Source organism: Rissa tridactyla, chromosome 8, assembly GCF_028500815.1.
Source record: "Rissa tridactyla isolate bRisTri1 chromosome 8, bRisTri1.patW.cur.20221130, whole genome shotgun sequence".
In the NCBI taxonomy this organism is placed as follows: domain Eukaryota; kingdom Metazoa; phylum Chordata; class Aves; order Charadriiformes; family Laridae; genus Rissa; species Rissa tridactyla.
The window spans coordinates 49,178,174-49,466,531 of NC_071473.1; the positions used below are offsets into that span (position 1 = coordinate 49,178,174).

At 41.7% G+C, this 288,358-nt stretch overlaps 4 protein-coding genes across 9 annotated transcripts in view; 1 reads left to right on the forward strand and 3 right to left on the reverse strand.

Moving 5' to 3' along the window:
* The window catches only part of CPT2 (carnitine palmitoyltransferase 2), a 12,981-nt gene extending 12,441 nt beyond the window's left edge, over positions 1-540 (forward strand). The window contains exon 6 of the mRNA XM_054211322.1: positions 272-540. Coding sequence (XP_054067297.1) covers positions 272-298 — 27 coding nt within the window. The 3' untranslated portion in view covers positions 299-540. The remainder of the gene's footprint in view (positions 1-271) is intronic.
* The window catches only part of CZIB (CXXC motif containing zinc binding protein), an 8,384-nt gene extending 3,690 nt beyond the window's left edge, over positions 1-4,694 (reverse strand). For 2 of the 5 annotated variants that reach the window (XM_054211323.1, XM_054211327.1), the window contains exons 1-6: positions 4,407-4,693; positions 4,231-4,314; positions 3,185-3,241; positions 2,325-2,406; positions 1,802-1,833; positions 1,316-1,393 (exon numbers count right to left, since the gene is read on the reverse strand). In XM_054211323.1, coding sequence (XP_054067298.1) covers positions 1,316-1,393; positions 1,802-1,833; positions 2,325-2,406; positions 3,185-3,241; positions 4,231-4,314; positions 4,407-4,412 — 339 coding nt within the window. In that variant the 5' untranslated portion in view covers positions 4,413-4,693. Of the gene's footprint in view, positions 1-1,315; positions 1,394-1,801; positions 1,834-2,324; positions 2,407-3,184; positions 3,242-4,230; positions 4,315-4,406 lie in introns of all 5 variants that reach the window. The other 3 variants (XM_054211328.1, XM_054211324.1, XM_054211325.1) reach the window with 3 other exon arrangements.
* Positions 4,695-5,730: 1,036 nt separating this feature from the next.
* MAGOH (mago homolog, exon junction complex subunit) lies at positions 5,731-7,471 on the reverse strand. The gene is made up of 5 exons (XM_054211329.1): positions 7,332-7,471; positions 7,103-7,161; positions 6,859-6,969; positions 6,483-6,565; positions 5,731-5,889 (listed from the first exon to the last, which is right to left on the reverse strand). The coding sequence occupies exons 1-5, from the start codon at positions 7,417-7,419 to the stop codon at positions 5,790-5,792; spliced, it is 441 nt and encodes a 146-aa protein (XP_054067304.1). The 5' UTR covers positions 7,420-7,471; the 3' UTR covers positions 5,731-5,789.
* Positions 7,472-29,448: 21,977 nt separating this feature from the next.
* LRP8 (LDL receptor related protein 8) lies at positions 29,449-218,833 on the reverse strand. 2 transcript variants are annotated; one of them, XM_054211317.1, is made up of 19 exons: positions 218,723-218,833; positions 217,766-217,885; positions 106,535-106,657; positions 73,478-73,606; positions 55,956-56,318; positions 49,448-49,570; positions 48,973-49,095; positions 45,927-46,046; positions 45,672-45,797; positions 43,651-43,822; positions 40,654-40,881; positions 39,957-40,075; positions 38,352-38,491; positions 35,806-35,947; positions 35,217-35,369; positions 34,322-34,552; positions 32,266-32,334; positions 31,900-32,072; positions 29,449-30,880 (listed from the first exon to the last, which is right to left on the reverse strand). In XM_054211317.1, exons 1-19 carry the CDS (start codon positions 218,790-218,792, stop codon positions 30,842-30,844), a joined length of 2,763 nt encoding a protein of 920 aa, XP_054067292.1. In that variant the 5' UTR covers positions 218,793-218,833; the 3' UTR covers positions 29,449-30,841. The 2 variants fall into 2 exon arrangements, with proteins under 2 accessions (XP_054067292.1, XP_054067293.1); XM_054211318.1 differs by lacking the exon at positions 48,973-49,095.
* Between the last annotated feature and the right edge of the window lie 69,525 nt (positions 218,834-288,358).

The following is a 288,358-nucleotide window of genomic DNA, read 5'->3' on the forward strand; positions in this document are numbered from 1 at the left end:
ACACCTAATCCGACTGGAATAATAGGTTAAATATAGTAGGGAGTTAGCTGGCATACAGCATGACCATGCACAAGCAAATGAATCAGGGAAGACTGTCCTGGCCCTGAAGAAATCCTTTAACTCTGGACCTTGAGGAGCACTTTGCAACGGTCTTTAACCACTGTCAATCTTCAGCCTTTGTCTCATCAAGTTTCAAACGGAAAAATGCCAACATTCATTTCCTATGGCTTTGGTGATGTCAGATCTCAAAGAAAATTTTTTTTTTTTTTAGAGGCGTTATACCAAAGACTGTTCATAACCTGAGCTGAACTTCATTTGCTCTCTGTGACATACCAAGACGCAAAGTGCCCCTCTCCTGAATGTGGCTATCTGATGGTGCACTCCTGCAATTCCCCCTTGGGAAAGATGACCTTTTGCAATGACCTGCGCAGTGAAGACCTTTCAGATGAGCTCAAATGAGCAGTGCTGAGTCACCTGTATGTCAGTTTAACACAACTCCAAGGTGTATTTAATTTTAGATTTTAAAGGCACAAAGAATACCAGAGTTGTTAGTGTGATAAATAGAATCATGTTTGTTAATCAAATCATGCTTTCTTAAAGGCTGGTGAAAACTTACACTGTTTCGACTCTTCACATACTTGAATCGCAGGCATCCAGCGTGTTATCTGGTGCACTTTGATACCTAAAGGCCTAAATCACAGGCATCCGGTGTGCTGTCTGGGGCACTTTGACACTTCAAGGCCTAAATCACAGGCATCTGGTGTGTTTTAACACTTCAAAGGGAAGAGCTAATTTGTGAGATAAGCTGAAAAGAGTCTCCCCAAGGACACTGATAAAGATGAGGAGCCTTCAGTCTCACGACCATCAGGAGGCGGGACAAGACCGACCCCCTAGCAACACGTCGCTTAGACACGGAATATACCAGGATTGACACATATACGGGAACCAGAAGAGTATATAATCAACTACTTTCGGGGAGGGGGTGTGCGCCGTTGGCGGAGCAAAGACTCCCCGGCCGCCCAGCGCTGTTTTGCTTGTTGCCGCTTGCTTAATAAACTAATTTGATTAATTGGACTGGTTCCTGTCAATTATTGGGCCACAATCTATAACAGTTAGTGTTTGCTGCTTGTGGTTTTGGGGTTTTTTGGGGGTAAAATGAAGTAAAAGAAGGAACTGTGGAAAGGATGTAAAACTGGGGAGGTCTAGGACATCCCAGGTGGAGCCATACCCTTTAAAATAGTGTGTATTTTATCACTCTAGAGTCTATAAGAAGTGCTCTTAAAAATTGAGAAACAAATCACAAATAAGAACTCACCTGTGGTTGAAAGTCAACTGGTTCCAGACCTCGGCATTCAAACTCCACTATCGTTTTGAACTTCTCGCTGTCTTCAGCCTATAATTGAGTCAGAGTACCATCAGTTTTCATCTAACACAGGAAGACAGCGACAAGCATTAGTCTAGGAATGAATTGCTTTAAAGGCAGTACTATCACCTCTGATGTCCCAAGTGACAGCAAAATCCTAGGGCTCATTTAATAGGTGGTCATTAGTTATAATTTCCTAATCTGCCACAATGAAGCCTTCGGAAGGAAACTAATACAAGCAGTATATAATTGCCTATAATTTGAGTGATACAGTTTTCTGTTTTCCTTATGAAATGTAGCACAGACAATTTTATGTCAGAGGAGAATACCAGCTTTTTGTGCTCTTGAAAGAAGAATGTGATGATAAAGCAAAAACTCAAAAATATTATTAATGCTTACTCATCTTTCACTTGTTATATAAAAGAGAAGCAAACTTACGTTGTAAGGTTTGATTGTCTGGCTTAAAATATCTGAAAAAAAAGTCAGAAGTGTAAAAGTGAGTGGAATTATGTCTTCAGATTTATTTCAGAATAATTATATTATTTAATAATAATTTAATTTCAGAAAGAAATTTCCTTATACAAAGTAAAAGAAATAAAGTAACCAAGCAGTTCCTGTAGTTGGCCCTCAAAAGGCAGAATTCCATTTTTCTCACTTCTCCTGAGAAGTTTACATTACACCATCTTGTTACCCTACCAATGCAAAAAGAATTATGTGCTTTTGTAAAATGACATTAAGGATATGAGTTTTGCTCATGCAGAAACCTGAACTCACCAGGAGGCCTTGCTGTCTCCTTCATGAGCAGGGTGACAAGTATGTACCTGTTGTGAACTCAAGCACCCACGTACAAGGAAAGAAATCCCCGGTGAATGCTCTTTACAAACAGTATCGAGCAAGAATGAGGACTCAAAAATAAACTTAGGTGAAAAAGTGTAAAATGGATGATGCCTCAAGCACATACCAATGGAGTTCTCCCTGGAGCACAGCTTGCATTTCTGCACCATAGTGGCGCTTCCTCTGCCTCCTTTCAGGGGAGCACTGTCCTAAAAACCATGACAATAGCGACATCATTTTTAACTGCACTCTAGCTGAGCCACTGGAAACCTCCGCAAAGGTAAAGTAGTTTTTACAACAATGGTCTTTAACTTGTTAAAAATATTGCAACGAGAAGGCTTTTTTTTAAATTACTGAGATCTATAATTCAGAAAGCTGTGATTATCAAAAAATTATTCTGTTCTACACTTAAAGTAGTGAATAATGAATAGTTATGTCTTGTCCATATAGGCATGTTCCATTAATTCCACAAAATACATTCTCACCATTCAGGAGTATGCAACAAAAAGGGATGATTGTTCCTAAGAACAGAACCTTCTCCTATCCCTGACAAATGTTATCTTGCTTTTTCAGTTTCCAAATGCTAATTTAGCATGCTTAACTCAACTTGAATTACCTAAACTTCTCCAAAAAGATTCCATCAGCATCAGAGAAATACGTTACAGCCACAAACTTATTCTGGTATCGCTTCAAATTTTTTTTTTCTAATTAAAGTTTTACAGAAAGGCAGCTTTTCAAAGCAGACCTAAATACTTTGTCACCAACAGTCACCATTCCAACGGCATATTTCAGTTAACAGTCTCCAAATATATATATATATTTTTAATATAGAATATAACAACATTTCCTGAACGCATATATCTATTAAAATACTATCTCATCTAAAGCGCAAGTCGTCACATCCCTGACACTAATATCCCTTGCGTGTAAGAGGCAGGTTTGATTTCTCATTTTTGTTCTGATGCAGGTTACAACAGGGACACATACCATCAAGCGCAGATACTGCCATTTCTCAGAAACTTCACCACAGTTCCCACATTTCAGCTGAAAAATAAAACACAAACCAGAGCATTTAAAGCTGTCAATAAACAGGGATTAAAAAGCCGCAGAAGCTGATGTGAGCCCTCCTGATCCACCATCCCACCGTTTCCCAGCTGAGAGGAGCCAGAGGCAGGTACCAGTCGCCATCTATCGCAACAGGCTGCTGAGCTGACCCGACGTGGCGGGTCTGGTGGCCCCACAGGGCCTGCCCTTCGGCACAGGGGGTGGAAAATGTGGTACAAAGCATGGTCCAGACATAAAAGAATGAGGACAGGCTGAGAGAGTTGGGGTTGTTCAGCCTGAAGAAGAGAAGGCTCCGAGGAGACCTTATAGCTGCTTCCTGTACCTGAAGGGGGCTACAGGAAGGATGGGGAGGTACTAAGAGGGAGTGTAGCAATAGGATGACAGGTAGTGGTTTCAAATTGTAGGAAGGTAGATTTAGATTGGATATTAGGAAGAAATTCTTTAGTGAGGCACTGGCACAGTTTGCCCAGGGAGGTTGTGGATGCCCCATCCCTGGGGGTGTTCAAGGCCAGGCTGGATGGGGCTTTGAGCAGCCTGGTCTGGTGGGAGGTGTCCCTGCCCAGGGCAGGGGGATGGAACTGGGTGATCTTTAAGGTCCCTTCCAACCCCAACCATTCTATGATTCTATGATCTTGCTGTTTACCTGGGTTACCTGCCAATGGGAATTGGATTACCAACCGCCTCACCACTGGAGGCACCACCCAACACTTGTACTAAAGACTCTTCATTATTGCAAACTCACATATAACGTCATGCATATACTAACGTATACGTGCCTATAGATTTCTACCATCACATTTGTTGCTCCTGTAGCAGCCCGCTTGCACCGTGCGGAAAAAAAAACCCACATCCCGTTTTAGCCGAGTGACGTGACATCCAGCGCCACGGGCCTCCCTCGCCTGGTGTCCCGCCGGGCAGTTCCCGAACGCCCGGCACGGCCTGTCCCAGCTCCCGCGGCTGCCCCGCACCTTGAGGTACCATCGGAAGTCCTCGCCCGCGGCCCGCAGCCCCGTGATGTTCTCCAGCGTGGCGCGCAGCTGCAGCCCGATCCTCTGCAAGGCAAGAGGCAGCGAGAGAGGCCCTCAGCTCGGCTCGGCTCGGCTCGGCTCACCTCGGCTCCGCTCCCTTCCCGGCTCCTACCTACCCCCATGGCCTCGCAGGGTGCCCGGCACCTCACGGCGCCGCCGCGCTGTCGGGGCTGTCCTGGCCGCCCCCGTCAGCCCTGGCGGGTTCAGCCCGCTGCTGCGTGGTTTTAGCGCTGGGTTTGGTCGGTTATTTTTCCCCCCCCCCCCCCCTCCACCGCGCTGCACTGGTGCCCTCAGCCAAGCTGGCCGCCGCCTCCCGCTGCTCTCTGCCGCGCTGAAGCCGCCGGGAAGCCCGAGCTGCCCTCAGCCAAGATGGCGGCCGGCGGCGCGGCCCGTCACCGCCCCGGCCCCGGGCGGGAGGAGCGGCGGGCCGGGCCCCGGGGAGCGGGGCGGACCGCGCGGGGGAAGGAGGGGAACGGGGGGGCGGTCGGGAAGCGGGGCCGTGTGGGGAGGGAGCGGAAGGGAGCAGGGGGAAAGGCAGGAGGTGCTGGCACAGCTAGTGGGGGTTAGGTGTTTCCACCTTAAAAAGTCATTTAATCACAATCCTTTTTTAATCGCAGTGGATACTGATTTAGGAAAAACAGAAAGAGGTGCCAGGGAAAGAAAGGGCGCAGGGTGGCAGAGCTGTGGGGAAGCACCCTCAGAGCCTGCAGGGAGCCCTGGACCACTGTGCCAGTCTACAGGGTTCTACAAAAATTACCATTTCGAAATTGAGACGTGTTTGGTCCTCTGAGTCTCTTAATCAGTTCTGCACAACAGACGTGCTAGTCTGGAACTAAACTAAATACATTCTACATTGCTTTTCTTTTCAGTGTTTCTAAAGCTGGCTGGAGTATCAGTGAAGATCCTGGATGGCTCCCGGGTGGCCTGTTGTCCACTTCTGCTCTGAAAGCAAAGCGGTAATCACAGCAGCAGGTTGTTTGGAAGTTGACGTGTGTCTTTGCTATAACCAGTTATCTGTGTAGAGTCAGGGCTTCAGGTGCCCAGGTTGGCAGGGACGCCAAGAATCACGTAGTTCAACGTTTCTTGGTTGTTTTGTATATTTGAGCTGGCCACAGAATATCCAGCTCGGGATAGTAACAGAGGTTTATCTTGACAGCTGGCAAAAGTGTCATTTTACAGAGCCAGACTTAATTCCATTTTCTACTGATAGAGAGGTGAAATATAGCTTTGTGTGATACAACTAAAGTAACACACGCTGAATGTACCATGATAAAAGAAGTGCTGGGAAGTCACTTTCTCACCAGAACTTATAAATTAAAAATACAGATCTCACCATTTTATTACGACAGTCACTGACAGTTTATAAAAAAAAATTCTAACATACATAAAAGCTTCAGGCCAGAAATAGTGAAAAATTGAAACAGCGTTTCCCCCCCCCTTCCCCTTCCCCCCCACTCCCCCCGTACAGATGCTGCAATACAAACTTATGTTTATTTGATTTAAATTGGCTTAATCTTGAAGTGTAGTCCAATAAGACTGAAGACTAGACACTTAAGGTCCTGGACCAGGTAGTAGAACACTCTCAAGCCTTCTGGATCCCTGCAGTGCACAATGGAAGGAAGGAAAAAAAAAAGTCAGATTGATGTTTTAAGAGACCAGTTTATAGAAGTAACCTATTAAAAAACCCAAGGCCTACAGGGAGACTTTTCAGAGATCATCTTAGACATTACCAGTTTTTTTTCATCCTGCATGGACTGATAAAACAGTCTACAGTTCAAGTTTGCAAGTTGTAAGTCTTGACAAAATCTGCATTTTTATCAAGAAAGCAAGTAGTAACATCACTTTGGATTTACAAACGACAATAGCCAGTCTTTTCAGCTTAGGTGGAACACAGAAGTCTTGGTTCTTCCAGAGACATCAGTGTCACAGTGACAGTTCATCTCAGACTCTTGAGTACACCTGAACAGGGATTCCTGCAGGAAGGTTAACTGCTCAACAAGTCTGAAAAAATAATGCATAGTGCCACAGTCTAAAAGTGTTTGGTACATTACGCAGGAACACAGAGCACTTGTGCCCCCAGGAACTGATCTGTACTTTGAAATAATATAAAATACAAGTACCTGCTAATCAGCAAGTTGTCATATAGATCATTACATAAAAACAACAGCAACATAAAAAAGCAGAGTACGTACTTGGATTGATTTACATCAATGAGTGAACCGATTTTTGACGTGGTAAAGGAGATGTGCTCATCACCAATTACTATTTCAAGCTCCTGAAAAATAAGATTATAGGAAGTCAAACTACTGCTTTATGGTATTAGTTACAGAAATAACTAAGCACTGAGATGAGGGCTTTTCCATTTTTATTACACAGGCGTTGAATGCAGCAGCGCTGTGAATGACATTAACTCTCATGACTAGATTACCATGCCCAGCTTTTAAAATAATATTTGTTTCCCCTCTTGGTTACAAACAATGCTGATGTAAAGAAAACATTCATTTATGTTTCTAATGAGCTAACACATAAACGTTCGATCAGCTATTAGAAATGACCCTGTACACCAACCTGTCGGCCAACTCTGTCAGGAGGCGGCCACAGCGCGTCATCCTCTTTTGTGATCTCGCTGTCGTCGATGATCCTCTTCAGCTCCTCCATCACACTCTTGTGCACATAAGCCTACGAACGGCACATCATCATGGACGGTCGGCTCCGCTCGCACGGACCCTGCGCTTTGGCCCGCCCGCGGCCCCCAGCCCCGCTCCGGGCATGGCCCGTCGGAGCCGCCCGCCCCCCGCCGCCTCCCCCGTACCTCCTTTCGGATCATGACGTCGTTCTTGTAGTTGCTGTTGTTGGCGTAACGCAGCTTCCCTGACGGAGACAGGGCGGACGTTAAACCCCCCCAGCCGAGGCAGCGCCGGGCGGGCGGGCGGGCCCCAGCCCGGCCCCGCGTCCTCCCGGCAGCGGGGAGCGGCCCCCGCCCGCCCGCCCGCTCGCTCGCTCCCTCCCTCCCGGCCCCGGCCCCGGCCCCGGCCCCTCACCGTCGGGCCGGAACTCGAACTCGAGGAACTCGTGGCCGAACTTGCCCTTGTGCCCCACGTAGTAGCGGAGGTAGAAGTCGCTCGCCATGGTCCCGCCGCCGCCGCCCCGGCATGCGCCGCGGCGGCGCGGGCCAGGCGCGTCACGGCGCGCGGGGCAGGGCGGAGAGCGCTCCCCGCTCCGATTGGTTGCGGCTGCCCCCTGGCGGGGGCCGGGGGCCGCGGCCGGGCGCGTGAGGTCGGGGCGGGGTTCCCTCTCCCTCAGCCGGCGGCGCGAGGCGGCGCCTCGGCCGAAGCTCCGGTGGGGCGGCCCGGATACGGCCGGGTTCCCCTGCAAGACGAAGCGGTAGAGGTGAGGGGCGCCGCCTCATCCGCTTCCCTCCGGCCGACCGCCTTCCGCAGGCCAAAGGCTTGGGCCTTCGGCAGCTGGCTCCCCCTAAGGTACCTGGAACCCGGGCAGTGGACACAGAGCTGGTCCATCTTAGTACTGTTTGCAATGTTTGACAGAAAAAAGTCATCGTGGTGTTTGATTATCACCTCCCCTTTCCTCACACTGCAGCTGCCGTCGTGGCGATGGCTTGCATGCCGTCACTGACACACAGAATGGACTGAAGTCCGCGCGCAAGTATTGGTCTGTCAGTCAGAGTGTCGTGGTTTGGGCTGACCAGGACACAGGCCGCCCGATTGAGTCGGTAAAGGACATGCCGCATGCTTGTCCCTGAAACTTGTGATTTTTTTCCTAGGTGGAAAATGAAAATTATTCACTTGTTACTAATAAAGTCTTTCTTGTAATATTTAGACGTAATAGTAATAAAAGAAAAATGAGGTGCAGCTACCCTTTTATTATGAATACAGACATTAATATTTAGCATTACTGTGTTAGAATTTGAAGCGGTTTGTGCCTCCCCTTGGGCGAAGGCAGTAACCCAGCCAGGCTGTTCCGTGGGCTGGGTTTGGCCCCCACACAGCCACTGTGCCCCCTCCTCACTGGTATGGGTTTGCTGAGTAAGCCTCATCGCCAGTCGCCTGAACTTTGAGGGCAAATGGACTTGTGGCAGTATCTGCCTTTTTGCTCTTTGGGGAACAAACGGCTGAGAGAAACAAAATAGCTGGAGACATGCCCTTTTGTAAAATATTCCCTGCTGAAAGAAAAATTTAGAAACAGAGTATCTCTTGTGCTGATTACTACAAGGGACACTTTTTATTGAGGACACTGAATGGGGGAGGATGTTTTGTACAGTGGTAGTATTAAAAATGGATTTTACATTGGTGAACTTGATCTCATATAGGTGGTGCTGTGTCCTGTCCCCGGTGTAGGCAGTTGGTGCAGTGCTAATAAAGCTCACTCTGCTTACTTTAGAGTTATGGCAAGGTTAAGTCTGGCAATATTTACTATTATGAACTGAGTGGAAATAGCTGAACTGCTTCCAGACCTAATCTGTCCATGGAAATAACATAGTCTTTGGTATGGTATTGTGTAAATAATCAAATAAACCTTTTGATCTAAGTTAATTCTGCATGGAGGAAAGCCCTAGGTGTCCACATCTGGACATCACTCATACGTAAACTGACTAAACCCCCCATTGATAGGTCAGATTTGGTTGTAGTTTGTTTTTCAGGAGCCCTGTATGTTTTGTGACCTAGATCCCTTTTCTGACTATCTAGGAGCTCTAAGCTTTCACTAGTGTAGTCAAAACTAAAACATGTTGGGATTGGTGGTTGATTTAACATGCATTATTGCAGTGAGAGGCAATACAGTGTTTTTCTGGAAAAATATGAACGTTTAAATCTAGGCACTCATAAATTAGTGGTAAGTAGCTACTTTGGATATATTATAGGATATAATTGGATTAAAATAATGGAGCAAAGAAATTGCATTTTTGTCTCATTTAACTTAAATTACTATTCGCTCAAACCTAAAGACACTATTGACTGCGCACACACAAAATAAAGAACAATTTATTATAGACTCACCAAGACTGAGAGAAGAAAATAAAAAGATGGGTAGAGGGAGGTGAAATATTTAAGGCTCACTCTTGAACAGATTATGGGCTTCTAGTGTCATTCACTCTGTGGTGGTAGGTCAAGGTCCTTCTCCTCTGTGTTTACTGTGTTTACTCAGGGTAAATTTAATCCTTACCTGTAGTTAGAAGTTAATAGAATGACATCTTCAGAGTCATTCTGCCAGATGTCATTACAAAAGTGAAGACAACTTTTGAAGTTAGAGATTTTTTTTCTATTGGAAAACCAGAGTTATGGTTCATTTTGAAGTGAAATCCACAGAAGCACCTCAGAAGGCGTTAATGAAACAAGACAGAAGTTTGGTGAACTGAAATAACATTAGGTTAAAGATGTTCGCTAAATAAACTGTAAATTTTTTTTTTTTTAAGTTTCACAATATATGAAGAGAGGTTTTAGAGTGTAAATTTTAAAATAAATGTTAAATCACTTTTCTTCATTTTACATTATGGTTTGGAATAATGGAAATATTAAATCTCGCTGAGTTTGACTGGAAGATATATTTGACTTCAGAACATACATGAGTCTTTTCTGTTCACATCAGGGATGCTAGGAGGCAATGTAGTGGAAAGCTGACCTGCAGGAGGAAGTTAGTATATGCACTTTACCTGGATTTATGTCTAGTTTACTTCAGTTTAGCTTCTCATGGTTAAGTGACTGGCACACATAAAAGATATTCACATACTACACTCACTTCTGTTTAATGAAGACTCATGTTGCACTAATCTGATTAAATGACTTTCTGTAAGCCTCATAGACTCCTCTGGTTTACAGCTTCCTGACGTTCAGTCCCTTTGGGTGCTATATTCCCACTAGAGCAGTTATGGTAAGAAAGACCTCAACTTCTGTGAATACAAAAAAGTGCTTGGCCTGTTCTGCATATTTGTTCTAAGTGTAAGCATAAGAAGAGGCCCAGTACATTGCAGAAAATGTTGGGAATCCTTTATTCCTGTTGAAAGTAAATTGGAGTTGCACTCTTTTACAGCATTTAAGGATCAAACACTTAAATGTCTTTTTATTACCTTTCATCTTCCTGAATTTTTCCATGTAAAAAAGATCTAATGTGCATATATCACCTTGTTCTGTTCCTGTCTGTCCACTCCTAGCACTGGCAGGAAGTTGACGTGGTTCACTCCTGTTCCAACTATCCAGTAAGGAGCACTTTCAGTGCCGCTCCGTGTAAGGTGTGAATCTTTGTTTAAAGACTGTTGTCCTTTTCTAGCCATGTTGTCTTGAAACTTATCACTTAATACAGTTCTAATCTTTAAAACTAACAGAGTACCAGCTAGCAAAGCCCTCTGATGCAAAGAGATGGAAGCCTTGCCAGACATAGGCATCCGATGAGGAAGTTTTTCTGGGGTGAGTTCTGTCTAAATGACTGGGACAAAGTCATGCCTGTCCTGCTCAGTTTAGTAGCTTGGGCTGTTGAATCAAAGGTCCCCATATCTTTCCCATCACAATAAACCTACCTGCATATCATTTTGTGACTTATGGCACCTTTCTGGTAAAATTTTTGAGTTTTTCTCCACAATTTAGCTGGCTATAGATAGTACCCAAAGTGTATTCATTCAAGAAAAGTGCGTTCTTTTGGAATCTCAAAGGGCAGTTTAAAATAGGTCATTAAAAATAACTGATTTCTTGGCCATAATTTCATGGGTTTAGGCAGATTCTTGGTAGTAGCTCTATAAATGTGAAAAAGGATTCATTATTTTTCATATCTTAGGGCTTGAATATTCGCAGTTGCATTCTGCATTCTTTATGAATTGCCATTCTACAAAATATCTAAAAGTTGGCCCTTTAGTAGAAGAGTCCTACTGATACAGAAGTAGCTGACCAATTGCTTTCTTAACATTTACAGGTAGAGCAAAGAAATTAAAACATGAGCCTAAAAAAAGTAACATTCAAAAGTAACATTCGTATTTATACCAGGTTGAAGGACTCTTGGCGGAACTATTACCCTGCTCATGATATGAACTTGGTTGTCCCATCTAAAGGTAATTGCAAGTATAAACTTTGTATGTTCCTCAAGTACTGTCTGGTTTGACTTACAGAGGGTTTGGGTTTGGGTTTTTTTTTTGGGAGAATGACTCTACTGTAATTGGCTAAATTGGTTTATAAGCCTTTTCTGGAATATCAGTGCTTAATGCGTTGTTGTTTAAATTACTGTGTTGGAAGGAAGATCAAACTGGAATATGAGTTATCCTGAGAATCTGCGTTTAAATTCACCTGGGAGGTGTCAACTGTCTTTGAGATCTGTATACTCATTCTAACATATTTTATGATGAATGCATATTATGGATGAGATGATAGAAATGTTTTTTTCTGTGTGCGCATTAGGTTTTTTGTCTTCTTAAAATAAATGTCATGTTTGATGGCGTTACAATAGATGGTGTATTGCTACCACAGTGCTGTTTGGGTTATCTTGACACATTTGTAATGAAAAGGCATGCTATGCTTGAATGCATTGGCTTAAGGTTGTATTTGTGAAAGACAGAAATGTGTGGATTGTAGTTCTTTTCATTCTGCTTAAAAGCATATACAAACAGTAATTGTTCTGTCTCTGAAGAAAATATCTCTATAAATACATGTTTTTAGCGTTATTATTTTAGATATGACAGAAGGACTGATAGAACAATGTGCATATGAAATCTTGATACTGATACTGGTTTATAAGTTTTTTGGGGCGTTTTTTGTTGTTTTAAGAAGGGCAAAATTTACGTGATTTTCACTTTTGACATATGGGGAGCAGGTATCTATGGGACTTGGTGAAACAGGAGAAATCAGATAAACATGCTCTAAATATTTCTATTTGTTGGGTTTTTTCCTCATGTCAGTAAAGGCTGTCAGAAAGCTCTAATAAATCAACCTACTTTGGATCCCTAATTTAACTTAATTTTAAGGTTGCAAGATTTATTAATTATTTGTATTTTCCAGAAAATGTGCTCATGACATTGAAATAGTTGTATTTCTGCTATTTTTTTCTCTTCATTAGAAATGTTGAACACTTTGGAGAATTGGCTGACAGCTTTTTTTTAACAGATTCCAAATAAGTCAGGTTCTTCTCTGCTATTTTTCATGTCTGCAAGTTGTGAAACTGTGTTTTAAACATGCAGAATTTTATGGAATCACTTTCCCTTCTATCTACAGAGACTTTAATTCTTAATGATTCCCTTAACAAATAAAGTACTTTCACTGACTGAATTAAGACAATATAATTTTTGGAAGTTAATAAATTCATAAAATGTTACTTTAAGATGAATGTGATGGCATTTAGTGTGTTCCATGGTGTGGATCTTGACTTTATATATGGATTGTTGTTATACCTGTGTTACTTTAGTTGCTGGGAAGAGAATTATATTCTAGTTTTGAAGACTGTTAATGTGTATGTCTCTGTGTTGTGTGAAAGATAATTAGTATCAAAATACAGCTGAGGCAGCAATGTGTTGTGGCTGTTAGAGACAAACTGACTGTGGATTTCTATGTTAATACTAAGCCATGCATCATAACATGCTATTTAGAAAAGCCATCCCTTTTTGCATCTTGAAATTGTGATATGGCTAAGTTTTATCTACGCGGTTAAAAATATAGCACTGCAGGAAGTAACATCTACTGTTTTGGTGCCAAATAAAATGATCTTATTACTGTCTGAGTTAAGGTTTTCCCTGCAGTACTGTGCTGCTGTTGCCAGCTATTGACTGAAAGACATTCTTTGCAAAGGCACGTCCTTGCTTACAAGACAATACTCGCTAAAAATGACTAAGTAAACAAAAATGCAGTGTATTGGCATCTGTATTAGAAGAAAAAAAAACGCCTAGTAGGGACTTAGATGTATAAATGAGTGTCTGAAAAGGAGAAAGATTAATGGAAATTAATATAAACCAGGACTGAAAGGGACTGTCATAGTTGCCACGTTCATCCCTCTGTCCTCAGACGAGATCAGCTCTCTCTCATGTGAACCTTTTTGTGAATTTTAATGAAGCATTTTGATTGATTGTGATTCTCTGCTTTTTCTATAGATTGTTTTTGTGGCAAATGCAAGTTTAGCATGTAATTTACTTTCTCATTTGAAAGGTCAGCTCCTATATGAATCTATTTGGTTCTAACCTGTTGGTTTGTCAGTGCTAGAAGTTGGTGTACTAGAACTGCTATCTGGAAAGAGTAACAGGGGTGTTGTACAGACAAATCTACCTCATTACAGTTTATTTCCACAAATAATAATAAAAAAAATTACTTATTTAAATTGGGTTTTCTCATGGTAGAACTGAGGCTTCAACTTACACAAAATATTACTTTCTCTTATTTAAAAATAGATGTGTGTTAATTCTCACTTCAAAACCTTACAGAGATATTTACGAGGGCTAACATGAGGAAGCTTGTCCCCAGTGGTTCCTTCTGAGATGCAGAAAGACTCTGGCACGTCTTGACTGAAGTTAGCCTATGTGAATTGTCCTTTAAGTAGTTCCCCCAAAATGCTGGTGTTAAATAAGAAAGAGGTATCTTACATCACTGCATGTTTCAAGCTCTTCATGTGGAAATTAGCCAAGTGCTGTATTCTATTCACGTATTTCTGTGGAAGCTCATTTTGTTTAAACAATTCTGCCAAACTGTTGGAAGGTTCCCCAAGTGGCAGGGAGCAAAGGTATTTGCTTAACCTTTAGCCCATGACCTTCCTATAGGGGCGGGTTATGTCTACAAAGGGCTGGATGTCTGTGGAAATAATCAAGGGAGTGTTGGACATTTTACCCCTTTAGTTGGAATATCCAGGTTCTGGTCCATGTCACTTGAAACAATGTCGTACTTGTGTCCAGCTGCTCAAGATGATACTTCAGACATGGGCTACTAAGCAGCTGTTGCTTGCTTCTATGTGGTCTGGCTTTGTGTTCAATAAACACTGTGCTAATTTTTTTCTGTTCCTTTTATTTGAAGTGGTTTGCCAAATCCAAGTTTTGATCATCTGAAAGAGCCTTTTGACACACCAGAATTTCACAGACTTTACAGAGGTGAGGGACCTGGGGCAGAGTCCTTATAAGAGAAACTTTAAATTTTTCCCTTTAGAGATATGCTAATGCTGCTCTGAGTGAACCTCATGTTCTTTGTTACACTTTAACATGAAGCTGAATTGAACTTTATTTCTTTCTAACATTTTTACCTGTGTTTCTGCATACTTTTTAATTGGTTTTGCATTTAATTTTCTCTCATGCTTGTCATGTCCTCTAAACAGCTCATGTTCTTCCAACATCTTTAATTCCAATGTTTGGTTCTTTGCTTTTCCCTTATTCTATAAAGAAGGAAACTAGTCTAGTAGATCAGGAGATCTGAACATGAGGCTTCATTAGCAAAAAGGTAGAGACCTCTGGCATGTCCTGTCTTCTCACAGAAAACTGCCAGGCCTTACTTCCTTGCATGCATCAGATTTTCCAATCTCTACAGCCATTTGAAAGCTTATGTCAAGAAAAATACATTGCTTTCCTTTTACACAGATAATTGTACTTTTGAGCAGTCTTTGATCTGGTGGATGCAGGAGTACCATCCATTTCCTGTGCAATCCTTATTTGTAAAACCTTTGTATAATTTTCAGGGATCCCTATCAAGAAGCTGGCAAACCCTCAACTTTCAAGACAGCCCTTGCAGATCGACTTTATGTGCAGGTGATGTGCTGAGTTCATTCAGGGTTGCCATGGCAGCCTTTTTTTTTTCTTTATCCAGAAAAAGACTGCTTTATCAGTAAACATCATACACTTTCACAGTACCCTGTGACTTTTGTCCAAGGGTCTCATAGCTGTTAGAAGCAGTAGATAGGTGCGCCCTGAAATCGGCAGTGTCATAGGCCCCTTGCGCATCTTTGTTCACTAATGCACTTTATCCTTCATCTTTAGGTATACCAGTATTTATTCCCTCCACCTTCTCAACATTTTTTTTTGGCAAAAAATTGTCCCTTCCAGACTGCATGGGGGCATGTAATTTCCTGTTCTGGGGTTTGAGCACTATTATTTTATAGCTAGGTGGTAAAATCCCCAGTCCTACTGTTCTCCTGTCCACTTCCCCTGATCTCAAAGAGTTCTTGCTCATCTTTTCCAAGAGTCTACTTTGTTGTGTGTAACTGCTCTCTTGCCCCTTGGAGCCAACAGACTGGGTCTGTTTCATGTCACTGGCAATTTTTTCAGTGATAAAAAAGAAAACAGGAGGATGGAAACCCAAACTGAGATGAAAATGATGATAGTGACTGTAATAAACTAATTCTGTCCAGAAGCAACGGAGTTATTTCTCTGTGTGTAGATCTCATAATAAAGTGATTTGATTTTCTCTCAGAAAATTATTCTTCATTTCCATTCAGTCAGGATTACTGTGACTATAAGTCTATCCCGTTAAACCATGGTGCATAAGCAGTACGTTATTGACAACAGTTTAACAGAGTGATGGATGGCAGCTTAATGAATTAATGTATATATTTTTATGTATTTCCACATACGCAAGTGCATATGCGTATGTTTTTTTCTACATCAAATAAAATATCTTGCCCACAGATGGCTCTTGGGATTAAAAGGATTGGAAATAATAACACATTTCTACTTTCAATGAATAAACCTATTTTGCAGTTATCCCAGTCCGCAACATCCATCTGTTGAACATTACTTGGGCACTGCCCCCACAGAGAAAAATTACAGGTAAAATTATGTTCAGAATATCATTACATTAATTATGTAATTATCATTGATTTACATTATATTTTGATTTTATGCTAATTATAAAACAGTTTGTGTAGAGAATCCAGTAAATGACCAAGACGTTATGTTGTGGTAATACCACAGAAAGGGATAATTTCAGGAAATATATTTTGTGCTTCTGATTCTTTGAGACTAGCATGCAAAATGGTATCAGTATTAGGTATAATATCTCAATGTTGACATAACAGATATAATATCCTATAGACATACCTCACTTTTAATGATCATCATTGTACAGGCCATGAACTGATACTTGTGTGTTGTAGGATGCTGAGGAGATGTGGGCCTGGTTTGGATGCGCCAGTCGTATCCCAGCCTTCATTGCTTTTGGCCTCTGTGTGGTCTTCGACCCAACTTTGATGGAGATGTTACAGAGCTCTGATGGTACCTACAGAAGCTCCTGTGGTGAAAGATGTGCACGTTTTCCCTCTATGTTTCCCACAAAACTCTGATTTAGGAAGAACAAAAGAGCTTAAATGCTTGCCCAATCACTTTGCATCCTGCAGTGGAATAAGAAAGGTCAGGCAATAACTTGCGCTCAAAAAGAAGACTTCAGTAGAATGGATTTGGTTTATTTAATAGTAAAGAAAAGGTCATGTCTTTTGTTCTTTTATTCTCACATAAATTGATTTTGTGAAGTTGAAGTTGGTTTATCACCATTTGTGTTCTATGCCTTTGTTATTTAAGTACTGGAGGAAAGGTCATCTTCTTGATGGGTACCTGATATTCCATGGTCCATTAAAACTGCATTATTTCTGCTGAAGCTGAAGTTTGTTTTTTTTTTAAATTGTTTTCTCTTTTCTTCCCCCCCCACCTTCATCTGCCCCAAGTCAACCCAGCTCCAACCAGATATTTTGTCATGCAGCCTAGCATATCAGAGGTGCCTGCATATGATTATATCTTTTATTTGGGCTACAGAAACTCAAATGTCTTGGCTGTGCAAGCCTGGTACGCCATTTAGATTCATGTAGATTTTCTTCATGTTTTGTTCACTGTGCAAGAGCTCGAAGAGATTCCCACTTTGGTATCTTTCCTTATGGGCGTGAATTGCATTATCTGTCTCAAAATGAAGTGTCAGTAGAAGACAGTGACTGAGTATTGGCATTCTTATTGTTTCATTGACCTCTAACTTCTCAACATGAAGCTGCTCCAAGAACTGAAAGCCTTTCTAATAGCTCAATGTGTTTCCTCTTTTTTTTTCAGTAAAACACCCCCGGTAGAGGTCTAACTAAGAAAATATGAGGGCATCTCAGGAGTGAAAGCATCAGGGAGGAAGGAACTGGTTTGGGGCTTGCAGGACCGGTAGTAGTTAAACAAAACCAAACCAAAAAAGTCAGAAACCCCAACGCAAAACCTTGAGACCCTTCTGTCTCCTCAAACCTTTATATTTCCTTTGTATACTCGGAAAATACTACCTGGAATCACAGAAATACAATACAAAATAAAACTATATTTCCATTATTAGTATGATGATATTCTGTAGGGTGAGACTTTAGTTCTTATTGAGAAGCTTTTTGATGTAGCATTTATATCCCGTAAGAGGATTTTTGTTATTGTTTTAGAGGCCTTTCTATTGCTTTTGACATAGAGGGGTAATACTAGCATCTATAAAGATAAGGGAAACAGATAAAGATATTATGCCACACTTGAGCAATTTACAAACTGAATAAACATAAATCTTTTTGCACCAGAATGGTGCCTTTTTCTGTTCTTAATGCAAAGCGACTACAATTCCAAGTTCCCTTTAGTTTTAAATGTAGTTCAAAGTATGCAAGTTTGTGAAAGAACCAGAACAGTCTAGAGGAAAAGTATTTGCGTACTGGAATTGAGGCTGGCAGTGTTTCTGCAGTTGTCGTCTCTCTCTCCCCCCTTTAGCTTATGTACATTTCCAACTGCTTTCTTCACAGGTTTGCAGAGAGGTAAGACTATCTCTGTAATCTGCCTTGCGGACCAAGACAGAAAATTAAGCCTGTGATAAAGTAATACAATTAAAATATCCAGTGCAGGTTAAAATAAAGACTTCCCTTCTTTCATTTAATTTTCTATGTTGGTAATTATCTTTTGGGGAGGTAGGTGATGGTAAATTTTTGCAGGAGAAAGGAAATGCATGCAAGGTGTCAGTGCAGCTGGCTCAATATGAAAGTGATTTCTAATCCTTAGGGTAATCAGAATAATCTGCTGGAACAGAAATCTATCAAAGCCTCTGCTGGAACAGGCCATCAACCGTGGGCGGCACATTCAACAAACTGAGAGATCTCTAGTGTAGCCGTGGAAGAAACTGATACAGAGCAGCAGGAGAGTATGTGTATGTTATGTAGTCTTCTGCTTGTAACTCTTTGAATACATTACATCTCCCCCCATGTAGCACGCCCGCTAACCTTTGATCTAGACTGTCTGTTGTAAAAAATTGGATTGTAAGATCACTAAAGAGCTTCATGAAAGGGAGAATCATTTATTTGAAATATCTTTAAAAGCCTGTATTTCACCAGGCTTTAACAGTATAGGTTTTGAATTTTTAATAGAAATGCTTGATTTTAATACTGTGGGGGATTTCACACTTTTTAACCATCATGAAAGATTCCTTAAAGTGATAAAATGCATTTATACCTATTTTGACTATCACAGCCACTTCCCTTTCAGATAAAGTTACCAATCTTCCAAAAGTCTTCTCTGCAGCTACCTCTAACACATTTTTTAGCATTGCTAATATATAGCAAACACATTTTACTGAGAGTTAATGTAGTCCTTGAAAATTAATTCTTTATTCAAGGTAGGTGTTATCCTTGTATACTCTTGAGAATGCTGCAGGTAATCATACACTGATACCTTTTTTTTTCTTCTTTTTCCTCTGGCATACAAAATTTCTAAATCTCGTGCCAGAAAAACTACAAGACATCCCTGTGTGTCCTCTGAATGAAAAAAGTAGCACCTAACTAGGTATTTCAAGGTCTTAGCCTGAAGAACTTCTTGTTCTTAGAAGTATTGTCTTGACTGTTTGTTTCTTTTTTGTGTTGATTCCCATTCTAATGTCTTTTGGCATTCTTGTAGTGTGGTGCTTCTAGACACTTTTGTAAGCATCCTCTCTCTGAATCTGTCAGAACCAGCATACGGAGCTGATATTGCTAAGCTGGAGTACAAACTGGTGGCTAGAAAGCATCGCTTGGTCATTGGAGTGAGCAGATGATTGAATCGTAAGATACCTGTAAGTACTAACAGCACATAATCATTAACAGAGCTCAACAAATCATATGTTGAACATTGTTTTCTGCATTAGAAGCCTGAAATGCTTAGGTTTACATTGCAACTCTTTAATTCATAGTTTTGCATGGTTTTAAAGACTACAGAGGGATAATGGTTTTGCATATAATAAAGACCCATGTCCATTTTTTGCCAAGTACCTCAAAACTGTAAGGTTAGTGAGGTGAAGATTTACAGTTCAGGGTGGAGATTTTATGACATCAATTATAAAAAGAATGAGTGTGGAGTAAAGAAGGCTAAATACAAAGCAATTGGTCTTTGACTAAGACAATTTTTTTTTGCATGGAGTAAGAAAGAAAGTAAAATGAAAGCGTTTAAAAATACTGAAGTCTGATGTGAAATTTATAATGTGACTCTTTTACAAAGGAAATAGCATTTTCTTTACAGCCAGCTCATCACTGACCATTTGTCTGACTTCTGTTTTACTCCAGCAGTCTTTGAGATGATTAAAGAGGAACTAGAAAAGACTTACTTCAACACGCTCATCAAATCAGAGGTGTTAGCCAAATGAGTGTCAGTGGGGAAAGGCTTAATTTTAGGGTAGTGGCAGAAAAGAAAGCAATCATCTTTGTTCTTCTGGTGTTGTCATAGTAGCGTAAAGTAGTGGCTTGAGGAGTTGCCTGTCTTTTTATCAGAAATTACCATGCAGTTCTTTGCATACTCTTATTGAATAGAGTGAATGCCAGTGCAGTAATTATATGTGAGCACAATTTTCAAACTGCCAAATATTTTTGCTTTATACTAAGTACTAGTACTAATGATCAGGTGCCAAAGGCTGACATGAATTCACATATAAAAAGTTATCCTGTGTATTTTTTTCTTATAGCTACTTGCGCTTCTTTTGTGAGCAACACCTGTGTGTATGTGCACCGGGAGGTTAAAATTCCTTGATTACCAGATTTCTGAATAAGTATCAGCTGGAGTCATTCCCCACCCAGAATTCCAGCCCAGCTGCCCTTTGCTTTGTTCTAATTGCCATTGGTCTCAGATCACTCACATTTCATGCTCTTTCCTTATCAGAGCCTCCTATCCTCTCTGGAAGCAAGCTTTATTTGTACTTTGAGTATAATTTAGACATTTTTTGTTTATTTCCTTTCTGTTTTAAAATTTTGGTAGAGGAGAGGAGGTACTTGAGGCCTGCTGCTGCAGATGTCGGGGTAAGTAAGCAAAACTGACATTGCATGAGATCGGTGTCAACCAGCAAAATTTCTGCTTGATGCAGAAAGGAGAGCTTACTGGGGTCAGAGCTTTTCTGTAGCCCAGCAGAGCAAGAGAGACCTAGAATCTTCCACAACAGACCGAGGGAAACTGCATTGCTAAGCCTCTGGAGTAAAGACAGTAGCTAGTACTGTATGCTTAGAATCTGACATCTTGATATTCATTGGATCTGATGACATAAATATTCTGAGAGTACTGTGTATTCATTTTTCTTAAAGAAGAAAATGTTAATCAAAATGATATATGGCTGTAGACTCCTGATTTGCAGGAGCAGCTGCAGGTTGCTCCTTGTTGGCCTTATTCTTGTTATGAAGGTAGAGTGGGCTCTAAAAGGGAGATACTAGATCAAAGCGCAAGGTATTTTATAGCCTTCATAGCACTAATAGCTATTGATGCTACAAATTATGTTGTCTTCATTAAGATTTTGCCTTGAATTGACTAACTGAAATAAAAAAGCTTCTGTATACCTGCAGATTAGAAGGTGCTGCTCCAGTATTTAGGATTAAATTGAGCCTTTTGTAGGCTGCTGTATAGGTATTACAAACAGTGCATAGGTCCCTCAGGAAAGAGGGAGATAACCATGTATCAAATAAGTATATACGAATATATATTTGTGTTTTGGGTAAGATGTGAGTGGGTGTTAGACGCTTTGCTGTTTGTGCTCCCTTCGGAAAGCTCCAGTTGGCTCCCTTGGCCCATCCCTGCCCTGTTCTGTCCCAGGTAGTGGATTTGCCAAACATGTATCTGCTCTGTAAGGTGAAAACTCTTAACAAATGTAATGCCAGCTCTGAAGTGACGATGTGTTACCAGATAAGGCCCTAGAGATTTGCACGTAGTCATTCATATTACCTGTACTAGTTTGCCGTGCCGTCACAATTTAAAGCATAATCAATGCAGAACCAGTCTGCATCATCACTGTGCAGGGAAAGTGAACTGAATGACAGTGATTTTGTACGCACAGTTCCTGTGCTCAAGACTTACTAAAATCTTTGATGAAATTACAGTTTATATTATTTTGTGTGTGATTATGTTGGATATCTATTTTTCTGCTTTTCCATATGCCAGCCACTGTGGTCTTGGTTTTGTCACCTTACCTTTCTTGCAAGTTGATGCTTTTTTCCCCTCCAGTTAATTCAAGATAGTCTTCCCACCCACGCCGTAGATCCCAAATGAAACAATTCACTTTCTGCTTTGAAGGCACGATGGGAAACCAGAAATTGTCAGCTTGTTGTTTTGGATGGTAACTTCCTGAGCATTTCATGCTGAAGTCCATCAGACTGGATTTGATTGTTGTAGGCTGGGGTGAGGAGTTTAGGAGAATGTGTTCTTACGGGGTTGCTTGTTTGAGTTTCCTGTAAAGCAAGGAAACCCTTGGGTAAGCTCACGGTGGGGAGGTGTAGCTCCCATTTGGCTGGTTTTTCCTGAACAATTAGTCCCATGTACCTTGTTGCTGAGGGAAACCTTAACTGTAGCTAATTCCTGGGATACTGTAGCTGAAAGTCCAGAGTAACATACTACAAACAAATACAGCATCATCACTAGATGCTTCTTTCACAGCTTCTCAATTAATTTATCATAGTCTACAGATGGGCCCACGTCTTATCTTTGGCTGTGTATAAATCAGGCTTGGGGTGCATCCCCGTCTGTGTATATTTGTATTACTTAGAGTCTGAATCTAGCCCGGTGATCATACTTTGAATATCACACCTGCTCTAATTTAATTGTTTTGGTGCCCTATATATTGATGTTATATGAGCTTCTGTAAACTGATAACATGACTGAAGAAAAAGCCAAAATGTTCTGTATTTGATGGTTGTCCACGTAAGTTGTAACACTTAAGACATCATGGTTCTGGGGCAAAGGAACAACCTGAGCTATCGTTTGGGATTGTGTGCCAAAGCCCTGTGTCTTTGTCTCTTAGTCTGCAAGAGGCAAAGTAGGTATCCATGATCAGAGTCTGTATTGATAGTTCTTAATAAGTAGTTCTTAAATCACCAAAAAAACCCCAAAACCAGAACAAACAAAGGGAGATGTAGTTTGGAAAGTTCATGCCTCACCACGCTGGGACGGAGCTCACATCTATTTAACCCCAGAAGGGAAAAAGGATTTGAAATTTGGCCTTCCCTGCAAAAAGACCACTGGTTGTTAATGGCAGTCTGTCAGAGCATCTCATATGGTTGAGAGAACGAACTTATTCTCAGAATAAACTTATCCAGGTAGCTGAACTATTTAAAATTCCTTGTTCTTACAATGCTTGTATTTATGGTACAATGATACAGGTCTGTGAAGCTCATGTTTATCTGTCAGTTTGGGAAATGAAAATAATTTTACACAGTTGTTTAAAATCTTTGCTGTGCACGCTCCACCATGTTTTGTAATCTTGAGATTGCACAGACTGTGTCTGTCTTTTTTTATTCCTTTTAGTAAATAGATGTTCTTTTTTTTCTCAAGTCCATTGACCTTAAAATTTTGCTGTTCCCTTTTGCTGTGTTAAGATTCTAATCTTGATAACAAAAAGGCCTGTGTGAACAACAAAACCTCCTAAAATATCTATTTTGAAATTATTAACATTGATTTTTTGTTTTAAAAAAAAATGTGTTTGTTAAGCACCATCAGTTTTACTACCTGAGCAGTGTTTCTTTGGGTGATGATGCTTCTGTTTTGACGCCAGCTGCTATTTCATAACTGAGTTTTGCAGTTTCACAGGACTGTCTTAAAGGAAGAGCGGACGTTAAACATCCCAGCCAGAGTATCATTCTCATTGAACTCATAGGGGTATAATTAACAATACTATGCGGTCAAAGCCACTGTGCTGAATATTGCCTTTTAAACAAGGGATATTAGGTATTTATTGGAGAATGGTACTCTAAAAAAACAACAGGAGGCAACTGAGATGAACAGAAAGGCAGGAACAGGTGCAGAAGTTATACTGTGACCTTAATGGCAGCCTAGAGATAAAGGTTTTTGGTCAGGTGTTGCCTGAAAGAGGTAAACTGCGATGGTTCTCCTTCTCCTGTAAGTATTAAGGAATAAAGGAAGGAAAGGCGTGTAATTGTCTAGTGTAGCTCTGCATGGAACCAGAGCTGACTTTAAGGTCCATGAACTGCTTTGTTCATAGGGACAATATGTCTGATAAGCTTCAGCTATTGTATTTTCTAAAAAAAGTTCCATGTTCTGTAGTAAATAAGGCAATGCCTAAAAAAGAAAGAAAAGCAAATGTGAGAAATTACTCATCAGGACTGTCATTGGATCAGACTAATCCCATTTACCCCAGCTCCAATCCACTAGGAGCTAGTCATGGATGCTTAGAAAAATAATTACGTCCTGGTGCTTTCTCTGGGCCACTAATGATTTTACATATAGGGGCTGTACATCCTCTCAGTTGTGTCTTTCTGAGTTGAAGCCTTGAAAAATGTAAAATCTTCCTCAGTTATCCTTGTTGACCTTCTCAGTGTCTTTTCTCGCTGCATTAGGCCTTTTTAGAAATGGGAAGATCAAAGTGGTATGCAAAATCAAAAATACATATTCACCATGAGCTTCCTCTACAGCAACAGATTCTGTTAACCTCACCTGCTCTTTTGCAGGCTTCCAGCCTCTGATGTGTTTGAAAGAGTTTTTATTATTAACTTCCTCACGACTTTTATTGCTGCTGATGCCTTTAGCATTAAAATAATGTGAATTCAGTTTATGAGGTCAGGCTTTTAAATGTGGCACACATTTCAAGTCATGCTAATAATAATTTCATATATATTTCCAATAATTTCATGTCAGTTTTTCATTCTTACAGGAAGTCTAAAAGTCAACTTAGCCTTTGTAAGAAAAATTCCTGTCATCAAAATTTAGACCTAAACATAATTTTCCAAGTATTATTTGTCTTCTGAGTGTTATTGTGAGGTGTTCTCTATGCTTAGACCTTATTTAGGTCTGTGTCTTATTAACAAAATACGTACATTCAAGGTTTTTTCTTGAATGTGTGGTCATAAGGTTTTCCATTATCCTTTTTGTGTAATGGCTTGAATTAAATGAATGTATGTGCTTTCAGCTAAGTCTGAGTGGGGGAATATATGCCTGAAAATAAAATACAACAGTTGGAACTAATCGATTCCTTGCTTGGCAGACTCAGCAGATAAAACCCTGAACAGGGTCATGTGACGTGTCTTTCTTATTTGTCCTCAGTTGTACCTGGCCAAGAACTGTAAGTTATAGCCTCTACTCTTCCACCTGATTTTGTAGCCTGTAGGCAAGGACTGAAGAACTGAACTGATGTGAAGACAAAAAAAAACAAAAACATCAGTTCAGCCTTCTTTTTTTGCTGGACTCCTGTGTAAGCCATGCATGTCACCAGGCCAGGGCCTATCAAAATAAGAGGGAGATTTGCTTGTTACACTGTCGTAGCTTCTAACTCCCTGCTAAGGCGGCTGCCTTATCGTGACTGATGAGATTGCAGTGGTTTCCTTAACAGAGGGGGGCACTTAGCAGGCAGCTGCGGCTAATCCCTTAAGAAAATGTTCTCCCACTGAGGTACACAGTGAAATTTGAATGCTGCAAACAATTTGAAAAACATTATTATTTTTTAAATCGTGTTAATTCTCATTCTGCTTGTTGATGCATAAGTACGGAGACAAGTTAGCGTTGCTGACCTCCTGTAAGAGCTAAGAACGTGGCCGTAACGCGTGCTTGTTGGTTTCTGCCGGTAGATGCTGCCACTGTCGGTATGAGAAATCCAAGGGCAGTGTCCTGAGGCAGGTGGCCTCACTTCTGGGGACACTGTTGCGAGGTAATCTTTTGTGACGCTCATCTTTTGTGTTACTGTGTCTGCTGCTGTGATATCAAAAGCCACAGGTTCATCTTTATCTATGTAAAATTTGATTCTGTGAGACTTGTGTCGTGGCTGGGGAGTCTGTGCTTGTGGCCGTACAAGTCAGGTGAGGTGCGCTGGCTCAGTTTGTTTCCTCCTGCTCTAGGTGCAGTGAGCCTGGTACGCAATTTGCCAGGCTGAGAATATTTTAATCTCAATGCCCCAGAGAGGTTTGGGACTCTAATGAGGTTCCTTCTTTTCAGCTGTGCTGTCCTCTATATTTAGACCTGGAGAGATTTTTCGTTTGTTGTTGTTGTTGTCAGTTTTTTCTATTTGCTACCGTATTACTCTGTTAAAATACTTAACTGAAATGGAGAAATATTTTAAAGTAACAAAAACCTCCTTTTCGTTAAATAGAAAACTAAACCACCACTATTTACCAGTTTACACAATTTAATCTAGCTGAGAATAGCCAGTTAGGGCTCTGTCACTACCCCAAAGAAAGCCAATACCCCATTTCTTTGCTTACAGGGACTTCAGATTATTTACTGAAGCGCACAGCTCTGCATATTTTTTCTGTGACCAGGATGACCAGTGTAGGCCTTTCCTCCAGCTCATTGTCTCGACGTGCGAGAGCTCAGACAGTCCTGTCCCTGGCACAGACTTTGAGAGCTGCACTTCACCCCAAGCTTCCCACATTTCACCTCATCATGAAATGAGTCTTGGCGGGGAGATGCTTGCTGCCTTCCCATGGGAATGATTGTTTGCGAGTTGTTGCAGAAACACACAGCTGCAGCCCCAATTTTTGTCAGCAGGACAGGCCACAACAACCCTCCATCTACAACTGAAAGCGACTCTGTCAAGCTGTCTCCTGGGACTGTACCGATACCTTCATCACCCAGCGTGCTGTTTCCAGGGCATCCTGGGTCAGTGCAGACTGGCGCAGTGCTCCTGGTACCCTGTTTGAATAGAGGGCACCAGGACCCACAAAGTAAGAGAGAGGAAGCGTGTGAGTGTGGGTGTTTTGTTAATTAGTGTTTTGAGCTGGCCACTGAGCACCCAGCATGTTAATGTGCAAATGGACTGTGGCTTGAATCTAAAATGTGGCTCATGCATCCCACATCTAAATTCACTGTCTCTGTTGGTGTCTTTTCCCTTTGAATCTTTCCAATGTTGACACTGTGCATTTAGGAGACAACTGAAATTGGGGCTATATGAGCTCCTGCATTGAAGCAGTGAAAAACCGTGCAACAGACCATGGCCACAGCTCCCTTCCTGATGGCAAGGATGTAAATTAGGAAGACAGATTTAAAACTGTTTCACAAAGTTGAAGGACTTATTTTCTGGAGAACAACCTCAGTGTGAGGAAATGATGCGTACGTGCTCCTGCAGAAGGCAGAAAGGTACCCGAGGGATTTATAGGAGTACATGTAGGTGTACAGCATCTTAATGAAAGCAGGCAGCACAGTACTAGTATGGATGGACTCATACTGTGAAGTTACTATGTGTAAAAAGGGAAACAAAAAAATAAGAGTTTTATTGCTAATACAGCATAGAGTCAAAATAAATTAAAAAAAAACTAAAAAAAGAGTAAGAAGAGATTTGTGTTGGCAGAATACATCAATGCCCCAGAGAGGTTTGGGACTCTAATGAGGTTCTTTCACTTCTTGGTTGTGCTGTCCTCTGTATTTAGACCTGGAGAGATGTTTTGTTTGTTGTTGTTGTCAGTTTTTTCTGTTTGCTGCCTTATTACTCTGCTAAAATATTTAACTGAAATGGAGAAACATTTTAAAGTAACAAAAACCTACTTTCAGTTACACAGAAAACAAAGCCACCAATATTTACCAGTACATAAGTCCACACTAATTTGGTAATAACTATTTGTGTCTGGAAAGGATTAGCTGCTTGGCAGTGTTCCTTTAGGGACAAAAAGTGACTGAAAGTTACTTTCAGTAAGTCTACTGCTTCCAAAGGCTTTATAACAACGCGTGACAGTGAAAGGTTGTATTACGTGCGGTGCTCTGATTGCTAATGATTCTTTCCTGCAAATTACCTGGGGTAGGAAAAAGAACGGTCATTTGATGCACAGTTTGGTTTTCTTGGTTTTGAGGAGGTACATATCAAGGGATGTTGGTATTTATGGCTACTTTATTCCCCTGGCTGATAACATGGATTTTAAGTTAAGTTACACAGTAGATTCCCCACAGAGACAGACCGAAGGGGACATCCAGCAATACCCAAAAGGAGAAAAGTCTTTCAAGCACTGGACTGCCTGCGCAAGCATCTCTCTGCGCAGGGAAATGCTGCACATAAGATCCAAACCACTCATCCATTTCAGGAAACGCCTCCAGTCATCCCTCCTTGTTCACAATACCCTTGTTTCTTATCTAGGATTTCATTTTTACAAGAGAAGGGGAAGAGAGCAAGCTAACTGCACATTTAGTTCTCACTCACTCGTCTCCGACTAAAGCTATCGCTGTACTTCTACTACAGGCGATCTCATTTTGGCTTTATTTCCATAGAGGAGGTTGTTTGTATGTTTATATGAAAAAAAAAAAAAAAAGTTAAGACTGCCTGTTGTGTTTCCAAGAATAGCAGTATTTCTGTCTCTCTTTTTTCAGGATGGCAAAAGAGTGCGTATTTGCCTGTAACAACGTTTTCAGCTTCTGTACGTACGTGTTACCAAAAGCTGTATGAAGCAACTGAGTGGTTTGCAACAGTTGAACAGTCCAACATGTAATAGTGCGGGTTAAAAACTACACCAGTTTTGTTGTATGCACCACTCGCTTTTGAGACATTTTCTCACAATGGGTAACGACTAGTGTACTTGGAAGCTTTACTCATTTTTGCTACATCACTGAGATATTTGTTCAGCACAAGGAAATAATGAACCCTGTACTGTTTTCTGTGTGATTTGAAGGTGATCAAAGCCAAAGTAGCAGAGAAAGATAATTCAGAGCAAAACGGTCTGTTCATTTACATGTAGAATGTGAACTCTTCTCGCTGTTGCGAATAGCTGAATTATACAATAGCGCTCCCAAGTCCCACTTTGCGTTTGGACAATTAAGAGTTAAGGAAAACTCAGCCCAAAATATGACACAGTCCCAGCATTTCAGGCGCTATAAAGGAATTAGTTCAGTAGTCCCAGATAAAAAAATTTAATCGTTCTATAGAAACAGTGCACTGTTTTACAAATGTGTTCATTTGGTTTTCAGTAATCCTTATCGATGTAAGAACAGCAAGTGTTACACTGAGCAGATCCCTCCCCCGCCCCTCCCTGGTCCTTTTGTCGGTCACATAAAAACTGAAACACAAAAGGCACCAAGCAAGAACTTACTCTAACAGAACTTCAATATGACAAGACAGAGATCAGAAATGATTACAATGTTAAATATCATCCTAACAATCTGAACCATTATTTAAAATAATTAATTTCTTAAAAAACAAATTTGGTGTTTGACTTCTCAGTAGTTATAAATCTGTAAAGGCTGAAATCAGCACTGCACATTGAGTTCATTTACAATGGTTTGAAAAAAACTGCAGCCTTTTATACATGGTTTATACAGGTTTGTTTGTGTGCATGTGTTCTTAAAAAAGTATCAAAACTGTAGAACTTTCAAATATATTTACATTCGTCTGTTAGTTACAGTGTTATCACATACAGCCTTTTCTCAGTTTTTTATTTCATGCACACAGTGCATGGATTTGTAGAAACAGAGCTTCAGACCTTAAAACAATAATGGGATATTCTCAATCGTTTTTTTCACTGCCTTAAAATCTAAAATTTGAATAGAAGGATGCTTGATTATTTCTGTATTGTCTATGCAGGCCATGAAGTATTTTGAGAGTATGTATTATGTTTGTAATGCAAAATTGCCCTTTAGACGCTTTCTTCCTTTTCTTAGTCAAGAATCCACTTCCAGCTCACATTACACTGTGAATTTATTCTAAAAGAAGGAAAAACACAAGGAAAAAACCCCAAACCTACTCAGGCTGAGTCTCTTCTACTCACTTGAATACCAAAGCTCAGACTGACGTAAGAACACTAGGAAATTTCCCTAGGTTTTGGTACAGCTCAGGGAGGTGCTAGTCACTCACTCCCCACAGAGATTCCCTGGGAATCTCACAGAACGAGATGAGAAAAAACCGGTGTTTTTTCTGCAAGGTGCAGGATGCCCCAGCCAACAATATTGATACGGCCGTGAGTTTTTAACCTCCTTTAACCTTCTTGCCTAGTGCTCCGTGTGGTGTGGGAGAGCTGCCCTGGGGCAGGTTGTTCCATGGGCAGTAATTTGCAAGATAATTGCTGCGCTTCAAAGAATTCTATGTATGCTGAATTAAGACTCTGCCCCAGAGCATCTCCTAAATTTGGACTCTTAATCAGTATGAGTAGGGGAAAAGGGCAAGGAGGGAAGGAATTACCTTTTGTTACTGTCCTGGGGTTTTTTCTTCCTCATGAGCCAGGTGAGTGTGCTCACTGTGGGTGTATGGAAGTACAAGGCTAAATCTTTGTGTCTCTAATTCTAAGCTAATTTGAGAGATGCAATATTCCCAGTGGGAAAAAGCATTTAGATCTGCATTTAGAAACAAACAAGAAACCTACATCAAATTTGTACCAAGCTGTAAAAAGCAACAAGACAAAAAAAATTGGGTGCTGTAGGAGTTTCTCCTGGCTGAGATGCAGTAAGCAATAGCGCTTTAGTGAAAAGCACCGCAGAGGAAGCTTTTCTGGATAGAGTGGAAAATGTAAAAGCAACCCTTTTGAGCCCGTTTGGAAACCGGAGCTCTGTTTGTTACGGGAGCACTTCATTCGGCAGCTGTCTTAGCGCACAGCTCTTCCTTAGTGTCTTTAGATTTCAAAGCAAACTTCTCAAACATCCTGTAAAAATTCAATTGTTCCTAATGTTCATAAACGTAGGCTAGTAGTTTTAAAATATATGTATATATTTTTTTATATATGTATATATTTATATGCCTATATATCTATCTAGTCTAGATAGATATATACACAGATAATCTATGCACAGCAAGCCAAACATACCAAAAATAAATACTTTCACCCCTCTACTATATTTACAGAACAGATCTTATAATCCAGATTTTGTTAATAAATATTTCTAAACTGCCTGTACAGAATATTTTTTTTACTTATGTTGATGGATAGCCACAAAGCATATTCAACATATTTACAAAATATCTATAAATATAGTCTTAGAATAAAGCAATAGCTACTGAACCTTCGGCCTGGCTGGTTATGTACATTGAGTTAGTAGCTCAGCTGTCGCTTATTCACTATCACAAATGGGTAGTGCAACAAGTTAAAACGTGTATAAAAGATTATACATACAAAACTCTCACATCCTTTGGATGTTTGCAGTTCATTATAACTTTGTGGTTACCCTTCTGCAACATAAATAACGATCAGAAAGAAAAAGCGGGTTCTGTGATCCAAAGCAAATTCGTTCGGGGGCTTGTCTGGAGCAGCAACTTCATCCTCATGGCAACCCGTCATCTTCTAAGCTTAACGCTACACGCTGTGAAGGAGAAAAAAAAACAAACCACACTTGAGAAAATCTGTGACTTGTGATACTGTTGCTTCTTAAAAATCTCATTGTTGTCCGTAGTGTATTGGTGACAAATCTGTTTCGTGTACTGATTTTTTTTCCCCTCAAATGGGGTCTCTCACTCGAGTGTTACTGAAGAGGTGTTGGGAAGTTTACTTCACTGTGTATTGAATAAAGTTCCTTGTAAGGGATGACACCTTGTCAAGTGTGATTTTTAGCAGGACCTTTAGATAACACAGGGCATTACCTATGTACACGCCTGCCCGCCTGCAGAAGCTCCACTGCCTCCACTCATTACTTACGGATCTTTGTGCTCTCTTCTAAAAATACAATGCGGTTATAACTGCCAATGCTTCATCTCCCCAGGGCTGCTGCTTTGCAGGAGGCTCCTTTACAGACAAACTGCCGTGCAGAACAGCTTCTCTCTCTTCTGCATACGCTGGGCTTGCTATCAAAATGAGTGTTTGCTTTTTGTAGAGCTCAATCTTGCCAAAGCAAATTCCCTTAACTTCTTACAGAACCTCATTTACTCCTCCTTGTGAGGAATCTGACTCTTCTTTACACTCTTACACAGATAATGTTCTCCCTGGTTTGTAGAGAAACTCAAGTTATCCTTAAGGTATTTAGACACTTGGTAGAAGTCTAGGGACAGAAATAATGGAATCCAGTAGAGGATAAGTAACCAGCTGTCACATATTGAGCTCTTGAGGTAGCCAGCTTTACACGGGCTGGCTTCCTAGGTGTATTGATTAGGACAATTATTCTTCATTTGAGTAGAATATCTCATTATACAGACCGCTATATTCTAAGACAACTGCACGAGCTGCCTAGAAGTTTAGGCTTCTGCCTATTCAATGATTATTAAAGAAGTTCCGTTTTTTTGTCATTTTATGGCAAATAACCAACACTGTAATCGGCTGGCGATAATTCTGTATCTAAACTCTCATCAAAATTAATCTTCTCTGTCAGCAGTTTCCTCAGATACTTACTGCTGGGTAGACATGGCCAATTTGGGCAGTCCGCCCAATATGGATTTCGTCTTCATCTTCCTCTTCTGTTGTCTTCCTATACACTGGATTATCAAAATTCATGCTTTTAGTGTTCTTCCGTTTCCAGTTTCGCCAGATGAGGTATCCCCCCATGCACAGCAGGCCGATGACCACTGAGGAAAGGGGAAAGGAAGGGCTGTTAGCCAGGCTCGAATCTGCTGGGATTGTACAATTTTCTCAAAGCCAGGCTCTTTTGCCCATTTCAACAGTTCCCTTTGCCACCCCCAACCCTGAAAATCGGAAGAGAGTATTTACACGAGCATTTTGGCCTGAGCTCCTGCAAAGGTTAAATTGAAATCAGCTTACCGACAGGAATGACAATCCCAATAACAGCTGCTGTCACAGTTGAATCAAAGCCTTGGTCATTATTTGCATCTGTAATTACAGAAATCGTTTTGATCATTTAACTCATTTGCTGGTTTTTAAAGCCACATCTAAAGAATGTTTTATGTTAGTAACCGTGTTGCTCTGCCCATCAGAAAGCTTCTGTAATTGAGTTTATGAAAAGTTTTGTAATAAAATCACTACGGAGAAGATAAAAAGCACGTACACCCAAATCTGGGCCGAGCTGAGCTGCTCCTTCTTAGGAACCATAAACAGCCTGGCCGTAAAGTGCTGCTGCCCCGGCAGGACTGGAAACCACACACCAGGAGAGTGGCCAGAGACGGGAACTGCTCGGTACAGCGTCATCGGATCGAGAACCTCTGCCCAGAAACAAGGAAGTGACTGTACTTGTGCCTCTAATTTTCAAGCACAAAAACAGAGGCCAGTTTTAAAAACCATGACATTTAATGGAATTTTCATGCATGGGTCGGGGAGGGTGCATAGTGCTCTTCAAAATCCACAGAACACTTTCTAGCACTGACGCAATCAATGATTTATTGAGCTGTCAGAAGGAGAATGTCGTTCAAAGCCATCTGCACAGCTTTTCTTTTTAATGTTTTTTTTATTTATTGACAGCTAGGGAGTCAGTCAACACACATCTCACTCATTGGGGCAGTCTGCCTCGGCATGCAAGAATTACCCCAAAACTCAATATCGTACTTACAAGAGAAAAAAACAGTTATTGGGAAAAATAGTTAAAAAAATATCACTCTACTTTTCAAGTTATATATTTAAAAATGTTTGCTCTGAGCTCTTATAACAGGGGATCAGCACAGAAAATTCCTTTTTGCTAAAATACCAGGAACTGAGAGAGGAGGAACTAACTGCAGTTTGTCTTTTGATACACCAATTCATGGAACTTAAAAGGCAATTTATCCTTTTAAATACTTCCCTGTGGCAGGTTGTTCTATTACATAGTTATTTACTTAATAACAAGCCAGACTATTTCAAACATGGACAATTAAAGCACCTAGCTTCCATGGATTATTAAAAAGTTAATTACTGCATTTGAAAGAAATTTGCACAAAAAGGACTTACAAGAATGAATTTTACAAATCAATTCTGCTTTCCCCCGCGCAGTACGAGCGTGCTGCATCGCTCTGCCTACAAACAGCGCCCTCCTCACACAGGGATGGATTAGTTGTGCTTTCCAGACGCACGGGAAACTGCCTGTTCTGCTCAGTGAAACGTTTAAGGAAAAAAAGTATTTTACTGTTTTTAAAGCAATCTAGATGTGTTTGAGGTCCTGAAGAGTAAAGTTGTCTCTCTGGACTGGATTTTTTTTATTTTTTGGAAAGGCAGTTCAGCTTTTCTGCTGTACCTCATCAGCAGGATCTGGCGGGATTAGCTGTTAGCACGGAGATGGCAGAGTGGTGTCATTGCTCACTCATGCCGTAGGGAGAACTTGAGGATCACCTATTAGTGCTCTCCATTGGGACACTTTTCTGAGATTGTAATGCCAAACTTCCAACAGGTGTCCTGGATCAGGCCACATTAATGTGCAAAGCACAGCCACGCAAAACACAGGCAGCTCATCTTGGGCCGTAGTCATTCCAAACGTCCAGGAGGGCTAAAGCCGGACAGGAGGCATTTCTCACACACAACTTGTGCCCGATCACATTAAAAATTCAACAATTAAAACAGGTGAAGCACCTGTGGAATCCTCCATATTACGGTCTGCAGCACTACAAACAGCACTGAAGCTGGGATGAACTCGTATCAGGCCCAAGGCAAAGACTAGTACCAACTCTCAGGGCCTCGTCTCTAGAGTCCGTTTCACGTGTGACGGATGAAAACCTGACATAACTCCCTCAACACCCTGCATGGCTGGAATCACATCAGCCATCGTAACAGAGAGAAAACCTGCTGTGCCTCTACCTGTTTATACCCGAGATGTTAGGTCAGGTCTCCCACCAGTCCATGAGTGTTTGTGATACGGCTTATATAGGAAAAGAAAAGAATAATCTCATTCTCTTACAGTGCTGTGACAAATTGCTGTTTCCAGTGGTCATCTCAGAATCTACCAGGATGGATGTGGTGGAAAGTAAATGAAAACTCGGGGTGGTAATCGTGGCTTCTGACACAGCTTTGGGGATGACTTCAGTGGTGTTACTGGCACTGCCAAGTACAGCTGCGATGGTCGTGGTACTGGCAGTACGGGATGCTGCGGTTGTAGAAACCAGGACAGTAGTTGAAGTAGTTGGAAGATCTGAAAAACAAGAGCAATAATAAAATTTGGTTAAAGTCAGTATACAAAGAAAATCACAAATGGTGATATAAATATGGGGAGGATTGTTATGTTTACTGATTAGAAACAGAAACCAAATTCCAATTCTATTTACCAAATAGTCAGACTATCAATAGTTCTCTGCCTAAAGCTACAGAAATTATTTCCTGAAGTCAAGCCTAATTTGTTAAGAGTAATAGAGCACTCTGGATGGAAGGCAGTGAACAAGTTAAAAAACTTAGGGTTTTTTTCAGTACCTCAGAAAATACTGAATTTGTAGCGGGAACTATTTGCACGTTAGGGAAAACTACACTGAAACCACCCGTCTCTTCAGGATATTGTCAGCAACGACTGTGGCCTCTCCAGTATCTATAGGGCAGTAACGTGGCAAATTTTAATGATTTATTGACCATTCACACTTTTAGTGCTGGGCCTTATCCCTTTTTTCCTCTTCCTGCTGTATCTTTTTCTGGTTATGCTTTCAAAAACAAACAAGCTTTCAATAAAGGACACGACGATGCTGAGTTCCAAAGGCAGCAAGTAGCAGAGTACAAAAGCTAGTGTTTTGTGTTCCACCATCAGGCAATATATTCACTCTAAGTATGATTTTGTTGGAATAATGAAAGAGTGACACAACTGTATTTACCTTTGTAGCATTTTTTCATGTCAGGACCCAGCCACATATTGTCAGGACAGGCACACGTGTACTTGGGAGAATGGGGAGAGATCTGAGGTGCGGGGAGACACAAATAGTCACAGCCTCCGTTGGGCTGGGGGCTGAGCTCACAGGAATCCGGAGCTGTTCAAAGGACGGAAGAAAAAAGTTATTTTTCTAATTATTTCTCGTTCTTGGCAAAGAAATATCAGGTTCTCTAAGAAGACTCTTCCACTCCCTACCTCAATTAATCGGGCTGCTTAAGCATCTTTACAGTTTGGAGTAGAGCGAAACCTTACACGCGACTATAAAAACTGCCCAGATGTATAACGAATGGCAAGCATCACAGTGATGAGAGTAACTCGTTGTTACCAAAGATGCTAATTAAACAGCCATTAACAAATTGCAGACTTCTCAATAAATGCTGCTGCTGAATTAATTATGCAGGAACTTCAAACATTAGGCATTGATTTCGCGTTATTACCTGTGCTTTCTCTCATTGAGAACCACGCGGAAGCATTTCATTTACTAGTCGAATAAACCTGACTTAGGGCCATGATGCCCTGAGGACATGTCTTACCTTTGGGCTGCTTTAATTCATGAAATACCACGATGTCATGAGGATTATTGAGATTTTCTGCCAAAATGGAGATGTCCAAGCCGTTCAGCCTGTTTGCGCTGAAGATTGCTTCATTTTCCAGGTCAGTCCAGAACACTCTGTCCTGCAGGAAACGCACAGGATTTCTGACCCGGCCCTGCTCAAATCCAACTCAAGTTGAATTAAACTCCAGTAATCACAAAGTCAGTGCACTGCGTTCTACCTTGGGGCACCTTCGGTTCACGCTACTTCTGCCTGCAGTGTTGTGTTTTTTTTTTTTTTGACATTGTTATTTCTAATGGTCAAAAGCACAGCCATCCTACATGTTTATAAAGTGCTTAGTAATTCTGAGTAGCGAGGAGACTGAGGTGAGCGAGCAGAGATTTGGTTAAGTACAGCAGAGCTGCATGCATTCTGGTTCTGAACCTTTTTTTTTTTAAAGACAGGGTGGATGATGAGCAGAACCAAAGGGCCAGAAACTTTTGTTATTTCTGCTGATTTTTGTCTCCTTTCCAAAGAGAAGACCTGCATAAGCAGGTATCTATGAAGAGGCCAGTGCCTAGAGCACACCTGGAAGATGAGTATCTGTTTCTCTTTTTTATGAATATCTTTTGCATGGCATACTGTGATTGAAGGTACAAAATAACTGGTCAAGGAGGTACGCAGGAATTGCAGTTATCAGAGTTGCTTGGTCAGCTATGGCTGCTCCTGCCTGCTAAAAACCACCTGTATTTCAGTAAGGAAAGCCACATCGCTGGAGAACAAGGGCAAATCATCAAAAGCAAAAGGGTTCTCTGTTATTCTAACCAGCCATTCAGATGAGGAAGGTCGTACAGAGGTTAAATAACCCAAGAGATCCTTCCAAACAGTGCTGATGAGGGTAAAGCTAACGAGCACCAATGTGTTGGGGAAACCCGTGCCCAAAGTTAGATGCCTGCACATCACACACATTGCACGGGAGGAATAAGGGTTTTAAGGAAGAGGGTTTTGCTGAGTCAAAAGCCAACCTAGTTAAGTGAAATGAAGAGAAAAGGAGTCTGTGACACACACTTCGACAGGGAGCCAACCAGACACCTTTCTCTGCTGTAGCTTACCTACAGTGAGGTGCCAAAGTTAACACTTTCGTTCCTATAATTGTTTAAATAATCACAGCAAGGAGCTTAGCTCCACTGCCCCAGGCTAGTGATACTTGCAATCCTCTGCCAGGGGAGGAAGAGCTGGATTGTCTCTCCACTTCCACCCAGGCAAAGCAGGAATTTGAATTATGACTTCCATACCCCTGGAGCACTCCTGAGATGGGACGGGGAACACAGAGTTTCAAACACATGCTTGGCATGAGATACAAACTGCAAGGACACCGTCAGCCCTGGGCCCTGCCACTGGGTACCTGCGTATAAACTAATGGCAGAAACACGGACGCCCACGTGTGTAGTAATTTCTGCAGATCTCAGTTCCTCCTTGACTGTACTATGTAATTCATTACCACACTGCTTTTAGTAAGGCGACAGTGTGACACTGAAAGGTACAAGAGTATCGAATCTACAGCACTAATTGGATTTTCAATGGAACATACTCAAGTAGGAGGCTGTAATTCTTTGTGAAAATGGGCTTATGTCTTTGTAGGATCAGAGCTATAATTTTGGGGAAAAGCGAAGTTTCACTGACGTGTGGCAGGGTTTGTGTGTCACACCTGAAGCAGTTCAGCCTGAAAGAGAATTATCTGACCCTTTCAGAACTATGTGAACACCTTTTTAATGCCAAGTCCCCAACCTCAGCCATGCACTGGTGCACAGTGACTGCAGGGGGAGCCCTGCGAGTGCCTTGCTGGCACAGGTACTCCGGGCTGAAGCCTTGAGACTCCCGAGACCTGTGAAAACGTTTCTGAGGATACTTCTGCGAATGCTGGGAGGACAACAGAAACAACTAGCTAACGCTGCAAAATTTAAGGGGCCATCCTCCCGTGAGGATTCTGTGGGCACCAGAAAAATGCAACACAGGTACACAAAAATGGTGTAAGACAAAGCTGGTGAGAGCAGCAGAGTGCTCCGCTGCAGGCTGAGGGGCTCCTCTGCGCCCGTGCAGCTCCTCCCAAAGTCCGGCTTTCAAAAGATGAGACATGTTGCAGTGTCACTCAGTGAATGGTTGTCCCAGCTGCTGATCACAGTAAGTGGCTTCTCCCTTCCCTTGCTAATAGTTTTGGCCCTTGCACAGACAGTTGGCTCAACTCAGATCAAGGAAAACCCACTACCCGTTTTCCAGTTCTGTGGGAAGTGTTACACCAGGCACCACCAGCCCCTCACGGACGCACCAGTACTACATTAGGTAAGAGCACAAGACAATGCATTGCTCCTGATTAAGAGCTTTAGAATTTTCCCCCGCTGAACCCACGCCAGGTTAATCGGTTTCTATAGCAGCGAACGCCCTCGCTGAGCTTTCTGTGCTATGCAAAAGGCAGAGCTTTTAATCAAGAAGAGCTTTGAGACCTCTTGCAGTCTCCAGTCTGTTCTGCATCCGTTTTCAACTCTTACCTCAAACACAGCTAAGCCGAAAGGATGGCTCAGATCATCAACAGAAGAGATCAGAACTTTTCTGTTGCTGCCATTGAAATCAATGCAGGACAGCGAATGCAATTTGGAGTCCACCCAGTAGAGACGCTGATTCAGCAAATCTGGAAAGTGAAACACAATGAAGCAAAATTACACACAGCTCCTGCAACTCTTTTTCTCTTGCCCAGCATGTTTTTCCTGCTGGCAGCATGACTAATCTCTTTATTATTGGGCCCTTTTTTTTTAAACACTAGTTCTGATTTTGAATCGGTGCCCAGATATACTGGGATAAGACCCTATAAATAAGATTAAAAAGGAGGAACATTCTGTTGTGTGGGGGGGGAATGCCTGACTGACAGCTTTGTGCAATGAGGTTCTTTTGTTACCAGGAGGAGCCGTCCAGCAGCAGTTTGGGCTTCCCAGAGTCACTCCATGAGTGCCTGAGCGAGAAGCTTCGTCCCTCTCAAGGCTATTCAGTCCTTGGCCTCTTGCTGGAGAACAACCACTGGGATTCAAATGAAACACCTCTGAAGGAGATGTGCGATTGACACATTTTCAGTGAAGAAGAATCCTGGGTCCAGGAACCCTTCTTGTGCTGCTGGCTGGGGGAGCGCTGGTGGTGGGGACACTCCCGCCACAGCCAGCTAGGTTTTGGGGAGGGTGCAGGCAAGGATCCTGGGTTAGGATTCCCTGGAGGGAAGGATCCAGTGTTATTTAGGATGCTGAGCACTGTATTTCTCTTCCTGGAGCAAATTCACTCATTTTGGATGAGATTCACTAAACAGAACGCACGTGGATGAGTGCCAACACAAAACAAGTTCTGTAATTAAACAAGTCATTAATTAATTTCTTAATTACTAAAGGACAACATTATTTGTTCACAGCAGTAGCACTTCAACACTATGGTAGCAGCATTTTCTCCTACATCCCTGTCATGGCCAGAATTTTCAAATATAAAACCATGCAGAGAACCTCACATCTGCATGGCATTAAATGCATACGGCTGTACCTGCAGGAAACCTCCCTTCCACTCCTGCAAATCCACGTGGCAGCGAGAACAACCACAGCCCTCTGTGCGCCAGCAGGATGCAGGATACAAGCCAAGATGGGTTCCGTGTCACCACCTCCACCCAGGGCGGCTGGGCAGGCACGCTGAAGGCCCCTGCAGGCCGCGTCGCTTTCCTTGATGCACCGTGCATTAATCAGTCCAATGAAGTACCGTGACGCTGCTCCTGAGACAGGTCCAGGTGCAGGGTCACTAGCACCACGGACTCCCTGATGCTTCCCGGACTTCCAAAGGGTTGTTGCAGCTCTGCATCCTCCCCAAAATTTCCCTCTGCCTTAAGGCACACCTGAAACACCTGAAACACACTGCAACTCAGAGCTCCTGCAGTGTGAAGTTCTGACTGTGGCAAGACTTACCACATATGCTTGCTACTGAAATAAAATTGTCCGTGTTGGTGAGCATTTCCAGGATTTTTATGTGCAGGTGCCTTTGCAAAATTACTATTTTGTTTTCCTATTTAACAATAAAAATAAATTTACATCAGCCACAGTGGATGCTGTAGCTCTAACCTGGGCACTTACCAAGTGTGATGCCATTTGGCCACTCAATGTTGTCAGTCACCAGCACTTGCCGCCCCACGCCATTCAGGCCAGCTTTCTCGATCTTAGCTTTGTCTCCCCAGTCAGACCAGTACATGAACCTCAAGGAGTCACAAGCAAGAAAACAGTCAATTGGACCCTAGTGTAAGAAATCTGCACTACTAATCGGAGTAGGAGGTGCACTGCTCTCTCCTTAATAGAGCAAAGCCCCTCAGCCACTTCAGTTCATTCTGATACGCACCTAGTGGAGCCACATACTGTCCCACAGGGTACTCTGCCACAAAACTTGCACCAGGATGCAAAATGTCACCTTAGTAACCCCATGCAAACTACCTCCTGGTGTGTCTGCTAGGTTTGTGGACTTCACTTATCCAGGCAGCCCATACACATCAGACAGGCTACTTATTTCCCAGCACAACCTGTGTGCCTGGGCCAGCTCAGGCCCATCGAACACACGACCTCACCATTATTTTCAGAACTTTCTTTAACAGCAGCGGCCTTCCAAAGAGTTAGTTGAACCATCTCGGCAGTCCCATTTAAGTTCAATGGATCTATCTATCTTAAAGGGCATCTGTAAGTCTTGACGAGATGAGAACCACCCACAAGTTCGTAAGAGAGGGAGAAAGAAGACTAGAACGTCCCTGTTAGTGAAGGGAGTGTTTGTGGTCTTTACGCCTACCTCCGTGTGGGATCAACAGCAATGGCTCTCGGCTCACTGAGGTCGCTGTTGAAAAGTGTCCTCCTCCTGCTTCCATCTGCAGTGGCCACTGAGATGGTCTTGTTTCCGGAATCCGTCCAGTAGATATTCTTATGAACCCAGTCTATTGCCAGTCCTTCGGGAGAGTTCAGCTGGCTGTCTATCAAAATCACCTGCTCAGCGGTGTCACTTGCTTTGTCTATGTAGGCACTGCAAAGACAGGATTCGTCACAGGACTGACACACAGCACAGAGAGGGCCGTGCAGATGTGCACGGGGTTGGACCTCAGACAGCTGAATGCCGGGTAGCACCACTCCAACCCCACGGAAAGAAAGTACACATGGAGCAGCGTGACCGACACAGAAACCTTTACAGCTGCGTGCTGCCTCCTTCTGTGTTCTCCTACAAATTGTTCTCATTTCCCTGTATCTGGATGGCAGGCGTTTGCAGAACAGGGAACTGTCACTTTATTTTTCTACCTGCTTCCTGCTGTAACTGCACGATTCAGCAAAACATTTGACTTCAGGCACGTTAACTTCAATAGCATCGATTCATGGGATTTATGGACGTTAGAAATACAATCTCCAGTGCTCTGCTGAACAGAGATGAACTTGGCATGCATATAAACGTGCTTAAATGTATTGTAGAATTAGGACCTGTGTAACTAATTATGATTCATCAAAGGAATTCATGGACCTGCATTAATTTGGCAATGATCTCTTATTAGATACAAAGAAAATGTTCAGCAAATAGCGTCAGCCTCAAAATCTTTCGAAATATTAAAAGGCAGCAAACTCCACGTGGATGTTTCACAAGTAACTCAGTGTTGCTCCTACAAGCACATGGGCTGATTCTGCTCTGTTGCCCCAGCACCAACATCAATTGCACTGAGCGAACTGTAATGGAGTTATTCTGAGTTTGTATTGGTGTTCCTAAGAGCTTAGTCTGGCTCTTAGAATAATTTGGTACATCTTCAAAAAGTTATCAACCACAGAAAGGGTTTTTTTACCCTCTGAACATCTGAAACTCCAAGATGATTTACATTTTCTGTCCACTAGCCATCCTGCCTTTGGTCATGGAATGAGAAGATAAGTCATACGGGAGCTGAGCTCTCAAGTATCAGATCAGAGACTTGGAAACAAACATCTAACCCTAGGAATTTTTAACACTGTTTTATGGTCTGTGTCCCAGGCTGGGATGACTATGCAGAGTCAGCCTGGATTAACAGCAAACTGCTGCATCTTCACTATATGGAATGGTTTTGCTTTCTCTCTGACCCAACACCAAATGAACGGTATCACTGGGGTTCTGCAGGGCATCTGACAATGTTCCCAAGACTGCTGTTTTAATCTGCTGGGTACCACACACTCTGACTCTACAACTCCAGGTCGATTAACTCCTGCCCAGTGAAACAGCCATGTTCACGCTTCCTGTCCATCACTGTGGCGAGGTGCTGTGCCGTACCCTCAGTGTGACTTGCTGCACTGGTGGGGAAGCCAAGAGAGGCTCCTGCGGCTTCGTGAAATACAGAGGTGACACTGCAATTCTCCCAGTAACTAAATACTGTAAAATATCTTTTGGCACCCCAACGGGGACATCACCTCAACAGGAGAGGGACTGGAAAGGCAAGGGAGGTGAATGTTAAGAAAGGTGGGATCTCTTGCTAGCAATTACCTCCTGTACCATAGTTTTCACCTGGCAACAGCCTCTTACAACTACAGACTGCTTTTCCCCCACAGGACTCCTGCAGGCAGAGTCCTGTTCTCCATGGACATGGTGGCCTTTGTTTAGAAGTGTTTGATATTGGTGATAGTAGCAGTATCTTAAACAGCAACATTAATTGTTAAGAAGTTATGTTTGCACAGCTTGGTCTGCAGAGAAGGCGGGATTTACAACAAAGCTAATACAAGTAGGAGTAAGAAAGAGAAAAATTCTGCTGTTTGGAAGAAGAAAAAGTTGGTACAGTCAGGGGCCCCCAGCGCCCCAGGGCATTCCCTGTCAGAGCGCTGCAGAAGGACCAGTGTGTCTTGAATAATTCTCTGCATATGAATACGAAGCCCTTACCTGTGCCTACAGAATCAGTCACGGTGAAAGCAGTCAGCTTTTTTCTGAACCCTCTCCCCATTTTCAGAGCCCCACAGGGCTGCTCAGGTACCTGCCTACCTACTTCAATGCTCCATACTCAGCACAGCCTGGGCAAATTGCCCGGCCAATGCCATGGGAGCTACCACAGCCTGCAGAAACCCCAGCTTGGCTCCCACGCACTGAAACCCATCAACCTTTGCCTGATCGTTAGCTAAAATCCAGAGCAAATCACTGTAGCAGCTGCAATAGGGTGCAACAGCTATGCAAATCAGAATATACAGGGGGGATTTTCAGCGCATAAATTAAATGCATTTTTGACTAGGCACACCCACAAGCCCCGGTACATAATACTGTGATGGTGGCCATAAAAACAGCTGAATGAGGAGGGAGAATGAGAATTACAGAATGCATACTGTGGTCAAGTGCTGTGAATTTAAACCCAGTCTACCAGAGACTGGAGTGGGCAGTGAGTATCTGCGTTGCTACCTCCTTGCTCCCACCATTTGCTTCCTTTATGCTTTCAGATGCTGAGTCCTTTGTGGTTTCACGTATAGCAAGCACACAGCACAGCGGCAGTCTCACGCAGCACTGCTTAGCAATACTGTGACTCAGTAAACAAGAGTCTACGTGTAATTGCACAAATGCAGCAGGATCTATTATTGACGAAAAGCCTTCCTGTATTATCAAACCAGATAACTGCACAAGCCATAATTTTGTTATCAATTACGGAAAAAGCTTATCAAGTCTGGGCCACAACAGGTAACCCAGTAAGAGAAGAAAAGCCCTCAGGTTCACTGTACCCTGTATTTTTCTCTGCAGACTGTCCTTAGGGGGTACAGACTAAACCATAGCCTTGGAAAGGTACCAATACACACATCCTCTCCTGCTCCTTACCTGTAGATTTTTCGGTAGAATAAATCACACCAATATATTCTGTTTGTTGCCACCTCTACATCCAGCGCCACAACATTCTTCAACATGGGAATGATGCGAGAGTAGTCCCTTTTCACCAGGTCTATCTTACGGACCTCATGGCGATTGGTGAAGATCAGGTATGGACTCTTGCCTACCACAGAAAATAAGCACATTTGTCATTTTACCAGCTGACGCAAGGGCTACATTCAGCTTTCATTTCTCGAACAACAACAGAACTGTCAGCCACTGATAGTTCTGCTTCGTAAGAAAAGCTTTACACCGCACCAGAAGCAAATGCAAGAGGCAGAGCTATCACACACGGATATGGAGAACCGCAGCACCTCTGTGGTCATGAGATGCACGCTGGCTCTTGGTCTGCCCATTCTGCTAAGCCACAAGCAAAACTCTGGGCAATGTTTTCACCTTCAATTACACATTTTAGACACAAAATACACAGGCCACATTTTAGTGACTCATGGCCAGGACAAGGAAGAGACAGCCCTCCGGGCTGGCTGGAGGGAATGGAGGCAGACAGACTTGAGGCACGATAGAGCCACATTGAATCCAGCAAAGCCAGGACTGGTTGCCAGGGAGGAATTTTTGACCCTCACGCCCATGCAGAACTCACACAGTCCACCTGAGCACTAGGCCTCAGGCAGTTCATGTCTCTTTTTTGTGGGCCAGAGCCTGCAGCCTGGGTGCTGGTGATACCGCTACTGCAGTCGTGATCTCAGGCCAGCCCAGGCCATCGCCTCTTGTGGAGCATGAAGTTGACAGGGGAGCAGGACACACAGAAACTCAATAGTTATTTTGCTTAGAACACCACCTTAGACTCCACAGTTATTCACAGTGGGCCCCATGGAGGCCAGTTTCCTACTGCAGGAAGCAGACACCTATGTCTGTAGGCTCAGATCAAGAGGTGCACATCCCTGCCCTCTGCAAGTAGCACAGCATGTGACTCTCTGGGTTCTTAGGCGTCACTAAAATAAGCAAAAACAACTGAAGCTTTAGTTCCTCTTTGTGCATCTCCCTGTTTGAGGTAGGGACAGGATGGGAGGCTCAGAACAAGCTTTAGTGGGTTAGACTGGTTTGCCTCCAGCAGTGTCCAGTAGAAGATCCTAACAAAGAGCGTCTTTCCACTGGGAAGGACAAAAGGGGATTGAGGAACATGATACTGAAAGGGGAGCGGTGGGACAAGGTTCTAGCACTGGAACACATGGTGCTGCAGGGTTCCCGGCACAGACTCTCAGGCACAACATAATTTTCTAACCAACAAGCAGATCAGTGTCCCAGGATCTGGGTCAGTCCTAACTCACTGCAGGTGTAACACTAACAGATTTTATGAGGACAGCTGGACAATGTACATACCATATAGAACTTGGGAAAAAGAGGCCACATGGATGTGCAGGATAACACTAGAGAAGCAATTTTGTATTGCAGGGAACTCACCCTTCCCCAAGAGACCCTCTATTTCCATTAATGAAACCTTCACCATGGCCAGTGCTCAGTCTTGCACAAATCAACTTTCTATCCCTCTGACATTAACATTCATTTTTGCAATAAGGTCAAGCAAACTGCTGGTTGGTATTTGCGTAAGAGGTTGGGAGAGTGGAGAGGTGGCTAACCTACCACGCTTTAATTGGGATGTTTTCTTCCTTGTAATACTACTACCACTAAATGTTTTTGCTGCACTGTTTTTAATAACACCTGTCAAGAGACTTTCTTTTCTGGTTTCAGCTTCAAACAGCCAACTAGTGACTGTAATCTTGCTCTGTACACTGTTAAAATATTCTGATCTGCATGATCAGTAGTTCTTGCCTAGAGACGCATCTGCTATCACCGCAGCAGTTCTGTGCTGCTCGAAACGAAGCGTCTTTGCTTGCTTGCTTTGCTAGTTTCCTTTTGTTTCCGTTCCCCTAGCCTCAGCCTGCAAGCATGTTTTCTTATTGGAGTTGTGATGTTGAGCGAGCAGAGTTTAAGTGCCTGTGGGGTTGTCTTACCTACAGCTTTGCAGTTCTTCGACAGGGTGTCCATCTCATATCCCTCGTAGCACTCGCATTTGTAGTCCCCCTTGTAATTAATGCAGATCTGGCTACAAGCGTCTGGATTCTCACATTCATCTATGTCTGAAAGGAGTGTTTGAAACCCATCAATAACTTGAAATCAAACCATCTGTGATGGAGCAATGCTGAAGTGAATATAATCACTTCTCTGTATGGTGAAACACAAGGGACTGCTGTTTGCATGTAAATTACCTCCACACGTTTTTTTATCCAGAAGCTTGTATCCGGGCGGGCATTCACATTCATAACCGATCTTCAAGTCTTTGCATATGTGTGAGCAACCACCATTGTTCATAGAGCATTCATTAATACCTGGAAGGGATATACAGATTATCTGTGATATAGGAAGGCTTTTAGTTGTAAAATGGAATAAAATTAAGAGAGGTCGAGGTCCTCAGAAATTTTCCCATACCTATCAGCTTTTGGTAGCCAGGACTGGCCCCACAGAGCATACGAGTGACTTCACAGATGGGGAAGTCACCACCATATCACTTTCTTGCCTCTTCTTATTCCAAACCAACACTGTAGGATCATTTGGACTGAAAGCTAGTGGCTACATGAACAGGGAGCCCTGGGGATACAGCGTATATGAATCTCTGCATCTCATCTCATCAGAGAGCTGCTGCTTTGAGCATGTTCTGCCGCATGTGAGAAACTTCCAAGGGACCTAAGGGCTCTCTCCAGGAGACTCCTTCTTCCCCATGCACTGGTTTATGTTGACTTTTCTGAACAGTCTCTCTGAGCTTTAATAATTCATGCTGGGGGAGTCTCATCTCCCAGGGGCCAGCTATTTTGAAATACTGCACCATTTTCCCATCTAGCTCCAAGGAATGATGTATGTGAAAATTCCAGAAAACACCACAGTACAGTCTGTCAGAGATACTCCATTAGCACTGAGATACAGCCCTCCCACAAACGCCTCCCACACGGCAGTCTCTGCTGGCAGCCTGCATCAGCCCAAGTGTGCAATCTATGAAGCAACAGTCCCATCCTCTCCTGGGTCCCTCTCTAGTCCAAGGCCACCTCTCTGATCCTGCTTTCAAGTGCTGAAATGAAAAACAGACTAAATGGATCCTTGTAACTAGAACTGAATGAGAGGCTGAGGAAAGCTGGTTTCCTGTCACAAATAACATCTCTTGGTCTTGTAATTAACCTACACAAGGTGAAGAGAAAGTCCTCTCCCTAAGTAAGACTGCTGAACAGCAGCTGTGGGATTTCAGGGATAGAGGGCTCACTAGAACAAACACAACTGATTTGCTTCAATCTGTAATGCAATTTAAAGGCAAATTTTTCATTTATTTTTTACTTCTTGCTTCCTTGCACACTGCAGGTGAGCAGTACAGCAGAGCCATTAAACCAGTCCTCTTGGAAGACAATGAAAACAACCACAAGCCAATTAAGTCAGTAAGACTAGGAAAATATCATGCCAGAAGGAACTCCATCTCAGCTCTGGGATGCTTTCACCTTCCTATCAAAGACACACACATACAGATATCAATACATTATTAATAGAGCATGTTCACTAGGCTCCAAGAAGGTGTCCACAGACTCACACTGTGTTGTCACTGTTCGATGATGTTTATTAATGGCTATCACCTACTCCTACCTTGCATAAGCTTCTAGCAAATTGGGTCATAAACATGCACAACTGCTCTCTGCAAAATACTACAAAGGCTGTTTCGACTGACAAGCAAATCCTCACTCAGATGATTCCCCTGGTTTCAGAGGTGCTTTGTGGAAAGGATTTAGAGACTGTAAATCAAGTGCTGGTTCACTTGCTGCACTTCTCAACAGGAGCTGAGGAGGAGCCAGGCAGAGATGTTTGCCTGTTCTCTTTCTGCTGGGCAGCTGCTGCCCATTACCCAAACTTCAGCGGTATATTCACCGTCTGCCTAAAATAAGACAAGTGATGTTCTGCCTTGTGCTGTGGTTTTTTTTTTTAGGAATCTCGGAGGGCACTACAGTGCCTAGCACACAGCTAGACAGATGCACCAAGATGAGGAGTGTGCCCTGCACCTCCTGCCTTACCCGTGGATTACTTGTGGGCAGGCATTACATTCACAGCAATCCACACCATTCTGCACTCTTAAAGAAGCATGTTTCCTTTGGGGGCTGTTCTCTGCTCAGCTTCCTAACTCAAATGATACTTCACTGCCAGCCTCCGACTGCACCAAGTCAGCCACAGCACCACGGCAAGGTTGAGCACCAAACCCAGCTGTGCCATGCCACTGCGTGGTCTCCTGAGACAAACTGGGCTGCCAGCTTTGTTGGGAGACCTCCACAGACAGACAAGTTGCGACACCCACTCAGAAAGACAGGGAGATGTGGATTAGTGTGGAAGAAAGCAAGGGCATACTGAAAGGACAAGGTAAGAGCATCCTCACTAGGCATGCACACATGCTTGTCTGATACAGAGGAGAGACTGACAGTTCTTCCTGAATGCAAGTTATTTAAGAGGCTGGCACTGAGCTCCATGCTACTGGTGCTCCATGATGTCATGGAAAGTGATGCCTGTCTGAGACATTTCTGCACTGGGGAAAAAAAACAACGTTTGAGTAACACTCCAGACTGGGGCTGGTGCCCACAACACCTGGTGGCAAAGAAGAGAGAGGGGCTGCCCTTGGGAGAGCAGCACTGCTCTCTGGCCTGGGCTTTCCATTCTGCTGACTGACATCCCTGATGCAGACCCAGCTCTCGTGTCTTGCTCATTCTCACTAGCCCAGAGCTGGCAGGACACTGCAGAGAGCAACCTGCTGTCATTTCTAAGGGAAGCAGCAACAATGTGTAAAACCCAGAAATGGCTGAAGTCATCTCTCAGTGATTGCTGCCGCTCTATGTATTTTCACCTTCCAAGCATGTTCCCAGTGCTAAATCTTTATGATGTTATCATCATCTTACAAATCCAAGATAATTTAGGCAATGAGGTCTGTGCTGTGGAAGACACTAGTATCTGGGGAGAGGGGGAATTCCCGGCTCCTAGTCCCATGCTGAGTTCATACATCTCTCCAAGAATAAAAGCTGAGCTGAGAAGGGCACAGTTCAAACTTGCAGATGATCAGATTAGGCTACTAATTATATTCATATGAAGGGTGATGAGAGAATAAAGGCAAGGAAAGAGGAGCAGAGTGAGAAATAGCATTAGCAGCTACATGTGGTTACACTCAAAGCTGTGAGCACCAGATGGAGGAGAGGGGAAACAGTTACAACAGGAGCAACACGTAGAAGGCAAGTACTGTACCACATTCTTTCAGAGGCTCGTCAGACCAGTCCCTGCAGTCTCTATGTGAATCGCACACTTTGCCTCCGTCAATGCACTCTCCACTCTTACACTGAAACTTGCTGGGACTTTCACATGCTGACTCTGTCATGTCGGGCAAGAGAGGAAAGCAACTAAGTTAGATGAGGCTCATGACAACAAAAAGCCTGACATAAAGCTTCAAGAGGGTGTCATTAGCAGAAATAGGATGAGATTAAGCAAATGAACATTAAGCCTGAGTATCATGCAAGGAACTTTTCACAACATGCAGTCTGCCTGGTCAGCACAATCATCTCTCCCAAGCAACCCCACTGCAAGAATGGCTTAAAACTCTCTACAGGAAGCAGCCTGCCATGGCCCAGAGGAGCAGCAAAAGCCTCTTCCCTTTCCAATGGCCACGCAGCTCTTGCAGGCTTACACCGCAGAGCATGAGGAGTGCAGAGCTGTCTGTACCTACCTTGGACGCAGCCTGCCTCATCGCTGTTGTCAGGACAGTCATGCACCTTGTCACACTGCTTTGCTCCGTGGATACAGGTCCCATCGCCACACTGGAATTCATCCGGCTGGCAGGTCACCAGAGCTTTAAGACAACACATTCAAGCATTAGCCACACAGGACCTGAATCTTTTGTGTGATACCTTTTAGCCATGTATCTCTGACACTGCTGGAGTTTTGCACCCCCAGTCAGCAAACGGCACAGAGCATCGTCTGCTTCCACTCAGCCACTGTCCCTCCGTGCCCCTCTGCCATCCCGGATCACCCTCTACATCCTTGGGAAGAGCCCCAAAGCCCATGTGAGCAGATCTAGTCAAAACAGAATCAGTGCAGGCTGTGAAGCTTCTTCGGTGAGACACAAGAAAGCAACTGGGCAGCAAAACTGTCAGCACTGGAGCACCTGTGGGGTCTTCAGTCTATGTGAGAGGCCAGGCTGCTTTCCAACTAGGAGTGCAGAGTAAGGCAAGTGCAACTGCTCCTCAGCTCTCCTTCCTTCAGAAAAAATAATATTTAAGATATATTTCAAAACATGCTCGGGTTAAGGGCATGGGCAAGAGACATGTATTGACTCTCTGCCAAACCCAGTGTGGTCACATTAGGGACGAATCTAGCAACAGACATCATCATTTGGGTTACTAAATGCCCATGAGTTAACAGACCACTGGAAGGCAGAAAAGATCCACTGCACTGCAGCTTGGTGTTTCTTGGCATTACAGGCCAAAAACATAAAAACATCTCCACAGCATCAGGCCAGGTTTCAAGCCTGAAGCTCGTTTGCCCAGGTCAGACTATTACAGACTCACAACATATCTGATGAACAGCAAAGCTGGGGAAAAACATAAAACAGACAGCTGCAATGACCATACTAAAAGCAGTCATGTTTCCCTCCCCAAGGTTACACTCAGTGAGAGACCTCCCTAGCTGGGAGCAGGCCTGCACTGACAAAGGCTACAGGCACTCGCTAGCCAGCAAAGGGCTGCAGCCCCTAGTTCACTGGCAAAACAGGCTCCTCCTTCCTGGGACATGTTACGCAGCTTACTTCTGAGGAGCCCATCTTGCAAATGTTTTCTTAAAATCCTATTAAGGCAGAGCACCCTGGAGAGCTCTTGATTCTAGCCTTTCCATCTTGCTGATTGCACCCTGGTATCATATGGCAGAAAATCACTGCCTCTGAATAGCTAGAGGGGGTCAGCACTGATGTTACTACATGGGAGGCGAGAACTACGTGGCAGACCTTCCTTGACAATTTGACAAACTGGCTCTAATACAAAAATTACTACTTTCAGATAAGCCAGGAAGAACTATAAACATGAAGTGAGCTTGCATCAGTACCACAAAGTATTAGTTGCACAAAGGGTCAGCATTACTGGTGATCGCATCCCACAGGATGCAGGATCCAGGTTCACAGCTGCTTCACTGGACTTAGCTCTAGTGCATCTTCAACCGACGAAGGGCACAAGAGACAGGAAAAGCCGCAACTGCAGGGCTGGTGGGGGAAGGGAGAAATCCTGCCTTCGGAAATACACAGTATTCACATGAGAAAAGTTTGGAAATAGCACTGCTCCTTGGAGAGGAAAACCATATGCACTATATTCATAAAAAGCTGCAAAGCAAGAAAAAAATTGCAAGCAATAAGCATAGTTATGGGACCAGCTGTGTTGCCACATTTCAGCTAATAAACTCAGGCACAGAAATGGGAAACCTCAGTGGGACATCTGGGACAGCAGCTCCAAACTAAGCATGTGGGAACTGCTGCTCTAAATGGAGAAAAATGAGGGAGAGGAGGAAACAAAGCTGTGGTCTGGGACAATCACAGACGACAGATCTGGAAGTGGCACTGAGAGCTCCTGCAGGGAGGCAGAAGCACTTCTCCTTGAACCGTTCCTGCCATGTACAACCACCTGCCTGGAGAAAGACCTGATGATGGAGACACCACTCTCTCCCTAGGCAATCCCAACCTCTTCCAAGCTAAACCCTGGCCATGGCAAAGCTTTTCCTACTGTCTAGCTAAAAATTCCCTTGCCACAATTATTTCTTGTCTTCACCCCCAACATGAAAAACAGTTTACTTCACCTTTTATGTAGCAACTTCTAGGCGTGGAGACAGGAAACGATGGTCCTCCATTGCTAACTACAAGTATTAATCCCTCGCAAAAGTGCTACATGCAATTAAAGCCAACAGGGGTCTTGTCTTTCCTGTAGTAGAAACGGGTCTCCTGTTTATCAAGTAAATCTGCATGGCAACAGCCACAGATTTGGAAGGCAGCCGTTACAAAACCTACTAATTGTCCTCAGTTGTAATCTTCAAAGCTCTTCTAGAAAGCAGTTATAGCTAGATGCTAAGAATAGAAAGGTTTCTAATCCTAAAACAAATTTAAACGAAGGAGAATTTTTCAGGAACTGCAAAGACAATGTTGCAAAAGCACCACTAGACTGAGAAAAATGACAGCACAGCTCCCAGCCTTGTTGCTACGAGGACTGCAAAACACAAACATGGGACGATACAACATCATTGCACAAAGCTTTTGCTTCAAGAAGAAAAGACATAAGTCTGGAGACCAGGCTTGGTTTCCTGGCTCACTTCTCACTCCAGCAGAGCTGTGGAAGTTCAGACCTTTGAGGAATAGCCCCTGAGGCTCTTAATGGACATCCAAAAAGAAGAGATACAGTAACAACTCTTACTGATCACTAAGTTATTAAAATGCTCATACAGCATTTCTCTTTTGGTGTGATTTTCAGTAGGAGGAGAGAGAATACTATGTTTATACCTGGCCTGGAGAGCATCAGCTTGAGGGGAGAGGGCCAGGAAATTTTCTGCCCTGAAGCCAGGACACAAACCCATCTCAGCACCACTGGCAGAGTCGACAGCAGGTCGCCATCAGGGCCATTCCCGAAGCAGAGCAATATCCCAAGGAGAGGGAAGAGCTGCGCTGTTTATTTGCACGAGATGTTCAGAAAATTGCTGTGCTATTTTGGGGGGTTTAAATCAGTGAAATCTCAGCAGTTTTATAGACATCTCCTCTGCTCTGCAAATCAAATATGAAACAATTTACAAAAGCCCTGCTAAATTAACAGGCATCAAACAGACACGCTTCCCATTTACGAATACTGGGCACAAAGCTGTACTGCTCAAATTCAGCAGATACAGTCCAGATTCCAAGTCAGAGCCTGTGTTTCTTCTGTTTTCTGTTTGTTGTTTTTTCTTCCCCAAATTAACTTAATCTCAAGAAAACACCAGCATTTGCAAAATGTATCAATCACATTTTATAGATGGGGAGCCAGAGGCACAAACGTGTGAGGTCGGGTCTCAAGGGATCTGTTTTCTAGCTGTCAGTTGTAAGCATTATTTTTTCTCCCTCCTGGATACCCCCTAATGTGAGTTGCAAAGGACATTTTAAAATACAACCATTCCAGATTTGGGGACTAATTAATCTAACCTAATGTTCACTTTATAAATATATATACATATTTTAATATATATGCTAGGGAAAAAACCCCAACCACTCAATGTTATCACTCAGCTTTCCTGAAATGACTCATTCCCTCCTATTTATTTGCTGTCTTGCTGCCAAAACCTGTTCACCAATTGTCACCCTTCATTTCTGCTCTACTCATTTATCCCCCCCAAATGATTATAATGAATGACTGGTGACGGCCTTGTGACATTTTTTTAAAGCATTAGGTCCCATCCCTCTATTTTATACAGTGCAAACCCTACATGATTCCCACTTGCAAGAGAAGACATAGCGCTGGTAGCTGCAGTTTTAATCAAGTCAAACCTAGTGGTGCTTGTGCCATCCCTGTTGCTAAGGGGATGGAGCAGTGTCATATACCTGTAACTCCCTGCATACCATGCGATACCGATCTCAAAATGAGGATTTCTGGAGAGGAAAATAATAAAGGTCAATCCCTAAACTCTCCAGTCCAACAGCTGCATTTAGGGTGGGGAAGCAATATTAGTTTTGACTCTGACCCAGACGATGCATCAGCTACACAAGTGCTCAGAGCTGCAAGTCCTCTCCTGGCTACTGGCTTAGAGATTCCCCTCCCCGCGGTGTAAACAGCAGCAGGCCCAGGCAGCTCTCTGGCACCGGGGAGGTTCCTAGTTTCCATGGGTGTAAAGGGCACAACCAGGCACTGCAGCAGCTAAAACTTCGAATCCCACTGTTTCCTGGCCCACAGGACTGAAGGCAGCAGAAGCGGCTCACATGCCCGCTTCTCCCGGGTAGATAAGCTGCACATTGTGCAGTTACTGAGACTTACTGGAAAAAAACCTCGGGCACTAAATCTCTGCTAGTCAGGGATATAATTGCCTCAAGACACTTCTGCCACATTTCCTCCTTCCTCCACTGGTTGTCAGCACCGTGCTGTGCTGCAGCGGTGTCCAGCTGTGTCCTCTGCCCCAAGGAGGCTGCCCTTGGCATATCTGAAGATGCTACTTGGTGAAGTTGCTCTGTAGCTGACGGATGCTGTCAGAGCCGCGCTCCTTTTGGGCCTCACGTCTCGGCAATCTGTGCTCAGCCGGTATTGCTGGTGCCTGTCAGGTCAAGGAAATAAGCTGGGGAGCAGAGTGCTCCCTCTGCCTCAGCAAGGTACATGGGCACAGTCCCCTCCTCTCACCCAGCAAATAACCAAGGTAAATGAGCCTCGTACGAGTCTTAAAAAAACAATTTCAAGTTGAATAACAGGGCTTGAAATCCCATTCTAGTGACGTTTCACCAGAAAAAGCCATCCCTAAGCTGCTCCTCTCTTTTTTCACCACTTGGAAATAAACGGGAGCTCATTTTTCCCCTCTCCTGAGTTGTTTAAACTCAGCCATCCTGCCACGTCACTGTCACTTCAGGAATGCAACCTGTGGGACACAGATAAGTTCTCTTGCTGGAAGCAGCCTGTGCCAGACACCAGTTCTTCACCTGTGTTTGTAACACAGGCCTAGCCACTGCCTCCTGATTCGGAGGAGATGCAAGTACAGGATTGTCTGCAGGAAGTCTGGAATGAAAATAGGCACCAAATAACACAGGCTGACCCAGCTAGTGGTGCACGTCCCTGTTGGACATGCTCCTGCGTGGCTTCCTTATTGTCACTTTACACTGAAATGGATGCCAGGAACCAACTTTGTCTCCTGATTCCACTGTCTGTGCAATGCTGCCTGCCAGGGGCTGTGCTGACAGCTCGTCAGACCCTGGAAGTATTGCCTGGGTACCTGCTGCCCAAGGACTCTGTCAGCTCCTGTAACACCTTCTTGGAGATGACGGAAAAGACATCCTACCTATTCCATCCCTACTCAGTCGAAGCTGCTCTCTTCCTAACAAAACATATTTGGCTTCTCCTACTCTGCTCTCACCTCCTCTCTTTTAAGAGTCCTTGGTTCTTTCAAAGGCACAGCAGCTCCAGGGTTACCTGTGGCACATCTCCCTGCTCTCCTGCAGTGTAAAAAGCGGTGTCCAGGACTTACTACATCCTCCTCCGCTTGCTAAAGAAGCCACTGAATTTACATTTGCCTCTCTGTGCCTGGGAGTGAGTCTGATCCCCCGCTCCTTGAAGGGCTCTCCCACACAGCTGCTCTGAGCTGCCCACCCTGGGCTCAGTGTTGTCACGTCTATGAAAAGATGGGGCTGGCAAAAATGGTAAATTTTGTTAGGTACCTTTTTGCAAAAATGTCTGTTTTCTGCAGCTGGTTGCTGCCTTCTTCCCCAGAGGTGGCCCAATGTCAGAGCTGCTAAATATACACAGCTATGTAAATATTTTATTTTATTTCAATCTTGTGATTATAAATATTTTAGCAAAACATTTTGCTCTTATTTTCTTGTCTGTCTCTCTCCCCTTCCTCAGGTAAGTGACCAGCTTGAACAGTTTAGTGGCTAAAAACGGATGAGACATTCAAAACACCACAAACACCAACAACACCATGTTAAATGCATAAAGCCAGCTGAAAAGAAATCCATTATTTATTAGCTCTGTGCCTTTATCAAGCCAAGCTCAAAGTGCATTTCAAACTGGATTCTTCAGAGGTGCTGCTCTTGACTGCCTTGTTCAGTATACTCTAACTTCAGAGGCAGAAAACTAATTATTTTTTTTCTGCTGATCATGTATTCCCTTTAGCATGGCGGCTTCTAACCTCCAGGCTGTGACCCACCATGCAGCCAGAAGGGCTTTGAACATTTTTCCCATTTTCCATTCCTTGTCGTTCTAGTGAAACAGATCTCTTCTGAGGCACGGTACCATTCAACAGCTCTTGCACCTCCTCTCTGAATCCTCAAGGAAAAAGCATAAAAGGAGTCTGGAATATACCTGACCCTGCTGGGTCGGGCACCCAGCCATGCGATTTGGGAAACAAGTGCTCCTTGTCAGGCACACAGTTGCTGCATAGACATCAAAGACTTGCTTAGAACACAGCCCACAGCAGCCTTCTGGCCCCTCTCCCCAACAAAGAAGAGCCCTCAGCCCTGCCCTGCCCCTGCAGACACTCACGGCAATCCTGCTCATCAGACTTGTCCTTGCAGTCTTCGTCCCCGTCGCACTTCCAGTTCAGGTGGATGCATTCACCATTGCCGCACTGGAACTCATGAGCCGCACAGGTGTTGAGGGCCTTGGCATCGTAGCCACACTTGTCTACGGACTCGTCTGACTGATCCTCACAGTCCGGCTGGTTATCGCAGACCCACAGCTCTGGGATGCACACGCTGTTGTTGCACTGGAACTCATTGGGGTTGCAGGTCAGAGGGGAGCATTTTCTTTCATCACTGCCGTCCCCACAGTCATTGTCACCGTCACACACGAAGATGATGGAGATGCAGGACTTGTTACTGCACTGGAACTCATTGGGAGAACAGGCTTGGGAAAAACAAACAGGTGAGCTGTGAGGTCTCCAACCCACCCCTCACCACTGTGCCAGCTTTAGCACATTAGGAATATCAGAAACAGCAGGAGGGCGAGAGCACAAAAGCATTATCTGGGCTGTCCTAACCCAAAACATTTTTCCTAATGCAAAGAGCAGGTGAAGACGCAGTGGTCATCACCCCAACCGTGCCATAGGATGCATCCTCTAGGGGCCACGGGTAGCCCTGAAGAAGGGGCAGTAGGGCTGCGAGAACTGCAGGTAGGAAAAGTGGGGGCCAGCTGCAGCGCTGCCTGGATGTTGAGGCCGGGTGTATGGGGTGACAGCACGGAAGGAGCGGGAAGGCTGCAGGGCAGGCTGGAGGTGTGCTGGCACACGCCAGTGGACTCGCACAGCGCTTCGCTTTGCTCGGCATTGACATTATCAGCTTCCTGACTTTCACAAGCACAGAATCAGGTTTCAAGATTTCACAGTGTGCCTGGTTTTGGACATATTAAGTGGGATGTGTAGGGTAAATATTTAGTGAGTCGAGCATCAATTTAGCTGCAATCTGCCAGTAAGGCCCTTTACAACACACTGAATGCCTTCCCTGGAAATCACAACTCAACATTAACATACAAATGAGGCGCTTGTCAGATAGGAAGCTGAGTGGAGTACTCTCCTCTGCAAGCCTAATGGACAGCTGAATCAGAGAAGCCTGATCAAATTAAACTTTCAGGTACTCCAACAATGTGCAGTTCACAATCCCTTTATTTCATCAAGGTGTGGGGGAAACAAAACCCTGGAAGAAATTCTCCACAAGTACTTTTAGGTAGTTACTTAAAAAAGAATTCTGCTTCTGCAGTATCAGCCGTCTACAGGAAAGTTATGGCTTTGATAAATTACAAGTACAATAAATACATACAAATAAATTATAATTAACTTTTTTTTTTAACATTGCACTTGGGGGGTCTTTTTGTCTTCAAAAGCGGAACTATTTACTGTCGTATCTGCAGAGCCCCTAGGATAAACCACACCGTTCAGGTTGTACCAAACACGGCAATGGCAAGTGCATCTGGACAGCAGCAGAATCTCTGTAAAGGGAGTTGTCATACCCCAGCTTCCAGCCAACGACAGGAACCCAGTGGTATTCTACTGAAATACTATGTCTGTTTTATACCTGGGAATGAAAATCTATTTATCTAGCAATTAAGAACATGTTCACTTGTACACAGACACCTATTTACATTCTAGCTCGCAAACTTCCCGGGCTCTCCGTTAAACTAAGCAGCCTGTAGTTTTACATCAGAGCATGACAATATATATACTTCTCCCCTCCTGCCCTGTGCTCTGTCCTACTTAGTCCCAGGTTTTCCAGATGTTACTGTGTCTACCAGAGTAGCAATCTGCCTAATTAGAAGGGAAGAGGTTTGCCTTCCTTGCTGCAATACTACCATGCACTGGCCACGATCCAAGACCCTCCGACGGAGATAAATGTTAAAGAGAATCTCAGCTGCACTCCACTGTGTGCCCAATTTGACATCAATAATTAAATGCAACAGAGGGTGGTCACCAAAGGAGCATCTAGTGTTAGACACCAAAGTATCATCTGGTCCAGGCTGGTTGCTCAGGCTTCTTCTGTAGTCAGCAGAGTATTTTGGATATAGAGAGATGCCCTCAACAGCCAACTCCTGACACCTACCTTGGGATAAGAACTGTCCCTTGGAGGGGCCAATGCTGCTCTCCTCTCCAAAGAGAGGGAACTGAGATCAGACAACTAATATTAGGAGATGAATACCTCTCTCATACGGACGTGAAATAGGAGCACAATCGGGTAGAAAGGCATCTGAAAAAACCCTCTTGCATGGCAGAACTGAGACCATTAAAATGCTCTGGCTTTCACCCAAATTCTGCTCTTTTTCTTCACTGAGTATACTTTTCAATCCTTATCCCATAACCAGAAATAAAATAACCTATTAAACCTACTGATCAGTACACAGATGAATAACCTAACACTCTTTTCAGATGATGCCAAGTGGAAATCTAAGGTAACAGTTATAATCTTACCAATCTATTTAAAAAAGGAAATAAGAAACAGCAATATTTCTAGGGCTACATAGAGTTTCTGTAACAGATCAAGGCTAAGAAGAAGAAATTGCTTTTCTGGCATTATTTTGATGAATCTCAGAAACTGATCACTGAGCAAAATTTTGCGTAGTCCTTTGATCCCTAATTTTTGGGCAAGGTTGCAATGATTTTCACACTCCAAATGTGCATTAATTTCCTTTCCCCCAACTGTAACAAGCCCATCTTTTTTCCCTCGCTGTATTCCTGGTCCCACCTCCACCCCTCCTTCTGTCTGTACGCACTTCCCTTCAGAAACCTGCTGCATTGGCAAATTAGTGACTGATAAACATATGCGTGGGATACAGACAATGGAAGTTTGCACAAAAGCTCCTCCTCTGCACCTACAAATCCCAGTACAGATATAAAATTATGGATAATCGCAGCCAGAAAATAGAAGCAGTTCAGCTTTTGTAACCTCTCATGAGGACTTTCTCAGTGAAGCTTGTGAATTACTAGCTAGAAAAATTGCACGGTCATGATTATTTTATTTCTCTTTAAAAATTAAATTTAGTGTGATGACAGCACTAGAGACTACAAGTTCTCCCTCTGCTGAACAAGCACAGCAGCCTGGCTGTTGCTAACTCCCCCTTCCCGCCACCACAGTCCTTAGGTGGGGATCAATCTCTGCAACTCACTGGCGCAGCTAAAGACAGGGCATCACCTGCACTGGGACAAGGGCTGGGAGGCAGAAGAGCAGCTCTCTGTGCTCACGTCTTCCTGCCTGCAGTTACAGCAGCCATGTGCTGCTGGGACAACTAGTAAGACTGATGGGCTGCAACCAGTGTGCCACGACAAGGAAGCCACTGGACAGCCACTAGAGCTGTCACAGGGGCCACTGCTGTGCGTGTACTAGCAGCCAGTGGCAGTGCCAAATGGGAGCACGTGGTCCCTCACTGTAGAAGGCTGCTCTACGCACCTCCTGGTAAACTCAAGAAATAAAAAGGCCCTTTTCTTCATTTACTGACCTAATGACCACCTTCAGGCCAGCTCAAATGGGACAGTTCCTCCCAGGTCACTCGTGCCTCCAGTGGAGAACGCGTCCACCTCCGTGTGCAGCTGGCTCTCCTGCTGGCCACGGGAAGGCAGATAACGTCCCAGTTCCTCTCACCCTTCCGTTATCCTCTCTGACAGCTAAAATCCGCAGGGCATGCCAGGATAAAGCAAAGCCTGCAGCTTCCAGCCACTCGGGGACTTGCTCTGGCACAAACAGGCAACAGAGGAGAAAAGCTGCTTACAGTCCCTCTGTACCTAGGCAAGAGCCAGCACGCTTGTCCTCTTCGGAGTCCCCTCTGTGGGGTTTGGTGCTGGTTTGAAGAACCTAATAAAAAGCAGCACTACAAATTATCCTTACATAGCACCTGGAGAAATGAGGATAGGGAAGTAAAGTCCCAGGGACAGTTTCCTTCACATCTCCTTTCATAAATCTGTCAGGGTACCTAGGCAGTCCCATCACTACAGCATTCCACTGCCTCCAGAGCATTTCAATAGAAAACACGTGAATAGTAATTAAATGATCATGGGGGTATTTTTTCTTTGACTTGAGCAATTTGTTTGCATTCTCTGATTTTGCTACCTGTCCTAGTGTAAGCCTATTTGTGCAAAACAAAGCAAACAAATATTAGCTTGATTTCCTTAGTGCCAAAGAAATTAATAAATGTTGTACTCTAAGGTGCAAAACCTACTTCAAATATGAAGTGATCCCAGTAGAAATCTTGGAAACGTTTGTCAAGAAGAAGTGTTTAACCAACAGGCTTCAAAGCAATAAACAAGAATAATTACAAAAGCTATGTTGTAGAGTACTGTAATCTGTTAAAGTTCTTCACAGTTTTAGGAAGCAAAATATCACATCTAAATGATAGTGTACATGTGCCTTGGCCTATAGACAATATATACTAGAGGTGTTCTGCATTAATTTCTGCCTTGTACTATATACCGGTACATAGGGGGCAACTGCCACAGCCTCCAGCTGCAGCCTTGACACATCTATTGAGGGAAGTGGAGCAGAAGCAGTTTTTGGATAGAAGAAGTCTTAACAAAAAGAGAGAGCGACACTGCAGTTGTGGAGTTAGTGTTTCAGTAGTGGCTGCTTCTCTTTTGCCTGGAGCCAGGATTTAACCCGAGGCTTTAGTGAGCAGTCTGGTGCAGCAGCGACAATCTTAGCTCAGGCATTGCACCAAAAAATTAAGATAATTCTACCACATGCTTTTAAGTGCTTATAGAGAAAAGCAGAATGCTTTAAAGATACAGAGCACTCTTTGAGAACTGTAACTTCAAAAAATGTGTATTTGTACGTAACAATATTTCTACAATGGATGTCTCTATCAAGCATGGATCCTCAAATCCGCATAAAACTCAAAATATGAAATAAACAGGATATCCATCATTAATAAGAGCTGGGAATTATGTACAATGGACTATAACTGCTGTCACTGCTAATCTTTAATTAAATATTTCCTAGCTTTTCAGTAAGAGTCAGATATTTAATTCATGTCTCTCCTCCAAAAAAGTCAGTTCCACTTGAAATTACATGAATGGCTTAAAGAAAGATTATTTTTTGGTAAAATTTGTGGTAAAGTGGATAACAGCAATTACTGATGCTGAAGACAAGAAAAGAAGACAAATTATTACATTGCATTTTTCTGACACCTTCCCCAAAGCAACTTAAAATACTGCGGCTCAAAATTTCTTGTTTGCTTAAATCTGATAATGGATCTTCTAAAGAAGGCACAGGACAATTTGCATTGGGGAGGGAGAGATCTGCTGTTGATTTATCACTGCTTTAACACTGGCAGGAGAGGCTGGTGGACTTCAGGAACTCTCCTAAGCTGTGAGGTTTAGGATCTGAGCTCCACACGGCTGCAGGAGTGGAACACCTGTGCTCCATCTGCCCAGGTACTCTGCACAAGGTGCAAACCCAGCTTACCACAGCCCACATAAATTAATTTTTGAGCTGGACTGTGGATAAGGAGGTCAGAGTCCAGACAGGCTAAATTAAGTTGGAACTCCCAGGCCAGTTACCAATGCTTGTCATCATGTTAGTTTTATTTAACTGGTATTTATTTTCAGGCTTAATTGTATCTAAATTACTTGTTTTGTCTGCAGACAATTGGTGTGCTTACCAAATATCTGAATATTTCATACAGATCTTGGGTCAAATGCCAGTCTTTAAAGCACGGATTGATGCCTAGAAGGACAAGTTTCCCACAGAAAGCTGCCCTCCTGGAAGGGCGGCAAAGAGATGGAGGTAAATGAAGATGACCTTGAAGCGCATTGCTCTGAAAAAACGACAGCCCTCCCGTGGAGGGAATAATGCAGCTGAATTGCAGTCTCACTACTAACGGTGGTTGTTGCTATGGTGATTGATACCAAAAAGCCCATATAGACGAAGACTGCAGGAGGAATAGTAATTCCTGATATTGTTCAAATCATTAATGTAGCTAAGGAGCCATTTCACGCACTCTTGCAGATTAATATTTGCATGCGCTCACTGCCTTCGCCACACTGCTCCCCTCAAACACAAATGACTTATTTTTCAATTCTCTGCAGCAGTATTTGCATAGTATTAGTTAATTATAATGGAGCAACCAGATGCCAAAGTCCCTGCTGATAAATAATAGTTGGTTCAAAAACGTATTTACTGATTCAGAATATATTTCCTGAGAATCATATATTCATTCAAAGTGGTTTAATTTTCTGAAAACAGAATTAATTATGACCCCATAATTTATGGAGAGAAGCAGCTTATGTACAAAAGGTTTGCACTCTCTGAATGTCTTCCCTGTCTTTATTCTTACTTAGGTGCAATAAGGTTGCTAACTTATACTTGCATTCTCCTCAATTTCACTTTGTACTAGGAAAGTGTTAGGAAGTTTATCACAGGCTCTTCTGGTTAAATGACTAAAAATGGCCTCAAAATATGAACAAGTGAGTCCAGGGTTTAGGGGTAAAATATGTCAACTTGGTAGCAAAACCAGCATGGTCGGAATGCTTAAGGTTGACACCATACAGCTTTTTTGCTAAAATCCAAGACACCCCCCTGGGATCTCGTGGGGATAAAGACCTATCACTACTCTTTTATATTCTGATTGGAATATAATCAGTTGAATCAGGATCAGAGACGTTTGGTACTACCCAAAATTTAAATGGAAAAAAAAATATGCGGGGGTGTGTTTGGTGGGTTTCTTTTCTGACTTTGAAAATTGGAACCTGTACGGGACATGCTCGCTCCTATTCCCTCACACATGACTTGCTTATTAAAATGGCAATTTTACAAATTACAGCAATTTGGCAAATCCCTCAGAAACAGGTGATAATATCCATGAAACTAACAGCTGCTCTAATATTATCACACAAACTCCATAATTCTAAGGAATATATAAATATTCTTTCAGCAACCAGAACAGAGCATTACTTGATCCTGTGACAGTACACAAAACCCCTCACATTACAGTACACAGACCTCTTGGATTCAGCAGGATTCCCTGTGGTTACGAGAACTGCTGGCACAGACCTTTCTGCATGATCGGGAGTTAATTTTGCCATTGCAGAGTTTAAATCGCAGATACTTTGCCAGGAAAAGCCTACTCCATCGATCTTACCTTCCATCCATTGGGCAGACTTCCACTCTGTGCTCATCCGCTAAGAGAGACACAAACTGCCTTTTTTCTCCATTGCTTTCCGGTTTCTTATGTCCAGCTCAGGAGAGAGAATTCATCAGAATCTTAAAAGCTACACTTCAGTCACATTGGCAAGCGACAGCACAATTTCTTTTATTCTCCAAAAACTTGCAAGCTCTGTTTTTTTTTTTTTTATGACTGGGAAAATCGAGGAATTCAAACCGATGTCTGTTGGTCCCCAGCTATGTGGCTGGCCTGCCGCTTCCTCCTTACCCACACGTTCCCAAGCAGAGGGATGGCACCAGTTTAACCAGTTGGAAAACCGAGCAGTTCCACCAGAATAAACTGAGTCTTTTACACGGCCGTAACTAAGAAGGGAATCCTGGAGGTTTGTAACAATCTACAATACTTATCTTTATTGAACGCAGATAAGGAACAAGGGAGCAGCAACTGACACTTCAAAGCTACATGCACCGCTAATGCTTATGCAGCCACTCTAACGTCATGAAAACTGTGCACACCTCACAGAGAAAGAAAAAAATCCAAATTCTTAGCTAGAATTCTTTGTTGATGGAATCGCCGCACAGGCCTATCTGTGAGAAACAGAGCAAAGCAAAGCCACATTGGCTACCCTCAGGACACGTTTCTGAGCCAATGGGCCAAACAGGTAAGGCAGAGAGAAAAGCCTGGCTTCAGCACGATAATCTGGCAGCTACAGCCGCTGAGGGCTCACGGGTTTTAACTCAGCTGAGTAATGAGGGACAAAGCAGTGTTCACATTGCAAGCAATGAGGTCACTGCCCCATAAAATCTCCATTTCCACTAATTTACTTTGCTTGATGGGAATTCTGTGTAAGAGGAGATATTTCTGGTATTTCTTCTTATTGCAGTTTGCTTCACTATTAGACTTCAATATTCACTGCATTTGGAAAATGGCAGTATTAACTCTTCTGGAGCACACACAAAACAAGGAAAACGCTGAGAGTTGTCACATCTCACACCCCCGATTTACCCAACCGTCTCTCACATTTCTCCAGGAACAGAGATCCAAAATGAGCTTGAATGTATGTGCAGTAACAATTAAAAACATGCTTTTGAAATGAAAGAGTTTGCAAGGCAACTGATCTGAAGGGAAAAGTACCTTAAAAAAGCAGCATTGAGGACAGGACGAGACAACTGGCAGAATTCAGTGTAGCCAGATTCCAGGTTATGAAGCACATACTGTATTGACCGGGTCTATAAAGACAAGATGACTGTGGTGGTTTTGGGAGGGGGAGAGATTAACAGACTTTTCAGGAAACTACCAGCCCCTACTTATTTTCAGTTATGTGATATTAGGGGGCACAGCTATTATTTGATGCAAACAACGTATGCACATAATGTACCCACAATTCCACAAAAGAACGGCAATCATTTTTAGAAAAAAATGTCCTAGATTTTCTACTCAAATGGAAAATTTAAGCACTGAGTGACACTCACTGCAATTAAAAGTGTAAGGGTCGTGTGCTAACTGCACTCTCTTTAATAGCACTGAGATTTCTATGGCATTAGGATTTGCCCTTCAGTTTCTGTGGCTTTGAAATAGAAGGCAGCGCTTTGCTTGGTTTGTGATTTGGGGCTGAGATGAAGAATCAATTGTACAACATGAGCAATTACTTTCAACTTGTTGGAAAAAAGAAGTGTATTGAAGTGTTTTTTATTGTGAGCTAAACTTTCCCAGTTATATTTTATCAAATAAAAAAATTTCTTTGCAAGATATAAGCAAAGTTAATCCAACCATTTTATCTTCCTCGGCATGAAAATTTTTTTTTTAGCCACTAAGATAATTTTCAGATGTTGTTTTATCCGTTAACGTGACTCACAAAACAGCTTTTCTTTGGTTTTGCATCAAATATTACACGGTCCTCTCCTGCGTAGGACTGTACTGAGTTCAAGCTAACTGATTTTGATTCAGTCTGCAGATCATATGCTCAGGAAGCATAACTGTTAAGCACTCGTTAATTAGTGTAACGCATAGGCACCCATGGCCACCGAACGATGGAAGTCCTACCCACGTATCTCCCATCATAACACGATCGTTGGCACTGACAGCTACAGACGATTTCCCTTAATAAAACTAATAGATTCCTGCTTTTTGGATGAACAGGCTCAGAATTATAGCTCCATTCTTATGAAGAAAGCACTTCAGGGACATGAAATACAATTGTATTTGGCAATAAGAGATGCAATTTCTTGGCTATTTCAACTCCAAGAGCTCTAACTATTGAAAGATAGACTGCCCAGAAGATAAACATAACTACAGGCCAATTTTTGCTCCTCTGACAGCATGATACATGAGACTGGAAATCCAAAGAATCAGAGACAACTTCTCCAGCTAAAGTACAGAAACAGCAGCAGGACAAAGCTTTTGTGTGTGTGCACAGGTAACATGCAGTCCAGCAGTATTAGGCTTTTGTTTTAATTATCCACAATATTTGTATAAAACCAGTTCTTTCACACCACTCTTCCACAACTCTGTGAAAAACTATCATTTGCGGGCTGTAGGACTTGTGTGTGTGCGACAGAGTGTGCATGCAGCGTGTTCTTTGCCTCTACTCTTTCCTCCTAGCGCACCTTCAGGGGAACATTGTAGAAGTACCAAATTCTAAATGGTCTTGTTTTCATATTGTGTTTTTGTCTATTACGCTTTAAATAATAAATTAGTCATGGAACATACCGATACAGACTATTTATCTGTAACTGAGGGATTAGCACAGAGCAAATGTGCAGAGGCCACCACCAAAGCCTGCCGGGGTGAGTGAGGCACCACTCTGTACTGGGAAACTCCGTTTGCAGAATGTTACATGTCTGTTCTTTCTTTAAACCTAAGCTCAAGAGACAGCAGTATGGAAAATAAAGCCGTTTTGCCCTAACCTTCTGCAGGTAGAGCCCTGGCACAGCTTAGGCCATGGCTTTAGAGTTTAATTCTTGACTATCTTACCTCTAATCTAAGTTCATGCAGTGTTTTACATTTAATTACAACAAGCATCCAATATATTAAAAATGCAACTACCTTCATTTTTCCTGTAAGAGTGCAATTAAAGGTAACTACCAATCTCATTTTTCTTGCTGTTTTGTTCTGAAGGAACTCAGGACAAATATGATTATGGGCTGAGATTTTTCCTAAATAACAATGGGGATTTTTCTGCAATTACTACCGCTTTTGAAGGAGCTCTAATACTTTAAGCAGTGATAAAGTGGCAGCTGTACATGTTTAATTTCTGAGAGCCAGGGCATAATGCACAGGCATTAATCCCTCCAGCTGTCCAGTAATTAAACATCATGTAAAGCCCAGAGGATATCATTGCTGTGCTACCTTATCTTATTTATGAAGGACTTTCATTTGTTAAATCTACAGTCATTTTCTCTCCATTCTTGGAAATAATTGTAGATTCCTCCACCACGGTAAGTATACTCAAGTTACAGCTACCTTCTATAAAATGACAGAAATTTCAGGCCAACCATGTCTCTTTTAATCACATGCTGAAATAATCACGAATAGTGACAGTAGATAAATATTTCCTCTACAGGCACAAATGCAATACTGTGGGCTTTAAGCCAACTAAAATTGGTGGGTTTCTCAGGGAGAATATATGGCAAAATCAACTCCTTTGGGTTTGATTTCCCTCTGAGCTGACTGAGGAACAGTACATCACTGTGCATCTGGCCTGTTAATGAAGGTAACAGAATTCCTAACTTTGATGAATCCATGTATTAATCATGCTGCAGAGGAAGATAAAATTAGTGCTACATTATCCCCACCTATGTTTGCATCCCTATAAGTAGCACTGGAAGCGTGACTCAGACGCAAAACACAGGTACCTTTTACTGCGTCAAGAAGAAAATGATGCTGAGATGACACGATGCTCCTTATTGCAACAGGACAATGATAAAAGATGATAAAATGATTTAACTGCCAACAGAAAGGTCACTTCATGTGAGCACAGGGGCAGTGTGGAGGAAGGTGGCTTTACATCAGCTTTGTAATTTCTCCACTTCAGCTAGCTCATCACCAGGTGGATCTGCTGGAGGGATCAGACCAGCTTTAGCCTGCTTTAAATTCTGCCTTCTGGCACTGGCTCTCAGGTGATGCGAGGGCTATTGAGCAGAGCATTGGAAAGAGTTGACTCTGAAAGTTTCCTGCACTTGGACCTTCCAAGGAAAGGACCCTTTACTTGTAGGCACTGCTGCTTTTTATGGAGCATCACACATATGCCTGGAGCTTTGCCAGAAAGGAGTCAGTGAAAAGTTTCTGCCCTGAGGATCTTATAAGTGTTATACATATATACACTATGAAAATTTGAAGGCTGTGAGCTACCATAGCAAGGTCATGTAGCTTACAGCTGAGCAAGAATGTGCTTACTGTTGTTTTCCTTATTAATTTAAAAACCTTTACCCAGTTTGTTTACTTTTAATCTGGCATATCATATCATAGAGCTGAAAATCTAGAACTAATTCTGAGATATATGGTCAGCAATGAAAAGCCAGAAGACCAGGGTCCAAAAGAAGATGTTCTCGGTAGTGAGGCTGTCACTGTCATAAGACTCCTGCAGGAATTCCTGGGTCTCACCCTGGGACAACTTTACGAGATCAGTATAAGTATGTCCGGTACTTGCACAGGTTCCCACGGATTGCTGTCTCTACACCATAGTTAAGCAGAAAAAATCACAGTATGGGAAAATAGCTTATTATGCTATCAATATGAATACATCATTTCACTGTATCTGACTATTGGGTACACTTCCAACTCCTCATCTGCAAGACACAATTTCCATACTGGGTGCAAGAAGTGGTCCAGGTGAGAACCAGTAGCACAATCAGAAGAGACGGGGCCAGAGCCTTGCTCTCTCTGTTGAGCACCCCAGACTCCTGTCAGGAAGAACAAGCGATGTGTGCATTAAAGGGGTGCAATGCCCATTTCAGCTGCTACAGGATGGTAGCTCTTCTATTCTAAAGCCATGCTGAAATGCTCTCTGCATTTCTGAGCGGCTGACAAAACACTGGTTAATATCTCTCTTAGCCGAGATTTAACAAGTTCTGCAGTAGTTAGTAAGTCCAGACTGACCCCAAGTTGTGATGCTTTAATTACGGTCTCTCATATTTAATTTCTCTTTTTAGTCTCAGTAAACGCATTCCTAAGCTCATCCAATCCATTGTGACAAAGGTTAGGTACACTGGGAGCAAAAAAGCTCAACCAGGGAAATAAGAAAGAGGAAGGCAACACCTCCAAGCCAGCAAACTCAAGACTACTCTTACATTACTAACCGTTGATGTCTATTTTAGAGGACTAAACCAGACCTATGACTACAACACACTTAGTATTGTAAAGACACAAATTACTTCTGCTCCAAATAACTGAAAAATACAATAATTTTATTTTTATACACTTTTTTCTTTTAAAAAGGCAGACGCTTGCATTTTCAAAAATTGTTTGTGCACTGGAAGTTAGCAGTGGACTTAAAGCCTACCTGCTGGAAGTAAATTATTTAGGAAGACAGGCACTTAGCTACCTACGTGCAAGGATTAATACCTGCAATTAATCCCCGGTGCAACTACAGCCTGTGCAGACACAAATCTGGGTCCCTAATCACTGGTGCTTTATCCACTGCAGGTTAAGTGATTCACAGCTTCCATTGCTTCCTTGGGAAGTTCTTCCACAGAGTGAAAATCACACCATTTTTCCTCCTTGTTCATGGGTGAACAACAACAGTAAAGTGCCTTACTATCCATTGACAATGGCTTCAACAGTATGATGGGGTCAGTGGCTGTACTGCTTATGAGAATAACTGCTTTCCTAATACTGGTACCAGACCAGGCCTAGGAGGGCAGCAAAGGCTGTTTTACAAATCTCTGCGCAAGTTTTTATTTTAATGGATTTCACTTATCAAATTGTTGTTTCTCACTCCAGACATGGCAAACAGGACCCTTATTTCAGATGAATACAGTCTGCTTTTCTTCCTCCTAGGGCTAGCTTTTTCTAGGGCTAGATTGTGCAGGGGGAGATGAGAAGCTCAAAGGAAATATTTGACTTATCCATTGTTTGAGATGATCGTTTCGTTTTTTTTCGGCATACCTGCACTCAGGTTAAGTCCAGACCTTGCTAACTGCAGCTGAACTCATTGTCTGAAGGAGGTTACACAAGGACAGCATAGAAGACTGCAAATTCTCTCCTACCTTGAAGGAAAGATACTCTGAGCACTGCACAATTGAAACTGCAAGTCTTCAACAGTGGGCAAAAGCAAAGGAGAGGGATATAGAGCACCAGTTTGTTTCCTTCTGTGCAAGGTGCACCAAAGCTGTGGCTGATATAAAGCACAAAGGAGAACCCAACCCAAACAGAAGATTCTGTTATTCACATTTTATACTTCTGTCTCTGAATTTCTGAACGGCAGCTTTCTCCCTCCAGCTGGCCTTGCCGTGCCTACACTGAGTATGCTGGATAAATTTCATACTGATTCAAAAAGCAACTGCATAATGCTGAGAAGAAAAATCCATCAAGAATTATCAAATCCAGAACAGTATCTGAAAAGCAAGCTGTTGGAGGCCAGAAGCAGACATAGGAGGAAAAACCATAATACGCTTGCACTGCTGTTACAGTTATGAGTGATACTACTACCATAATTACTGTTTTCCTCTCCTGTGCTCTCCTGCAGTCACTCAGACCGTGAACATTTTGACATAGGGACAGGCACTTGCACAGCCTCAACACAACCAGGCCCTGCTCCTGTATCTGGATACCAGCACAATCTTGTTAGTGGTACAAATTACCAATGCAAAAATGCAGGCTCATAAACTCCATATTAAGTTTTTTTAAGAATTATAATACTAAGAGCCAGTTATTCTTATCAAGAAATAGGAGTATCCATAGTTAAAATATGTTTAAAGTGTCACATTAGCTCAAAGTAATGGCTTTATTAATATGGATTTAGAAAGAGCTTAGGGTTTTTTTTTCTTCTGGATGCCCTCACTCATAATATCTTCAAGTCATTTTCCACTTGTATATTGCACATGCAAGCTCTCACCACAGAAATTATCCTGAGCACAAATAAACTCCCTTCCAAACATTTATCCAGAAAGATATATTATTTATAGACAAGTTGGTCAGCTCTGCGAGAGGTACAGCTTTAGCTGTGACAGGGAGCTCTGCTCCAAGGGGCTGCAGGTGACAGTCAGTGCTGAAGCTTCATTTAAAATGAGAACAAAAACGTGAGTGCAGAGGTTAAAAAAAAAAAAAAAAAGGAGTCTGAACCTAGGAACAGACTTCATTTTTTTTTGTCAGGATGCTGTACTACTGAGATAAGAGAAAACGGATTCTAAACAGAGAAGAAATGGGAACGTTAACAGAGTATCAGTGGATAGGCTTAGTGAGGTTTATCAGATTTGGATAAAAGAGAGGATAGCTATCAATCCTCCACAAGCTCTCACAGTTTAAACGGCTGACACATTTGTTCTCATCCATGAGGAAAACACCTTAATTTGACGAGCAACTTCACTGAAAATGCTCCCACTACAGCCATTCAGCAGTGCCTCCTGTTTTTCTCACAGTGAATTATTTAATGCCTCTGAAAGGTGCTGAGTTGACAGATCCTAGGACTGAAAGCTTCTGATGTTTGCATCCACCCAGGAAGCTCCAAGTTTGTCTGTCAGTGCCCTTCTGCCTGGTCCCCTGGTCAAAGCTCGGCCCATCCCACATCCAGACCCAGCAGCGACCCCTTGGCAGAGACTGCCAATCTGCACCCATCAAGGTGGCAGCCTACATGGGGACAACACTCAACCATAAGGAACTAATGAAAGTGCACTAATTCATTTCACATGAGTTACCCAACAACCATCAAAAGATGGTAATTTGTCCTTGGATTAAATTTCCATTTTAAGAACCTGCATGTGCACTAAACCTGTGGAGGATAAGCAAGACTAGAGATGCTGAAACATCCAGAAGGGAAACAATCGTCTATTTCTAAATCCATTAATAGCATCATTATGCGGAAATTGTATGGCATTCAGAACATATTTACATTTATTTTGGTGGTTACCTAGAGCCTTGAAAAAAAGAAGTTCAAAGCAATTTCAGTAGATTTTTATTATAAATAAAAGACTCCATAAGACAACTCCTACTGGTCGAAGCAGCAGCAGCATTAAATTAGTGGAGGCAGCCTCCAGTGTAAAAATGGTTTTAACGTCACTAACTCTTATTGGGAAAAGAATAATTTTTCAGTAGCAGTTACAATTCTCTTCTGAACTTGTTCAGAATTCAAGCCTGCCATTCGAAGGAAATAAACGCATACGCTATACAGAGAACACCAAGAGTTTATAGAATCACAGAATGGTTTGAGTTGAAAGGGACTTCAAAGATCATCAAATAAAAGACTTTTGAAAACTGCCAAAATATCATTAGCTTAAATGACACAGGAGCAGAGGTTTAAGCACATAACCAACTTACCACATCATAGTAATTTATTACTTAGGAATTGTCCATGCACATGCACTTAATTCCACAAGAAATAGAAGGCAACGTAAAGCAATCTATGCCTTTTCCATGTGAGCCAACTCAACTGGAACTATGCTGTACAGGCTCAGCACAAGCACAATAACCGGTTACCATTACCTCTGGACCTCTGAGTCATGTACAATATGGAATGGAGATACTTTGAAAAACTTTTTGTCTAATCTGTAGTTAACTGACTTAGTGAGTCGCATTGAACCTTCATAACGAGCTTCGTACATAACAAACCTCACGCTGGGTTTCATCAGCAAGAGTGAGGCCATCAGGTTGAGGAAAGTGGTTATTCTCCTCCAGCTGGTACTTGTTAGGTCACATCTGAAATACTGTCTGAAATATGTCCTGCTTTGTGCCACCCTGACAGTACAGGAAAGGCATTTGCAACCTGGAGAGGGTCCAGTGGAAGTCCATCAAGATGGTTATGGTGCTGGAGCACATGATATACGAGGAGGGGCTGAGGGAAATGGGTTTGCTTAACCTGGAGAAGGTTAGAGGGAGATCTTAGTGCAATTTTCCAATGTCTAAAGGAGTGATACAGCAAAGCTGGAGGCCAATTCTTCTCAGAAGTGCACAGCAAAAGGAGAAGTAGCCATGGGCACGAGTTATGACAAGGAAAAAAGTAAAAAAGGACAAAGAAAAAAAATTTATGAGTGGCTAAACACTGGAACGGGTTGCTCAGACAGTAAGATCGGTGGTAGGATTTTGTTTGATAAAGCTGACTGCAAAGAAATAAATTTATCCACAGTGTTTTACTCAGAACCACAAAATGTTCACATAAACCATATTTCATTACACAACTTCAATGAAAAGATATAATGTGGATTATGAACTGGCCGGGTATTAGAGTCTAAAATTTGGTTTTCAAATGAAGAAACATCAATATGTGCTTGCATGTAATCATTCAGGCCTTTTATCAGTAATCTGAAAGTAAAAATAAGCAGAAATCAACACCAGAAATATTGATGGATGGGTGAATAACTACAGAGCATGAGATAGCGTCTTAATAGCCTGGGACCATTTGCACACGAAGAATTTAATAACACCAGAGTTATATAAGAACAGTATTAGAAAGGTGATTTTACGTTTGCACAGACTGGTAAGACTGATATTCCCTAAGTTCTGGTGGTCTGTATAAAAAGAAAGAAAATCAGCTGGGATACTGAAGGGAGCCACAAAAATGAGTCAAGCATTCATTCAAAAAAAAAATTTGACAACAAGAAGCATAAAGAACTAAATATGTTTAGTCTATCAAAAAGACAGTTTGAGAAATGGCTTGATTACACACAGTGTAGGAGTTTTCACAGAGGGAAAACGCTGTTAAAGAGCTCTTTCATTCAGCAGAGAAAGGCCTAATAAAAGGCAATGGCCATTTAGGGACTGAATTTAAAACAGTTACAGTAAATAGTATATCATTCTCTCTCTGTCCAGTGAAACCAACAAGCTATTAATGACGAAGTGTCCAGGCCTATCTATTATATTCCAGCAGAAGCTAACTTAAGCCTATAGGGCTATGCTCTGCAGGAGGAAGGACATGGCAGCAAGATGCTCACCACAGAGGAAGGTTTGAACGTTGTTATTTAAGTCTTCTCTGTATCATCTGGATATTAACCCCGATAATCATGTTCCAAACTGACTAAATATATTCTGCAACAGTAGTAAAAGAATACTTAATTCTGCACAGAGCTCACTTCATATTCTCCAGGCAGCTCCAACTGGAGAATCCTTCTTTCCTCTCTTTTTCCCAAATTCACTGCTTAGCATTGCAAATGTAGAGTGGATGAATTTGTTGGCAGGAAAAGTCATCCCTTTACATGCAATTTGTAATAGTCACTCTAGGACTTTTATAGTCCTAAAGGGAGATGTTGCATACATATTAAAGTATTAGTCTAACTCACCAGGAGTGCAACCAGCCTCATCAATACCACTTTCACAATCCTTCTGCCCATCACATCTCCAGGACGACGGGATACACTTGTTGCTTAAATCTCCGCAGCTAATTTTTTCAGCTGGACATACTTGCTTGGCTGGAAAAATAAAATAAAGAAAAAAACCTCAAGTTAAACATAATTCTAGACATTGCTAACATTGTTTGCGCTTTTAAAGTTACTTTTATTTTGTATGGCTCAATCCTGAGACATATTGTAATGAAATCCCAAGTCAACACTGATTTTGAGGTATGGCTGCTTACATGTTCTGTATGTGTTCCCCAAAAGAGATCACAACGCTTTTATATGAAAAAAATAAAAAAAAAAAGAGGGGGGTGCAAAAAAGTGCCACTGTTTATTTCAACAAAATCCCAGAAACTGAACTTTAAACTCAAAGGAATTAGGGGAGAGGAACAGAAGTCAGATTCGTATGCAAATTCTCCTACCTAGCATTTTCTTGCAGGCAGGCTCTCGTTTCTGGCCATCCCAGTGATGCCAAGTCGCAGCAAACTGTGCACAGGCCCTGTGGCTCTTTACGCACACTTGGGGCCTGGTGGCCCTTTCCCACCTTCTCCTTGCCATCTCACCTGTGCATGGGCTAGAAGTGCCCAGCTTTGTGCTGCCACTTTCCTCTCTGCAACATGCTGCTGCCTTTTGAATCAGGTCTCCTTGCACCGGCTTCCCCAGAAACAAGGACCCTCATGTCCTTCCAGCCTGTGCCTGACCCAGCCAATCCCTTCCAGGGACATAACTGTACAGGCATATGCAAATAAAACAAATACCATCCCTCAGTCTTATTCTGAAGCTTAATTCAATGACAATGAACTGGCAGAGTTGCTTGAATAGATCAACAGAGATTTCAACTAAGAACCTAGGGCTGGTTGAAGGACTGGCAGAAGGACGGGAATACTCAGCAATGCTCAGTACAGCAACAGCACGGCCTGTTTGCGACTGCCTCAAACCCCCATACACCACGCTTTTGCTATCATTAAAACACTAGCACCCTGCACACAGCAGCACTAGTACTGGACAAACTACTCTGAAAATACTACCCCAAACCAAGCCAGGAAATATGAATTGCCCAATTTTAGTATAAGGGTTTACTTACATGTTTGGTATTGCAAGGCATTTTCTAAATGTAATGATCTAGGCAAATTATGGTCAGTAAACTTGGTGAAAAAGCAGAAAGCACAAGCACAAACTCACACATATTAAAAATTAAAGGCAAGTATGATCTAAGACATGGAGACATGGGACGACCTGCAGAAGCAAAAACCCCAGTCAGTACGTGCAAGAATACGAAAAAAAAAATCTGCAAAATTTATCTGGAACCAAGTAAGCTGTGAAGCTCGTTCTCTTATAACTATTTTGCATTGCCAAAATTCCTTTTTTTTTTTTTCATACTAGTGTAAAGAGCAACAGATCTACATTTATTGTGACAAGGCTGATCAAATGCATAATGTTCCACGGTTTATACAATTGTTTAGTATTCTGGAATCATCATCCAGTTTCTCAGGATTTGCTTATTAAACAGACCAATTTATCTCTTAAAAAAACCCTGTATGTTTTCAAATAGTTCTTCCATTGGTATTAATGATGATAATGCTATATATGGCTGCAGGTCTACTGAAAAGGGAGAAACCCGAATTCTGAATTAAAACTTTCACATTACCCTGCCCTGGTAAAGGTATTTATGCAAAGTCAATCAGCTTCCCAAGTGCTGAGCAAAAGAGGATGAAAATTATACCTCTCCCTTTCCACCTGCACAAGAAGGCCAGAGCGGGGCATCTTACAGCCCCAAAGCGTCAATCAGCCACTTAGAAAGCAGAGCCATTTAATCCAAGGATTCCTTGGTCTTAGCACCTTGAAGTGCTCTAAGAAGCAGTTTCTAGAAGCTGTGGGCAACCAATATATCAAGACAAATTAGGTCCTGCCACAGACAGACAGTTAATAACGAACGTAATGAAGTTTTATGACCCTGAGGCAAGACAGCACTTTCGTTGAAATTTGCTCACTGCATACCTAAATAACATTTATGAATGTTGCACGATCTACAGAGTGGGGGGGTAAAAAGGGATCCTTACATAGGCTTTTTCAATATTTACCAGCCGGTCAGTAATAAAAATCACCTGACATTGGAAAGGGATCTGCCAGCCCAGATCGGTGCCCTGCCACAGGCCAGGACCCGTGTCCTGGATTTGCCGCTCAGCCCTGGTCTCTCTAAGCTGCTGGTTTATAATGCACGACTGCAGGGACGCTCGGCGGCGCTGAGCACTCGCGTCCTTCCACACAAGTCAGACAGCACGTCTGAAAACCGGGTCACTTGCCAACTGTGCAAAATGGTGTCACAACAAGGTGCTTGCCCTCGCCCTGGAGGAAGCTGGCATGCCTCACCGCAGCTGAGCCACTCCAGATATCATCCCAGAGCTGTACTCCAGGGTCCACCATCCTTAAACATGCCCAAATAATTCATGGATACAGAAGGAAAAACAAATTCGGTGACAGTTTATTGGCAACCAGCAGCCCCCTCAAACAAGAAAAAATGGAGCTAAAATATTCCATTTGGCCCAGAAGCACCCCAGCCCCTCAGCACAGAGGGCTTGCACCCCAAAAATGCTGCTTCTGCCAGCCTTACCCAGCCCTCACGTGCCTAGATGGCAATTCTGAGGAGAAGACAGCAACTTCTGGGAAGGAGACAGGGATGGCCACAGGCAGCACAGGAGGCCTGGGGAGGTGAGAGGGGAACAACGCCTGGCTGCTGGGAAGGGATCCCAACCCCAGCAGCAGGGCTGCCTTGTCTTCTGAGGGACCTGCCAAGCAGTGTCGGTGAAAACAGCTTTTTATCACAAATACCATACAGAGGGATAGCGTGGCTGGGGTCTCCAGCAGCTGCCTGGGCTTTGCATTCCTCCACCAAAGCCTCTAAAGCCTCTCAGCTCTGAGGTGCACCGCTCCATGGCCACCGAAACCCAGCTGCTCCCTCCCAAATGGCTTCACCACCACAGCCCTGCTGCTGAGGAGCTGATTCAGAGGACCAGGCAGATGGGGTTTGTTGCTGGGGCAAGGAGGTCTCTGCTCCCCCCACCCTGCACATGGCTGTTCGAGACAGAACACTCGCACCCTGCTGAGACCATCTTCTCCCCTCCATTCAATGCCAGGTTGGCCCCTGTGATGAGGTTTCCTTCTAGGCCACCCTGTGCTCTAACATGTTTTTACATGCTTAGAATACATAGGATAAAAATATATTTCCTCACTAGATTTACTACTCCAAATGGCTTTCCATGTTTTTGCACTTTGAAAGTTTGTCTCCTGTCTGCGTTGGTGCAGCACGTTCAAGAACAAGGAAAACTGGGAGACCAGAGAAAGTCTTGAAGACATTTGTTAATCAGGTTATTGGTCCACATCCCAAAAAATTGTTCTAGTTCTTCTTGCTGTGGTGATGGAAAGGAAAATTTGTTTTAATGCCAAGTAGGACCAGCTTTTTCATCCTTGTAGTAAAACTCCATTGAGAACTAAGTGGGTCAAGACAGGTGAGAACACTTTCCACACTCCTGATTTTGAAGGTGAGATATAATTATAAAATGGTATCATAACACACCGGGATCATTAACCAGCAAAAAGGTTATTTATTGGTATTATTAGTATAAAGTATTTGTTATTACTTTTGCTTGGCCGCTGTGTGCAGACAGTTAATAGCTCTGGGAAGCTGAAAGGTTTGGAAAGGTATGGACAGAATGTTCCTATTTACGGAAAAAAAATCTCTGTTATGTTAATCACCTTTCTGACAGAGTAATTACAGACATTTAAAAAATGTAAATCAAAGCTTGAAGTTGCAGGGAGGCAGCACCAGAAGCTGCCGTTGGTCACAATTCATCAAATCTCTGTGTTCCTGTGGTTTCTGCACCCAAGCAATCGTTGCATGATAGCCAACAACTTGTAAATCCTGGCAGATAACAGATAGGGGGATCTTGCATAAAACTCAAAGCAAAATTTTGATGAAAATACTTCTGCGTTATTTCAGCAAGTTGGGATTTTTTTCTCCCCACTCCCCAGAGATGCTTCCAGCAGTGCAAGTGAACTCAACATTGCTGTCCATGCTATGAAATGAGCTTTTAGCAATTGCAATCCAGACTTAACATTTCTGCACACTGCTTACACAAACCCAGGCCTCTTGGGCTGACGTGACCAAAATGTTTACTTCCTGCTTTCCTCTTCATCTACCCAGAAAGGAAAGGGTTAGTGCTGTACGTGATGGTGAGTGCTCTTACCCTGGTTATATTCAGGACCAATGCAAGTTATAGCAAGATCTGCCTTTTCAGAAAAGCACCATTAAACAACTTGGTTGAAATGTCAGACACATCAAGACCAATTTATCACAATGAACTGCAAATGCCAAGGATGGACAACAATGGTTTATTTATAAGGAGACAAGAGCAAAGAAGACAAGAAGGTTCCATTTACTCACTACCGCCAATGGCACATTCTTCTTTTTCTTTACAGGAGGCTACAAAGTCTTTCAGAGAACCATAGAGCCTAACTGGCGCCCCACTGTTTGCTTCCTCTTGTGCCACTGCTGTGCTTTTCAGGCTCCGGACATCATGTATATTCAAGAAAGCCCAAGAAAACAGAATTGATTTACTTTCAGAAGACCATTTGTCAGGTTCTCACCAAACAGGTACTCTAAGAGCATACACAAAATGTAATTAAGTGGCTTCTACTGGTGGGAAACCCACAAGACTTTTCATCAGCAGATTGAAAAGAACGCCCTTTGTGGAAATACATCATCTTACAGGTCTGAACAGTCTCTCTATATTTGCTGAAATAACTCCCCATCCTCTCCAGACTGCCCCCCCGTGTTTTTCCCAGGTTCTACAGAAGAAAAATCCCAACCCAAAATTTCATTCTGCAACAGAGAAAATACCACACTAAAATGGTTTAATTCATTTCTGACATGCCAATAAATTGTTCCTGGAAGACTTCCACTACCACCTTTATCATGAAACTTAATATTCCTACCTCCCTCTTTCCTCCAGCAATGATTTATTTTTAAAGGAATGGTTTTTAACAAGGACGTCCCCTCCTCAAATACGGCCCTTAAATCTTTTGTCATTGCTGGCAGTCCTATCTCAGAGATGTACGAAGAACAAAATAAATGTTCATACCTGCCCATGTACACGACAGTACTAGTATGTTTCCAACCAAAACAAGCACAATTGTTAAACAAGCAACTGTTCAGAAGAGAGGAAGGGAGCTGGCAGGTAGAGATTGCTTAGGGAAATTCAGAACTCAGCATTCCCAGTTCCTGGAGATTTGTGATTCAGAAAAACATCTCAGTCAGAAGTCTGCATATATAGTTGGTTTTTTTATGTATATGTGTATATGTATATGGAGAGAGATATATGAATGTATACACCAGTCTACACTCACTATTGACCTACATCTGATACTTTCCCATTGAAGTATTTAGGGGAGCATAAAAAAAAATTTCAAAGTCCATCTTGTGACTTAAAATGACTATCACAGCTAAAGGTGTGTCTGCACTGGCATTTTTCTTCCCTTGCCTCTTTTCTCACCTCACCGTGGGTCCTAGGAACACTGACTTCTACCCTATTCACCCACTAGTTCACTCCGTAGCTCAGGACGGGTTGCTGTTGCCTTAGTTTACTTCACTTAACCCTGCAAGACAACAGATTTTCTGCTAAAGAGCATTATGTAATCATATTTGTTATCTTTAGTTAATCCCCCTTATCTCCCCCTTGTGCCAAACCAAACAATACCAAACGAGAGCCTCATTTACAGTGAGAAGTGTTTGCGCGAGGCCAGCAACATCCATGGTAGATGCATCTCCGGAACTTCTTTGGCATTAGCGTACAAAGCACAGACAGTGTGACTGCACAGGAACTCCCCTGAGCCCACAGCTTTGCTGGGTGCCTGCATCTGGATTTATGTGTTAGCAATACACAAAGACAGAACATGTTATATGGGGAATGTTAATCAAAGAATTCTTTGCGAAAAGGTCAGGATTCTGCAGTGAACTTCCCCTTGTGTCACGTAAAGCAACATGGTGCGAGCACCAGCCTGCTGAGATAGCAAGCTTTACGTGGACTTGCAAATTCTACTAAAGCCAGCGCCAAGTGCATCCAGCAGCAGTATTCGGGTTGCTCGTCATCTGTATTATGCATACGCTTGAGATCACTGAGAAAAAGGCAACTTTACGTTTCTAGTTGAAACCAGCCCAGGCCAAAATGAATGTGATGATTAGTGGCTTAGGTGAGTTAAGATTACAGCACGCAGAGATGTGGAATGAGACGCAGCCACCACCACAATTGATGCCTTTGTTGGCAGAGGAGGCACAGAAGCTGAGCCATCCATCTGCTAGCACGGGATGGTCTGTCCAGGTCAGAATTGGGGCATGCTGACAACACCGATTCCCAGGACCTGGGAGCTCGGACTGCTGCTACCTGACTCAACATTTTTGAGTATGTAAGTACACACTTATGTGTATTGATCTTTGTGGGAGCATGTAAAGGCAGAGAAATAGTGAAAATCTATTATTTTTGCACAGAAGGATAATTAATTTATGGTCATTATGTTTAAACATTGAACGTTAATTACTATAAGCAATTCAAAAGACAGATCAGGAAAAGGTACTAAGAAAACTGAACTATAAAGGTCAAGAAATCATATCATAAACAGCATAAACAGTTGATACAACTGATAAAAGTTAGACTCTGTGGTGTGATTTGTTTGATGATGACTTATGTTCAGAAGTTCCCAGGGGAATGGAAAAGGATTTACACAGATTTAACTCCATTGCACTGCATAGTACAGCCCTTAGTAAATCCATTCTTGTGTACTTGTAAGAAAGGCTTCTTTACAACAGCATGGGTTAGGACTCTTGGACGAGTCTCCAACTCCTCTACCTAGAAACTGAAGGGAGAAAATAAGCTTAGTGTACAAAGGGTTCAGCACATCCAAAATAGACAGCATGTACCTTGCTTTTGTGCAGATTGTCACATTGGTGATTATCACCTCTGAGATCAGAGAGAAATAATCAGGAATTCAAAATCCCAGGATTAATCCTAATTACTGAAATACAGACTCACTGTCAGAATAAAAGTGAGGTAGCTTTTATAGGAAAAGCATGTTTCAAACACAGACACTACAAACAACATCCATAAAGAAAATTATTCTCGGGGGTAGTGCCAATAGTTTTAATAGGTAATACAAACTGTATTTGAGGACAGTGTAAAGAGGTAAGTTAGTTCTACAGTAGACTAAAAAGACAAACGGCATCAGGTTTTACAGTAACAAGCACCTAAGCTTCATGTCCCACAACTTGAGTCACCTGTGTGGGTCAGGAAGGGATTCTTTAACCCAAGTTCAGAGCTGTCCTGGCACACTCACAGTTTGTTTTTAAGCCTTTCCCAGAATACTGAATATTGAGCACAGCTCGAGATATTATGCTGGACAGAAAGGATTCTTGGCCTTCCAGCACATTATTTTCCTTAGATTCCTGATTGCTATGTCTTACTCACCCACTTTAAAAAATCAAAACTACCACCAAACTTGGATAAGAAAAGCATTTCCTTCCCTCAGTCAGACTGGCATGACTTCAGCTGATTTTGTCTTTCTGTAAACATAGCAAATGCTCACTTGCTGCAATCATCTGAGCACGTCTCACCTAATTAAATTCATAGCTTTGCAAGATACTGTTTTGATGGCACTTTGTTCTCTACCTGTTATGCCCAACAGGCCCTGCTGCTGAGAACTGAAGTCCTTTAAGTCAAGTCACTTGGTTCATTTTGGGTAAATCCAAGTCAATGTTAATGGTCCATAGTAAACAGGAGGTCAAATGGGATGGTATCACAATTGTCCTTGGCCTCAAACTATAGGAAACTTGCGATACTTTTCAGTAGGAGTCAGGAAGCTTTTAAGTTGTTTTTAACCTGTCCTCATGGTCATACTTTCTAAAGTTTCAGAACTTAAAAACTAAGATCAGATGACAACAGTCAGGATATAGTTGTTGAGCTTCATTAAATTTATTTTTTTTATTTGTTTTAACTATCTAGCACTTGTAAAATGACAGTGGTATCTGGACAATACACAGTGACATTCCCCCAGTGTCAAGTCTGGTTGAGACAGAGAGACCAGTTTCGAAGAGATCACGACAGGTTTTAAAGTGTGAGAAAGATTTACATGGTACAATAAGGGTTTTCTGTTCCCATACAAACCACATTTCACTACCTGCTATTACACACATGACAATTCAAGAAAATACTGTAAAGGCTCATACCCTTCAGCAGCTTTTATGCCCAAACAACTTGTTACAAAAGTTCCCTTCCCAGGGGACACTTAACACCCCCGCACGGAGGGTTAGCAATTCTTCAACAAGGTCAGTCCTCGGACTGTCTTGGCCTTTGTAATCTACCTAGCTCATCCAGCTCAGCTTCTTATGATCAGTTGTACTTAGATGTCTCTTAGATGTTAGTTAGATGTCTCTAAGCATTGATTTGGTCAGAGATGCATGAATCCTTTAATAAACTTGAATGAGACATAACATAACCCAACCTTGGTATTCCAATCCTCACTATCATTTTATATAGATTCTGGACAACAGTAACATACAAAACAACTATGACCATCACCTACTTGTGGCATGATGGTACTAGAAGGTGTTGATCCTGTTACAGAGATGAGCATGAAGGGTAGGACTCCACGTGGCAAGACAGAAAAGGTATACAACAGAAACAAGGTTGGTGTAGTCCAACTCCATCCGAGTAAAACCTTGTTATACTGAGTGTAGCTATGTGAGATACCGTGAACCACGTGCCATCTCCAAACCCTACAGAGTTTTACATCTTTCCTGACGCCACAGCCGTATGGTCACTAGGAATGTTTACTCAGATTAATGCTGAGAAGAAAGTAACACAGCCCTGTAATGACAGGCCAGTGCCTAGCTTAGTCACTATGAAGCACAGCCCTCATTGTTCTGGGGACCAAAAAGGGGATTTCGACAAACTGAAGTCCGATGCCATCTGCCAACTTTTCCCTCTACTTCTACCAACTTTGGCCCTTTGCATTGTCTTCCCTACGGATGAGACAAATCCATGATTTACCCTGGACTTAAAATGTACAAGTGTCCAAGCATTCATGGAAAAATCCTGGCCCAAGAAATTTGCTGCTGACTTCAACTGAATCAGAAATCAAGTCATAGATCACGTTGAGAATTTGCCAACAATTGGCCCAGCAACTGCTCCATCCTAGCCAGTATCCTGAAGGCCAACCTTAAATATGGACACCAATGAAAATATATCCTTGCCAGTTGCGCCATTTACTTCTTATATTAAGTCACAAAATTATATTACTGCTACAGTGATTTTTAAGAGAATAGCTATACAGAAGATTTAGTTTTGTACTTTTATCAGCAGCAGACATAAGGTAGACTAGCCCTTTTAAACTCAAGAGGGATAAAACCTTAACTTATATCTGCTTACAGAAGAGTTCAAAGTACTCATTTAAATAAGCACAAAAGTAGCCTCTGTTGGTATTTGTGGGTAAAAAAAGTGCAATGTCAGAGACTTCAAACAGGCTGGTGCTACAAATGCCACTGAAGTCCATCATGGAGCCACACAGGAGGAAAAGGCATGGAGTCAGAGTGGCGGGACGCTTCACCCTGCCACCTTGAAACCCCAACATGGTCCCTTCCTGTGAAACCACCAGACCTTTTTTGCCCTTCTCTCTGCTCCCCTCCTAAGCCAGGGCAGAACTTGTCTTCAAGAGAAGCTGTGACTCTAGGACACGATTCTGGCTACTGAAAACCTCAGTTTCCATGTTAAGAGTCCTTCAGATCATTTTGCACAACTATAAATTTTTTCTTCACTGATGAGCATGTCTGATCTCAGGGATCATGCCTTTAGCTTGGCATGGGGAGAAGATGTTAGTCATAAACACAGGCAAAAACTTAGACATCAAAGTAAGAAACAAGAACAGTTAAAAAAGAACCTGGTTTTGGTGTACCTAAAGCAGCAATGTGCAATGCTGATCTCAAACTGACAGTTGACTTTGTCAGTTAGTGAATACATAGGCCCGTTAGCAAAACCCAAGACTCAATTTTCTTTAGAGATCGTTTTCTAATAGCAAAGCTATTAAATATTCCCTTTTCTGAGAGGCATTTTTCATGCTCAATCAAAAGCGAAGATTAAAAAAACCCAATAAAGTAATGGCTTTGTTTAAGGTCAGCTAAAATATTCCCCTTTTTTCTATCCTGAACATAACATCTTCTTTAAATTCTATTGTTTTTAGAGCTAGTTTGAAAGTGAGTGATGTACAACATTGTTCTGTCAACCACCCCATCCCACCACTGTCTACATCAATAATTACCCTGTCAGTCTGTGCACACATTGCCAGTTGCAGTGCTGTTCAGCCTGCCCTCCTTTTTGCAATAAGAGTAATGGGTGAGGTCAGGAAAAAAAAAAAAAAAAAAAAAGAAAGAGGGGGGAATAAAAGGAATTTGCATTTTCTATAGCCCAGAAACCAAACTGAACTCCAATCTTTGGCAAGGTTGTCAGCTGAGCTCTGCTCCTCAACATAGATCCGCCACCTCTGCTTATATCCAGGGGTACCTACTGTGAAAACCTATGTCTGGCTGCGGAGAGACTTTAAAAATCTATCATGACCCACTGGTGTTCCCCCATGATTAGTGATGCATGATGCTTCCAAGGCAATTCTGATTCAGGCAAGTCTTCAGAGAATAAAACACTCAAAGGTAACAGCTGACCCATCACAGACTGGTAGCAATGGAGCTGGGAACCAGCAAAGTTCAAACACAGACACACTATGGGAAGAAAGGAGAGTGTCAAGGAAGAAATGAGAGTCAGGAGGTTAAGGCGGCACAAGCTAGGTATGAATGGAAGTCAGCTAATCAACCCTGAGAAATGCAACTTTCGAAAGGAAAGCTTGTTCTCTGCCCTAGACCAGTGATTTTGAAGCCTTGCGGGCAAATAGATCTTTGAACAACTTTCAAACTTTCTCACGCAGCCACACAGCTGACAAATTGATGCATTTCGCTGCTGAATACAGCTCTCGGGGCCTACGATGGCCTTGCTCAGCAAAGGTGCACAGCTGGGCAACAACTCCCTTAGCCCTCCTCCACCGAAGTGTGACTTATTACTAGTCTTTTGTCATCTAGTCAGGTACCAGCCTGGCTGCGTCAGCTGTGTGCCTGATTCCCATTACCTGGCCATCCCATGGGCACACCAGACCCCACTCTCAAGCCTTGACTTACGAAGCCTATCCCTCATGGCCTGACCTAGCAAAGACCACGGAAAGAGCTGTTCTCGACTCAAACACAGTAATAACTATATTCTCCCAATCTGTAGTGATACAGTAATGCTTCTTTCTTTATTCCTAGGCTTTTGGTCTGAATACGTTGCAGCTTTATTAACATCAACTTTCTTCACTAAAGATTCAGTGATAAAATACTCCAGATTGCAGCACACAATAAATCAATCATACCTCACCATGCGATTTGTAACTCAGCAGTTTGAAAGCATCTGGGAACAACTTTTGCACAGATACTTTTAGACAAGAGACACGTTTACTTTTTATTGAATCAAACGTTATTTGACTGGTTTTGGTTTACAGATACAAATGACGGAGAGTTTTCTCGACTGTCTTAAAATCTGTGGCACCATGACCCTGAACTGTTAAAAACTGACTTCCAAAAAGAATTCATTCTTTTCACTAGCAATAGTTTTGCTTAGTACAAACCTACCAGCCACAACCACCTTGCTCACTTGTTAAATTCTTACACAAGCAGTTCAGCACAGCACCAGGACCTATTTATGCATAACAGAGTGTTCCATTCCTATTACAGCAAATCCAGAAACAAGTTCCAGAAGGTGGCTTATTTCATACAGATTCTGGTACATTTAAGCTCTCGCCTTCTCCACTGCTTATGAAGCAAATTAATGCTCAAAATTAGGTTTTTAAGCACATTTAAAAACCAGTTCGCCAGACTATATCACATAATTAACGAAAATCAGTTACCCAATGTCAGTCTGAACTTGAAGATAAAAAAAAAAAATATCTCATTTTGTAAGTACTGAAAGCAATTACAAAAATCACTTAAGTTAGAGAAATGCCTCTGTGAAGGTGGCTCTGTTTTACAGGGCCAGCACACAGACTGGAGTTGAGAGTACTAAACAGATTAAAGCAAACAACCAGAACGATACTGGGATGAACCCACTGGCCAGCTACCTTGGTAAAAGGGGTGTTGTGGGAACAAAAGATATGAAAAAAACCCTGTAATGATCCTCACAGTAAGTGCCCATTTAGCAATCACAGAAGCCAAGAAATATGTGGGGACAACTTCTATCTCCAAGGCAATAGGAGAGTACTTGGCCTGTAAACTGAGATGTAAAATAATACATATATATAAACTGGCAGATAACAGATATGTATACTCTATTACATAAATTTTTCTGTGGCAGTTCCTTTTTCTTGCTATTATCACTTAAGCAATAACTAGGAAATTATCAGATATTCTAGCACTATCCTGAAGATAAGCATAGTTTGATATCTGATGAACTCCTAATGAATATACTGTTAATTGCATAACCTTCCTTCAGTACAGTAACTTTTCTGTTCATCAAGGGCATGGATTAAACAGCTTCTCTGCTTTAGAGCATCCTTGTAATTAATAATATATTCTTCCCACTTCTAAATATAACCTATAACGAGATGCTTTAGAGATTCCAAGCTGCACCTTTCACTAAGTACTTTTGATCAGAAGAAAATGAGCCAGAGTTTGTTCAGACAAGAGAGCCTGCTCTAACTGTGACTGTCAGCTTCCCTGCGGGCCCAATCCTGAGAGGCAGCAAGCCTACTTCAAGCAGGTCACGGCAGCAAAACCTGCCAATGGCAGAAAACGCCGCCTTCTACCTCAAATACAGTGTCTTGTTATCTCTGGGGATATCCTGTGCAGATCAGAGATGAAAAAAAGTATATATCGATATATTAGTATAGACATAAGACAGTATACATACATATATATCAGATAACTTCTCCTCAGTGAAAAATAATTAACTCCATGAAAACTGTGCCACCAATCTGCCTATCAGGCAGTACACTAATAAACTGTGCAAAATCTCACCAACTATGTTTTCCATACACATGACATGTCCCCTCCTCTCAAGAGGTTTCTCCTGGTTTCCATTTGTTGAGGAAAGACATATCTCCAAGGATCACAGAACAGAAAAAAGGTTTCTTGATTACTACGACTGTCTTTGGAGATCTACAAATGATGATCCATGGCTGGGGAGGAGGAAGGTGAGTGGCGCTCCCCTACCCATGAACAAACTATTTTCCCTTAGCCAAACAAGGCTATTTTTGCCCTGAAAATTCCTTCCCCGTCATCTGGATACCCAACTAGATCCCGGATGGAGTACCTCCTGGTGTCGGAGCTCACTGCAGCTTGCAGCAGCTGGGCCAAATGTCTTTACCTATAAACTGTGCAGGTTCACCAACATCTGCTTGCACCGGCTGAGACAACTTCCCATATTTAAAAGCTACAGGACCATTAAATCAGCTGAATGTTTGCACAGCAAAAGGCTGTCATTTCTGCATCAACATCCCATTTAAATGACAGCATATCTTTAAGACAGGTATCTATTTTGATGTAAAGACTTCAATCAGTAAACATTTCTGAACAAGTGAGTCCATTTGTTTATTTACCACTTCTGTTAAGAGCTGTATCTTATCTCTATTTTTAGTCCTTATCTCTAGTTCTCTTATCTAGTTTCGGATTTTGTTTGCTGGATCAAATTATGCTGTTTCTTGCTAAGCTAAAGAAACAACTGTGTGATGAAACCTCTTCTCTGACAGGTGTAAATTGATAAAGGCAACTCTCAACCCTCTCCAATAAATCAAATACCCTTCTAGTAAGGCGTATTTTCCAACTCTATAATCATGTGTGCCTTGTAAGATTGTTCACAACCCCTTGTCTAATAACCTTTCTAATTTATAGCAGCTACCCATGTCTCTTACCACCTCAGTCACCTATTCAATTTGTTTAACATGGCTTCTAATAATTTTGTAAACTACATTTTTATAACCTTTACGCTTAAGTCAAATCATGTATCACAAAATACACACAGTAGCTCATTAACACCCACAGTATGCTATTAACAAGGCGACGATTCAATCAACAAAGTGAAAGTGAGACAACTCCTGTTTTCCCTAACACATTGACACAATTTTAATTTATTTTCTTTTTTAATCTTGATGTATTATATTCCATTATCAGCCTTTCTATAGTTTTGTCTATACTCTAGATAGAGATCATGCTAATAACAGCATGATCAGCACATACAGCTCGTGGAGCTGCACTGTGTATTGCTGCAGCAGTTGGGAACTCAAGTCTTGGACTGCCGACCTCCTACAGCAGGTTCTGTGCAGGGCTCTGTTTAACCTTTTCAACTACCATGAAAATACCAGCTTGTACTAACTTACTGAAACTTCCACCAATGTTCCAACATCTGTTAAAAAAAATAGTAATAAAAGTTTTTTAAAAAAATAAAAATCAAAATACAGATCAGAAAACTCGCTGGCTGGTTTCTTTTCAATAAGTTTGCCAGTACTTCTGTTTTAAAAACACAAAACTTAAATAGCTGCTGTTTAGTAGCTATTGTTTGTTGTTAATGCTATAGCATGTTGTTAAATTTGCAAATGTGTCATTTTCCTCCTCTTTCTGAACAGATGTTAGAAATATTCTTAGTATTTTCTCATTTTTTGCCACTGCGGCTTACTGTTTCACTCTCATTGACCAGTATCACACTATATATGGATTTGCTTTTCATCCAGCTAAAGAATTCCTTACAATCCATAATATGTCTGGCCATAAACTTTTCATTCATACTTCTGTCTTTCCTTACTTATTCAATGTCTTTATTATCTAACTACCCCGTGTACCTAGACTGTAATTGCTTCAACTTTCAATATTATAGGTTCTTACACTGATTTCCTATGGAAACAAAGGTTCCGTATATAAATAAAAAACCCCAATCTATTTATCTGCCCTCACAAATTCTAAGTGCAGTGGCCAAATCAAAGAAAATAAAAGATAAAATAAAAAGATAAGAGGTCTCAAGGACAGTTCCTATAAGGTCAGTGAAAACACCTGACTGGGCAGAATACCCTGACAGAACGAAAGGCTGCCATATAAACTCAACCGATATTGGAAGACAAATAATCCACGCAGGAGGGAACTGAGGAAAGCTTTTAATTGGAATTCTTACCCTCTTACGCACCAAAAGGTCAACCAAGCCAGGACATAAACGAATAGGGAGGGGGGTGAGAGAAAAATCAAACTTCACTAGTTCTGGTGCATCGGAAGCTATTTGCTAACCCAGTGACTGGTTTGTTGTTTTTTATTTGCCAGAATCTGACCCACATAGCAAGGGCAGGGAAAGCTCACAGAAATACAGTAGAACGCACTAGTTCTTAAGGGCTGGTACATGGCTTTTTAACTTTTTCGGTAGGAAGACTTCGTTCTGTAACTAAAAGAGTTAAAATAGATCTCCGAAACAAGGTTTTGTCACCTGTATAGTACGATTGCATTTGGTCTAGATAAGGTAATTTTTATGACTTTCAAGTTGAAAGTACACCTCATTTCCTATGCAGGTCAGCTATAATTTCTTATGCAGCCACCTAAGACTTGAGGGAGTCTGATGTCAGAACTTTAAATAACTTGCACTCGCAGTGCCTGACCTTTCCAAAACACCTCTGACAATGAGACAGAACTGTCTTTATGTAGGTTTTTCCACCTGCCAACAGCAGGAGAGAAGACACATGGAGGTCAATGGGAAAGGGTCTAGCAGACTGTAAGAGCTTTGCTGTAAGAGTCAAAGCACCTGCCCAAGCCCCGCTTCACACTAAGCCATGAGTAGCAAGAAGCCACCATCCCTGTCTAACATCAGGGACATGGGATGGCTGGCAAGCACACGTGCACCTTCCATTAATCATTCTACGCCTTGCAGAAAGGTCAGCTATGCCGCTGTGAGTCGGCTTCTCTGCAGTGTGGGCATCTGTGCTATCTTCCCTGAGGAAAACAGATGCCAGTCTGCTAATCTGCTTTCAGAAGAGGGGAAGGATAGCATGGCAGAGATTTTGATCCGTGTCACAATTACAGTCTAGTCCTGCAGCACCACACACTTCTGATGATCCCAGGCTGGAGTTAATAACAAAGGCTGAGCTGAACCAATGTAACATTCAAAACGTAAATGGAAGAGTCTCTTACATTTCCCCTAAAAAGCAACTGGAAGTATGAAAAGTGTCTGAATGCATAAAGAAGTCTTCATCCTGTCGGGTTAAAAAAAGCCCCACAAAACAAACCAAACAAGAGTAACCACGTGAAATCAGCAAAATCAAATACCCATTTCTTACTGTTCGAAACAACCCCGATATCCTGATTGACTATGAGCGGAGAAGTGTGCTTGTAACAATGTTTAAGTGTATTCATTGATTACCTCAGCCTTTTCAATAAAGGTAACACCACGAGGCCCTCCAAAAGACTAAAATGAGCCTACAAATTGCCCCAGCATCCAGATTGCAGCACTATTTTGAAATAGTTCCTAGTTTTAAGGAACCAGGGTATGGAGAAAATTGACTGCAAATTCTGTGATCATATTCAAGACGACGATATAACACGCTCTTGTTGACTTTTAATCAACAGAACAACCTGACTTGCTCTGTCCAATCTCTCTGCTGTCTAGGTCCAGTTCATAATATGGTTTTAGCTGACAGCACCTACACACTACACGATGTGCAGGAGCTCCAGGCATAGCAAATGTTTCTTAGAAGACACACTCGTGCATCCATGTATTGGCATGTCTTACCCATGGTTACCATAACTGTGCATTGAATCATCACGCTGGAGGACTGCATGCTGCAGTTCCTCCTTCTTCTCCTCCTCTCAAACCTCTCCATTTTCTTGATCCAGTCAGGTTTGATCTCTAAATATCCCTGGGGTTTGGGAAAGTGGTGAAGTAATTACAGTACAGTGGAACTAAGTCAGCACATGTGCAGGTTTGAACTATCAAAATTTTTCCTTTGACTCAGTAGGAGAGAAAATGTGTCTTGAAAGCCAGAAACATCAGCCCTAGTTCTCATAATATTTGATGAGCAGAGAGGGATGTATTCACTCCTTCTGGGACATATGTTACACAACAGCTCCCAGTGGCAGCTGCTTTACACTCTTTGGAAAAAACCTGCTTCTTCCAAGCCAGAACCACAGGAGATGAATGAAAAAAAAAATCCAAGTGAAGGAGAAGAATATGCAGAATTGTTGTTAGGCTATGAAAAGGTAAGAACTGATCCCACAACTATGAAGTTCCTGATTTTACATAATCATTGAACACACTTTTCTCAGGAACCCTAATCCCAGACACTTTTTTATTTCTTTTACACAGTTTTAGAGATGTCTCCTCCATTTATTCTGTATAACAGGGATTACTTTTTTTATTTATTTTCAATTGGCCTTTTCTAAACATCATTCTATAGCTTCAAGCTATTTCCCTTTGAAATGTTTTCACAGTGGTCGTTTCCCTGGTATTGAGAAATCACCATGACTAAATCCTCATAGCTTCTTAGATATATGCCAAAAGAAAAGGACTTTGATTTATGTTACTAAATGCAGTCACATTACAGACTGTCTCCTGACGGTCCTGAAGCCAACCTTTAAAACCAGTATTTTATACCATAGGATGAAAATATCATGGGCTCCCATCTCATAAAGAAAACAGCCACACACATGGAAATTCCTTGCTCACTCATCCGTGGAAAGAAACTGTAATGCGGAACTTCGACATACGCGTGTATAGAAGTTGGTATGCATAAGCACAGTGCAATGGCCACTATAAGATAAACAGAAACTCCTTCATACTAGGACTCAAACTGTGCTCAGAGTTCAGGCCACTAGCAATTGGAGGCCACCAACAGTTTAGATTCTGTTTTTCATTGCAAGTATCGTTTAAAAGGATAATTCTGCATTTCAAATAGAACAACGTGTAATGTTTGCACCAGCAGAGTCTGGCAATGAAAGGAAGGAAAAAGAAGAACAATCAAAATTCTGCTTTTTCTCCATAATCCTGACATACAATACTGCTTAAATATTTCTCCTTAAACCTTCACAACCAAGATTACTGACTCATGAAAAGTAACAAGGAATAGGTCAAAACACACTGAACAATGGAGTGTGACTGGTACCGAGGCAATGTCATACTGCTATTCTGCAATGATGGGCTGACTTCTAGAAACCCCAAAACTCCATGCTCCCAGTCCAACAGCAGCTGGAAGTTGCAATAGTGACCTTTAAATTTCAGGAAAATAAAGTCCAGCTACAGCATAACAGCAAGATGCAAAATCTGAGAGCACATATGGAAGGGATGCTCTGTGCCTGAAGGCTACACAGATTCAAAACTCCCCCCCCTTTTTTTTTTATTTTAAACTTTCACACAGATGATTTTGAAGAAGTTGCTTATGATCAGTTTTTGTCAGAGCCTGTGCACCTCACTGCCCTCACTAAACTACTGATGCATGTGCACATGATATTAAAGCATGGACATGGCCAGATGCCCCCCTTCCCACTAGCACTAGAAAAGTAAAGTCTGCAAAAGAAATTGCTTCTTCAAAGCCATTAATTTAGGGCATTCAGCTTAGAAGAAACTGCCTACACTGTCAAGCACCCAAAATAGGTGCATTTAAAAATTGGTAATCTTTTTCAAAAGTTTCAGCCCAGAGCCTGTAGAGATTTCCTTGTGCAATTCTAAACATTGCGGCTTGACTCCTTGCCTTCACTTCTTAGAAAATGGTAACTTAAGAAAATATCTTACTAAAGAGGTGTGGAAAAAAATTTAAGTAAAGGATTGAGAAAGAGCAACATTCAACTTAAAATGTCCCCATGTCTTCAACTTTTACTCAGTTAATAAAAAATACCTGGCAAGAAATTAGACCAAGAAGAGTATCATGATTAAGAACTTCTAATCCCGTGGTAATATCCAACTACAATTCATAGCCCTGTTATCAGCTGGTGCCTATCAAAGAGGAATATAATCAACAGACTTACTCCAACCACCTAGAAAGATACAGCAGTACCCCTGCAAGCAGCTTTGACAAAATCACCCCACTGTTTTTGCAGATGCTGACACTTTTAACTAATTCACTCACCTACGGTGGCGGCTGGTCACAAGTGGTGTCCCTCAGGGCTCAGTGTTGGGACCATTTCTGTTTAACATCTTTATTGATGACCTTGATAAAGGACATAGAGTGTACCATCAGCAAGTTTGCAGGTGACACGAAGCTAAGCGGGAGTGTTGATCTACATGAGGATACGGAGGCTCTACAGAGAGACTTGGATAGATTGGACCAATGGGCCAATGCTAATGGAATGTGCTTCAACAAGGCCAAGTGCTGGGTCCTGCACTTGGGCCACAACAACCCCATGCAGCGCTACAGGCTTGGGGAAGTGTGGCTGGAGAGCTGCCCGGCAGAAAAGGACCTGGGGGTTCTAATCGACAAGCGGCTGAACATGAGCCAGCAGCGTGCCCAGGTGGCCAAGAGGGTCAATGCCATCCTGGCTTGTATTAGAAATAGTGTGACCAGCAGAAGTAGGGAGGTGACTGTTCCCCTGTACTCAGCACTGGTGAGGCCACACCTTGAGTATCGTGTCCAGTTTTGGGCACCTCAATATGACAGAGATATCGAGGTGCTGGAGCGAGTGCAGAGGAGGGCAACGAAGCTGGTGAAGGGCCTGGCAAATAAATCTGATGAGGAGCGATTGAAGGAGCTGGGACTGTTTAGTTTGAGGAAGAGGAGGCTGAGGGGAGACCTCATCACTCTCTACAATGTCCTTTCAAGTAGTTGTAGAGAGGTTGGTGCTGGTCTCTTCTCACAGGTAATTAGTGACAGAACAAGAGGGAATGGGTTCAAGCTGCAGCAGGGTAGGTTTAGGCTGGACATTAGGAAAAAACTCTTCACCAAAAGAGTGGTTAGACACTGGAATAGGCTGCCCAGGGAGGTGGTGGAGTCAGCATCCCTGGATGTGTTTTAAGACTTTGTTTAGATGTGGTGTTAAGGGATATGGTGTAAGGGAGAACTTTGTAGAGTGGAGTTGATGGATGGACTCAATGATCCCAAGGGTCTTTTCCAACCTAAATGATTCTATGATATGATTCTATGGTCCCACCACCAGGCAGCAGCAGAGCCAAAAAACTCCCAGGTTTCTTGACTGCCAGACTTCCATCTCAGCTACTTTGTCTCCGGAGAAACATGTACCAATATCTTAATTTGCTATCGCTACTTCAGTGTGGAAAGCAGAAGCAGCTGCTCCACCACTGGCACCAGACTCCTGTTTCTCACACCCCTTCCCTTTCTCCCTCCTACCGTAACTGCTGCTCACCCTGCCCTTTGCACAGCGTGTCCTCTCCCACCTCTTGCTCATGCTGTTTCTCTTCCTCATATCCACTCTCAGAGGCTACTTTTGCCAAACCTATAATAATCTTGTTAATGGAATTATGTATCTCTGCTTCTATTGTATATCTACGTGTATATATAAGGGTAACAGTCAAGTCATGCTTGGCCTCAGATGACCTTATTACTATAATCTTCGTTATGCTCCTCCTGCTATTCCTCTGTTTCATTAGTCTTCTTGCTTTACTTGAGTCTGTTCTGATATAAGACCCACTCTACCCATGGGAGTAGCTCCAGCACAGCCATAAGGTCTCTCCCTAGAAGGCAGCTGCAGAGGCCTGGGCAGAAGCCCCCCGGCTTCAGCAATGCTCTGCTGCAAACACAATTACTTAATTATAAAGGAAATGGCGAATGCTATTACAGGACCCATGTTTGATCTGCTTTTCCGAAGCACCTCACACACCTCCCAGCACTGAAATAACCACCAAGTTTAATCACAGTTTGTAAAGTGCTTGGTGGTTATCGTATAGAAGTACAATTTAAAAGGGGCTTGTAGTAGAGTAGTTAAGTGCAAGAAGGATTTAAAAATGTAATTTTAAGGTTGACAATGTTTCTTTAATCCCTTAAAAGCAGTTTAGTTTGTGGTCTGGACTGAATATAATGGATCAGGAACTGTTTCTCTGTGTTTAACATCAGATAAGCAGTTAGGTAATTATGGAAACAGAATGGAACTTTAATTATGAGAAAAAACATAGATTGTTCTATTGTGATCTTCCACAGTATTGCCGTTTCTTATAAATGAACATATTGTGCAAGCTGGGAAGAAACCATTGATTAAAATAATCAAAAGCCCAATGAGAAACTTAAACATGTTTTTCCTTTGTAAAAAACAAAACATCGTATCTGACTGGTTGAGAGATTTGAATTACCTCTTCCAAAGCCCACTTCAATTTTTTTCCTCACAGATTAATTTAATTAAATCTATTATTACAGGGTGGGTTTTTTCATTTTACGTAAACTATATAAAAGCTTGGTGCACTCTGATAAATCTAGAAGATTAGAAAACTTTACCAATAGCATTTTATCTTATTTCCTCCCAGTCATTTTCAGCTGAAGCAACCTATTTGATTAACATGCTGTTTCCAAAACACGCCAGCAATCAAATACTTTTAAAAGTGAAACATCAGTAGTTGCACTTACAGGTACCGGATAAGCAGAGCAACTATTCAGTTCCTGCTTTGAAATATCATTAAACACATGGTCAGAGAGGTTAGAGACAGGGAGGAGGCCATAACTGGAATTATCTACCATGTCAGGCTACTAATTGACTAGTTGCCACCTTTTCCAGAACACCTCGGCTTTGTCAGCGGAGAGGGCGCTCTGCAGTCGGTGCCAGCCCAGGAACAGCCACATAAGCACCAATATTTCAGGGAAGATCGGGTCCAGCAGAGGCAGCGCCGCTTCTCCAGATGCTCAAGAGTATAAATGAGACTGGGGGGCTCACGTACAAGTGCACGTGTACACACTGCCTCCTTCCCTTTCTTTCTCCGGCTAATCAAGAAGCAATTCTGTACCCCGAGCGCTGGGAAGAAGGAATGCTCACAGACCGCATGCTGGGCTTCATCGAGAGCCCGCTGGTTACAAACGGCGATGAAAACACAGCCTCTTCAGAAGTCTCTCAACTGTGGCTAAGAGTCCGGCACGCACCCGTGGGGCTCTCTGAGCCTCTGCATCAGCAGCTGCTCTTTCATTTTCCCTCTTCCCAGGCTCTTTTTCTTTCTCTCTTTCACAGAGATTACCCTGATTCTAATCAAAACAAGGGAGGAAAAAGCCCCACAGAATGCTAGGGGGACAAAATTACACAAAGGATAAAGGAGTCGAGCAGCATTGAGACCATACCCATTTGTAAAAGAGATTACGGTCGCAAAAGTGCTTCGTATCAATAGGGAGAATAAAGCCACAAAAGGTCCCTAGATGAGCAAACCTGCCTAATGAAACCTGCCAAGATGAGTGATAAAAATTATAGAAAGAAAAATTATACAGGTCTCCAGGAAACTGCCAGAATTCATCATAAAATACTTTTTCCTGTTACTTGGGGTCTGCACCTTTTTTCAATTCAAACAAAAAGCTTGCCTAAGTATGTTGCACCATTGGTACTTCCCCTTGTATCTGCCATTGTGGTATCTCCTCACTGTTCCATCAAAGAACTGAGTATACCAAACAGCAGCCAGGGCTTTTTAAAAATTCATACCTAAAGGAAAAATTGAGTGCAGCGTCATCCTCCACGTAACGCGAACTCCATCAGCCACAGCAGCTGGAAGGAAGCCATCCTGCACCATTGCTGGTAACATCTGCATGGCCACAAAGAGGCAATTGCTGCATCAAGATCCGAGCTCATCCCAAATGAACATGCTGCCTTTTCACACTCAGGTGACAACTGATCTGAGGTGTTAAAGGTACAAACAAATGAACTGCTGCTCAAAGGGACCAACAGAACCTGAAGAACTCAGGGCAAAAAAGTATTGAGTAGATGAGCACAGACTTAATAATTTCTAATATATCCTCACTCTTATATGTGCAAAAGAAAGTAAGTCTGAAAAGGCTCTGCTGCTATTAAGTAATTGTGTTGCTTATCTGGGAGCGAGCATTTCATCTTTTATATATGTGCAAAGAAACCCCACCTGTTTTTCATAGGATGGAACCGGCAGCTCAGATGGCAATTTTAATTGAATGCATTTAGGCTGTTGCACAAGAATAGTGGTGTGTAGACCTGTGGCGGAGAAGAAAAGTCTTTCCCCCACCACCTACACCTTTACTTCATTACAAATAACCCTGCTGGTTCACACAACTCAGCTCCAAGTTTGACAGTTGCAGCACGGCTAGAGGCAGGAACTGAAGCAGAAACATACAAATTCTAGCAGAATTCAGTACGTTATTCGCTATTCCTCATTCACATTCCATACAGAGCCGATATACCTGCTGAAATGCTTGAACAGCATACCATCATTTTTTTGTGTCTCTGCATATGTGCGTTTCTAAATACGCATGTATAATATAAATGCATACACAATGGCTAGAAATGAAATCGCTGATTGTCAAACATGCTAGACATGCTTCTCCCTGTACAGAAAAAAAAAAGGGGGGAGGGAAGCACAGTTACGTTTGTGCTAAAATGACTAGTGTTTGCAAGCTCTATGCCAAAACAGAGAATTCACAGTCTTCATACAATAACTTGACTCTCGTACAACAGTACACTTAGAGAACTCAAATGACATGGGAAGATGACTACCCTGTCAGTATAAGCCAAAAAAATGGTGCAATAACTGGCATGAGTCCATTCATATGGGAACGTATAAGCATACGCGGTCTAACAAAGCTACTGAGCTAAGTCCTTTGTATTTTAATGCAAAGGATTCTTAATGTGTTTAAACATATTAAAACACAAGATGGAATGGGCGAGTTGAAATCTGTCACTTCAAATGTAGTCACTGAATACAGCGTCCCTAGAAAGGAGGCTTGAAGCTATTGCTAAAGCAAAGCCCCGATTAAGGCTCTTGGCAGCTACGGAAGCTCATTGCATCCCACAAACGCACAGGGTGAAGATCCAACTACCCTCACACGCGCCGACCGCGCCGTGCCTCACCCCAGAGCACAATCTGACTGAGAGCATTTCAGAGAATTAAAGATCTCCAGTGCAAGGTTTAAATTACATAAATTATCTACCAAAGCATGCAGAGACTGCATATTAAACCAGTCTTAATCACGATCCTAATCCTCAAGGAAGCAGGATGGAGTATCACGAGACCCTTATTAAAACTGCAAATTATTTCAGTGGGAGCTTGTCCTGAATGAAAACACGATGCTACAACTGCAGAAATGGAGAAAGAAAGGAGAAGTATCTATCAAGGAAAAGGTCGTAGAACTAGGCACAGCTTCAACATACAATTCATTATGATACTAAAACACAGCAGCTCTGTAGACATGAGAAGTGTTAAAATAATATAACTTGATATTCACTTATTTTCCTCACATCGTAATACACCTATTTAAGAAAGGAGAAAAGATTTGCCTTCTGTGCTCTTGCAGTGCAACACTGCTTCATTCAGTTAGCAAAACATTTCAAATTATGTTTTGCCTTCGATTCCTAGAAATTATTTTCTTTTCACCTCAGCCATAGTAAGTAAACCAACCGTGATCCCTCCCTCCCACCAATAAACAAGGAAAAATATAAATATATAAATCAGGTAACCTGCATTTCAGAAAGCAAGCAGTAAGAGAACAGAAAAAATGAAAGCACTAGGCAATGGAAAAGCTGTCTGAGATTTCTGAAAACCTCTTAAGTTTTTACTAGTTCAATAGTTATGGACTGTTAAATAATTACACATACAAAAGCTTCACATGCTCAACTTTCATTTTCCTGCTATTCTCTCCTATTGAAGTAACTGCAAGATTAATTATAGCCATAAAAAGGCAGCATCAAACTCTTTTACGACCATTCTTGTTTATGAACTGCATGAATGCATTAGACCAACAGGAAAAATATTTAAATGCCAGCGTTTAAATCTTAGTAGCAGTCAATGAGCAAAAGCTCAAAGTCGATCTAAGGTACAGAACACTGCAAATGTCAAAGCTTGCAGTGCTACATGAAAAAGTGACTTTCTTGCAAGGTAAACACTGCTTAAGAAAAGAAAATAAAAACATCAGAAAAGACTCCATAGGTATTTTCTATTGGTCTTCCTATTGGACTCAGCTCTCTGAAGAGGTCATTTCTGAGATGCAAGCTCTAACCAACTTCCCTTAAAGGAAAAACACATTTTGCTTTCAACAAGTACTAAAACTTTAGCTCTGGTAGAATTGGAGCACAATCACTATGTACACTAAATTCATTTACATCTCTAGGTAAGTAAAATGCTGAGACCACCACAGCCATGTACTCATCAAAAAGGAGATGTAATTCACTGCCCACGAGCCACAGATAAAGTTATCCCACTACTCGGGATAAACAGCTAGGCTTTGACTTCGCTGACTTCCCTTTGATGTAAAAGGATAATTACACGCTTCAAGAAAAGGAACAGGATGCAGGAAAAACTGGATTTGGTTCCTTACCCTATCAAAGGCTTCTTGTGTTACTACCTACGGTTTTGTGTCCTTTGGGATATTGAGGTCAACTTGGGGTTGCTCAATAAGGACACACCTGGGAGGCATTCGAAGCAGTTCCAGTGGTTAAGGAATCAGAGGTGCTTGGGAAGCAAGTATACACTGGCTGAGATAGGATGATTAAATCAGGAGTAAAGGGACATTTGTGAGAGTCTGAAGAGTTATATACACTTTGGATAAGGAGGACTTTTAAAAATCTGCACTGGACTATGAGTCATGATTCGTAGGGAACTACTAGCCTGCTGAAAGGCCTCAACAAGTCTTGCCCATCTCTAGTGTATTGTTAAACACTTCCATGGAGTTTTTGAGAGTCTGGAACCCTCTGCTAAGTAGTCCTGGAAGCTAAGTAGCATACTAAAGACATAACAATGAATTGATTTTTATGTTATATTTTGGATGCGGTAAAACTTTGAGAGGTGAGTGAATGATGCAAAAGCTGTATCCTGGTTGTAGGATTGTGCAATTTCCAATTATCTGACAAAAAAATGTGCAACGAGAGACTACATACAAGGAGAGGTTGAGGAAACAGCACTTTTTCAGCCATCAGAAGAGAAGACTAAAAGAAGATTTTATTGCTGCCTTCAACTACAAAATGGGAGGGACTAAAGAAGATGGAGCCAGACTGTTCTCGGAGGTGCACAATGATAGGATGGGAGGTGACAGTCACTTCCTACAACAAAGGAAGTTGTGGTGATATATAGGGATTTTTTTTTTTCCATTAATAAAGGTGATCAAAAAGACAGGCGTCCACTTTGAGCAGGGCATTGGACTAGATGACCCCCAGAGGTCCCTCCTATCTTAAATTATTCTGTGACTTCATGGAGAGATGGTCACGGGGTTTTTTTCATTCTATTCTGTCCCAATAAATTTGATCACCTTGACAAATCAAAGCTTTCATCATTAGCCCTACAAACTGGTCTAGGCATCTGGAAAATGAGACTGCCTCTTTTGTGTCGCGCTGGGAGAATCCTGCAGCTCTAGAGGTGTTTCCACATCCTGCACCTTGTCCTTTATTTGCTTTACAGATGTGGTAGAAACCTGGGATATGGTCCTCAGCTGCAGTAATTCAGCAATGCTCCCAACAGCCCATGGGAGATGGTGACAGGGGGACGATTGCAGGGGGACAGTGACAAGACTATTGAAGCTGCTGTATTTTATGCTGTCAATAGCCAGTTAATGTAGCGGGACTGTTGTTAAAATGCACGCCTGTACACCTAACACTAACATCATCTTACTCAATTAATTCCCCAAATGATCTGTAACAAGTTAATCCAGTACAATGGTCTTTAATTTACATGTTCCACTGCATTTACAATCCCCCCCACCTTATCACCTATATACAAACAAATCTGCTTTTAATGTTCGGGGGAAAAAAATAAGGAAGAAAATAAAAAAATCCTCTCTGTTACTGCCCCAAGTCCTAAAACCTGGTATCTGGCTGTGCCTGGCTGATTTGGCCTAGTTTTTTTTATTTTGCCACTTGAAGTTCAATGGCCCAGTGTATGCGATGCCCTGAGACAGTTCACCCTTCTCCAGGATAAATTCTCCAAGGGCAGGGAACAATTTATTAAGTCTCTATCCACAAAAGCGCAGTAATGTCACCAAACTCACTCAGTCATGCATGGGATCTGAATCAATGGAGAATAATAAAGATATAATATCTATTGGGGTGAATGGAGAGCTGGAGAGGACTGTGCGTTTGGGGGTGAGCAATGCTATCAGCACTACCAACAACTACAGAATTTTGCATTTGGGCAACTGAACAGAAAACGAGGACAGAACTGATCACCACTGTGACAGATCAGCATACACAGCAGCAGCCCACAGAGTGCCTAGGACCATGGAAAATACCCATTAAAAATATAACTGTCAAGTTTGGATACATCTCCCTGAACGACTCGTGACATGTACTTCAAAACAAAAAAATGCATGAACCGGTACTGTATTTCAAACCAACATTCAGGGTTTGATTTTATGTTCCATTTCCATTTAAAATCTGTTTCCAGGACTGCTGCTTATTAAACCTGCCCTATTAAATCATTCCCCTATTAAATGCAATATGAATTCAGGTCTCTCCTTCTCTTTTTCTTCCTCATAACACCCTACTGTACCTTTCTGTATAATAATTTCTGCTCTTAACTAGGAGAATGTCACATATCTGATAAAGTAGTAAGTGGTGAGTTTATGCTGCCTGCATTCCTCGATCTCATTATATATACAATGTCCTAAGGCAAGAGTTGCCAGCTTAGATTTTCACTTGCTCTACCCCTTTAATTTGTGTTCCCATCAGTGCTGTTACTGTTTGTAAGCACTTGTTTTTATTTTTCTCTAGAGATTTTTTTTGTTTAAGTCACTGGTTAAATAATCAAAATACTTCAGAGGGAAATTTAAAATGTCTTCCTTGTATAAAAGCAGAATGATTCCGTACCTGTGCTGGAACAGCATTAGGTGGGTAACATTCATTGTGCTGGAGGTCTCTGTTAGCTCAGTAAGAAAAATGACTTCCCTTCCCCCTCTCTCTCAGCTTCAAGAAACTGGATAAGAAAATAGTGAGGAATCTTTCCATATGCATAAGCAAACGCCTGTGCATATCAGCAGTGGCTGCACTACTGCTCTAGGGGGATCATCGGGCCACACTGGGTTGCTTTTAACGAGAGCAATGAAAAATAAGTCCAGGGCTCCGGCCAGGGTGGGCTTTTCGATGAGAGAGTACATGTAGGCTACCAGAGATGTCCTTGCACTTGGCAGAGGCGTGTTGCTGTACAGCCTTCCAGCAAGCAATTATAAAATCCTCAGTGTTTGAGCCTACTCTGGGGTCAAAAATATTTTCTGTATCTCAAAACAGCTGCTGGTGAGGTGTGTGGGAGTCGCAGGCGTTGGGCTCACAGAGGCACTAACTCTGCTCCCACTACTTCCAGATACTCTGCTATCCTTTTTAACGACTTGTGGGGAGCTCCTTGCATACTAACAAGCTGGCACAACGGAGATGAAATCCATTATCATTGCAGAGCTCCTTCCAGCAATGGCAGTTCTGCACCCAGTGTAGGCTCTCCCTCACGGCAGGTAGGGAGAAGCAGCAATGGCTGATACCAAACAGGAGGACACGCCTGCTTCTCTCCTGGCTATTTCCTTGGCATGTATCCTGCAAGGCCAAAGTGGTTCTATTGTTTTATTCTATTGTTTTATGTACCAATAGCCAGCCCTTCCTAAACAGAGGCCTAGTTCAGGCAATTGCTGAATCTAAACAGGCTTCGGTCAAGGAAGATGAGGCCAGAATTTGGCATGCCCAAGTGCTAACTCTTCCCCTTCCCCACCAGGAACATCGCTGCAGCACAGGAAAATGATGTTTCTTTGTTACCTCTCACCCACCATCCCATTTCTTTTCATTTTTTAGGTATGTTTCTCAAAATAACTTTGTTCTCTTCAATATTAAATTCCTCCTCCCTCTCCTCCCTCCCCCAGCCTCAAACAACACAACTTCTTAAATTGTGAATTTGGTCCCTTTTCCCCCTTGCGGATAGCAATAATTTCTGAGTTCACATGGTTTTGCTTCTCTTGATTTAGGAACTCATTCTGCTTCCACACAGAAACAACAAATATAATAAAACACATCTCTCCCCAAAACTGACAGTATTTCTGATGATGACTTCAGAGAGAACAGATCTGGCCCGCAGGATGCCCCTGAACAGATCAGCTTACAGAAAAGGGGGACGCTTTTCTTTGAAATCTTAATATAAATTAAATGAGACAAAATAAATTCAGCAGACAGATAATAGCACTGAAAAACTGACAGATGGCAGAACACTGAGGTTTAGTAGCGACACTCATATGTTACATGAATAATTCACTCGGACAAACCTATGGATGTGAGACTATGTTTAGGTTAAGGCTCCAGCTCGAAGAATAATGAAGAAATATAAGCAGTTTCTTATTCATAATGACCCACTTCAAAACAAAGGCTTAGGTAGCCATCTTCTCCCAAATCAGTCAATGCCAGAAAATAATTGACCTTCTACTAGCCCCCAAACCCTATTCCTATATATCTCATCAATTGAGAATTCAATGGGACTCAAAAAGACATTCTTACACCTGCTGCTCCCAGCTACATTCAGTGGCTTGAAGAAAATGCAGTTTTAAATAATTTAGTAATAGTTGCATAGATAGCAGTAAAGGCCCTAGACATCACAGGTCTGACACAAGTCAGGCCAGCTGTGATGCCATCTTACTGGGAAACAGAAAAAGCAAAGTACTCTTTTGTTTTTGCATTACTGTTATTAAAATAAAAAAAAAACCAACCAAAACAAGAAAATCCACACCACAATCTGTTACCTTTAACCGAGCATGAGAGATGGGGACACAACATCCCAAACTACCAATCAGAGAGCACAAAATGTATTTTAAAACACACCACAAAAGCATTCAGAAAATAAAAAGCCATTTAGCAGGTGGCTAGACATTGAGAGGAACAGCCTTGTTTTCATCACATTCTAAACTGGAAGTACTCCTAAAATGCAACAGTCAGCATTAGCAATGCTCTTAACCTCCCTAGCTCAAATGGACTATGGACAATATCCCAATGTTGCATTAATCGAGGAATAACCCTAGATCCTGGCAGAGGTGCTGGCAATTATGTGGCCTGTCTGAAAGCAATTGATTTTATAAAGCAGTCTGATCTTGCCAGAGGTGAGAAATCTCCATTTCCCAACCTGCCCCTTCCCAAGGGAAACTGCAGTGCCGGCTCCTCCAAAGGGCTGTGCTGCATTTCTAAACAGGAGAATGAGACAGGCACAGGGGCCTGCGGTCGTTCCTCAGCCACAGGGAGAAAGCTCAGCCTTGCTTTCATCAGGGAGAAAGAAAATGGGACCAGAGGGAGAGACCATTCAGGAATGTCCATCTATACATTTTGCCTCTCGCTACATTTTCTGTCTGTTTTTACAGCCTCTTCTTTGCCCTTAAAGAGCATTTACACACACAAAGAGCTAGGCCTTTTACATTAAGGGTGCTAATTGAAAGCAAAGCCCAGCATTCCAGTTTTTTGTTTAATAGTCCACCAGGTTTATAACTCACTGCCGTCTTGACCGGCGGTGGTAGGAAGACCTGTGAACACACGTGAATTAACCCCCCAGCCAGCACTGTACTTATGCATTACCAGATTGATTCTGTTTCCTCACCGAGCAGATCCGATCAGCCTTTGAGATGACACATACTTTGACAAGGATACAAAACATCTGGAAAGAATGTCCTTACCGTGCAAATTAAAGCCTATAGCTATCAACAGTCGTAAGATTAAAACTACTTGATCTTCATCTGATTAAGTGTGAACTTCAGATCTGAATAATCCTATAAAACAAGTAAAGTTCCAAAATTCTGGTTGCAGACATTTGTAAGAATCAAAGGCAAGTTTTTAACTTGTACAGACAGAAACATTGGCTTCTCCTGTGTGCTAGCCACAAGTCAGACATAGGCTTGTATCAAGTATCCTGTGAAAGTCGAGACACAAGTTCATGCATCCACCACACAAAAACTGATCCATTTTGGCTAAAACTCATAACAAAACCTACAAGTCTTATGCTAAGGCAACGCATGGTAAATCTGCTCGAGGCAGCTACAAACAAATAAAATACGGCATGGTAATTGCCATAGTCTTTGAGCTGCTTTTAAAGCCCTTGTATTTTAAAAAAAAAAAAAAAAAAAATGAAGAATTGATCCATACAGGTACTGCTGCTTTCACTAGGAATTCCCGATTCGTCTGTTAGGCATGTTCTACAGAATGGGAACAAATTTCTTCCTGCACCGATGTGACGCTGGCTGACTCCCATTAGCAGCAGGAAGATATTTCAAGGGCAATCTATTTTTTTGAGAAATGCAGAACCTTAGACGGTTTCAAGCAATAAAAAAAAAAAAAAGTATCACACAAAGCTGAACAAATTACTTTATTCTCAGGACAGCAGTCCCGTACTGTAACAATCAGAGGCTCAGGTCAAGTCTTTTTTGCGATACTTAAGTTTTAAGGCCGATTTCCCCAGAGGATGAAATAAGTGGGGGGAAAAGTGGAAGGTGATATGGCTAGAAAAGGAATGGAAGGTGATTAAGAGACATTGCCAGGGATCTTAGCTGTGCATGGCCTATACACAGTCCATGCCATGGCCTCTGACAAGAGATTTACAGAGACTGCAGGGAATGCAGCTGCTTAGTTATTCACACCCCCCGCCTCCAGACAATCAGGTAGCAGAAGCAGCATTAATAAGATAGCTTTTGACTAAGGGGGAATGCAGGGCAAAAGACCGACACATACAGTACATAAATATGTTAATGTAGTTTTGGAAATAATTTTTTCTGTAGTCTGTATATGGCTGCACAAATGATTCCATTCATTTTATGCAAGAGAAGCGCATTCATCTTTCTTAATTAGGGAGAAAGTAGGACGGGTACTAGGCTTAAAAATAAAAGTATGGTTAATTTTGAAGTCCTCTATGTGCCCCATTCTGCTGAAATCTTATCAAATATTTCCTCCAACACTGTTTCTGGCTCCTGGGAATATATTTGTGAAGTACATGACTGGAAATTCAATAGAATGGTTTGTACTAGTTTCTTGGTCTGTGCAAGAATAAATCTGCAGACATACGTAAGCACACAAATAAAAGACCACATATTAGTTAGCATTTTCATTAAAATATCCCTGGCTTCCCCTTCAACTCAACATCAGACAACCTTTCACAGTTCTAGAACAATGGAGCATGAATGGACCTCCTCAGAGAGTCAAAAGAACAAGATAAAACGTGCTACGTGAAAATCACTTACTGAACCAATTGGTTTTTAAAAAGTGTTACCTGCAGTTAACATCTGTCATACTTACTCCCAGCTTTAGTTATCTTACACTGCTCATCTTTCATCTGCTTTTTTCTTCATTTGTTCTTGGAGGAAAAAATAATAATAAAAAAACCAATTGAGCGGTGCTCTAACATTGCAAAGTTCCTCTGTAATGAAAGAGTTGCTGTCTGCAGTGGTGATAAATCCCAATGCGCTACCATGCAAAGCACTGCAAACCTGAGCTCCCAAAGGCCTGATCCCGGGTGGGTGAGAATCTTTGTGCACGGCTGCTGCTCATGAGCCCTACGAGTAGATAAACTCTAACACAGCTAGAGACGTTTTCAATTCTGTTACAGACAGAAATACACACTAGATAGCACTGCCTGTATCACAGTCTGGAAAACTGGTACATTTGGAAGTTTGGAAACTGTCTGATTCGAATGACCTGAATCTTTTGTGTCTTTAATTTCTGTTCTAGCAGAAGCAAAAGTTGACAGATCACCCTGCAAGTGTTGGGAACACCATCTCCAATTTCTCTACGCTTTGATAAGACAAGACATTTGAAAAATACCAGTTTTCTCTATTACTCACTGCATGCTGCTTCGGATTCGTCTGACCCATCAGGACATTCTTCTTCGCCATCACATTTCCACCGGGCTGGGATGCAGTGGCCATTGTCACAAGTGAAATCCGACTCGGCACAAGTTTTCTTTGCTGCAAGAAAAAAAAAAAAAAGTACTCAGCACGAATAAAAGCAGTAGAGAAGACCTCCATCGCATCCAGTCCCAATAAGGATGACACTGATTGTCCTGTACGGAGAGGATTCACTTCACATTCAACATTGCTTCTTCATGACAGAGTCAAACAGATACCAAAAGATGGGTGTTTCCGCTAGAACTCTTATCCCTCCATTATTTAACATGGGTTCAGTCTTTTATGTTTTTTCCAGGATTAGAAAACCAGGGATGTTCTTTTTCAAAATAATTTTCTAAGGCTTTTACTCCAAAAAGCTGCTACCCACACGGAACTGAAAGTGTGCTGCATGATTTACAGACAGGCAAGACAAACAAGTCTCACCTTTGGAGTACTGTAAGTAATAATGTTTTTATCTATGCAATGTATTCATGGCTTTTTAGTGTATCTGTCACCATAGTAGATGATCATAAAGCACTCCTCCAAACACTGAAAATCATTTCATTAAATGTCAACCACTCTGCACAATTTGCTTTGCCTGCATTAATCTAGGGTTTGAAAAAGATGCAAGACATGAACTCGAGCAATTAATTGGTTTATTCCTCTGTGCCAGTGGCGCAGCACAACCGGTGCCCTGTGATACAAATCAGCATTTTTCCACTGCAGCAGGAAGTAATCTACAGATATCTGGCCCCTTCGGCGCCAGTGCGATCACCAGTCACTCAGTGCTTTTGCAATGGTGACTTCAGTGGCTTTTCTGCTAGAAACCGGACCGAACAGCAATGCTGTGAGAGTCATGAGATCACTCTCAGTGTTACCACCCTTGAAGCACAAGACTCTACAGCTAACTGGTATCTACCTTTGTTAGCAATCAATTTACATAGGAAGTGGTGGTGGGGAGAAGATTTCTTTCTTCCCTCTGCAAAGTTGCTCACAACCTAATTGGATCACAGGAAAATTCAGGTAGCGAAGGACCTCAGGTCATCAAGTCCAACCTCCTGCTCCGAGGTCAGAGCAGGTAACTCTGCGTTTTTTCCAGTCTGGTTTTAAAAACCCCCAAGATGGAGACAGCACAACCTCCCTGGGCAATCTGTTCCACTGCTCAGCTGCCCTCACCGTGAGGTTTGAGCTTGAGAGCTATTCCCTGATACAAGCCATGTGCACACATCATTGCCACATCAATATTTCTCCCAGCAAACATTTTCAAAGCATTAAACACAACAAATAAGCCTCCAGGGTTTGATTTTTTTTTCCCCCTTTCTTTTTTTGTTATGTGAGTTGCTGTCAGGCAGGGAACCATATTAAATACAAGTCACATGCATACGTAGGGAACAAGAGGCGTTTCTGCGTGAGGTGCTGGAGAGGTCCACATGGCAGAAATCAAGCACTCATTTTCTAATACACAAAACATGCAGCTTCCTTGAGCAAGCATCCAGCAGGAAAACACTGCAAAGCATCACTAAGCAGCTGTACAATCTCTCAGGACACACTTTTCATAAAGAGAATATACATTCACTCCCCTTCTGTTGCTAAATGAGCCAGACTCAAAAAAAAAAAAAAAAAAAAGACAATTTTCTCTTCAGTCATTCAAAACCAGATATTATGAACTAATATAGGGAAAAAAAACCAAACAACCCCATATAGACAAAGAGTTTCACAAGAGACCAGTCATACAGCCTGATCTTCCAAAGATGTTGCACATGCGTTACAGCAAACAGACCTTCTCCTGATCATCTCCAGTTAGAAAACCCAAATTTGTGGAACTGGCTATCGAGCATCACTTCTGATTTATTTAATGTCAGTTTGATTTAATTAATCTGATGTATTTAATGGTCAGAAACTCTGACCAGATACAGATGGGATATGCATGCATAAGCAAAGTCTGAGCAGTCCCCGGCTCGCTGTGAAGCTGACTGGGTAAAATGTTGGTATCTGCTGTCAGGGGACACCTACAAATGAAACAACTGCATCTCTATCCAGAAAGCAGGGACAAGCATAATACTGGAGATATAAGAAACTTAATTCTAAAAATATCTTTAGTTTTTATACTAGCGCTCTCAGTGTCCTAATGTCTTGTTTTCCATAGGAAAACTGTCCTATGACTCATTTTCTAGAGATTCAGAGAGCAACACAACTACTTTTCCACCTCAAAATGAGCCTCCCCTTTTTCTATCAGTCTAACACTCTGCTCACTGTTATTTCCGGGACATGTGGACGCAAGCGCGAGCGAGGGGTTCAGCCACAGAAAGGAGCGTAACAGGCATTCCCTTCAACATGGCCAACCTGCTCACAGCAGATGGTGGCACTGATTGCTTTGTTCCCCTGACGCTGCTCTTCGGCAGCACAATTAATAGATTGCCAGGATTCACAAAAGGGGGAGAGAAAAGCATTACTGACAGTCCCGGGGCGTCATTTGGAAGGTGTTAATGTGTTCCCCGAGTTCAGCTCCTCTCTGCAAAATTAAGTTGGGCACAACCACCCATCAGCAGTGGCCTAATCGAAAAGTGTCATCCCTGTCCACACGCCCACCCAAAGGTCCAACAGTCCCGTGCCAGATCAATCCGCAGGACACAAATGCATTTGGTCCTTTGTTTGAACCTAAACCATCTAATCTCTTAAAGGAGCAGGATTAAGAGAGGGGAAGCTCAAACCTTTCTACGATTATTATATTTACTTCTACTATTTCTTTTTTTAACTATTTCTGCTTTTTATCATTTATATTTGATATACTATATTCTATTTTTTATTATTTTTTATTACTATTACCCTCCAACACATTGGGTCACGGTTCTGCAGACTGTCTTAATTCCATTAAACTCTGCTTTGTGTTACGTACAGCAACCCAGATTATTCAACTCGAGAATACTGAAGCACTGTCTCATTTCTCACCTCTAATGCAAGACTGGAATCGCTTTATTTCCAACCAGATTCGCCTTCTGGCACTCAATCGTCATGTCTCTGGGATCACAACACAGGCAGGGAGCAGTTAATTAAAATATCAGCTCTCTGTCTTTTCCTTCCTTTTTCTTTTTCAAGTCTGATAACCTTTTCTATTAATCTCCCACGTTATACACCTTTCTTCTATCAATTCTCTATTAAAAATTCATTGAGGCTCACACCATAAATTGTCAGTGGTGCATTAAAATGTAAAATAAATAAATACATTCCATTTAGACAATGGAGAGAACACAGGTTCATTTTACGGTTTCACCTGGCTCAGAAATAGCCAAGCAAAATTAATTGTTCCCCCGAGATCCATTTCCTTTGCCGTGAGCAGCCCAGGCAGCTCTGCTCACATGTCTCTTCAAAATGAACATAAACAAACAAGAGTAAGTAGTCACAGCATCCCTGCGCCTCTGCTCCTCAGGGGGCAAACCGATACCTGGAACAAGAAAAGAGAAGGCTACTGAAGCGTACACGGAGCCTTTCATCATCTCCCCTGCCTGGATGCAGAGAGTGACACCAAAGAGACTGCTTTTCTTTTGACTCTTGCTTGATTTGCCTTTGGTACCTGCTTTTCCTCTCTCACATCTGCAGCTGGACAGATATGTCAGAAACTCCAGGGTGGAAGTCGGCGCCTGTGCGACCACGGGGCTTTCCAAAGGGAAGCTTGGTCAAAGCAAGTCATTCCTGCTCCTCTTCTCCCGGGAAGAAAGGCAAGGGGGGAAAAGGAGGTTTCAATTTTATCCAGTCATGACAGAAATACCCTAACACTAAGTTTTAAACTTAACTGCATCAAACCAACATGGTTCCTCATTTTGCAAAATGTCTTTTTCCTTTCCATTACTCACATTGCTTACCCTGAGCTGCAAGTAAGGATTCAGAATTCATCCCTGCAGCAAATTAAAAGCAGAGAACCCAGGGAGACTGGTTTAGAATATGAACATTTATAGAGGGAATTCATAAAAAAAAAAGCAGTCACTGGGGATATGTATAATTAGACTGGAGGAAATAAATACATACTGAAAGAAACAAATCTTGTACTGGCTAGGAACAGGGACTGGATTATCTAAATGTGACTTTTAAGTTCCCAAAATATCTCTCTGAAGGCCAAATCCCTGACTCAAAAGCCTAATAGGTATCCGAATCTAGTTTAAAGGCCCAGAATTTATTCTTCCTTTTTCTAATAAACCCCAATATCCTCCCAGTGCCCTCCACAAGGCGTCCGTCACTTCACTTAACCTCACTTAACTTTTATCTCAGTTCTAGAGGCTTTATGGGGCAGGAACACCTTTACAGTTGCTCTTTATAAGATACCAGGCCCTCTGTGATTCAATTTTCAATTCATGCCTCTTGTTTATTCCTAGTTTGCACATCTGTAATACTATGCAACGCACCACTCCCAAGCGAACACAGCTGAAAAGCAGAGTGAACGTATTTCCTCTCTTATCATCAACAGTTCTGTGAACAAAGTTGTAGTTGTTCAACAGCAGCAGGGATGTAAAAGCACTTTTTCTGATTGCAACTTGCCTGACAAAGGACAGTTAAAACAATTTTATTTTTTTTTCCCCTAAAAGAATGTATCCCTGCTAGTAATAACAGACTCTAACCACAGGATTTTTAGATTAAGGGTTTTGTTCAAACTCTGGGTTTCATATCCAGACAGAAAACCAGGCTGATGAGAGCATCCTTGAGCATTAACCCACGAAGATCCTGCAGACTGTGCTCTTTCCCCATGTTCCCCCCTCAGCAACTAACTGTTGGCCAATTTCCACCAATTCTGAAAGAGGAGAAAGATGTGAAAAATACATCTACTCCTACAAGTTTCATAAAATTGGTAGCTGAATAGAGAACAATCAAAATTACAGCTCCACAGAAGGAGATGAAGGCAGAAAGTGGCCGTCGGGCCGGTCTGCAGCGTGTGCTGCCAGCCAGGGCAGCGCAGCTTCTGCATCTCATTCCCAAGGTAGATTTATTGCAGAGGAAAGAAGGCAATTAGGGATTAAAAAACAAATGACCTAAAAGCCCAGACACCAAACCCATTGAAAACTGGTTTCATTTGTTCTGCCACCCTCACTCCTTCACACAGATCCTGCTCCTATTTTAACTTCTGAGTCAACACCAGACCTCCCATCAAACTGTGCACCTGTTCTCATTTGCAGACAGTATTCAGCCTTCTTGCTGAAACTAGTTTCACCCATGCTGCTATAAAAATAAAATAAAATAAAATAAAAGGCCGTACAGTATAAGTTTGCTGTGATCCTTCCGCAGCAGTAAAACAGCACAACCCTGTAGGATGTGAGAATGGGAAGATGATGGTAGGCCAGAACACGAAATTGAAATTCATAAGACAGGTTTCATTTCATGCTGGGAAACTTCAATGGCAACTTTGATCAGTGGCTTATCTGAGCTGCTGACAAGACTCCATACAAGAAGAAAAGCAGCATCACACGAGTTCAGGAGCTTAACACAGACCATCGCCATCACTCAGCCCTGAGAGGTGCCAACGGCAGCTTGAAGTGTAACACAGGACACAAGCTTGCTCTTCCCAGAACAAAATACATCATTAGGATGTCTCGCTCCGCACTTCTAATGGACCTCAATTAATCTAGTCTCACAGTGAGCAAAATACACCCCAACTGAATCATTTGCTTGGCGCATCAAAGTTTTTTGCTTACCAAGAGAAAGGTAAGGGCTGGGCTCATTATTCAGCTCTTGAGAGAGATTCTGAGCTATGCAAAACCTGACAGCAAACAGACGTCTTCAGTTTATAACCTCAGCCAACTCCTGATCGCAAACACAGCCACCATGACATTGCAGGTGCCACTCCCAAACAAAAGCTTCCAGCAATACAAGAAAACAAATTCTTTTTAAAATTTTTTAAAATGTGAAGTTAAGTTCACTGCAAACTCGGTATGTACTCCCAAACTCAGGAAACTGTTAGAGCAGGAGACTAAGCCCTAACCACATGCTTTGTCATGTCCTTGCCCTTCAAAAAAAAGTCTGTGATATTGATCCCAAATCCTTTAGCCAGGTTATATACCCAAAGGATGTCTTAGTCCTCTTAAGAAGATTTGAAAATCCTAACCTACATCTGACAATGCTGCAGCCCGAGCACTCGCAATTGCTGCTGTTGACTAACATGGTACCAGTTTTGCAGAGGAAGGAGCGTAGGACAGTCCACACCCAGGAGGTTTCCTGGTCACAGCAGGTGGGCACACAGTGCTCCATCCCTGGCCATGCCCAGCTGCCCCTGCTTTAGGCACCCAAACATCGTGTGTTGGGAGCCCGATCCCACCAGCATGCCTCTGCCAGGGGTACAGGGCCCTCACTGCCAAATCCGCGGCATGCAAAATCCCAGCACCATATTGGTTTGCAGCTACAAAATGGCAATAGGTAAGATCTGAAACGGTAAGTTGAAATCAGAAAATCCTAGTGGATTTGGATGTGGACCGTCAAGTCCTTTTAATTTTCAGACCACTAAGGACACCTTGAAGTAATGAAAGGGAATATTTAACCACTGTCTGAATCCGGCCACTTTTTTTGATGCTGCCATCTCAGCAGGCAATTACATTTATAAAGCAAGATTAATCAGATCACCTCAAACAGCTGGTGCTTGGACACAGACCGTGTCTCCTTTGATACTCCACATGAAACACATTTTACAGAAACTTTTCCCCAAGACCCCCTGAACCAGCCCCAGAAAACAACACAATGACAGAAGCCTCGTCAGAGGATTCACGACTGCCTGAAGCTGCCGTTACAGTAACCAAAACATAAACATGCAGCTGCTGTGCCTAAAATAACCCCTCTGACCAATCAAATCAAATCAATTAAAAGGAGAAAGAGATGTCACCTGTGATTTCCATTAGTATGAAAGGTATCCACCTTTGTGCATTTTAAATGGTAATATGTGTAAGTCCCCTATTTAGAATTATTTAAATACATTTTAATGTTTAACACTGAGTTTAATGAGAAAAAAATGGCAGCACCTAATTGCAAGCTATGGAAAGCTATGGAAAACACAGAATGCTGAAACAGCATTTTGTTCTCGTGTATGAAATTAAAGCGACTTCAACTAACAAATACATGCCTACATTGCCAAATTTACTCATGTAAGCAGGGCAAAACTGAACAAGAAATTTCCCCAATCTGTCCTCAGGTTGCTGCTGCCATTTCAGACTTCGAGAAGAGGCTGTATACTCAAAAGTTGATGTGTTTTTTTTCCAAATATACAAGTTGGTCTAACGAATGCAGAAACAAACCATGTTTCACAAGTAGGAAAAGCAGGAATCCCAGAAGAGAATCCAAGGACAAAATGACCACTTGGACTGATATGCTCCTTTGAGGGCATCAGAGGTCTGTGAAACATATTACTTGGGTATCGAGACAAGTTCTCCTTTGGAGTCTGAAGGCTTTGGTAGGGCTCTGGGGCTTTGTCTTGGGGAGCTTCGCAGCAGGGAACAGCCTGGGCAGAGAGCTCAAGTGCTGCCTTGCTTTGGAGAAACATGCTCCATACTCCTTCGGGCAAGGCTCCATCCAACATCTGCTCCCTCCATTTTTCCTTTAGCTTTCTCATTTTTTATTTTATTTTTTTTTTTTTTTAAGATCCACTCGTAAAGCATCAGTGATCTTTTAAGCTGTACAAAAACAGCTTTTGTAACAATTTCTCTTTGCTATTCTCCATTAACCCACGTCATCTCAGTGTTTAAGTCTCCAGAATTTAAAAAAAAAAAAACAAACCAAAACCCACAACCAAAAACCAAACCCACACGAAAACGAACCAACCTCCCACCGATTCTACTTGAAAATTGAAAAATCGTGTCCTTCTGCAGAGGAAGGGGGAGGAAGGGACAGATTTTCCTACCTACAAGTTAAGCACACCCCAGCTTTGCTCAGAAATAGCCTGACAACCCTTTCCAGCCTGCGGTCACCTCTAGATGCTACCAGTCAACCTCGCTGCAATGTGGCAAGTTGGCAGGTGCGAAAAAGTACCTGCCATTCAGTGTCAAAACATGCCCACCGACAAAAATCTCACTGACGCTCATTCTCATACAGCAGCAACAGTGACAAGGAGGCTGGCAAGTGTACAGACAGGGTCAGGCTTCAGAAAATGTAATTTTTATTAAAGCAAAGATGATGTGAGTACAACCATACTGTAAAAATGACTATCAGAAAGCTTGCTCCTCTTACTTAAGAGATCTGAAGACTTGAAATGCACAAATCATCCATGTCCTCAGTTACAGGTACATGGACATAGAGACATTACATGACATGCCAAAAGTCACGCAACAAATCTGTGACACAGCCAAGGATCTGACCCACAGCTTTCAGCCGCATCTACTAGTGAGGTATTTTAAGCTCAAGTCAAAAATTTGTCTTTAGGGAAAAGAGCAGCCATCACTCTGCTGTGGAAGCCGAATGCGTTTCCAGAACTCCATATTGCTGCAGTCACGACCCCTTCAAAGGATTTGGTACGCTCTGAGTTTCCAGTTTCTTTCTAAGTATTTCTTTGACTGAAGCTCATCTACACTGTTGCTGACAGAGTTGCCGGCTTCGTCTGCCTGCTCTGGGTTTTAAGTTTGCTTTTTTTTAACAAGCAGCAAGACACAAGCTCTTGGGTGGCACCTACATGGATGTTATTTCACAACGAAAGACGTCTGCAAATTCCCCAAGAGGCACTTGATATTATTCTGTCTTTCTATTTCTGGGAATGAAACACTAGGGGCCATATTCTACCCTGATGAAACACAACCAGAGTCCATGAATAATTATTGGCCTCAGTGGTCTCTGTGCAAAGTTGGATGCAGATGTTTTTTGTGACAGCCTATGATGTCTGTTTTCAAAGTAGGTTTTTTAACCCTCGTTTAAGTCAGAGTTACGTGCCTCAAGGAGGCACCTATAAATACTGCTGTTCAACAGGATGGCCACAGAGATACAAAAATGCTCCTGGGCAGAAACATAAAAAGAGTGAAAATCTCCCTAGACTCTGAAACTTGGGAGTGATCACAAGCATTGGACTCTTCAGCCAGGCTGATACTGTGCTCCGGTCCCCAGAGCTCAAAAACTCTTGATATCCACAAATTGTTAATGGCTGTCCCTCTTCATAGAGAGGTTAAACAATCAGCGCCCCGATAGAAAAATACAGGCTTCCTGAGGACAAAACATACTGATGGCCATTTCTGCGACCAACTATATTAAGGCAGAAAAGCAGAAGTTGTTAATTCAAGTTCATGGAGCAATTTTTTTTCCCTACCTACAAACATGCCTATAGCTCGTCAGAAGGCACCAGGGAAAGAGAACAGCCATACTTTATGGCTGAATTTGCCTTCAGTTATTCAGAAAAGGAGAGAAAGGAGGCGACCGAGACAAGAATGCATATCCTTTCACTAAGTGATACTGAGGAGGGATACAAGGAAAAGGAGGACCTCCCTATACAATCACTAAGGATTTCTGCTCTTTTTGATGTTTTAAAGTATTATTCCTTTTTTACAGGTGGCGGTAACAAAATCTCCAAGACCAGTAGAGAAGATGGCAAAGAACATACCCAGAGGCTGAAGGGCTACTATTTCTTGCCTGGGTTATGCTGTTGCATTGAAATGGTACAACACTGGAGTCCATGGGGGAGACACCAAGTTGCAGAAGTCCCCTTTCACAGCTTGGACACAACATTTAAATTCTCATTGCCTGAATTTAGTATACATACCTGTAACATTGAAGTACACCAAAGAAAACATGTCACTTTCAGCGAATTTCACACTGAGTTTGCTGAAAATCAAGTTTGCACGTGGGAGGTAAATCCAAGAGTCCAAAACTCTGCGCAGACCCAGCTGGGGCAATCCCATTGTGCCCCAGCTGTAGTTGCACGACATATGCTGTGTCTGGGGTTAAAATCAGCATGAGGCATTTCTGGTGATCCTCAGCCCCTGGCTGTGTGTTTGCCACTTCACTGCTGGAGTCTGCCCTTGCACGCGTGTGCGCGCTCTGCAGCCCGGGTCACTGGGCCGACATGGGCTGCAGCAGTATAAAACACATCTGCTGGGAAGCAGCAGCAATGTCCCCAGTCACCTTTGCCACTGAAAGCAAATCACTGCGATTACACGCTGGGAATCCCCAAAATTGCAAGCAAAGTCACTTCTTCCGCAACTCAGCCTGAAAACAGCCAGAAGAGAAATATATACCATTTAAGCCCTGTTTTGCAGAACTTGGCATGGCTCCAGGCTGCATACTGTTCCTACAACTGTGTGCAAACACAGTAACCTGGTATTTACACCTGCAAGCGCCGTGTTGGTAAGCGCGGCAAAACATATGCATGCAACATTCCTAAGAACAAGCATTATATGTTCCCAAAAATGTGTTGCTAATAGCCCAGGTATCTCTGGCTTGTAATATAAATTACCCAAATCTAATGACACACTGGAAACCCAGCAGAACTCAACACAAAACTCACAATCCCAAACAAAACAAAGAAAAGAAAAAAAAAAAATAAAAAAAAAAAGCCATGGGCTCTTCAAGAGTCAGGATCAATGACCTGAATCACGTACTTGAAGTCCCAGTCCTCTCAGTGGCAAAAAGATGCCTTCTGTGCGTAGGAAACAGGGAGAGAGGACAAGAGCCACATACCAGATCTGGGATGACCGAGAAGGTATTGCCAGTTCTGTGCACAAATCCGTGGGAGCAGCCAGCAGGGAAAGGGGACACGGGTCTGTGCTCCCGATTAGGGAATTACACATGTAGTAACACACCTGAGCATTCTGTTTGGCAGCCAACAGCAGGGGAAATGAAGCTGTTGCTTTCCTTATTTCTGCTGCATCTATTTATTTTTTTATTAGAAGGAACACCGCATTTTATGGGACTTCTATACATGGTCCAGTTGCTTAATATTGGATCAATGTTTGCTTTTCTTCTCCTATTCCTACTCTAATCAATAAGTTGCAGGGTGAAAAATGCAAGAAATGCTCTATACAGCTAAAAAAGCCCCACGTGCCATGGTTTACTTTTACAGGAGGCTGAAATACTACAATTAAAATACCCACTGCACAGTCTTAGGAGAATGAAGAGTCAATAGCTATGAAAGGAGTGGGGATTTTCCTAAAGATTTCATTCAGTGTTTTCAGCTTCATCCTCTTTTTCTATTTGCTTTATTTTTAGCAAAATTATGGTACTTTTTGGAGTAAAAATTTATTTCTAGGATTATTAAAAAAAAGTTCCCCCCTCTGACCATGCATTTATTGTCCTGAATTCTTTAACTGCTTCAGACACCAAAAATAGAAAAAGAAAATGGAAAGTAATAATTGGTATGTCACAGAAAAAACAATATACACAGAAAATCCCTGTGCCATCATAAACACTACTGAAAAGCATTCTTGTGTCATACCAATATGTATGGTACAGGAACTTGCACTGAATTAACTGGGTAGCTATCGAGGAACAGCAACTCATCAGGAATGTCTAAGATGATTAAAAAAAAATTAGACCCTGGATCTTAATGATCTTTAGACAGACCAGTGCCACAGATGTCCCTGTGTAGGTACCTGTGAAGATACCTTTTCTTTACAGAGCATCTAACAGAGCTGTAGAAGACATGAATTGCATCCAGCGACTAACTTGCCAGGAATCTTGCTTTTTAAGACCCCTGATTCAGAGCTCTGGGAATTGTAAGGGATCGCACACAAAAGCATTTTCAAAAACGTCTCTGAAGCCAGCATCGTTTCAGACTGAACAGCAGGTTCATCCTCTGATCCAAGTCTGTTACAGCGGAACAGCGCCAAACAAACGTCTATTAATATTCTGCCAGGAAACAGGAGCGGATGGGCTCTTGCATTACATTAAGTGAAGTGGTCAGGTTAAGAGTTAGGCATCGGTCACGCAGTTCCTCCATTCAGGCACAAACCTCTTCACCCATCATCGTGTGTTGTCAAATGCTTTTGTGCATTGCAATATTAAATACTAGTACCCTGGGGATGGGAAATGAATAGGCACAACATGGAAATTATGATGCATGCAACAATACCATTTAACCTATTAACAAGTATGACCAAGCTTACTTATTCTGAGCTCTCTAATCATCAAGGCAAGAAGACATCAACAGCTACTGTGTCACACTGACAGGTCCTTCAATGGCAAGCGTAGTTCAAAGGTCCATAGGAAACACAAAAAGGCTTTGTCTTGTGATGTAAAGAACAAAGCTACCATGTGGCACAGCATCACACATGCAATTAGTCAGGAAAGTTAATACAGTAGAAGCAGATGGTGGAATCATGTCAACATTTTTAGTGGGCACATTTCCCCTTGCTCTCACGTTGCTGTGAACTGAGGTCATGGGGGAGCAGCAGGCAGATTGTCTAAAAGCTGGACCACACCAGGGATCAACGTTACCCTTTTATCTCCCAGTCTGAGGTACCTGTGTGCTCCCATCTCTGCTGTCACAGCTCCCATCTTTCAGACGCCTCCTCTCCACCACATCCCCATGCCACAGCGAAGCACCATTAATCTCCCTGCACACATAGAGAAACTGAGGCACAGAGAGACAAACAGTCTCTCACCTTGCTTGTGCTGGGAGATCCTGACAGGGAAAGATATTAAAAAATACGTCTTCTGTGGCACTTACACTGCTCATTTTGCTCATTTCTGCAGCCAAATGAATTACCAAATGCTATACAAATCACTTGTACAGTGCAGCTACAGGACACATCGCTCTGAAGTACTTCACAGATTTTGCAAAGAGCAACCGGCTCCTCTGATGCTTTTCACCTGCCAGCCCTAAAGCTCAGCTAACACAGGACAGGAACGTATGGCTTCTTGTTAACCACCAAACTGCAGTGGATGCACAGAAAATGTAAAACCCAAACCACACAAAGAAATACAATCTAGGGAACGCTGTGAATTCATATGACTTTGAAGTAACAGCCCTGCACACAGCCTTCAAAGTCTCCTCTGCTGTATTGTCAACCAGTTCTGCCCAATTCCCCAGCTCCATACCTCATGGGTTTCAATGGTACCCAGGTGAGGATGGCAGGAGCTTTCAGCTCTGTAACTCACTTAATTAAAATAAAATGAACAATCAGCAGTTAGTCAAACTGCACGTACACTACAGCTGCCGAATTCTACAGCCCTTGGTCCAATCTGATTTCCTTTAAAGCTCCTGGCAACCCATTAATTAAAGCACGTTATTTACAGCTTCCAGGGGCTTGAAACCATGGGATGCACTTGATGGAATTTATGCAATTACATACAGTCAGTCCTAGCGACAGGCTCCATTCTTGCTCTCGCTCTCCTCTGCTCCCACACTCGTCTGTCTCCTTCCCCACAGCTTGTCCACGCGGTGCCGTTGGGCCTAGGCCGGCCAGGGCTCGATCAGCTGCCATGGAAATGAGCAGGAGGCAACAAAGGAACCACGAGTCTCTCGATGGAGACGGAGGAGTTGCAAGGCAATAGTGCAGGAAGGCCGAGACAAAGAGAAACCAATTTGCCTGCTGCCTCTAAACACAAACAATCCTCCCCCTTTGTGCAAGATGCTGATGGATAGATTTTCCCCCTGGTTTAGAAAACCAAGCCCCTTCCAGCCAAAGGGCAGGTGGATGGAGCACCCTGCCTTCGGTCCTAGGCAGCAGTCCATCCCTCAGTGCTTTGTGGCAAAACATCAGTAACAAAGCGATCCACAACCAAAAGCAAACCCGGAGGATGTGTAGCTAACTTACTTAATAAGCAATCCCCATGTCACTCGTACAGCAGCACCAGCTGCAGACAGATCTCCCCTACTTTCAGAAGGAGTTTTTCTTTTTTTTTTTTTTTTTACTCCATTATTAAGTAGTCACACTCATCAGTAATTCCCTTGACTTTGTAAGAAAAAAGCATTTTAAAAAATACATTAGAAGGTATGACTGACAAGCGTAACAAAGTCTACTGTGTCTTTGAACTGATTTCCAAAGGTGTTTTACAAGAATAAAGGGAAAATAAAGTTCTATGGAACTGTGAACTTTTTACTGCTTAAGGAGTCCCACATGAACACTGCTGAAAGATCAAGTACCATAAGCCCAAGACATCCACACATATAATCCTCCCAATGATTATTACTTTTTTTTTTCCGTCCATGTGTTTCTCAGTTTTTTTTCCACGAGGCCAGTGACTTACCTATGTAAAACCTATGTAAACCACCTTTAATGAGACAAAAAAAAGGAGAAAACTCTGTGAAAATAAGCCGCTATCAAAGCCTAATAGCTTTCTTCCAGCAATACAAAAGTGGATTTTGGCCTTATTCTCCTGTGGTTCATTCACAGTAGGAAAGAAAGCAAAAAGTAGAGAAAGCATTTCTTGTATGATGCAACAGCAGCTCTGCAGATTTCAGTCTGTAATTCCAAATACCAAACCTGCCCGTACCGTGCCCTCAGCTGGTGCGAGAAATGGCTTATCTGCTCTGAAGTCACTGTAGTTACTCCAATTCAGATTAGCTCTAAAAATCTCTTTCACCAAGATGTATTGCAATAGTGCCTTGCCATTATTTAAGTCCAGATTTAAATGTACTACAGAAGAGGTGTTTGGTTTTTTTTTTTAACCACAGGAAGTCCAGAAACACAGACCTTTGTATCAATATTTAGCTCCTGACTAAGTCTATCGTCACAGTGATTTTCCTAATAACAGCTATAAATGGATTTATAGGAGAGCAATGACCATGCAAAATGTCTCCGAGATGACTGTTTTATTATATTTTCTCTCTTTTCCAGCATTACCCATTCCATACTGGGTCCTTGTAGATGGTAAAGTACCAATATTTCTACCCAGGGCAGCCAAAACGAAATGCCAGACACTTTTTAACACGAAAGTCAACAATATGTTTTTAGACTGTTCAAAACAGGAGTTTGTAAAAGCCTAGCCATTTGAGTATGGAGTCCTAAACTTGCAATACTTCAGTAATTTTCTGGGTCGCCAGCATTAACATATGCTAAAAACATTAATCTACACATACAATTATAATTCAAAATAACATAAAAGATAATTAAAAAAATAATTAAGCCTGTTATATCACATATACTGGCAATACTGTGTGGCTACTGCTGCAGTACAGTGAATGATCTGTAGCCCACAGCTAATCAGTGCCTTCTAGATATTAAAAAGTAGCATCAGAACCAAGAAAGTAAGATTCAGGAGTGACAGTTCTGCCTCCAGCAGGAGGGAGAGCATCCCCAAACTCAGCATCTCAGAAATTAAGGAAGAAGCAGAGGAATCATTTTCATATGTTCCTCCAAACTCTTCTCTAAATAGCAGCACAGGTAAGAACCTGTATGAAGATTATGGCTACATGGCAAAGTTAAAAGGTTTTGTAACTACTAAACACCGTCCAGCCTGCCACCACCAGAATTGGGACCGGTGAGCAATATCAGAATTAAACTTCCCCTCTGCAAATGGTTTCCAGTCACCTAAGTGTTACCAAGACAACTCCAGCGACCAGAATACGAATTACCTTTGGGGTACCACGGTAAACTCCAGCACTTACCAACTCTGCATGCAAATTTAAATCACAACTATTTAAATGACAACTGTGTAAACAGCAGAAACTATTAAACTATCACAGGAGTCAATGGTACTATAGTCAGGAAAAATGTTACTGGAGGCAGCAACAAAACAGAGCAAGAGGAGGAGGAGACACACACATAAAAAAGTTCAGCCTTGTAATTCATGAGTGCCAGACAAGGGCTTCTCATTCCCTAGGAAACATCACTTTTTCTTTGACTTCTTCTCGTCCCGGATATCAACTATAAGTAAGTCCCAATGTTGGGGCAGAACTTTACGTGTAAGAAAGCCAGGCAGCTTTGGGCGTCAAGAGATGCCCGGTTATAAACAACCCTGGAGCTGTGCGCTTCAATTGTTTTATTTCTCACAACCGCAAAAAAAGAAGAAAAAAAGAAATATACCTTCTTTTGCCTTTGGCACTGATGTCTGAGGCAATCGTAAAACTCAAGAGTGTTAAAGAAATGCTCTGGATGCACACACCGTTCTGCAAAAATACTGATAAACCAAGTACAGGGTAGTTATGTTACCAGCCTGAAAAATTAAGTTAGTAAATAGCTTCACTAAGTGTAGCTACAAGGACTTAGGCAACATAACAAAGAATTTTAAGATGCACAACAAGGTCAGAGACTGAAGTCTGAGAACAAGGGAGGGGTGGGAAACACCGAAAGCTGCACTCCCCATTAAAGCTGAGTAACATACAGAAGTTTTTTTTATCCTGTCAGAACATTTTTCACTGAAGAGTCCCAAAGACTTTACAACCAGATTTTCAGGAGGAGACTGGGGGTGCCCGCAATTTTAGGCCTCCATCAGGAGGTAACTTCACCTGAAACTTCTCATAACCAGTGAGAGCCAAGAGAGTTCTTGCCAAACTCCTTCCTCACCCTGCTGTCCCATCTTCACACAGACTGTAACAAAAAGCAACAACAAAAAATCCCACAGCATTTAGGTAGAAGCACATTAAACCGGGTCTCTTGAGAGCAAACAGTGGGGCAATAAGAATGAGAAAGCTACAAAGATAAGCAAAATAAACCACTCTGCTGCCAGAACATCAACAACTATTTAAGATGTTACTTGTTATGTTAGATACATGGAATAAAGAAGATTTATTATTTGGCTCCATGTTCTTCCAGGAAGACTCTTGAAATATTCCTGACAGGAGGCCTGGACCCTCTGGCAGCTTTACAGATCCCCCACACAAACAAAAGCCAGCTCAGAAGTCCTGCTGTCCACAGCTCACACAGCTGCTTGGGTGTTGCTGAAGTGTTCATACCCCTTTATTTTTCCCCTTACACTGACACTTTATCAAGTGCTTGGCTACAAGAGGATTTACCTGATTAAAGTATCAACCGCAAGCAGCTCAACTGCAGAGAGCCAAAAGCAAGGCAACGTGAGTGTGACCGCTCTGTTCCACCTTTCCTTTTGCTAAGGTGAAGTCCTTTCTACCAGATTTAATAAAGTGCAGCTTTTAAGTAAAAATTCTCTCTCCTGCCAGGTTAAATTACTGTTGGATAGCCTGTATGACCAGGCAGGAGCCTCTGCTGGAGTACGACAATTTGCCTGGTGAGGCTCTCTGTGTAGCTAAAATCACTTGAGATGTTGATCATTCCATAGAAGACAACATAGGGTGCGACCTCCCATTATTAGGTCTTTCCTTGCCCAGCTGGAAGTAATTGATAAATCCCAGAAGAGTTTATTTCAAAAATCAAGAGAACTCTCTTCATGTCTATGCATTAAAAAACCCTCACATTTTATAGTATATAAACATTCAGAAAAATATTTTGTAGAGCCCACGATGGATGTTTCTGGCTGGCCCTAAGATGCCAAAGTATGCTAATCAGAGAGGACTCCAAGGTGTCACGGCACACAGTTATCAGAAAATCTTTAATATTTTGGGTCAATAATTTGGGTCAATTTTCAGTCACGGAGACTGAAAAAAATCAGTTCTCAATTAAAATCCAACTCATTCAACGCTCCACCTGACAGTAAAAGCAGCAGACTATTTCCCCATATTCTGCAAACTCTGGTGCCTTTGCTGTTTGTGTGAGGAGCCAGGAAGAGCAGTTGTGCCAGCGCAGTGGTCCTCGTGACAGTAAGGGTGGATCTGATGGCAACCTAGGTTTTTAGTGACAACTCAAGAGAAAAAAATGGGATTTAGCTGCCATGCTGGACTACATGGTGGTCTATCTGAGCCCAATATTACATGGACTTTAAGTGCAACTGGGGAAGAGGAGTACAACGGAGTATGACAGTCATCAACTCTAATGACAATGTGCTGAAGCGGCTGTGCCATGCAGACCTTCCTCTGCAAATCCCACAGTTACTCCAGCCTGTGGCTTATCTCCTGCAGTCACCAGAGCTAGGAGAGATGAATGAAGGTTTCAGACCAAGTTTACTGAGTAATCACCCACTCCTTGATGGTAACATAATTAAAAATAATGAAAAACACAGAGATACGGAACACCAGTTTCCCAAAAGATCACTCCCAACTATTCATCACTGTCAGAAGCTGCCCATTGAGCGGACAAGCCCTACCAGAGCCAGGTGCAGGACTTTCAAGGGGCTCAATATCTAGATCAGTAGGATATTCAAAACCTGACGATAACTTTCACCATCTTTTCTAATGTGAATCAATCTGGCAGCTGACCAAGGTCATAAGCCTCAGAACTACCCTCAGTCTTCCAGTCTCATAAACAACTTGTCTGCTCCTTCTCCCTCCCTTCTCATTTCAAATCAAGTTGTAAATTTTAGCCCAAGCAATATAGTCTGGCCACATCTCAAGCTTGCATTAATCATCTCACTTATGCCTGGTTTCATGAGACATTACACTTTACAGCAGAACTGAGTCTAAACAGAAAGCTTGTAACTCCCCACCAGATGCAGCTGAGTGCCCTGCTGTGCCCTGCTGCAGTTCCTGGCCAGCCAACTGAAATGGGAGTCCCTGAAACGTTCTGGCCACCTAGAACATTGGAGAAGCAGCTTGAAACAGCTCCAAGGATCAACCTGCATTCAGAAATGCTTTATGCTGGAGCAGCCACTATGAGCAGGCAAGAGCTGGGGAGCTCAACAGCACTGAACAGTGACCATCTCTGATGGGAAAAGGCAGTTTGATGAACTGTAATTCCCACCAGACTCCGTAAGACTTGTGCACATCCACTGTAACTCCAACTTCAGTAAAACCACAGAAGGACTTAAACATAGCCCTATCTACGCCATCCCTTCGACAATCATATATGCAGAAACAACTACTGAAGACCGGCAGTTTTTATTACTGAATTCACAGCCCGTGGTTCTCCTTAGGGTTTTTCTTAGCTCCTTCACTCCGAATTACAGGCATTTACATTTTGAGGTTCTGTACACTTTCCCACTTGCCTGTTCAACAGCCTCAGACGATAAAATCTGAAGTTTCTGTAGTTCAGATGAGAAAACATCCTGCTCTTCAATAATTAGCTGCAGTCCTTCATAAAGTTACTGAAGCACTTAAACAAAAATATAATGGTTTCAGCACTGCCTTGAATGCATGAGTAAAAAAATCTGCTTTCAGAGTACTCATCATATTCCAGGAGGCCAAGCGTGTGTTGGCAGCTGGCACTGAAGTCACAGCAATGCAGTAATTAAACTCTCAGTGGTGTGCAATACAGAGACGTGGAAGAACTCTAACCAGCGGAATCACCTCTTCTCCCTGTGCTGGCGAGTCCTTCATTTTCAGACTGGAGGCACAATGGAGGCAGAAGGCACAAGGCACGTCTGTTGCACATTCCCTTTGCAAGTCAGTCCATGAAAACAATACGGCGACCCTCACTTCTCTGTCAGGCCTTAAAAACTGCAGTAATCAAAGCACGACAGAGCACTATGCTCACCTGTAACTTCCCTGCTCATCAGCCATTCCCTGGAGGCCAGAGTCCCCTCCAACTGTTTAGAGAGGGGCGAAGGAAGGTTTTTTTCCTAGAGATTCTGCTTCACACCATGGCAAGAAGATGCTGTTCCTTCACATGCGCAGACCAAAGACACTTCTAACTCGCTGGGAGTCAAACTGGGCTATGACATGGTGTGTAATAAATTAACCTGGGCCTGCTCATAAGCCAGCGGCAAGAATATGACTAACTTTAGCACTGATTGGAATTAATGTACAAAAGCAACAAGAGTTTCCTGCAAGCTGACAAATAAAGGCAAGACTTAACAGAATCAATTAAAATCTTCATTCTGAAAAGGAAAATAAAAAGGGCATGAGAAGATCTTCACGATTCCTACTACGCGACAGCTACAAGAAAGAGGTATTAAGGAGAAGCTGTGTGATGTGGTTCATCTAATCTCTCCATTACCAAGTGCTTGTTTTCCCAAAAGCAGAAGATGAGAATAAGGGAAAACAAATCCCTCAGAAAGCCTAAAGAAGTCAAGAACTGCAAATTACTATTGTTAGAAATAATTTTGTTCTAATGACTTTGTCCTCCAGTACTCGGCATTGGGAAGTTCAATCCCACTATCATTAATCACTGGGAGACTTCTCCGTTCTCTGTCTATGTACACATTTCTCCATCGGTTGCCTCTGGGAAAGGAGAGGAAGCTGGGAAAGGAACACAGAGGGAAGGGTCCATCTGCATGGGAGGAAAAATAACTGCACACTGGCTTCGATGCTCTAAACTTCTCACACATTTCTTTGGCTGTTACGGACAAAAAAATAAGCAAAACAATGAATAGGTAGTTAAACCCATTGTCAAGTCAAAAGCAACTCAATAGCAGCTCAATCACATAATAGGTATCCTTGCACATGCATGTGGCCATTTATCATGAAACGGATTATTAACGAGGACAGATGTCTAAAACCAACCACACACCCCTCCCCTCAAAAAGCTAACAAAACCCCCAAACCCCAACTGACATCAAATATCAAGCAAATGCATCTGGAAAAATTTTGAAGGCAGAAGCTTCTCCAAATGGCCATATGTTTAACACTCTTGTTCCTCAAACCTACAGCCGCTGGCCAGCAGGCATTTTCCTTCTGATGGACAGAGCCATTCACACGTCCACCAGAAGCAGGTAACACACAGACTCACCCATCCTCCCTCCTCTGCCTTCGGGTCTTTATTGGGAGAGCGGTGGAAGGGAGGAGTGGGTTGGCAGAGTAATTATTAGAGAATTCGCCTATGCACGAATGTACACCAACCTGCAAGCTTCCTTTCTCGTGAAAGAATAAATGATTCAAAGATGTGAAACTGCCAACAGATAGCAGAGAGAACCACTTACAATATTTTAATAAGAAAGTTTCTATTCCCTGCCTTGTGAAAAAAGGTTTTGTTTCTCCTAGAGCTGGCTCCATTCTTCTCCTTTTTACTTCTCGGCCCTCGGTCTGTGGCAGTTCATTACGAAGATACGAACATTTCGCTTTGTTCCTGGGTCAGCTAGGTCCTGTCATACGATTCAATTGGCAGGTGAATTTTAAATGGGTCAGAACTGAGGGTAAGCTGTTAAAATGAAAATAAGCCAGTTGTCCCCAGGAATAGAAAAGAACAGAGGGGACTTTCAGAGTATCTGTGTCTCCAGGTAACCTTCGTTACGTAATGGAGCCGCCTTACACTGTTTTTAATTTTCTTTTTCTTTTTCCATGGAAGCAACTAAGTCAAGGTTTGCTAACAGTGGAATAGCTGTTTATCAAGGGGTAAACTTGGTAAATGCATACAATGCCTGGAAACAGCGTAGGACTCTCAGGCTGCAAGAATCACAGCCTCCAGGTCCTGCACGTGCAGGACAGGGGCCTCTCACAGTCCCTACGAGGCTGCTGCAGTGAGCGGGGACCAGCCACAGGTCTAAGGCTACAACACACAGAAATGCCCAAATCCAAATTAAGGACTAACAGTGACCTGTCTTGCATAGCAAAGATTTATTGGTTTGCTGGCAGCCTCCCAAAGACTAAATTTGACTCTTCCCTAAAGCCAGATACACTACATACAAGGGTATAAAATTATTTTGGCGACAAATGAATTTATAAATAGTTGCTTAGAAGTCTTCAGGCTCATGACAGTTTTCTCTGAAAACACCGAGTCCTTTGCTAACTCAATTCAGACATGGCTCAAGATTTAGATCAAACCCTCGTTGTCCTTTCCACAAGTCGTTCAAGGCCAAACGGAGACCAGTCACTAATATTTAAAACATAACCAAGGATAGCTACTGGCTGCTGAGAGGACACTGTTCAAAATTATATCCTCTCAAGAAATCCTCACTGATCAAAATCCAAGTCAGAAGGCAAAACCCTCCTGCTTCCCCAAGTCATGCTGTGCTTCCAAAGATAGCCTGGAAGAGCTCTCCTAGGGGGCTAGTCTGAATTTACGTGAGCTCAAATGGAGAACAAAGTCTGGTCTTCTGTGTTTTAGCTGCAGTAAAACAAGAGGAAGAGCGGAAAGCCACAGACATCTGCTGCGGTCCTTGCAGTCACAGCCCAGTTTTCTCTGGACCAGCTTTTCTGCTTTGAGACCAGAATGGTTAACAAGTTTCTAAATAGCAGAGCAATAGAAAATCTGCAATTATTTCAGCTTCAGGCCTGTCCTCAGAGATTCAATATTATCTAAAAACTAATAAAAACATTCAGAACAAATACATGCAACAAAATTACAATTTGAAATATTTTTCTATATTCAACAATAAGAGACTACTTAAAACTGATTTATGCAAACATAAAATTGCAGAAAAAATTGAGCCTGCAGTGATATTTCCACCCCCTTCCCAATCACCACCTTGAAAAGTACGTATTCTTTTCCGCTTTATTTGAATTCATTCTTAAAACTGGATGTTTATGTCAGTTTTTTATTAGTTGTTTTCACTGCTGTTTCTCAGCGTGATTTTACTGTACAACTTGCCCCACTGCAGAATCTTTTTTTATTGATGCAGCAAAGAGGCTGCCAGGGTGAAGCTTTAGTTTGTAGTTTAGTCCTTTTATTATTAGTCTACATTTTTGTGATCATCTTTTATAAGTCAATAAAGTATTTTATAACAGTGAAAGTGAAAAAGAAGCCAAAAATGAAAACCTCCCTCTAACCTTGCAAGGACACAGCAGAGCCCTAAATCAGTGACACCTGAGGTGCATCACAGTTGGCTGAACCCCCATTCTGTGGCTGCATTGCCCCAAGGTTTCCTTCCTTCCCAGAATCCCAGGTGGCCCCAGAAAGAAATCCCAATACAAGGTGGAAAAAGCATGTGAGCACACACGCACCAGCCCACAGCCTCTGCTCTTCCAGAGCAACGTGCTGCCAGCTCCAAACTAAGCTGGGAGAGGTGGAAAAGAGGAGTCAAACCAGCCTCCACATTCCCCCTGCACTTTTCCTTCACAGAATTCTTGTGTCACGTGTTAGTTATAAAACCTGCTCTCTGCAGGGACAAACCTCCTCTGGAGCAGCTATGTCCCAGATGTCTCCAAGCTGACCACTCTGCCAACAGCCACAGCCACGCTCAGCAGCTCTCACGTCCCAACCGAATGCTGTTATGGTGCTGGGCAGAAGCGGGGTGAGATGCCTTTTCCACACTGTAGCGCTTTGCAATCTATATTATGACAAGATAATAAGTCAAGAGCATCGTAACATCCCATTCAAACAGCGACAATCCTCTCTACCTGCCCCCAGGGCACCTGTAAATCACAACCCCTCTTCCAGAATGCGTGCATCTCTAATTTTACAGATTCAAAAGGTCAAAACTTTACCTGCTTTTACTATAATGCTATTCATACATTATTAAAACCTTTTAGGAATCACGCGCTTGTTCCAGGCCCTCCCACAGGGCTGGGCAGCAAGGGCTCGCTAGCTAGGGAATTGTTATATATTCCATGTCAAGGACAACAATTCAAAGTCAAGCACAGAAGAGAAAGACACTAAATAAGGTAGTCTTAATATTTCTAATTCAGCTCTAAAATAACCATTTTTATTTGAATTTGTGTGCACTACACAACTAACACTAGACTGTCTCATCTGAGCACATTTTATCCAAAAGTAGCAAGATGCTCTAGAAAACTTCCCACATACAAGTTGTAAGAAGCAAGCAAGAAACCAGTGTACCTGTACAAGAAATTCAGTCACTTCTAATCTATTTATGAAAAGCCAAAGGATCAAACAGCCTGTGGAGATGGAATATCATCGCATTCATCTGAAACTCTGAGAAAAGACTGATCCCAAATAGTCAGTCCTCTTTCCTGCTCCAGCTGTATGTGCTGGAGAGCCCACACCTGCCATAGCTTTACACCCTCTTGCCAGAAAGACGGAATACTGATTTTTGCCCAGGGAAAAGGATGAGAAAAACAGACACAAACAACATTTAACAGCATTTCCTGCAGCATTTTTTGTTTTTTAAAGACTCCCTTTGAAGATTAATAACTAGTTCATTCCCAATTAGTTTGCAAGATCTAATTCAAAACACAGCAGAAGGCAGCATGACAAATCAGACGTTGAGTTAAAAGGGGAACAGCCTGTTAGCAGAAAACATAACTCTTCCTGAAAACTTTTAACCTACTTGCTGGAAATCAACCTTCTAGCATGTGTGTGCTTGCACGCACACACACGCACGTATTCATACACAGTTGTTATGATCTTAACTATCCATCCTCAGTTATTTGGAAAGTATGCAACTCTACTACCACCTATCTAGCAGCAATATACCTTTCCAAGCATCCTCAAACTCAGAAATATTACTGATACGGTTACAGCTCCTTGTTTTCCAGGAGATATGACTGACTTAGGAGCCAATAAACACATACAACACTGTTTACAATGCTCAAGTGCCTGTTACTGCCTACTTATTCAAGGACTGAGTGGACAAGGAGTGCAACCCGATGACTGAAAGATGCACGTACAGTAACCAGGGAACCTCCTGACTACCCCATGGCTCCCACACTTTAGAAGACCCTCCTAGCCACTTCTGCAACGTCATTCTCTGACGCATGGAAACCTGTGCTCCATTTTGAGTTTTCAAAACTTGCTCAAACAGCTGCACACGAAACACTTCAGGATTGAACACGCAGGAATATTCAGTCTTTGTGACACCCCATTAGAAACTTTGCTGGGGCCTTACAGGCCATGCTAGCCCGCCATCCCACTGCAGCACCGACGGCAGTGAATGGCCTGATTTTTAACAATACAAGTGAACCCCAGTGACACACCACATTTTTAAAACTTAGTTTTTAAAAGAGCTGCCAGAAGCCTCAGCCTACTGCTAATGGCAGTAGGTATTTGAACACTGAAGAAATCAGATTTCACTGGAAATCTGGGGAATTCAGGGAGACCTGAAGTTAGTGCTTCCTCCTCCCATCAATGGATGTACACTGGTAGAGTGTACCAAGGGCAAGGACCACCAAGCCCAGCTATAGCCGTAGGCAGTTTTTTGTGAAAACAAGTAATATTTGAATCTAGTTTCAGACCATACGCTGCATTTTGACAACCCTCTCATCCACTTGAAATTGCAGATGGGAATCCTGCTCCTTAGTAAGAAAAATCTGACAACAACAAGGAACTGGGAAGCATCTGGTCTGCCTTCCCCTACCCTAATCTCATGGGAACAGTTGCTACCACTCAGTAATCTGACCTTTTGACTGGGTTGTGCTTGAATTATCCTGGTAGGCTCACCCTTTCAACCCATCTCCTGCTTTCAGTTCATCTTAATTTATTGCCTATTTCCATAATGTGCTCCTTTGGTGACCTGTGTATAAACAACAGTCACTTATACAAATCAACATTTTCATTTGGTTCAAATGTTTTCATATTTACCTGTCATCTGTATAGTATTTTGGACTAAAAATCTCTCCCTTCAGATATCCCACGTCTTACCTTAATGTTGTATTTCCTTCTCATTTACCTTGTAACATTGGCAAGAATGAATCATGAAATAAAAAAACCTGTTAAGTTACAATGCTGCTTATGTTACTGTGCTTGGAATAAACAGACCTTAACATCACAACATGCTGAGCCACCCTAACAGCTGTCAGGACATCATAAACTCACTGCGCTGCAGTATCACACATCCATTCTTAAGGCTGAGGTTTCTCCAAAGCCTGGAAACTCCAAATACGCTTTATTTCTAAACATCCCTTGAGATGTCATTGTCCTAGAAACCCTTCCTACGAACAGTCAGCAAAGCCAAACAGGTTTAATTCCACTCCTGAGAACCTTCTCCACTTTTCAGACATTCATTGAAAGCATTTACCAAACTGCTCCGTCTAACTCACAGGATGTTCTGAGTGCCGGTTTGATGGACACTTTACCAGCAATGGCTGCTGCTAGCAGAAATGAGCGATGTTTAGTCTTGCATGTTCTACTAAGTACTAATATCAATTATGAGTTCTTGTACACTTACAACGTATCATGTTCACTGGTCTGTACTTGCAAATCATGATCACTGATGTAGCAGCAAGGCCACATTCATATCTTTGCTGTAGAGAAGGATAGCACAGCATCTCATGTGAAAGCAATAAAAATCATCCCCCAGTGAAATCAAGCAAATAAATATGTTTCACAGAAAAGATCAGACCCTCCATGGTCCAGCCTTATTGATGCACATGAGCTCAAGGTTGGAGCCACTCACCTCTCTCTCTTACCCCCTTGCCACATGGCATGTATAGTGCACACTTGAGCATAGGCACTGACAGCTTTATGATATTGTACGTGGCAACGAGCAGCCGAGTTTAAAACACAACCACAAGAGTCTGTAACAAGTAAACCACAATGAAATTCTGGGACTGACAGGGTGAGCGCGGAGATTCTTTTGGGTTGTAGCATGAAGCACACAGGAAGCTTCTGTGCTTTACCTTATTTCTAATAGGTAGAAAGCTTCTTGTCTGCATTTTATTACCTACCCTTGAATAAGTAAGGCTATTTGCTCAATGGTGCAGCACCTCAGACATGAATAAGCCTAAGCAAATTTATTCTTAGTGAATCTCCAGTGACATCACAAAGTTTTATTACATCTAGCTTTCATACTCTCAGAAATGTGAGCAAGCATGAATCCCGTGTTCTAGGTCCAGGCAGCCCAGAGAGTCTCCACTCCAAGCTGGCTCTGATCCCAACAACTTGAACTGAATCACTTACCCTCTCTTCTTAGTTTCCCATCTTTCATCTGGAACTTTAATACATACTTCACAGCCCTGATAAAAACAATCCCATTATTTAAAGTTTGCACAGAGCTTTGAAGATGAAAAGGGCTATGTTTTGTCACTAGCACAGCTTCAACAGAGAGACGTGGTTTATTTTTGCTCAGGAAATTTCTGCCATTTAGTTCTGTTTGAAGAATGTATTTATCTGGAGAAAAATCTACTTTATATGAATAAAAAGTAATGTATTTAATAACATGCCTGGAAAAAAACCCATCAAAAACAAACACCCCCAGAAAAGAGGAAACATGGAACAACAGGAAAAGATCCTGGACATGAAATGTTAGCTGGATCAGAAAGCTGCACTGTCTTTCCAAAGCACCCTGGAGATTTCAGGGATCCCTGGAGTGATCCTACGTGTCCATGACACAAGCCAGAGCAGGCAATTGTATCGCATCAAAACTCCGAGGGTTCTAAGCTTCAAGAAAGGTTTGTCTTTTGCTTAGTTGCCCTCACTTCACGCTTAAGATAATAACATAGTAGATCTTCCCTGTGAAGTCATAACCTCACCTACCAGAGCCAACAGAGATTTTTCCATCTGAATGAGCAGTTCTTGCTCCTTAAGTGGATTCTACTTCATCAAAGCTGCGTCGGTACATATTGCCATAATAAAATGCATGTTGCAGAACGTGACCTAAAGGAACATCTTATATCCTTCCTTGACTTCTGGCTGGTCAGAGGTGTACGACAGCTGGGGCCTGAAGCAAGGCGGCTACATGGATCTAGACTTGCCTGTTGTTTCCACACACTGACCCAATCCTGCTGCACAAACTGCCAAATTTATGCTACTTTCTCAAAATATGACATCATGTGATTTCACACACCCCCCTTCATTTCTTTCAAAGAGGGGGGCTGCTTTTGTTTTGTTTAATTTGTTGTAACTGCTGGCATGTTTGAGGAGAGCAGCATCCCAGTTACAATAGTTTTGGAAGCTGGATTCATTGTGTCGTGACGGGTTGCTCAGGGCTCTCTCTACATTTTTCCATTTCCTTGGCAGAGCTGCAAGCGGTACAATGTCAGAAGACAAATTACAGAGGCATTTACCCAGTTCTGGGGCTTGTTGTTTGCTATTCAGCCTTGACCGAACTGGCATGATGTACTGAGTGCGCTCCACTGCTCGTGGGACAATTTTCTTGGCATTCCAAAGAGACTCGTCATCGTATTTTTGGACAAATATGCTGTGCTAAACATACCTAACCCTAGTTAGCTTTACAGAAATCAACACAGCTGTTTACATTCACTGCTGCTAAGGATTCAACCCTTTAACGTCATACCAGTTTGAGAACAGGGATTTTGAAACACACAGCACTGCAGGATTCATGTTTGTTTATTACTGTACAAGATTTAAAACAGTCATCACAAAAGCTTCCAATACAATCATCAACCAACACCATTCACACAAAAGCAGTATGGGAACTTGGCCAGCTTATAAATAATGAGCACGTGTATTGTATGTGCTGTTACCAGGTGTATTTGTAAAATCGCCCACAGCCCAGCAACGGGAGAAGTCACACCAGGGCAAGTTTACCAGAAAAGCCCACATCATACCCAGTAACCTGATTTGCTCTCAACATCTCAGAGGGTGTTAGTTCTTCAGTGGTCTTCCTGCCCCTAACGCTCTTTCCTTTCCACCCTCCAAGCATTTTTCCTCTATCCCAACTGCCATTTCAGCCTCTAACTTCAACTGCATTACCTTGAGAGCTTCTTTTAATGCGCCAGTTCCTGGCTATCCAAGGAACAGGCAGGTACCTACGTATTTCATGCATAACCAGCATGGTCACCTCTCCCTGACAGCTCCTGGGTCTTGTGCTCTGTCTCAAGTTTGAGAGAGATTCACTGAAATATTAGCCAAAGTGCTTGAGCTTGTTCATGGATTCACAGCTTTGTAGGAAGACCTTTAAAGCAAGAAGGAACTTATTTTTCATGTTTAAACGAAATATGTGAGAAATGTGTAGGAAAAAAGGCTCAAATTCTTCTCCCTTACACATATCTCCTCCAGTTTCACTTTTCCTGCACAATCAAGGCAGTGCTGCATCTAAAGCTGGGACAAGGTACCAAGCTTCAGAACAAGGATTTAACTTGCTCTCAAAGTGCAATGGAGCGATGGAATATCTCTAGGCAGATTCTGTGGTTTTTAGGGATAAAAGAACCGTATCCTAAAATAATTCAGAAGCAAGGCGAACACAACTCACAGCTCTTTTCTCAGGGAAGAGGGGATTCCTCTTCTTTTACTGCTGTGGAGTCTCCCCTAATCCAGAAAGTGCTGTTTGGGCTGGTTGAGAAAGAAAAATCCCAAGCAAAAGCCTTTCCTCTTTAGAACGTAAGAGCAAGCAACTATAAGTGAACTTCAGCCTGGATGCCAGCGTCTATCCCAGCACTAAAAAAATGCTTTTGAGATCTAGACATACTTCTAGTATGATAACAAGGCACCTGGTGGAGCCCTGAATGCCACTCACAGAAAGGTTTGGGTGAGAAACCAAGTGAAAAGCACATTTGTGGAGATGTAATGGATCAAACCCACCTGTGACAGGTGCAGTTCTGCAAATCTAAGTTGAGCTGTGCTCCCTTATAGCAGCCCTGTGTTCATACCCATGTCAAGAAATTCCATATCAGGCATGCAGCCCTGATGCAAGGCATCATTGACATTTTCTCAAATATGCAGCGTTCTATCTATTACTCACTTCAAAGCCTTTCCTAATATGCTATAAGGTTCTGGAAATTATTCCTTGAACAGGTTAATTTGTTAAATGGTTGGAATACTTTCCATTCTTTGCTTACACAAAGAGTTCATCCTGTGGTTTTGCTTTAATGATTATTTGTATAAGGAATTAGGTTGACTAGTAATACACAATTTTATTAAAAAATATATTGGCTAAATCTATTTAAAATCTACTTACATTAAACTAGATTTCTGCACCAAACATGAAAACGTAATGCAATTCTGCTTCTTTTCACCATGGATGGTGATGTTATGTAAAAGGGATATTATGGAGGAGGAGAAACCTTGCACTAGCACAATACAGCAGTGCATAACGGCTTCAAAAACCAGCCACATTGCTGAATCGGGATGTGAAGAGGCAGAGCTGATCTTAGAAGGAAAAGTTATTACAGGTTATAAGAAAGAACAATGTAGTTGGGGATTCAAAGCAAGGATAACAGCCACTGGCTTCGTCTCCCTGGCTGCCTCCTTTACATGGAAAGGCTCAAAATTAGCAATGTCTGCATTATCTTTAAAGCACTCTGTAATACCAGGGATTAGGAAAGAACTCAATTTAAATATGAACCACTCATTTTCTGCTCTCTTCTGTTCCGCCCCCCCAGCACCCCCGCTTGCCCAAGTCGTTCACTCCCTGTACCCTGTCCTGCCCCAGCACGGTCACAGCTCTGGGACAAAGATTACCCTTATCACATGCCTGCATGACATCCTGAACTACAAGGTCCTAATTCTTCATGACAGTTCCCTTGGGGGCTGCCTCCATAAAAATTAGTTTATTAATCACCAACAAATCTGTTAGGTTCCTAGATCCTATGTGTATGGGCACACACACATGTGTGTACATCATCAAGAAAGACTGAGAAAAACATTTCCTGATTTTGCTCTTTGCTGAGACATAGCCACGGGAGACATTTCTGTTTGTCTGGCCAGCACTAAGACAAAAGATGAAGTAATGCAAACATGCCAACTCTTCTTAGTTTTAATCCTTTTCCCAATCCTTTCTTCTAATACACAGTGTCATTTTGCACCTAAGTGAACCCTAGCAATATCATGGAGTCTTTCTTGCAGAAAATGTTAAAATAAAGTCTAAATCTTAGACTTTAGGAAGGAAGTACTGAAGATCAAAAGACAGAACTGCACTACTGACTCAAAGCCCTGAAAGTGGTTCCTAAGACTTCAGCAAGCCTGACAGGACCTCGATAGAGTACCGCTAACAGGGATGCATTCTGAATTATCTGAAGGAAAACAATTGGAAACCCGAAGTATGGAGGCACTGAGTCTTTACCTGAACAAGTCTAACACCTGGAATATCTTCTCATCCCATGAAGGCAGCAGGAAGGGGAAAAAAATAATAAATAAATGCTGCTTTCTAGGAAGTGACAGCTGGAAAATGCAATGCTGTTTACTGTCTCAAATGCTTCATTTTCACACAGAAGAATTTGCTTCTATACAAACTCTTTCCTATGCCAGGGATCTCCCAGTCTTTCAGGGACCGTCTACATTGTCACTTCTGTGAGACAGGGACCATCACTTCTGTGTCATGCATATCCACAGTGAATAACAACTAGAGCCAGCCAGTCTCCCTCCATCAGAGCGTGTGCACATATCCCAGGTTGAAAGTCTCGTTTTCTTTATCAGAGTCTATTTTCCTTCAGGCTAAATCCTTCACCATCTTTTCTCTGGCTCCTGCCATATGCAAATGTCAAAGGGTCACATACGAAACAGTGAGATGGAAAAGAATGAGGACAGAAACATCTACCAACCAGAGCGGTGCTGCCTGCAGACCCTCAGTCCCGGACCAGAGGCATTTTCCTCCTTGCTGTCTTTCAGCATAAAGGAACAAGCACTGTGCAAATATACAAAGATAAAGGAGATCCTGAGATGCAAAAGGATTTTAATGACTGGCTTTCACTGGGATCCTGATTATGCTTGGCTTGCAGTGTTCATCTCGTTTGGAATGATGTTGCATCATTTCCTCGATAAAGAGAAGGAAGACTGCCGATCATCTGGATTCACTGAATCTCATAAAATACAGGTTGTTCTCTTCCAATTCAAAGCGGTGGCAGTGACAAATTTTCTAGCAGCTATTCAGAGACTTAAAAGAGCAGTTAAACTTCCACACTCAAAATCCCTTTCCCTCAAGAGATTTTGTAGGCCCCCATACCATTTATGTATTTGGAATGGATTTCCATACTTTTGGACTGAAACAGATGGAGATAAGTGACATGCATAAAGGGCCCAGAAGACTTTCATTTAGCAATCAGACTGAAGAGTTTTGAGGACTAATTCCAAAAGTCCTAAAGAAGCCATGACAAGGCCAAAGCTGTTGCTGGTTGTGCTGGGTCATGACAGAACTCACTGATGGAAGTCAGACATCCTCCATAAGACCAAACTTCCCAATATCAAAACTAAGGATTGTTTTTCCCCCTGGACTTCCCCCTTTCCTTTTTGCTCCAAAGACATACATGTGGGTGCTTAGGGCTCCTTCACTGACACTTAAGCCTATGTTTTGTTTCACACTTGTTGCAGAGTAGGTATATGCACACTAGAAATCATCCCTGAATCCTCAAAGTCTCCAAAGGGAGAGACAGACACGGCCAGGCTCTAGTACTTGCATCCTTACAGAGTACCAAGGAAACCTGTAGAACCCCCAGACCCTCATGGGAATCCCAGGCGTGGAAAAGCAGCAGCACTCGCAAGCAGAGGAACGCGGAGGTGGCTACTTCTCACAGCTCCCCAGGATGACTTTACTCCCCATGCTGCTGGCTCTGAATAGCACCACTGAGCCTTTGAAAGGGTCTCCGCAAGTTGAAGAGCAAGTCAGGCTGAGAGCAGCTGTAGAGAAGTATAAAAAAAGGTCTATTTGTCAGGGAGATCAGCCTCCTGTACAGGAAGGACAGGGTGCCCAGCGTGCCAAAGACACGTCCTTTGCCAAAACACCAAAAAGAAGCAATAGAAAGCTGTAAGTCAGTCTGCCAGTTCCACAAACACAAACTGACTCCAAAGCTAGCAGTGGATTACAAAGAATTACTTTTCTGTTTGTGTTAAGCAAACCTCTCCAACAACACTTAAAAAAGCTCACTATTTAAGCAGCAGGCGTTGAGGCCACCTAACAATTATCAGCAGAGACAACAATAGTTAAAATAAAAACCAAGTATAATTACAAACACTTTAGTACCGGTTCTACATTTCCCCCCAGAAATAGTATGTTTTCTACATAGAGAAACAAGTATCCTGGTTATGGCACGCATCAAGCAACCAGGGGAAAAAATAAAATACTCAGAGCATGGAAATCACAAAGCAAGTTAAACAAAAGCAAAGAATTTTCAACATCCTGACACAAGAGAAAATATTTAGAAATTTAATTAACACTGACCACTGTACATTAGGCTTGCTATTTCCCAAGGCGCTTGACATTTTGGATGGTGCGAGAACATTGAGAAATATCAGCTCTTGCAGCAAGAACTGCTGTTAAAAATCTAAAACCCACTCTGAAATACAAAGACTATTTGCACAGCATTAAAATAATAGCTGGAACTGTCAGTCTGGGCTGAGCGAGAGCAGAACTACTTAGAGGAAGCACGTGAACCTGCCAAGTGATGTGCTGTGGAGATTTTGGCAGAACGCTGCCTCACACCCTTGCACCCGTAGCCGAGATCAACAAAAGCAGAACTGCATCTGCTTCAGGGCAGGCACTACTAACTGAACCGTGTTTCTCCACCTGCCTTCATAGAGTCAACTCCACAATACAGTTGGCTACTTCTGACCTATAAAAACTTAACATTTCCTGCAAACCCCAAGCACAACTATTCCTTCAAGTCTTTTTCCATTAATGTCTCCTACAGAGTCACCACTACAGGGTAAACAAACCACCCCGCGAGCCACAGCGCAGCCACAGCTGGTCTATGGGCAGGCGAGGCACACAAAGCTGCTGCTTCCAGTTTTGGAGAGGACATTTCCAAAGGATTTCCTCTGGGTGGCAACTGAAACTGCCGTCATGCTGTAGGCAATATAAAACCTCCTGGCTGGTTCCTTGGGAAGGTTTTCTCTAAAGTGAATGCACTGGTTCATGTTGTATTTCACCCCAAGTGATGCACGGCCTCCTTCTCTCTGCCCTCACCTCTGATCCATGCTGAATGCAGGCACCAGCGCCTCCACACGAGTCTCTCTCCTCCTTTCACTGTGTTTTTTCACCGGAAATTTCCCACCCTTCCTTTAATGCTCGGCTGTCAGATGGTTTATTGGAGTCCCCTGATCTCACTTGTCTTCTCCTATCTGCCAACAAGTAAGGATCTCAGGTCCTAGTTTCCGTGTTTCCCCATTCCCTGAAAACCTCCCTTGAGCAGCTGCCTGCTACAGTACTTCCATTCACATCTCTGCGAAAGGCCCAGCTCCATCATAGCACTGAAGAGAAACCTGGTAGAGGCCACTCCAAACAAGAGTTTTTGTTATGAACAGCAAACCGCTGAGAGTGAAGCCAAACTCAGCAACAACAGAGACTTGCCTGAGGCACTCATGACAGTAAGTCATATTGCCTTCTGAAATAAATATGGCATCAGTCATGACAAATGCTCTCAGTGACTGGTCTCTGTATTTTCACGTAAATAAAAAGGAGTTTTGATCTGCTTAAGGTCAATTTCCATCACATCAGTTTATATTTGCGTCATTTTTATTTTCTTATTCGTTTATTTCACTTGCTTTGCATTCCTAGAATCCAAGGCCTTCCCAACAAAGTCCTCAATGTCTTTTTTGCTACGAAAACAAATAATACTGCCCGATTCTGCTGATGCAAGCACAGAGCCATGGGCACATCCACGCAGGGGAATTTTTCAATGCCATACAGCTCTATAGCGTCCAGGGGGTCCAGATGCAGTTGTTACTACTGTCGATCTTTAGGATCCAGAGACCAAGAACCACCTTTATCATTCCACTCTTTTGATGAACTTAGACGACTTCCAGGGGCCACACTATGACAAACATCTGTGTTTGCCTACAGTTATTACTGAGTTACACTGTGTGAACCAGAGATCACTGGAAAGGTTCACTGACTTCAGAGCCTGTGTCAACAGACACCAGGTGAGAATTTAATTCTTTCTTTGCCTAATAGAAAGACAAAAGCACAGAGCTTCTGCTCTTGAGCCCGTGAGACAGATTCGTGCACCTTGGCTCTCCTGATATTTCTGTTTGGCCAAATGAACTGAATTTGTGCTTAAAAACAACCAACCTGAAGCTTTGCCAGATCCAGGGCTGGTAGGAACATTTTCCGTTTCCTCAAAGACTAAGATAATGTGTGATACCTAGTTAGCATATACACTAGAAAAGGAAATTCCTGTGTGTTTTCAATTAATTATTGAGTTCAAGCAAAGAAATGCACAATCTTTTAGTACTTCATTAGCGCAGGATACCTTTCTTCTCCACAAATACAGCACCTGTATTTCAGTGGAAACCACACTTGTTAAAATAGGATCCTTATTTATTGAGCTAATTTAGGCAGATAATCATAATTTTTCATGCAGAATTCATATTCTGCAAAAGACATAGGTTCAGAAGTTTATCACAGCTAGAAAGGGGCAGCGTTTGTTTACACTGCAGCATCCCAAAGATTTCCAGATTTCTCACAGAACACTAAAATTACTGAGAACTATCACCATGCAGTCCATCCCTCTTAATCATGTGTTACTTAGGAGGGAAGGAAGAAGCAAGCTTGCCATGAGCAACAGCAAGTACTTAAACATATTCCCATTTGGATGTGCAAAAGTACTTCAAATGGCTGGTTAGAGATCGGTGGCTTCCAGCCCATCTGACTGCCAGCAAGTCTTCCTAAGTTAAGACATTCTGAAACCAAAGAAAGCTCTGCTCTCAGTTCTTCCAATATGATTCCCAAATGAGTCTTTTAGGTCGAAAAAAATTGTGCCCATGGTTCCAAATGAACACTCCCCCCACCGCTCTATCTTTAAGATCAAATCAGGTGATACCTGCTACAAAGAAATCAAGCAAAATTAAATTTTTATTTCAGCTTTTATATCACTTGGACCCAAACTAAACTGCAAGGTGCATTCATCAAAGGGTTAAAACACATGCCTAGCTCTCGTCGCTGTAAGTTTAGTGCTGTAATTTTGATTATTTTTAGAGTGCACAGTTTTTGTCATTTATAAAAAAAACTTAAAAGTTATTGGTTTATAGATTTTTTTTTTTATTACTCGCGCTGCAGTACAAATATAAAAGCATTATTTTTTGCCACCTTAGCATATGAATGCCTTATGATGATCTGGTACATTACATTAAGACCAAGAGAATTAGAAGGCAATAGCACACTTGTATCTAAAGCTAATATAGACGTCTGCACGTCTATAGTGCTGTTATATTTGAGTGGTCTTCACAAGAAGAGCCAAATCTTCCTCATACACAATACAGCCCTTGTTTACATGTCTGCTCAGAGCAGCATGATTAACTTGACTGGGCTTGGTAACAGAGCAGCGCTCTGTAGCCCGAAGAGTGAGATAACGATATAATTACTCTCTCAGGAGAAGGCTAAAGGCAAGCCTCAGAGCTGACCTTCTCCGACACTCACGTACAATTGTGTCTTAGCATTTAATTAGTCTAATCTGACCTGAAAACATTTGCTATCACATCAGCACCGTGAAGGAACACGTAGCACAAAGTCGCAGTGGCAGTGACTGAAAACAAACCCAACCTACTACTGTGAAACCAAATTAAAACTAAAAGATACAGTCAGTGTTTCAGTGGGTTTTTTAAAATCACTAAGCATTGTCAAATACTCATCTCTGACAAGTATCAGCAGCAGCGGACAGAAAACACTGAGCTACCTCTGGGTCCCACCAACTGTAGAAGAGCTCTTTAAAAATGCATCCAAGAAACAACTTTCTCATGCTGCAAGTCAAGTTTTATTTAAACAAACTAAAAGCCAGACAACTAAGAAACTACAGGGACCCAGGCACCACACTCATCTCGGAATCTCCGAGGCTTTGTGCTGGAGAGCAATCACTCAGCCCTGAATGCCCAGGCTGGACTCTCCATGAGAATACAAAGAGCTTTCCACTTCCACCACAAATCCTTAATTTCTCAGTCTGAGAGAATGCTGTTGGGAGTTTAAGTGACTGGCATTTGAAGCCAAATGCAAGTTATTAAACAGAAAGAAAACAAAGGCTTCTAGTACTTGTTTTTCTGTCTTAGTTCATACTTTGCTTCCATAGCATCATGGTTTAACCCCAGCTGGCAACTTAGCACCACGCAGTTGCTCCCTCACTCCCCCCAGGTGAGATGAGGGAGAAAACAAGAAGGGCTTTCCCTCACACAGTCACTAATGTTTCAGAGGATCTGCCATAATCATAAGGAATCACGTTACTGCTTTCAAATACTTCCTTGAAGATCCCACTTGCTACACCACTTAAGAAAAACCAAATACAGGTAAAGCTTGTAATGTGTCCTTTCTCGCAGTTAATACACTGACCTCAGCGCAGTACCATCTCCTTATGCTTCCCCATGTGTGGACTTCAGAAATGGTCTTTTTGTTCCAGTAACACACAGCAAATACAACACGGTCCCAACCACACTAATAATAAAACCCTAACTGACATACGTTATGTTACTACAGTCAAGCTAGTCCTTATGTCTCTCTCACAATTTGCTGGCCCATCTACCTACCCATTTCTAATACTACTCCAAAAAACTGCAAGTAATGTCTTTTTGACTAGCTAAAATAAATATGCTTGTCAGCCCTACTATGCTTGCATCCACTATAAGTGTAAAGAACTTCCAGAAGCAATAGATAAAGCCAGGACTGACTGAAGTCCCACATAGTGGGGTACAAAACCCAGGCAAGTTTCATTCTGCTTTTACTTTTGCATCCTCATTTTGGTAGGACAGTCCCCAGAGATGTCTATTCATATGCAATGTGAGGTCTCCTTTTCCTTCCTCATGCCAAAAATAATGCATTACCATCTGTTCGCAACTAACAGACACAAACTGCTTTCACAAGCATCCTGTGTAAAAGCTGGAAAACCTCACGCCAACCTCTGCCCAATACAAACACACACCAAGACAAAACTGCTGAAAACAAAATAATGCCACCCCCTTTACCACACCCGCCCACCCCCCCCCTTGTGTCACCAGCAGAAAGATGAGAATTAATAAGAACACTGCTCCCCAAGAGCTTTGCTGAACTGAACAAGGAATAGATCTGTCTTGTTCTGTTTTATTATTTATAAGATCCCAAATCTCTCTCGTAACCAGCCAGTGCAAAGACAGTGTCAAGAAGTGAATATGAATGGAAAGCTTCGTAAACATACAGGAAATAAAGCCAAAAAACCACAACAAATTTCTTAGAAATGAGAACTCAGAACTTCAAAGTCAAGTCAACCAAAAAGCAACCTGTCAGGGCAGTAACAAAGGAACCTGGTGCCACGTGCATGGCAATTAGTCTGCTGAAGAGCAGAATTCACTATAAAAAGAATTGCATCCAGCAATGAAGGCCCTCCCTGCTAGTCAACTGAAGGAAATACATCCTTCCGAAAACAATATAAGCAAATGAGGGGAGAAAGCTAAGAGACTAGAACAAAAGGGACATCCCAAAATACTTGTTACAGTCCACTTTGTGATTTTACGTGCATAATTGAGAGCTATCAGAACTGCAGAGCCACTATTACTGCATGGTCATCATTAGCTCAAAACGTTTCTTGGCTAGTTAATTGGCTCAAAGGGAAGAAAAAGAACATCAAGGACACACATAGTTGTGCTGCCAGCATCAAAATGCTGAAATTGAAGTAATGTATAATGAGAATTTCTCTTGGTATACTCAACGCTGTCGCATGTGGAAATGGAAATAAAAAGAGTTCTGCCAGGAGTTCATATCACCTATTGATTTCAAGGCCTATACCAAATAATGGCAATTGTTTTGAATCAACTATTGCAGAAGCATATGCTCCAGCACAGGCCTAAAACTGTATTAGTATGACAAAAAATAGCTTTTTTTGCCCCCCCCATAGTATCTTGAAGTATGCTGGAATTCCCATACACGATGCAATAAGATTTCTGCTTCAGAGCACTGATGATCTACCCTCCCCATTAAAAAAAGATGAAACTAAAATTATTTGAAACCATCCCAGAAACAGGAGGATGCTTATAATACTTGTCAGGCTGCCAGCTGGCCTCTGCAGGTTTCCACTACAGACAGCCTGCAAGTTCCACTTAAAAGAGTTATCTGACATTCACTTGTGAAAAAAGTATGGAAAGAGATACAGGTATCAATGCTATTCACGCGTCTTATCGCTCAGACAGTGGCTGATGAAGCAGGCACACTAGTCTGTTTTCAGTGCTTCAGTTGGTGTTCCTATTCCAGGACAAACTTTCAAATACACCCTCAAAATGGAAGAGAAAGAGCATCACCTCTTCAGCATTCAGTGGTACCTCTGGGCCACACGGAAGACAGGTTGGCAGAAGAGGCAGACAACTGCTCTTGAAGAGTAATTGCAATTTACTACATTGCTGTGTATGTATAATGAACACGTATAATGTTACCTCAGTGTTCAAAACAACTCTTATTCAGGAGTCTGCCTTACTTTGGCTGATGGGATTTGAAGGTTTTCCTTACTTTTTTCTATCCTAGAGAATCACTAGCAAACACCAAACAGTTCATGGACAAGAGATGCATGACAGCACTTGCTCTGTTTTTAAACCACCTTATGGAGAACTTTAATAAGATCAGCTAACCCACAGGGAAGAGCAACTGCGTGTTTCTCAGCTGCCATTACACCTAAATTGAACGAGGCTGTTTTCTAGATTAAATTGATAAATTCATATCCCTGACAATGCAAGTCAAATCACTCCTGTTTACTTCAGCCCTCTCAAGGTTTTACCTTAATATATTCACACCTCCATCACTGTTTTAACTTAGCAAGCATGACTTCGATTAGGAAGCTCATATCTTTTGGGGAAGGCAGTGGACGGGAGATTTCCACTTAATCCTGCATATAGTGAGGCAGAAATTAGTTCTTTTGCTCCATTAAAATGAGGCCTCAAAATACTAAAATTGTATTTCTTCTCTTAATTATTCCTGCTGTTGCAAAACTACCAGCACATATGTCACTGGAATAGAAAGATCAGTCTCGTAGGTAATAAGTTTTATTGAGTTCTTGGAACCATATCATCCGTCCACCAGACTTTTTAATTTGCCACATGAATGGTTCAGTGTAACACCAGCTCTTGGAGTATTTGGGTAGGATAGAGTTCATGCTGAGTGCTTTCCTGAGCCAAACAAAAATATTCTCCAACGTGTACACAGATTAGAGAATACTTCCCCCCCAGGAGTATTTAGATCATTTTTTATCACTTTAGGAGCAGATGGCTAACTTATATATGACTGTTTTCATGCAAACTTTACCTGCATCTTGTTTGACCACACTAAAAACAAAAGGAAAATCCCCAGGGTTGACATTCCATAGCAGGGGGACAGGGACAGGACTAAAAAGTCTTCCGTATTGGTAACTGAGACCAATTACTGGGGAGTTCACATCACAGCCTTGTAAAAACCACACTCCACTTGAATGGAGAGTACTCAGGGCTGAGGGCCAAATTTTGTACTTAGTGAACTCAAAACAAAAAGGTAACCTATCAAGGAGTTAAACTTAGTCAAAATGAAAACAGAATGAATCCCAGAACCCCACAGAGTCTGACAGACACGAGCCCTTGCAAAAGCCTTCAGCATTTTCTTTTTTTACCTGCTTGTATGAATCAATACTGCATAATCAGGACAAATTCCTGCTTAGCGCTCCATGTGTCTCTCAGGGCCAGAAGAGGTCCTGGGGTTAGACAGTACAGGAGGCAATGGTACAAGAGGACAATAATTAGTGGCAGTTCTGACAAGCTGTGATACCTCTGGAAGTGATAAATCCTGGGACTTGCATATGTATCGCATTATTAAGAAAAGCCAAGCATCCTCAGACTTGAGCGGCATTTGAAATCCTTGTCTGGTTTAAATGGCCATGGCTAAGCATCACTTTCTCATCACCACGTTCCTCACAAAATTTTACCCTAAATTGGGTAAAAAAAAGTACAGAGTCGACCTGTGCTTCCCATCATCAGTGAAGTGACTGCACTCGAAATACCCAAAGTATTCAAATAGTACCTGGTATTCAAAACCCAGGCAGGAGCATCTTTCTTTGCACAAGTAGATTCCTGATCCCTCCTCCCCCCATCCCCATCATCTTCAGTTCCATCAAAGGTTCTCACTCTTTTGCTGTCTTAACATGTTTGAAAAGTTTAAATGAATCTAGCATCAATATCTCAGTACAAAACTCGGGGGGGGGGGGGGGCGGGGGGGAGGATGGGAACCACTTGACTAGACATTTGTAATCTTAACTCCATCAATACAAGCCACATTTAACTCAAATTAAAGACATAAACACTAAATTCTATAAAAATTGACTAGAGGGATTTAACTGAAATTGATGCAACTTCTGCCTACGTATAAGCCTAGGGTAAGTAGAATACCTGTGTACCAAGTGAAATATTTATCTGGAAAGAGGGATACATTTAGTAGTATTAATCCTAAACAGATGACAGAATTGTAATTGGTTTTGTGGAGGAAAGAAAAAGGCAATTAATTTCAACTTTCATTGAACAAGATCCATCAGGGTAAAATATTGACAAAGCTGATGATTCTGTTCCCCTACGCAGAATGCCAACTGGCATCCAGTTTCAAAATGCCAGTTTAAAAACCAAACCAAAATAAGAATAAAGAAATCAACCATTTGAAAGACTACATTGCACATAATTGGATCACAAGCAAATTACTTCTCTCTACAGGAATATGAGAGAAGAAAACTCTACTGTTGTTAAGGGAAGCAACTACCTACTTTTTCAAAACGCAGGTACATAAGCATGTAAATATTTACATGTGTATGTACCTCCCCTTCATTGCCAAGGCCTATGTGACCTCAGGGACAGAGTACAAAAGTCAGAAATGTGGACAATTCACTAATCCTGTGTCCAAAAGATACAACAGCACAATCACGCTATTGGTGGTGCAATACTTTTTTGGTATTCTGCATTATTCTACGATAACAGAACTCTGTGTTATTAACAATTTGAAGGGTATCACCCCTCACTACCCTTCCAGCTAACAGGTGAAGGAAACCCATAAAGGGAGGACAGGATTGTCTTTAAACAACCCCACAGAGTTGCAGCTACCACAGACAGACCTGCCACTGCAAAGCCTTGGAAAACAAGCCAGCCAAGTCCTCGTTTGCTGTCTAGAGACGTCCTACCGTGGAGCTGGAGCCAGCCACTGTGTCTACAGATCCTCTGGGCTCTGCCCTGCCACATCTTGCCAAAGGTGCAACATTAACAGTGTCATAAACTGCTGCCTTCATGTGGGTAGGGACAATCCAGCTCTCCATCTTTTGTCCACACAAGGTTTTTAAACATCCCCTGGATGGAGCAATGGTAGAAGCAGCAGCAGCTGAACTACGCCAACCACCTGATTGCTGCCACCATCGCAAGTCTACACAGCAAGTCCCTCTTACATCCACTTTCCACTCCCAATACCACCCACAAAAACCCAGGCGTGTAAGAAGAACAATCTGCCTGAATAAATTCAGTGCTGAGGTTTCTCTGCTCGGCAGGAACCAGGTACGACCAAGGAGCACACGACGGGTCCCCTCCCAACAGACAGAGACCAACATACATCACTGTTGGCGTTGGACATACTGGCCTCCAGCACAACTCAGACTTCTCTATTAGCAAGATCAGCATCTCATGAGAGCAGCCCTCACATAAGCCGAATGTATCTCACAATTCTTGCTTGCAGGTTCCCCTTGAAGCAAGTATATTATACGCTTTAGAAAACACACAGTAGTTTAGAAACTACTGTTCTAAAAGAGTATTAAGTTTATAAAAATCACACATTCAAAGCAAGCTGTCAAGCAAGAGTTCCTGAACAACCTTAATTGAGCTCCCTTGTGAATTTACAGTATAATATAGAATTATATATTCCTGGGCTATTTTCTTTCCCTACCAGCTGTGCCTCATTTGCAGAGCAGGGAATTACTGAATATTTCTCTTCACCATTTTAATTCTATACCTGCTTATTTGATCTTCAGCAAACATTATCCAGTCTCTCCACCGAATGCTAAGCTGGCAACTCCCTCGTGACATTATATAGTGCTCTCCCAACAGTCTCTAACTCATTTTAACCAAAAATGTGTATGTAGTAAATAAATAATAAAACGCTTGAAAAACACATCAACTGCACACAGAAAAGGTCAGACTAAAAGGTCACAGTTTGGCAAATGTTAAAACCCAGGGAAGCTTGTCATATAAATTGGAAGTATCAGACAAGTCCTTGCTATAAAACTACTATGTGTAATTTTGAACAATGATGACCTGTGAGACTTGAGCTACTAATGATTCAAGACAGAGACAATTTCAACTTTTGCCCCGGATGCCTCCTGGTCACCTCTTGCCTGGCAGAGACTGGAGATGCTAAGGGACTGTCACTCTATCCTCAACCCCAAGAATGTCACACAACAGCTGAATCCCAAAATGCACCAAAACCCCATGTTGTTTCTAGGCAATACAGCGTCAGCAGTTCCCACAATCACTTGGGATTCGTTCTTCTCTTACTGCCTGGATTGCAAATAAATGTCTTTGTGCTCTCTATTTTTTTTCCTGAAGTCAGCAGTATGGTAATCCTTGGAGACTTACCAGGCTGCTCTTCAGGGAAGTAGTTAAAAAGCTAGTGTTTGGCAAACAATATTCTTACTATAGCTCTTAAAAAAAAAAATTTAAAAAAAAAAATCAGCAAGCAAATTTCTGTAATAAGTTTTGAAGCAAACCTATACTGCTGGGAAAGCATAATCACATTACTGTTTAGAAATTTACAAGTATTTTTCATGCATTCTGCTTTAAGATGAACTGTAAAAGACAGACAATTTATTACTGCATCCTTTTTCTCCCTCTTCTTGTTTTTATGAACTGCAAAGGAAGTTCTCACACACAAAAAAACACATTTTTGTTTCCGTTCTTTTTAAAATTAAACATTCAGGTCTGATCCCCCTTTGAACATGTCAGAACTAGGAGGCTTATGTTATCATGGGTAGCAAACAAAATCTGATTAACTGAAATGGAGGGGATTTCTTTTTGATAGTATTTAAACCTATTAGATGGCAACAAGAAACTTCTGTTTCATTAAAAAAAAACACTTGAGAGAAAGCGCTTGTTGCTAAGTATTCAGCAAGGTTGCTCCATCAGTAATGCACTGAAAGTTCTTAATCCATAACCTACGGATCACACAAGGAAACCCTCCCACAACAAAAAGATGAACCAGCAACAGCCCCACTAGTTCAGGTGACATGGTAGGGGGGAAGCCGCATGAAGTCAGACAATGAAAATAAAACATATGAAATATTCAAAAGGTTGGTGTGAGATTTCCGCCGCCCCCCCCCCCCCCCAGTCACAAGTAGAGCTAAACTAATTTCTATTCTCTAATGTGCTTTCCTTTAGAAAACGTATTCCAACTTTATCTGTTTTCAACAGAAGTGCTAATAGGCTGTGTACAGAGTGGAAGCGCCCATGTAATTTAGATACAATTTAGCAGTTAAATTATCTTTGTGGTAAAGGTCCGTTACTAAATCACTTCGCTGGAAAATTGATAATAATGAAATAGTTATTAGCATCGCTTGGACATACATGCCATCCTCAGCATGGTTTTGACAATAAAGTGGTCCTTAGCCCTGTGCCAGCTAACTTAGTAAACATGTATTAACTTGTTTCAGAACACACAGGATGCTTTGCTTGAAAACTACTTAGAAACCAAAGATGGACTGAAATCCAAGGCTAGATCATTTTATCTGATGCTCATTCCGTAGTCAATAAAAATGCGGACTGAGGGGTTTTTTTAAAAAAACCCAACCTACACAGATGAGATGAAAACCAAAAAGCAAAGCTGATAGCAATAAATACAGAGCAGAAACTCTTGAAAGCATCATTCGAACAAGATATAAGGAGAAATTATCCAGGCAGCAAAATTAAAGACAAAAGACATTTTAAAATATGCTAGAAGTGACAGTAATAATGCAGAAAGTGCTCAAAAATAGCTTCCATTCCACAGCAGAAGATAACAAAATACTTCAATTTTAACAACTAACACAAGGCTGTTAAACAGCAGTTATTAAGTTTAGACTTTTTAAGGCAAATAACCTGCACTCAAAAATCTAAGAGAGCTGGCTGAAGGGAGGCAATAAAAAAAATACTGTTTATTTTCAGTAACTGTTACAATACTTGTGTCATTCCAGGAGACTCAAAGAAAGCTAATGTTATGTCAGAATTTAAATACAGCGAACGAGCGCTTATCGACCTGTCAACCTAATACCGATTCTAGCTAATCTAAGGAAGTGAATTACATTCCTCTTTAATTTTAAGACAATCAACATAAGTTCATAAACACGAGATCCTGTCAAATTAACCAGTTGTTTTCCTTAGCGGGATGGAGCCTTACAGAAATAACAGGTTTTGCAGTTTTTCAAAGCAGATGTGAAGAGCGATTTGATCACTGACTGGGAGCACCTACCTGGCAAACCAAAATAGGGTATTAGCAGGTTCATTTAGCCTAGCAGGCAAGTCTACCGTGCTCCAGTGACTTTAAGTTGAAGGTAAGTTCAGACTAGAAGTGTAACATCATTTCTAGGAGCTAATAAATCTAAAACAGCATTGCAGAGTCCACTGCTGGTTCTGCAGCAATAAGCTGTTAAATGAAATTTGGATTTTTGAAGGGATGAGAGGAAGAATAAAAAGGAGAATTACCTGTCCATGACGCAAAGAGCAAATCCCAGACAATCACACATGATTGCTCTGCTCCCACCTGTGCCCAAACCCATTTCAAAACATAAGAATAAGTGTTCGCAAAGGATTTATACTTCCACATGTGCTTCCTCTGTAGGCTGCTCACGCCTTGACTCAGGGCAAGAACAGGCCCCCACAGACGGAAGGACATGCGCTTCAGTGAGAAACAGATGCTGAAGCACCACTAGTGCTGCCAGACTACCAGTATTAACCTTCTAGAACAACTATTAAAGCAATAAAATTAAAATGAACAGTTATCTAGCTACTGCAAATTGATATTATGAAAATGAGTCCTGAAGTTGTAACAAAATTTCACGTGCTTCATAAACCATTAAATACTGAGACATAACGAGGTAGCTATCAAAGTAGTCAGGAAACGATCATTGGAAGACAAACTAACCAACTGGTTAGCCCAGGCCCCCACCGCACAAAGCAGTGACCGGCTAACCTCATCAAGCAAAAAAAATCGCTATCACATCAAAATGCCCAGGATCTGGAAAATAAATAGGTGAAAATGTATCTCCATGATCTGGAAAATAAATAAGTGAAAACCCATCTCCATGGGTGTCACATGCAAGAGTCGTTACCTGCAGCACTTTCCATCAAACACGATCAAGCAGAGCCGCACTGATACACCCGACCATGTTTAGGAAGGCAGAAGCGATAGAGCCGGAGTGATGCTAGGCTGGGCAGGAGACAGAAAGCCCCCGCAGCAGACCATAAACCATGAAACCAACTGAGCAGATCAGGCTTAAAAAGCATTGCATCCTGAGCGAAATGAAATCTCTTAAGATACTTGCTGTCTTGCTCCCTTTGCATTGGCCTGCAAGAGTGACACACTGGGGGAGAGGGGGCTGAGACCATTTTGGGACAACAAATAGAAGATGCTGTTAATAGAAAGAAAATATTTAATTGTTAACATCTGACAGTAATTCAAGAGATGATGCAACTAGCTTAGTTACACTTTCCAGATTATCCTTAAACACACAAGTTTTGAAAGAACTGGCCCATTTTTGCTTTCACTGAAGTCACCAGAATATTTATTATTGATTTCAGCAGGGAAATATTCCCAGTCATTACCGGTGAGTGTTACGCATCTGCCTACTTATAGAGCAGACAGCGGGCATGGCTTTGGGCTGGACACAGGCAGAAGGTATCATCTCTGTACCACCTTCTCAGCTGCTCCACTGCTCCTCCTTCAGCTTCAAACTACCGGAATCCCTCCAGAATATTTGCCTACGCACCAGGTATGCTACAAAATGTCCTCAGACACCAACCCTAGCAGAATTCAGGATTTTTTTTATTCTTTTTTTTTTTCCTATATAACCAGTCCACACAGCTCCAGAACAAACACCAGACAGCCTTTGTAAATTACTAACCAGGTAATATTGAAGAATTTCTGGGAAAAGATGAAATAAAATTACCTATAGGTATCAATAGTCCCCAGATAAAAAGAAATACAGCCAAAGGCATGTTTGAAGCTTTGCTAGCTTTCGGTTACATTTTGCCTCATCTTTGAATGTGTTTGGAACATTAAGGAGGTTTTTCTGTAACATATCTAAAAACTTGCGAACACAAGTGGGTATCTTACAGTATAGAGTTATTTTTACTTGAACTTGTTTGAAATGGCCTACATAACTTATGGCTAATATATTAACCATTGTAGCTTTCCCAAAGGCACGTTGATAAAACCTCGATGTGCATCACGTGCAGAGTATGTATTGTGGACTGGACTTTGTCATTTACAACTTTTGCAAAAAAAATATTTTCAACAGAAGTGTCCTACATACGGTCTATAGCACAGCCCGCACAGTTTATTTGCCCACCTTGAAGTACCTTGAAGTCAGACAGCACAAATTTATGCTATTATCAGTCTGCAAAGTCAGAGGAAATGTGTTTCTCCCAATTTAAAATATTTTTAATTTTAACATTTAACATTCAATTTTAACAACTGTTTTTGTGTTTTTATAACTATTTATGAACCAACAAAGGAGGAAAATCAAATTTTCTTGCTTCTACTCCTTGCAATTTTGAGGAGCTGATTCAGAAGATGTTACAATATACACAATTAGGGTCACAAATATTTGCATAATCTAAAGGGCAGAGTTCAGTGTGCAATAGTCACTCACGTTCCATTATTCATAAATGCTCTGATAGCATTTCCACAAACACCCAGTAGTTAATGAATCCTGAAAGCTTTTAGTTCAAACAATTATTCCTCATGAAAATGTGTACCAAAGCATATTATTTGTTACCCTATTTACTTCTCCCCATTTAAATTTCCATTGCTGAGCAGGAGCAGAAACAAAGCCTTCGCTGTTGGGTGACAGACACAGTAGAACAAAATATGAAGGTGAAGGTGCTGATGAGCATACACTAAATAAAAATAAGTCCTTCAAAGTACATCACTGTGAACACCACACATTTGTATAAAATAAGGGTCAGCTTATGAATTATTTACAAACCAAGAGCGTGATAAGAATTGATGAATATTATTTGCTATTTTCAGTTCAAAACAGCTGCAATTAACTCTGCCTTTGCTATTACCTGAACAGTTAATCTACAAAGTACTGTCACTAGGGAATGACACAGTGATGCCCAGTTCCAACAGATAACTATGGGAATTGCATTACAAAAGCCACTTTCAACAGTGTCTCTAACCCCGTCTCCTACCGGATAGTACTATTTTCCGGGAACGCTGTAGCTCAGGGCTGGCAGCAGCCATGTAACCTTACAGCCCTCCATGCTGCACCAGCCAGCAGTAAAGAAAGATGTTCAGGAACGCTGAAGGCAGATGCTCTGCATCCTCCCAACTGCTCGCAAGGGGAGCAAGCCGTGGCTTGATAAGAAACGTGTTTTACACACAGAACTTGGACTGAAAGAAGAGTGGAGAGGGGCAAGTCAATCCGACTAGTTTCAAAGTCCAACCTGCCTGATAAAGCAGTTTCTGCCACACCGAATAACGGTCTGCGCTCCCCCAGCAGATAGGCCAACCATCATGCATAACAAGGGAGAAAAATCTGGTTGTCATGCCTGCAGTCCTCTCCTTGCCACGGGTTAAAGGTGCATCAGGAGATGTTACAATCTGTTTCCATCTGAATTACTTGAACTGATAAGCATTTTCAAGTGCCAGAGTTTCGCCTCCCAGGGAGGCTGGATCTGGGAGATGCCCCATTATATCTGCACGCTCTCTCACACACATACATCCTCCGTCTATGGAGGAAACATTTGTTGTAAACATATGGAGAGGCCCTGCTGGAGGCCAGCATTTAATGCTCTAGTTAATAACATTTTCGGGGGGGGGGGGGGGGGGGGGGGGGGGAAGGGAGGGGGAACAGAGAAAATACTAAATTCAGTAGGATGTGAACACAAATGGCAAGTACAACGTCTCTCAGGTGTAACAGGATTTGCCAAGGCTGGAACAAGCAAGCTTAAAGACATCCTAGGGATCTAATAAATAAGGGACATGGCCCCCATATAATACATGAAATAATTGGCTGCTTACATATACACACATACGCGTGCGCACAGTGGAAAGGGGGATTCAGCCTATTTGTGGTCATTCTGAGGCATGCTGACAACAATTTGCATTGGGCTGGGGTTTCTTAACAACATTCTCAAATACAACAGAACAGTTGTTTTTAAATGTCAGACAACATTTAGCTGACTTGTCTTGCATGGTCCTCCTCTTCTGTACAGGGAGTAGCAGCCGTCTGGCTGATGCTCTGGGTTGTTTTCCTCCTGGCTGGATTTCTCGATTTAGCTGCCAGCATTTTTGTTCTTTGATGACTGGGTTTTTAAGCTGGTACCCACTGCTAATGATAATGGCTAGTCAGGTCTATTACAGAGCAGTGTTAATACCGACGGCCCACATCCCAGAATGGGGAAAAAACCAAGAGGGTTGGATCATAGAGAGGCGGAATGTGTGGGTATGGATTTCGCTCCAGGATCAGCTGTGCCTTCCTTGACTAATTAATCTGCAAGATCTGAACAGTCGGTAGAATGGAAAAAATGGGTCAAGTTGGCAGCATGGGACTTAAATAAATAAAAATGAGGCATTAGCTTAGACTGTGTGTGCACTTTGTCCGGGTCTGAAAACAACACAATATAAAATATAGTCTTAGAAAATGAGATGAACTGATGACAAATTAGATGAGGGTGCACTCTGCGAGGCAACTTGTTCTGCACACAGGAAAGACAGCATCAGCACCTTTACAAAAGGCCAGACCATGACGCCATTAGAACGCCAAGATGTATATGTACTTAATGGATGGAAATTAAACAGGCTTCTCACAGAGAAGGTTAACACCTAAAAGATAAAGGCAGATCTACTCCATAAAGCTACAACTTTACTTTAAATTAAAATGTATATGATATGTGTGTTTCTTTTCCAAAGTCTGGGGAGCTCAAACAGGCAATCTCAAAGAAGGAAGCCCAGTATCCCATCCTGTGCACTACTACCTGTCCTGCCGATTTAGTTTGTGATTTGTGGAAGCAGAGCTGAAGGACTGACCACCACAGTAAACCCTGTCACTCCTTACTGCAAAATGAGCTGGTGTCTGACTGGGGTAACACTGACTGCTCATCACTGGGGCATGGATCAGTGCTCAGGGACAAGAACTTTGCTTTCAAACGTGGAAAGCAAATTAATTTCCTGCACTTCTTGAAGCTCAGTTTTCAATACATTTGGTGTAGAAAATGTTCAAGAGATGAATGAAGATTTTCTTGTGACTGGAACATGATTCCTCTGTGCAGATTCTCTGTCTTATACAATTACATAAGACCCTTTTCTCCACCCTGCCACGTCCCCCCAAAAACCAAGAAATTCAAAAGATAGAGGCAGGAGACCTACTTCCTTACAGCTTTGAGACCTCCATCCCTCATTGAAATGCCACTACAATCAGTCCACAAATAAAAGAAGCTGGACACCGATATGCCAAGAATGAGTGTATTCAAGTCTTATTTCTACAGGAAAAAAAGGTTAGGCAACTGAACATCCCTCATGACAAACTGGACCTGAATCTACCCAGATTCACAACAGACAGCCCATTTCTCCCAAGAAGGGAACCTGCAGCGTATATCGAGACAGTCAGAGGACGCCAGCTACGTTCACGTGTAGGCACTAAGTTCTTCTACCTCTCTCACATACAGCACTGATTTAATCTAAGAAGGTTTACAGAAAATAACTTGTTCTCGCCTTTCTTCACAGAGTGCCTCTTTCCCACTTGTCTCTGCCCACTCCCGTCCCACCCTTAGAGCACGAGCAGACGTATGTCGATCTGTTACCAGCTATCATTTGGGAGAAATCTTGCCGTGTACGAGGCACCAAAGAGTAAGAGCTGGGGACTCAAGAATTGTTTTAAAAGGATCACTGAGCAGGACCACATTGCAAAACAAATTCTGGCTCCCAGTCATGCACGCAGACAACTGAGCCACCTGCCAACATTTAAAGCAAATGAGTAGAACAAATTTCTTTGTGAATTTACTGACCAACTTCCCTCCTCCTCCACAAAGGGAACGCTGTGCTCCACCCCTGCCTCCTTTGGGCAGCTCACTCCCATCCTCTGCCCAGGGTTTTATTTTGCTCTTGTAATTGTTGTTTGCCACAGAAGTTGCTTACAGCTACAGAGACAAACGGCAGGCAAAAGCAGCTAAGAACCACTGAATTTGTCTAAAAGCATTACATGGTATATATTTCATCCTGTAACTTAACTAGGCAGCCACAATAACAGCCCCAGACTTCTCTCCTTGTCCAGAAGCAATTCAGGCCCTGGGGAACGATCACGAGTAGTGGCTAATGTGGGTGATGCCATCTCTAACGCAACAAGGTCAAAATATATAATTAGCATTTTTCTCTCAGGGTTTATTTCTTTTGCTGTAGTTTTCGGTCAGCTTGCTTTCCTGGGCTGGGGGCCGTTCTCACTTGCTGCAGGGTAAATCAAGAACGAGCTCCAGTAGAGACAATAGTGATAGCCCAGCGAAAGAGAAATCCAGCTCTCCGTTTCTAAGGGTACTTTGCATTCACTATTGCCATCTCAAATGTTACAATGAAAACTCATCCATCCAAACGGCTGGTCTTCCATTCACGTTGGATATTATCAGGCCAAAATTTACAGCAAGAAAAAAATCCGACCCACACAACCTTGACCCACATTAAAGCAAAAGCTAAGAGCAGAGCATGTGAACTGGGTGAAGGGGACCTCATGAGAGCCGTCAGCATATCAGGAACACAGCAGTGAACTTTCACTTACCAGGAACACAGCAATAAACTTTCACTGGGAACTTTGCACTTTTAGTGGAGTCTTAAAGACATTAAAGGGGTAAAGAGTTGCCATGACAATGAAAGAGAAAGATCTATCTATGTAGGCAGGGCTTTACCAGCTTGGGTGGAGGGTACTTGCTGCTGGTTCTATGGGACAATGACTGTATTCACCTCCCTGGCTTAAAAACACTGCCCTCCTTTCTGCAGACAGCATTGGTAATAGCTAGTCATTTATATTTCATGGGCATCACCAAAGGACAGATTCCAAATGGAGAGTGCTGAGGGGGCAACCAAAACTTTATGGCATGGCCTAGATCTGTTCTTTTAATGGAGGCCTGCTATTATCTTTAGTAGGCTCACATCCTCCTCTCCCAGGGTGTACGTTGCAGCACTGCCCTTCCGTCTCACTCACCCGCAGATCTGTGGAGTCCCTTTCAGTGGGATCCGTGGGAAATTCACATCTGACAGGTGCATTTTGCTGTCACCTCCTTGGCAGGAAGGGGGCAGCTGGAAGGAGGAAGGGGTCACAGAAGCCTGTAATGCATTAACACAAATCTTCCACATCATCGCCTGAAGCAAAGAGCACATCTTTAATTCTGTCTCAGAGTAACCACCACAACCCGTGATGTACCCTTGATTCACATATGTCTCCCTCTGTTTCCCTCCCTGGCAGTTTTCTGCTCTTTTCCTCTACCTGAGACTCATAGCATGCTTGAAATCTGTCAGGCGGTTTCCATTTGTATCCAGGAATCTCAGTATTAATAATACATTTTTACCCTATTATTTCTACTTTCAGCGAAACTTCATATCAAGCTGGCAATTTCTGCCTTATAAACACTCCCATGACACGATTTCATGAAGTCTGGACGGCATCTAAAGCAGCAACAGGATCTGCAGTTCAGCCACACGAGTCCCTTATTTGAGGAGGGATGCTCACATCCTTCACTGTGTTGTTGTCATCAAGTCACTTAAAGTAGTATGAAAGGTGCACATTTCAGAGCCCAGCTACTGGGGAAAGGCAAGTCCTGCTGTCCTCAGCTCTGAGAGGAAGGAAAGGAAAGCGGAAATCACCTGCTTTATTCTCCATATAACAAAAAAGGCAATAAAACAGGATAATACTGTCTCAAGAGCCAAGCAATAATTTTTCAGTCTAAAGCCAAGGGATCATAAAGAGTGAGCCTCAAAGTCCGGAAGGCTGGTTATGGTTAAATTCGATGTTCAAAAGATTACCATTCCTTTTTAAGTTTGGCGTTTTTTCCTGCTCTTTCACAAAGCCCCTCAATCTCCACAACACACCCCTCTTCCTTCCTGCATATCGCAGTGATCCAGTTTCACCCCACATCCCCATCTTTCTTACTGCTCCACCCCAGCTCTCTTAGCCCTCTACAATCCTGCTTGACGGAGACACACAAAAATCTTAACCCCTCCTTTCCTCCTCACCTTCCAGAGAGATACCTTTGATAATATTAAGCTTGGGTTATGCAACCTGTATTCACTCTGTTCCTGGCAACATTTCCTGGGCTGTTTCTGCACTGACAGAGTTGCTCACTTCCACCTGCCTTCTCCTCTCCTCGAGTTCACCGAAGTCCTTCCCGTACCACACACTCCCAGGAGTTCAAACACACACCAGCCCCACACACATGTGATCCATGACTCACAATTCAAGTCAGCACTTAAGCTGCTTTCCCAAACCCAAATCCAAATCATCTGACCAAGCATGCCACAGAGTACAAACACAATCCACCTTAAAAATCGAGTTCTGTGACCCGGCATCATTTGCTGAAGGAAATTTCTCCCTTGCTACTTCAGAACACAGCAGAATTTCTAGACAATTTAAGCGCTGCAAAAATGCCACTGTAGTCTGAGCCCATCCTACTGCTTCAGCTCTGCTGCTGTAGAAATGCTTCTCTTAGCAAGATTTATTACTTCTAGTATCCTATGTGAAAATTAAATATAACGTGTAAAAAATAATAATAATAGTAATAGCAGATAAGATATACAAATTAACCTATTACTGACATTAGAACTAAAAAAGACAAAGCCAATTGTTGCTGGCAGCCAGATTTGACATTTAAGCATGCATCATGCGCAGCTCAAGTCGTTCTTTTAATATGAGCACAGATGAGAAATCCTTGTCGTGTGACAGGCGTGTTCAGCAGCTCCTGGGGCAGATGCAACTACGAAGTGGATTTTGGTGCGGTGCAGTCCCATAGTACGGCAACAACAGGGCATGCACAGAAACACATGCTAAAGCAATGGGAATTCCTGAACAATTGGAATATGGATAACTGTGGGGATACCAGCAGAGCTAAAAAGCTGTATTCTGGAATCATTATTTCACCAGTAAACACAGGGGGCCTAATTTTGTTCTCAACTACAGTGATATAAAAAGTTACAGTGGAATTGGAGTAATCACACTGCAAGAAAAAAGCGTTAATAACAGAATCAGGTTTGTACTACCTGTGAATCAATGGCCAACAATATCTGCTGTGCTGCTCTGTCTTATTTTGTTTCAAGATTTGTGGCAGTCCCTACGCTTACGATGGGAGGTCCAGCAAAAAACTGCTTCTGTTGGTAGTAAATGATACCCTCTAGCAGGTGCTGCAGAAAATCTTATGAATAGCTGTCTCTGTGCTTCTCAAAAAGAAAACATATATTGCACTTAAAAAAAAAAAAGAAAAGAAAAGCCAAATAACACAATAGCCTTGCTTAGACATATCCTTCGTGAACAATTACCAGTCAAAATTATGTGAAGGTGATGTTTAATGGGTTCTCTACTTGAGGTTTGAAATAACATCATCCATTATTAAAAAAAAAAAAAAAGCAAAGACATCTACTGAATTGCTAAAGTTTCTTTACAACTTGGACCCACTCACAAGATTTTGGACTCCGAGCTCATCTCATTACCAGGCAGAAGCACGAGCTGCTTGCTTGTTCCCAACATGTGCTACCACAAGCTAGAGGTACGTTTCCTTTTACAGTGTAGTTTTGAAAGTAAATTTCACCAAAAATTTCTATTTTTTTCCCCCCAAAATCATGTGTCATACTTTATATATTCTAGCAAAGTACAGTTCCTTTTAAGGATCCCAGAAATCATGGAACTCTATCTCCAGGTTCAGATCACATGTAAGGTATTTAATGTGCAGATGAAGAGTTAGATTAAAGTAGTATTAGAGGTTGCAAAAACCAGCTCCTATTGTCAATTCTGACAATATCTAATTTTTAAGTGCTTGACTATGCCTTCAATGTTCTTTTAATAGAAATCCTTGAAGATTATTCCCGTGTTTTGGAAAGAAAAAAAAAAATGAGACAGAAAAATCACAATTTCAGGATGGAAGCTAAGCATGCATCTACAGAGATTTGCACAAAGGTTTGTGCCCAGACGAATTTTAATGGGGCTATTAAAAGCACATCCTCAACACAAAGGCAAAGCCATGACACATTTCAAGACCTTAATGACTCAAGTTCTTCAGTGAAGACCAAAAACATGTACATAAGTGAGATTATTTTCCTTAAGTCTCTCTGATAAATAACTCATCTTTTGCTTTATCAACAATACCTGTCTGAAGCAGAGGATGTTTGGATCTAGATAGCTAAACTAGGACAAATGAAAGCATTTTAAAAAGGGAAGTTTTGAACAGTGTTCATCACAACCAGTGTCTCTTCTAGATCCGTTTTACTCCAATACAGTTCCTGTGGCAGTGATACACGGTCTCGAATCCAAACCCTACAAAAGGGAAAGGGCACATATATCTTTGTTAAACAGTCTATGAGAAAAGAATGGAAAGGTAAGTAGCTCGTATACCTTTTGTGAATTACAGCTGCAAAACGCTGGGAATAAGAATAGAGTGTCCAGCTACCTTTATTCCACTCTCATTCTCCACCATTGCCTTCCTGTGAGACAATGCAGGAGAGCTGTATGCAGACTGCATAGAAAACCTCAAACTTATACAGACAGCTGTGTATTTCATGAGCTTCTGTAAATATCGGGCAGGGTAACTAAACAGACAGTATCTATATGTATAGCATGCACCACCTAGGAAAAGTCACTATCCCTGGGAAGACAGACAGGTATCAATATAGCAATCGCTTTTACTCCTTTATTCTCAGATTGCACGCTACGACTCCTAAATACTACCTTCTCCTCTTACCTTAACCTATTAAATCAATATGTTGTTTGCAGTATGGGATGATTACCTCATTTACACAACCTACAGGGCACCAGATACTGTTACAAGAGATCTCACAAACTCATGCAGCGAAGGGTACGGTCTGGCATTACATTATTATATTTTCTCCAGTGCTGCTTCTTTAAAAAGCAAAAAAAAAACCAAAAAAAACCCAAAAAAAAACCCCACCCACAAACCCATGAAATCCCCAACCAGACAGTGATGATGATCCAGTTCTAACACTGCCCCAGAGCAACTGCAGCAGCCCAAGGGAGGGTGCTGGGACCACGGGGTGGGGTTAGCACAGTGGGTGGGAACCTGGGAGGACAGGAACTTCTGACAGTAATTTTTTTTCCACCTGTGAAAGTGTAATATTCCATTTGCCCATAAATCGATTAGCCTCCAGTGTATTTCACACACAGAGAATATCCATGACCTCAAGTCCTAAACAACCCCTCCCAAATTAGGGGAAATGAACCCCCACAACCACATCTAAACCAATCAAATTTAAAACCCATTAGAGCCATGTCTTTCCACCCTCCCCCTTCCAATTTAGCTAGTGTCAAAAGAGTAACGAGTAATCAGGAAAATTCCTGTTAGGCTTATCTCTCAGTCCAGCGGGATCTCTAAATTCTTTATCAGCATTCACAATGAAAAATAAGATAACACCCACACTTGTTTAGCCCAGATTACGACATACTCTGATACGCATTCACTGAGCGACTGGAATTTACATCTTGCAGGAACCCAGTTTCCCAGGAACCTTCCTGCAGCCTCACTGTGCTGAGCTTTGTGTGTAAGCATCCAAAGGAGCAACAGCATCTCACAGCTTCCAGAGACCTTCAGTGACCCTTTTAATGCATTTCAACCACCCCTCTTCACTCCTCCACTTCAAGATAAACGTATTATTGGTCTATAACTTGAGAAACACAAACTGCCAAGGCCACAGGGCAGCTTCATGATAATATTTGTATTCTGGAGAAACCCTTGTGCCACTGAAACTCACATAAGACTATAGCTTTTGCAGGTGTCACCGATTTCTGTTGGAGAGATATCAGAAACTATTGCGGAAGCGATATGCCTTTGCTGACAACAGCCGCAACTGTACCAAAGGTTGCCCGGGCTCGGCTGATGAGTCATTCTGACTCTGCAGAGCCTTGGTCTAAGGCTCCCAGATGGCCACAGATTCACATTTGTTATGCAGACTGGTATTAACGTGCTCAGTCACCTCTGTGAATGAAATTTTGAGACCTCTTGACTCTCGATGAGAGAGTTTACCATTATTGTTAACACCAACTTAGCTGAACGAGCAAGCCTTCCAGACAGCAGGAAACAGGCTTGGAGAAAAATCAAAATTCTGTGGGCTGTGATCCTCCAACATCACGTGGCAATATCTGCTTCACACCTTTCTTCCTGTACATCAGGAAGGCAGAATAGTCACAGTGCTAAAGGAACAGCCACTCTCCCCATCACACACCATCCACGTGGTGGAGCATCCCCCGCATGGATACTGCCACCAGGAAGACTGCTTTGCTGCCTTCACCCTTTCCTCACTCACCTGCTCAAACAGAGAGACCACACAGCACACTGCATGCGAATCAAACCACAATTTTAGTTTACCAGTTTATGCACCTCTAGATCAAAACTGTATAATTAGCCACCAGCACCAATGCCTCATCATGCCTCCTCAGAAAGTGAAAATAATAAGAAAAAAACCTAACAACCCAAACCAACCTAAAATTGTTAACAAAAATTGCAAGACTGATTTGCATGAGAAATATTCATGAGAAAAAATGAAAAGGAAAGAGTAAGAAGAGCATAAATACTCTGGAAGCCCACCACTTGGTCACCTATCCAATGAATTTGCACTAGGCACAAGAAAGCACTGAAAGATCTGGAGAAACCACAAAATTCAGGAAATTCTGCAGAGACCAAGACTCCTGTTAAGGCCAGGGGGAAAAAAATAAAATAAAATAAAAGAGCTCATTCATCTTACATACTTTGTCTAGAAAACATAAAATATAAAGTCCCTGAGTTAAGCTGAACTACAGCAGAGTGAAAGGGTTCACAGAGGAGGAATTACTCTTCTGGACACAAACTGGCTTCAACAAAGCAAGAAGGGGAATTTTTCTGTAACTGTCTGTGCATATTACTCTGAGGGCAAAAATAAATGTGTTACACGCTAACGTATTCAGCCCTGGCTACTGCTGGAGGCAGGATGTCAGCCACAAAGGGCCAATAGACTGATCCCATATGACAATCCTATATTTCTGTGTATTTAACCATATAATTAAAACCTGCTGCTGCTACACATACTAATCAGATGGACAGCATTTTTATTTCAGCAATCAGCACCCCCCTGACAGCATGGCAGTGCCAGGTGAGTACAGCAGCTAGGCAAACACTTAGCTGTTTGGAGGTGCCAGCACTGGCTCGTCAGAGGACCCCCTGGTAGGGCTGGGTGGGGAGTTAACACACATCTCCACTGGACTGCACAATTATCCTTAAAATCACCAAAGATTTAATTGCTCCAAGCGTAAGACATGCTGACTGTAACCATCTTGCAAAGAGCCAGTGACAGAAAGCCAGATCCCAGGGAAGATCCGCTGGGGCCTCAGCAAAGGATGCTCAACAGTAAGTCTGAGAAGCCATAACTCAGGGCTTTAGCTAACTAAAGCTTCACATACCTGTTTCCAGTGACAGTGCAGCGTCCAGTTCTGATCATTTCTATAGACAGTACCATGTGCAGCTTGGTGATACATCCTAAAGCAGATTCATCAATGCACATGAAAATCTGCACTGAGGAAAGAACATGACTTAAGCCGATATAATTTATCTACCCCCTCCAACAACAGCCTCCTGGCATGTCTGCAACCAAATGCAGAAAAAAATTCAATCTTGCCTCCAGGTGCCTCTTATTAAGCAAACCCCTCTGCCCCTTCCCCCACAACCTCAGCATCAAGTGCAAGACTCTCCTGCAGACCTTCAGCTGGTCTTCAGACCTCTAATGGCCACAAATGTTTATAATTAACCCTCCTGGTTTCCAAGAAAAGACAAAAGACACTTCCACATACAGAATAGTAGCCACAAACCATAGAAAAGAAGCATTCTCTGGGTTGCAGAGCAAGACAAGCATCAAAGTCTCAGGGAAACTTCACCATTCTTGCACGGGGGTAGAAGCTCACAATTCAGTACCCAGCCTGAACAAACAGTTAGAGTGACCACGCACATTCACTTACACATCATCCTGTGCTGTTAACCTAATTGCTTTCTGCATACATTAACTATTTTTCCATTGAATTTATCTCAGACCTCTACTGATCACAGCAACACACTGGGCACCACAAACCCCGTGGGCTCAGGCCAGAGCTGGTCTGGCTGCTTGGGATGAGTCGGCTCCACACCGCAGTACAACCCTTGGTCATTAGATGTACTAGGGTTGCCTTGCTCTCGTTAATCCCTGCCACTCAGCTGCCTTCAGGAAATGAATGGCTGTAATCATCACATTGCCTTTTAACTGAAAAGACAGCATTAGATTTCATCAGCCATTTCACTGTCGCACTGCATTGTCCGCAAAGGATAATGAGCCCAAAGGCTGTGCCGCTCCAACCACTTTAGTTTGATAGCGAACATATTCCTTCACGGCACACAATGACAGGCGACTGTCCTGGAGCACGAGGAGAGCCTGCAGACACTTGTAGAAACAAGGCACACCTGTGTCTGCTCCTATATTTTTTTTCTTGTACATTCGTATTGAGGCTTGGGCTTGAGTTTTCCCAGTTCTCATAGCGGAAAGTTGCTGCCCTCATGGAAACAAAGACAGAGCACCATTCTTTAAGGGTTCCTCTAGCTAAGTAAATAAATAATAAAAATTAAAAAGTATTCCTTGAGGGGAAAAAAAAATAAAAAAATCTTTGTTGCATTTAGTAGCGAATTCTGGGTTACCTATAAGGGAAGTGATTTTAAGTTCTAACTTACTTGACCACATCTTCTGGTTTTTGCTTCTTTTTGATTCATCCTGGATATTACAAAATTGTGTTGTTTATACTCTACACTCATTTTCATATTCCTAAGACATGCTAATAGCTAGGTTACAAGCACTGCAGTGAAGTGTTAACCGAATTTTTCCAGCACCTCTCTTCACCTTCCCACTCTCCACTGACAAAAAGGAAAAAATCTTTTCCAGCTGAGCTCAGCAAACGTGCATTTCTGAGCGACGGCAGCAAGACCCCACACTGAGTCACAGCCAGTTTCAGTTACAAACAGTTCCAAGGTGGAATTAAAACAAACAAACCAACAACAAAATCTCAGATGCTTATTTAAAGCTAGAAACTGTTGATCTATTAAGTTGCTGCTGACTAGGGGGAAAATGGAGTCAAAACATTTTTAATTTGTGAAATACCAGCAAAATTTACTGATGGGGGATACCAAACTAAGCTATGCACAATCACAAGGCGCTAATAAACACCAGTAAAATGAGCTAGGCTCAGAGCTTAGTGGCACTGGGATAAACTCCATCTCAATTTACAGTGGCATCACTAGGAAAGCTCTACCCCCCCAAATCCATCCAACAGACATCCGGAGAATTTTAGTCACATAGAACATGAGTCAAGGAGGATCCATCCATCTGTACCCTGTACTCCTGCCTGTTCTGCCTGGATGCAGTTTAACTGGATAGGATCATTCCTCTACTGCAATCACCCCCCTTCTGGCACCACAACATAATATTATCATTATTTAATCCCACATTATGTCATCTTGAGCTCCCTGCCTACACATGGCTTCTAGAAAGTAACTTACATGTAAACCATACAGCAACTATTAGTCCATACGTTACGTAAGTAATAATCTGGGGGAAAAAAAAAAAAGATAACAAATCCCTAACATTAGTAGGATGGCTAACGGCCCCATTTCCAAGTAAATGAATGTCAATTTGCTGGGTACCTGAATGGCAGAGGGATTACAGATTTCACCCATGCTGACAGATGGTATTTTACAGTTTTGATCCATGACACATTTAAAGGAGTGCATTCATGAAGCAAGACACGTGAGAAAGAGTAAAGGACCCGAAACAGGAAAAAATGGACTGCATTAAGCATGCAAGATTCAAGCATGCAAGGTTTCACTCTGCTGTCACACCAGGATTGATCCCATTAACTTCCATGGGGTCAGGCCCCATTTACTCCATTGTAAACAATCAAAATGAGGCCTGTGGATCGAGTCCAACAGGGCGCTTTATTTTGAGCACGGCAGGCTCCATGGGCTCCATCAGGGCCATACCCCACTTACGGCCAGGTAACTTACTTGCTGCAGGGATCTGCTAGAACGAGCTGTGGCGTGCTCGGAGAGGCCGTCAGCGCCGCCACAGAGCTCCCATATGGACCAGGCTAATCCCGCTTTCACTTTATCCAGTTCCATAACAGAAGTATTACAGGACAAGTAAGGTAACTTTACTCAGGATGTGGGAGCAATTGACCAGCACTGGGTCCAAATTGTCCAGCTCATTGGTTAAATCTAAACGCCATGAGGATCAGCATGTCACTGTATCTTAATGTTCCCTAGACAGTCAAATATCATCCTGAGAGTTTTTCCTATCCAGAGGTGAGTGTGCAAGGCCAGAAAGAAAATACAGCATCTGTAAAGATAAGGTAAAATACATTAATTAAGAGCATGCTACTGAACATAACATCCTTACATGACACAGGAAATTTCCAAGGTTTCTGTTTGCAATCTAAACAAAACACACCCTTATTTGCACTTAATTTCACTGTCTCTCCTTCCTCTGTATTCTCAATGACAGTACAAAAGCTGCTGCCTAGAAACTCTCTGCTCTCCTGCCCACATTTCACTTGCTGGCTTTCATAATAGTTTAAAGTTTTGTCAATTTTATTAGTTTTATATAAGCCACAGTGATCAATCATGAAGTGAAGGATATGAAGTAAAAACACAATAAACATTATTGCTTAGCGGCTGCTTGGTGACCCATGTGAGACTAGCTGATGGCATTACTCCAGTATCTAAGAGAGAATCATCTACCTTCAGATTAACATTAATTGGCGTCCTTAACAGCAGCACGAGCAAAGAGGCCAAGGACCAAATGGGCCACGAAAAAGCACTTCTCCCTCAGCCAAGGGGGAGGCAGACAGGCAGCCTCCAACACAAACTTCTTTGTTATTCCCAGGCAGAGGCAGATACACAGATACCCTGACAGGTCCCTGCAGAGGGTGACAGATTATTTCATAGATGATGAAGTTTTAAAGAAAACAAATAACAAAAATATAAGAGACAGAGAGAGGAGATTGCCTCTGATGTGACCAGAGACAGAGACATCCGTTGAGGATGCTAATGGAGTAAAGAATTGATTTTAAAGCTTGCCTTTTTGCACCACACACAGGAAGAACAAGTGCTTGAATCAAACATGAGCATGCATAAAGATCCCTTTCCCTGGAAGACACTTTTAGACTGAATTTTTGGCAACAAGACGTGCAAAACACTATAATATTTATCAAACAATTTTGGGCCAAAGACCCAGGCACAGGCTCTACACTACTTTGACATGTGTCTCTTGTGTCAGGCCAGGGAGCTCCCAGTACATCTGAAAAGATCTGCTCTTCATAGATCGGGCTTTTTGTTAATCCAAAACTAGAGATTTTATTTGTCCTCGCTGACGGGATTCATTGTAATTGTAAATGCAGCTGTAAGGAAGCTAACAACATCAGTAACTTCTCCTTCCTTGTTTAGTTACGAGGGGGTTTTTTGTTTGATTTCTTCTCAGAAAATTCTGGCAACTTCCTCCTCTGGACAGGAGGCAGCACAGTAATATGTGATCTTGTGCATCAACACCCAGGCATCACATGGGACTTCTCAGAAAGTCAGATCTTCTCATGCAAAAATCTGCCACCCTCCCACATACACACACAATAGACTTGTTATTAATACATCAACTTGTTAAAAAAGTTTCAGTCCTCCTTAAGCATTCAGGACCCAGGTCACAGGAAAACTGTCTACCACACAATTTCTGAGCCCCTGACACATGAGTATTTAAATGCTCACAGCAGGAGCCTGCTTGTGCCTGCTGCCTTCCCCTCTCCCCTTTTCCCCCATCACCGTGCCAGAGGCAGTGCGGGATTCGGCACCATGACACAGAAGCAAAAGGAAGCTTTTCCTCGGAGCCAGTGCCATGCCACTGCTGGGGATGAACAGGAAAAGCTGTCAGTGATATATTCACTGATTGAATTTGCACTTCACAAATTAAATTGGAACTATGAATTCAGACATATGACTCACTGTATTTTAGGCTGGACATTTTTACATAACGCGTGTTCCCTGCAGAGGCCGCAGAGGCACCTGCTTCCCTCCAAACCTTCCTGCGCTCAGCTCGCTCCAGACACAGACAACATGCCAAGAAAAAGGGAGGCACAAAAATAGCGCGTTGAACCCAGAGCAAGTTTATCGCAAGGCTTGCCACTGATTCACGGGATATTCAGATGGTCCTATGATGTTTTCAGTCCGGTAATGGAGGACATGATGTCTTAAAGAGAGTCTTGGGCTCAGTGAAGGTGTGATGCATCAACCAACTGCTTCTAAGTGTAACACATGGTCTGGGGGGAAAAGCCTCAGCAACCCTCTCAAGCTGCACAAGAAACACCATCTCAGCCACCACCTCACTGTGCTGGGGTCTTTTGGGGAACAAAACCCCACTATGTGGGTATAAAGCTACAATGCAGGCAACTAGAAGAGCACACAGCATGGATATAACTGCTATGACCAACATAAAAGTGATCCTCATTACCTCAGAAACTAGGCTATGCATGTAAATTCAATCAAAAAAAATAGATGCTGGCCAAGAATCATTCTCTAAGAACTACTTGGCATGCAAGTGTGTATCAGGATCCAGTTAATTTAGGAGATGGGATGTGCCTTGCAAAGAAACCAGTCCCATGGGTAATGATGCTTGTACCAAGAGATCAGCAGGGGATGTCGGGGAAGGAAAGGGGTTAGGGAGAGTTGCCAGGCTGCAGTTCAGGGAAGAAGCTTTGATCTAAAACAGAAGGGGAAAAAAACAGAATTAAGAATCCTTTAGAATATACCAACATGGTTTATTTATCAAGCTAGAACCTATTATGACTGTACTGATTGCTTTGAAGTTCCCTGGCCTATGTCAATTGTTTATTTATGATTCCACAATTGAGTTATGTCAGAACTGCCAGCCTGGGAATTAAAAGGGCTTCCTAAGGGACAATGAACATGAGTACATTTTAACTCCACAGTGCTTCAGCATGTGCTGTCAGGATGCACAGGTTTCTGTTCCAAACTGGGCTCCTCTTCCCTAAGGGCTGAAAGATGTTGAGTGCTTCATGACAATGACACTAATGACTTGATTGAGAGAGGAAAAGACTGCCACTGTAACAACCAGCATCTGTCAGACCATGCAAAATCAGGAATGCCCACTTCACCCGTGGCATCAGGAACATATGGAGGCTGATGCTGCTGGTCAAGGGTGGGAACTGAGCTCCACCAGAGTCACGATACCAAGCAGCGGCAGTCAGAGGTGAAATATTATGTACTAAAAATAAAAAAAATTGCCTGGATTTTCTCCTCCTACCATACTCCAGCCACAGGGAAAACAAACAAACCAACCCCGACCCACAAAACAAAACAAAACCCCACCACACTCAACCCACAGGAAAACTCATCTAAACTGAGCCCACAAAAGATTTACTTCCACAGGTGAACTATTTCCACTGGTGCTGGGCAGCCCCTACAACACATCTTAAGGCTTTTTACACTCCAGCTTCTGGTCAAATATTTTTAAAGTGTGCTGTTCTCATAGATTTTACTTCCCCAGCTTCTGTTCTTTTTCCTCTTGGCAATATATTTATCAAATAGTCATTAACAATCTAACGTTCTTTCCTGCTTATGGAGTAGTTGTTCACAGCACTATACACACTCCTCCTCTCCTCACAACATACGTTAATACAGGCATTTTCTATTCCTCCTAACCTTCCTCCTAACCTTCCCCCAGCTTTCACACTGTGATCTGCCTCCACTGCTTCCCTTTCTTCCATCTTGTACTTTGACCGAAAATCCAAGTACAGGAAACAAATACTCCACTGTACAAAGCCATCATTACCCTATTCTTCTTTCTCACTTCATCATACATTTTGAGATGCTGAATATTACCAATAGGCCCCAATTTTTTAATTTTTTTTTTTTTAATTCTGCTCTCACTCTTCCCTAGGCAGTAAATTTTGCAGTTCTCCAGGTATAATATCTTTTCTGTTTTAAGCATGAAACAATTTCCCACTGAGTTTCAGAAGCCTAGTAATTTCTCTTAAAGGTCATTATCAACAAGGTGTGAGGGATTCACAAACACAAGTGATTGTGCCCTAAAGTGCTCCTGTGATGTAGAGGTAATGCATTTAGTTTCTAAATGAGGAACTGTGGGGCTCAGGGAACAAGGTACCTGGTCTGTGTCTCACACACAGGAAGGAGGTAGCCCAAGCCTGTAGTCTGAAAAGAATGTTTAAAACAAACTAAAAAAACCAAACCAAACAACAAAAATCACACAACAATTTTCTCTCAAGCACTTTGTGTTCACTAATGAGACATCAGTTAAAATACCTGAATTCTAACTAAATCCACAACATTCACTAATTTTAACTAGTTTCTCCTTCAGCAAGAAGATGGTTTTGCTCCACCTGAGTCCTATTCGCAAGGTACAACACCATCGGTGCATTCAGAGTCACTGGGTATCTCACTACTGAGGGAAGCTGAACATGTTAAATGCAGTTCTTTTAATCGTGTCTCATTCAGTCTTCAAAGTCCACATCAGCTGCCAAACGCAATTTCTTCTGGGCTTTGAAGTACTTATATCCTAACTTCAAAAATATCTCTGCCACAATCCCTCATTGTCAAATCATGGCTCACCAGCAACAAATGTCATGAACCCGGCCCTCCCTTCTCCTTCAGACGGCATGGCTTCACACCACACTTGGTTTTAACTATGCCCACTAAAATCTCATGTTGTAGATTTTAAATTATTTCAAATTTTTATCATTCATTTTTTCCACATACCTTCTATTACCATACAACATTTCAGTACATTGACACTTTTCTAATTCATCCTTCATTAAAAAAACCCCTCCGTCTTCAGTCTATCTTTCTGAAAAGGAGGAAGCTGCCAGAATTTAAAAGCTCTCTCTCCCCTCAGTCAATTTAAGAGTATATTTGATGAGCTCTGGCATGTCCAAACCCAGCATAATACTTTGAGCTTGAGACATTCTGCATAGTCTAGAATGTAACCTTGAGTCCCACAACCCTGGGCATCCTAAACCTCATGTTTTCTGTGCTAACAGCTGGGTCTCCAGTATTCATCACCTCCTTTCATCATTTATCTTTGGCATTAGAAACATGTCTGAGGAAACCACCTTTTTCTTAACCATCTGGACGACATCCCATTGTTTATTTCCACAAGCAGTGAAGGGGGGTCCCACCCAACCATCTCTCCCTTTCCCCGACTGATGCGTAGCTCTGTGCCACCGCTGAACGCTGAGAGCGCGATTGGTTCTTCTGTTTGTGATACAGAGCACTCAGAAATGGCTCTGCTCTCTGGGGCAGTCTTGTAGAATAGAAATGGTGATGAACGAGAATTCAATTATGTAATGAGAAATTGCTTTAATTAGCCAGTTAATTGACTCCTCAATTGCAATAAGTAAAATCACTCGTTTTTACAAGGCACAATGTTTTTTTCCTAAGGGCTCCCAGGAATCCGCTCTGCATCTCGCTTTCCTCCCACCCCAACTAAAACTAAAAAGATCCAGGAGCATTGGCACGCTACTGAAGGATCAAACATTTGATCGCTGTTTCAGAGCAGCCCAGAAAAAAATACTTAAGGGGGCAGAGGTGCAGAGAGTTACAACTAGGTTAATGAGCCAGTCTTCCTGTGATGAAAAGAAGCCCGAATTTGAGGCAGGATAAAATGCAAATGCTGCCATGAATGCTGCCATCCTTTTACTTTTGTCCAAAGTGTCGCAACTCAGAAGGACATGGACTTCTCAACATAAGCGAGATCCAAGATCCATACACATGATCAAGAGATCTACTCAAATGTCAAAGGGGAATACAGAGTGGCTTGGCAGATCTCCCAGAGACACAGTTCAGGGCCAGTTTAGCAATGATGTAGTTCCAGATATCTCAAAGATGAGCAGGAGAGGCAATCTAGGCCACTTTTGCAGCACACTGAACCAGGAACTCAGCTCCTAATCTGGGATTAGGATACTACAAATCAAGACCCAAGATCAATAGCAGAATTTAGCCAAAGAAAGCTAGCTTCAGTTGGATTTGGCAACCCATTTAACACGGATGTAAAATTTTGCTCTGAAGCAGAGAAAAAGAGAACATGACTTGTGAGTCAAGCACTGTATTAGCACAAGGGAATTCCCTGATCTGGAACAGGAGGTATTGCTAGTGCAACTGGTAACTGGACTTCACACAGCAACAACAGCTAAGAACAGATAAAGGGTCAGACTGGAATGAACCATCAACCTCTCTGTCCCATGACCTGCACTCAGGTTATTCCCTGGAAAGCTACAAGGTCTTAAAAAGACTACTTCTTGGAGCACAGAACCATCGCCACACTGGTAGCTGATGGAATCTTCTGCCTTCTTTCTCCTCCTATCCTGTCCCATAACGCTTTGTGACAAGGTTCCCTGGTGTCCCACAACATACGCTTGTGCCTGGATGTCTTACCCATGGTGAATCTTCACAGGACAAGCCTCTCTCCTTAGGGTCAGTCTGCCTCGAGGGACAGTCTTCCCCTTCAGTGAGAGAACTGCAGGCAAGCCTTCATACTAGGGGGGTTCTCCAGCAGCTCCCACCAGTAAGACTCTCTCAATGCTCTTGCTGTGCTAGTGACCTTCCATCTGGGAGGTGACACTAGGTCTCGTGCGATTCACCTATTTCCCTTCCTCTCCAGTCTTGCATCAGGTCATCATCAGGAGGCAAATAATCATAAATGAACTGTGCAAAAGGCAGACTGGTGAGTTCTCTGACATTTTAAGCATCTGTTTTATAGCAAGGGATGCAACCTGGATGAATGCAAAGCAGCAGGGCACATTGCCTGGTTGGGGGGGCTGAGCCTGAGAGCACTTTAAAAAAAAAAACCAACAAAAAACCACAAACAAACAGAGAAAACCTCTTACTTTGGTGAAACATGAGGTAAAGAGAATCAGTGGTGTGGTATCTTCACTGAAGTTCACACAGGACTTGAACGGGAATTGCAAATATTATTTATAAATAAACACTGCTTGTCAGAAACATTAGATATAATCAACAGGGAACATCTGTGTGTTTGATTAGGGTTGACATTTTAAACTGAAGCCAAACACTGTAATAACACCAAAAGCAGCAGCAATGTAGCAAAAAAGTCCCTGCTTTTGATGCAGATATGCCAGGACTGATTTTGGCCCAGTGTTCTGCACCTAAAGCAAGAGTAAGTATCACCAAAAGAATGCCCTTCAGGATTAAGCAGCAGCAGCTCCTGCTGGAGCCTGCAGAAACAATACACTTTTATGAGTGTCTAGGCAAGTAGCTTCCCAAACGGGGGCAAGAATCCCAGGTGTGATCATGAGCCGGATGAAATTCAACTGCAGTAGAAGAGTTTGCAACAGAAAATGGGGACACAAGCAGGCAAGTTTGAGAGACGCTTTTGTATAAATCTTCCACTGAAAAAAATAACATCATAGCTCAATTAAAAAAGCAAAATCCATCAGCTTTTGAAATATAATTCACTGCAAAAAGCCTGGAGAACTGGCTTCCCAACAAAGCATTGTATTTTAAATGAACCAGCCAGCTTAGGGAAGCACATGTTGAAATGGAAGGCACACCAGGACCAGCACAGACAGAGGAAACAGACTCTAGACACAGAAGCGTCCAGAACCTGCCCGATTCCCTCTCTTCCACTGCTGTCTGGGGGTCCCTAACACATCTTCCTGGCTCCAATGAACAAGAACCTTCTTCTTCCTGGGAGATAATGTCACCAAATACATTGTACAGCAGTAAACTGGGTAAAATAGGTTTAATTAAAAATTACTATAAAATACATGGGAGATTTTAGATACTTTTCCTTTTTGCCTGAAGACATTCCTTTGTTTGACAACAATAACACAGAATTTCCATGACAGAGTTACAGTCATTACAGTTTTCCTTCAATTGAGAATATACTGTCAGTACTGATTCTGCACTAAGTCAGTCCTTTAACCTTTATAACACCAGATACTCAAGGATGGACCGTGGCAGCCTTTAAAAACAGTACAGGCATTGCCATAGAAGAGTTAGAGACTGGAATAAATGTCATGTCGGAGGTAGGTTGCATGGAGATTTAAAGTAGGCAAAATTACATTACCCATGAAAAAGGCAGCCTGAAACTCTGATCTGAATTTGGTCAGAAAGTTTGCTTTGTCTAACTCACTCAAATCAGGAGCTAGGCATTCAGTGCAAGACTGAAAGGTATGATGGTTAAGAGGACAGAAATGTCATAATAGATAGAAAGCACTGTGCCAAAATGCAGAAGGTGCAATACTGCAGATGCTAAAATCTAGCACAGGATCTCTGCAAGAGAAGGGTGTTTCCAAGAACCCATGCAATAACCTGGGAGACCAAAGCATCTAAAGCAATCAAGAATCACCAGGTGACCAGCAAGGGATTAATAAAACCACTGCAATTCAACAGAAGTAATAGAGAACACAAAAATAATCTTGAGAATCTCAAACATGGTCAGATTTCTTCAGTGATAAGCATATGTGTGTACCAAACCAAGCCACAACCTACAATAAACCAGCACTGGGAATTTTTGCGAGATAAAACCTATGAATTAATAGCTCTGTGGTATGGCCAGCACGTGAAGAAGGCCAATCCTCACCACGCTACTTAATAGAGATCCATCAGTTATGGGACAAGCCACCATGTTTGAATATGCACAGCCAAAGGCCTCTGTCCTCCCTTGGTTAACCCTATGTGCCGTTTCATATAGAGCACACAATCTCTTCCCACGTGTACGCTTCTCTGTGTGTGTGTGTTTACAGGCAGTCACCACGCACTGGGGCGGCTCCTCCTGGCAGAGCCGTGGGGTCTCAGTCATCCGTCCTGCCCCTGGCACTAGGGTACAAAGGGACAGCAGCAGAGGAACCCAGCGTTGAGGAAGAGGAACGAGCATGCGTCCAGTTTCCAGTGAGCAATTCTAAAGGAGCAAAGATGCTGGGTGCACAGACGGCGCTTTACAGTTCACAGTGAAGCCCTCATCTGGGAAAGGACAGCTGACAGACGGCATTGTGTGTACTGCAAGGGGCCACATTCATGGAAACAAGAAAAGAGAAGTAAGCGACCCCTCCAGAGCCAGCAGAGCCGTCTGTTCATTTCCCTGTTTGTTTGCTCTTTCAGACTTAAACGCTTGAGCAGATTTACACAAGTAAGTGCACTCAAGAAGTGGGCAAACTGAATATGAGCACTAGGCCAACTGACTGCAGTGTCCAAGGAACAGAAAGTGGTATTAATCCTCTGAATTGGATACCAAAGCACCGCCTGTGCCCCATGGAGCTTCCCAGTGGGGTCACCTCCCCGCCCTTCTGCAGAGCTGCGTGGCGGGGAGGCTGTGGGGCACAGCAGCCAGGCAGGCTGGCTGCAATACATACCAACTCTGTGCCGTGTCCCTCCCCACTGCTCCTGACTGCCCTTCCACAGGCAAGGGATGGGCAATTGTTCGCAGGAGACTAAGGCAGTTACAGAAGGAGGAAAATAAGATACTCGGAAGTAATCTGTACTTGGAAGTTTAACAAAACAGCTCTCCCAAAATACTTATTCCAGAGGAATTACTGCAATAGATTTTTTTAAAACACAACCTGCCCCGTATCTGGGCAAACTCTGGGTTACCTTGAAAACTTGCTTCTTCTAGAGCCAGATATCCCTCTGGGCATATCGCTGCTTAGGGTACTCCTATGCCACAGCAGATCTGATATCGTTTGAAATGCAAACAGCACAATTTTAGCCTTCTAAACCATCAAAGTTGGAAACTAGTTTGCAATGGGAATGCTGCCTTCACGGGTATTTGTGCATGTGCACACAAAAGACGACTGAGAGTCCAGAAATGAAAATGAGATTTCAAAAACGCTGAAATCCTGCAGCTTGCATGTCCTCCCCTGTCTGTCAAACTCCGTTTCTCAGGAATATATTTACAATGCCTAGACAACTGCTCATCAAACCCAGTGCGTGTTTTTGCAATTTTTGACAGTTAGAAGAGCATATATTTGTTCAAGTTTATTTTTATAGTGTTCAACACTATATATCAAAGACTCGGTAGTATGGAAACCAAGAGCATTTTCTTCTACCCAGCTGTAACTTTTACCCTGCCACAAGCCTGCACAGGAGGCTGGAGAAAAAGATACCTATTCACATCTTCACATCCTTCTGCCTCCCTTCATGCAGTTTTCACACCAACAGAGAGAACAGAACTGCTCCTGTCCAGCCAGAGAATACTAGTGAAAGACGAGCTGTTCTCCAAAAATGAACCATCTACAGCTTTCTCTTAGACCAATGAAGTTACACGATAGATCCTCATCACTGCCAGAAGCAGTTGCTTGATGTTAATAATTAATTCACGTAAAACTGACTTGAACTAGAAGATAAAGCACCTGTATCTGTTACTCACCTCTAAGCACAGGCTTCCCCATAATCCTCCAGCATCGTCCAGATATATCAGTGGCAGTGAAGAGTTTGCCCATTTTGTCATTCCTAGCAAAGATACAGTAACCTCTCCCTTTTGCGTCTGACTGCTTTTGAGTGCCAATTTCAAGGGATATCAGGGCCTACCCCTATCTTGTCCCTATCATTTTCAGCTCTGTGCCAGCAATGAGACTTCCCCTAAGCGTAACAGATACAACTGCATCTTCTACCTTTGCATACTACCATCTGCAAATTCTTACAACTCTTCCTGCTCTCATTGCTCCAGGCATAATCTTGAAATATCTGTGTTGCCATAAATAGTACCCACTGCATTATCTAAACAATGGTTTTTTTAAAAATAGTTATGTTGCAGCATCAAGCACACAGAAGAGTTGTACAGTCTTAGTTCTGTCCTCGTATGTGTCCACCACATTCACCAGTGAACACAGGAATTTTATGTGGCAGATCAAGACGCATCATATCATTGAAGAACATAATTGCAGAACAGGCGAACATGTAATTGCAAGCAGTATTCATAAGCACACAGACATTCTTGCATATGTTTTTGTTCCTTTGGCAGTAACATAGGCCAGCATTTTAGAAACATCCTGCTAGTCTTATAAAACAACCCAGCAAAAGGAAAATACAATTTTTATCTCAACAAAACCTGAAAAGAATTTTATAGTTGGGACTTTCTTGATCTGCAGGCTTTCTTCCTCTTAGATTTCAAATGCCTGCCACAGAGGAAGAGGGACAGGTCATTAGCACCCTTCCCACAAACCATGGGAATCCTTTAAATTGATTTGAAAAGCAATAGGCATTCAGAACAGAGGAAATAACTGCTGGGTTTCACCACAACAGACTTGCAATGCTCTGCAGCTTTTTTGTCCAGCTGCCACGATGGTTTCTCATTCTCTGCTCTTACAGTTGAGTACAAGACAGCTCTCAGGAAGCCACAGCTTGAGATGCGCTACAGCAGGCAATCCAAAATCATCAGGTGTTTCACACTGTCCCTACTACTGCCTTTATTTGTCTGGATTTTCCTGGAATAAACTCCTTCCAGTAAATCCTAAGTCTGAGCTGCAGTCCGACAGCAAACAATAACTCAGTCCCAGAAACATAACAGCATGCAGGTTCCCTTTGGCCTTTAATAGATGACTTGGTATTTCTAAGGGTTATTTCAAATTTTGGTCAAGAGTTGTACCAAACGTGCAGTACCACAAATGCAGTTTTTCTAATTCTCAAGGTACTTCATAAGAAGGTGGAACACCAAGATGCATAACTAAAGCTCAGGACACCATAGTGCTCTACCCATGCCCTCCTCTCCAACATGAAACACCCCCTGCCCTTTCCCCAGCTCCTGTCTTGCTGTGTCTGTCTCCTCAGATTTCTTTCTGGTTGCCAAGTCTCCTGACACAGCCAACTTCCATTCAGTCCATCTGTCACCAGTCCAATGCGACGGACTCCACGAGCTGAAATCAAGGTGTCCTCTTGACTTTTCATTGAGCTGCACTTTATGTCCTTGCATGCTGCTCTTCTAAAACCATCATTATCCTGTTTCAGTCAACTAGGCTCAGCCAAAACAGTCAAACCCCAGGTTGTGTCCTAAGAATGCCTAGAAAGCCACATATCTCCAGAAGCAGGAGCTGGTGAACAAGACATGAAATTCCCTCAGTATTTCTCATGGCTCCAATTATCATGACAGATGTATGCTTACCCTCCCTGAAGGGTCAGCAGAGTAAGACAGCCAAGGGAAAGAATACCTAATAGAGACCAGCAATCCTACAAACAGACCATAAATATAGTCTGCAACACAGACTATAAAACTCTGCCCATCCTAAAGCAACATTTCAGTTGAGTTATGCCAACTTATCCCAGCACAGGCTGAAGATACGGGATTGTCTTACAGCCTGAGGACAGTCAGGCTGTCCTGACTTGCACACCCATCTTCCTGTGCAGCTGCACACGCACGGCTGCTTGCACAGGAGTAAGGCTTTCATGCCCTTCAGCCAAGCACATTTAAACCAGCAGGGTTTGAAACTCCATGGCTTGTTTTTCCTCAATACACAAAAACTCTTGGCTTGACTACGGTCTCAGCAATACACATCAAAAATTACTCACTGTATTAAACATATTTCAGAGGAGCACAGGATATACAATGTAAGTATGAAGGTCTGGCCTGAGAAAGTATGATTAAAAAAAAGAAAAGGAAGAAAAAAATTTAAAAAATAACTTGGGTACCTTTTAATAATTCTTTTGAAGCCAAATTCACATCTGGCATGTTTTGAAGCACTCACTTATAAAAGGCAATGAGAGCCCAAAGCAAAGGGCACTGCTTCTAAGACCTGCACAGCCTCTAAATTCATACAGTAAAATGAGTAGGCACACATCTGAGACTGGCGGTGAAGCCTGAAACTGAACAGTCAATCTTCTGAATACGCAAAAATATTTGAGAAGTGGTATAAAATCTAATAGGATTCCAGACTCTTACTAAAAGCTATTCATTTTTTATATTTTTATAGTTTCCCATATTTAAAAGGAGTGTGTTTTGCAGTGTCCACAGAGAGCAATGCATCATACAGCATGTTCCTGGAGGTTAAGCAAAAGTTTTTCTGCCTAATGGACAGCCAGGAAACAATCTGAACTGAAAGCCGTCCTTCCAGTCAACAGAAATAGGCAGCACAAAGAAAAGACAGACCATAGGATACATTGTGTATTGAGGTCCAAGAAAGGACTCTCCTTCCAGGATCTCAGTCCCTGGAGATTTCATACAAGTTATTTTTCCAGCTCTGCTAGTTCTTTGCCAGGTACAGACTGGGTGTATTTACTTTCTCATGATTCAGGGTGGGCTTTCCTAAAAGCATCAATAATTTATTTCACAGAAGAGAAAAAACTAAAAACTGTTTTGGGATCTCAAGATTCACTGGGGATCCCTGCAGTGCCCCACTCACATGGCATTCCTCTGGTAAACGATAAACTCATTCTGCTGTCTTAATGAGCAACACTATTGTATGTCCGTGTTGTAGGATCCAAGTGTTTTTACAAACAAAACACACAAAAAATCCAACCCAACAACAAAAACCAACTTTAAACATACTGAGTGTACAGGCAACAGTAAAGACTCCTGGTAAAAGAATTCTAGATAGAGTGTCTAACCTGAGAAAGCTGCTGAAAACAATCCCTCAACCTGCCTTGCTTTTATTGTGGCTAAAAAGAAAGAAAACAAAAGCGCACAACAAACTAAGAGCCTCTAAAATGAACAGACTGGTGGTTTTTAAACTGATGACCCATCAGAAAAGGCTCATGATGGTTGATGCCCCACTCTCTTGCAACAAAGACGTACACGCACGAGCTCCTTCTTTTCAGGAACTACCAAAATTGTGGGTTTGCCTTTTAAGGGTCTGATTTTCTGTGTTGCAATTGTAAAACCTTCAGTTCCACCTTCAAATAAGAAGTCAATCACAGTTTGATCCCAGAAGGGCACAGAGCATCAGGGGGCCGTACAATTTAGAGCCATCTGTTCCCACTCCCTCTTCTTTTTGCTCATAACCAGGGGAAAGTCACCCCCCTCATCTTCTTTCCATTTGGCTTTTCCAACCCTCCCCAGCTTACCTGGCTCCACGGCTTCTCAGGCTCCACCATGAGCCTCCTATGCCTCTGGGCTTTTTTTCCCCTCTCTCTCCACCCCCTCCCACTGATATATTTTATTAAACACACCTGTCTGCCCCTTCATCCAACTGCTATTGCCATTTGCACTCATGCAAATACCCAGGCACACATGCTGCTAGTTAACGCTAACTATATTAAACCACTACTGGTGATGCACCTGTCAGAAACTGATGAGTAGGAAAGAAAATAACATTGTCTAGCTGGGATCAGACTTGCTAACCAAGGACTTTGAAAGCAGTGCATCAATACTGCGTTCGCAAAACACCCCTGGGAATCTGGGTCACCCCGTCACCGCACGCTGAAAGCGGAGCCTCAAACACAGACAGGAGGAGCAAAATGGGATTCAGCTCCTCACCACCACCAGAGCTGAAGGCAGCTTGAAAAGAAGCAAGAAAGAGGCATAAATTATAAAGGCAAGTGCATAGTGATGCATCCACAGAAGTTCTTCTTTCCTAGATGTTTTCAAATGAGAACACGTTCTCTCTGCATGATGCATTGACAGCTTATGCCCTAAGGTAAAGAAATCTGAGCATGACACAGAACCTGGCGAGACACTTGTTCAGAGATTTTCAGAGGCGAGACCCTCCAATCTTCTCTTTTCTGCAAAGTGTGTAATAAAATACTATCTAAAGAACAGATTTCTCTCCAACGTATATTTGCCTTTGCTTCCCATTATTTTAAAACACAATTCCCTTCATGGTCTTAACTAAAACGGGGAAAAATTGTGCAATGTTTTCTTCGCTGTCAACAACTGTTCAAAATCCCACGTTAGTAAAGTTGAGAGCCTTAGTGTACCAGCTCCCTCTTAATATTTTAAGCATCAAGCAACAAGATTAAGTAAATAGTATAATACAAACAACAGGTGTATCAGCATGCCCAATTTCAGGAGAAACTGATGAAACTGAACTGGTCTTAAAAACCTGGAAAAATCTGCAGCACACACTAAGTGAGCAAACATTCATGCATCTGTCTTTTCACGCTTGTTCTCTTTAAAAAGAATTCAATGATCAGTGCGCTGTTGCCGTTCTCTTTGTAACTGCTCTTAGGAATGAAACGCACAGTAAAGATGAATATCCAGAAGAAACCACAAATTAAATGAAAGCAAAACAAGGAAAAGCATATGTTCAAAATCACTCTGAAAACAGACTGATTAGGTAATTAGTATATGTATACATGCACATGTGCATGCATATATAGGTATAGTCTCTCCCTTATAAAAGGGGAACAGAGTGTGATATCAGTATTTGAAGTATGTGATACAACATTTTAATTTTAGTGAAACAGCGAAACACAGAAAGTTAAGCTTAAATGGGAATTTAATCCACACCATAAATACAATTAAAAAAAAAATCTAGAAAAAAAAAGTAAAGGTGAGATGGTTGTAGTATTTTTTCCTTGCAAGGCAAGATGGCCAATAGATGACACATTTCAGTGTAAAATTTGAAAGGTCTTGGTTTTTTCCCCCGTGAGCTAGATTGAGTGTATACCTAAAGCTTGCCTCCCTGTAAAAATGAATCCTGTTGCATTAAAAAAAAAAAAAAAAAAACAAAAAAAAAAAAAACAACAAAACAAAAAAAAGCCACCCACCCACAAACCTAAAAGACTAAAATAAATAAATCACACTTTCCTGCAGCTGTGATGCAGCCATACAGTGAAAGACAGTGCAAAGTTTTAATCTGCCTCAAAGGAAAGCCAGGGAGGCCTCCTTGGGCAGGTTGCTTCCAACAAGTGAGCTAACAGAAAGTGTGCTTTAGTTCCTCCAAAAAAGCAGCAGCATACTCCTTAAAAACAGTGAACACAAGAAGTGTTACAAAACTTCAGCTATACTACATCCATTAAATGCATGTAAAGACTGGAAATTAAATTATACATAAGTTCTTGGAATGACATTGTTGAGTTCCCTCAAATTTGCATTTGGCTACATTCAAAGTTTAAGATTTATTTTGTTAAGTATCATCTTATGTTAAACTTTAGTTTTAAATTTTTTACTTTAAAATATTTTCCTGAAACTAGTGCAGTACATTTACAGCATAAGCATGAACTTTATGCAATTTTTCCAAAGTTGTTTCTAGATGTTTTTAATATTTACTTAATGCTTAATGATTCAAATACATGTTACTGGTTTGAAGGATTAAGAGTGTTTATTCCCCTTACATTTTTAACGGTATAATCCCCTGCAGAATCCATGAAGGATTTCAAAACTCCACTTTGAAGAGCGTGAAGTCTCCCGTAGTTGCGCAGCGCTGATAAGCACTGCTGTTGTGTCAGGCCTTGGAGGCACCGAGCAGTTACCGGCTGCCCTCGGCGTGCAGAGCAGCCACTTACTCTGACCCCAGGTCCTCTCCGATAGCCTGCATTGTAGCAGGCCACTCGCAGAAGCACAGCGATACATACCTGCGTACCCAGAGTCATCTGCCTGTAAACGACGAATCACGCAACTTCACAGGGGTGGAGAGGTAAATTTTAAAAGGGGTATCTATAAAGTGTCTCAACACCCCCAGCTAAATTACATTAAACTGCATGTAGCACTACCAGGTAACCACCCTAGTTCTGTTTGCCCTGCATTCAAATTACTTACCTTTCATTTAGTATTTAATTCTCATTAAACTTACACAACAAAAGAGGTTTTCAAAACTTTCACTATATCATCAGCAGGCTATAAATTTGATATATTGCTTATGATAAAAATGCCACCATACCTGGGATTTATTCTATAGCTTTTGGCCTTTTTTTTTTCCCCTATTTCTTTCGATTACTAGCAGAAGAGACATTTGCGCATTTTTGAATGTACAAGAGATTTTGTCTGTATGCATCTCTTTTGTCCACAAACTCCCATGTTGTCTTGTAAGTGTGGATACAGCTGAGGGACACTTGCCAGTCAAAACAGATGCTCAATTCCTATACTAGGGAATGGAGCACAAATACAGGATTTTGTTTAATGTATTCACAGCGCATCCAGCCCCAACTACTTCTGAGACTTTTCAGTATAAATTGCAGCTGAAACTGGCTTTGAAATCAAGTTCTCATTTGGAAGCTAGTGTAAAGCAAGGTACTTTGAAGGCAAAAGTCTGTCCACTTAAACACAAACCTTGTTCTGCACCGAAAGAAATACCTAGGTAGGTAAACAATTTTTCATAGTGACAGTTTTCTCTGCCAAACATTACATATTAAACTAGAATAAGCCACAGAAAATGAGTATTACATCTCAAAACTGGTTGTGTCCAAGCACAGCTCAATAATTTTGGGGCTGATGCGTACTATGGTGATGGCTGTGGAGTCTCCTCAGGAGCAGGGAATCAGCTGGGGAAGGAATGAAGAAAAAGTACACCAGGAGATGTGCAACAAGGACGACATTAGATAGCACTACAGTGATTTCTGGCCAGTGGACTGACTTGTCTAGACAGCACAGAGCAGAGCAGCCCTCACCTAAAGGGATGCCAGGAGCCAGCCAGGCTCTGGTGTCACTTGCAGATCAGCAGAACGTAAAGGCTAAATCCTCCCTTCCCAGAGCCTCAACAAAAAAGTGCTGGAAGTCAAATCCAAGTTTGGCAGCCTGTGCTGGGGACACTCAGTGGAATACACCGAGAGGTTGGAATTCAAAACCAAATCCCACGATAATTTCTAGCAAGTATCTTTTTGCTCATCAATGAGGTATGTCAGCCTGAGCCCAACTATTTTAAGCCTGGCATTTCTAGAATAAACAATTGTCATCCTTTCTGGACAGAAATATTATCTTCCTCAGAATTTATGGCACATTCCTTATATTACAATTAAGGTTAAAAATTGTTATGTTTATCATTCTATGCTTTGTCCTCAAACTGGTGAATACAATACAAAATCTTGTATTATACTAATACTTCTCTTCCTTCGGGGGGAACTGGAAGGGTTGTTCTTTTGGACAGCACTGAGCACCAACTAAGATTACCCATTTTCCAGTCGTTCACAGCTCCAGGATGTGAAACTTTGCTTTGTCTCTGAGCACAACTTTACAACAAGCTTTATCTTACAAAGCCCAGCAGCCAGTGCCTAGCTGATGCTTTATGTAAAACCGTTATCATTAACATTTGAGAGCCATTCTAACAATGCAAGCTAAGTCATAAGAAAAAAAGAAAATCTTTTGAGTCTAGCAAAAAACTTGCAATGAAAAACAAACACTTGATTCACAAATGCTGTAGTTGGAGAGGGAGAAAGTCAAGAACTAATCTACCATAGTAATTGGATTGAAAGATTCTGAGTTGGTGGAATTTAGTGGCTGTATTAAAAAGCCATCTCCTCTTCAAGGCAAGGAGCCAACATAATGAAGAAAAGACAGGAAACAAGTTAGGGAATGCCATCCAAGGTTAAAAGAAGATCCTGTTATCTTTAAAATGGAAGGGCAGCCTATTTCCATGAAACTGAGTTTCTCTGTCTTTTGCAATCTAAGGCTGGTTTTTTTGTTACCAAAATCAGCAAGTGGAAAATACGTTTACCAGAGCATTATTCCCATCATTATAATAATAAAAGGGTCAATTAAAACTCAGTTAAGTGGTAAATCTGTTGTGTAGTGGACTGACTTTAAAAGAGAATTTCAGTTACTTCTATAAAAACTAAGTAATACCAGGCATTGCACTCATTACCTTTCCAAGTTTTGAATCTCTACTGATGAAGAAAGTCAAATCCTTTTTGATATCCTTTTTCCTCCCCCCAGAATGACCACGCAATTCTGAACCATTTCTCAGTTCAACCATGGTATAAGTTTCCAGAAAGAACTGGTTTTCTAGAATAATTAAACACAACTTAAAAATGCAAATTCATGTTTACAGCAGGAAATAACCAAACTTGTCTCTGGTTACCAAAAAAGAAGGAATAAGAAGGAAGACAGATTTAATGAATCGGTGTTCATATTATGTCTATTAAATGGGAATCAACAGCTCTGAGAATCTATTGCACGGAAAAAATAGCAATGAGGACCCAGTTTTTGCAGAAATAAATTACATTATAATATGCTAGTTGTTGCTGCAACATGCAAACAAGTCTTGAATTCACACTACATCTGAGCTGTATTTGAAGCTCTGCATTGTAGACTCAACTTTGTATATCAACAAGGTTTTGTACTACACCCAACTGTCTAAATTAAATCAAAGGGAAATTTTGTACATTATTTACAAGGATTTGTCCCTTTAGCTCCTTCAACACAACATAACTTTCATAGCCAGGGTCTATGTACATATTTTTCAATGTATTTTTTCTTTCCTTTTCTACTAAAAAAGCATGACAGAATAAACTTCGCAGCATTAGAGAAGGCTAGATCACATCTTAGCTCCTTATAAGACAGGATAATGACGTAGCAAATATTAAGAACAGTGACAGAAATAACTTCTCTTGATCACTCAGACTAAAAGGTTAATAATGATGTATTTCACATCTTACCACCAGTTGCTTTAAAATTCTTACCAGGAAGAGTCTGCAATACCATTTACACCGTAGGCTTCCCTAGTAGGACGTAAAATTTCCTTTAAGTTTTATTTCACCACTTATTTCTTCTCTGTTTCAACACTAGAACTGCTCCTTGGCCAAAACCCAAGAGCTCAATACTGCCAGTTTCAGGAGGACTTAAAACACACACACAAAACACCCTCTCAACGCAGGCCTGCATTCTGCAACGTGGGTCCACTTTTAATTAAAAGCAGAAGCTCAGATTATCCCACCCAACCATTAAGCAGTGTAACGAGTTTTCCTAGTGCCACTTTAATAGCCTGCTTTTTTAAGCAGCTTTTAATTCTGCATTCAGCTTCAAGACACCAAATGCTGCCAGCACTGTCTGATCTCAGCACGACAGGGAAAAGTACCACTAGGTCTCTATTCCAGTATGTCTAACAAACATGGCTGCAGACAATTATTTGCCTGGATGATGGGGCTAATAAGTATTCCCCAAACCAATGATGAATTGCATTTGTTTTATTTTTCACTCTTGCTGGTAAGAAACCACCAAAGCTTTCTTCTAAAATATCTGCTTCAACTACAGCAGGGATGACTAATTATAAGCACCCTGTCTGGGGTAGAAAGAAAAAGAAAGAAAGAGTTTGTCTAAGCTTATGGAAATGTGGCTGCGTGCTTCACTTTCTGCCTTTTCTTCTTGTCACGCAAACAAAGCGGAAGGGTGGGAGGGGGAATGGCAGCACAAGCAACGAAACAGCCTCAGAAATTCAAAGCTGAAAAGATGTTCCAACTGATGAAAGGCAACGAGAGGAGGCTGCTCAGTTCTTACTCTGCTGTACCAGATAAGAGACCTTAGGATGGGCAAAATCTGTTCCCTAAGCACGGTTCATCAGGGCATATCAAGGCTTCAGAAATATTATTGCATTTTTAATAAATCAGGAATCTGCCTGTGTCCCTCTTGATTAACATCTATGTCGTAATTGTCCAAGCTTCACTGAGGCTGTCATTTTGCTGTCTGGAAATATCTGTAATTGCTTATACCAGCTGAAATGGTTGTTTGAGCTTTTCAGCGTCTTTTAAAGTTGGTGTCTTAATGGAAGGGCAAATTTTTTGACAGCAGATGAAAAAAAAATCATGAGAGGAGAACGAACAAGGAGAAAACATAAAAATTCATCTGCATACATAGAATTGCACATTGTACAGAAGCCTTTGAGGCCTCTTTAGACCTGTAGTCACCTGCTTGCAAGAGTGCATCCGTGAGAAAACGTGCACCAATGTCTTGACTACTTCAGCAGTAACCAACACATGCGTGTGCAGCTTCCACTAAAACCACAGGAGAGTGAATGAATGTCCCAGAACCAGGACTAGTTCTAGATTTTTTTAATGGCTGCAAACAAGCAGTAAAGATTATCATACACCACAACTGGCAGGGAAAGGGAGCCCATTCAGTTTTCTAATAAAGTCTGCTGGTCTACACATGTTACAGTCTTCAGATCTGTTTCAGAACTTTATGTGTCTAGATATGCCAAGACACTTTTTGCCTCATCGTAGTTCACTGCTGAGCTATTTAGCTTTGAACCAAATTCTTCTGCTGACTAAGGTCTGCTAACTGAACTGAACAGTGGTCCAAATCCAGAACAATTAACTGAAGCCCATTTTTGACATTCCCTAGAGGAAGATCCCTCTCCTTAACAGATCTTACATTCATTCAGAGTAGGTGATTATGTTCTCCTGCTCACTGCATCAAAATTGTTTAGTTTATGCTTAAATGAGACTATAGAGCAACTTTGTTACTCTAAATAATATATTTTCCTAAGACTGACAGGTAATCAGCACTTTTTTCCATGGTAGCCCAAACAAAGCCAACCTTGGAGCCACGAAGACACCAGACACAGAGATAGCTGGTAAGACAGCCTCCAGACCAGGAAGGACAGACATCATCTATCTTCAGCAGTCTGGAAAAAATATATATTCTTTTGTACTGTCTACAGCAGTCTAATCTGCCCTGTGCCGTGAGGGATGTGACAAGTTCCCTGCATTCTTACCAAGAGGCCTAGGCGGTCTTGGTGTCTCCCAGGAAGAGAGGATTCGCGTTCAGTTGAAAACTGCACAATGAGGACAATAGAAGCAAGACGTGTGGTTAGCAAGTTCCCCACGATACTAGTCCTTCACATTCTCCTGAATCCTTGTGATTACTAAGCGGGAGACCATGACAACAGCAGAAAAGCCATTCATTGCTGACACTGGAGACACAATAGCCAACTAGTACGTCGGGTGAAATAAATCACCCACTAGGCTCTTTTATTAATGACCCAGCCAGAAAGCTCATACTTCATTGCAGAAGGTGAAAGAGCCAAGTAAACCAAGCTGCTAGTCGACAGGAATGCATTAATATTCATTTAGCTTCTTATATGCTGCTGGTCCGATCAGAAGAGCTGGGCACTGCTGCTATGTCAGCACTTAGCAGGTTTCAGGTCTTGATTATATATCGAATTCCCATTTAAATTCAAGATAAACAGTGAAGACTGACATTGAAAACCACATATACACCAGACTGACGGCTATCTGCTAATTAACACAAGAATAAGAGTCAGAGGCATCCCAAAACTCTACTGTCTGCTCTTGAATGTAAGCAGTGATGGGAAGCTGATACTTCTGAACAGAAGCCCTGCCATCAGTGAGTACAGATATACTTTTCTCTAGGAAGCAAATTTTTGGAGATAGCCCAGTCCACATCCTCACACGCATTTGTACACACATGAAGGCTTTGCCCTCCCTGAGAATTTATTTCTGCAGCTGTACACCCATAACCAAATTCTCATTTCACTTCTCCGCAGCATGACTCCAAAACAGAGGACAGGTAAGAAAAATGGTGAAAAAAATGTCACCGAGACACTATGGCTTCATTATTTTTTTTCCCCTTTCATGCTTTCCAAGCAATGCTTTCACTCTTGAGTCTGCTTACATTACTTTTCTCCTCCAAAGTATAAGTCAACAAAGTCAGCATCAGAAATTCACAAGAGGTAAAATTAAAGCATTGTCATGATGACTTAGGACAGTATCAAACCTCTTATGTTACCAATCTATAACTCCAGGACTCAAAATATCAATGGCTTAGACATCAAGTCTGTCAACGATGGAAAATCGATATTGCAATAGCACATAACTTAATTACCTGTCACACAAAGTCACACACACACCTAGCACTGTAATTTACTTTTGAGTGTGTGTACATGCTTAAAGAAAACCCACCACCATTGATTTCAAGCTTTTCAGGACAGAAGCTTCCTAGGAAGTCAGTAAGCTTTGCACTGGACAAGGTTACCCATGCACATTTGCGAGTCACGATTACAAGGCAACACTACTGGGGTATAGGTTTATGCCACTTGTTAGGAGGCTATTCCTGGTTTTGGTTTTTTGTTTTTTTTTTTTGTTTGTTTTTTGTTTTTTGTTTTTTTTAAAAAGTCCATGCAATGTTTTGCACACTCAGAAGAGCCTCGTCTGGCTTTTTCTTCTTTTTTTTTTTTTTTTTTTTTTAAAGAAATAAGATACTGAGACTCACCTGAGAATTTTCTGAGAAGTAACACGCAAGAGTCAACATGTTCCAAAAATTGCATGTAAAGAGGTAAAATCTTTTTCCTTTACATCTACACACCTTTATTTAAGAGAATGCATTGCTCATGAAACGTACCAGAACAAAGGCTTTGAAAATTTAAATTCACAGGCTAAGCACACCACAGACAACAGCAATTCGTATATCTTTGTTTCCTCCAGCAAGCCTGAACTGTTTAATGTAGAGAGGAGATGAAGAAGAGAAAGCATGGGGAAGTATTTTAACAAAGTAAGTGGTACAGGAAAAAAAAGGAAATTAGGTACTCTGCAGGCTCTTACATTACTCGGATATATCATGGCAGACTACAAAGCTGAAGAGCCTAAAATAAAGCAGAGAAAGATTTTAAACACCATATGGATTTCCAGTAGAAATCATGACCACATATCCCCAAGATCTGAGGTGAGAGGAAGGAAGAGATTTCTGCAGAAATAAAGAAAAGAAATTAGACTATTATTTTGACCGTAAGTACATTCACAGTTTTTTTTTTTAAATGGGAATTCTAGTTTTAATGAGATATAAATGTCTTCAGTTTCAGAGCCTAAGATAATCACTGAAGGAGATTAGGTAGCAGCTTTCACTGATGGTTTTCTAACTGGCTTCTGGCACCATCTCTTTAAGCCCACCATACTGGGTTCTTCACAGGACAGAATAATGAGGATGGGCCCCTGGGTCAGACTCACTGTCACAGGTCCTGCACGTCCCACACCACTCCTAGAATGACCCACTGATGGCTAATTTCTGTGAGCACAACTTTTCCAACAGTAAAGAAAAAAAAAAAGTAGAAAACAAGATTCACAAAGATACATTAAATTGCAAATATTGGTATGCTTGGTTTTCAGTTTGAAAATCATTTCTAGGCATTGTAAAGTAAAAAAAGATTGTGTGAAAGCCGCCTGTTTGATTTGTCTTCCGCACAGTTCTCACCACTCCATTTAAAACCATTCATCCAAACACAAGGTATTCTCAGAGGCACTATTGATAAAAGGCTGCACAGAAGCCAAGCGCTGCAAGCAGCTATTTTTAATTATCCAAACTTGCACTGAAAACATGCACAGCTTTACAAGCGAACTTAAGGTCAGAGAGGAAAGCAGGGGTTAAAAAAAAATTAAAAAAAAAAAAAAAAGAGGAAATCACAGCAACAAGCTACATGCTAAGAAAAATCTCCCTGTCTGGCCTAGGACTGTATATCAGTCCAGGTGAAACATTTTGGGCTATTATAAATGAAGATAAAACATGTTGGCATCTGTGTGACAGACATGGCCACAAATAAATCAAGCAATAAACAGCACAGCATGCTATTTCTGGCTTTGTGCCTCCTTTTTGTCACATTAGGGTAAAAAGTTGCATTCAAAGACCACGACTGTCTCCGAAACAAGAAGCCTCCTCACACCCCCCACCATCTAGGCAGAAAAGCAGACAAATTCAAGTGTCCGAAGGGATTATGGGATAACAGGGAAGCCTGCTAACAAAAGCAGACAGCCGTTGTGGCTTAAGGAATCAAAACGAACACCCCAACATCTTCCTCCTAGCTTAATGCAAGGGTTTTGCGATGACAGCGCTTGGCCTAAGACGACACTGCTGGCTACTGATTCTTTCCTGCTCCAGCCCTTCCCTGGTGTGCTTCTTTGAGTCCTAGACAAACCTCAACAAGCTTTTAAGGGACACCCTCAGACAGTCATTGCCAATCACAGCTTGAGTCATACCACATTTGCCACACAAAGTTTTTCCAGCAGTGAGAAAACATGGTTCTACCAGTACATCCAAGAGGCTTGAAGAACAAATAGCAACAGGTCACACAGACAAGGACTGACTCAAAGACACGGACTGACTCAAAGACACTTGTTCTGCCCTTATTGTACCCTATTCCTACAAGACACTGCATCTTTGTGCTTCTTCTCACTTCTCAGCTATCAGCATCTACCAGACTATTAAAAAACCTCAGAGCCAGGTCTTTGCTACATGTTTATAAAGTACCCAACACTGTGGTGCCCTGGTCCCATGCAGAACTGCCAAATGGTACCATACGTGCCAGATTTCTCAGATATGTTGCCCCAAGTCGTGCTCGCTGCTCTGCCCCACCGGCTCCTTATTTCCATGGGCTGTTTTGGCTGAGAACGGCTGAAAATGACAGCCCATGCATTTTTCCAGTGTAACTGTGCCCCAGAACAATGCTGCAAGATTTTCAAGTCACTCTGAAATAGTGACCGTCTGATAAGGGAGGATGTGTCTGAACAGCACAGCAAACAACCATTTCGGTACAAATTCTGTAGACGTGAAACAACCTGGCAGCAAAACTTACCACTTCCAAGAACTGTGTGAGGGATGAACATCATCAGCTCAGGGACGGAGGCAGCGTAGCCGTTAAGCAGGAGGACCTAGGGAAAAGCTAGCACATCAACTGATCTTCAGTAGCTGTCCATGTATGCTGCTCCTCCTATGTGGAATAATCTGAATTACCTTCCCTTTAAAACACTTTTTTCTTCTTTGTGACAATTTGCCACTTTTCATATTCAGGCTCTTTTTCTCAGTAAATGTAGCTAAAAAGTAGTTAGATATTATACTTATTTTAATTCTAAATGTTGTAATTAGAATGAAAATGCACAGGAAGAGTTTGCTTAAAAACAGGAGGCTAAGGACAAAGATCCAAGGAATTAAACAAATAAAGCAGAAGATGGGTTATTTGGAAATGCGACAATGTATTTTCTCTTCATCTGCCCACCCAGTTTGCTCATGATGGCTATGGTTGTCGGTGTCTACGCTGTCATCTTCCTAAACAGTTTTTGAAAGCATGGAGCTCAGAGAGTCCACTACAGAAAGTGAAGTTCTGCACTACATCACTAAACAACACTAAATCCTATTTAAAATATGTTTCTAAGCCAGTCTTAAGAATTTATAGGTAATCTTAGTATTTGGGCTATCTTGACTCAGGCAAAGACAGTTCGTCCCCTCTCTCACACTTTTGGCATTTGTGACACTTCAAGGTAGCCCAGCTGTTTTACAAATAAACAAGATTAAATACATCATAAATGATGCTTACCCTTTCTACAGCAATTTTTATCCATTAATCCAGTGATAGCTCACAAAGGTTGGCAAGAATACTAGCACTTCCATTTTAAGCAACGATGCCCAAAGAGGTTAAGCGATTTGTCTAATGTCACATAAAAATGCAGAAGCCAAGGACAGACCAATTTCTGAAAAGCAGCGAAGCACAGACACCTTGCCTCAACCCACTGAAAGCTCTGCCATCACAGACATTCCCACTCAGTTGGGAGTCCCACTTCTTCCAAAGGCTAGTACATACAGACACTGCAAGTGATTTGCACCTCTACATCTCACTGTACATACTGCTACTCATTACCTTTCCTGGGTATGCAGACCTGTAACAGGACAGTGAGTTATACAACCATCAATCCTGCCCGCTTGTGTACACACACTGTCCTGTTGATTTTACTCATTGATTACATGGACACATCACAATTTCGTGAACACAGCCCAGTCCAGCAGAGCTTCAACTGCTTGATAGCTCAGACCAAGCCATGGGCTACTATAGGCTGCATATCCAAAATCCCACTGTGGAATTTACCTGGAGCAGCATATCCAGCAGAAAGGTCCAGTGCCATACTGATGTCCTAAATCTTACCTGAATTTATAAGAAAGGTTGCACTTCGGGTGATTTTGTGAACTAGTCAAAGTTTTGGGCTAAGAGAACATGTAAAAGACTGGACAGACTCACATATTGGATTGCTTCACCAGAAGCTCATGAACAGATTTGTTTCCTCTAAGGCCACAGACTGGCTGCAAACTACTCAGAAGCCAGTTGTCTTCAGCTATTTTTAGGGTTGGGTGTCCAGATTTTCTTTAGGAAATGCATGCCAATCTTCAGCAAAAAGTCAATAAAAGAACTAATCTTTGCAGAATAACCAGGCTGTGACAACCCTGCATGTGGACGTCTGACACCAGCACCATCCCCTTTTTAATGAACACATTTTCAGCACTGACAGACACCAGAAAATCCCAGCATGGAGCTAACAGCCCCCTTAGACGGAATCCAGCAGCAGGCAGGCACAGCCCCAGACCCAAGGTACCCAACACCACTACCAATCTGTTTTTTGGGTTTTTTTTCAAAACTAAATTAGGGCCTACAGCCTTTAATTGCCAGGACCAGATTCAAATACATCTGGATTGTCTGTTCAGGGAGCAGACTGGACTTCTACATTCTTACTGCTTCTTGTCCTCCAGCAGTGGAAGCAGAGTCCCATGCATGCTTATTTTCTGAGATTACTGCCAGTTTACCATCCTTGCGCTTTTCTCCCCTTTGCTGAGTAGGTATTACTAACACATTCACATCACAGAATCCAAGTGTCAAAACACTCCATACCCTTGAATCGTTTTCACTGCAGGAGACACAGACTCATCCTGCAGATTCCTGGAGAAGAGAAGGCTCCCAGGAGACCTTCTTGTGGCCTTTCTATATATAAGGGGCTTAGAAGAAAGATAAACAGACACTTTTTTTCAGAGCCTGTAGTGATAGGACAAGGGGTAATGGTTTTAAACTAAAAGAGGGTAGATTTAGATTAGAGATAAGAAAGAAATTATTTACTCTGAGTGTGATGAGACACTGGAACAGGTTATCCAGAGAAGTTGTGGATGCCTCATCCTTGGAAGCATTCTAGGTCAGGTTCGTGGGACTTTGTGCAACCTGGTCTAGTGAAAGATGGCCCACCCCACAGCAGAGGGGTTGGACTAGATGATTTTTAAAGGCTCCTTCTGAGCCAAACCATTATATGATTTTATAATTATGTTCTCGCAGCTGGGATCTCTGAAGCTTGGAAAAAGAAAAATATCCCATATTTATTATATGGTTCGGTTTTGGTTTTTTGGGGGTTTTTTTTGTTTGGTTGGTTTTTTTTACACTGAAATACAGCAGCAATAAGTGTCAGTTGAAAACAATGTGTATTTTATGGGTATCAAAGATTTGGTGTGTGTTTTTTCTGTGTGTAGATCTGACAAATTACAAGACTCATTAAAAAAAAAAAAGCAAAGCACATAAATAAACACTTCTTACTTAGTCCTAATACCAATCTCTAATATTTCATGAATACCAGACTGCATCTGCATGTCAGTAACAAAAAATTCCAAGAATACACTGACTCTTCTGTCAGTCTTATCCTCAGAATTACCATTTGTAGCTTTAATTCCTGCTACAAGAAATCACACAAGTTTTACAGTCAAAACTAAACAGCTAAACCAGATTAAAATGCAAGGACTTGCGCCTAAAGGCTTGATCTTAGTCATTTGAAATTAAGAGCTCCATCAACCCAACATGAAAGGAGGAAATGTTCAGCAATTTAGACAATCAGGACCAAAAAAAAAAAACCAACCCAAAGAAACCTCTCTACCTACAGCTTATGCATCCTAGTCAACACTGAAACCCCATTATCAAAGGCTGCATTTCCAAAGGCCTCCAAGGACTATGGAAGCCAGTCTCCACAGTCAAGGAGGACTAGTGAGGCACCAAACCGAGCACAGGGGAGACCAGATGAGCAAAGAGAAGGAAAACAGCTTGAAGAAATCAGATGGCCATGACGAAATCAATAGAATCAAAGAAAATAAATTCGCTCTTTACAGTGGAATAAGGCAGTTCAAGGGAACAGTCACAAGTCTAAGACTTGGTACCAATGAAATGGTACCAATTTCATAGCCGGGGCAAAGCTTCCATTGCCAGAGGGCCGTCACAGATACCAAGTCTCAGCCTCAAGGCAAATGTTCCAAGATTTAGGCAGTTCCTGGCCTAAAAGCTGCTCCATCCAAACTTGAACAAAGTCAAGTCCGGATCAACTCACAGCAGTCTGACAAGTGACCCTTGATTTAATATGAGACAACTGCACTTCAGGAATAAGCAAAATTTCAGCCAAATTGACATTAAAAATATCTATTATGAAGATAAAATATAATATGAAATCAAATTGGGGAAGAAAAATATCTGTGGTTTACAGAAAGATGAACAATAAAGGCATATCTGCAGCACCATGTAAACCAATTAATATCCCATGCCAAAAACTGATAACCTCCCACCAATTCTGACCTGCATTTCTTACAGCGACCTTAAGCCCTGAACTTACCTATCTACTTCTCTGTAACAAAGACCAACAATGTAAGCAATAAGTCTGCTCCCATTGGCAATCTACCAGCTTCATGGGTATTAACAGGGGATTTCTGCATTGATTCCCACTCCGCAGAGCTCAACAACTGCACCTATGAAGCAGGTACAATTTTTCACTATTCTGGAGGTGTGAGCATTGATAGGTCTCATTTTGGAAGTATCTTTCCTGTATGGCACCCACATGGAGCCACGATCCACCAGTGGCACCTCTGTTCCCACTATAGTATTCAGCCACTAGATGTCTGTGTTAGGTATCTGTAACCTACCCCTGGTACTGGCAGAGACAATGCTGGAACTCCAGTTAAGTAGAAGCCTACTCTGTTTGTAGGCTGGTATCTTAAAGACACGATTGCGTGATCATGCTGTTTTTCTGTCTGTTACACCTCTTGTTAATATCCACTAATCAAACCAGCTGATTAATTTCAATCAAGTCTGAAAACAAAGTACAGGTCTCAAAGATGATTATCTTTATAGGAACTTTATTAAGATTCAGAAAGTGACAGCTTGTGTGAGAGAGCTCTGAATTAGCATCCTCACTGAAGGAAGGCAAATCTGTGCACACATCTTGTTTTGTGGCACTCAGCGATGCACTGACAACCCAATCAGAGTATCCACAGCTTCACACATGGTACCTGGCTTTTTCTGCTCTCTTGAGAGCAGGTCACAGAAATCAGGCTGACTGCTGGGGGACAGGAGGGTGAAAATGCAGGTAAGACACATAGGACAAAAGTATGTGGCTCCGATTTTGTTAAGCTGAGTGTTTATGGAAGGTCTTGTTCTGTGTCTCTAACTGCAATTTTCTTTAATAAATGCCTCCTGATTAAGGAAAAAAAAAAATCTAATCCTACTGATCTTGACAACTATGAACTAACAATATATGACCAAACCAAACAAACCAAGCAAAAATAGGAACAGACTTATAAACTGAGTATGGAAGATTCACGACTGAATTTCAAACCTACAATGACAGCAAACTCAGACAATTTCCTTTTTAATTTTGTCAAATGGAAAAGATTCACTCTGTGTTGATGTGTGACATAAAGACTTTGTTCTTCTAGCCAGGGACAGGGTGCTCAGAACCCTAAAGAAACACCAACAATTGCCTATGGCCAAACATTGAAACATTATATTTCAAAAACTTAATAAAAATATAAAAAGCAATAAAGAAAAACCCAAAACAGTAGCCTGAAACACTACTAGGCTGGGTTTGGATTTGCTTGTGAGAATGCTTTAAAAACCACTCATTTGCTGCAATTAGTGGCATTAGTGTCATGGATTGGTTGTGCTTTTCAGGCACTCATCTCAGAAAAATACTGAACAGGAGGTAATCAGATGAGGCACCAGACCAAAGGTTTGTATAATTTATTGCAAGATACAAAAGTCAAGTGGAAGAGAAAGCCATTAGAAATCCTAAAAGCAACTGTTCTGTGAGAAATACAACTTGGAATGGAAAGATGGGGATCCTACTGGAGACTTAAGAAAACACTCAAAAGGGATAGCTGCAGAGCTCTGGTTTGGTAACGGTCTGTGAAATATTTCACACTTAAAACCCTGCTTCATCTCAAGTCAACGTAAGCAGTGACCAAAAAATACTATTCCTACTTGGAGGGAAGTGGTGAGAGTCTGAACTCACCCAACAGCTGTTTATTTCCTAAGTTCTGCCACCATGCTTGCACCCTTTCTGCGGGACGATTTTAAAGGCAAAGAACACAGACCACATTTTTCCTCTGACTTTGATGCTGCCAAAACAAGTCTGTAGAGAAGATTTTGTCGCTGTTCTGTTTACAGAAGTAAAGGTGAAGATGGCACAAAAGCCAAATAATCCTAAAGATAAGAATTAAGCGGGGAACAGGACCACCACTGTCCTCCTTCAGGCCACATATTATCTTTTCTGGTCTGTCAACACCTGGGACTACCAGCAGAAATCACAATGGGCCACTTGACCTGAATTCCTGGCAGGTGTGCAAGCCTGCTAGGTTGCTGAGTCACCACTAGACCAGAGGGTAAGAGGAAGTCCCCCTTTTGTCATTTCTACAAAATATGAAAAGCATTTTAAAAAAGATTCAGATCAGACATTCAACAAAACCACCAAGTAGTACCCACCATGATGAAATGAAAAAACTAAATTTAAAATGTCCCACGAGTATAGGAAAGTCATGAGCCTAAGAGCAATGACTTGATAGGAATGCAGTACCATGCCAAAAACCTTGGGGAGAAAGAGAAGAGCATGAGCATTTGCCACATGTTAATGGAAAAACTAATGTCCTCACTGCTCCTGCATAAACCCACACCAGATGATCCCTCAGGAGCAGCAGTGCTGACTTCAAAATGTGAAAGCTACAGAAGTTCAAATTCTGACTGAGGATTAAACTGGACTTCTTATACTGACCAATAACACATCAACACAACAGAAGACATGGTAGAGGGCCCAGAGGTTAAATCAAGGTCTTGTCTACTCTCAAGATTAACGATCTTGTACCTGGAAAAATCCCAATACCTTCAAAATCACTGTGCTAGCCTCAGACACCTTTAAAGTTCAGCTCTCAGTGCTGCTTCGAAGTGCCTTACAGCTTGGTGAGACTTTTCTGCCTCAGAGATAAAAAGAAAATAAACTGTCTCAGCAGGTACTAAAATATTACAGTGCCCCTTACAAGATCTTCCTGCTGTTGCTAGCAGAAGGGAGCAATGCACTGTTCCCTCTCCTCCTTGCAGCAGCTGCCATTGCATACGAGAAGCACTGTGGCACTTTGGTTTTTGACAGTTCATCCAGCATCCCTGGAGCACAGCACTGACAAGATATTAGAACATTTTGGAGGGATTCTTTGGAAAGAATCAAGGGAAAACTGAAACAGACTTCAAACTTTGCCAGCAAGAGAAATTGTATATGCACAGCAACCCTCTGCCATATTTACTGCTTCCTCTCTCTCACAGCAGCTGATAGATCACTGCATAAACTACTGGAAGTAGTAGAGAGGAAGGAATCGAACCTTCCTGTGCATCAGGCACGAGGCAGATTAATCCTGTATTGAGGATGAGAGGAAAGCCACTCAGATGACTCAGTTGTCAGGATGTCTTCCTAATTACTGCGGTATTTAAAGAGGAGAAACACGCAGCTCTCAAACGTGATTCTGCTAGAAGTGATGTGAAAATTAAAATCCTCAGAACAGAAGAGTGCCATGACTATGTGACCTCAGGAGAAAGAAAAAAATTCTGACCAGGATTTTGCAGAAGCTTAGATTTCAGGTGACTCTTAAAACTGTGACTGCTGTTGCAAGATCAGCATTAATTGTGAAAATTAACTAGCTCCTCTGTGATTTTATTCTATACATGCCAAGAAAAGAACAAAATATTGATTGAGTGAGCTGCAAGTTTTATTTACATAAGGATCTGATTGCCAGGTTCATTCTTATGCAAAGCAGAGAGACAAAGCTCTTTCAGCAGGCATTTAAAAAAAAAAAATCAGATCTAAAAATAACGTTATGCTTTAGCTTTACTTGTAAAACGCCTGAGAGTGCATGCCCATGTTTCTTTCTTCAGTAATCACTATGAAATACAGAACTAGATTGAGGAAATCCCTGCAATTTCCACTGACTTAAAACTGGAGATGAGTTTTCTCAGAAGTGCAACATAACTGACCCCAACTCAGTTGGGGTAAAATGGGAACAAGAAACTAGTGTACACTCTGATTCTCAGTTGAAAGCATCCCCCCAGAAAATCTCCCACTGCATCACTTTGAATGTGTAGCATTTTTCCACACACACGTGCGCTCCTGTGAAGCTCTGAAAACTTTTATTTTTTAGTGCTGCACCTCCAGGTCCTTCCTTGAAGCTATTACTGTTTCTCATACCACATCTTTTTGAAGTTGTAAAAACAAACGTGTGTGCTGTATTGGACTAATGCCAGAAGGAACGACCTAGCAAAGTCAGTTTTGAAAGAGACCTGTCCCCTCTGGAATGGAAGCAAGCTGGTGGCCTTTGAAAGGCAGATCTGCTGCCTAAGCCCTCGTCTGTGAAAAACAGGCATACCTGATGAAGTGATGAGGGAAAGCACATCTGCATGTAATACTATCTGTTCAGTAAAAGTCAGATGTAACTTTTTGATAAAAAAGGCTACTTCTATTTTGCATTTAATATTTTCAAAAGCAGAACACTGCCTTTTTCATTACAGCTACACTGGGAGCATGCTACCTTGTGTGACGTGATAAAACTGAGCAAAACCCCATCTCCAGACCAAAGAGTGTCACGCAGAACATTTTTTTATTGTATAAAGCTAGTCCTAGATCACTCTTAGCATACACTCTTAGCACAATTCACACCTTGTTCCTATCTGTCTATTTACAAAATCCCATTCCTTTCTCCAACAGGCAGAACAGCACAAGGCAGTACACAACAGAATGCAATTCTGGGATAATGATATAATCCTACTTTCCCTGGGGGCTTTTTTTTTTTTTTTTTAAATGGTTATGCCCCAGGAGAACAAAGTGAAAAATCTCACCATCATTACTCCTTTGCAGACAATTCTGCTCATTTTGAAAAAGCCACATCACATTTCAGTGTAGAGTAAAAACTCAGTGCTAAGCAGCTGAAATAAATTACTGGGAGCAAAACTATTCCTTTCTAAAGCTCTTAGTGAAGCATTTACTAATTAAATCTGCTATGAGATCCTGAAGTCCTTGCTGGATGCAGAAGACTGTTTGGGAATTTGCCATTCTCCTACATAAAAACAAAACAAATGCACCTAGGAGTAAATCTTTTTAGCCAGAAACAGGCAGGCATACTGTGGTGCAGGCTTCCAGAACATCTGCTCTACAAACCTAATTATCTCTCGTTGCACAGATGCAAAAGCCATACGAAATGTTAGCACCTGAGACTTGGAGATGATTTTAAGTCCCCTTAAAATGGGCTTAAAAAAAAAAAAAAAAGGAAACCTGTGTAGAAATATTTCTGTAAACTGACACACATTCCATCAGTCAACAAAACCTGACACCAGTTCATTGTAGTATCGGATATGTCACATTCCCCACAGCTGTCTCATAATGGGTGTTTACTCTCACTGCTCTGTAGACTCAGTTCTCGGTGGGATGGTATGAAACTCTGGCACTACAATCTACTACAATGTAGCCAGTTTTTCGGGGATTTGGCAGCTCCTTTTGAGTCCAGAATGCAACAACTTCATTTCGTCTTAACCTGCAGCAGAAGTACCCAAGTCCTAATATCTAGGTAAGAACATCATTTCCAGAAGGAAATATTAAATTTAACTTGCCTTCTACTAGCTACAAAGGCACTGGTCCAGCTACTGGTAGCCCTTTTATTTGCAGATTCCTTCCTGAGAACAAATTACAAGTGAAATTTGAGTGAAGTTTTAAATGGGTTTATTTATACAAAAGTGGCAGAGAAATGTATATAAATGAGGCTGAGCTATGTGGCTCTACAAGAGCAGACAGCTTATATCACGTAAGAAACAGTATCCACAAATCTCTTTTCTCAAGTGAAGACATCTTTCTCTTTGTCTCTCAGGAACTCTATTTCATCTCATCGCTCTCGAATTTTCACTAACAGTCAAGTGGCAAGCTGCCAAATAACTCACAGTTGGCTAGAAGCATGGTCACCTACAAGCTAATTGATGCCACAAAACTTCCCTCCAGGATGCCATCTGGGTTGCATTCAGTATTCTTACTGGGTTCAGAAGCCCGTCCCTCTAAACTTGAAAGCTGCTTCTCTTGACCAAATGCCAACTTGCTGATTTTGTTTGCAAGCACACACATTTAACTAAACAGCAATACCAAGCTCTTTTTCCACTCTTTTGACCATATATCGACTGCACTATTTTACAAAAATAAAGAAAAACTCTTTTCCCATCTCACAAGTAGGTAAACTGGGAAAATGAGAGCTGAAGGGACTTGTCAATGCAAACTTAGAAAGGCACCAACATAAAATAAAAAGACATTTTATACCAACTCCCTGCCCCTGCCTGAATAAATAGCCCTCATTTTAAAAGAGCTAAAGTACCTAGCATCTCTTGATTGCTATAATGAGAGTTCTAGTTTTCATTTTAAAAAATAGGGCATTTATTGAATAACCTAAACATTACTTTTGGGGCCTATCTGCTCCACTAATAGTCCAATGGGTAAGGCAGGCATTCTTATTTTCCTATTGCTACTTATTGCAGCAGAAAAACACCTTACTGACGTGCAGTCACACCCTGCCACTTCTCCGCATTGACAGCAATGGTTTTCTGTAGACAAAGCCAGTTCCACAGGAAATAGCAACACTAAAAGCAATGCAAAGGTCTCCTGCTTTCCTGTTGTACATCTGCTGCCTGGCAAGTTTCAGTAACTGCTGCCACCCCATCAGACTCCGCCACAAGATGGGGAAAGCCACGCACCTTTACAGCATGACAGCTGGGATCAAACTAGCACTACCTGGCGAGGTCTACATGACACAGAACGCACCATCACAATTACTGTCAGCAGTCTGAGGCTAAGGAACGAACAGGCCTGAGCACAAACAGCTCTTCATTTCCAGATGAGGGCTTCCTCTGATGACATCTGAGGTTAAGTTTACACAGTTTCTTTGGGTGAGGAGGGGAGAGCCTGCCACAGACCCTGTTGAAACAGGGACATGTTTCAGCCTGCCCTTCCCATCATATCCTCTTTCTGCCCTTTATGGGTTCTCCACATTGGGCATATTTCTCGACAGGCATCACACAAGCTTCATTTATTAAAACCACAAAAAGTTTAGGCATGGTTGACTTTCCGGTTGGCTCACCAGACCGTGCACAGGGGTTTCATTCTCAGCCCTGGTGACGTTTTATTTCTGTTTAGGCTTCCTTGTCTTGCAGTGTCTGAGCCCAGTCAGGCAAGCTTACCTACAAACTCTCTGCACAGGGAGGCACCTTTCCAGCAGCGAACTGCAAACATAACTGTCCAAAGCACCTAAATCACCCATCAGCAGGCCCGGCTCTCACCTGCATGTTCCCACAGAACATGGCCCTTGAACGGTGACACCAGAGGGGCTGCACGACGCTTTCGTGAGCAAGGATCCTTGCAAGAGCAGTACAATTTTACTGTCTAGCCACCTTCTTAGAAGAACTTTGTAATACAATAGATTCAGAAGGACTGAACCACAGTTACCTGCTCTTCATCTGGAGGATGGAGAGCATGCTGGAAAATACAAAGGCAGTTTATTTGACTCACTTATTCAGACATAATGCTGTTTCAACAAAAGTCCAACCTGGAAAAAGCTCATCAAAACAAATCTCCATCAAGTTCATACACTTGTATAAACAAGTGCACATCAAGGATAGAAGCATAGAGTGCCTGCTCACATCTGGCAATTCTTCCTGGCCATCTTCTGCAGTCAAACTAAAAAAATCTAATACTCTGGAAGTGCTTTAGTATCTATATATTACAGAAAAATCCTATTAATATCAGCTGAGGAGTGAGTACTGAAAAAGCAGGATGTAAGTTACAATACTGACGTAACAGAATTAAAGAGGTTTACCATGACTCACTAAATACTCACACAGCAACAATAAACTCGTTTTGAACTCACCAAGAGTTCTGCTGTGCAGTCTAATAGCCTGCAGCTTAGCAGGAGAAACCACCTCTCCAAATGGCTCAGGGTTGGGGTTTTTTTTGTTCTGTTTTTTTGTCAATTGAATATACTGCACAATATCTAAACCAGAACATGAACCTAAAGATTTTTCATAAGCAAGTGGATCAAAGCAATAATATTGCGTCTTTCCAAGCCATGTTCAGGCCAGGATACAAGAGTGTCAGGCAGGACAAGGAGCTTCAACTGGGGATACTCAGCCCAAGCAGTGGTAGGAGCAGAGCCTGCACATCACTTTGTGGGACTGCGAAATGCTGCTTATTTCCCTCGGGTCCATCCGTGCTTTGACAGATAAGGCTGCAAACTGCAGGCCAAGCCTGGAGAAATCTCAGCTGCTGCGACGTTCACTGTCTAGGCCAGGGTGAACACCAGAGGGACTGGCAAGTCAAAGCTATGTGATAATTTTACTGCCATAAGCGGGCTTTCAATACATTTTAAATATTATGTCAACCCTTGCGATTTCCTGCTCTTTCAGCCTTCCTGTGTTAAAGAGCAGCCTATACACTACATCTATACCACACTGAGAACTCTGGGTCTTTCTGCTCCAAAAAGCAGAGACACCTGAAATTTAGCACATGAAGAACCTGCTTTAGCTGTAGGAATAACACACCATCTGTTGGAGTGAGTTTGGCCCCTTCCACAAAAGAGCAGAGCTGTAAGCGCTGACCATGCGGCCTACTGGCAATCTCCAAATTAAAAGCAAGATCATTCTTCAACTATGGATAGCACAAACTAAAATATACCTGTGATTGATCTGCTCTTCTGCAGGACACTGGAGAATACAAGCAAAAGAAATACCGGATACAGACCGAATGAATAGTCAATAAAAAAAAGGATGGTTTCTATTGTTATGGCTTGCCTATGGCAAGTCCTCACACAACAATGTAGCTGGGGGATGCACGAGATCAGGAATGGAATGAAACTGTACTTTCTTTTCCAAGATAGAATTATAGAAGAGTTAATCTTCACATGGAACAAAACAGTTGTCCAAGCCCAGAAATTGCTGCTCCCCTCGTCGAGTCTACTCTGCCCATAACTAGGTGGGAACTGACGCCACGATTGATCAAGAAGTAGTCATAAAACATGGTATCTCCCCAGCAAGTCTGCACTTCTTCCCGTCTGCAGTACTGCAGAAAGCACTTCAATCTGTACCATTACAGATCACAGACCAGGACTGGACCTTGATTTTTGTAGGTCCACAGTGATGCTCCGTGTACTTCTGGAGGCTAAAAGGAAACAGGGTTCAAGACCAGACTGGATGGGGCTTTGAGTAACCTGGTCTAGCAGAAGGTCTCCCTGCCCAAAGCAGAGGAATTGGAACTAGATGATATTAAAGATCCCTTCCAACTCAAACCATTCTATGAACCCTTGAAACATCACTTAAAAATGTGATGTTTTATCCAGCATATTCCCCTGACAACGTTGCTCCCCTCACAGTTATTTCACACGGCTCACCTCAGCAGATAAAACACACCCAAGGTGAAACTCCACCTGGGCTGGGGCAGCCCCTGCCAGCACGGCTACATGGGTACAGCCCTGCAGGCACAGCAAGGCCAACCAGGGCTCTTCTCTCAGCAGAACCTCACGGATTACACAAATCCATCTCCTTTCAGCCTTTCTGGGCCCACAGCAGCAGTTTTTCCAGCAAAGAGACGTCAATCTCAACAGACCTACGCCAGCAGGGAGAAGGTCAGGCCTGTGCTATGAAGCTGCAGGGCCGAGTTGTTAGCCAGCAATCTGAAATAACAGATCAGCATTTCCTCAGAGACTTCTGCAGCAGCCATATCAGGCTGAGCCATCACGCAGACAAGATGTTTTCTTTCTTCAAATTTCAACATCAGGGAATGGTGCTGTCCATAGATTAAAGTAATAAGGAAGCCCCACCAAATGCCACAATTAATTAGAGCAGAACACACAGCAAATATCTTCCCCAAATCCCGAGATACTTATCGTTTAATATTTTGATTTCTAACACTTCAGAATGAAATGAGATCCTCGCTCTTGCAATTCATATCCAATGAGAAATATAATTCTCTCTCACACGCACAGAGCACTAACAGGGATGAATCTTCTCATTCCCACTGACCAACGAGAACTTATCCAGTGTAAGACAGTGAAACCTGCATCATTCTATATATGTCAAACTGCTGTAAAAATCTCTGCTATTATAAAAGCAAAGGAAAAAAAAACACCACCGCAGTTAACAGATAATCCCAACTGAATACTGTGAAAAAATGACATTTACACATGTCCTTTTTTTTGCTAAAGGTCAAGCACCAAAAAGCTTCATCTGTAGGAAATTCACCCCCAACCAGCTCAGGGAGAGATGATATCAGCTTTCAGGTGTACCACAGTCACAAAAAATGGCCATAATTTTTAAAGAAAAGCTTTAGGGAATTTTGTTTTGTTGTTCTAGGTCTCACCAGGCTTGTTCTTTCCCTTAAGAAACCTAATCCCACAAGACTTCAGTAAAAACAACTAGCAAGGAGTAAAGCCTATTCAAAAATGATACAGCAAGATTCTGCCCTAAATCAGTCGTTGAATATGTTTCTAATGCCACATTCAAACTCACACTCCCCAACAGAAAGAAAAAAAAAATTCTTGTGGGAAGGGGGCAAATTAAGGTCCTGTACTTGGCTGCCTTCCTCCTCCTCTGTGGTTTTCACTGTCAGAAGCATCTTTTTTACACCGTAAAATTAATGCTGTGATATGATAATGAAGCCTGCACAACACAGTACAGAAAAGTAATCCATTAGTAAAAAAGATCACTGCTCAACCCTTACTATTACGGACAACCCACTGATAGGTATCCAGCTTGCATGGAGAAGGAAGGAAAGAAAACATTTTCCTAAGAGGATATTTTCGTTTCAAGTTTTCTTGAAACACTCCCACGTGTGCTGAGCGGGCAGAGATGAAGCTGCCAGGGCAACAGCCCTGTAAGCCAAGGACCTGTAAACCCCAGCACAAACCCGACTCTTGCTGCAGGAATGCAACATTTCCCATGGTGCTGAATATCTCAGTCCTGACCTTGAAAGCCGGAAAAATCAGAACTGCTCAGTGACAGGTGATGGCTTTTGTTCTGTGAACACACATCTTCCGGGTTATCGTTTGCCAATACACTTCACAGTATGTCCAACGATCTGGTGCACGACTGCCCTGAACTAAATTAGAATCTACGCTAGGCAGGTGCGAAGCTCCACACCGGCTCTGGTCTCTCCAGCACTGTCACCCTAGCAGCCTCAACCTGGATTTCAGTCTCAGAGTTTAAAAATACCGTAAGTGAAGTAAATAGATGTGGGCAGAGTGAACTTAGCAGCTTCTAGCCAGCTGAAGCACAGCATTCGTGCAGGAGCTATTAATCCTTTCTACAAGTATTTGCACAAAATAAGGCTGTCAGCATTCACATGATTGTGTGCATAATCAAATGAGGAGAAATGCCTGCTGCTCTCAGCCAAGCTTTGCAGAGTCTCCTTCAATGCCTGAGCGAGAGAAGGTGTTAACCAAGGCTCTGTGCATTGCTGCTGCGGACAGGCACTCTGCGAAACAGGGCCACGAGAATTAATGTCTGAACTCATGCAGAAGGACTTGAAGGAAAAGGATTCCAGTAAGGCAACAAGATGCTGCATGCAAGCCTGGGAAAGGCTCCACATTGCTCAGGCACATGCTCACCCACAACCACGAAGAAAAATTAACTATGTTATTCATCATTTCCCTCTAGAAGAGGGTGCCCGGATTTATACCGCAGGCCCCAGGATTTCTCCCCTGCTCCACACTCACACTCTTTGAAGTGCCATGCCACGATCAGAGTCCCTCCAGTCAAAAATGGACGGATGTGATTCTTTTCGGCACCTGTCAACGCAGCTCCTTAATCCTTATTTAACTTCAGGGATCAACATGCATTGGCACCTTGGGCAAACACAGATAACACATTATTTTATAAAAAATAGGACAGAATTCTGTGTTAAAGGGCTCTTGTGTAAAGGGGAGCAGAAATCACCCAGCAAAAAGCAATTCCTTCAAGTAAAGCATGTGATTTCAATACACCAATGTGATCCTGGCAGAGATTGTTCCAGAGCTTCCCTTTGAAACTGGTTATTTATCATCCACCAAAGAACTGTGTCCATATAGGTCTCCCCTTCTAAATTGTATAACAAGCCCAACAGTACCCAGCTAATTTAAATGCTACCTGTTATTGCCACCAAGGTAAGGATGCAGCCCTACTTATCAAGTTGGCAGAAATTAATATTGTTGCACAAACTTAAGAGTTGTGCAATCTAAACTGTATCTTTATTGTTTTACACAGGACAGGAAGAAGGAAAATAGAGGCAGCAATAAAATATATAATAGCAAATTAAACTTCCCTAGTCATCTTGGTTCTTGTCAGCCAAGGATACGTTACAAATAATTTGTCAAAGCAAGGGTGTGCTAGTGATAAATTACTTCACTAGTGAGTGCTCAACAGCAGCAAGGTGTGGGCATGGAGGTACAGGAGGTCAGGAGAGGCAGCATCCCCACACGAAACAGAAAGAGCCTCCTAAGTGATGAAGAAATCTGTTGTGTGCAGTCTCAAAACTGTGACGTTTGGCCAGCTGAAGAGGTGGCTGCAGTGATGACTGCCTGTATACAGGCTGTGCTCTATTATTCTTTAGGATATGTTAGAATGTACAAAAAGAAGTCAATTTTGAAAAGCAAAACTAATACCATGCTCCTTTTCAAGCACCTGTATTTTATGTTTTATACTAAATACAACAAATGATCCATTTGAAATATTTCTTGCATTTGACCCAACACTAAAGTTTTGAAACAGTGAGTTATCTAAACATTGGGATTTTTCTGAATATTTTACAAACTGTGTATGACAAAGGCTGAGCCCTTGAGCAGTCATTTAATCCAAGGAACACGATTATCTGTGTTAAACAATGCGATAATGGACCAGAAAACAAGAAATTGAGAACATTCTTCATGAGTCACTGATGTTCACAATGAGTTGCTGAATCACTCTACAGCCTTGGGCACAGGATAACTTCTCTAAGCATCAGTTTTTATATCCATAAGATAATATTTAGTCCACTTGTATGCTGAGGATTTACAGAAAGCTAAACTGCTAACCAGCCACTGGATGACAAACATGTAATCAGCGTAACACAACTACACTAACAAGAATAGAACCACGCAGTCACAGAGACAGGAGGTGCATTTCTTGGCCTATATCAGTCAACACTGACATTTGCTATCAAAGAAACTGGGGCATTTCTCTCTGTTTATAAGAAGCTGCACAAATGTGATTCAGGATGAGAAGAGTAAAGGAACAGTTGTAAGTTTACATCTGAAATAGCCATCATCTGTCATTCTTATTCTCAGTGCATGTACATTCACTACTCCTGCTATTGCTGATTTTTATGCTTTTAACCACTCCCCAGTTCACACAGAATAGCATCCTATCTGGATGACACAGGTCCAGCAAATCCACCAAGATTTACTGATATACAGTCATTGCTAAATAAGCAAGCCAAGCAGCTGAAAGCATTGGGGACCCATGCAATGCATCTGGAACGATACCTAAAACCTTACTCATCTCTCCGTGCAAAGATGGATAAAAAACCTCTACCGGGTAACACACAGCTGAACAAAGACTTAGGATCAAAAGAAAATTTTAATTTACCCTTTGAAATGAAGTAAAACATCACCTCAATGTACACCATACTACACATTACACCTCTAGGAAGGAAGCATGAAGAAAGTATGAAACAAGGCCAGTTAAAATACAAAACAAAGTTAAAACCTGGAATTGAAGCAGTTATCTAAACAAGGGAAAAAAGTACAGTTAAGAGTTTACTGTCAGTTGTACACACTAGTTTCTTCAACAATTATTTTTTTTAAATTGATAAAACCGTGCTATAGGCTACCTGGGAAGGCAGAGAAGTCTACAACAACACAACATATTCCAAATTTAACTAAAATCAAGAGGAAATTTCCACCTATTTCCATGAATTTTAAACACATTCTCTTCCCCCCTACCCCCTTCAGTGTTTCACAAGCAAAAGGAGTCACACCCACAGAAACTACAGAAATCAAGCTATAACTCCCGAAAAGATAAAAGAAACTTACAGCAGGCAAAATTCTCACCCAGGATGGACAAGATTCTGCAGCACTAATGAATTATATTTTAAATTATAGATCTATCTTTAAAAAGTGATCACAGCGCAGAGAGCCGTTGCCAAAAAGAGCCCTTCTGCTTCTGCAAGTACAGGACTGAGGTCCTGCTGCCATGGAAACTCAGTCCCTGACTGCTCTGGTCCTGGTACAGTGCCACACATGCTCTCAAGCATTTAATAAATATTAATAATGAAAAAATAATACTGATGTATCAGAAACAACATCTAAAAAAATGGCAATAAAGCTCACTGTACATGGCTGCAGCCCAAAGGCTACCAGCCTTACTCTAAGCCAACTACAAATCCTGGTCTCTCATAGTTTGTAACACGTGCTCTTGGCATTAACTGTAAGGTTAAACCGACCGCCAGGCTTTAGCTTAGACTGAAAAAAGCCAGGAAACCTGGAGGAAAAATTGAAACACTTCCACTAGTCCGACAGGTACCTCTGCAGTAGCAATATGGTTGAGCGTATTGACCACAGGACTGGTAGGAAGGAGACCTCGTTTCTTTTCTTGGCTCTGCCGCTGACGACTTGTACAACTGTGTGTCACTCAGGGCCAACTCCCACCTGCAGAGAAGCTGTAACACCATTTATTCACCTCTTCATGAGGAGCAAGGCACAGGGCTGCCGGATCAGCCTCAGCTCTGGAGAAAAAGTCACGGTCCCTGCCAGGAACAAAACCACCGCCTATCCGGGCATCGTTACTGGGGCAAGACACAGAGTATATATCTCACCCTGAGAGACCATCAGAGATGAAGATCACATCCCCACTTTAAAAGTCTCCTGGCTTCTCATAGGTTAAAATCTGGCTTTTGAAAATATTTCAGTTTGGATGGGTTTAGTTTTATTTTTCAACTAGCTTAAAGCATTATTGTAACTTTTAAAGTCTAATCAGCTTGTTATCTCTTGTATTTCAGCCAGAATTTTTCACTGAGCAGAAAGTCTGCATTAATTTTTATCACAGGGCCTTTCACCCCCTTCCCTTCCCTCGTGGCTATCTAAATATTAATAATTTTCACAGGAAATAGAGAGTTAGAAAAACTACAGTCGGCATTTTCAACACTTCCCACACACACACCGTAAAATAGCGTAGGTTTCCCCTTGGCTAGAACCAGCTGTCGGCACTGGAAGCAGAGCACACTGGAGCAGGCACTCTGCTGTTCTACCAAGGACATACCGCTGCATAAGAAAAGAAGCAGCGACACAAATCTTCATCCCCATCACTCAAACTCAGCTTACTGATTTGTTTTCCTGGGCAAAGCAAAGAAAGAAAAATTGACATCTTATGGTACTTTATAAGGCGCGTAATGACACAGAAAAGCAGAGCTGAGCAGTAACATGCTTTGGGAACATCTTTAAAACTACCAGGGAAAACCTGCAGGTAAATGGGGAAGTTATAGAGAGGAAAAGGCCATCAGAGAAGCAACAGTACAAGGACCAGGAGAGCTTCACACCAAATCAAGTCTACCACAAACACATCTCTAATACAACATCGCAATCTCTGAGGCAAACCAAAGACATGGTAAATTTGCCATTAAAAAAGCTAGCAGAAACAAAAGCTGGGTGTCTGGTCTATTAGAAATAGATAAGAGAATCAATAATTGCCAGACATTTTCAGGCATTACAGAGTGTTTAATGGTCCTTTAGGTGGACAATGGAGTCAAGAAAACTCATTATTTCTAGCACTGGCAATCTCTTAGTGTAGATATGTCAGATGAATGTGTTCATCAACACATTACACTTGGTTCCTCCAGTCTCATAATTTGTTCATTTGAATTTATCTGTAAACATTTTCTCATTAAATTAAATTCTCTTAAGTATCTTCTACTCCAACATCAACCAATAAGAAGTCATATCTCAAACCTGTGCTAATCCTGGATCTATAATACCGCAGACAAAAGAGAAGTGGTCTACATTGACTTCTGTTTTAACTTTTTATACATTAAAATGCTCTCGATAAAGCTTACCTACCTTGACTCAAAATATAGAATATGCTTACATCCTCGGAAACAAAAGTTTTGTGCTCTTTGATAAACAAACCAAGTCACTGTCGGTTGTGACTGCACTTTCATAATTTCCTTCTTGAACTTTATTATTTTCAATCTTCTCGTTCTCCTTGACCTCAGGAAAACTTTTCAGATCACAGCTTGTTCCTGTAACTGTATCTAGAGCAACCCATGTGCTTTCTTGTTATAGCACAGCAGCACTCCATAAAAATCCAGTTCTCTCCCCTCTGTAGCCAGAATGCCCCCAGTGGCTATCCCATGCACCTGAGTTCCCTCTTCTGTCTTTGCAGTGCTCCTGTTCCAGCTCTATCTCTCCCAGCTTATGAGCAGGAGTGACAGAAAAACACCAATTGCCGGAAAGCAGTTTGTATCTAGAGATAATAAAACTCCTCAAGCGAATGTGCCAGGAAATGGGGAAATGGAGAAGGGCATGTTTCCCACATGTACTTAATGCTTGATTTTCTACATAAAGGATGAAGCACGGGGAAAATAATACAAACCCAAAACAATATACAAGTTAGTTTTCTCAGAACAGACAATGAGAAAAAAGGAAGATAAGCCAATAACAACATTCACTGTGGAACACAAGAGACCAGTAAATCGGTTTTGAGCCTGGCTTGCACGTGAACACAGTACAGACCAGGACAGGAGGGCAACAGGCACACAGGCAAGCAAATGAGCCCTGCCTCTCTGTACCACTCTTCCCAGGGCTTCCAGTTTGGAGATGAGCCTGGTGTGCAAGCCGGCCACGCAACTCAGTTAAACTGTCACTGACATAATCAAGAGCATCTGACTATGCATATGTCAAGGAAACCTAAAACTCTCCACATGGTGACGTGCACATATCTGAAGACACACTCATCTCCAGAGTAACACACAGCTATTGCTCAGCACAGAGAACACCGTCTCAACACTGAACATGAAGAAAAACTGGAGGAACAGTTAACAGAGGAAAAAAACTTACAGAATATGTGGCAATTGTGACTGCCTGCTGTCTCACTTTGTCATGCCCCAAAACCTGCAAGCATGGCACACCATTACACTCCTGCATTTCAAAGCCACTCAGGCCATATTTAACTCTTCACAGGATCCAGATTTTATTCTCAAACAGGCTTTTGATATGTTTTTATTCTATTTTATTTTAATTCCAGCTCTAGTGAAATTTGAACTGAAAAGCAAGGAGAATACCAGGCTGCCTCCTGGGCTTTCACATAGGCAGCAGGAGTCAAACTCTCTGCAGATTCTCTACACACAAAGCCATCATAAGACCAGGAGTCTTCCGTCTTCCCAATAGCAAGGGAGGCATCTCGGCTATACAGTGACACACTGTGTCCCCAAGGCAGGGCAAGGGCTGAGGAAGGGGAAAGTTTGCTGATGCCACATGTTTACCCTGAATTCTGCACAAGTAGGAACAGTCTTTGAAGCATAACTCCCTTCAGACTGCATCTTAATCCTGTGCAGTATAAAATAGCCCTATGAACAGTACTGACCAGAAAGGAACACCACAGAAAGGATCCCAATACAAAGATAGAAAATGGACCTTTAAAATAGAAATGGTAATTGTGCATTTGGCTGTGTCCCCCTGCAGGCAGGTACACAAAGCTCAAGTAGCCTTGCAGCTTGTATTTCATTTTAGGAAACTGGTTAAGCTACTGCTTGCTTTTTGCAGCCATACTCTTTGCCACATTTAAGGATTAATCAACAGTGAAACATTTAAGCAGAGGTCTTCCAGTCTCTTTTACCCACTCTCAGGTCTGGCTTAAGATAGAATCCTACTTGCAGCAGAAAAATAAAATCCTATCAAACACAACCATCAAACTAAGAGCTCTTATTTTGCGTCAAATATATGGTGTCTGGCTGTAATTTGCAAGTTCTTCCTTGTTTTTTGCTCGCTGCAGTGACAAGCAAGAAGAAACTTGCAAAACTGGGCAAAAAGCCTCCATCAAAGCAGCTCTCTAGGATTTTCCATTCTGGGCAACGTGTCACACAGCAGCAGCCACCCTGGGCACGCAGTTTGCAGGCCCCAAGGCTGACCTGGTCCTGCAGAGCCCACCTATCCTGAGGGAGACAGAACAAACTCAGAGTGTGGGATAGCGGGTTATCTCAGCAAGGAGTGATCCTTTCCCAAAACACTGTGCCTCAGAAAACAGACATTTTTCTTACTATAAAAATAGCTTTGGTGTTTTATAATGTTGCTGTTGTACCGTTAAGGAAAAGTCTCGATGACTGTGTATCTGCCAGCATTCCCTGAAATAGGTTTTAAAATTCAGCCTTAACTTTCCAGAGTTTCCCGAGAGGAAAAAGCATCACTTACTTGTATAAGGAAGGAGCAAAATGCACCTAAAAAAAAAAAAAAAATCATGTTCAAGACTGCCCTGCAGCCCTGTCCTCATTGTGTGGATCACTTGGAGTGCAGTGCATGACAATGCAAGCTGTAAATTGTGATGGGTTTTGTCTTGTAAGGTCTAGACAGACTGGATGAGTTCAGGCAAATAATTTGGTACACACACAAAAACACCCAAAACCAAACAAACAGAAAAACCTAAACACAACAGCCCCTGTTTTGCACAAACAAAAATTATCTCATTCCAGAACTGTTTAAGATACTCTTGGCTACAAAAATCTTCCAGTGTATATAGACCATCAACCCCAAAGACAAGTTTGTTTCATAAACCAATTCTTAACACAGATGAAGAGCATCCTGTTTCTTCAACAAGGGATGATACATACAAGCAGCAGTGAGCTATTACAAATATGTTATCAGCTCTGGAAAAGCATCAGCAAGTAATTACAGACGTTATTGGGTTCCATATGAGTACTTATTACCAACAGGCTACCCACATTTTCTTTTCCCTCTCCCATCACCACTCCAATTTCTTCCAGTGTGTATGTTCATAAAAGAGTTTTAAATAAATAACTGTTTATTACAGCAGTGATAGCAGAGGTGGTATCTAGAAGCAAAAACATGGAACATATTCTTTCACCCAATGAGTATAACTGTAAACATTACATATGCTGAAAAGCAGTATGCATTTTTAAAAGAAAACAGCGTTCAGAAACAATGTAAACGAGAAAAATGTGTGAGAAAAATGCAATTTAAATGTCTTTTAGACTGCTTGGAGAAACAACTGCAAAGTCAATACATAGATGAACTAAATTAACAGTCCATGAGTAATTTCTGTAGTGCGCCCCTCAATCAATAATAAATGCCAAATTCAGATTAAAGCAAAGAACTCTTTCTGATGTCTCTATACCCAAAAATTCTTTTTCCTAACATCTCAAAAGTCACCATTCTACCACAAACTAGCCATCTTAAAACCCTCTGAAATAAAACTAAATCAGACGCAATTATCCATCTAACCATTCTAACACAGCACAATTCACACAGAGCTGATATTCAGCAGGATGTTATTTTACACTCTCGCTTCTGACACAGTGCGTAGAGGGCAGATCACAAGGAAAAGGGAAAGATAAAAAAGCCCAGATACTGATGCACTCATTCGTCCTAGGCAAGGAGCTCAGGCCACAAATCTACCCTTCAATGTGGAGTGTGGGGTGCAGAATGTGTTCCTCAAGATGCTACTCCAGCCACAACCCCACATTTCCCAAAGCGCAGCCCATCGGGCACCTGCCACTCACCAAGCCTTTCTACAGCAGCGCGCAGAGGGACTTCTAAATAGAAGGCTTCAGGAATACTATTATCAGCCTGCCCAGAGATTGCCAGTGCTTCCACAGATTAGCGTCTCTCTCTGGAAACTCATACGCTTCTGAGAAAACTTGCCCAGTTACGACTACACGAGTCCAAGCTAGTTCTCAGTCAGCCATGGCTTCTCCGAGTCTTTTGTAATTTGAAACATTCCAAATCTAAGTTGCGTCTAACTAATGCCAATATAATTCCTGCATAAACCCTGTCTGTATCTGAATTAAGCAATGCTGCTAACTCCCCAGATCATAAATTTAGACATACGTAAAGCCTATCAAGTCCTGTGAATACAAAAGCACCAGAAATAAGTGTTATGTTTTATGTTGTAACATCAAGCTGTTTTCCATGAACAGGAGTTTAGGAATCCCTGCTCTGTTCAAACTAATCTAACTTTGACTTCACTCAGAGTATCACCTGACACAGATTTATCGGTGAAGCTGTTAACAGGATAGTGGCATACTGAAAAACACACAACCAATGACTCTTCTTTTCTTGATACACCCTGCTGGTCTATGAACTTTCAAGAGTTCGTTTAGTGAATTACAACCTGATTCACATTCAATGTCTACTATCCTACAGAGATATAATTCAATAGATGTGGTACTTGCTACAATATTTGCAACTTAAAACTCCAAATTAAAGATACTTTTCTTTAATACTTCGATATCATAACTTCTCTTACAGCTGCTTCTTATACTCCATGGTTGAGACAAATTCTATTAGGCTGTCAGAAGCTGTAAGCAAAATAACAGAGAGGTAATAACAGCACAACCCTAGAAACTACTCAAAGTTTACTGGGTGCCACTCACATGCACCAGGGCCGTACCTCGCAAGAAGGCAAGACTGCCATCTTCCCAGGATTGAAAGTACAGATCTCCTTGCTCTCTCTTTCCTTACACTACTAGGGAATCTGTCAGCATTACGTGGCTGATACTGCCAAGCACTGCTACTTGTTCATCTCCCTTCTCCTCACTAGGACTGCAAACATATGTTTAAACACAAAACTCACACCAACCCCACATCTTGTGGTGATGCTTAAAAGTAGCAGCATTTCACGTGAGCACCTGTCATTGGCCCTGAGCACAGACCTCCCTCGCGGTCAAACATCTCTCCCATCTCCCCTGAGAACACAAATCGCGCCGCTCCCCTCAGACGCTCTGAGCAGAAACGTTGCCGGAGGCGAGGGCGGAACCTCACGGCGGGCAGGGAGCGGGCAGATGAACGCTGCCGCAGGACACTCCGGGTGTCCCTGGCCGAGCCAGCCCGGCCGCGGCCGGCAGCGAGGAGGAGCCGCTGCCCCGCGGCGGGCACGGACGCTGCGTCACGGATCTGCTGCTCCCGGCAGCCAATCGGCGCCGGAGCCGGGGACGGCGCGACTTCATTCATTCATTAAAAAAAAAAAAAAGGGGGGGGGGGGGCGGCGCAGCGCAGCTGGGAATCGCGCCCTCCCGGGCTGGGCGCGGGGCCGGCTCCTCGCCCCGCCGGGGCGCGGACACTCACGGCAGTCCGCCTCGTCGCTGTTATCCGAGCAGTCGTCGTCCTCGTCGCATTTCCAGATGGCGGGGATGCACCGCTCGTTCCGGCACTGGAACTGGTCCTCCTCGCACTCCTTGACGGCGCCTGTGGAGACATGGGGCCGCGCCTGGGTCAGCGGGGCGCGCTCCCTCTGTGGGGGCATCCCGGGGCCGCCCCTCCGCCCGGTCCCGGCCGCGCACAAGCCGGGCAGGGCACCGGGAGCCACCGGCTGAGGGTGGGGGCTGGGACTGGGCTCGCCGGAGCAGAGGGGCTCGGTGCGGGCAGGGGGAGATGCGCCTCCGCGGGACAACAGCGGTGGTCCCGAAGCTGCTTTGTGCGGGGATAAAACGGGCCGTTCCCGTGCTTCCCAGCTTTGTTTTAAAGGCAGGGGGAAAGGAGCCTAGGAATAGAAGATGGTTAAAACCGAAATGCAAAAGACAAAGAAAAATTATAAAGCACAACGGAAGCTGGGATCTCCTGCGCGTCCGTTACCGGGGGAAAACGCAGATATCGGGGGACGCGGGGGGTACGAGGGACCGGCGCCGTCCCGGGAAAAGAGAACTGACCCAACTAAAGTTGAGGGCGGGGGGGGGGGGCGGACGGAGGAAATCTGCTTTGCAGACACGGTACAGCGCTGCTTTGATAAGGCACAAATCTCCTCAGAAAGGGATTAAAGGTGGCGGCTCCTGTCACCAGCGGTCGGGTTGCATTCGCCCGCTGAACAGTGTCCCCGGCCACCGCAGGTCACAACCCCCCGAGCGTGCCCGCCCCCCGCGCGGGGGCACCGCGGCGTGTGGGTGCCCGCGGCCGCGCACCCCCGGGTGCCCGGGCAGGCTAGACCGCTCACCCCTTGCCCGGGAGCGCCGAGCGGAGGCTCGCACTTGCCTCACGCCGCGGCCGCCCCGGCGCTGAGGCAGAGCCGCCGGGCCGCGCCGGACCCACCTTTGCCGAGGTGCAGCTTGAGCAGCAGCAGCTGGAGGAGCAGCAGGCGGGCGAGCGCTGGCCGGCACATGGTGCTCGCTCCCTGCCTGGCCGTGTGCGGGGTGCGCGCAACCGGCGCGCCTCTCGCTGCCCCGTGCCGACTGCGGCCGGCGCCGCCCCCGCCCCGCCGCGCGCCGCCGCCGCCGCGCCGTGACGCGCCCCGCTGGGCGGGCCCCGCGCGCCGCCGCTCGGCTCGGCCGCGGCTGCCGCCTGCCACTGCCCCCGAAGGGACGGAGCGGCCCCCGCAGCCCCGCGGATCGACGCGCCGCGTTCGGGCACGCGTTGTCGGGCCGGTCTGCCCAGGCCGGGGGCCGCGGGGGGGAGGGGGGCTGGCAGCGGCTGGGCTCACCTGCTGCCGCTTGGCGAGGGGGAAAGCGCGGCCACGGCACCTCCGGGTGGAAGCGAAAGGGCCCTGGGGGAGACCGGGCAGGCGCAGGCCCCGCTACCGTAACCCCGGAGCTTCTACGCCGGGTAGACAGGCCTGCGCCGCCCGGAACTAGGGCACAGGCTCGGGCCCTGCGGCCACGAGCCTCCCTCTGTGTACCCGGTTGTGATGATAGCCGCGTTCATGATTGTAATTTTATTAAGTCAATTAAACGCGTGGACTCTAATTTTAAATGGCCTTGAGTCACAAATTGTGTGCTCTCCTCATTACTTCAGAACTCCGACTGTGGGATTTCATGATGACCATACTGATGTGGTCATCTCCACTTAATTGCGTTCAAATTAGTGAAAGAAGTTCGAGGTGTGCTAAAGGTGGCAACCTCCCCTGGCAGGAGCTGCTCGCTCTGGCCGCTGCTCAAGCACACGGGGGTTGATCCATGACTACAAAGGAAAGGTTTTACAAGCTATCAGGGGCCGTGTTCACTGCTCCGTTCGCACAGGGCTGATGAGAAAGGGGTTCGCTGTCTTTAATTAACACCGCAGCGTTGGTGATACAGTCAGGATTAAGAGTATTTCAGTAATCTCATTATGAAAAGATATTTTTCAGGAGTAATTTGAATCTAACATCACAACAGGATTAACGTGATTTTATGGGGAGTGTTATTTAAAAGAAAAATATCAAGCACTAATTTTATATAAACCAATGTAGTAAAACTTTGCCATTTCACACCCCAAAATGCCATTGACTTCAGAACTGCTCCACCATTTAAAAATGCACCTGTGCCTTTAACAAAAATTTTGCAAGTCATTAGTCAGTAGTGTCACTAATGCATTTGAATCATGTGGAGAAAAGCTAATCATTGAGCTATTTCACTAGCAGCTTATAGAGTATTAGCAATTTATTCAAACCTTTTTGAACAATTCTTTAGCATGCAAAATGTAGCATGTGTTTGTGTTGGCTGGATCAATGTGATAGATTACAATAATTGCTTAAAGCAAATGAGGTATTTATAATACATTACATCAAATTTCTCTTTTTTAAATGTGCCAAAACACAGATTCATAAAGCTATTATAATTCCTGGCCTCGTTCTTCTCTTTCCTAAATTAGTTTAGATTGGAAGTGGCTCCAAAGACAGTAATGAAGCTACCTGGTATGACACAGGTGTGAGTGTGCAGAGCATCAGTCACAGCAGTGATTTGCTACGATTCCTATCAGAAGTTTGTTTTATTTTAAAAAGCCAAACAGGTGTTTTGGCCTGAATGCCTCTCACAGAAAACATTAATACGCTTTTTTTGAGTAAATTGCTCTGATGACACCTGACCCACAGCAATTTCAACAGCCTTCACTGCCCAGCCATTGTAGGGGCTACTTGTAGCCTAGTACCATCTTGTGGACATACGTGTCTCCAAGGGATTGCAGAGGCAAGAAGAAAAGTAGATGTGCTAAAGAGGAAGTAAATTGGGCATGGGAAACCATTTGGTATGTAAAAGAAATTAAATCTACTTTTATCCACTATGTTCCAATAGTTAATTAGGACTGTTAACTTACCTCCCAAGGTGCATCTCGACCAGGAGCTCACCTCGAGTCAGAAACTGGAACAGGAACTCATGCTTCTATCCAGACTGTATGGAAATCTGTAAAGCAACAGCACAGACATATTTGGCCAAACAGCAAGTCTCCAACAGCTAATATGCATCATTTACCAACCATCATATACAAAATACATTTTAATACACTGCATTTGCTAGTTGGTGACTGAGTTTGCTTATAGATTTGACAAATACAAGCCAGTCTGTCTCCTGATCTCAAGATCGATTATGGTAGGTGAGACCAAGGGTCTGTCTCACTCATTCTGACCCACACTGCAGCTGACAGCAGTTGCCTGAGAGCGACTGTAAGAGGAGAGCCAGCATACAGCAACGCTTGTGCAGAATAGCTTCCTATACTCCAGCCAGTAGCGGCTTGAGGACTTCCTGAGACGGTGGTAGTGTCTTTGTATTCAAATAGTCCTGAGTAAATTTTCAGGAATATCAGGTTCTTTTCAAATGTAATGTAAGTAAAAGCTTTAGCAGGGGTCATACCCCAAAGCAAGGAGTTCCCCAGCTCTACATGTTGTGTGAAGTACTTCTGCTTCACATTGCTCTGCCCGTGCTTGGTTCTTACTGGCTCCAGGGATGTAACACAGAAGGTGTGCTCATGCCAGCCATGGAAATATTTCACCTTAAAAGTAACATAAGTAAACTTTGGAATACAGTGCCATCCTAATGATTTTTAGAAGACCACACCAGTTCAATCTGTGTTGAACTACATGTTCCTTATTTTTGGTTGATCTGTAGCATAAGGCTGACCCGGCTTTATTCAACACTTCTCAAGCTATTACAGGGCTCCTGCTGTAGCAGACTGTTTCTCCACTGGCTGTTATGTATAGTTTTTATTAGCAATTAGGCTCAGGCTGCTGTGTCAACTCTTTTTCCTCTCCATCTGAGTGACTGGTATGTTCTACCTCTATCTACTAACTAAACATTCAAAGTTATCCTAAAAGTTCAGGCAGACCAACTAGCGATGGGCCAGCCTCCGTCTCAGGACATAAAGAAGATGCGAGCAGGAGGCTCTCACACCACGTCAAAGTGCTGTGAAGGAAGGGACGGTTCAATAACCTGCTGTATGTGTAATCTGCTAATTTGCTTCTGCTTCAGGTCACACCCCGCTGCACATTAAACAACACAACACAAAACAGCCTGCCTCTGACAGAGCAAGGAGGTACATCAAAACACTGAAATGCTATTTCGATAGAGCTCCATTCAGATGGAGCTTCCCATCAACTACCTCTATGTCTTTCATCATACATATCATTTCATTGATCTATTTCACAAAATGATTTTTATAGATGGATTATTTTTTTTCCTAACACAGAACCCAGGTCTTTTTTTCATACATATACCCACTGCATATGTATGTGTCCATATACACACATATACACATATATGTATGCACCTGTGCATATACACACCCTCCCACTCACAGATTGTATTTGAATTGGAAAAATCATTCACAAGTACATAAAAAGCAATGCACCAAACGTATTTGAGTGAAAGTTCATCTGGTGTTTCCAGCTTTTGTCTACTGTACATATGCTTTCCCTTGTTTTGCAGAACACTACACAGGTTCAGACCAAAAGTCCATCCTGAGCAATACGCTGCAAGCACTTCCACCTGCTGTACAATATGCAGGAGCATCGCAGTGTTCACCACGTAGCAGCTGAAGAGGCCACAGACTATCTGTGCAAGATGAGGTGACCAACACCATCCACACTGACTTAGAGATGGGCAACACATTTCATCAAGTTTAACACTGACAACCTGGGCATGATGGTGCCCAGTTAGAGCAGTATCAGACTTAACTGGGCTTATTTACTGCCACTTACAATCAGGAATGTCAACAAGCCATGGACCTCCCCTGCCCTGTGACTACTGTCAGAAAGACCACCCCAGCCAGAGAGAGCTCTCTCAAGTATGGAAGAATGGAAGGTGCTTCATTTTTTTGTCAATAAAATTTTTGCTAAATGTAAAAAAATAAATGTCAGACTGTCAGGGAAGAGAAAGAACATGACTAGTGTACATATATTTCCACTGGGGAGTCTCCAGTCTATCTGCTGAAACTATTCAAGCCATGGAGCCAAGTTTCCTAAGCTATTTGTACTAATGCTGATGCCCCCGCCTCATTTTCTCCCGAACAACTTAATGTCCTTCTGCAATCTGTTTTTACTTTCTTTCAAATGGACATTTAAAAAACTGTCCTCCTCTGTATAATAGCCTTTGAAAATATCCCGTCCATTAGGCTGACTTTTTCAGTCTTCTCTTTCAACTAAACAAATCTAATTCCTTCAATCCCCTCATGGCTTTTAGATATGCTAATGTAATATATTTTGCAAACACATATTTAAATTAAACCCTTTAATTAAAGTTAGCTGAACCAGTGCACTAGTAGCCACATCCCTTAAACTGCCAAATGTGCCTGCAGTATTATTTACATTTTTAAATAAAATCCTCTTGTCAAAATGACTGTGATTTTTCAGCTATACATAGTATTGTATATTACACTTAAAACTAAAATTCATTTTCTACTGCTTCTACTAAATGAGGCACAAAACAAGCCACAAACCCAGCGAAGCATAAACACAGGTTCACTTCTGATCAGGACTTGTCCCTAAGACTCTGACAGAGCTCCTGATTTTTACCTACTGTGCTCAAAATGACTAACACTTCACAAGCTTCCTTCCTACTTTTGGGATTCCCAAACCTATTTGTGTTTGTACCTTGTTTAATACTCTGTTTTAAAATGTTCTACTTACTGTTTTTATCTGTTAAGATACTATAGTCTTTTGATTTATTTCTTCAAAACCTGACCATTTTAAACTGCACAGAAAAGTTATTTCTGTTTCCCCTCTTTCCGTAATTTTCCCTAGACTGATTTCCAAGACCTCGCAATTAAAAATTTTCCCCTACTAACTTCTTTAAATACTTCCAGTCTTGTCCATGTGGCTATAGGAATTTCCCTAATTCATGCGTTTGACTACTGTTACTGTAGTATCAGTGTTCATTAATATTTTACCCTCCAGCCCTGTTACATCGTCGTGGCCATCCCCATCTGTCTTTTTGTAAGGGCACTTTTAATGACAAGTAATGCTACTTTTCATTTGCACAAGGCCTCTTTTGCGTGTGGGAAAGCAAGTTAGGGCTCTAATTCTTTAGGGTTTTTTTTCCAATTCATATTTTTAATTGTATCTGACTAAATGATGTCCATACATCGACCTCCCTTTTCTATGCTCTTATTTTTGCAACTTTTCTTGTTTTAAAATGCTTTGTTCAATATCTTCTATGATCTCTTTTGTTTCTTAGCTTAATTTTATTCTCTTTTAACTTCAAATTCTTTCCAGAGGACTCCAGTCCCCTAAGTCAGCTGTTTGCTGTTTTCCTTTCCATATTTCTTATTTAAACCTATGCCCTGTACGACTTTGTCTATTGGATACATCTTCTCCTTTCACATTCTAGGGACCTTTCACAGTCATTGGGACTTTCTTTTTACTTGTTTAACCCCCTTAGCATGCTCACAGTCTTCTAATGATATCCTTATTTTTAGTTAGCTCGTGGCCTAGTAAAGAAAGGAGGACATCACACAATCAGATTTAAATTAAACTACAAACCCCATCAGTTTATCATCCAAGAATTCTCTCTCCTACAAGCCAGAATCTCTCATTTCCATAGCCATAATTCTTTGTCTTGAAACTGTCACTCAGTTCTCCTTTATTAAAGCGCAAGTAGCCACACTGCTGGCCAAACAAAATCTCAGTGGTGCTTATTGTCCATGGATGAAACTGCAACATTTAGTGACCAAAGCTTCCACTTAAATGTAAAAGACGCTGCACCACACATTCACTAACTGCAACTACGCGTACGTAGTTAACAGTCCATATTTCACACTCGCGAAATCCTGTCTTCAGAGCAATTCTGACTTACAACCACTCTCTTAATTTTTTATATATATATATATATACATATAACTGCAAACCCAACTTAGTCCACTTTGACTACCACCTCCTGGTTTTCCGTAGCAAATCAACTGAAATATTACCCAGTGCCATTCAGCAGTACTCTGGCCATGTAAATGTAGCTGGGAAGAGCAGCTCCCGAGGAACCCGACTTCCTGGAGAGCGCTGCATTACTCACAATACTTTTCCAGATGGCTTCAAATCCATCTTCTTCCACTTCATGCTCTCGCTCCTGCCTCTCTATAGCAGCTCTTTCAAGGGAGTAGGGGAAAGAGATGCTTTGCAGTCCATTGGTAAAGTTTTTATTCAGCTGGAGAGGAGTTAACAGAAGACTTGTGCCCTTCTTTCCCATCCCAAGGCTGAACACCCTGCTGTAGCAGTATCCCTAGACAATAGATCTTTGAGTGCAACAAAACCTAGTGTCACAATAGGGACCTTTGCCATTAATTTTAATGAGCATAAGAATGAAGGGACCAAGAAGAAAAAAAGTGCGGATTAGGTGTCTGGCAAGATCTTTTACATGCTAGAGGAGCACTGCAGTAGACTGATCTACTCTTTGCTGTCGTACAGTGACTAATCACCATGAAAGCTAACAGAAATGCAGACTTGAGGCCACAGTTAGTAACAAGTACAGTGGGATTTTTTCAAGATGTTTCACTTCAAACCATTTATCCTATTACTACTAACAAAGGAATCATGAATTGGAGCAAAACTGAAGTTGACAGTGTCTCGTGTAACTCTGCAGTGACCATCTACCAATGCTGTAAAGCAGCAGATTAGTACACACCACAGGCTGCTGTTTGCTCTATGGCTCCCAAAGGGCTTAGACACAAACAGTGAAACCTAGTAGCAGCACCAAGCATGGATTATTTTTTTTTCTTTGAAAAAATTCTGTAAGCTAGACACTCACTCCATTTTACTTCCACACCTTATTTGTTTAGGCCCCAGTGCTGCAAAGAAGTGGTGTATTGTGTGTGGACGGCAAAAGCAGAGACAAGGTCTGGTTCTGTGAGGTGCAAAATTCCCTCAGCTCCTAGCAGTCCTCTGGAAAGCTCTAAGCATCTTGAAGGCTCACAGACAAATTATTTTAGCATTAATTACAACATCAATGAGAAAATAATACCCAAATGGGAATTGAGGAGGATGTCTGCATGGAATGTTTCTCATTATTTTTCTATGGATTTTGTATGACAGCAGAACACTTAAAAACCCATCATGCTTTCAAGCTAGTGCTGAATCTATGCCTTCACACTAAGCAGCGGGCAGAGCCTAAATCGTCTAATTTGTAAATTCTTATAGCTGCTAGACAAGGCTGTCTTTCTTTCTGAAGGAATATGAACCCAACATTTGTTTTCTTTTTTAAAGTGAAAGCTCATTAAAAGCAAATTTTTCAAGGTTGGATTCTGAATGTTTTTTTCTTGCTTTCTCTTTTGATTTACTAGTTTGTCTTTAATAATTTTTTTCAAAGCTATCCCATCAGATATTGCCATCTCATCACTTCCAATTCCTAAGTGACAAAGAGAATTAATGGAGTCTTGTGCATAACCAAAAGATTTGAGCTTGGTCAGAGTGGAATTATTTGTTTTTCAAAGTGGATAAAAATCAAACTGTTTTTTAAAATTACACCAAAAGAAGAATGGGGGAAGGGGAAGAAATGGGAAATGCTGGGAGATCTTTTTTCCAGGAGAGGAAAAGAATCCAATTAGCATCTTGCAAAGGCCTGATGCTCAAATATCTCCTCACTTTGCACAGTGTTTTACTTATTCAATGATAAAATTCTTCTGGGTGTCTCTAAGCACAGCTTCATTAGAGATACATGAGAGCCACACAAATGCAGCCTTGTTTACATTTGTCCATACATTTGAGACGAGTTATTAATGTAACTGAGTTGTTAAAAACTTGTTTCTTTGAAGTTGAGAAACCTTTTCTCACAAACATCAGGACAGAGCTGATGTCATGTGTAGAATCCACATTTGTATGAGTGATAGACATGTGTATGTGCACTCCCAGAGCTACAGTTCTTTTAAACAAAGCTTCAGAAAGCATGTCCTTTCAGATTTCCTGCCTGTTGTACCATGTTGCAACAACAGCAGCTGATGGAACAATCCCCGTGGCATTTTGTCATATCACATAAAGCATCAAGTGATAGATGCACTTCAGACTAACATGTCCTAGAGACATGGTTTCTAGAAGCATAAAACAGCTCTCCTCCTACCCTTCAAAATACTCCCCCATCCCCAATTCTTCTTTCAAAAGCAAAAGTGTTTCTCAGTTCCACAGATGTTGAGTACTAAGACAGATCAAGCCTGAAAGAATACAAGCAGATAAATACTTGTAGTCTAAACCAACCTAAACCAACTCCTACTAACTCAGCTGGTCCTTGATTTGCTGCCCCTCTTGTGGGCAGCCCTGCATTCTCCTGTGGCTCTGATAAAGCACAGTATTTATGCATTTGCATGTCTGCAGAGATCTTGTCAGACTCATACAGTTTGAACTTCCACAAGCACTTCAAAGAGCACTTGGTTAAAGCACTTATTTTTACTCATGACACTCCTCCTATTGTCTCAGAAGGAGTCTGTCTCCCTTCTCATTCACTCTTTCCAAAGCTTAAACATGTCCAAGCTAAACTCAGAGTAACTATTTTTTTAAATAACTTTTCTTTTTCGATATAACCTGTGCCCCTTGGTAGGATTGCCAGATATTTGTTGTCCACTAGTCATCAAAGGCTGGTCTTGGTGCTTGCTAAGGAGGCCCATGATCCCTAGGAGGACAAAAGGGCAACACCAGGCCAACACAAAGCGCTGGAGTAGAGCACGGAAAGGCTGCAGCCAACCTCACAGCCCTGCACAGCTGTTCCCCTTCCCCTGGAAAATGATACATCCAGCAGCCAGAACATGTTAATGCAGCTCATGTTCTTCAGTTGGTTTAGAGGGCTAGGACCCAAACCATGGGCACGCTCACCTGCTAGAGAGCACAGGCCTCAAGGACTAACATGAGCTCCCAAAGATCATGAAAAGCCCTTGTAGTTCACCTGAAACTTGATTTGTGAAGTGGTTTATTTCTCTTGCCATTACAAAGCAGACACTGGAGAAATTCAGGTATTCCCACCCAAATGTTTGGGGTCTGTTTTGATTTAATACTAGCCAACTCTGTGGGTCCCAAAAACATGGCGTAGTGTGTGTATCTCATAATTCAGTGTAGAGTAACACCTGCTTTCAGTCTGAAAGTGAGACTTCAATTCAGCAAATCACCCAGCCATCACAAAGGCACAGAGGGAAGTAAAGGCCACTTCCCTTTGTACAGGTTTGCAATCTTATCTTTGCCTTGCCAAAACAAAATCAATAGAACAAAACACCAAGACTTGGACCTTTTGTTAATCATTTGACAACCAAAGTCTATAAATTCATTTCCCCATTTCATTCCTTTATTTATCCTGCTGCTCTGAAAGTCCTGAAAGGACAATGAAAACTGGCCTGACTCTGGCTGTCTCAGTCAAATAAAGCTGGCATGGACATGGAGTTACACTTAGCCACCCACCCACACAATTTTAGCTTCCCAGCCATCAAAGCACAATCAAAACTGCGTTTTCCTGACTGTCAGTTTCTCTATGCATTTTTTAGAGCGCAGATGTAATAGGTTTTACAGGGAGTCCCTTTGATTCGTGCCAGCCCTGCACATTCTCATTCTGCCCCTAATCTCTCCTTTGTGGCACGCGGACTCGGAGCAGTGGGCATGGATCCCAGCGGACACTGATTACCATCCAAATTCCCTTTTGGAAGTGATCCCATCTGGCAACTGCAGAACCCAAAGCTTCGACCCTCAGCCATTGTTCTTCTCCAAAATGAGCAGATTCAACTTTATTACAGATTAAACATTTGCTGTATTTTATGTTTAAAGCTAATTCCAAGTGCTATGTCAAAACACAGACGCTTTCCTGCTTACCCTCCTGTAGGGTTTTTTATTTTAAGGATGAATAAAAATTAAGCAGTCCAAGCCATTTATTTTTTTTCAGAATACATACAAAGAATTGCTCCCCGAGCTTAAATTTTGCATGTCAAGTTTCATCTGGGAGCAGATTCATTTTTACAGCTCGGTTATCAGCTGTGCAAACAGGCTATTATTCATGTTCATCTAGGGTCTAACAGCATTATTGGTCTCTCAAAAATTTGCCAGGCCAGGAAAATTTATGCAGGACCCATTTTAGAGAGGGAAGAAAAAATGAGACAGGGCTGAACAGGCCCATGAAAGGCAACCAACAGCCTTGTACATCTTACCCACAGAGCTGAGAGCAATGTACTTATCTCCTGTTGCACACTCCCTGCAGTGAGGCTCATATCAAATCCATGTGCAGCTCTGCACTGTGACCTCTCTCTCCCCATCTGTGGTCACATTTGCAGGATGCAGATGGTCAGACTGCCCTGTGATCCAGTGTGGAGAAGGCATAGATGGTTTATAGGCCATGGCACTGCCTTGTAACTAGGGAGCGTACCAGGTAGTGGGGCCCTGCATGCACAGAAACCCTATCGAAAGCCCTGTTCCCCATCAACTGAGCCCTTCTTACCATTCGACCCATTTCTGTATCAACCCACCTAGCATATCTGATGCATGGATGATGATAGGTCTCAATTCATGACTCAGTTCCCCCCCCGAATAGCCAAAGGACACAAATCCAACCAGAAGAAATAGTGTCCAGCCGTGTTTCTTGAAGTGGTGCTCATAGTGTAAATGTTTCATGGATAAACATCGCTTTTGTTAAGCAAGAATAATCTGTAAGGCTAGACAGTGCAAATAAAAAAAAATAAAAATTGCCTTATATGCTTGTGTTATGATCTATTGATGATATTGATCTATTGATCATAACACATATCATGCAATTGAAATGAAATATGTACCAATGGCAGCAGTAATATTTTCTTGTACATTATATTCTTAAGAGTTTAGTAATCTGAAGTTACCTATCTTTCTGAAACACATAAAAAATTCTGGTAATATAAAATCAAAGTCTTCCCTTAACTAACAGAAATCCAGTAAAGTTAAGTTCTTGCTGGTTTTACCTGCAGCGTGAGATGATATTTTCATAAATTTTATTACGCCAGTTTTTCACAATATCAAAATGATTTCAAAATCAATTTTAAGAATCTGAAAGCATTGTACAATGTGTTTTCAAATCAAAATCTTTTTACTTTTATGCAGCAGCACTAGTGAGTATTTAATGACAATCTTTTAAGACACATTGACCTGGTATTTTTACCATTAACATTTGAATAGGTTACAATCCTGCTGTAAAAGTTTGTCTCTCTAGGTAGCTTAAACGACTCTTTTGTCAGTCACTGTATTAAAAATGCAGAAACGTAGTATCATCCCTTATCAAAAATTAAACCAGCATGGTTGGCACCCTTATAAAAATTTTAAATTGTCAGTATTCTTATGTTAAGTTAAAGCCCCCTTGTTTGCTTTAGACATCTCTGGGAATTCATCCATCTTCAAAGGAAACTCAAAGGGCAAGACAGTGTTCCTGTGGTTAAATGCAAGAGTAAACAATGAGCATAGTGCAACATGGTGGTTTGTTGTTTTTTGGTTTTTTTTAACCATTGCACAAGGATTCAGATGTAAAAGATACCAGTACTTAAGAGAATTTATCTTGAAATAAGTCAATGTCTGAGTCCTGCACAGCAGAATGGAAATTTTTCAGTAGACAAAAACAGAAAAGTACCCCTAAAAAAGGCTGAAAAGTAAGATTTAAGTTGAATAGTAGCCTTTCTTTAATTATTGCTGTGGGCAGAGGAACTAATTACTTAATGACCCTGCAGCTGCTCATGTCTTTCAGCAAATCCTAAATTCTCTGTCTTCTGCCATGTGGGAAGTCAGACCGACCACCGTCTTCTGACACCTTCCTGTGTCATCAGCACTTTTTATCTAGGCCGCAGCAAACTTGATGTAAATCCATCCTCTCACCAACCTTGTGAGCAACCTCATTGCCTCACATGATTCACTTCCATCCAGCTCAGATCTCTATATACTGCATTGCTGTCTCCCGTGTAGAGTCTCCTTGAAATCCTCTCGGTGTTAACCAGTATTTATTTACAAAAACCACTTACAAAACCAGATAATTCATCCTTACCACCCGAAGGCTGACCAAACTGCCGTTCTGTCCTCGAACGCGGATAATTACACAGATTTTTCTTTCTGTAACAGCAGCATAGGACATAAACGGGACTGTTTATATTTATGGAAAAATATTTATATTCAGGAAAAGACTAGTCTGGTATCTCCCGTCACTACTGTTGTGAGTTGCATGAACCACCACTATATTCCTGAATAACACAGGAAATAGATACGATAGGAAATACTGAAGTCGCCAAGGGATGTCTCAGTCCCTGCCCAGTACTTTCCATGATCAAATTCTGTTTCCATTTAGAGTATTAATAAAATTAATCATGTGAGATACCTGCACCAGGCTGGCTCTTTATTTTCTTAGTTTCAGCCAAAATAGTTCACGTATTTCAGAGAACTGAAGTGGGGAGAATATATTGTTCCCCCACATGAAAGAATAGAATAACCCTAGTACCATTTAACTGAAAAGGCTTCAGAGCCTTCAGATCTTAAAGTAGGGACTTCAAATGAGTTAAAAACCATGTAACCATTGTTTATTGCACACAAAAACTATGCTATGCTTACATTATAAAGGCTGCTGATCAAGCACATAAAATGGTGTGGTTGCCTGTGAAACGGTAATTCGTGTGCTTCGTGCGCAGGCACCACGATAGCACTGTAGATGACACTGTCACATATGCTCTTTTCTGTAAGACCCTTACCTCATTCAGAATGAACAATGTACAACTAACGGGTAGTTTTCAATAGTTTATTTTCCGTTCATTATTCACTCTCACTGGGCTTTCTTTATTGCACACTATTCAGATTCTGCTTTGAAAACAGAATTATTCATTTCTTCATAGGCTTTTCTGTGGTGCTTATCAAATAGTATGAATGCTTCAGGCATCACGGCATTCATTTTTATAGACTTTCTGGGATGTTAAGGTTATAGTTTTTGCCATTTTTATGGAACATGAACTGAGTAAGAAGTACCAGCTAAACAGCCTTGAAAAGTTTTGTTTGATGCAAGTAGGATGCTCAGAATCAAGTAAGAGTTCTCTGGCACATGTGGAGATAACAATCCATTTCTCTGCTATTCACTTGCCACAAGAGAAAGCCATCACAAAACCATCATTTTTCCTTCTGTAGAGCCTTGCATCACTGCCTATGTGCTTTTCACTTTCTGCAACAAGAGAGGCTTTGGTGCTCATCCACTACAAACTATCCATTTACCTCCAGAGCACACTTCATTATCTTAGTTTTTAAATGAAGCAAAGGTCCCAAGCAAAAAATAAATATTGTGTGGAATCCTGTAATTACAGATCAACAAAATTCAAGTGTGTAAAATAGCTGAATTAAGGCTGCATAGGAAACACAGGAAAGCTCAACTCTTGTGAATTTAACTTTCTCATTTTAACACTCCTTTGTCTAGGTTTTCTAAACATACGTATGTAAAGTCTGTGTTCTTTTTTAGCACAAACCATAGACCCAGCTGTTATCATCTCCTCAGATTTTCAGTCAGACAGCTTGCTTTTGCAGTTGCTGGGCTGTAAGAAGAGGGAGGATGAGTGCCCAGCCTGACTTAAAGTATCCCACAATTGCAAATAAACCCTGCTCAGCAAGAGCAGACCATGCTCACTGCACACAGAGTCACAAGAGGTGTCAACAGTGATGCTCCTGCAAGCCTTTTTGCACGCAAATCCACACGGATTTGGGGCTGTCAGCATGTGGATGACTATCCACAGGAAGATTCAAACACATAACAGTAACACTCCATCCAAACTGACTATTTCTCCCAGGCCTGGGGTCCCTAGAAAGGGTTGTTGGAGTGTTACTGAAGATGGTCAACCCCCTTCCCAAACCACTGGCAATTTTGGCTAGTAATTTCCTGAAAAAAAAGAAGTTACCCAAACCAACCAGTCAACCAAAAACTGCTAGATGTATATACAAGATGAGCATCTTTGTTTTATATTTTATGCATCTTGCTTTTGTATTATTATTTTTGGAGTTAACTTAGCATGCCAAAAGGTGATTAACTACAACTGCAATTCTATTATTTCCCATTCCTCATGAGGCAGGTAAGACCCTCCGTGTGGATGAATACCAGGAAGTTTATGCTGAGAAGTTTATGTTCTCTGAGCAGCATCTCATTACTGGTAAAAGTTCCAAAACACCCGATTTGTGAAACATACAGACAATGAAAGCATTCAAGTGTAGAGAAAAATAGAAGCAAGCATCTGTAAAGGAAGAAGATGGAATAAGTTTGTTTGTTTGTTTGTTTGTTTGTGGGTGGTTCTGGCCTTGAGAATAGGGGAGTCAGCCATTGTGTAAAATATTGGCAAGGTGAACAATTTTCCAATAATATATTCCTGTAATCCTCACATTCCTAAGTCTGGCAATGTTCTGTCTTAGCTGTCATCCTATCTCAAAGGCATTGAATCATTGGAGAAGGCTCATTCTTTTGCTGTTTGGGGTACACCACTGAATACTGAATGTCTACAGGTGGCATCCCCTAAAAATCAATACATTCATGAGGGATGTTTTTTTCCTTCTTGCTAATAGGATTCGAAGTTCCACTACCTTCTCCTGTGGTATACACTGTCAGAGATAGGCAGAGGTCTGGCTCATGTGTAATTTATTTCACCTGGGCAGTCTCTAGCTCCTGAGGTGCCTCTAAATGATGACCGAAATATGCTGGTCCTGCAATGCCTCTACAGCTTACAGCTATGGATGGATCCTACTGTCCTCTCTGCTCCTGGACTGAGAGCAGAAACAGAGTAGCTGATTAACAGGAGGGTTTGAGAGACTAAAATGTTTTTTACGATGAGTGCTAGGATTGATTGGTTTGCATGTTGGTAAATCAAGTCAGTCTGCATCATAAGTGAGTTTTATTGTCATAAGGTCCATCTTAATGTCCAGTCACAGGGAAGTTTGGACTGCATAAATGGCAGATGTATCTTGGTTATGTTGGCTGAGAGCTCATTTTAATGAGGAGGAGATGAGACGGAGGCAACAAACACCAAGCTAAGTGATCATTGTGGGAGACTGACTGAGCAGCTGAATAACTTAGAGAAAATAACTTTTACAGAAAAGGTCTAGCTGGGTGCATAGACAACTTGCATCTGCTCTTGTTAGCATTTGCAATTGTCTAACTATGAGTCAGAAACATGTATCTTGAGAATTACCTTCTGAAGAGGAAAGATTCCAACTAAACTTGTATTATACACCCACCACCATCTTCTCAAACACCTTCATTGTAAAGTAGCGCATGGGCAACCAAAAGAGCAGCTCAGAAATGCCAGATAATTTCCTCTTTGCACATATATTGGAAGGCTCCTGTTGGGAATAACAACAGCAGCTTTGAGCTTGCTCCAAATAGCACTTTTTGGGAGATACCAAATTTCAAAACAGAAGAGGGGAGTGAAGAAACCCAAACCCATCAATACCACTTCCCTATATGGCAAACTAGTAATTTGAACTAATCACACCAGCAAAGCTCAGACTTCAAAGCCTGGAAAATTCTCATCACTTGACTAGTTACTCTTTCAGAAATACCTTTCATATTACATGAGAAAGAAAACAGATTCTGGATGCATGCTTCTGCACAGCACAGGTACAGGCTGTTGTGCATATAAGCACAAGATGAAGGGATATAGAGCACCAGGAAACCACACATATTAATGGAAACATTACTGTGCAGTGATGCAATATTACTGGCCAATAGCTGTCAGGAAGCACAAAAAGGAAACACGCAGCAGGGCACCTTATTAGGCAGGTTGGTGTTGTTGCTTAAGATCAGAGGAGTGAGTGTTTGGAGAATGACATGAGAGCCATAAAACCTGCTCACGGTGCTCTGCCTGGAGAGTAAGGGCAAACAGGACCAGTGGCCAAATAGCACAGAACCTGTTGTGGCCAAGGGGAACTTCGTCACATCTTCAGACAAGGGCAGTCAGAGAAAAGGGGCTTTGAAGTACTTCAGCACAAAGAGCAACATCCAGGTCTGGGCATCCTTAAACTGCTGCTCATGCTTCTCCCAGGATGTGTGATTTTGTCCTGACTGAGCTCACCACAAAATAGTAATGATTTCATTGGAGGCAGTGCACTCTCAGACTCCTTACTCAAAAAGTATCTGTCGAATGGTATTACAGTATATGGTTCCCTGGGACAGTATTTGGTTGCACAGATGTTCACCTGCTTGTTCAAATAAGAACTGATTTAGAGCCAATGATTTTTTTCATAGTAAGTGAAAGTTTCTCTGGGTGTAGAATTATTAAAAAATCAATTACCTGCTGTGAAAGACAGAGGTACTCAATGATGCTTACTTATTCTCCTAGCTGAATGGATTCAGCCATCTATAGATTTCCTCTCTTTTCACAAACAAGAGCAAAAGCTTCTCTGTGTTATTGTATTTCTTATTAGCAGCTCTGAAAAATCATGTTTTTTTCTATAATATTGTTGCTTTTCTTCTGACAAATACTGTTTTTTCCATGCTTTCTGCACTCTCCATGGGTATTTCCTCTTGCTACTCTTTTTACTGTTTTGACCTAACTGAGTACAGGCATCATTAATATGACCAGAGAACTATGTGTTTCAGTCATGGAACAAGGAGCATTTAAAAATTAAATTACCGTCTCAAATTAACTTAGATCACTTAAAACAAGAAGTTATCCTCAGCAGGCAGCTGATTTGAGGACATCAGTTCTGCACTGGGCCAGGCAAGAATCCGCATAGCACAGAATCCTCCTTCCAGCAGTGGTCAGCAGCAGATGCTTGGGAAAGATCCTGTGTGATCCTTTTCTGACAAAAACTTCTGAAAAGCAGTACTTCAGGAAATTCATGGTGTACAGGTTTTCTCTAGACCATTATAATTGCTACCACCTGTGGATTTACTTTTAAGGACAACTGTTAACTTACATAGTGTTAAATAATAACAAAGCTTTGTATGGTGGGATTGGATGTTCCCACTGATACCAGAAAAGCAGCCAAACTATAGGCACTCTTTGTTCCCCATTTGGTATTAACATTATTTTTGGAAGACTCTGGACCACTGCACAAGAGGTTGAGAACAATATCCATCATCACTGTCCATACTATCTTTGTTTGATAAGGAAAGGATGTACAGTTTCCAGGATTACCCAGTACCATTCATGAACGGAACACATGCTTACACAAAGATTTATCAAATCAAAAAAGATGTACTGTTTTGTTGTCATAAAAGTCCACAAAAGTCACAGTGAAGGATGAAGCTGGGTGAATGCAGTAGGCTTATAGCAAGAACTGAAACCGGTGATGTTGCTGTGGACTACACAACCCATTTGATATGCTGTGCTGAAAGCACTGTGGCTGCTATGCAAATCTTAGAGCTCAAGTACAGGAAAATAAAGACACAACTAAAGTAGAATGGATCATTTAGGCAGGAGGAGAAAAGAAAAACATAACATCTTGAATATTACTTTAGAACCATTTCCTTTCAGACTGCAATGTTGACATCCCAGAAATTCAGTGTAAATCCTTGCCTCTGAAGCATATCTGACTTCAAAATAACCTGCTGTTACAGACCTGCTAAGAAACAGCACTACACAATTTACTGGAGTTATTTCTGTTGAAGGCAACAAAGCTCTGCATTGTACACATCCAGATTTAGCTCAGTTAGAATGGTTCAGCAGTTAGCAGGTACTCTTGCTGATGACAATGTCAGCTATCTATCTGCCACACTGGGTTTCCCTATACCATGGCAGAAAAGACACCTTTCTCTGCTTCCAGGTACATTACTTCCAGATGTTCCAGTAACACAAAGTAAATGCATATGACCAAATCCATATGCCAGCATACCTCTCAGGAGCAGAGCAGCACAGGATCTGCAGTGGAAAGGTGAGTGATTGTTTTGCTTCAGATACTGGAGATACCAGGCAGGGTCTGGGCACCCCCTCTAGCTGGGGTTCGGCAGGGAAGTCTTGCTGCAGCTCTGAAAAAGATGCTTCTACTCTGCAAACTACACCATATTACCAATCCAATGTCTTCAAGGTAAAAAGCAATGGTAGATTTGTTTATGTATTTGAACCGTAGCAGAGCACTGACTTGTAACCAAAAGTCTGAATGACAAATTAACCCCTTTAAAACAATTATTTATGAAGCTGAAAGTACAGTTGTTCAGAAACACAGATGATCCCTATCAGTACATCTCTGTTAAAGTTGCAGCAAGCTGTTTTAGATTAACCTTTCTTTCCCTGCTTTATCATCCTTTCTATTTAATAATGGCCTAGATCTCATTTATATGGGGTGGGCATGTCTAGAGACTTTACTGCATTAAATTAGAAACTGTATTTCCATATTATCTGTGACATTCAGATGCACCTCTATTGATATTTTTTCCTTGGTTAATTAAGCACTGACTTGAGTATTAGCTCATATCCTGGCCTTCCTCTCAGAGGTGATAGTAAGCTCTACATTCTCTCCAGGAGCTAATATACATCAGCTGTGGTAATCAGTGTGTAAATTCTCTTTCCTATACCTTTTGGAGAGTCTGTCTTCTATCCTGTATTCCTATGTCTATATTTAATATTTCCTTATTTCCACAACATTACATAAGCTACACCAAATTTTTGTTCTCTGAGGAATCAAAGAATAATTGAAGTGGGAAGGAACCTCTGGAGATCATCTACTCCAACCCCCTGCTCAGAGCAGTCAACTAAAGCAGGTTGTCCAGGGCTGTGTCCAGTCAGGTTCTGAGTATCTCAAAGGATGGAGATACCGTAACTTCTCTAGGTAACCTGTTCTAGTGTTCAATCAATTCATAATAAAAAAAGTTCTGACGTTCATATGGAATTTCCTGCATTTCAATTTGTGCTCATAGTCTCTTTCCCTGTCACTGGGAACCACTGAGAAGAGTTTGCTTCTGTCCTCCTTACACGCCAAGCCAGTTTATTTAAAAACAAAAAAAAAAAGAAACAAGAAACAAACAAATGAACAAACAAAACAAAAGCCAAAAGCCGATTAAAAAGCAGAATTTGCATTCTGTCATAAAAAGCATCTTGCATCTTTGATAACGTGACTAGCTCCTGGGTACCTGGGCATCTAACTTTAAACCCCTGAGTATCATATGCATTTGTGTGCTTTAAAACACAAAGGCTGGTTGGGTGTCAGGAGTCTAGGTAAAGTTTAGTATGTCAGTACCCATGGTTCTGACATTTCCTAATGTTATGCTGCAGAGGAGAGTTAGCAATGCCTTTGATGTGCTTTATAGTTTCATTAGGAAAATGACGTGATGCTGTTAATCTCCAGAAAGTATCTTCCACAGAATTAGCAACATATTCCAGTGCCTTTTAAGAGCAAATCAGCGTCACCCAGGAACACTGTGAAAAGAGACGCTGTGCCTAAAATACACTATTTTCCTGAAAGGTTGAAGAAACTGATACTGATCACCTTTTCCCTTGGTGCCAGCTGGCATCAGATGTTAACTAAAGCCATAGGTAGCAATACCAGCTATAACAACTCCCGAGGGGATGCAAGCACACAGCTGCCCCTCACACTTGCCGCTAAGATACCTGGCATTAGACTCAGCTCACCTGTCACAGAGCTTTAGAGGGGCTTAGAACAATTATGGAAATGGAGGAGGACCTTATCTATGAAAACTTGGATGAGTCACCTTTCCTACAGCGCAATTTAGCTATGCGTGAATCGCAAGACAATACTATTCAGCTATGGATGTCTTTAACAGTTATATTTAAAGGACTAAATCTGAAGTTCTTAATATTGTCTTGTACAGATAGGAATGCTCGATGTGTGTATGAAGAGACTTGCGAGGTAAGGCAGTGTCGGTGCCGCTGCACTGGCTCAGCTCACTAGTCCCATGGTGTGCAGGATGTCTGCGGTAATAGGAGAGTGGACGTTAAGAGTCCCTATCTTTTCATCCACAAGCTCATCGACTAAAGAGCATGACCAACGCACCTGCAATTTATTATCTCGAATTGCTCATAAGAATTCCTATAAACAGGCATAAAGTATTATTAATAACATTTTCCTAACATAATAATGCCCCAAATCCTGATGCATTATAGCATTAATGCTTCATGATTTCCCTGGCACTTAATGAGGTTATTACTGTACTGATAAACTGATCTCTGTTAGACCCCTAAGGGGTTTGCATCAAGATGTCAGCAGTGAAATGACCATGCAAGTGGCCTTGCTGTATAACAAGTTTTATTTTTTTCACGCAAGTCAATGAAGCATGGAGTGACTGTCAAAGCCCTCTGTTTGAAAACAGCAGCAATAGGGCAGACTACATATGCAGCTTCACTAAGCATTAATCATTTGCTTGCACCATTTAATTACTATCTATTATTTTATGGTTTTGATAAAGTATTCAATGGAATTAAATCCTGAGCATCACTTTCAGCCATTGTTATCCAATTTGGCTTTAGCAAAATTGCACAAACAAGTACACAATCTCAATATATTTCAGCACAATTTATGGCTCCAGGGATGTAAGTTCCAGGAACAATTTAATAGAAAATAAACATGATTATTAATAGAAGTGATAAAGGAGTGGGATGATAAAGCAATGTGACTATCACACAAATTACCTAATGGAATAATAAAATATCCATTCTTCTCACCCAGCTACTTAGATTTAAAATCGCTTTTTGTCCTCTGTAGTAATAACCACTGGAGTTTGCCAGACTTGTACAAAACAGGAGGTTATACAACATATATTTACAGTGATGCCATAAGCAAATGAATGGAGGAGACAGAAAGATGAAACTCCCGTATAACGCATTAAGAAGTAATAATGTAAAAGCAGACAGTCCAAAATAGAGCACCCACTACTTCTACTGTCAGAGCAATTGATAAACTGAAAAATGAAATTGTTTTGGAGGAAAAATATGAGACTGTATGACTGGCAAGCTCTTAACAGGGATTATAAATATACAGCTCTATCTGATGAGATATTCAGCAGTGAATGTGCTTGAAGTTATGACTTTAATGGGACTGAACTGGAAACAAAATATATTAATAATGCTAATAAAACACACAAAGGAGATTTCAAGATAGTTTTTATCTGTCCTTTGAAAAGTGACATGTTAAAACTGCTCAGGACATAAAGTTGTAGAGTTTAAAACTGTGGATGAAGTATGCACCATTAACAATCATGCAAAAACATTGCTGCAGTCCATTTCCTAATAACTTATAGCAAGACATCTCAGAAAAACTGACAAACTACAAAGAAATTGCTACATCTGCAAGTCCAGTAAATTGGGAATTTATCCCTGCCCTCTCTCCTCCTCACCACTTCCCCAGTTAAAGGGGAGAACCCATTTTCCCATTCAGAACCATGAGCTTCCTTGCTCTGGTCACCTGCCAGCGTGGCTGCAGGAACCGAGAGCAGCTTGAAGTTTTCAAGCAGCTTATACAGGGAAATAGTTTGAGAATTGTTCTCTCTCATGGCCAGATCAATAAAATCTGAGGGAATCATCAGTGAGTGATCAGAGGTGGCTTCAACATGGGAGGCATAGGGGCCTGCATAAGTAACATCACAGAAAACTGAACAGATTTAAGGTTGCCCTTGATTAATTTTAAATACTTCAAAATTCTTGGACAAAAGATCGTTTGGAAATGGAAGGCACTGTCATTAGAACAGAGCACTATTAGCAGTTCATTACGTTTAGCCACCTATATTTTAAACAAAATAGTATCTGCATGTCGGTACACCCTTCTGTGTGTATAAACCATGAACCACGTGCAGGTACCCCTGCCAGGGTACAGAAACTCAGCACAGCAAAGCAGTTAATTCTCATGCTAAAATGTTTAACTTAAAAGCCTTCACATTCAACATTTCTGCAGCCATAACTGGTAACCTCATTAGGGTACACACCACGATGTCACACACCTCTCTGCTGTCCCACTTTAAAAAACATAAAGGCTGAGGTTTCCCCAGATTTCTTGTGGCTTTAGATGCCTGTCCCACATTAGCACTGGTCAGTGCCCACCATCATCTACCACAGCTCCGATTGCTCATCACTACCATGAGCTGGGTGAGGGCTGCATATGCACTGGAGATCACACAATTTCCTTCATGTTTCTCTTTAGGACCATGACCAAACCCCTCTTTTTTTCTTCTTCTTCTTTTTTTCTTCTTTTTTTCTCTTCCTAGTGCGCCATGTGCATTCTCTAGTTTTATTTGCGTATTCTTAAATTAATAACTGTTCTTTTAAATATAATAATTTTAATCACAACTATGCACTTTTGTGTAAAAGTCATCCAGATGTACAATAATCACAGCAGTCATTTTTCAGAAATTTAAATCAGAAATAAACTAGTTACTTTTTTTCTGGCTTTAGCTGTTACCTGAAGAGTGAACACAACCCTTCATCAGTCTTTTGCTGTTACTGACCATGATGATGTACACTACACCAGTTCTGTCTTAGCATTGCATCCTTCTACACCATCCTGCTCATCTCTTCATACATGTAAGTAGAGCAGGTAGGATTTTCAGTTGGTCCAGCTCTTCAGATGTACACCAGCTATGGGTTTCAACAGACAGCTCCTCTCTGCCAGGCAACAGCCACTGCGTACCCTCGAAAGCTTTTCAGGATTCAAACAGAAGCACTTGTTAGCCAGGCCCATTCTGAAATGGCATATGAATTGATGCTTCAACAGGGCATCAGGCCAGGGAACTCAAGATGCTTTTCCTTTTATACTAGTCTAGAAAATGAAGATTTCCTCAGTTCAAGCCATAAGACAGCCCTAACAGAAGGTGGGAGACAATACCAGGATCCTTTATGTCAATCATCCATTTGGAATCTGTTCAGAGGCAGAAATGTTTTTTTTTTTCCTTTGTCTTTTCCTTTAAAGACCTTTACTTTCCATCCTTTCATCTATCACTTTTTTCTTTGGTTCCCAGTACTTTGGGCTAATATAGCAGGATATTAGTCTCTCTCAGAAAATGCTGCTAATTAGTTTATTTCTGTATTCATCATCAGATCAATCTTGCAGGGTGCAACTCAGCTATCAGGCTATTTAGAAGAAATCCTGCTCACCTCAATTTCTGCAACATGTTTGTACCAATCTGTCTTGTGTTTTCTACAGGCTTTATAAAAATAAAGACAGACTTTTCTCCTCCTGTGGTTTATCTAAAGACCAGATTTTGCCATCCTCACTCATACCGAATGGTCACTTATGACATATATTCTTTAATTGATTTCAATGGGACTTCTTATGTAGTTTGCATGGTAAAATCTGACTTCATAAGCATTAACAAATGACCTTTTCCCCCAGGCAAGGAAGGGCTTCAAAAGAAAGATTCTTTATGCTCAGAAAAAAACCCTATATTAATTCCAAAAAATTAATATAGCAGCACTAGCAGGACCCCAGCTTCTAACATACAGATACAAGAGGTCACTTCTATTTTTCAGTATAAGAACTGAAAGAGTTTAATGCTGTTACTTTACCAGTGCAACGGCGTCACATCCTTACCCTGCTCAATTCACCTTTATGTTGTTATCCAGTCTGTTTAGATGGTCCTGCCACTCCCTTCTATCTTCATTATAAGTTTAAATTGCTCTTTAATCCCATGGACCTCTAAGCCTTTTAAAAGCTAAGGATTGCTTTAAAATATCATTGGTGCTTAACCTACCCGGTGACTATCATTAAATATGGTGGGACTTACGTTATAGCCCCACTGTCAATTGATAGCTTTTGTGATACTATAATAATACAAGTCACTGTTTGCTACACTGATTCCTAAAAGTTAAACAGCTTCAAATAGAATTCAGGCCTAAAGAACCACAGAGAACCATTATCTGAACCTCAAAGAATAAACAAAACAAAAGTTCCTGATGGTTTTTGGCTTCTGTCCCTCAAGCAGAAGCAGTCTGCCATCATCACAGCAGCTGGCCCTGTGGCCACCTTTCACAGGAGATTTGGGATTCTAGCCCCCTTTAGACCAAAGCTCAGTCTGGAATTTGTTGCCACGGTGGCTTTCCCCACGTAAAAGCTCTTCAGGCAAGCAAGGCCTGCAGTTCTTACATCTCAACTAAAAAGGGAAAGACTTTTCTACTCTAACAACACAGTTATTTTCAGCAATTTCCAATTTGTTTATCAGTTACATAAAAGATGTACATCAGGCTGAGATGGGGCTGGAGAGACAAGGAAAAATGTTGATGGCTGAACCAGCAGGGTGAATTTCTCATGTCCTGCTTTTGCGTGCTACAGCATCTGCATCTCTGAGCAACAAGAATGAAGATGCCTAGTTCACAGGACACACTGGAGTGCAGCATTACTTAGAGGTCAAACTGCTGCTGCTGTTTTCTTGGAAAGTACTTTAGTCGGCTAATATATTAGAGTCAATAGATAGGTACTGCTGCAGTCTGTATGCCTCTCAAGCCCAAGGCTTGATAAGCACATTTGTATTGATCACGAAACAGCATATTCCAAGATTTCAGTTCTGAAGGAGTTTTCTCCAAAGGAAAACTAAAATACAAAAAATCCCTTCAGTCCAAATGAAGGAGCAAAGAGCTGGAAATGACTGCTTAGTTGCACACAGGATTGGTTAGATCATGCCCGCACCGTGTCTAGTATTGCACAGGTTAAGGTTTGGTTCACCAGACTTCCCTCTGCTCAGTGCTGCTGCAGTGGGGCCAGAGCATCCTGCTGGAGCCAGCCACAGAAGCAGCTGCACAAATGTCTGGTAGGCAAGAGAGAGGCAGGGAAGGCCATCTCTGTCACCATTGCCTGGTAAGCAGCTCCCAGGGAGCTCCACAGCACAGGACTCACCTGTGAAAAGGGACAAGAGGGAGGGCAGCCTATTCATGCTGGCATCCTCATGGGACTTGTGAGTCAGAAAGTTGGATGCATAGAGGTAAGTCTCGGGAAAATCAGCTGCAGGTGCACTGGCATTCATCTGTGCTGTGCCCTCCTAAGCAAAGTGCTCCCTGGAGGCAACATCAGCCTAAATGCCAGTCCGGCCTTTCCTCCTCTGCTGTTGGATTCCCAAGAATGGATACAGAAAAAAGCACTGAGGTTGCTATGGAATAGCCAGGTTCCTGCTAAATCACAACCATCTTGTGGAAACGCACATAAGAGACAGGGAAAGGACAATTCACTGTCAGTTAATTTTCTGTATCTCCACCTGTAAAGTGCTACAAGAGAAGGCACAAAGTAGGCAACAAAAATGTCAGTTACATGGAAGTGCTGAGATAAATAAATAAAATAAACAAATCTGTGAAGTCGATGAGGAATATTCATGTAAACACTGTAACAGATTTAAAGAATTAGAAATTAATTAGGTCAAAATAATGTCAGCCAAGATTTTGCGGAAATTAGCAGTAATTTTAGAATAGTTATAGCCATCATGATAGAAAAAAGCTGAGAAAAAATTTAGAAGACTAATTTGTGACACCTTAAAAAAATTTAAAGGGTTATCCCTCTGCTTTGCTAAATCATATGACTTTTGCAGACTTGCATTTCATGCACCCATCTTAATCTCACAAGGCATTTGGAAGACATTTGGAGAGATTTTTGGAACCATTCTGAATAAGCAGGGAGGTGCCAAATTTAACCAAAGTGGAAAAAACTAGTAGAGGCACCTTTCAATAGCCTTGATCAAGGTTAGCTTTTTTCTTCTTCCCATAATTCAAGGTAATGTTTTGTATCTCTCCCTGTGATATTATACCAGAAAGAGAAGTGCCAATATGCAGCAAGTAGACAAACATCTGAAAAAAATCAGGAAAAAACAATATTAGAATTTTGCTGAGCAGCTTCTTCCTTGAGAGACTCCTGGACCAATTCTTGAAGGCCCAAAAAGCCTGGATGATTATCTTCGAACTCATAAAAGCTTCCACAAACCTAGAACTATGTCTTTTTACAAATATGTATCATGAAAATACTTTAAACGTTATTATTTTCTATTATTTATTTCTTCACCACCAACACCACATACATAATTGATTTGACTCACAGAACAATGAACAAGGTAATGTGGACTCTTGCTACTTGCTGGTGATAATAGGAGATTTTTGTCTCTCTAGACGAATTTTTATTTCATGCTTCTGGGTTTTGAGCCTTACCATGAGGTTTGAGCTTCAAAGCAGTGTAGCAAGGAACAGGACATGTTTGCCACACATTTTAGCACCATAGGCAGCTGATTCTATTGTTTACTGGATAGACCACATTATACAACACATGGTACAAAGAGCAAAATAGATTAAAACATTTCATATGGAAGACAGCATTGAGGACTTATATAGTGATGGATGACAAAATATTAATTAGATATGGCAAGCTATCCAGGGGAATAAAAGACAAAGAAGAGGGAAAACCTGGTTGTCCTTACTGGCTTTGAACTAATGACACATAAAGCAGGAGCTTACTGAATACAGAACCAAAGTCACGAATAATTTGACACTTCTCAGATGATTGTTGATTTTGCCAAACATTAAAGGGCAGTAGAAAGTCTTCCCTAATGACAGAAGTGGCATAACTGCCACTGATACTATAATTCAGGCTTGAAGTCCTGGAATCGAATGATGTGAAAGTCTTTTCAATTACAGCTTTTTTCCTGCCTAAGCAATTATTGAACACCCCCGCCACTATATTTCTTTTCTATTTTATAAATATTTTATATTTATATTTCTTTTGTGTATTTCTTTCCTGCCAACTCCTCCTTTGCAGAAAGTGGCAAAAGATGAGCCTTTCATGACAAAAGTATGCAAGTTGCTAAGATTAGTATTGTTTGTTGATCTTTTTCCTCAGCAAATTTGCAAACTAGCACAGTAAATACAACAAATATAAGCAAGCAAGAGAGGTGCATTAAGGAACTAAATAATTTTAATCAGTGTGACTAGATTAAACAGCTTCTTAAATATTTCAATGTGGCAATCCTTTAGGAAGTGTTTATGACAAGCTTCTAACAGTGCCAGGCAAAAGACAAAGTGGAATCCATCCAGGCTCATCCATATTTAAATGTGTGTGCTCAGTGCAAACATGGCTTAGGGATAAGTGATGACATCTCCAAACTTACGATAGGTGGCAGGCAAGAATGCTGGCAGAAGCAACCAGGAGAAATAGAGGAAATAAATAGGGAAGCTGACAGCAAGAAACCATTTGAAAGTGTATATGAGCTCAGGGGAAAAAAAACAATGACAATGCAAGTTCAACGGTCTAGGATGGACTATAGGTCGCCACAACGTACCAAACGTCTTGCAAAATTTTTGCTTGCCTTTTGAATATTGTGTGTGAGAACCTAAGTGCAGAAAAGACACTAGGTATAAAACAATTTGGTTACGAAAATTGTGAGCAAACTATTCAAGGAAGAAGAAGAAGAGATGCAAGAAGATGGCCAAATATTCAGAAACATGAAGAGCTTCAAGCTGCCAGGAATGAGAGGAAGACAGTGGGCATGGAAGAAGCCCTCATGAACAGCAGCCTATGTGAAAAAGGAATGGGAAAATAAAACATTTTCCAACCTTTTTTCTTTCTGAACTGTTCCAAGTGCCTTGACTACAGCCTGTCTTTTTGGGGTGGAAACCTCTTCATCTGCTGCAGACATCTAACAAAGGGGCAGTTCAGCAAGCCCTCCCTGTGTGGCACATACGACTTCAATAGTCGTTGCAGGGAAATAGGTGTCCCCAAATTGCTGGAGGCTTGGGTTGGCAATACACACATGCCAGCCCTTCCGCCTTTCATTTCAGGCCAGTAAGTCAGTTATAGAAACAAAGTACAGCTCGTATCTTCTGCCAACTCAATTTATTCTCTCCATCTGGATCACAGTCCAGCATTACAATGTAAGATTAGCCTTTTCCAAGATACCCATCTGCAGAACATAAGCTATCAAAAGGTGAAGTTCCATTCTGTCTCCAGCTCCTTCCACTTTTAAACACTGACAAAAACTCAATTTTTCCACTTATCATTTTGAAACTAGCCAGTAGAAGAACATCCTTTTTTCCACTTCCTCCCCAATAAGACCACTGCCTAGTTTCAGTCTCAGAGGGTCCCTTTGGGATATCAGCAGGTATCAGATGTCTGGAGGTAGACAGAGCAACGTATATATAACTGGGTATGTCTGAATCTGTAGCTGACACTTTATTTGGGGGAGTGAATCACTGAATAGACAGTCCAAGATGAGGAAACAGTTGTCATCTCAAGTCTTACTCCAGAAGTCACATCTGAAATCACAGTGATATACCGATAAATGGAATTTGCTTAAAATGGCCATTTAGTAGGAAATTTTAAATGCACCCAAACAATGGGACAAAAGGATGAACCTCTCAGCAAAGCACCGGTAACAGTGTCAGCACTAAGGAGGAGAATCACCACAAAAACACTGACCACACATGCCAGCAGCTGACCAATATACAGGAGATTGAGCATACTACCATGATCAGTCATGTGTTTTTGATCAATGCCAAAGGAAAAGAAAGAAGCTACTGCACAGGTAAAGAAAATCCCTCTCTCTCCAAGTCACTGGCTTCACTCTGTAAGAGCTACCTGCATACTTGGCATGCAACATGGAGCTTTGGAACATGAGCAACAACATATGACATGAAAATATGCCTCAAGGAAGAAAGGAAGAGGCCAAGCAAATAGAGCGGGAAAGGAGGCAAAAAGGAAAGATGCTACCAAATCTGCCTATTTTTCTGCTCCTTGGTATTTCCTTACTGCCAATATTTTGCATAACTGTTCTGCACAGCTTTCACTCCTCTGCTTTGCCAGTTAAAACATAAAGTCAGAGACCTCACAACCCAGAGAGAAAACTATAAATATGTAAACAGCGGCATTTTTAAATCTACATAAACTTTAGGGAGGAAAAAAAAAAGAAAAAAAACTTCAGAATTTGCATGACCTCTAGTTTTTGGGTTTCTTTTTTTGTTTGTTTTAACACCAATTAAGGTTTTAGGTCATCAATCTCTGAATGCTCAGTACTTAATTAGCATTAGGCACATGACCAGACATTGTTGTATCTAACTTGTGGTTTGGGACTTACGATTGTAAGCTTTCCACTGGTAGCACTCGTGGACAGTCACCCTTAGGTATTACATTTCCTTTGGTATGAAAACCCTCTCTGTAAATTGTTGTGTAATCCCAATTCTGTTTTTAAAATGCTGAATGCAAGATCTGTTCCTCACAGTACTGCTACCTTAAAAACAGATTAGTTTTAATATATGTAGACACTGATGCTTTCTTTTGTAACACCGTATGCATAAAAAACTTTTTTTGTTCATGCCAATATCCCAATTTGCATGCTTTCTGTCACATCAAATGAAACTGCTCATTGGAAATTGGGACATAAGCTACCACTTGCATTCATGAATATGTGCCGCCCGCTTTCATTTAGCACTTGACATTCTAATGTGCTCTTGAGCAGTTCTGCAGGTGAAAAGGCCAGTCATTATCAGTAGTCATGGGAGATAAGAATATATGGGAAAAGCATATCTGAATCCGAAGATTTTCAGCTTTAGCAAGTTTTTCACATGATTCAATCCTTAAAAATAAACCTGGAAGAAGCATTTCTCCCTCTTTGCTGCTAGAGATGGATCTCTGCATATTCACAGCAACCTCAACAAAGGATTTCTGTACTGCGCTTCCACTGTTTCCCGTACTGCACTTTACACGGTAAGAAGCAAGACAGGGTGACTCTCCCATGGCAACTACAAGGGGCTTCAATTTGTTAAAAGGTGCTTCAGTGCAACGAGACTCAGAAGAGCATGTGGGCACCGGTGTCTCTTCACAGCCAAGCCACATCAGCAGGAAACACTCTGAATTGTCAGTGTAACAATAAAAATAAAGCCATTCCTCTTAAAGTGATCCACTGATTATGATTAACATCATAATTTATTCGTTTGTGATTTCTCTGCAAATACATACTGAACATAACTACAAAAGTATATGAAGCACTCTTCCCTTCCTGGTTAAAATGTACATCCTCTCATAGCTGCAGGTTTCAAAGAAACAGCCTCACTATAACTCTGTGGAAATGGAGAAGGTTCACCAGAAGATTGGTCACATTGGTTTTTCTCACATGATGAACATAGATCTGGGTTAGAGCCTTGGGCTCTAATCCATCACGCTGGCTGTCACGTGTATCTGATCAACTGAGTGGTCTGTGGGCTCGTATTGTATTTAGCTTAATCAATGAGCTCAATCAACTCAAAGGACTCTGTATTTGCTGAGAAATTAGCTGGTAAGAAATATGTACCGCTTTTCATGTGGGATGCTGCTCTCATGGAAGACAGGCAAAATTCCCACTGACTTCAGAGAATTCAAAGAGAATTTAATCTTATTTTTAAATCCAAGAGATTCAATTTTACACCCAGTTTTTAAGTTTTACCTTTCTTTTCCTCAGTGCTTTATTCTTTTAATTGCCATTGTTGTTTCCTGCCCTGGCATTGTTTTTCCAAGGAAACCCATTCATCTCCATGTTTGTGAGACTGGCAGAGCTCATCATCAGCTTGCAGAATGATGGAGATAAACAGCATGCAGTTTATTCAGATTAATGTGTGCGATGACAATGAGCTCATGACAGGAGCAAACAAAAGGTCTTTACAAGGTAATGATAACTATTGCTATGATGAAGTATGAGTGATTTTTACAGACTGGAAATTGGCAATAAAAAGATTCACTATCTGCTAAAGGGATCTATTAATAACAAGCCTTCCTAAAAAAAACCAGGGCATTTTGAAGACAAATTGTGAGCCATAACTCCTTTATCTAGGGTGCTCAAGGAAGTAGTTGTGCCAACAGTCTGCAGCAGAGGAAAGCTTTCAAATAAAGGAATGGTGCCTGAGAAGCAAGACTTAGCCTGCAGCTTGCAAAAAAGCCTTACCGTGTTAGTGCACCTGCTAATAAGCATTTGTTAAGACAAAACCATGTAAGGCAAATTATTTAAATGCTGACTGCCCAGTAACAGAAAAGTATCACACTAGCCCCCAAATGCCACCAGTAATGAATATGGTGCTAGGAACTCAGATTATCTTCAGAAAAGCCAAGGACAAAATAGTCTAGCAAATGAAACTCATGCTCAAAGTCCTCCATAGCTAGAAGGAGCCCATGTACAAGGCATAACAGAAGTTATCAGCTCTGGTAAAAGCCTGTTGAAACACATTTGAAATCATTGCTGATCATATACCTATCTCCTCCTACTAATCTAACAGTCCAAAGCATATATATGAATGTCCTCACATGTGCTTGCTGTAGTTCTCCAGCCCAGGCCAAATACAAGCTGAAGCATAGCACACAGGATGAAACTCTGATGCTCTAAGTCATGACAGTAGTTCCACCAGTTCATAAAAGTGCAAGAAGAATTAAACAATTTGGGATCAAGTATTTGAACACCAAATGGTAATGCTTAATATTTTAAGATTTCACATTCTGATGGAGAGAATTTTATTTGCAGTTTGATGGTACTTCAGGTTTGCTGGGAATAGAAAGAAACGTGTCTAAAATCAACAACTGAGAAGTGGTGATTTTGTGTGGCCATAGCTCTATAGTATATTTATGGTGGTTACTTTAAGGGCTGAGTTCAATTGGATTGCTTTGGGTTTGTATCACAGCGCTATATCCTGTTCTCATTCAAACCGGTATAATTCTGGAGTACCTACATTAACTATAGTGGGATTACTCCAGAATTACACAATCTGGATTACTCCAGATTACACTTGCATTGAAGGCAGGTTTGCTTTGAACTACATCATACGAGCAGTATAAACTAGGACGCTGGCTACTTAAACACATGGCACTTATCTAGAAGCCTTTTTACAGTGTTCAGGTGAGGCAACAAAGAGGAGAAAGAACCAACACAAATAAAGATGCGACTAGGTTATTTACAGGATCTTTCCAGATTCCCAAGGATTAGAAATATGCCTATGAAAACTATACTTTTTCTTATTGTTTCTGAAATCATTAATCATGGTGCTGAATATGAAAACAATCATTTTGATGCAGCTGGAAAAATAACTTATCCACAGCTGAACTGGAACTGACTCCTTAGAAATCAGTAAATGAGCAAATTTTTAATCACTACTAAGTGCAAAATTATGCAGAAGCACTCAGAGTTCCCAGGCTGCACTCCCTCCAGCTGTCTTTAGCAAACAGGCTGGGAAAAAGGAGGAATGTGTTTTCACTGCAGCTATTGCTGTCTGTGCATCTATCTCTTATCCAGTACATTATGACCCTTTACTTCCTCCAGAATATGGAAGGATACTCCAATGCATCCTTTTCAGCCATACAGCTGTAGAAGTAGACTGTGTGCCCATGTTGAGGTGCTCTTCTCTATTATTATCAAGAAAATCTCTGTTTATAACCTGAAGTTAGGACAGATCATTAGGGCAGCATCAGTAGTGGTTAGCTACCAATACATATTTTCTTGAAGAGCTCCTTTTTAAGCAGATAAACCTAGAATTGTGCCTCAACTTTTTCTAAGACTCAGAAATCCCCTTCGTTAAGTACATGGAACAATCTGGATTCTGATGGGAATCCTCATTAAAATGAGCACAGAGCGTACAGTATAAGGTTCAAGAATTAACGTTGAATTTATGTCCAAAAAATAAATACAATTCAGCCCAGCCTTCCCTGAATCCCACACTATCTGAGTTCAATAGTTATATAGTTCTTAAGCTAATATATCATGGTTAATGGCAGCACCTACAACACAGTAGATAATGCTACAGCAGTGATGGGAGAAACAGTGTTTCTTGAGATTATGGTTCTTTTCAGACCACATGCAAGACTACACTGAGCTTCATTAGTAAGGTCTTATAAAAACTGTATGTGCAGTATAGCATGCCAAATGATAACAGTCTAAAAAAGGAGGGGGTTTTAAAGTTACCTGTGAACAACTCTTCTCCTAGCCTCAGTAAACCTGAGCAGATATATTAGCACTTGAATAAATTTAGAGTGGCTTTATTTCCTCTTCCAAAATCTAAGATTGAGAAGAAACACAGCTATTTCTCCAGCTGAAGTTAAAGCAGTATACTTTAGCATAAGAAATCGGATGGCCAGGTGGGAGGAACTGTTGAGTGGGAAATGACAGAGGCAAAGAGAAGGTTCTCCAGAATGCAGACTTACATGCATTTGCTGGTGTGTAAAACGGGCAGGTGGGAAGGAGGAGGAAAAACATCTGGATCTTTAGCACTGGTCTGAGAAAGAAAGAATACCCCTTTGTTTTCCTTTTCTCCTGTTCAGTGTTAAATCTCTCTTCCCCCTGGCCAGACTCGCTGTTAATCATTCATTTAAATAACCGTTGCACAGCTAGCTGTGCAGAATTCCACTTCCCATTGCTTTCACCAGTGGGGACCTCTGCTCACGTGGGTGGGCTGAAGCCTAGGTGCTGAGAGAGCATGAGGAATAAACAGTCCAGGGAGGGTGAGTTAGGTGACACATGTCTTCAACTGGGAAAATGTTTTCAAAGATTAATTCTGGCTTTCCTCCTCACTGGCCAGGCAGCAAGTCTATTGAGCAAACGTTCAGTCCAGCACAAACCAAACAGTAAGCTCCGTTGGGGTACGAAGCCTGTACAAGTGAGTCTGCAGTCACCTCAGCTTGATGGGAGAACTTCCTAACGTGCACTTGTCTCTCACAGAATGACTATGCCATTGGTTGGTACCACCTGCCTTCTTTGTCTGGGTCAGAGTTTAAATCATCTCATGAAAAGAGAAGGGTCTAAATGTTAGAAAAAGTAATGTAAATCATTATATCACCTCTACACAAGCTTTTATACACCTCCTTGATCCAGGCCACAAAGTTTCTTGGCTGGAATGCTAGTGAAGGTTTGAAGACCATTCCCTAATTTGGATGAGAAGGCAGTGAAGGGTGCAAGGCCTGTAACACAGAAATCCTGTTGAGTTTTATCCAGGCTTTCTCAACACTAGCAAGGCAGGATCCATACAAAAAAAAAAAAAAAAAAAGAATCTCTCCATCTGCCAATCCTTCTTTTCCCTTCATTCTCCCATACTGATTCCCACAACCTCTGCTTTGCTATGCTCCACCATTCCTTCTTGGGGTGAGAATTGCCCACTTCTTCTCTGTGACCCCCTCCATCACTAGCACTGCACTCAAGTCTCAGATGCCCTACAATTTCTCCTTGTTCTTATCCTGTTCTTATCCTGAAAAGCCATCTCACTTCTCTACCAGGCCCCAGCACCTTCTCTCTTGACAGCCTCAGCTCTGTCAATCTGGAAATGTCTCCTAGATCCTAACAACCCTCCTGCCTTTTCTGTCAGCAAATTTCCAAATCCCATGCGCTTTCTTGTTCTCTGTTCCTTCTTCCTTTTGCTGGCTTCTTCCTTTTGGCTTTCACCAAACCAGAGGAAGCTGCAAGCAGCATGAAGGAGGCTGTACCAGCACTCCTACTCGTGGCAAGGGGACACGTATTTGGCAATTCTTCAAGAGCCTCCTTCCAAACCACTCCTTCCAACCTCTCCCCCACTGTCCCTCAGAGCACACTTGTCTACAGGAGCAATTTGTCAATCCAGTAAAAGAATCCATGGACTTACCACTACATTTCTGTATGCATCCAAGTCCCCCATTTGTACATTCTTTCCCATGTGTGTCCCTCTTTGGGACAGGCAATGCTTTCACTTTGTGTTTTAAATCAGCCAGCAAAATCTGGATCTCCAGTGGAGACCCTAGGCACCAGTTCAAATAAGCAAGCATATTTGAAAATAGCTGCACTAGGGATACTCTGACCCTATTACAAAGCACAGAAGGGATGTGATCAGTCCGGCCTGTTATTACAGGAGGCAGCTCTTGCCCTGTGGCAGGTTGATCTTACTACACTAGCATCTAGGGGCTCCTTCCCATGAATAAGACAGCAAGATTAAATTTTATGATCAACTCAAATAGAGTTTGAGAGAAATGTTGCTTTTATTCATAAAACACAGCTCTACAGGATCCCACCAGTGGAAAGCTCCATACTTTTTAAGATGGCAGCCTATATGTAAGACATGGCTAGAAGCAGGCTTCTTTTGGATCTTTCACAAACACTGTTTGCTAAAGCATAACAAATTTATATGTTTCTCCTTGTGCTGTATACTCCTTGTGCTGTATACTCAGGATTTCACAAAGTGAATAACAAGTCAGACCATGTTTAATGTTGGAGGAGCACCATTAAAATCCCTTGCAAATGTCCATGTCACAGGTGTTTTGCTGTAGATTCTATCCCAATGAACACACAGCTGCTTATCATCAGTTAAGGTAGAGTTCAGATAAAAGGAAGATGCGACATGTTGGTTAATCAGGGAGAAGAAAAAGAAAAAAGAAAAAAATATATATTTCTGTCTCTAACTGTGTTTTCTACATCACTGAACACTGAGACACAATGTCATTTATTTCAACCATGTAAACCATGACCATATATTTACAGATGCAATTACTTCAACTTTATACTCACTAGCTCGGAAACAAGCCCCATTTGTCTCATTCCTCAAGGAAAATAAGAGCCATAATGCAGAAGTGGAGAATAGAGATGTCACATCCATTCAATTCACCCTCACAGCTTCCTTGTCTCCTATACCAATCCCTGTTAGTGAGTTACTGGGGACAGGTTTGCATAGACCTTACAGGAACTGATTCGTTTTGTGGGATAAAGGTACAAGGAAAGAGGGAAAGATGAAAGGTGCCAAAGAGGACAAGCATCCAGTATGCAAATTCAGCTTCCTTAAGGAGCAGCTCTTGGAGATAAGCGACAGCTCTAATGCTCTTTGCAAATATTATTCTTGTGCTGTTGGATAGCTAAATAGCCTGTTGAAAGACATTTTACTTATTCAAACTTAACTGTATTAGAAAGCATCAGTTAACTACTTAAGAGAATACTTCAAAACAGCTTTTTGTGCACTTCTTCGGTCATTAGCAACAACACTATAAGCCCCTGGTTAGACTAATAGCAAATTTATGCAGCATGGTAGCAGGAATCATGCTGGAAGGAAATTCCCTGGATTCCACTCCTGCACCACTGACTCTCAGTTTAAGGCAGCTGAGGTATTTGCCCAGCATAATCTTTACAGTAACATGAAGTGCAATGGCTGTTGCACTATTTGAGCCCACTCAGGCCTAGTTAGGCTGCTTGCAAGCACTGCTGAAAGGGAAGAGTGAGCAATTCCTTAATTATTTCTCCCTCATACTCTGTTGCCAGTCCCTGGGGGCCAGTGGCTTCAGCTGGCCACCTGCATCAGTTAGGTCTAGTGTAGCGGGTGGCCTAGTGGAGCCCCATGCAGTGAGAAGGCGTGTTTAACCTGCTTAAAGTGAAAGCTGTCTGCTGTCCCACTGTCCTGTCCTCCTTCCACTTACAGCTGACATAGCATCAGCTGGTTTATGTTGTAGGATGAACAACTGCCAGGGTTAATGGTCAGAGAACAGAGGAATTAGCAATACCTGTCCCGACCCGAAGGTAATTAACCAAAAGGCTTTCATTACACTGATGCAGACTGCGTAGGAGAGGAGACCCATATACCTTATTAGTCACGAAGCAGAGAAAATCCTGACTTAGAAGAAGCTCCCTTAAGTAGAACCCTGAGTTATTCTCAAGGTTCTCAAGACGTATGAAATCCATAACTACTTAATATTTTCCCAATGTCCTACAAAATAACCTTCCATATTGCCCAGCACACAGCTCATAGCAGGTAGTATTCAGAGAACGAACTCTCTTCTGGGAGGTAGTATGAAGAGAACACATACAAAAAGTTACTACACAGAAAACTAAGAGTAGTGTGAAACATGATCATTTTTTCCTGAACCCATATGGCCTCCAGCTGTGCCTTTACTGCAACATTTAGTGCACGTAGAGCTGCTGGAAGCAGAGCATATCACGGCAGAAGGAAGGGGTTGGGGTTTTTTTTAGGGTAAGTTATGCAATCTCTCTAAACAACATGAAGTAAGCTGAAGAAAATAATTCTTATTTAGTAATAGCTGTGTTCACACCAGGGATTTTGCTACCCTGAGTACGCCAACCAAAATTACAAAGTTTGTAACAGTACCCCATTGTCATAGCTCTGTCTGCACAACTTTGTACTGCAGAGCTGGACAAAGAGTCATAGACAGGTTGTAAGATAATGCACGTTATTTGAGATGGCCATAGAGGTGCTCACATGTATAAAAGATTAGAATATAACATTGCATAAAGCAGAAGTTCTTAGCAGTCTGCTGTTTCACAGCTGTCCAATTAACAGTTTATTGAGCTGAGTAAAGATTCCAGTTTCTATGTTTTTTTTATTATTGATTATTATTAAGAACCAATCATTGATTCTTATAAGAGTTGAAATTGCTTGCTCTGCTTAAGTTAGCACAACTAAATATGATTCTGTCCTCTTCCACACAGATTCTTGAGGTTATAGGGAGTACATCCAGGGATCCACATGATAACCAGAGATAACCACATCCTTAGAGAGCTCTTCCCCATTCTTAACTTCTTCTAATTTATTTTAAAAATGTCCATAGTTTCTGCTTCATGGTATTGTCTGTCTCCTCTGAGAAACAAAACCTTAAGTAAAGGACAGTTACCTCCTAAAGGAGCATGACATTACACACTGATGCTGAAGTCTCATTTCCTTTGTACCTTGGGGCAAAGTGATTCCAGCGATTTTAGCAGTTTCTCACATTGTATTATGTAGCTATGGCTTCTGCTTGTACTGCTATTCCCAGTAAATTACTTGACGTATACAGAAAGCTGTAAAATCCTTGGAATACATTAACACGTCTTACATGAGAAACACATTGCTTGAATTTGTTCACCATAGTTTAGGCACGTTCCTACCAATTTACCTTCAGTAACTGGCCAAGACCAAATATTACTATTCCATTCAGTGGAGTATTACTATATATTCCCTATATTACTATTCCATTCAGTAAGTAGCCTTCATACTATTGTACTTGTCTGAACAGAAATTAGTTAACACATAGCTGCCTTTTACTATAATTTTTCTGTAGTCTGCATATCCCTTTCCATTGATGCTTCTGTCTCCTTTCATGACTTATCATCCCTATCAGCAGACACCAGTACACATTGATCTCCTTTTTTACTATGCTGGTTGAAGAAAACATACATTTGTCCTGGGATGTAAGCCTTCGCCAGATCCTCAGCTAAAGCACAGCAACAGAGAGTTTCATGAGTCCCTTGTTTACACCCAGAGGGGTGCAATTTATTTATAATTTAAAATAAAGATCCAGATTCTTTTGCATTCTTCCTTTGGCCCACTGTATAAAATTAGGGTAATGCCAGATCATCCCAGCCATCAGCTGGTGTGAGGCAACCTGTCATTGTCAACCTGACTCCCAGGACCTCTTCTGTCAGAAACTCTGGAAGAAGAGCTGGACTAGTCCTATGATCCCAATGATTTGAAAAAGGCAAAACCCACCTCTAAGAAAGACAAAAAGGAGGATTCGGGGAAATATAGGCCACTCAGCCTCACTTAAGGCCCTGAAAATATCAGGGCATGTTCTCAAGGAAGAATCGAAAAACTAGCAATTGCTCATGTAAAATTTCCAAACATCATTCAGCTATAGGAAGGCAAAATCCAGCATCAAGATCCATTTTGTCCTTGAAGATTATTAAGTGAGTTTTGTGAGCAAAATGAAAGACTGTAAAAGGGGAAAGATCAAACCAGAATATATATAAGAGAAGAATATTTTTTCTAAAAAGAGTGTTGGGGGAAAGAAAGATTTATCATGTAAATGCAGCATGAAATATATCAAGGTAGTATAGTGCAATGAAGTCGGATGCATCTGTAATGATGACATGCATACTAGTTCTAGGATAGCAACAGAAAATTATTTTAGTATCTTCGCTGCACAGATACATTCTTAAGACATTAATACTTCAAAGGCTGAAAAATTAATAAAAACACACACAAGGCATTAGCATTGTATCTGTATGTTGGAATGCATTTTCACATGGTCATGCTGATAAAAGCATATTATCCAATTAATGAGATAAATAATTACAGATGCACTTCATGGAAGAGCATGTTATTCTAAGAAAATTGCTGTAATTACTGGAGGTACCCTGCAAAGTATTATCCATTCCTAGCTGTTTCAGTCTTAAAACTTTGACTCAGTCAGCTCTTAATAAAATATTCTAGCTAGAAGTGTTATCTATGCCCCTAGTAACTGACCTTGAAAATAAATGACTAGTTTATCAGTGAAGGGCGCTGTCTATCTCTGTATAGACAAGTCAACTCTATATACCCTCAATGTAAGTCCAGTGCTCGTCATATAAAGAGAAGGCAAACCAAATTGATCGAGGGCAAAATGACTATGGTGCTCTGGGAGAAGAGTCCACTTATATCTGCAGAATGGCATGATCTCCTGCCGAAAAAAAATCTTTTATCTTAACCTGAAGATTAGCATCAGCAAAGTAACAGACACTGTGTCTGTTAACAGACACAGAGCTGCAGTGTTCCCTTTTTTGTTTTGTTTTTTTTTTTTTCATTCTGTACTTAGTTTTGAGACACAAACAAAGGAAAATAAGTGTTTTGTTTATTAAAGGGGGAGAAGTAAGTGCTAGTGTCCAAAGCATGTTTTGCTCACCCTACCCCTTTGATGTCTGTAAAAGACTCTCAATTCCATCCTCTTCTGGAAAAGACAAGGAAAAGGAAAATCACCAATGCCCTAGTTGGTGTGGATCCCAGAATGAACTAAGCAATATTGTAAAATAAAGTAAAAATAAATGTGAAATGCTAACGGGTCACATACTAACAACATTAATAATTTTCCTGTTCCTGCTGAGCTAAATACTTGAAAGTAAGTATGGGAAACCTCTTTTATTACAGGCAGCTAAATGCAAAGTTTAATTCCAACTTTGATATTTCCACGACAAAGTCAGTCATTTTTACTGAATTTCAACTTTAAAGCCATACTGGGTAACAATAAACAGCAATTTTGAATTATTTCTGTCAAATTGGCCTAGAAAAATGGGACTTATTTGACATCCTCCTATCTATTCAGCCAAGAAAACTGATCTAAATATTTTTATACTGTAGATGAGCAAAAAAAGCTAAATGCTGCTGTCTAGAGATATTTCCTTAGAAGTCCAATGATAACAGAACATTACTGACAGAACACAGTCAGTGTTCTGTCATGGGAATTTGTTTTTGCTCTCCTTCACCCCCATCAGCCCTGACATCCTTGGACTATCCCAATTTCTTCAGTCTTTCCTCAAAGCCATGGTTTTTTAGACCTGTGATTTTCTGGCTACCTTTGTCCAGAATTAGTTGGTCCAAATTCTTTCTTGAGGTGCAATGTGCCAAATGGGTCAAATTGTTCCAGTAGAGGTGAGGGAAGCATGAGCATTTACATACCTTATCTGCTGTGCTTCAGTTTGGACAGCTCAAATGATGTTTGTAATTTGCACAATAGTACAACATTGTTGACTGAAGTCCAATTTATGATCCACTGAAGTCCTCTAGACCCTTTTCTGCTGAACTCTCTCTAGCCAGTCATTCTGTTTTTCTGATGCTGTAGCATTCATTCCTACCTGTGTTGCACGTGTTCTTCTCAAGTTGTCTTTGCATTTTTTCAGTTCATTTCTCTAATTTATAAACATTGCTTCGAATACTAATCCTATCCTCCAAAATCCTTGCAGCCCTTCAATCCTGGTGTTAATCTGCAAATTTAATCATCATGTTCTCTAATACCTCATTGAAATCATTAATGAAGTTATTAAACATTTTCAGCTTGAGTAGCCCTGTTTGACATAGGGATGTGGCTCCATGTATGGCAAATTTAAGCTTCTCGATAATAGGGCGTTTTTTAACTGCCTTTTTTGATCTCCCGAGTTGAAGCATATTCCACAGGAAATAGTGCAGGATTCCTGACTCAGAGCTCTATTCTCAACCCATGTGTGTGTCCTTTCTCTTCTGATGAAGAGGTAATAGTGTCTCCTTTTCAGTCTCAGAGTCTTAGTTCCTATTGACTCATTGTTAGTGGAACCACTGATGCACTTCCATAGTGGATTTGTGCTCAAATAGGCAGGGAATAGACAAGGAAAGATCCAAAATATTTTTATGCCAGTTTGATAAGAACACAATTTTTGTCTTCCCTACTGTCTGGGAAGTTATATTTTGAACTGCTGTGTTAGTTCTTTATGTTTTAATTGTTTATAAGTTGCACGTACCTTCAGACTACAACAAACGTATGTTATTGAATAGAAAATATACTATCCAGAAATCACTAAGTTTTATATATCACATCAATCAAAGAAGATAAAAGAAAAGGGTATACAGCAAAATGATGAATTGCACTGCTGGTTAATTCTGCTAGCTACAGGATCTGTGATGGCAAAAAAGCAAGATGCTGAAAATGTACAGTATGCCCTTCAACTATTTGCCTTTCTGTCCATTAATCCCTGCATTTGTATGGGTCCTGTAACACGGTTATGCAAGTTCTTTGTGTGTCACAAAAGACCTGTCCTTTTCTTTTCATTGTTGCCACTTCATTACTTACTAGATGTAAACTAAGCTATAAATGTCCTAATACGCACATCTGCATCTCTGAAATCAAGGGTCTTAGCAATTTTATTTGCAAATGTTGCAGTTGTTCCATATCAATCCTTAAGTCGACGTAAACTCCCACTTGTCTTCAAAGATTCTTCATGTGAAAGTCTCTGTAAAGTTGGCATTGACTAGCACTACCAATAACAGGCAGATGGCACGCTTCTCATAAGGAAAGAATGGCTATGCTCTCAATTAATACATTTATTTTTCTCCTTCCAATATGCCGTCTCTCAAGGACTAGCCACGACAAACCCTATTTTATAAGACTTCTACATTTGTATGCCTCTGGTACAGCAGCATTTGGAGCATGTCCACAACGTACTGCATGCAAATGGCTCTCCCATGAAATTTTCAAAGAAACCCTTATGCTAGTGGCACATGAAGACGAGTTCCAGTAGTTCTGTGACAGGTGAAAACCACTTTTGCTCTGTGGTGATAAAGGGATGAGTAAATGCATACTATGGCAGGAAGTAAAACTCTGTCTTTGAGTCTGTATTAGCAGTGAAAAGGTTTCAGTGTAAGAACTGTGTTGTTTTGCATGCATCTGCATCAGTAGAAGATGGTCCTTTATTTACAAGTATGAATTACCTGCTGTTGCAGCTCAGTACTAGTATTAAGAATTGCTTTGGCCAGCGTGATGAGGGGGGAGAGTCTATGAATAGAAAACTGTCTTGACTCCAAGCAGGTGTGAAGTCTGAAAGATGCAGATGACAGTTTGATCAGGCATCTTCCTTCAGGCTGGGGGCTTCAGTGTAATGGAATAGACTTGCTACATGGAGAACTTCTAATGCTGCTGAATGGTTATTTTCAGAGAACTAAATAGCTTGAGCTCTTGAAAATAATGAACATAAACACGAAAGTTCTTTTTATTGGACCACCTATTGTTCTCCACATACATGGGTCAGAAGACAGACTTAGTAATCTCTATATCTTATGCCTGTAAAAGTAGAGAAAGAAAAAAAATAAATCAGTCAGTGACACCTAATGTGCTACAGCAAGATTCCCTTTGACTTCCAAAATATGTCTGATGTTTTGGGATGCTCCTCTTTTTGAACATTCAACTTGAAAGACAAGAGGGGGACTTCGCCTTCATAAAGTGCTGAGCATGCACTGCCTGTAAATCATATCCTCTTTAAGTGACTGTGTGCCAGGCAAAAGACAGCTATATTTGAAAATTTGAGATCGAAGTTTTACTGACCCGCTTTAAAATATCACTTTGTGATAATTTACTTCTGCAATAGAAAAGCAAAACTTAAAACTTAACTTTCCTAGAGCTTCCAAAGATGAGAATGTATAGATTCAAATAGAAATCCTGGAGCAAAGAGAGGTAAATATTTTTTTTCAAGGTCTCCCTCAGATGGTATTATCGTATTGAGTCTTGACTTGGCAGTTCACCTGGGTACTTTTTTGCAAAAGACTCAGTGCCTGCGCCTAAGGAATTACTCTTTAAGGCCAACATACAGCTCAAACCATGCAAAAATAGATATTTCATAGGTAGAAATTTTGATGGATACCCATTAGATGAATGAAAACTCTGGACAAAGGAGCTATACTTCTGAAAAATAAAATAAAATTTGAAGGTATTCAGGCATCTTTGAGAATGTAATTTAAAGAAAGTACTAATGCTCATTGTTCGTTCTCTTCTTCCCTATCTGCTCTCTTGCTCTCTTTCTTACACATACACACTCACACATACTTGTATGAAGACAACACTGGAGAAAAACCCCACCAACCAGACAACACCTCAGCAGCTGCACTTTTAAAGCAATGAACAAAGACAGAGCCACCAGATCTACTTCTCAAATATGGAATTAAAATCACACATGTGACTACAGGTCTAATGAAAATAAGGAAGAGTTTCGGAGCTGCTAGCTAATAGGAAAACAGTAGTGAGACAGAATGGACACAGAAATGTTTCTTTGTTGTCTTTCACTGGCTGGGCAAAATCTATCCCCATGCTCTTGAGTGATTCCACTGTGCCAGAAGGCATCTTTACAGTTTTGCTTTGAGTGATGGCATATTTTGTAGCAGCAGACTTTAGTGACATGGAAAGCTCAATTTGTAAGCATTTCTTATAACGATGTGTTTAAGGGACCTCCTGAGGGCAGCTTTCATGTTTGTACATTGCAGTAATCATTGCTTTATTCAATTGAACTGTTTCTACTTATGATTTTATGCATCACAAAGTTGGTTCTTGGTTTAACATTCTCAAAACCAGGTGTGAGGTACAGGATATGATAATATCCTCTTCCTATGGTCATAGAAGTGTCATACGAGTAAGGAATAGTTCTGATGCCCAGACAGAAACAGATGGTGACCAGTGAGTAGAGTCAGTTAGTTATAAACTAGAAGGAAAGTAAGTGTACTAAAGAACACATTTATTCCCACTGAAAGGCCTAAGGGATACTGAAACAGTGCATAGGTGAAGTTTACTGTAAGTGGATAGATGCTAACTCACTGGAGATGGGAAAAGCACTATTTCATTGTTTTTTACTTTTCCATCATAGCAACTTTGGAAAGAAGTGTGACTTCACTTTGCACATGTACATTTCTGTCACCCAATCTGCACCTTCACTCTTGCACAATGGTAAGGGGGAAAGGGTGCAAAAGGAATTGATTACTTTTGCAGCTTATCAGCAGTTTTTCCTTCCTAACTCAAGAGACTCAGATGTTCATGCAGCTCCAAAATTTTGTGGAGCCCCTCTGCCCACTGAGAGGACTTGAACAACAGGATCAGGCATTTAGCCATCAACTTAATAATATGAAAGATTATACTGCTACAATGCTATATATGGAGAATACTGCCTAAGACAGATGTAGGCTAAAAGAAAAACGTGAATGATACATTTTTTGCTGCCTGCAAAGGAAATGAAGTAAAGGATATGTACAGTAGTCAGCAAGACCTGCATCTTATCAATAAAACATTAACTATGCCAGCTGCAGGTGGAAATGCCATTCCATTTGAAGTGTTTGGGTTTTTTCCAAGCCTTCTCTTCATATATATACTTACTGAATGTATAAATATTATCATCATTAAAGAAAAAAAAGCACGTAGAAACACATATCAGATGCCCTCCTAGGGCTAGCACAAAGTGTCTGCAGTGTTTCCTAATTTTCAATAGGGCATGAATAGGATTTGCACTTGTAAGTACTTGTCTCTTAGAGGCATGATTTTCACCCACTCAAAACAATTCACCCTTTGAAAGGTTCCTGATTTTTCTTCTATCTGCACACTCCTTGTAGAAAGAGGAAATATATTGTCATAAAATATTGTGAAATTAAATATCACAAAGACCAGATACTGGCCTGCGTTCTGGGACATCAGAACTCAGCCCCATTCATTTTCAGAAGTTTTTTATCAAAAAAATGTTTTTAATTGCTGCTTGTTAAATCCTCAGTGCCTCAGGTAAAGTCTCATTTGAAGTCTGGTTCATGCCAGAAATAAAAGTCCCTGTCATGAAACAGTATTAATACCTTTAAAAATTGATTTACACATCATTTAAAAAGGACTTTTGTTTGGAAATGATGCTGTACATAACAATCCTGATTGAAAGGCATAGCTGCACACTAGTATACAGCAGGGCATGAGGTTAAGCAGGTATATCAGGGTGAGGAAAACTTGCTTTTGGTTTTTTTGCAGTGTGCTCAGACCACTTCTAATATTGCACAACTTTTGCACTCACATAATTTCATTGGTTCCAGTGGAATTGCACCACTTACACCAATGAAATAAGGAGGAGACTCAGGTGCCATGTTTGCACTGGCAGCCAGAGCAGAATGCTTATCAGGATCACAGTGTGTAACTTGCTGTGGTGAGGGTAAAATGATGATGATGTCAGGTTAAAAAGACAGTCTCCAATATAATTGGTATGGACAGCTATTCAGAAATCTGATGAAGGTGATTTGGGAGGACAGTCAAAGATACATAAGAGAGCACTAATTTCACTCTTCTACATATGGTTCAAAAGTATTTGTCACATCAAAATTGTTGATAGATCGTTGTCAGTCACTGATTGATTGTTTTTATTGCTTATACCTATACAACTAGATTTCTGAGGCAACTAAAAATTAGAAGCTTCCTTTTGCTGTAATTTCTTAGTTAAATGCTTAAACAGGGGCACACGGAGGTATCAGAATACAAAAATATGCATTGCTTAGTGTGCAGTACAGGCATGTGGCAGCACATATGGCATGATACGTGAAGACCAAACAATATGCTCAGGCCCCAATGAGTTTGTAGGAAGTCAGAGAAGACACAGGTGACAACAATAACAAGCAGTGTAAGAGGAAAGTGTGGAGCCAGCGGAGGATGAAAATGCATTCGCTTTCCCTTCTCCCAGGATGGAATACAGAATATGGTTGAAAGCAAAGAGGATTATCTTCAGCAGATCCATGACCTGTATCTGAGACTGTCAAGATAATTACAGTTGGATTTACTAGTGTTTGTGTTCCCATCCTGAGCTCATATGGATGCTCAATATCGTCTGTACTTCTAGAATGGGGAAACACTAGAAAGCAACACTCGTTTTTGAGAAGCCCAGCTTGTACACAATCCAAAATGTACAGCAGCATGAGAAAGTGCTGTACAGCATGCCTAACACACTTTAAATAATGCTACCCTATAAACATTTGAAGTAGCTACACTTACAGGTTCACCACAAAGACACTGGCTCTATTTCACAGATGCATCTTGTACCAATGTTATTTTGGAGACTGAAATAATAGTCTACCAGTAATGTACTGCCTTCTGAACTGCTATTCCCAACTGATTTTGAATTTTTCACATGCTTTTCCATTATTTCTTTTACTATTTATTGCATTATCTTTTCCACAATTAAAGCATAGCTATTTGATGTGTTAAGCATAGACTGGCTTAAGATGAACACATAACTAATCAAATATTTACATCATGGTGATTTGAACATGTGCGGTACTAACACACTGTGTGTTTCTTGTACAAGGAAAATGCACAGAAGCTACAGAGCATTACTGAACACACAGCAAATCATATCACATAGCAGATTTGCTGTTCAAGTGCAATTTGGAACGAAGGCAACAACAGCTCCTAAATAGGGAGAAGCACTGGGATCTTAGTAGAAAATTCTTGGTATTTTTATAATAGAAAACCTTTGTCTCAATACCACAAATTAAGCGTATTGTTTACAAACCTGAAAGATTGCACTGTTCATCCAAGTTTTCTCACTGAACTAAAAACTTTGGATAGAGAGATAGTTAATTAAAGAGGATTTACTAGTTGAGGACTGATAAAGCCAGAAAAATTATGGATGTCTTCCCTGTGTGGTGTTCTGTATCGACTGTATGAAGAGCTGCTCACAGGATTACAGCTGACAATGCAAAGGGAAGGTGCATTTCAGCTCCTGCGCAAAGGGAATTGAGGCAAATTTGATGTTGGCTTTTCTACATCTCTGTTGATCGGAACTATCCCTTCTTCTTTAATGTTGGGGGAAGAAGATGTCCAATAGTTTAATGGTTTTCAGATAGCTGACATAGCAAGCAAGCTGTAAAGACAAACTCCTCACAAGTGGTAGCTGGAACCAGGTACAGTGCATTCTCGCTCTGTTTAGGGTTTGTTTGTTTGTTTAGGGTAATATAATTATTTGAGAATTTATTCCCTAAGCAGATAATAGAAAGGTATTGCAGAGGTAAGTATTTTTATGTCCTATCTGTCATATCTCAACAACATCTAAAGATTTAAAAGCTTCACATGCATGATAAAAGGCTTGCTTATGCCTAGGCAATTATTTTCCAAATTTAAATATCTCTGTTATTTTAATAATGTTTTTTTACATTCCCTAAAGGGCTTTAGCTAGCCTGAGGAATCAGCTAACATCTGATTTCCCTTTTTAAAATCGAAGACAACTGTAATATTAAAATGCAGCATTTACTTGGTTCCTATTTAACTGAAATTTGATATATTTAGAAGCCTCCTAATTTATATTCAGGATCACCATTTCAATACCAATGATCAAAATTTCATACATATTTGTGCACGGCAGCTACTGTATGCATATTGATGAGCACTTTTCAAGGCATTCCTGCTGCACTAACATTTGCAAATGGTGTGCTGACATGACGGTCTCTCAGGTAAAAAGACTGCACGTTGACAAACCCTCCCCAGACCACTCCAGTGGTACCGTCAGTCCAAACCTCAGATAAACTAGTGAAAAAGGGCTGCAAAATGCAGGAAGACGGACAGAGTCCCTGGAAATTCCTGTACCTGAGAGTCTGTCTCAGTAAAAGCAGCCTCTTCTCTTTTTCCTGGAAACTGAAGTCCTAGGAGTTTTTGCAGTGGCTTGTTACATGCATGATTGAGGAGTCTATATTTTGTTAAACATGCTTCTCCTGAGAAGAGAAAAATCAAGGCTTCTCCCCGAAGGCAAGTAAAGTCATGTTACCACTTCCCTCTGATTTGTATCACATACATTTAAGAGAAGTTCTGAATATCACCCCTGCCTTAGGATGATACAAGGTCAGACCATTCCCACATACGCTTACCAAAGCTAGTGGCTATGGTTTTCATCATCAGTGACATGTTGAGGCCCTGCTGAGATCAGGGCCTGTCATGGGAACCGAAGCATGTAGACATCATAAGTGAGTGCTCCAACCTCAGAGAATTCAGTCTTCTCAGACGAGGCAGACAGGAGTAAATGTGAGCACCTCCAGGAGGAATTGCTCCAGCGAGTCAAAGAAGGGTTTCTCAGAGCAACCTGTAATGGCTTTTTGAAGCTCACACCAGAAATCAGCAGAGAGGGGCACTGAATTAAAAGCTGTATGGATTGCAAGCCACGTGTGCCTTTGCCACATGACTTATGAACTGTCAAGTCTTTCTTCCCCAGACCTCACGCTACTGAGGGATCTCTTTCCCTCACAGAGTATTACTTGTTAAAATTCACATCAGAATGTTTAATGGCTACTCCTAAAATAGAGAATAATTACAACAGATTTTTGACTGTTTCAGGCTCTGCTGTGCAGAACATGGCTAAATCTACTCTCTAATAATGTAATTTCAGATGCATTGTAGCATACATAGCTTTGCAGTGTACATCTGTGGTTCTGCTCCTCATGCACTGATTTATCAGCTTATCACTGTATGATAACTGGAATGATTTAATTCTTCTCCCTCTCTTCCTCTAGTGTCTATATCTTACTACATGAAGAACTTAATAAAGGACATTAAGCTGTTTTGGTGGCAAAAAGCATAGTCAAGACCAGTGAGTAGCTTTTCTAGTTGTACTTTCCTTTAATTTCTAGAAAACATTATTTCCTCAGCCATACTGATTTCTAATATAGAGCTAGGCTGAATGCCTGCCATTTTTATTTTGTTTAAAGAAAGGCTGGTGGAAAGAGACTAATACTGGGAACTGCAATTCAACAAGTTCACTCTTACAGTAAGAGTGCATATTTCCTGAGCAACCTGATCGAGTTGAAGCTGTCCCTGCTCATTGCAGGGGTGTTGGACTCGATGACATTTAAAGGTCCCTTCCAACCCAAATGATTCTATGGTTCTCAAGGGGTGAGTGGCTAGGAAAACCATGCTGTCCGGGGATTTCTGCAGCAACTGCCTCCGTGTCACTCAAGGGCTCTTCTCATAGCCAGTGCCATGGATGTCCCGAGATGGCTCTGCCCCAAAATTGCTGTTCTGCCATAGCAGAGGAACATTAAATGCACAAGTCAAACTCTAGATGTTTTGCAATCCCACCTGGCTAAGTACAACCACAGTGACAGGACCCTTTAGAAGCTGCTATACAACACTGAAATTTTTTGTTGTTGTTTTGGTTGCTTTACTTTTGCAGAGGATTGCCCTAGTGCAGTTCTTTATTTGCACGCTTCCTGCTAAAAACTACTATTTATGAATTTCATCAAACATATAAAAATTGAGTAATAACATTGCCTGTGAAATATATGGCCCCTTTAATAAAAGTATTTCTCCATTTGAAAATAATCAGGCATCATCTTTGCCTTTAATAGTTCCTTCTACAGAAGCCGTACTGGGTAGGGGCAGGAAAGCGTGTGCTGTTTTTGCTAAAGATCTTCAATCAATTACAAAACCTTTCCACAAAGGTTGATGAGTCATTTCTTGGCAAAGTTTCTAGATCTCTGGATTTGCACGGATCTTTCACAGGAAGCTAGAAAGATCTGGTATGTGGGATAAGGTATAGGATATGGGGATCCATAGTGGTCATCAAAAAGCCCTTTTTTTATCAATTTATCAGTATTCTTCCAGATTTTCTTTGTCTTGAGTATCTGACATATAACAAATTCTAACTGGGTAATTAAGTTAGTTCTTCAGGCAAATTTTGCCCATTTGTCTCAGTAATTCACTCTGTACTTCCATTCCCTGATATAGAGCTACATTGACACCGCACAACATCTCTTTACAAATCACCTTGAGTAGACTGATGGGCTCTCTGCAGTGGTGCAGAGCACTCCTCTTCTCTGTGAGGGAAACAACAATTTCTGGTTCTTAGTACCAGTAGTGTTTACACACTATGAAGCTGGTAAAAAGAAGCTCTATTAATCTGAAAGCCAGATATGGAGTTGGTTAAAAGACCACTGAATACAAGGGAAAAAGATCTGTGGAAATTAATAAACTCTGGATTGCAGCCTTAGCAAGAGTCATGCTTGCATTTCCTTATATTCCCCACTATCACCCCACTTAGCTTTATTTTCACTTACTCTGCCTTTTCCTTGCATTTTGTACAGTCCCTTCTCTTATTCAGATTGCACAGCTGTTCTGAGTTCTGCAGGAGGAGCCTTAAATCATGTCTCAGAGGAAATAAAAATATTCCTGTTACATTCAGCAGAGGAACCCTGCCAGATAGGGGAGGGTTAGTAAATAGAAGTCAACACAAATTCAGTTTTCCCCTCATAGCTGCTGTACCTGCAGTGGTAGGGATGACCATATACCTGCCCTCCTCCTCCAGCCTTTCTGACAAGCTGTGATGGAAATAGTCAGCCCCCAAAATACCTGATCATTCAGTCCTGGGTTTAGAGGTGCCATTCTGAATTCAAATCCAATTATTCTGCATCTGTATGTTAGCCAGACAAAATATTTTATTGGCTTTGCTTCGCTTTTCTCCTCTCCTACAAAGTTTTGCCCTTGTCTTTTATGGGTTTTTTGCCTCACTGGGAGATGCCAGTATCTTTTAATAGAGACATCTTCTGAAGGGATATGAATTCAGCTTTCAAATACAAGTATCAAAGCCTAGACACCTGGTTTCATCTTCTGGTTCTATGAAATTGGCACTCAATCTCGTAATAATGGCACTTAGTCAGGAAGATCATCAATGGGTCATATGAATGTCAGCATCTGAGTTTGCAGAGCTATGTAACTAGCACAGCTTGGCAAGTCTCTCCTTTGCAATATTAGGTTTTGGGGGAAATGTGGCTTTTAGAGGACATCAGTGCAGAGCTATCAATGTGCAAATGCATCAATGAAAACCATAATGTAATTTGAAGTGCTGCAAAATAGCAATCACTAGCATGTGCTGTGAATAAGATATTCCATTTCCACCATCTGAAATATGCATAGAAGTGTGTGCATGTTTTCCCTCTCTGACTTCCCTTTCAGTGTTGTTTTTTCAGTGGCAGTGCCTTAGCTTTTTAGCACTGTATAGGGAAAACCATCTAATAACTGTTGGACTGTTCACCTTTGGTTCCATTGATACATTAGTCTTGTATGCCATGTTTTTTGCTGCAAAATCTTTGCATTTCATGTGATTGATACCCTGGGGATCCGCAAAATTAAGGTCATCTACATGCTCTTCCCTAAGCACTGGAGCTCCTGTTCTCTCCCTTGCATTCTATCTAAGCATTCTACCATATAACAAAAAAGCTGAAGACGGAAACAGATGAAACAAATTTTCCTTTGCAATACAAAGCAACATCAATTTGTAAAAAAAACTTATCACAGACAGGAAGCTTCTCATGCCAGTAAACCTCTGGATGCTTCAGGAAAGATGCACAGTTCCCTAATAAGGAGTTGAAGTGCTGAGCTCACAGTTGAAAAATATCAGATTTGCTACATCCTATAGGGCGTAATAAGGAAGCAAAGTCCCAGACATCTCCAGGTGAGCTCCTTGTGCCTTTAACTTAAATATAGGAAGACATGTACAGAAGTACGTGGCATGCTCCATATGGATCTGATAAGAGCGGTGTGGGAATAGGAGGGAGTGTGCCTGCTTTGTATTTCCTGATGGCCAACTTACTCATCAACTTCGATTCTACTGAGTCCAGCCTGGGAGCTGCAGTGTTTAGAACAAGGGCTTTGGCAGCTTAAGCAAAACAAAACAAGGATCAGACTTTCAAAATCATTTCAGAACACAAAGATGTGCATCCAATGTCATATTTTTCCTAGTAGGAAAGACCTGCCTGACTTCTGTTGGAACTAAGTATCTCTTCTCCCTACGCATCTGGAAAAAATTTACTATCTACCTAGCAGCAGCTTCCAGCATCTAGATACCACTGAAACCTTGCCCGTTCTACAGATGATTCATAAAATTCAAATATGCACTGAGAACACGGGTACAGAGACTAACCCTTACCCGGAGTGAAATTTCCCTCAAGACTGAGTAGATCAGGGAACTGGAATCCATCAAGATTTTCTGTTCAGCACTGTGCATTTCCTAGTTGTTTTTTCTTTTACTGGAAAGCACTGACTTACTCACCTGTACCTGGAGGCTGTCTGCACCTCTCACACAAGCTTGTCTGTATTGCCATGCAAATTTTCCACTCAGAAAGATAAAGTTTGTGGAGACGAGTAGGTTGTTATGGCAGAACTGTGCTGCAGGGTCTCCTGTGTTCTTCGAAGTGTTCTGTGGTGGATGTTTGTTTTTACTTCTTTCAGAATCCTTAATGACTCCATCTTTTCTGCTTTTCCCCAGCCTTACGCACTGCACATGAAAGCAAAGTCAATAAGATCAGTGGAACTAATATCATACTGACTTCCTGAGGATAAGTAATCAGAATTCAAGCCATAAGGAAACAGCCTAAAAAGTAAGATGCTCCAAAATATCTGGCAACAAAAGGTCTTCACAGACATAAACAAAGAGCTTTTTTTTTCTCTGTCTTGCACACATTCTTTTTACTCTTTAATGGACAAAGATATAAACCCAGTTATCTTTGGGGAGAAAGCTAGACTGATAAATGGTCTGTCAATTAAGCTCTAATATTAAGATGCTGATACGATGATTCTTCACTGACTGAAGAGAAATGGCTTGCCTGCTTATACCAGGAGAGAAAGAGAACCTTTGTGAAAGCTTTTTACCAATCTTCTTGCAAAATGCTATTTATTAAAATAGTAGTTCACTGTTTGAAGTCTGGTGGAGAGGTTAGATTCTATTCTGATTCTGAACCATACGCATATTTTTGCTTTAGGATTTCCTCTGTATTTTCTCTTTGCAAGGATGGATAGGATTTAATTTAAACTCAGGCAGTGAAGATTTTAATGCAGAGTTCAAACCTGCTAAAAAAAGCTGCCTAGGGTAGATCCATGTGGCTGTGATGAGAGAAGAAAGTTACAAAGTCCTGCCTTCTATTAGTGGATGAGTTTGTGCTTTCCAGCCATTTCCAGGTTTTACTGATAGGACTTCACCCTTTCCAGACCTTCTAGCTAAGTTAAGTGGTCCAAATCTATCTCTGGTGGAAGCCCACTAAAGACTGTGGTATTAGCATACCGTGACTGACATACTGCAAAATCAGATTAGGCACCAATTTCTTCAATGGCCAATCTCAATAACTGTCATGCTGCCACACAGACTTACAGTCGCCCTCCTCTCTTCCTTGTAGAACTCAATTTTAGAGAGGTCCTGTAAATCATCCAGTTTGGCTTTTTACTGAAATAAGTGGAACATAAGCTATTTTTCTCTTCAAAATTGAATTAAGCATTTTTGTACAGTACCTTCATTATCTATAGCATAGCTGCATACAAAATGCTTAATTGGTCTTTGGGACATATGAAGCAAAACACTGCCCAGTTAGAACACAGCTTGAAAGAAATTCTCCTGATTAGGAATATAACTGAATCATGGTTCATTAGCAGATTTCTATCTGGAGAGGGAATCTGGAGAGGTATTTTCTAAATTATGGGGTTTATATTAATGATGTCTAGCCAAACAGACTGTCTGGCTTTATCTTTGTGTATGTTATCATGATCTCTGACAGAACAAAGCTATTGACTAGGTATCTCTTAGTAATTACTCTGCAGAGCGAGAGCTGAGGTCTTTTGCTTTTTTCTCCCTACAATTTTCCACTGAAAATGGTATCATTTTACTTAATCTTTTGTACTGCAAAGTGGGATGGAGTTTTTGATCAGCCTTTTTATGACACTTTCTTGAAAATGAGTAGCTATATTGCATTTTTTTATTGTTCCAAACTGGTTTGAATCCTTTCACAGACAAATTTATTTGTCTTTCATTATATCACTACTGTAGACTTCTTGTGACAGCTTTTCTCCTCTTAGCCACAAGAACTGGCCCTGTCCTTACCTCTCTCCAAGAAATGGAGTGGAGGGGATACACTACCCAATTATGTTTTCACAGGATTCAATCAGTCAAGCTATGCTGATTTACACTAGCTGAGGTCTTGGATGACTATCTCTGAAATAAGCTGTCTTCTTGGTCTGAGAGATTTCAGGCATATTATTTTACATGGGCGGCTTCTCCAGTAAATGAGCCTAGCCTGTCTGTCTTTGAAGTTTTAGTCTAAAGTGGATCATTTCCTGAATCATTCACTGTATTGTCGATGCTATTTCTATTTAAAAAAAAAAAAACACCTACCATGACTATAAGTCTTATCAGACCATTAACATTTGCCTTGAAATTCCAGCTAAAGCTTAGGCCAGCAAGCAATTTATGAGAGGAGCTGGAATTCTGTTGCTGGATTTGTTTCCTTATTTCTTTGCTCTTCCCTAATTCTTTTGAAACCTTTCCATGGAGAGATTGGAGTCCTGAAGGATGATAAATGTGGACGTGGCCAGAGCATTCCAAGACTCCCAGACAGAGGCTGGAGAAAGACAAAGCATTAAGAGGAAGTGACAGTTCTTTTACGCGGTTTTGTGCTACAGCTCTTTGCCTCTCTTGCCTTCTGGCCAGAGAGCATTCAATGTCTGTGGGTCCCATTGATAGGATGTAGAAGAAAGAATGTGGTATATAGTGTAATTTTTTTCTTCTATCAGTAGCACATGGGTCCCCTCCCCTTAGCCTTTCCCTGCTGTTGCTGCTATATTTTGGCTCAGTACTAGATTTTTTACTCACGTTAACAAATACATGAGAGCAAGCTCTGTGAAACTTCAGTGTGAGCAAACTGTACCTATTCAAGAACAATCAAATAACCTGTAGTTGGTTTTGACACTTTTGCCTGGGTTTGCTTGTTTGAAGTTCTGGACAGGTTTGGCTTTGGAGCAAAAAATGAACATTCTGTACGTTTGCAGGAGAATTTCTCCTAGAGCACTGCTTATAATAAGTGCTTGCTACTCTGCTGGTTTATGCCAGGTGGAAAGGGAAATGTCAAAGACTCCTGATTTATCCTGTATTTCCTTTTGTCCTCTGAAACTTCTCAGTATCATTCTCATCCAGCTTACTTCTCCACTTCATGAAACCAGAGTCGACTTGAATGAAAGAAATGTTTTATATAGAAAGCATTTCACTATCTACTTTTCTCCCTGCACGTGCTGGTCAGTAGGTACATGGAGACTGAACTATCTCTGATCATGGAATTCATGGTCTAATTAATTTCCATCTGTGCTGGTTTAAGAATTCAGGTTGTGTTCCATAGCACTTTCTTATCAAAATCGTATGGCTTCTCTGCTTAAACTTTATCATATATGTGTCTGTCCTTTCCTTTCTTTCAAAAAAATCCCAAAGGATTTTAAAAGATGGACATTTCACCATTAATGTATTTCAGATATTAGTTTAACTAATAACAGTTAATTATTACTATTTTTGTTTGTTACTATTTATATATATTTATTTATTATTTATGACTATTATTTACTATTAGCTAATAGTAAAACTATACTTCTTAATTCCCATCTTGCAATGTTTACCTTAATAATTAAAAGTAACAATCAACACTTAGAGTATTTCCAGGGGATTGACAACCACCTGTGAGACTGGAACACTGAAGGCAAGGCCAAGGGCTATTAGCTTCCACAAGCTGCTCCCCAGCCAGTGCTCTGTGACAAGGTTGCTATCGCTATTTTAACCTCTTTTTTAAAAAAAGAAATCCAATATATGTGTTCTGTGTTATTCCCAACAGAGCCATTTCACCTCCAAGGCATAACGGAAGAGTGGGTTTTAATAACAAAGCTGGACTGCAGTATAAAACATAGCTAAAAAAATCAGCCACAGTTCTGATTAAAGTTGCTGCTCTGAGTACCAAGGGTTACAGTTATATGGAATTGAATTTTAGAACAGCAGAAGGTGTTTTGCTTTTTCCACCTAATTAATTTTCCTTTTTTAAAGGCTTCCCCTTTGAGGTCTTTTTTTTGGATACTCAAGGATTTTGGTGAAAGTTAACTGTGAGTGGCATCAATGGAAATCCTCTATGCAGATCTCTTGGGGATTTACAGGGCCTCACAAGCTCAGCCAAACATTTTCATAAATATTGCAAGGAGGTCACAGCAGGAGAACTCTGCAGAACCTCAGAGAAAATTTCTGCTGCAAAATCCTAGCAAACATAGCTTATGCCCAGCTCTTTCTTTGCACACACTCTCCAGGGTCCTCCAAGGTCAGCAGAAGGGGAGGGAGCTGGTCCCCTAAAGCACAGCCATTTTGCAGCAGCAACTCATAGAAGGCTACACATCTGCATTTTTCTGCTAGCCTGCAGCAGGGCCTGCAGCATGGTAGAGCAGGAAGCTACGTAAGGGGTTCTGTCCTCTACATCTCAGCATTGTTCCCATGGGAGGAAACATTATCTCAACTTCCACTGTCAGCTGTGCACTCTAGCTCTAATGAATGCTCTTTCCAAGAAACATTCATAACAAATCTGTGTCCGATCATTTTCACTGTTGATCTGCTCTTCTCACAAAGCTGGGATTTATTCTTCCAAGGGTACAGGAAGGTAAACTGGGATGCAGTGTGAGCCGCAGCCTTAGGAAAACCACCAGGCAGAATCTAAGTGAAGACGGAAACAGGTCCCCAAGGTGTGTGACTCATCATCTCCAACAATTCATGTTACTAGGATTCACAATGCTAGGTCCCAGCATCTTTACATCACCTGCCTGAAGATTACTATCCCTTTATCTGAGTTGGAAGCACAAGCAAGAATTCTTCCCTATTGCAGACAAAGTTCAAAGCCCAGCCTATTAGCTCACATCACTATTAATTTCATTTTACATTAATACATAATATTGCTAATGCTTCTCTGTGGATTTCTCACACATCAGAAGCAGCAAATACATATTTATTTAACCAACAGGATAGAGCCCGAGTCTCAATAAATTAGTATAGTAACCCTGGTTTCACTGGTACTTCATGAAGTTATCAGATAGCCAAATACAAAACAAAACAAGCAGCATTGTCCATCCCACATTATGAACAACAGGACATTAATTCAGACCTAATCCAGATTTCCAGAATCAATCCTTATCTTGTCTTTCATTTACAAAAAGCTGGGCCTGTTCTCATCACCTCCTAACTCTTCCCAATTTCACTTACCTGGAATGCAGCTGCACGGCAATCTACTTTCTATGTTCTAATTAGTTTGTATCTCTCTGGCAATTATTTTAGTGAAGCTCAAATTCTCATAAAACAAATTTACATTCTTGTCATATCCTCAGTCATTTATTAATAACTTTAAGACCATCTATTTCTGCTCTGACAGCTTATCTTTTACTGTTGCCCCAATAAAAATGTTGCTGGAAAACTGCATCTTTTATAGACACCACAGTTTAAGGGATAATTCTCATTGTTGACGTTTCTTCTGTTTTACTCAAAATGTTTGTTTTTTTTTTATCAGGCACTCGGCAGTCTCCACTTCCTGAAGTTCTAAGGGATGCATTTAAACAGTGGGAACAATTAGCAAATATGTAAACAGTAGAGGTCAGAGACAATTTGAAGAATAATGAAAAGTGCACTAAAGTAGAAAGTCAGATTTTTGAACAATGCTTACAGCAGTAAATATAGACCATAATTTGGGAGACCAAGGGCCAAAATGGAAACCACGGAAGTCAGTACTATCTGTTCATATTACATGGGGAAAATGCAATGAATTTAAGAGGGTGAAAATTAAAGCACGTTATCATAAGCAGGTTTCTATAAACTAGACCGTAATAGGCAGTTGAAGAAAAAGCACTGAAGCCAAAAGTACATGTATGACTTTGGCTATCATTCAGAGTCTTCTAAACACTTGGAAATCCGACACCAGGGACATCTGGCAGAGAGACACAGAATGACTTTTTCTCTCTAACAAACCTCTATACATGTATGATAAGATTTTTAGAATAAGATGTATAAATCCCCATAAATCCCCAGTGATTATTTAAGGATATCATTTAGTCTTGTAATTACTGTCGTCTCTTAACAGCTGTATGTTTAACTGATTGCAATGCTTCAGGGCTAGAACGATTTATCTTGGAGCTCCATCTACTGATCCAAAGGTGGCACGACGTATTGGAAACCATCCCACTCAGCCTTCAGACAGATCTCAGCTCTGTTTCAAACCAAGGTAAATCCCACTGTAATGAAGGGCCAAATAAACAAGTCTGAGAACTGCTGGGGCATATAGCAGGGATATAGCTATATTCCACTTCATTGCTGCAGCTCACTCACGCTGTAGTTTGACAAGCATCAATCTCTGCAGTGTCAGCACAAGCACTCTTTGCCCGCTAACTGCACGTAACCAGTTCTTATACCTCCCAGTGCGATACTATTAGTCACACCTGTAAAGCTACTTTCCAGGCTTTGTCGTGAACACAGGGAACTAATTCAGAAAATTTCACATGTTTTGGTCCCAGGTTCTGGGATGAAGGCAATCTTTTCCTGGGCTAGCACACCCACCCCTTTCCCTCTCACACACCGAGTTTGAGAAAAGCACTGCACAGATTGAGCACATTACAATTGAAATAATGAACGTCATGTACTGTCATGCATCTTTAGAAAATGAATACAAATAGATCCTCTTTCTGTAGAAAGCCAAGTATCTTTATAAGATTTTACTCAGAGGGTTCTACCTTCACTCCAGTAGGACTAAATGAGATGTATCAGAGTAAAATCATTGTTCTTTGGCCCATTATCATTTTCATGAAAGATATTCAGCACTGTTTTAGAAAACAGAAGTCACTCACACCATCATCTTGGATATTCAGCATAAAAAACACTCTAAATAGCTTTAATGCCAGCTCTCTTTAAAAAGAACTGAATTGTTTTTTTCAAATAAGCTATCCCAGATTGCTTATGGAGAGACCAAGGAAAATTAAACCTCTATGAAGAATAACAGGGCATTTGGAAATAGACTGCACCTGAAATTTCAAACACTGGAAACAATGCAGGCAGAACAAGCGCTTTCTATAAAATTAACTGTGTAGAGACAGAGCAGTGGCTGTATATTGAGATTTGGGACTAAATCTATTCTATTGTCTCCCTATTCTTGAGAAAGGATGGATGAGATGTCATTTGTACCTCCATGACCTGGCATCTAGCGCTGATCAGAGAAACTCTGAGAGTTGTTCATTTTGCAACTCAGTTGTTTGTGCCCCTATAGCTTTACATGAAACAAAGTGCCTAAATGAACTTAGTCTTTTGCCATCCTAAATGCAGCTCATGGAGTAAGAGTGGACTCCAGAAAGAAATACGTATCATTGCGGTACATAAAGAGGAGACAGCAGCATCACTTTGCTCCATAGCCTGAGGTGCCCTGCTGGACTCCGAGTCTCGTGAGGAATTCACTGCAGGAAAGTCTCTGGAATTAATCTGGCTGTGCTAGCACTGCACACAGCCTGCTGGCAACACAGAGAAAAAAGGATGTGCGGGGTCAAAAATACTCCATTTTGCCAACAACAAGAAAGAATGCTACAGGCAAGTGCAGTTACACCTGCCAGCAAAATGACCCAGCCAGACATCATGTGCACTAACCTCTGTCCAAACTGGATTCCACCCAGAGGAATAAGAAAATTCAAAGAGAAAAACTAGGGCATTAAAAGTCTCCTTTGGAGATTTGTTAATATAATAAAGCACAACAGAAATCTTTTTGTAGGATTGTATTTCTATCCTGAGGTCTTCACTGGCTATTAATTAAAATCATATTGTCTGTTTATACAGACAAAGACATCCAGGGGCTCAAGCAAAAGATAAAAAGTAGACCCCATATAATTAAAAGGAAGTCTGAAAAATATTTAATTATGTGTTTTATCCTCTCTGAAAAAACGCAATTTAAGTATGCTTCCTTTGCTATCAATAATGACATTAACTAGATGATTTTCAACCGTCACAAGAACCCAGTAAATCAAAGGCCCCTCAGGCAGATGTACTGTGCTCTGAAAACCAGGGCCATGCACATTGAGCACGCATGCACAATGCAGCAGTTTCTTCTGGACCTGGCTGCACTTCCTGAAACAGTGTTTTCAACTCAATTCTTTCCAAATGTATTGTACATTTACATTTTTCTTTATTAATATGCCTGATGCACTGTAAACACTAAAAGCTGTGTTGATTTTACAGGTCACTAAGAACAGAACCAGCAGTAGGACAAAATTAATTACTGTAGCCTTTTCTTTCATCTCATGAGTTTTGCTTTGGTTCTGCCCTTGCACAGGCAACACCCACCTAATCTATAACATCCTGCTAATTAGTCCTTGTCAAGACTACTTTTATCCATATGAAACTTCCACCTGCCACTGCGACAGAAACAAAGCATAAATGCCTGGCATAAAGGAATAAGATCTAGCAGAAGCTTATAACATTTTCTTGACAGAACTGTCTACTTTAATTTGAATTTCTAGAAACAGCACTCTGTTGAAAAAAGACAACCCCCCCCAAAACCCATTTAATGAATTCTTTATCTAGATCCACTCGCAACACAGCAAAATTTTGTCATGAGTTTTAAGAGACAGCAAGCAGCAGCACATCAGCCCCAACCAGGGAGGGCCGTGGCTGGCAAACAAAATCTGGCAATGCCCTGGATGAAGCTGTCAGTGCCGGGCTCCGGAGCAGGGCTAGTGGTGCCAGGGCCTGTTAACCCTTGCTGCCCTTCCGCCCCTGCCATTTTATTCTCACAGACGCAGAGTTTATAACTGCAGCGCATAGAAACTCCGCAGAGCCAGGCTAAGGAGGCTGAAGCAGCCTCCTGGCCCAAGGAAGGACTACAGAGCAGAGGGTTCTAGGAGACGACTTTTATGAGAGAATATAACCAACCTGGTTTAGCCCATCTTCCTCACATCCTCATTTTTGCCCCTGACTTTTGGTCAGAACAAGCCACAGGAGCCACCAGCTGCTGCCACAACGCCAGGTACTACAAAAACAGCAAGCACCATGACAGTACCAATTTCTTGGCTGCAAGCAAGACCTTTGCAATGCCAGAAGAGCCACAAAACAATGCCTCCTTAGTTAAAAAAACCTAACCTTTTCCTCAGTGGCTTCTTCCCCTGAGGCCTGGGATCCTCCCAATGCTGTGCCTGCTCCTCCTGTGTACTGCTGCCCCGTGCCATCTGCCAGGCTGGTGAGAGCGCTTCCCTTGCCACCTTCAGGGACGGCCATGTTGTGCTTCCCCTGGGGCAGTACTGTGGTGAAGAATGGGCTCACACTTCCTGCACAGATCTTCAGCAATGGCATCTGCTGCTTGACAAGCTAGGGTGGCCCTTGGTGATCTTCTCTTGCCCCAGCTGCACAGGGCAGAGACACAAAGCCTGAAGACAGGAGGGTGAATAATGGCTCACCACCGTGCAATGCCCACTTCAGCTACCACCTATTTTGTTGTCCTTTTTTCTATTTCTTCCTCTCTTCCTGGGCATTTTTCACTTCAGCGGTGCTGCACACAGCTATCTCCCCAGCCGCAGCACAGGGCTCCACGTTCCCCCTGAGGCGGCCATGTTATTTTTCCCGCCTCAGCCCCTCTGTTGTGGTGCAGGACTGGGATCAGGGAGGGTCCTGCTGAGGCACCAGGGCAGGAGGGTATGCAGAGACCCGTGAGCAACCCTAACCCAAACATGAGCAAGAAAGTTGCCACGAAAATCTCCCTTGCCTTGCCCTGAGGAACACACCGGCCCCTAGACACCATGGAGACTCAGCTGAGGGCCGCAGGGGGAGCGCTCCGTCATCACACCTCAGCAAAATGGCTGCTGTGCTGCAGGGCAGGGAAGGGGCATCGTGAGGGAGATGGGGGGCACAGGGCAGCAGGCAGAGCTTTCTGCTGCTACAGTGTTGCTTTCTTTAAATGGAAATACTAGATTTGTTTAATCTAGGCTTTCATTGTTCAGACGCAGAGGACAGTGGCGAGTGAGGGGACTCAGGCAGCGAAGCTTCCACATGAAAGGCAGAAGCAGTGCTTGCCCCAGGTGATTTTGGGGGCTGAATTGGAGGAGGAGGTTTCCTTCACAGCATTTTGACTAAAATTTCCAGGTAATCTATGTCTCAGTTCCATGTTTACAGAGAAAGAGACTTGTCTTTCAGAAAATGCCACAGTTCAGGATGTTTCTTGTCTTTACGGTTAAGTCACTCTGATATCTGAAAAGATTTAGTGGGGCACCAAAGTTTGGAAAAAAATATCTCAGTATATACTGAAATCCTCCTTTTAAGTCTTCTGGGAAATCCAATTATGCTTTTAACAGTCATTGTATATGCCTGAATTTCTGTCCTATACATGTATTACGCATGCACGCCATCTGCCTGCACGTGAACATCTGTGAGCCAGATTCTGCCCTGCTGGAAAAACACACTGGTATGATTCTTTTATGAGTTTTTCTTTGATGTTGACTATACTGATATCAATTTAGTGTAATTTCATTAAATTAAACAGAGATTTTTTTTTTTTTACTCTGATGAAAAGTTGGAGCAGACTATTCTGCGTTATGTCAGTCTAAAAAGATCATAAATAAGGCCAGATTCCATCTTCAATTATTTTTGCTTCCAATGGTCTTTGCTGAAAGAGATGCATATCAACCAGTTCAAACCTTGAATCTTCATTGGAAGAAGCGCATCCTCACTTGTGCATGGTTTAAGACTGCCTAAACTGCATGTGTAAGTATCAACAGCACTGGGACTGTTATATGGCGTTACATTGGCGATTGCTCTGTTTTGACACCAGGTAACATGCTTTAGAGGGGAGTTCTTTATGAGCAACAAGTCTATTGTTTCATGAATTGCTAAAATTCCTGTATTGTTATACAGTTCCATGTGATGAATGCAAAGGCCTTCTGCCCAATGAATTAGGATCATCTACAGTAATTTTTATTAACAATACATTGCTCTATTCTGGAAGCCCTATTCTGAGCATAAAGAAATTAAAAATAGAAATTCCCTCTTCCTTCAGTGCCCCACATAAATTTTATTTTTCTATTAATCATCTACTGTAGGACTGATCAAAATCAAGCTGAAAACCCTGAGCACAATATCTCTCATTTTCATGTAATTCTGTAAATCTAGCCTCCATTCTTTTTTCTGCTCCTACGCATATTCTTTCATTTTTTTCTCAGGTATACATTTTCTTTCCTAATTGTTCCTCATTCATTCCATTTCTGGTCTGTCTCTCTTCACCACATACTCTGTTCTTCACCTTTTTGTTGTCAGGCTTTTCTCCCTGTGAACCCCACTTTCATAACAGAAATGGGTGTAAAAGGGAGACACTTTGCTTTGTCATTTTTCATACAAAAGTGCACAGAGCTCAAACTGAGAAAATGAAAAATAATAAATCCTTTTTCTTTAATATAATTTCTTTAGATCTTACTTTGAGAATTATGTGTAATTTTCTGCCAGGCAAGATAGTCTTGCAATTTTTCTTTATTTCCTTGTTGTTATGTATACAGTATGTAAACTTTGTACATGCCATTATAGCTATTCAGTAGTTTGCACTCAGAAAATCAGATACAGGCACATTTGAGAAAAAACAAATCAGGATATCCCAGGATCTCCTTATAAGGCCTGTATTTCATTTTTTCTTTATGTGAGTTTCTTTACATCAGGTTCTCTGATAACCCAAGGCTGGTGCAGTAGCCATTTGCCCACACCCACTTTCTGAGTATCTAGGGCTAGTACACAGGTAGCTCAGGGTGGAAGCTAGTTGTCATATGATACATGCAAAAGAAACAGACTGTTTATCAATTGTCCATTTGTTAGGACAAATAGCTAAAAATTATACTGTACTAATTCACAGCCTTAGCCCAGTGACTCTTACGAGCCTTACCCTGGAAAATCCTCAGAGTAATTATAACTCTTTCCTAAACAGCCCACAAGAACTCACCCTACCTTGGGAAGTACCTCAATCTGCCACCCACAATCCTAAACTCTAGTCTGTGAAGTTTTGTAATTCCACAAAAGTCTAACTGTGTCCTGTGGAGCTCAGAGAGACGCGCTGGAGGCTCCTGAATAAAATAGTCTGATACCAGATTGAAATCCCTAATGCTGCAAGTCATTTAATTGCAGTGTTTTCTGTTCAGTTCTGCCATTTGCACTTCACAAATCCAGTCATTTTCAGACGTATTTGTATTCTAAACAGTGCATAGTCTGATAGTATTAACATTGTCATAGCACTATTACATGCATGGATGCGTAACTGTTTCTTTCCTTTCACAGTAAAGTTTATACACAGAATTGGCTGTAAAAACGTCCACAAACCACCAAACTGTGTTTTTTTTATTTATTGTGGCAAAGCCTAATAATTGACATAGAACTGTGATTTATGAAAATAAATCCTAATAAGAATTGCTTTGCCAGGCACTTAAAGATAAAACTATCCAGAAAGGAGAAATGTAATATGTAAATGGATGAGGATATAGAAATGGAAATTATTATATGCGAAGTAGAAGAAAAACTCAAAGAGCTTAAAGCGCTGAAATTGGAGGGACAGGATAATCTCTGCCCTGGGTTCTGAAAGAACTGGCACATGAAATTGCATGTCCAGCAGCAAGGATTTTTAATAAAGCTGCCAACTGGTAGCGTATCACTACTGAAAAGCAAACCTCTTGCCTGTAGTTCAGAAATGGGAAAAAAGGATAACCAGAAAACATTAGGGTGACCTCAACTATATTCAAAGCTCTAGCAGGTATTTTTAAGGAAAACATCTATGTAAGTAGACATAAATGGAAAATGGGACAAAATGAAACCTAAGTTTACCAAAGGTAAAGTAGGTTGAGTGAATATAAAAAAACTGCTGTAGATACTATCTATTAGACTTATGAAAAGTAAGTTGTGAATAAAATGATAAAGCAGGAAAAAACCTTGGTTCTGCTAGAAGAGAAACTGCTGTCTGGAGGGAGGATATTATTGTAATTCTTAAAGGATCAGTATTGGAATCTGTCTTATTTAATATTTCCAGTAATGTCTGTGACACAAAAAGAGTATGCTAATGAAATTTTGCTGAAAGCAAACACTGAAAAATATTACTAATATAGAAGAGGATTAAAGGCTCATATAGGAAAGAAATAGATACTGTGGCAACTAGAATAACAGAAATAGAGGAAATTTAACAGCATACAATGTATGTATGAAAAAACAATAGCAGGAGCTCAGCACTTGGAAACCAAACAAGGAAGAGATAAATTAGTTGAACCCAGGCTACCTAGGAGTCACTACTGTGAAGACATCTGTGGAAAAGCTAAACACAGTCCTAAAATGTTCTAGGTTTGCTATTGCTAGTAGAATATGAAAATATTAATACCATTGTGTAAGGATTCCTGAAATCTCATGTCAAATATTCATTTTTACACTCCATGTTTGAGTGCTAGGACAGGTGGAAAAGACTGCTATAAAAATAGGAAAGCTTGTCTTAGCTGAGATAATGAGGATAGTTCAGCTTCTTTCCCTAGGCTTATTATCAAGTCGCTAGCAATCTGTAATATCCAACAGTTCACCATTTTGAATCACAAAACTGTTGGATAGATCATTGTCATGACAATGTAGCTAATAAATCAAGTCTAAACTATATAATTTTGGGAGGATGGTTGCCTAATAATTGGCCCTGTGTAATCACCCATAAATACCCATACCATACTTTATTTACTATCTCAACACAAATATTCTTGATAATCTCTATTTCTTACAGTGATGGAAACTTGTATAGATAAGATTTCCTGTAGATAATGATGTTTTTATTTGCTTTTTAACTATTTGTTTCAAAACTGTAACACTTAACAAATAACACTTGGGAAAAGAGAGGATTGAAATATGTGTAGTGACTGGGACTCATCTGAATGAGGAATACACACAAATATTTTATTTAAGATGTTGCCTTATTCCCTTATTAAAGAAAATTAATGACATTGTTTTCAATTTGTACTTTTAAATAGCTGTGTTTTTTTAAGAGATATATATTGTGTTAATTAGTTCATATATTATACCATATCAACTATCCCTGGTTAATAATTTAAAATACAGTACAGACATGTACAGATTTTCTATTAAAGTGCAAGAAAACCTTTGGATGTCTTCCAGTAAATATTCTGTGAACTTTTCTGCCAACTGCAAACAACAGTAACTATCATTAATGCTTCAACCTTTAAGAATACAGTGTGCTCAAAAAATACTGAACTTGTTCGGTTTTGTATGAGTTCTGAGGCAAAGAATGGTAAAATAGATTACAAATATTGTAAATATGCAATTTCAATAAATTGCATAGATACACACTTTAGGAACACTTATCATTATATGAATTTATTAATTCACTTTATTATAGGTAGTCATGTTAGTGTTTTGGTTGCATTAAATATTCAAGGATAAGTCTTCTGTTAAATATATATCAGAATTTTTACCACAGTAGTAGAATACAGCACATTCCAGTTCAACATTTTCAGATTCATTGTCCATGGAAAACAGCAGTCATATGTTAAGAGACTAGAGTCCTAATAGACTTTAAGACAACAGTCGTGTAAGTTCATGTCTGTGTGAACTGAGTGTGACTACTTTGAAAGCAAACTGTTTTTCAGTTAATAAAGACATTTCTGGTGGTGGAGGCTAAGGAAGGCTGAGGAAGACCTCAGCATATCCTGCAGCACGTTATGCCCAAATGGGACACTGGGCATGAAATAAACTCCTTGTGCTGGGGTTACTGTACTGCTATGTCAAAGCAGGTGTACCTCACCTCCTCCCAGCAATGCAACTCCTGTCCTCAGTTTAAATGTGCAATGGAAGTAATTGGAAAGTTCAACCCTCCAGTATTTTATTTTAAATAAAAAACCAGCTGGTGCTGTTATTTTAAAGATGAAGATACATATGTAGAAAGATGGAGTACTGCTGTTGTTCAGCCAAACCTAGGGATCATTAACAGGGATCATTGCTCACCGTGAGCCATCAGGTAGCGATGACTTCCCACCACTGCTGACTTTTTATTTCCTTTTATTTCATATGTATATAACAGGTATGGGAAATAAGCATAAGTCTGAAAGGTTTCAAGCAGCTACGTTACATCTGTGTATGGATGGGTGAAGGCTGTATGACCTGCTGCTGGGCTTTCAGCTGCCCTTTAATTGCCTCCTGTGGTTGTTGGGAGTCGGAGCACGTTGATGGCTGCCACGGCTGCCCAAAGCACGGTGCTTCAGAGGAGCTGGGTCTCAGAGCAGAGCAGTCACACAGAGAAACAGCCCACTGCTGAGGAAAAAGCTAAAGAGGGGACTGCCCGGAGGAGCCACTGCTGTGTAGGTCAAGCTTTCCAACAGCACAACCCTGCAGCAAAAGGCAACCTTTTGTGACAGTTAGGTCCCACAGCTTCAGGGAAATTGAAGAGATGATTTGGTGTCTTTTTCTATTTGTTTTCCGGAGTTGATCAAACTAAACTTTCCTGACTTAAAATCAGTTTTGTTTTAGAGTCCAAAGAAAAACTGCTAACAACCCATGGTCTGATTCTATTATTTTTATGCTTCATAATAACTTATCTTGCAAATAGTTCCATTTATTGTGATGAAAGACAATCTGATTTTATGATCACAAAGTATGAAATGCCAAGTGTGCCTCTTTGGTTTCCCTCTTGCTTCCGCTGTGAAAATGCTTTAGTATGGCTTCACATCAGCGTCCTCTTATCATTAATCTGTCAATGCTGCTGGTCAGGTCTCCTCTACTTTCATGTCTTCTTTATCTATAATCTCTGCTGCCACAGGTGAGCTGTTGAATAAGTCTCTCTGTTTTTAATTTGCTGCATCAAGGAGGTAGAAGAGGAGAATGCCCTATCGATGCATTAATTTTATTTTCTATTTCATTTTTTACTTTCTACATTGTGTTAGCAGACTTCAAAGTTACCTCAGCAGCCAGCTGAGGTAGCTCATCAACACTTTTCACGTCGGAAAGAAGAAGAAAGAAATGCAAGTTGTCTTAACATAGAAAGAAAGTAAGTCTGTCAGGGAAGAAGAGCCTGACTTCCTCAACTTGGAGACAGGCAGGCATTCTTTCAACTTGTCTTTTTATGTTTATATTTGAAGAAGTCCTCTCCAGTGAAAATATACCTGAAATATATGTACATATACATATAGTGTATATACATAATCTAGAAGGTTTGACTAAATTGGAAAGATTCTGTTGTCATTGTCCATAGGAGAATTTTATGGAAATAACATAGAAGAGAAGGGATGCTCCTGAACGCATCCTTCAGTATACCTGGCTGGAATCAGCTAATGCAAATTCATCAATGCTAGTGCTTGTTTTCTCTTTCCCACTACAAACCACAGTTTGTCTCTGACATATGGGGTTAAGGAGCCAAGAAGAAACTTTATCACCTCACTGGGAGTCTGTCAATTCCCAGAATTATGCCCAAAGAGCAGATGATATGCTACTGGTATGAATACCAGAAACCAAGTCTAGCATGCATACCAGAGGTTAATCATCATTATTCTTGTCTTTTCTCTCTATGTGGTAAACATTTTGATGATAGTCTTCATGCTATGCTGATAAGTAACTACTATTTGGTCACTTCATTTTTAGTTGCTTCGTTGAAGTATCCGTGAAGCCCAGGCTGAAGAGGAAGAAATTATGGGAAACAGCTGTTTTTATTTATTTTTCATTGTTTAAGCTACTTCAGATATTCTGAAATCTAATTCAGATGTGAGGTGGAGAAACGCAGTTAGAAAATGTGGGATATATACCAGTGTTGACAATCACAAATGGAATCCTGCCCACAGCAAGTACACTTGATGTTTGTAGCAGTCTTTGAGCTGTCTCCTGCCTTATCCATCTATCAGCATTGCTTTAGGCTTGCTGACAAGGTAATATGACAATTTCAGCGCAAAATAGGTGCTAAGCAAAGATGACTCTAAACGGGCCACCTACTTACTGTGGTGAGCGTGACTGTTTCTGCATAAAATCCCTTTTTTGCTGTTTGGGAGAATTCAAATGTGATTTTTTGTTCTTTGTGCTTAAGAGAACCTGACAAGAACTACAGCTGAGGGGAAAGAGAATGAGGACTTTGGATTAAAAATGTGTTTATTTCTCCAGGCAGAAGACTGATTGACAAGCCTAGTGGCATCCAGGCTAAAACCCGCTAAATTTGGGAGCCTACTAAAGTAAAATGGTGTAACTAAGGCTTCCCTGCAGCTGCCATAGCAGAGTGGACTATTCTTTGGGTTTTCAGTTTCTCTATTGTATGAATGTCTACAAAGGTGACCTTCTAAAGAAACAAAAGATTTATTCTGAAGAGATAATTATGGAGTTTCTTAGGGGAATATAAGGAAATGACCAGACTTTGATGATACAGGGATCCTTATTTATTGCAAACTGACTGAACATCTTCCACAGAAGGTTTTAGCATAGAGATGTTTCTTCTAGATAGGGATTTTTAAACACTCTTGTTTGAGGAAAGGATCTGCGAGAGTGTATTTATGTCTGTCTCATTCTTTCCCCCTTAATACATTTTATTTCCTGCTTATATGGGAGATCTATTAATGCAGGATAAGAACTGATGTGTTTTGTTTCCTTGCTGGGGTTGATTTCTCTCTTGGTCCAGCCT

What these genes read in the sequence shown, in the direction of transcription:
- MAGOH (XM_054211329.1), bottom strand. Translation starts at nt 7,419, where the DNA reads ATGGCGAGCGACTTCTACCTCCGCTACTACGTGGGGCACAAGGGCAAG. An exon ending in ACGTCATGATCCGAAAGGAG is followed by an intron (nt 6,970 to 7,102) that starts GTACGGGGGAGG and finishes TGCCGTTCGTAG; the next exon opens with GCTTATGTGCACAAGAGTGT. An exon ending in ATTGATGTAAATCAATCCAA is followed by an intron (nt 5,890 to 6,482) that starts GTACGTACTCTG and finishes TGTGCACTGCAG; the next exon opens with GGATCCAGAAGGCTTGAGAG.
- LRP8 (XM_054211317.1), bottom strand. Translation starts at nt 218,792, where the DNA reads ATGTGCCGGCCAGCGCTCGCCCGCCTGCTGCTCCTCCAGCTGCTGCTG. An exon ending in GAAGAACTGCAAAGCTGTAG is followed by an intron (nt 43,823 to 45,671) that starts GTAAGACAACCC and finishes TTTCTGTGGTAG; the next exon opens with GCAAGAGTCCATACCTGATC. An exon ending in GCCAAATGGCATCACACTTG is followed by an intron (nt 38,492 to 39,956) that starts GTAAGTGCCCAG and finishes TTCACTTTCCAG; the next exon opens with ATTTGCTGAATCAGCGTCTC.